At 49.5% G+C, this 282,191-nt stretch overlaps 9 protein-coding genes and 2 non-coding genes across 18 annotated transcripts in view; 6 read left to right on the forward strand and 5 right to left on the reverse strand.

Annotated features, from left to right (window-relative positions):
* Positions 1–4,795: 4,795 nt before the first annotated feature.
* TRNAK-CUU (transfer RNA lysine (anticodon CUU)) lies at positions 4,796–4,868 on the reverse strand. Its single transcript has one exon. It is a non-coding gene; the product is annotated as a tRNA-Lys (tRNA).
* A 6,744-nt stretch (positions 4,869–11,612) lies between these two features.
* ADAMTS7 (ADAM metallopeptidase with thrombospondin type 1 motif 7) lies at positions 11,613–45,179 on the forward strand. Its single transcript, XM_066355369.1, has 24 exons — positions 11,613–11,935; positions 18,689–19,044; positions 19,694–19,859; positions 20,817–21,019; positions 23,452–23,535; positions 23,785–23,909; positions 24,506–24,655; positions 26,176–26,319; positions 30,670–30,814; positions 31,813–31,905; positions 32,300–32,445; positions 33,593–33,762; positions 33,934–34,067; positions 34,934–35,054; positions 36,647–36,891; positions 37,144–37,285; positions 38,145–38,271; positions 38,607–38,820; positions 39,100–40,443; positions 41,205–41,357; positions 41,768–41,941; positions 42,031–42,177; positions 42,980–43,139; positions 44,869–45,179. The coding sequence occupies exons 1-24, from the start codon at positions 11,833–11,835 to the stop codon at positions 45,024–45,026; spliced, it is 5,004 nt and encodes a 1,667-aa protein (XP_066211466.1). The 5' UTR covers positions 11,613–11,832; the 3' UTR covers positions 45,027–45,179.
* An 8,911-nt stretch (positions 45,180–54,090) lies between these two features.
* Positions 54,091–130,792, reverse strand: TBC1D2B (TBC1 domain family member 2B). 2 transcript variants are annotated; one of them, XM_066354791.1, is made up of 14 exons: positions 130,386–130,792; positions 103,572–103,725; positions 91,095–91,260; positions 88,086–88,246; positions 76,380–76,612; positions 75,396–75,791; positions 74,781–74,891; positions 73,592–73,785; positions 70,227–70,721; positions 68,009–68,126; positions 63,126–63,311; positions 60,263–60,384; positions 57,006–57,166; positions 54,091–54,166 (listed from the first exon to the last, which is right to left on the reverse strand). In XM_066354791.1, exons 1-14 carry the CDS (start codon positions 130,713–130,715, stop codon positions 54,102–54,104), a joined length of 2,892 nt encoding a protein of 963 aa, XP_066210888.1. In that variant the 5' UTR covers positions 130,716–130,792; the 3' UTR covers positions 54,091–54,101. The 2 variants fall into 2 exon arrangements, with proteins under 2 accessions (XP_066210888.1, XP_066210887.1); XM_066354790.1 differs by having other exon boundaries at positions 54,091–57,166.
* Positions 130,793–137,000: 6,208 nt separating this feature from the next.
* SH2D7 (SH2 domain containing 7) lies at positions 137,001–144,078 on the forward strand. Its single transcript, XM_066355148.1, has 6 exons — positions 137,001–137,207; positions 138,755–138,844; positions 139,687–139,852; positions 140,161–140,373; positions 141,647–142,321; positions 143,940–144,078. The coding sequence occupies exons 1-6, from the start codon at positions 137,032–137,034 to the stop codon at positions 143,988–143,990; spliced, it is 1,371 nt and encodes a 456-aa protein (XP_066211245.1). The 5' UTR covers positions 137,001–137,031; the 3' UTR covers positions 143,991–144,078.
* Positions 142,785–159,564, reverse strand: CIB2 (calcium and integrin binding family member 2). Of its 4 annotated transcripts, XM_066355149.1 has the most exons (10): positions 159,492–159,564; positions 158,029–158,280; positions 156,431–156,577; positions 154,059–154,093; positions 151,882–151,993; positions 150,132–150,279; positions 147,623–147,818; positions 147,194–147,217; positions 144,678–144,722; positions 142,785–143,587 (listed from the first exon to the last, which is right to left on the reverse strand). In XM_066355149.1, the coding sequence occupies exons 2-8, from the start codon at positions 158,041–158,043 to the stop codon at positions 147,196–147,198; spliced, it is 675 nt and encodes a 224-aa protein (XP_066211246.1). In that variant the 5' UTR covers positions 158,044–158,280; positions 159,492–159,564; the 3' UTR covers positions 142,785–143,587; positions 144,678–144,722; positions 147,194–147,195. The 4 variants fall into 4 exon arrangements, with proteins under 4 accessions (XP_066211246.1, XP_066211248.1, XP_066211249.1 ...); XM_066355151.1 differs by lacking the exon at positions 144,678–144,722; XM_066355152.1 differs by lacking the exons at positions 142,785–143,587; positions 144,678–144,722; positions 156,431–156,577 and having other exon boundaries at positions 146,652–147,217.
* A 135-nt stretch (positions 159,565–159,699) lies between these two features.
* On the forward strand, positions 159,700–177,991 carry IDH3A (isocitrate dehydrogenase (NAD(+)) 3 catalytic subunit alpha). Its single transcript, XM_066354802.1, has 11 exons — positions 159,700–159,788; positions 161,640–161,702; positions 165,090–165,173; positions 167,859–167,973; positions 168,765–168,952; positions 169,433–169,566; positions 170,279–170,381; positions 170,481–170,545; positions 172,403–172,487; positions 172,913–173,065; positions 176,593–177,991. Exons 1-11 carry the CDS (start codon positions 159,762–159,764, stop codon positions 176,674–176,676), a joined length of 1,101 nt encoding a protein of 366 aa, XP_066210899.1. The 5' UTR covers positions 159,700–159,761; the 3' UTR covers positions 176,677–177,991.
* Positions 176,991–214,930, reverse strand: ACSBG1 (acyl-CoA synthetase bubblegum family member 1). Of its 3 annotated transcripts, none has more exons than XM_066354794.1 (16): positions 207,140–207,372; positions 206,174–206,342; positions 203,186–203,284; positions 202,168–202,268; positions 193,549–193,772; positions 193,048–193,136; positions 192,663–192,783; positions 187,748–187,828; positions 187,511–187,660; positions 187,018–187,194; positions 186,089–186,270; positions 184,598–184,828; positions 183,747–183,964; positions 181,651–181,790; positions 180,956–181,199; positions 176,991–178,874 (listed from the first exon to the last, which is right to left on the reverse strand). In XM_066354794.1, the coding sequence occupies exons 2-16, from the start codon at positions 206,221–206,223 to the stop codon at positions 178,789–178,791; spliced, it is 2,193 nt and encodes a 730-aa protein (XP_066210891.1). In that variant the 5' UTR covers positions 206,224–206,342; positions 207,140–207,372; the 3' UTR covers positions 176,991–178,788. The 3 variants fall into 3 exon arrangements, with proteins under 3 accessions (XP_066210891.1, XP_066210890.1, XP_066210892.1); XM_066354793.1 differs by lacking the exon at positions 207,140–207,372 and adding an exon at positions 206,908–207,026; XM_066354795.1 differs by lacking the exons at positions 203,186–203,284; positions 206,174–206,342; positions 207,140–207,372 and adding exons at positions 213,865–214,008; positions 214,813–214,930.
* Positions 194,134–194,242, forward strand: LOC136385097 (U6 spliceosomal RNA). Its single transcript, XR_010747710.1, has one exon. It is a non-coding gene; the product is annotated as a U6 spliceosomal RNA (small nuclear RNA).
* A 19,431-nt stretch (positions 214,931–234,361) lies between the features above and the next one.
* Positions 234,362–247,677, forward strand: DNAJA4 (DnaJ heat shock protein family (Hsp40) member A4). The gene is made up of 7 exons (XM_066354946.1): positions 234,362–234,630; positions 239,417–239,597; positions 241,674–241,778; positions 243,080–243,307; positions 243,441–243,671; positions 245,629–245,729; positions 245,825–247,677. Exons 1-7 carry the CDS (start codon positions 234,499–234,501, stop codon positions 246,038–246,040), a joined length of 1,194 nt encoding a protein of 397 aa, XP_066211043.1. The 5' UTR covers positions 234,362–234,498; the 3' UTR covers positions 246,041–247,677.
* Positions 247,678–249,252: 1,575 nt separating this feature from the next.
* On the reverse strand, positions 249,253–266,441 carry SKIC8 (SKI8 subunit of superkiller complex). Of its 2 annotated transcripts, none has more exons than XM_066354785.1 (11): positions 266,345–266,441; positions 263,994–264,044; positions 263,313–263,340; positions 261,478–261,583; positions 260,946–261,118; positions 257,322–257,470; positions 257,011–257,104; positions 256,124–256,217; positions 252,883–252,975; positions 252,324–252,402; positions 249,253–249,412 (listed from the first exon to the last, which is right to left on the reverse strand). In XM_066354785.1, exons 2-11 carry the CDS (start codon positions 264,003–264,005, stop codon positions 249,323–249,325), a joined length of 918 nt encoding a protein of 305 aa, XP_066210882.1. In that variant the 5' UTR covers positions 264,006–264,044; positions 266,345–266,441; the 3' UTR covers positions 249,253–249,322. The 2 variants fall into 2 exon arrangements, with proteins under 2 accessions (XP_066210882.1, XP_066210883.1); XM_066354786.1 differs by lacking the exon at positions 266,345–266,441 and adding an exon at positions 266,035–266,287.
* A 12,442-nt stretch (positions 266,442–278,883) lies between these two features.
* Positions 278,884–282,191, forward strand: part of CRABP1 (cellular retinoic acid binding protein 1) — a 7,063-nt gene continuing 3,755 nt past the window's right edge. The window contains exons 1-3 of the mRNA XM_066355116.1: positions 278,884–279,022; positions 279,505–279,683; positions 281,558–281,671. Coding sequence (XP_066211213.1) covers positions 278,953–279,022; positions 279,505–279,683; positions 281,558–281,671 — 363 coding nt within the window. The 5' untranslated portion in view covers positions 278,884–278,952. The remainder of the gene's footprint in view (positions 279,023–279,504; positions 279,684–281,557; positions 281,672–282,191) is intronic.

The following is a 282,191-nucleotide window of genomic DNA, read 5'->3' on the forward strand; positions in this document are numbered from 1 at the left end:
CATGTTAATTGTTGTATTCCCTACCCACCAATGTAAAAGAAGTATTTGTCTATTTATTTTTACTTTTTATCCAATCCCAGAGATTTACCCACTTTGCTTTCTCCTGCTTGCTTAATCTATCACCAATAGATTTCATATAGCCCCTTTTTGCCTCCTCCTTTTGTTTTTTCTTTTTTTTTTTTTTTTTTTTTTTTTACAGGGACAGAGAGAGAGTCAGAGAGAGGGATATAGGGACAGACAGACAGGAACAGAGAGAGATGAGAAGCATCAATCATCAGTTTTTCGTTGCGACACCTTAGTTGTTCATTGATTGCTTTCTCATATGTGCCTTGACCGTGGGCCTTCAGCAGACCGAGTAACCCCTTGCTTGAGCCAGCGACCTTGGGTCCAAGCTGGTGAGCCTTGCTCAAACCAGATGAGCCCGCGCTCAAGCTGGTGACCTCGGAGTCTCAAACCTGGGTCCTTCGCATCCCAGTCCAACGCTCTATCCACTGCGCCACCGCCTGGTCAGGCTGCCTCCTCCTTTTATTGTAATGTATAAAATAAGGTGCAGGCCTGACCTGTGGTGGCGCAGTGGATAAAGCGTCGACCTGGAAATGCTGAGGTCGCCGGTTCGAAACCCTGGGCTTGCCTGGTCAAGGCACATATGGGAGTTGATGCTTCCAGCTCCTCCCCCCTTCTCTCTCTCTCTCCTCTCTCTCTCTCCTCTCTAAAAATGAATATAAATAAATTTTAAAAAATTAAAAAAAATTAAAATAAGGTGCAGATCTGTCTCTGGTGGCGCAGTAGGAAAAAGCCTCGACCTGGAACACTGAGGTCACCGGTTCGAAACCTTGGGCTTGCCTGGTCAAGGCACATATGGGAGTTGATGCTTCCTGCTCCTCCCCCTTCTCTCTCTCTGTCTCTCTCTCTCACTCCTCTCTCTCTCTAAAAAAAAAAAAATCAATAAATAAAATAAGGTGCAAAACTGCCATTCTCTGGAGCATTTTCTCTATCTGTTGAGATTTTCCTTCCTGGCAATTGTCAGTTTGGCTCAAATAAACTCAAAAAATTATCTACAGGTTTGAATGTTTCTTTTTTTTTTTTTTTTTTTTTTTTTTCCTTCATTTTTCTCAAGCTGGAAACGGGGAGAGACAGTCAGACAGACTCCCGCATGCGCCCGACCGGGATCCACCCGGCACGCCCACCAGGGGCGACGCTCTGCCCATCCTGGGCGTCGCCATATTGCGACCAGAGCCACTCTAGCGCCTGAGGCAGAGGCCACAGAGCCATCCCCAGCGCCCGGGCCATCTTTGCTCCAATGGAGCCTTGGCTGCGGGAGGGGAAGAGAGAAACAGAGAGGAAAGCGCGGCGGAGGGGTGGAGAAGCAAATGGGCGCTTCTCCTGTGTGCCCTGGCCGGGAATCGAACCCGGGTCCTCCGCACGCTAGGCCAACGCTCTACCGCTGAGGTTTGAATGTTTCTTATGTTGACAAGTCCCAAAATACTTCCACAGACAGTCCCCAACATCCTCCAGGCCTTACACTTGTCTCCCTGTCTTTCCTAACCCCTCCTCTGACCTGCTATGCACACCACCACTTCCAGGCCCCCTCTCCATTTCTCCAAGTTGTCCTTCACTCTTCCTTTTAACACAAGCCTTCTATGAACACAGACACCACCAAGAACCTGCATTTCAGGTGTCTATACACCATCTTGTCTGTCCTAGTCTTCAGAAAAAGGGCAAAGACCTCTCTGAGACCCCACCCACTGCCAGTACACTTTTTTAAACTGTCTGAATGCAGAATACTTCAAAATAATTCAATAATCATTGAAATTTTTTTGGAAATATAAAAAAGTGAAAAATCCCTTACCTACCCATTTTCCAACATCAAAACATTGAAACAAACCATTGCTTTTCCTAAGGCTTTTGAAATGAAATGAAGATACCAATTATTTAATATAAGGTATAAAAACATTAAAATCAAAATCACCTCCCAGTAGAACATTGATTATATCAGTTTTCTGGGACTACTATAATAGAGTGCCACAAACTGGCTTACACAACAAATTTATTGTCTGAGGGCTGTAAGGAAGAATTTGTTCCATGCCTCTCCTCCAGCTTCTGGTAGTTTGCTGGAAATCTCTGACATTTCTTGGTTTATTAAAGCATCACCCAGATTTCTGCCTTCATCTTCACATGGCGTTCCCCTGTGCGTGTGTATGTTTGTCTCCAAATTCCTCCTTTTTATAAAGACACCAATTATACTGGATTAAGAGTCCATTCTGCTCTGGTTATCACCACGTCTTAACTAGTTACATCTATAACTTTATTTCCAAATAAGGACACATTCTGAGGCATCAGAGGTTAGGACTTCACATGAATTTTAGGGCGGCACAGTTCAACTCATAACACCAATCTTAGATTTGAAATGAATGTTTGATGTCTTCACTGACTTCTCATCAATTTAACTTTGTTTTTCTCTGCTGGGGTTTACCTTTTGGAAGTTTCTACTTCACCTCCCATCACCTTGAGATTAAGTACTCAGTGGTGGGATTCAAATAATTTAACAGCTGGGTCTCTGCCCTAATGACGGTTTTAAGTATAAAAAGGCGATATACTGAAAGGTAGCTTATTATTTCATGCATTTAATACTTAAATAAGAACAATAGAAGAGGTACACAAAACTACATTATAAGAAAGAGTTTTAAAATATTCATGAAAAGGCCTGACCTGTGGTGGCGCAGTGGATAAAGCATCAACCTGGAATGCTGAGGTTGCTGGTTAGAAACCCTGGACTTGCCTGGTCAAGGCAAATATGGAAGTTGATGCTTCCTGCTCCTCCCCCTTCTCTCTCTCTCTCTCTCCCCTAAAATGAATAAATAAAATCTTTAAAATAAATAAATAAAATAAAATATTCATGAAAAATATTAAATAATTCCTGGCAAAAAACAATAAAACTCATTTAACATATTCCCATATTGCTTCTTGATTGGCATCCTCACTTGCAATTTTTTTCACCTATGGACGGAATGAAGGTTACTAGAGGTGCTTAGAATATGCTGTTGTATAGGTGAATGTTAAAAAAGAGCAAAGAATGGCCTGACCTGTGGTGGCGCAGTGGATAAAGTGTCAACTTCAAATTCTGAGGTCACAGGTTTGAAACCCTGGGCTTCCCTGGTCAATGCACATATGGGAGTTGATGCTTCCTGCTCCTTCCCCCTTCTCTCTATCTCTGTCTCTCCTCTCTAAAAAAAAATGAATAAACTTAAAAAATAATTTAAAAAAAAAAGAGTAAGGAATGTAAATTTGTGACCTCCACATTGGGCAGCTGCCCAGGTGCCCACCTTAGAGAGAGCCCTGATGACAAGTGCCATTTTTTTTTTTTAGAGAGAGAGAGACAGAGAGAGAGAGAGAGAGAGAGAGAGAGAGAGAGGGAAGGGAGAGGAGCAGAAAACATTATTAAGCCTGAACTGGTTAAAAGGGGAAACCATGAAACTAGAGAGCAACTTCATTTTACAAATACACGGTTAAAGGTTCTTTGATGTAGAAAACTATGTGTTATGGAGTGGCTTATTGAAGGGCAGTGTAAAAACTGAAGGGCAGGGAGTAAGAAGACCTGAATATTTATGAAATTGTGAATTTCATAAATTTTGCTGAGGTGATCTCGGTCAAAACATTAGGAATGTGCATTTTTGAATTAGTGATTCAAACTGAAATTTTTCCTTCAGCCATTTTAGTCTTTTTTTAAAAACTTCCTTTTATTCATTTTAGAGAGTTAAGAGGAGTAGGAAGCATCAACTCCTATGCCAGGCAAACTCAGGGTTTTGAACCAGCAACCTCAGTGTTCTCAGGTCAACACTTTATCCACTGCGCCACCACAGGTCAGGCGAAACAACCGGTTTTTAACAACCAGCTCGCCGAACTCGAAAAAATTACGTAGGTATCGGTTCTGCTGAACCTGGGCGAACCAGCTGAATCCCACCACTGGAAGTACGCCTCTGTAATAAAAGCAGTATTTAGGGACCTTTATTTCTGATTCTGAAAATTTCCATGTGTTTCTTCCAAAGTCAGAAATTGTGTCCTGAATTGATGATATAACATATGGTAATTGTGGAGAATGTTTGAAAATTGCTGGTAATTATAGAAAATATATAAGACAAGAAAAGAACTCACAGCTGTTAACATAAAAGCAATGTTCTGCCCCAAGAAATTGAGTTATTTTAGGAGAATATAATTATTTGCTTTGGGAGGTGTTTTAAGACCAAAATCAGTTTGACCTGTGGTGGCACAGTGGATAAAGCATTGAGCTGCGAGCACACTGAGGTTTCTGGTTCAAAACCGTGGGCTTGCCTGGTCAAGGCACATATAGGAGTTGACGCTTCCTGCTCCTCTTAACTCTCTAAAATAAATAAAGGAAGTCTTTAAAAAAAGACTAAAATGGCTGAAGGAAAAATTTCAGTTTGAATCACTAATTCAAAAATGCACATTCCTAATATTTTCACCGAGATCACCTCAGCAAAATTTATGAAATTCACAATTTCATAAATATTCAGGTCTTCTTACTCCCTGACCTTTAGTTTTTACACTGCCCTTCAATAAGCCACTCCATAACAAATAGTTTTCTATCAAAGAACCTTTAACCGTGTATTTGTAAAATGAAGTTGCTCTCTAGTTTCATGGTTTCCCCTTTTAACCAGTTCAGGCTTAATAGTGTTTTGTGTTCTGAATTGTTTGAAAATAAGAAACTCCGGATAAAGTCTGAGATCGAACTGGGGAAGGGGAAAAAAAAAAAAAAAAAAAAAAAGAGTAAAAGAGCCGCCCAACGTGGGGCTCGAACCCACGACCCTGGGATTAAGAGTCCCATGCTCTACCGACTGAGCTAGCCGGGCAGTCGGAAGTTGCCCTTTTTTCTAGATCCCTTCAAAGTAAAGAGGTTGTGTCACTTTGCTCAGAGATTAACGTTTTATATTAAATTACATTTTACAGGGATAAACTTTCCCTCTACTCTCAAACGTATTTTATGTATGGTTAAGTGCGCACCAATTTACTGATTAGTAAAATCCACAACCGGCCCTCTAGCGGTCAGCGAGGGCGCGGTGGGTGCAGGTGGTCCCGGACTCCGGTTGAGACAGGACTCAAGCCGGTGGTTCCGGGTTGCCACAGATATCCCAGGCGGAGCATGCACCCGCTGCGGGGACCAAGGGTGTCCCCGACACAACGTGCAGAATACAGAAGTAGGAAAGTCCGCCGTCCTTCCAGAAAAGACCCGAATTCAGAGCATGCCTACAGAGCTGACCTCTCTGCCCCGTATGGCTTTGAGGTTCCTGGGGTTTTTCTAGGGCCCAACGGTGGTTCAACTTAGCCATGCCCTACTGTTCACACAACATAAAACGATTAAAAAGCTAAAGCAGACTCTGAAATTTTGCTATTGAAAATAGCAAACAGCGTTTGCCACACACAAAACTGAAAGGAAAGATGGTTATCCTACAGACTTAGCATCTCCGAGTGGGGGAGGGGCATTATTAAAAGACTATCTTCGCCGGACCTGTGGTGGCGCAGTGGATAGAGGGTCGACCTGGAAATGCTGAGATCGCCGGTTCGAGACCCTGGGCTTGCTTGGTCAAGGCACATATGGGAGTTGATGCTTCCAGCTCCTCCCCCCTTCTCTCTCTCTGTCTCTCCTCTCTCTCCTTCTCCCTCTCTCCTCTCTAAAAATGAATAAAAAATAAATAAATAAATAAATAAAAGACTATCTTCACTAAAACGAAAAATTAAATATTTATTTTGCTTTTCTAATAGGCACTTTAGTTCCCAATCACCAAGTAGTCCCAGTTGATGAGGAAGTGCTCTACTTTGTAGGGGAAAAAATGAAAACAAAAACGTGTAGAATTAGAAAAAGCCTAATTTACGATCAACTGGTTAAACCATTACATTAATAGTTGGTGAGGAACTGGATATTCACCAGGGTCAAACTAACACTAATAGGTTACTTCATCACTACAAGGCCTAGGTGGGAGCGACAATTTAAGTGTTTCTGGGGGGACTCAGCCGCCACTAACCTAATTGAAAAATTAACCTGAGTTTTGCTAGCGGTCTACTAATATTCAGCAAGATAGTGTGCCTTTAGTAACATTATATGAAGTACACAAGATCAATGGCAATTATTTATTCTAGCCAAAAAATGTTTCACAGGATACAGACAGGGATGAGGGTACATAACAGATAAATGACACCACGAGGAAGCAATAACACAAAACTAGAAGGTGAAAAATTTTGCAGGATGATTGGCCTGGTATTTTAAACAACTATTATCTTTTTAGAAATGACTTCTGTACCTGATGTATGATGGAGCAGTGGATAAAGTGTTAACCTGGAATGTTGAGGTTGCTGGTTCAAAACCCCAGGCTTACCTGGTCAAGGCATATATGAGAAGCAACTCCTAAGAGTTGATGCTTCCTACTCCTTTCTCCCTTCTCTCTCTTTCTCTGCCCTTTCTGTAAAAAATCAATAAATAAAGTAAAAAAAGCTTTTAAAAAATGACTTTTGTTAGATTAAAAGAGACAGCCAACCATAAGAATCAGATGGAATAGGTGATCCCAGATTGGATACTGTTCTGAGTAAACCAGTTATAAAAGACATTTTGGGGTCAACTGGGAAATTTGAATATATTTTGAATATTAGATGAGATGAAAATTTACCGTAATGAAAAAGTGGAGATGATTGAAAAGAACAGACTGGCCTGACCTGTGGTGGCACAGTAGATAAAAGCGACAACCCAGAATGCTAAGGTCTCCAGTTCGAAACTCTGGGCTTTCCTGGTTAAGGCTCATATGGGAGTTGGTGCCTCCTGCTCCCCCACTCTCTAAAATTAATAAATAAAATCTTTTTTTTTTTTTTTTGTATTTTTCCTAAGCTGGAAACTGGGAGAGACAGACAGACTCTGCATGCGCCCGACCGGGATCCACCCAGCACGCCCACCAGGGGGCGACGCTCTGCCCACCAGGGGGCGTCGCTCTGCCGTGACCAGAGCCACTCTAGCGCCTGGGGCAGAGGCCAAGGAGCCATCCCCAGCGCCCGGGCCATCCTTGCTCCAATGGAGCCTTGGCTGCAGGAGGGGAAGAGAGAGACAGAGAGGAAGGAGAGGGGGAGGGGTAGAGAAGCAGATGGGCGCTTCTCCTGTGTGCCCTGGCCGGCCGGGAATTGAACCTGGGACCCCTTGCATGCCAGACTGATGCTCTACCACTGAGCCAACCGGCCAGGGCCAATAAATAAAATCTTTTAAAAAGAGCAGACTAAAAAAAAAAAAAAAAAAAAAAAAAAAAAGGCAGACTCATCTGACCAGGCAGTGGCGCAGTGGATAGAGCATCAGACTGGGATGTAGAGGACCCAGGTTCGAGACCCGCAAGCTTGCCAGCTTGAGCACAGGCTCATCTGGTTTGAGCAAGGTTCACCAGCTTGAGCCTAAGGTCACTGGCTCGAGCAAGGGGTCACTCAGTCTGGTGTAGCCCTACCCCCTGGGTCAAGGCACATATGAGAAAGCAATCAATGAACAACTAAGGAACCGCAACAAACAATTGATGTTTCTCATCTCTCTCCCTTCCTGTCTGTCTGGTCCTATATGTCCCTCTCTCTGACTCTCCCCGTCTCTGCCATACACACAAAAAAGAGCAGACTGTAAATAAAAGTAATCTCTCACTTAGTAAAAAGAAGGCCATATATTAAGGTATTAATGTTTGATACTTGAGTGGTAAGAATTCTGTTTTTACTTTAAAAAATATTTGCTGTCTCACTATGTTCCCTCCTCTCACTTAAAAAATAAATAAATAAATTTGCTTGTCTTTATTTTCTAACTTTCTAAAACCCATGTGCATATACTTGCATAATCATTAAAAGGTTATATTTTTTATAAAATGAGAAAGAAAAAATAAAGTAAAACAAGAATCAGACTTTCAAATAGAACTATATACACTTACATATTACTTTACAATTAGGCCTACAGAAATAAGACAACGATAGGTCAGGAGGGAGACTCAAGGAAGGGAAGATGGGTTGAAGGGTGTGAAGAGGAGACTGCAGTCCCCTTTGTGTCACTAACCAGCTGTGTGTCCTGGGGCTAATCAATTCACCTTGTCCATTTGTGAAGGAAGATAATGATAACAGAGTCCTGGGAGAATTTACCAAGGTAATTAGAGAAAGCTCTCAGTTCCACCTGCTGTGGAACCTTGCCCCTTCCCCTTCTTCTTGTTGTTATTATTGAGAGGTCAAGCTGTCTGCTGTTTTGCTGAATACCCTCCCCATAGTGAATATATTGATACAAGGCAACAAACAAGAATGAACCAATGATGGCATAAATGTTTTTTCTATCTCTCTCCCTTCTTCTCTCTCTCTAAAAATCAATAAATAAAAACAAACAAGAAAACAAAAAACAATAAAAACCAGACAATTAGCAGCCCTCTCCTCCCAGGGTAACCACCAGACTCACTTCTAACAGCACAGATTTGTTTGGCCTTTTTGTATTGCGTATAAATGAAAACATACAGTATGTGCACGTTAGTGGTTGGCGGCATGTGTCTATGTGGGGTGGGAACTAGAGGGGCCACCTGTTTATAGAGGGGTACTGTCAGTATCTTTTTTTTTTTTTTTTTTTACAGAGACAGAGAGTCAGAGAGAGGGATACACAGGGACAGACAGACAGGAACGGAGAGATGAGAAGCATCAATCATTAGTTTTTCGTTGCGCATTGCAACACCTTAGTTGTTCATTGATTGCTTTCTCATATGTGCCTTGACCATGGGCCTTCAGCAGACTGAGTAACCCCTTGCTTGAGCCAGCGACCTTGGGTTCAAGCTGGTGGGTTTTTGCTCAAACCAGATGAGCCTGTGCTCAAGCTGGAGTATCTTTTATTATTATTATTATTATTATTATTATTATTATTATTGATTAGAGAGAGACACACACAGAGAGAGAAAAACATCAATCTATTCCTGTATGTGCCCTGACTGAGGATCGAACCCATAAACTTGGCATATTGGGATGATGCTCTAACCCAGTGGTTCTCAAACTTTTTGAAGTCAGGGTGCATTTAAAATCCTACAAATAATTGTAGGCACACTATCTACAAATTCCTGAGAAATATAATAAGTCAAATATTAAAGAAAAAAAAAGTCCAAGCATGCTTTTATGGTAAGTAAATAAAATAAATATGACAAAATTAAATTTATTCTGACACTAAAAAACATTTTTTTTTTTTTAAGAAATTTGATTTATTTTAGAGAGAGGAAGGGAGAGAGAAAGAGAGAGAAACATTGATTTGTTCCTGTATGTGCTCTGACCGGGGATCAAACCCTCAACCTTTGTGTGTCAGGATGATGCTCTAACCAACTGAGCTATCGGGCCAGGGCTAAAAAACATTTTTATGTTACATTTTTTGAGTTATGCTTTTTAGAATTTGCAAAAAAGGGGTTAAAAATAAAAAAAATGACAAAAAAGTTATTTATATATATATATATAGATACATTCTTAGTAAGATTTAGTAAATTCAGCAGGTCCCAGCACAAGTGTGTTAATTTTTTTTCATTCTTGTGTTTATGAGAAATATGAACCTGATGTGTCCAGCAATTTCTTCAATGTTTGGGCATATATTTGAAAGGCAAATTCTCATTTCCTCATCAATACATTGAAGAATTTCTCTCTTTTTACTCTTAATTGTGTTGAGTGCAGAAAACCCCCACCATATATATCATCTTAACTTTACACCAAACAAAGGATAGAAGAAACTTGCCTCCAGTCTATCCAGGGAACATGGGGGTAGTGTAAACAATCCAGCACCACAGCTTAACAGCCTTTTGCAATTTAATCAGGCAAGTGAGGTGGGGGGTTGGGCAGACTGTCAGCTTACAGCCAATTCCTCACACCTCTGTCCCCCAAATGTCTAAATTCCAAAAACCCTGTTGGTTTTTTGGTCCCCAACACACACATATTTCTCTGGAATACCATAGGGCGCACCTGGGAATCTTCTAGGGCGCACCAGTGTGCCCTGGCACACACTTTGAGAACCACTGCTCTAACCAATAAAGTTTATCTGGCCAGGACTGTCAGTGTTTTATATAGGTGGGAGACCAGATGTTTTCAGACTGAAGGTCAGGAGCCAGTGGAGACCAAGGAAAAAGGGGAACACCTAGAGCAGGGTCCTTGGAAAGGCAAGAAGGGGAGACAAAGAGCCCTGGTAGAAGCATTTGTTTCTGATTGCTGGAGGGTGGGTGACTACTCCATTATATTCAGAGGGAGGAGTAATCTGTGGCTTCCACTTACAGATACTGGGTGCAGGAGTAGTGGTGTGTGTGGCAGGATGTGGTGGCCTGAATTGTCCCCATCACTGGGCAGCAAGGCCAACTTAGGGGCCCAGAAGAAATGGAAGATGGCTGGTTAGGGTCCAGGGACAGAGTGGTAAATACAGCTAAGGAGGGAAGTAGATGAAGCCAGGAGGGGCCAGTAGGTGGGGAGAAGAGGAAGGTGACAAGGGATTGGAGGAAGAAAAATACATGGTGTGACTGTGAGGGTTTGGGGAGTGCAGGAAAGGTGGCAGGGTCTGGTCTGAGAGTGGGGCATCTGACTTTAGGATTTCAGAGGTGCGGGAGTTGTGTATGGAATAGCCTACGATGTGGCCCTGAAAGTCAGTGGCTGGGGTGGAGTGAAAGGCCACCATAAATGAAGACAAGAAACTGAATGGCCAGATGCTCCATGTATCCCCCAGGAGGGCAGAAGGGCTTGGGGTGAAGCTCTTGGAATGAGAGGAAGTGCATAAGAGATCCGACAATGAGGAAGACTGTGGGCTTCACTGTGTAGAAGCTACACAGAGGCTGGCCAAGGGTCAGGGTGGCTCAGCTGACCACAGTAGTCCTGGTCCTGAGGAATAAGAAGAGGAGGTCCTTCTGGTAAATCAGGAGATGGAAGGTGAGTGTTCCTTAGGGGCGCGGCGGCAGGGGTAGGAGGCAGAGGTAGGGCTGAAGCAGCAGCAGAACAAATGGCAGAAGGTTTTAGCAGAAGCTGACCTGGGATATGAGGCCGGGGTTGGCGGAACTCCAGACTCCCAAAGGGGCCCTGCTGAGAATCTGTGGGCACCGGCCTAGCTCCACGCAGACACTTGGAGATAAGGAATTGGGGGCTCCGCCTTGCGTGGGAAAAGGCTGCCCACTGCGAGAGGGCCAGGCCTCTCTCTGGAACTGGCCTTGGAGCCTCTGCTGCACCGCTGGGATACCCCGGAGCCCCAGGAGGCCTCCGCGGCCCATTCCTAGGAGGGGCAGGCCTGCTGGACCAGGGCGCACACCGAGGGGCGCTTCCACGAGTACAGCTTAGGGACAAGGCAGGAATTCCGGAAATTCCAGATTCTTTGAGGGGTCTCTGGGCGCCCAGGAGCGGAGAACCGGCTGAGCTCCACCACCAGAGGGCGCCCTCGGCCCAGCGGGCGTTCGGGTGTTAAGTCAGGGGTGCTGCGGGAACGCTGCCCCAGGAGCGGCGGCGAGGCCAGGGCGTGAGAGGCCGAAGAGGCCGGCGGGGAGGGACGCGGCGGCCGGGGCGGGGGCAGGAGACCGGGGCGGGGCGGGGGCCGGCGGCCGCGCCCGCTCCTCCTTCCCTCCCTTCCACCCACCTCCTTTCTTTCTTTCTTTCGCCCTTTCTCGCTCCCTAGTCTTTTCTTCGCCTCCGCGGCGTCCGGGGGGCGGGCCCTCCAGTCTTTGTTGCGCGCGGGCCGAGTCCGGCCGGACCCGCAGCTGCACGCGCGCGGCCGGGTATGTCCTGAGCTGGACCCAGGACCCGGCAGGAGCGAACGCGCGGACCAGCGCGTGGGTGGCCGGCATGCCCGACCCGGTCCCCCGCGATGCCCGCAGCCCCGCGCCGCTGCGCCCCCTCCTCCTGCTGCTGTGCGCGCTGGCGCCCGGCGCCCCCGGAACCGCACCAGGTGGGTGGCCGCCCCGATCCCCCGCCTCGGCTCGGCCCCTCTCTGCTCTGCAGACTCCGCTCCCGCCCCCGCTGCCCCCGGGTGTGAGGCATTGGGGTGGGGTCGAGGGCCCTCCAGACTCCCGACTCCGCTATCGGCCCTGCCTGTGCGGGAAGAAGTCCCTCTGCTCTTTGGGCTCCAGTGTCCCCACATCGGGCGCAGCAGTGTGCGTCCCTGTCCGGGTCTCTTGTCGGAGCTGGACAGAGCGCGGTCTACACGCGGAGTCGGTTTCTCACCATCCTCCGTGCGCTTATGTAGAAAGCGGAGTGCGAAGCACTGCGGTCCTCGCGGCCCCCCAAATGCCTCCCGCCTCTGAACTGCTCCCGGGCCCGGGTCCGGTCTCGCGCCGCCCTGCACTTCCTGCCTCCCCTTCCCCCGAGTGCGAAGGCGCCCGGCTGGCCTCCGATCAGCCTCTGGCCGCGGAGCTCCGAGCGCGTCCGAGCAGCCGGCCTGGGGATTTAGGAGCTGGGGGTGTAGGAGTACCCTGGTTCCGTGCTTGGAGAGCTCCTGATCTGATGGGCCCGGTGGGACAGTGCGGAGAGCTATGCGGGAGGCAGTCGGGGGAGTCTGTAGGGGAGGAGGGCCTGAGCTTTCGGGGCTTGGAGGACGATGAACTTCGGGCTGGAAAGGTGTGCAGGGGTGGGGGCTGGATTAGGCCTGCGTGCTGGGGTCAGGTAGACCTGCTCCCTAGTAGATTGTGGTTGGGGAGCTAGTGAGGGGAGTAGCTGATGAAAGCAGTGTTCCAGGGAGTTGCATGAGCAGCAGTGTGTCCAGATGTGGAGAAGAAACAAACACTTAATGGACATTTACTTTGTGCCAGTCGTCCTGGTTATTTCTCATCAGCTGGACAACAACCCTGCCAGGCAGGCAGTAGAAAGTCCTTTGCGTTGAGGGAATAGGTTCAGGAAGAGTGACCTGCTAGGTCACTCAGCTGCCCAAAGGTGGGTGAGGATGAACCAGGTGATACCAGTGCCCGTGCCAGAGCAGGGCAGTGGTTTCCCCAGGGGTCTGTCCCTGAGCCTGGACTTGGGTCCAAAAACCCTGGCAGCTGTGGGAAGAATGGGGGGGGGGGTGCCCATGTACGAGTGTGGCCATCCTTGTGCCCTCCGATTCACCCATTTGTCAAGTAGGGATTATGGCATCTACTGTACCTCATAGGGCTCTTGTGAGGATTGAGTGACATGGTGAATGACCATGTGGTGGCCATGATTTTTATTAATCTGCCAGGCAGACCCAGTATGATTAGGGAGTTTTGGTGTTTCCTGTCACGGGGAGCTGCCATTTGGGGGTGGAGGCAGGGGATGCACCCTCTCCTAGCTTATCCCCCCCCCCCACTCAGGGTGGAGTATCTGTATCTGGAATCCTCATAGATAATGCAGTGGGGTCCTCCTCATTCTGCTCACTCAGGGTTTCTGACCGAGGTCCTGAGCTCTCTGTCATTTTTTCTTTTCTTTTTTCTTTCTTTCTTTCTTTCTTTCTTTCTTTCTTTCTTTCTTTCTTTCTAATTTTTAGAAAGGTTTTATTTACTGATTTTAGAGAGAGCCTAGAAAGAGAGAAAGGTAGGGGAGGGATGGGGAAGGGCGGGAAGCATCAACTCATAGTAGTTGCTTCTCACATGCGCCTTGACCTGGCAAGCCTGGGCTTTTGAACTGGCAACCTCAGCGTTCCAGATCGACGCTTTATCCACTGCGCCCCCACAGGTCTGGCATATTTTAATATTTTATTTTTTTTCCATTGATTTGGGAAGTGGCAAAGGGAGAGAAAGAGAGAGAGAGAGAAGCCACCAACTCATTGTTCTAAGTAGTTGTTCCATTTTTAGTTGTGTACTCATGGATTGCTTCTGGTAAGTGCCCTGACCAGGGATTGAACCCGTGACCTAGGTGCTCTGGACAATGCTCTGTCATTTTCTTTGGCGTTGCCCTAGGAGACCTAGCCTGGGGGATCTGCCCACTGAATGATACTTTCTTTGGGACCAAAGAGCACATCTTGGGCTCACTTTTAGGAAAATGTAACAAATCAAAGGGCTTGGGGCTGCTGGGACTAGGGCCCAGCAATGTCCCCACCAAAATGCTGAATTGCACATGTGAGGCCCATGTGTGTTTTACACACACATTCACACACACACACACACACACACACATACTATGATTATTTTTTCTCTTTGGCAGGAGCTGCAGGTCATTTGAAGGGCTGGATTGTAATGCAGGTTCTTGATAGGGAGGTAAGGTTACACAGCATGTTGGCATTTCTCTGGTAGAAGCTCTACAGTGACAGTTCTGTAACCTAAGGGTGATATTCAAAGCATTTAACACCTGCCATTCAGAACAGACACAACCATGGGCCACTGGCAGTCTCACTGAATGGCCCCTGCTCTGGTGCCAAGTCAGCTCTGCTTGCCCCATACATGCACCATGTCCCATTCTAGACTACAACCTGCAATACCCCCTGCTGGCACTGGGAGGTGCTGGTTTCAGCCACCAGTGGGGCCCGTCCCTATCATAGGTGGCACTGAATGGTTTATTTATTTTTCTTTTTTTTAAAGATTTTATTTATTCATTTTAGAGAAAAGAGAGAGAGAGAAGGGGAGGAAGAAGCAGGAAACATCAACTCCCATATGTGCTTTGATCAGGCAATCCTAGGGTTTCGAACCAGAGACCTTAGTGTTCCAGGTCAATGCTTTATCCACTGCACCACCACAGGTCAGGCTGAATGGTTTACTTTTTAACTCATTCGACCCTCTTTTAAAAATATTTCAATGGCAAAACAATACAAGTTGATTATAAAAAAGTTAATGCAGCCTGACCAGGTGATGGCGCAGTGGATAGAGCGTCCCACTGGGATGCAGAACGACCCAGGTTTGAGACCCCGAGGTCGCCAGCTTGAGCGCGGGCTCATCTGGCTTGAGCAAAAAGCTCACCAGCTTGGACCCAAGGTCGCTGGCTCCAGCAAGGGGTTACTTGGTCTGCTGAAGGCCCGCGGTCAAGGCACATATGAGAAAGCAATCAATGAACAACTAAGAAGTCGCAACGCACAACGAAAAACTAATGATTGATGCTTCTCATCTCTCTCTCCGTTCCTGTCTGTCTGTCCCTGTCTATCTCTGCCTATGTAAAAAAAAAAAAGAAAAAGAAAAAAAGTTAATGCAGAACAAAACAAGAAAATAAAAATTGTTGCAATAAAAATGGTAACATTTTGTTAGTCATAAGTTTGTGGGGTTTTTTTAAACATTTCATTAAGCCATTAGGCAAAGAGATAAAACAGGGTTTTTAAGAAATAGCTAAGTTTACTGTAGAACTTCTCTTGCTAATTTTCAATTATACTTAGCTCACACTTGCTATGTGTCATCTACTGTTCTCAGTCCTTACATATTAACCCATTTAATTTTCACAACCTAAGGGAGTAGGTATGACTATCATATCCATTTTTTTCTTTTTTTTTTAATATATTTTTATTTATTTATTTATTTATATTCTCTTCTTTATTTTGAAATTAATTTCTGAAGTTGGAAACGGGGCCATATCCATTTTATAGATGGAGAAACTGAGGCTGTGAGTGGTGGGTGTTACAGCTGGCAGACTGGCTCTCCAATGTGATAATCCTAATGCTTATGACCTACAGCATACCTCTACTTGACCTCTGTCACATTTCTGAGCTCAAGAATTCACCTTGAATTTCTGTCTTGGAGTGTTGCCTCAAGGTATAGAGCAGGATTTCTCAACAGGAATGCATGTCCCCAGGTACATTTTATTAAGATCTGGGAGACTATTTCTCCTCAGTGGCTCAGATTCCCCATTGCATATGGACCTCCCTGTCCCACCCACACGCATCTGAGGACACTGCTGTTACGTGGAATGTGCCACATAGCTCCTGTTCCTCTAGTACATTCAGTGCTGCAGGCTTCAATGGCATCAGTGCCCCTGTTCTTCAGCTTGGCCTTAGCAGACGTAGCTGTGACTGTCCTCATCCTCCAGGCCACATGTTAATTTTTTTAATGTTTATTTTATTGATTTTAGAGAGAGATGAAGGAAGATAGATAGATAGAGACAAGAACATTGATCCATTCCTGTATGCGCCCTAACTGGGGATCAACTAACAACCTTTGTGCTTCGGGATGATGCATGCTCTAAGTCTAACCAACCGAGCTATCCAGCCAGGGCCAGGTCACACATTATTAAGCGGCTAAGTTGAGACTGAACTGGGTGTTCCTTTGTTCAAAGCCCACCTTTGACAATGCTTTATGACTCCACCATCTCTCATTTCACAGGTTTCCTGGGCCATGCTTACCTTCTTGTTATTTGTCCTCGTACTTCTAGTTTTATCTCCATCCTTGGGGGTCTATGACCAAGATGACTTCCTTATCTTCCCATTTAAACATGTAACTTTTGGCCTGACCTGTGGTGGCGCAGTGAATAAAGCGTCGACCTGGAAATGCTGAGGTCGCCGGTTCGAAACCCTGGGCTTGCCTGGTCAAGGCACATATGGGAGTTGATGCTTCCAGCTCCTCCCCCCTTCTCTTTCTCTGTCTCTCTCTCCTCTGTCTCTCTCCTCTCTAAAAATGAATAAATAAAATAAAAAAAAAATAAACATGTAACTTTCAGCCTGACCTGTGGTGGCACAGTGGGTTAAAGCGTTGACCTGGAACACTGAGGTTGCTGGTTCGAAACCCTGGGATTCCCCAGTCAAGGCATATATGGGAGTTGATGCTTCCTGCTCCTCCCCCTTTAAAAAACAAAACGTAACTTTCAGTGGTCGGCAAACTGTGGCTCATGAGCCACATGTGGCTCTTTGGTCCCTTGAATGTGGCTCTGCCACAAAATACCACGTGCGGGTGCTACCTGGATAAGGAATGTACCTACCTATATAGTTTAAGTTTTAAAAATTTGGCTCTCAAAAGAAATTTTAATCATTGTATTGTTGATATTTGGCTCTGTTGACTAATGAGTTTGCCTACCACTGCCTTATATCAAGAAACATCTCACATGTGCCTCCTTTGACAAAGCTTTTCTTTTTCTCTTTCTTCTTTTTCTTTTTTTTTTATGGTGAGAGGAGGGGAAATAGTGAGGCAGACTCCCACATGTGCCCCAACCAGGATCTACCCAGCAACCCTATCTGGGGCCAATGCTCAAATATCAAGCTATTTTTAGTGCCTGAGGCTGACAATCTCAGACCAACTGAGCTATCCTCAGCACCCAGGGCCACGTTTGAACCAATCAAGCCACTGGCTGAGGGAGGGGAAGAGGGAGAGAAGAGGGAGAAAAAAGGAGTAAGAAGCAGATGGTCACTTCTCATGTGTGACCTGACCAGGAATTGAACCTGGGAGTTTCATATACCAGGCCAGTGTTCTATCCACTGAGCCACTGGCAAGGGCTGACAAAGCTTTTCTTCAGCCCCATTCATCTGTGGGTGCCCACTCCTCTCACTTGTACCCTCTCAGCACTGTGCCAGGGTTGAAGACCATGAGAGCCTGGCATCCATTTCTCTATTTTGAGGGCCACAACGGTGTCCTATACACTTTCCTGGACTTTGGGAAACCTCATACTCCCTCACAACACCAAATGCCATGGACAAGGCAGGTAACTTAAATGAACAAAAACAAGGCTGGTGGGGAGGCTTTCCTTGAAACATGGGGCCTCTTTGCCTATCTCTTGTTTTCCCATTTTGTTAGAGATTTGGTTCTGTACGGAATGAAATACATGTGTGAGGCTAGAGGGCACCCTATATACATTTAGCTGTCGTGTTGGAATATAACAGGGACTGCGGGGAACACAAGCCCTCTTTATAGGGCTGCTTCTGACGAGTGGGAATTTAGGCCTGACATGAATAGATAACAATTTTCAAGGCAAACTGAAAATTGAGATTTTTTTTTTTGGTACAAGCTCATGTGATTTTTAAACATTGATGACTAATTATACTTTTCAATATTTGTATCAGCCAAAATAAATACCCCCTCAAAATAAGTCAATAAACTGACAAAAAACAAGTCTGCAGCCTGTGTTGTGGGGGTTGCAGTCCCAAATTCCCTTTTAGGATGTCAGAGCAAGAAGTCTCCTTAAATTACCCAGCCCAGTGGCTTCCAAATGCCAGGCCTTGAAATGGTTACATCGGAATCCCCTGAAGTTTTAGAGAAATATGGAAAATACCAATTCTGGGGCCCCAGAGCCCTGGACCTGTGGGATCAGCACTCTGGGCTAGTGCTGGGCACCTGCAGCCTCTCATGGTTCTCCAGGTGTTGCTGAAATTCAGCCAGATTAATTCCCAGTTCGGAATTTCCCAACTTCCCTGAGACTTGCTCAAAACACAGCTTCCTGGTCGGGTTTCCTGGAGATGCTGATTCAGTGCCTCTGGGACAGGGCATGGGAATTGGTTTCTACTGAATTCTTACCTGAGAAGTCTGGAAAACCCTTGCACAGTTGTTCTCCTAAAAACCAGAGATGGGGGAGATGTGCTCAGAGTCACACAGCAAGTCAGCCCAGCAGGCCCTGCCTCCTGCGTCCAGGAGCATGTTCTTGCAGTAATGTACCTGGGGGCCGCCCCGGGCCGTGGTGGGCAATGGGAGGATGTCCTCAGCAGGGGGTACCCCACTGGTGTGGCCAGGGCACTCGGCAGGAGGTAGACTGGACGCGAGTCAGGCTTCTGCAGAGCTAGTGGGGGCACAGTAGGGATGTGAATCCCCACACTTTGGTCCTGGGCGACCGCACCATTTTCTCCCAGCAGGACCAGCTGCCGAGGGCCAGGAGGTCCTGGACATTGTGCACCCTGTGCGCGTAGACGCGGGGGGCGTCTTCCTGTCCTACGAGCTGTGGCCCCGCGCGCTGCGCAAGCGGGCCTTGTCTGCGCACCGGGCCATACGCGCCTTCTACGAGCTGCAGTTCCGCGGGCGCGCTCTGCGCTTCCACCTGGCGGCCAACACTCACCTGCTGGCGCCGGGCTTCGTGAGCGAGACGCGGCGGCACGGCGGCCTGGGGCGCGCGCACATCCGTACGCGCGTGTCCGCCTGCCATCTGCTGGGCGAGGTGCAGGACCCCGAGCTGGAGGGTGGCATGGCGGCCATCAGCGCCTGCGACGGCCTGGTGAGTGCCCAGGCTCACCTCGGACTCCCCAAGTGGCTTTGGCCAGTTCACCCCTCCTCTCCCAGCCTCAGTAGCCATCCCTGTAAAATGGGAGAACTAAGGTCTCCTTGTTCATGAGGGTTGGGTTCCTAAACTTTAGTTTAAGCTAGAATCACCCACATGCCATGTTAAAACAGTGTCCGGATGGGGTCCCAAACTTGGAGATGCAGGTTCAGAGACCCATTTTGAGAACCACGGTGTGTGGTTTGTGCAGACTAGGTAGCTCAGAAAGCCACTGAGCCCTCTTCCTTTGAGGTGTGAGTTTTCATTTCCTGGCAGGCCCTGCCACCAGGGAACAGGATGCCCTGCAGGCTGTGAGTATCTCCAGAGAAGGCACAGAATGGCCTGAAGACTGGAGCCTGGGCTGCCCGTCAGCATAGCTGCAGGGACTACATGAAAGGCACTGTCTTGTTAGATTTGATGGGGTGGATGTGTGGCAGAGCTTCAGCCTCGAAGCCTTTGGCTGTGTGATGAAATGGCAGGAAAGGACATTCCAGGCAGAGGGCACAGCATGAACAAAGGCCCAGGGCATTTGGGGTCAGCAGGGTGGTGGGACAGGGAGAGGAGCAGCTGGGCCAGTGATCCCCTGTAACCTGGAGCTTCTCCCCAGAAAGGTGTGTTCCAGCTCTCTGACGAAGACTACTTCATTGAGCCCATGGAAGGTGTACCAGCCCGGCCCGGTCGGGCCCAGCCCCATGTGGTCTACAAGCGGCAAGCCCCCAAGATATGGGCAGAGCAGGACAAATCCAAGGCTCCAGGCACCTGTGGAGTGCAAGGTATGGTCCTCAGCCACCAGCTACAGGGCAGGAGGATGGGCATGGGGCAAGGAGGTTCTTTCTGGAAGCCTCCCTCACCATTCCCATGCTTAGCTTCCCTTGGACCAAAAGGATATGGACAGACCAACAGATACATCATAGCCTTGCCCTCCAAGTGTGCCCCAGCCTGAGGCCTCTTAGGCATGTCCCAGTTTATCCCCTGGATCAACTCCTCTCGCCACCACCTCGCTTGCCTCTCACCTCAGGGCTTGGTGTCTCTCTGCCCCCTCGCTACTCATGGCCTGCGGTACCTCCAGCTCTGCTAATCATTACTCTCCTGTCTCCAGACAAGGCTGGGCCATAAGCACCCCAGCAGGCAGCTAGCCCGGAGCCTCCCTTTTCTCCCCACTCAGGTCCCACCCCAGAATAACTGACCTCTGGTATTGGGGACCTAATGTGTCTGCCAGTGCAGGCGTGGAGCTGTCTGCCGATGGCTCCTGGGGCTTGAGGACCACTTGCTGGCACTCCAACCTCATAAGCTGCCACAGCTCAGGGATTCTGCTGGAACAAATAAATGCTTCTTGGCCTCAGTTTCCCCAGCTGCATAGTTGTGAATCCTCCCTGATCCTCAGCCTGGCGCAGAGCAGCAGGCCTCTGGAGGTCTGCATGTGCTGGGATGCACTAACCGCTTGTGGGGCAGCCACATGGGGCAACAGGGCCAGGTCCTCCCCTCACATGGGCACAGTGCTTTACTATGTCGTGCCCACCATTTTATTTGCCCCTGAGGTCATCCTTGAGGCTGATCTGAGTATTCTTACATGTAGCAGGTGATCCCCAGGGTCACATGGCACAGATCAGGGCAGAATACCATGGGAGTCCAGGCTTCTGGTCCCAGCGCTGTCCTTGAGAGTTTGCTAAGGAGAGGCCCTTGAGGCATGTACCCCTGGCACATCAGACAACTCACCCCACCCCGTCCAGGGCCCACAGCATCCGTGGAGCAGGAGTCCCGGCGGGAGCACTGGGAGCAGCGGCAGAGGCAGCAGCGGCGGCCGCGGCGTCTAAACCAGCGCTCAGTCAGTAAAGAGAAGTGGGTGGAGACCCTGGTGGTAGCTGATGCCAAAATGGTGGAATACCATGGACAGCCACATGTTGAGAGATATGTGCTGACCATCATGAACATGGTGAGGATGCAGGCAGTCGCGGTGGTGAGAGCTGTCAGGGGTGGCATTGGTGGGGTGCAAATGGTGGGCGTAGGGCAGAAAGCGTGGCAGGCTAGCCCCCAGGCCCAGGCCCCGGGCAGGAGAACAGTCTCCAGCTCTTCAGTACAAGAAGTCCCTGGGAGCCTGACCTGTGGTGGCGCAGTGAATAAAAAGGCGTCGACCTGGAAATGCTGAGGTCGCCGGTTCGAAACCCTGGGCTTGCCTGGTCAAGGCACATATGGGAGTTGATGCTTCCAGCTCCTCCTCCCTTCTCTCTCTCTGTCTCTCTCTCCCTCTCTCTCTCCTCTCTAAAAATGAATAAATAAAAAATAAAAAAAAAGAAGTCTGTGGGAGAGAACTGGGCATGGGTGGGGCTTTGGGGGCTGCTGTGAGGACTCCCCTGGGTGTCACCCAGCTCACTGGCTCAACTGGCATCTGGGGGGCAGCCTCTACCTGCTGCCAGGACCCAAGCTGGCTGTGTCACTTATCCAGTGGAAACACCCACACTGACCTTAGGCCATTAACATCCCCAGTTGAGTTTGTCAACCAGATGTGACTGTGCCTCCTGCCAGTGTCTCCCAACACCTGCTGTGCTCCCATACTTACAGGGAGGCAGTGGGGGTGTTACATACCAATGGAGGGTGCCCGACCCTACCGCAGGGTGTGGGGTGGGCCAGTTGTCAGGCCGATCCGAAAGGGCTTTTTGTCCTGCAGAGCCCTGTGTGGGGGCTGCTGCCTAGTTCACCTGTTTGTACTCTGGGAGACCTTTTCACATAACTTTCTTTAGGATATTTTTTTCTCATTTCCCACTGTTTCTTTAAAATGAGATCATGCAATACTTAGCAAGCATCAAAGATCTATTTCTTCATTCAACATATATTTCCTGAGTGCCCATCCAGGTGGCAGATTCCTGGGCTGTAAGATGGACCCCATACAGACATGGCCCCAGTCTCCATAAAGTTATGGTCTGATGAGGGACAGAGACCTTCATGAAACACTATCACCTTGACAAATGTGAAGGTGCAAGAGTCATGGTGCTTTGGGAGTGTTCAATAGAATAAGTCCCCTCCCCCCAGAAGACAGGATGGAGGGTTGAGAGCTGAGAAGGAGAGAGGAGTTGGGAAAGATGGGAGGGAAGGTGTTCCAGGCTGAGGGTATCTGCAAATGCCCTGTGGTAGGAAAAAAATCATGGGATTCTGAAAGAAAGCCAGAGTGGTTGGAGCCAGGGAGCAGCGACGGGGCACGGGGAAAGTAGAGGAGGCCAGAGAGGTGGGCAGGCCCGGGACTTTTGGCCTTACCTGTAGACAGTGGAGAGCTAGTATTGCCTGGAATAAAGATGCAGTATGCTTGGGTTTGCATTTCAACAACAGGCTGAGATGGTAGGCTGCAGGTCCCCACGGAGGACATGGGGACACTCACTAGGAGACCAAGAGTGGGACAGACCAGAGATGCTGGTGCCTTGGACTGGGCAGTAGTAGTAAAAATGGAGAGAGGAGACAGATGCAAACAAATTTAGAGGCAGACTTGGTTGGATATGGAAGAGGGAAGGTGGTCAGGGGCTCCAGGTTCCACTCTGTATGGTGGCGGTCAGAGGCCATTCTGTCATGGTCCTCACGGTCCCAACTTGGGTTCTGAAACTACCCTATTTCCCCATGTGTAAGATGCACCTTTATTCGAAAAATCTGGGGTCTAAAAACTGGGTGTGTCTTATACAGTGGTTGTAGATTGTTTTACTTGCATTTCCCACTTTTTCGCGCTTGTTTTTACGCTCATTGTTGAAGACAGTGACTCATCGTCAGACACAGATGAGGACAAGCTAATGGATGGGAGTGTTGACAGTGATGAGGAGTTGATGAATTTTATGATGAATAAAACTTGAGTTCAATAACTTTATGTAATACATTTTTTTTTCAAATTTCAGGCCCCAAAATTAAGGTGCATCTTATACATGGGAGTGTCTTATATGTGGGGAAATGTGGTAATTCATCCCCATTATTAGGGGCTTTTGTGCCCTCTTAATGGAGTGTGTTTGGTCCATTTCTATTTGAATACTGTTTTTCTTGAAGGAATTGCTAGAAGCCAACTCACTACTGGCTTGTCCCGTCATCTCTGCGCTCTGGAAACCTGACGCCTGTCCTCAGTTGTGGGCTGGCCTTTCTTGTTCTGAGGAAGATTTAAAAGAGCAGATGGCCTTCCCTGCCTGTTCCCTGCACCTTGTATACCTTCCATCTTTGGGGGTGGCCTCCTCTCCTGAGCTGAGCGGGGAGCCCCTCATGATGGTTGGGAAGGTGTGTGTGCAGCCCGCGTGCACCACGGAGCTCTCCTTCATATGAACATGGCTGCAGGTTGGTGGTGGGCGGTGTCTGCCCGTATCCTAGATACAGGGTGACAGCCTGACCCCCTTCCCCGAGCAGGTGGCTGGCCTTTTCCACGACCCCAGCATCGGGAACCCCATCCACATCACCATCGTGCGCCTGATCCTGCTGGAAGATGACCAGGTGAGAGGCCATGTGCCCACACTGTCTGTGTGTGGAAGGCAGAGGAGAGCCTTCGCGGTCCAGTCAGTGTCACCCGTCACTCCCAGTCTCTGCAGGCTGCCTCTCAGGCGTCCCCAGGAGATGCCTGCGGGAGGAAGGGCTGGTCAGGCTGGCTGCTGTCTTCCCGCTGCCCCCTCTGGATGTCTGTGTCTGAGCCCGAGCCTTTGGAGCTCAGTGGCAGGCACGAATGGCCATGCTCTCTGCCCGCAGGAGGACCTAAAAGTCACACACCATGCAGATAACACCCTGAAGAGCTTCTGCAGGTGGCAGAAAAGCATCAACATGAAGGGGGATGCCCACCCACTGCACCACGACACTGCCATCCTGCTCACCAGGTGCTGCCAGCTCGGGGAGCCGCCCTCAGGGAGCCCAGGCCTGCTCTTGGGAGCCTCCTTCTGCGGGGAGTTCATCAGCACTCGGGCAGATCTTTCTATTTGGAAATAATTGTGGATTCTCATGCAGTTGTCAGAAATAATGCAGAGAGACACTGTACCCTCGCCCAGTGCCGCAGGGTAACATCTCGCATCACTGTGATGTGAAACCCACCAGGAATGGGCACAGATCCACGCACAGGCCACACTCAGATTTCACCAGTGTTGCAGGCACTTGCATGTGTTTAGTTCTGTGCAGTTTTATCACATGCATTCAGCTGCCATTCTGTTCAGAGGCAGTGTTTTTGAATTCCACGTGGAGTTTTTTCTCTCTGCTGGGCTCTGGCAGATCTGTGCGGGGTCCACTCCCCAGGCCCAAATAGTGTCCGGTGAGGCCTGCATGAAGGAAGGCAGCTTTGGCCCAACAGCTGCTGTGTAGGCCCAACGTCTCAGAGCAAGAGGCGAGCATCCTCTTCACTCCCTCCCTGGGGTCCCGGGTCTCAGGTTGGCCTGGTACGGGGCCTGTCCAGCCTGAGGGCCACTTCTCTGTGCTTGTGCAGGAAGGACCTGTGTATAGCCATGAACTGGCCCTGCGAGACCCTGGGCCTGTCCCACGTGGCGGGCATGTGCCAGCCGCACCGCAGCTGCAGCATTAACGAGGACACAGGCCTGCCCCTGGCCTTCACGGTGGCTCACGAGCTCGGGCACAGGTACTTCACAGTCCCCACTGCCATTTCCCAACTTGGGGGGGGGGCACCAAGCAGCCAGGGCCATGGGCCTCAACATTCCAGGGAAGGGTGCCCTGGCCATACACTGTCCCTGCATGTCCCCATCCATAAGCAGGCTGTTACCCTAAACAGGCGAGGCCACTGGGCACCTCGGGCTGGCTGGCCCGCAGCCAGTTTTGTCTGACGTGAGGCTGGGAAGGGCCAGATGTCCCCAGAGGGCATTGGCTGTCCCTCCCCGTTCCCCTTAGGGCTTGCATTTTTTACTCCTGGTCCCCACCACACCCCTGTTCCTAACTGCTCTGTGGCCCTAGGCAAGTACCCTGCCCCCTCTGGGCCTCTGTGCGCTTCCTGTGGATTGAAGGGTTGGGTTCAGTGATGTCCAAGCCTCCTCCATCTGAGATGTCTGCATGTGGCCTGTGCCCTTAGTCCCCAGTGCTAAGCTGCTTACCTGTTGAATGTGGTAGCATTTTAGACTGTTCAGAGCCCATGGGGGAAGGCTTCTGGAGAGTTCTATTGGTTAGGGTGTTAGGGTCATTCTTCAGACACTCTGGGTTCCTTGGCTGATGGCTATATATGCAGGGCCTTAAAAAGATGCCTTTGGCCACAGAAAGAACACTTGACCTCAAATCTGCCATTTCCTGGCTGTGTTACCTCAGCTAGTGCCTTAGCCTCTCTGAGCTTCCCCAGGAGTAACAATGCTTCTGTGGGCAGTTCTGAGTACTGAATAATGCAGCATTTCTGAAAGTGCTCAGTATGGTGCCTGACACATAGTAGGTGCTCAGGGAATAGTTTTTCTCATGTCTTTCCCAAGAATGGTCTCTCGAGAATTTTTCTCTGATAACACAGCTGAGACTCCCTTAACTCGTGTGCACATTCTTGTGACAAGGACCTGGGGAGTGGGAGGAACTCTATCCGACTGTTCTTGGTGCCAGTAAGTTTGCAGGGGCCACAGTAGGTTGTCATCCATGCCACCTGACTTGCCACTGTTGGCCGGCCCAGGGGCAGGATCAGGGCTGCTCTGGGTACCTGGCACCCATTCAGGCTGGTGCAGCTGGAGGAGGCTCCTGTGGGATACTAGCCATCACACCCACCTTCTAGACCAGTGTTTTTCAACTGCCCATCCGTGGACCAGTCTGCCAGAAATTGCATGCCAGTCTATGCAATAGTTAATCACCCTGATGTTGTACAAAGATTCTAGACCCAATGATCTTAGTTGAATGTGCTAAGAGGTGATTTTATGCTCAGGGTGATTTCTGCCTTAGCAGTCCCCCAAATCATTCTCCTATTTTCACCAGTCTCCAAGTGTAAAAAGGTGAAAACCACTGTTCTAGAGTAAGAAGGCTGAGGCTCAGAGAGGGGAAGTGACTTTCCCAAGGCCACACAGATATATGGTGGCCCAGCCAGCCCTGAGGCCAGAATCAAGCACCTCGCAGGCCTCGGTGAGAAGGGGGTCGGTACCTCCCCCCAGCTCACCAGCCCCTGGGGCCTGTGCTCTCACACAGTTTTGGCATTCAGCATGACGGAAGCGGCAATGACTGTGAGCCCGTTGGGAAACGGCCTTTCATCATGTCTCCACAGCTCCTGTACGACGCCTCACCCCTCACCTGGTCCCGCTGTAGCCGCGAGTACATCACCAGGTTCCTTGAGTAAGCCTTTCCCCAGGGCCCAGCCTCTGACCCCGAGATGAGGGTCTGATTTGGAGATGAGTGGCACTGAGGCACCAGGCAGAGGGACGTGCGGGGGCAGAAGGGGCCCCAGTGTCCACCCATGGGAGCAGTATCTTCTCTCATCTTTTCCAAGTGAGAGGAGGAGAGATAGACAAACTCTCACATACATCCCGACTAGGATCCACCCAGCCACCTCCTCGAGGGCCGATGTTCTGTCCATCTTGGGCCATGCTCACAACAGAGCTATTTTTAGCACCTGAGGTGGAAGCTCCACAGAGCCATTCTCAGTGCCCGGGCCGATGTGCTTGAACCAGTTGAGCCATGGCTGTGGGAGGGGAAGAGAGAGATAAAGAAAGAGGAGGGGGAGGGGTCAGGAAGCAGATGGTTGCTTCTCCTGTGTGAGTGCCCTGACCAGGAATCAAACCTGGAACATCCACATGCTGAGGCAATGATCTACCACTGAGCCAACCAGCCAGGGCTTTTCTCATCTTTCTGAGGTTGTTACTTACACAGATTTTATTTTCTTCTTCAGCTCCCTGCAAAGTCTGTCTTTCCTTTGAGTTATTGTCTTACATGTTTCTCTGCTGTTTAAGGTTTCTTAAAATGGCTTGGCTGTATTTCCTGCACTGAAGGAGACGCCGGGGGGGAGGGGGGGTTTGACTGGGAGGTCTGTGGATCAATAGCACTTTTCTGAGTCACAGCTGAGGGACCAGGCAGGGCAGGATGTTTCTTTGGGGGAATCTTCAGATGTCGACACCAGGGGTCATTTTCCTGAGTGATTCAGTTCCCCAGAGAGAAGTTATCTAGTCTTTTTCTAGGAAGGTATAAATCTGGCGACAACACTCAGGCATCCAAATAGGGAAGGGGCTTGGCGGGTGTGTCAGCATCCTTGTGTAGACGATTGCTTGTCCCCTGTTCTCAGTAGTTCTCTCTGCCGTGGGTTTTCAACTGTGTTTGGCTTTCTTAGGCCAGATATCCTGGTTCACTATCTGCCAGGAGGGAAACAGCCATTACCTGGCCACACAGGGTTGGGGAGGGGTCTAGCGTCTGATGAAGTCTTCCAGACATCTCGGGGTTCCGCTTCTGGGTGGCTCCTCGCTGCAGGACGTGGCTCTCAGCTCTCACCGGACCTCCTCTTCTGCTGCCACTTGGCCATCGGCTTTCCACCTTCCAGAATTTTGCTGACATCTTTCATCTGCCATTGTTGCCTCTCCCTTTCACTTTCCTTTGCTCTGTGGATTTATGCCTTATTTATTTCTTCACTATCATTGTGGCAGGGTTCTGGAAGGTGGTGGAGATAAATCTCAATGTGCTACATTTTTCTAGACATCCACTCCCTGTGGGATTTGAGCAGGGACGTGACCACGTCCATGTTGGATATGAGGGCAAGAACCCTGCCCTCTGATAGCAAGGGGTGACTGGGGTGAGCATGGGATTGGAAACGGCAGAGACTTCAGTATGATGATTAAGAACCTGGATTCTGGCCCAGGATTCTACCCCTGTTGGCAGACAAGTTACATGTGCCCTTAAGCCTCAAAAATGGGATACTGAGGGACCTGGCTTTTGGGTTAATATCAGGAGTCAGTGAGCAAATGTGTGACGTGTAGCATAGTGCGGACCCACATTTTTAGCATTCAGTGTTTGGTCACTGTTATCACAGTTAAAGGCCACAGAAGATAAGGAACTGGAGCAGGGAATGGGCCTGGGCATGAAGAGCAGGATTGAAAAAACCCCAGGGGTGTGGCTCCTCCCCCAGATGGGGGCAGAGAACGAGCTGGAGAATCTGAACAGTAGTTGCTCCCACAACACCCCAGGGCTAGTTTCCAGCTGCTCCCACCCAGGGTGCCGCCCAGCACCCTCGTTCTTGGACAGACAGACAGACGAGTCTCTGTCTCCATTCAGTGGCAGGAATGCGTGAGGGACTTGGCTCCGGGCGTGGGCGAGGGTTGGGAGGGAAGAGTGACGGCCTGAGCCACCAGCCTTGGCTGAGGACGGAGGCACAGGCGGCCAGTGGAGAGGTGCTGAGGAGGGGGGACCCCACCTCTGCAAGGCCGGCCCACACCCGCCTCATCCTTCAGAGGGCCAGGCAGGCAGGCATCCCAGGGCCCAGGACAGGTTGAAGGAGAGGAATACTCAGACAGGGACCATGGGACCAGCATGTCCCTCAGCCACTGTGCCCTCCGTCTTTTTGCTGGGAGTGGGATGGGACACCGAACCCATCCCACCTGAACACGGTCGGGGACAGAATGAGCAAGACTCACTGAAGGTGCCGTGTATGGTCAGGCAGTGTTCCCTGGTCTTGGGGGCGGCTCAGAGACACTGGGACCACCTTTCTAGCCCCACTGGCCTCTCTTCAGTCTCTGCTAATAGATGGTTACCAGCCACACAGACCCAGGTGCAAGTGACCCCCACATGATCTCCAAGTCACACTCTTGTTAGGGCAACAACGTCAACATGCCCTGTGCTTGGGGAGCAGCACAAAGGACACAGATGAGGCACCTGCCTTCAGGCCCTCACCTTCTGGGGGAACAGACATGTGACAGTGACAGTCTGGGTGTTTAGTGCTGTGGTCCACTGCACTGTGGGCGTGTAGGAATCTGGAGAGCTGCACCAGCCCCTCCTGGAGACATTGTCTCTGAGGAGCCTCGAGGCCGCCCTCTAAAGACTCCTGGGGCATCCGGAGGAAGAGGGTGCTCGAGGCGGAGTGCATGACGTGGTCCAGGGCCGGGGGGGCGGGGGGCACTCACTCATGACCTCAAAGCCAGGGTTCCTGCAGGAGGGAAGCTGGCTCAAGGGTGTGTCCCGCCCTTCAGTGCGTGCCATGCCCCCTCCGATTGTCAACTCCATGATCAGGACCAGGGGTGGCAAAGGGAGGTCTCTCCTCAGGTAGTGGGCAGCTCTGTACCTTCCTCAAGGTGGGAGCGGGTCTTCTGACCAGAGCCAACCCTGTCTGCTTTGTCCCCCCTGTGGGACCACAGCCCCGCTATAATTAGAGCGAGGAGGGCCCGAGGGGAAGGGCTGACGGGGCTGGGGCTTCGGGTGTGTCGGAGGAACCTGGCGGGGAGCCGACCAGAGAGGAAGGAAGGCTGGCTGCCGGCCGCCTGTGTGACTCTTCCCAAGTAGATGCTGCTATTTATACCTCTGCAGCTCGAGGTCACACAGGCAGCCTCAGCCTCTTCTAGTTGAGGACACGAAGGCCCAGAGAGGGTGAAGGATGGCCCAAGGCCACACAGCACCCATAGCAGGTAGAGAGTAGAACTTGGGATTCTGACTCTCCAGTTAGCACCTGGGCCTGAATGTGGCCCTGATTCTCGTGGGGGATCCTATGAGGACCTCCTCAGGCCCTTCCCTCTCACGTTCATGTGGGACAGATCTGATAGGTTGTCATTGCTGTGGCTGCCCAGCAGCCAGTCAGACTGGGTCCCAGCCAGGAAACAAGGGCTACGTGTGGCCTGGGAGCTGCTGGTGTGGGGCTGAGCCACATCCCGCCCGAGTTGGAGGAGCCCCCAGGCCAGGCCAACCCACTGGCCCCTTAGCTGACATTCTGTCCCAGGGTGCAGGCCCAGGGAGCCCCCCAGAGCCCTTCTTTCTCCTCACCAGGCCTCAGTGCCATGGTTCTGAACTCATCATATTTAGGGTAAAATATTTGCAGCTAGGCTCCCGGTGGGGTGGGAGGAGCCCTGCTCTGGAGATAACCCAGGGGGTGGACACCCAGGGCACTAGCAGCCTGGGCCTGCCATCAGGTCCTGACCTCACTACCCTCCCATGTCAGCTACTGCCTCGGGCCCTGTATCAAGACAGGAAGGGCTGGCTACCCCCTGGCTCTCCTAGCCCTGGGTCCTGACACAGATGACTAGGTCTCAGCCTACAGCAGGGCCATCAGGTCCTCCTGTGGTATCTATCAGCTGTGATGTGACGCTGTCCAGATCCCTGTGTGACAGCCAGGCCCCGGACTGAAGGGTGGAGGCTGCAGGAACTCGGGGCAGGGCTACATGAGGGCTTAGTGGTGCAGAGGTATCTGGGGCAAGGGCCTTTGGGCTAGATCTTGAGGAGAGAATCTTCACGTCGTAGGGAAAGAACAGCTGTGCAGAGCCTGGCATTGGGATTTGGGCATGAGTTGTTTGGACAGGAGATGAGGCGGGTCAGGCCGGGAGGGCCCGTGTGCTGGGCTGGGGTCTCAGGATGGGCCAGGCTGAGCAAGGGGGCTGGAGAGTCCCTCCAAGTTCAGGCTTTTCCCCCTTGCAGCTCCCTGCCCTCCAGCCACCAAAGTGTCCAGGTTGGGTCTCTTAAACAGTCCCCTTGTCCCATCCTCCTATCCCATCTCTGCAGCCGAGGATGGGGCCTGTGCCTGGATGACCCCCCTTCCAAGGATGTCATCGACTTCCCCTCAGTGCCACCTGGTGTCCTCTATGACGTGAGCCACCAGTGCCGCCTCCAGTACGGGGCCAGCTCTGCCTTCTGCGAGGACATGGATGTGAGTGGGGGGTATGCGGGCAAGGGCAGGACTCACCAGCATGCAGACCCCCCTGGGCCTGGGCTGGGCCCACATGTGATACGCACTGGGAAAGGCCTCAGGTTGAGTGGCCATAGGCCCAGGGCTGAATTCTGGGTGGACTGTCACCAACTGTGGGACTGCGGGCAAGACTTCCCTCCCAGAGCTGATCCTAAGAAGTTAAACAAAATTGATGCTTCTGGGTCCCAGGGAAGGTTGCCTGAAGTGACAGCCACGGGCATGTTACACAGACCCCGTGGCTCCTGAGGTAGGCTGGAGACTATTGCTACCAGCAAAGACGAGCCTCAAGACACCCACAGTACCACATGGTCCAGAGAAGACAAAAGGGGCCCCTGAGCAACCCATCTGCTTAGCCCTACTGGGTGCCAGTCCCGTGGAAGGGCCCTGGAGACTTGGGGCAGCGAAGGGGCACTGGGAGGGAGTGAGAGTGTAGCCCAGGGGTCCCCAAACTGCGGCCCCCTGAGGCCATTTATCCGGCCCCCGCCGCACTTCCGGAAGGGGCACCTCTTTCATTGGTGGTCAGTGAGAGGAGCACCACTCCTGGAGTACTGTATGTGGCGGTGCCACAAAGCGTGGCATCACTCACGTACAGTACTACTTCCGGTGACGTGGGACGCACGCCTCACGGCTCTGGAAGCGCGTCATATCACTTGTTACACCTAGCACTGACAAATATGGAACCGGACATTGACCATCTAATTAGCCAAAAGCAGGCTTATAGTTCCCATTGAAATACTGGTCAGTTTGTTGATTTAAATTTACTTGTTCTTTATTTTAAATATTGTGTTTGTTCCCGTTTTGTTTTTTTTACTTTAAAATAAGATATGTGCACTGTGCATACGGATTTGTTCTTAGTTTTTTTTATAGTCCGGCCCTCCAACGGTCTGAGGGACAGTGAACTGGCCCCCTGTGTAAAAAGTTTGGGGACCCCTGGTGTAACCTATGCTCTCCTCCTGCAGAATGTCTGTCACACACTGTGGTGCTCCGTGGGGACCACCTGTCACTCCAAGCTGGATGCAGCCGTGGATGGTACCAGGTGTGGGGAGAGCAAGGTAGGGGTGCCCTGGCCCAGCTGTACAGGTGGGAGCGAGAGGCTAGACTTGCTGCTGTCTGTAAGGTCAGCCCTGGCCCACAGACTGGCACGTGCCCTTAGCAGACCCCTGCCCTCTGCAGCCCTAGTCCTCACCTGCAGAATGGAGGTGTAGGGGCTGGATTCAGTGACTCCCAGGTGTCTTCAGCTCTGAGTCAGCTCTTGGGCTCCATGTCATTCTCTACTCAGCAACCTTGTAGGGTCTGGGTCTCGGGCAACTGGAAGGGGACCTCCCTCCCCTACCCCTTTGATCCTTCCTGGATGTGCCTTCCAGGCCTTCCACCCGCCGGTTTCTCACCAGAGTGAGCATGACTGATAGGCTTGGGGTGGTTGTCCTACTTCCGTCTGCCTGGCAGTGGTGTCTGAATGGGGAGTGTGTTCCTGTGGGCTTCCAGCCCGAAGCAATAGACGGTGGCTGGTCCGGCTGGAGCTCCTGGTCCACCTGCTCGCGGAGCTGTGGCGTGGGTGTGCAGAGCGCTGAGCGGCAGTGCACACAGCCCATGTGAGTGTGGAGCCCGGCACCTGCGGTCCGTGGGGTCAAGGATTATGAGCAGAGCCAGCTGACTGAGGGAGCCTGGCTCTGTCCCAGCCTCCTGCTGTTGGGAGTGTCCCCATAGAGGCCAAGACAGGAGTGTTCAGCCACGTCGGGTCACTTGCAGGAGTGTTCCAGAGGCTGACAGAGTCACCGCTGATGACCCATTGCAGACAGAGGCCACACCACAAAGCAACAACTGCTGGAGGGAGGCAGGAGTGGATGGTGTCCAAGAGCTTAGCCCCTGGCCTTAGATGGATCAGGGTTCAAGTCTCCCCTCCAGTCCTGTGTGAGGGCCTGCTCACCCCTTCTCTGGGCTTCAGTTTCCAGAGAAGCTGTGTGATGGGGCCCCAGCAGTGCTGCTAGTGGAGCTGCAGTCAGGGGTGGATGCAGATGGTCCATGAAGCGCTCAGGAAACAGGAGCTGCTGGGTAGCATCAGAGTGGGTCTGAGATGAGACCGGGCACAACTGGGAGAAGTGGTCAGCAGGACCTGGGGCAAGTGACTTCCTCTCTCTGGGCCTCAGTTTCCCCATCTAAGAGTGATGTGCAGATTTTGTGACATGTGGAGGCCTCTGCACAAGGCTGCCCCAGAAGCATGGGGTTCAGAGCCAGCCCGATCTAGGGCCATGTGTGTGGCAAGGACTATGGCCTGTACCCCTGCCTTGTCCTGGCCCCCAGGCTGAACTGGGTTGGAGGAAGCTACCCTGGCCCAGGTGGAGGTGGGGTTCAGTGTGGGCCTTCCTCCTGACCTGTGTGGGTGGGTGTCTGCCCACACATAGGCTCATCAGGATGCGGATCCCTTTGGAGACTCAGAGTAGCCAGTGCTGGTCATCTCTGCAGCTTGTCCCAGCCTTTCAACAGCCCTCTGCAGAGGCAGCCCTAACCCCCTTTTATAGATGAGGAGGCTGGCTCAGAGAGGGCTGAAGACTTGCCCAGAGTCACACAGCAGATTGGGGGCAGAGCCCAGCTCCCTGCTGGCTCTGACCCTTAGATCCTTACAAACAGCCAGAGGGTGGGCGGCCACCGGGGCACTGTGAGCAGAGGGGTGGCAGGTGTTGGGGGTGCAGTTGGCACTCCCTGTGCATGTACTCAGCCCCACCCTGGCTCTGCCCACAGGCCCAAGTACAAGGGCAAATACTGTGTGGGCGAACGGAGGCGCTTGCGTCTCTGCAGCCTGCAGAAGTGCCCCGCGGGCCGCCCCTCCTTCCGCCACATCCAGTGCAGCCACTTTGATGCCATGCTCTACAAGGGCCAGCTGCACACGTGGGTGCCCGTGATCAATGACGGTGAGTCCTAAGTGTTTCCCAGGACGCAGTCCCAGGCTGCTCTGCACTGGCCACTGTGGCGCTCCTGCCTGGCTCTACCTCCATCCCTGCCCATTGTGGAGGTGGTCTCTCTGGTGGCCCCCGTGGCTCCTGCCCTGCTGTTCCTCATGGCTCCTGCCCTTGGGCCCACAGTGAACCCCTGCGAGCTGCACTGCCGGCCCTTGAATGAGTCCTTTGCCGAGAAGCTGCGGGACGCTGTGGTGGACGGCACACCCTGCTACCAGGGCCGGGTCAGTCGTGACCTCTGCATCAACGGCATCTGCAAGGTGTGCCCCACAAGAGGGTCTCCACCACCTGCCCCACCCATAGCAGCCTCCTCTGAGTCCCTTCCGGTCCCCTGGGCGCCCTCCCCAGGCTGCACCATTGGGATTCCCAGCCCTGCTGGTGGTCCCCCTTCACCTCTCAGCAAAGCCTCCCACGCCTCCTGGCCCCCTCACCATTGGGCCCCTCACCCCTGCTTCTGCCTTGGTGCTCAGCCTCCTCGTTCCCCGTGTCCCCCCTGGCTGCCCTCAGCTTCTCCTGCACATACCTTGCTGCGGTACAGTCCTGGCCAGGAAACCGGAGCCCGGGTCGTGGCTTGGCCTCCTTCTGGTTGGATGACCTCAGGCAATGGTTTCCTGTGCGATAGAAAGGAGACCGTATCCATGTCACCAGGTTCAATGAGGTCATTTAATGCGTCATTACTGGGACAGGCAGGACTCAGAGGCTGGCAAAGTGAGTGGCAGCATTTGCTGGCAATATTTAGTCTCATTTCCAGCAAGAACAGTGGCCGCACCTCCATGCCCGTGTCCCAGCCATTTTCTTTCTGCTGCCTCTGGGAGGTAAGCCACTGAGGCCGAGAGGCCTGGCCTCCGAGGTAGAAGCAGCAGCGAGTGCTAACCCCGGGACCTGTGACGCTGATTCCTGTCCACACTGGTCACCCATGGAGAGTCAGCTCCCTTGCCCACTGCCCTTCCTATAGAACCTCTCCCGTCTCTCGTCTCGTGCAACCTCATAACACGCCTTTATGGCACGGATTCATCTCCCTGCTGCACATCTGAGAAAACTGAGGCTCGGGGAGGCAGAGGGCTTTACCTGAGTTTACCTCCCAAGCACCACACCCAGCCCAGGGCCTCCCTTCTGTGTGCTGCAGAACGTGGGCTGCGATTTTGAGATCGACTCAGGTGCCATTGAGGACCGCTGCGGCGTGTGTCACGGCAACGGCTCCACCTGTCATACCGTGAGCAGGACCTTCCAGGAGGCTGAGGGCCTGGGTATGGGCAGGACCACTGGTGGGGGACCACTGCCTTTCCTTATCTCTACCCTTGCCTCCCACTGTCCCCACCCGGGGTGGAAACGGGAAGCAGGGAAGCCACTGTGCTTGATCCAGGATGCAAACAGGAGAAGGGACGCTTGACCCAGATACAGTGACCTGTCCTCACAGGGTGTCCTCCTGCCCAGGGGGCCCAGGCTGGGCCAGTCAGTCTCAGGGGAGCACTCAGCCCTTCAGAGGGTTGCTGTCTTGTTACGAAGCTTCATAGGATCCCCGGCTGCACCCCCTCACCTCACTCAGGCTGCGGGGTCCGAGCTGTAACCACTGGGCTGGGCCGGGGTGACTGATCTAAACAACTGTGTGGACTGGGCCTGGCCCTGCGACACCCTCCTCCCTCCATACGGGCTGCTTATCCTCTTACTTCATAGTGTCCATCACGTGCCTGGAATTGCTCTAAGCACTTTACGTGTGAAACAACCTTGTGACGTAAGTACTGCTGTCATCCCGTGTCGCGGATGGGGGAGCTGAGGCACAGAGTGGTAGAGCAACTTGCCCACGGGTTCTGCTGGGCTGTGCATCAGCTTCTCGGGGATGAAATCGAAGCTTCTTGGCCTAGCACTCGAGGCCCCAGGGCAGTCCTGCCTTCCCTACAGGCCCCAGATGGAGCAGGTGCCCTCTTGCCTCACCCATTGCATACGCTGTTTAAGTGCCAACTGTGTACCAAATGAAGGGACGTGGAAGTGAAGTACTCAGCGTCTGACAGGGTGACAGAATCTTTCAGTCTCACAGATGCAGAGGGAGGGAGGGCCAGAGGGCTGTGAGAGTATGGAGGAAGAAATCTCTGTCCTGGGGAGGTCAGGGAAGACTTCCTGGAGGAAGTGGCTGTTGAGTTGAACCATAAAAGGCTCAGACAGCAAAGGCATTAAACACGGAGGAAAGAGCTTGTGGCAAACAGCCTGGAGGCAAGAAGGCTCCCGTTCCATCTGGGGACTGCAGGGAAGGCAGAGCTGCTCCGGGCCTTGGTTCTCATCCCAGAGAAGCTGCCCAGCACAGTGGCTATAGCTCAGACCCCGTAGCCTGATGCACAGCCCAGCAGAACCCCAGGGCAAGTTGCTTTATCACTCTGTACCTTCCCCATATGTGATGTGGGATGACAGCGGTCCTTACACTACAAGGTTGTTATACATGTGAAGTGCTTAGTGCAATCCCAGACACGTGACGGACACTTTGAAGTGAGGGAACGAACAGCCCGTATGGAGGGAGCAGGGTGTCGCAGGGACAGGCCGTCCACATGGTTGTTTAGAATAGTGACACTGGCCCTGAGCGTAGGGCAGGGACTAGCCATATGACAAAGACCAGCTCAGGTCTCTGGGACAGGGTGATGGGACGTGGGTCACGGGGCAGGATCAGAGGACTCCTTTGGAGGTGTTGGTGACCTAGGACAGATGAAATTATCTGCTTCTGGGGAAGCTCAGAATCTTAAACTAACGGTGAAATCCTTGGCATTAGCTGGTGGGACCAGCGGGAAGAGAGGGGAGGGAGGGAGTGGGGACAGCTGACCTGCTTACCTCTCTGCACAACCCCGGCCACCAGGGTACGTGGATGTGGGGCTGATCCCGGCCGGCGCCCGTGATATCCACATCGAGGAGGTGGCCGAGGCCGCCAACTTCCTGGCCTTGCGGAGCGAGGACCCAGAGAAGTACTTCCTCAATGGCGACTGGACCATCCAGTGGAACGGGGACTACCAGGTGGCGGGCACCACCTTCACGTACGCACGCACGGGCAACTGGGAGAACCTCACGTCCCCCGGGCCCACCGACGAGCCTGTCTGGATCCAGGTGCCTGCCTCCCGGGGCCCAGGTTGGGGAGCAGAGGTGGAGTCTGAGCGACCCAGGCCCCATGGCAGGAAAAGGCCTGGGGCAGTCCCAGAGCCTGGCTTTGGCCTGGCCCTACAGCTGAGGCCTCCGCCTCAGTTTCCCCATTTCTAAAGCAGCCCTAGGTCACTGGGGTGGCAGGTGGGCTTCTTAAGGACGGTTATTCTGGGTGGGCGGAGAGGATGCCTCACGCTCACGGGCCCCGCCCGCTCCCAGCTGCTGTTCCAGGAGAGCAACCCCGGAGTGCGTTACGAGTACACCATCCACCGGGAGGCGGACACCAACAGCCTACCCTTGCCGCCTGAGTTCTCCTGGACGTACGGGTCCTGGACCAAGTGCACAGTCACCTGCGGCACAGGTGAAAAGGGGCCTCAGTCTCTGGGCAGGGACATCAGCTTTAGCTTACTGCTTACTGCTTATTTGTGGGGCCACTGGCCCTGGCCGGTTGGCTCAGTGGTAGAGCATCAGCCTGGCGTGCGGAAGTCCCGGGTTCGATTCCCGGCCAAGGCACACAGGAGAGGCACCCATCTGCTTCTCCACCCCTCCCCCTCTCTTTCCTCTCTGTCTCTCTCTCTTCCCCTCCCGCAGCCAAGGCTCCATTGGAGCAAAAGATGGCCCCGGCGCTGGGGATGGCTCTGTGGTCTCTGCCCCAGGTGCTAGAGTGGCTCTGGTCGCGACAGAGCGACGCCCCGGATGGGCAGAGCATCGCCCCCTGGTGGGCGTGCCGGGTGGATCCCGGTCGGGCGCATGCGGGAGTCTGTCTGACTGCCTCCCCGTTTCCAGCTTCAGAAAAATACAAAAAAAAAATAATTATTTGTAGGGCCACTGTGAGCCTAGAATTGAGCTTCTCTGAGCCTCAGTTTCCCCACCAGTAAAATGGGGCTACCAACAGCCCATCTCATAGGCCCCTTGGACTTGTGGAGCTCTGGCCATGTGCCAGGCACGGGCTGAGCCTACACACATGTGAACACGTGTTATCCTCACACCTGGGCTTCCAGGCAGCTTTTATTGCTACTCCCATTTACAGATGAAGACTGCAGTTCAGAGAGGCCATGAGCTGCCCAAAGCCTCCCAGCTAAAAAGTCCCAACCCACTCCACACTCCGCTCCTTCCAGTATGGGGGCAGTGGAGGCCCCCTGGGGGAGGGCTCTGAGCAGGGTGGGTGTGGCCATGTCTCTGGGTTCCACTGAACCTTGTGCCCCCCGCCCCCCCCCCAGGCATGCAGAGGCAGAGCGTGTACTGCCGAGAGCGGCAGGCTGGGCTCGTGGATGAGAGGCACTGTGACCCCGTGGACCGGCCTGATGACCGCCAGAGGAAGTGCAGCGAGGAGCCCTGTCCCCCCCGGTGAGCCCATCCTGGCCACTGTCCTCCCGGGCTCTGGCCCTCCAGGAGCAGGCCCCACATCAGAGAAGCAGAGGGAATAGGCTCTTGGCCTTGTTTCCCAAGGCTGAAGCCCGAGCCCTGGGCTGCCCCCATCTCAGCCTTGGAGATCTCTGGCCACTTGTGTTTGAGTCCCTGTGTGGGACTGGTCTTCCTGGGGTGAGGGTGGCAGGAGCAAAGAGACTGGGTTTTTGGGATGACCCAGACTTGGAGCACTGGGGACATGTCCCCTGGGTTTAGGCCTAATCCTGCCTGGACCTTGAGTGCCTGGAAGTCCAGCCAGCCACCTGTGCCCACAGGTGGTGGGAAGGTGAGTGGCAGCCATGCTCCAGATCCTGCAGGCCCGGGGGCCTCTCCCACCGGGCTGTGCTCTGTATCCGAAGTGTGGGGCTAGATGAGCAGAGCGCCCTGGAGCCACCTGCCTGCAGACACCTGCCCCGGCCCCCTGCCGAAACCCCTTGCAACCTCGATGTGCCCTGTCCAGCCACCTGGGGCGTGGGGAACTGGTCTCAGGTGAGCAACAGGATGATGGGGGCCTGCCCCCAGCTCCACTGTCAGTGCTGGGCTACAGGGAGGCAGATGTAGCCTTCGGGGAGCCCTGCCTGCCAGGCACCATGGTGGGAGGGAGGTGGGGTGTTTCAGGTCCAGCCCGTCCCCAAACTTTGGGGACTAGGATGCCCAGGCACACCATAGCCATAAACCCTGATGTCAAGCTAGGTGGAGCCACAGAAGGCTGGTGCGATGACATGAGCACAGCTTCTGGCCTGAGCCCCCGCCCTGCCTCCCCTGCAGTGCTCAGTGACTTGCGGGCCAGGCACTCAGCACCGACTTGTTCTCTGCACCAACGACACTGGTGTCCCCTGTGACGAGGCCGAGCGGCCACCAAGCAAGGTCGCCTGCTCTCTGCTGCCCTGCCCGCGGGCCCTGGACACCCTGGGCCCCGAAGGCTCTGGCAGTGGCTCCTTCAGCCAAGAGCTCTACAACGAGGTCGACTTCATCCCCCGCCACGTGGCCCCCCGCCCGTCCCCCCTGGAGCCGACCGGCGAGGGCAATGCCATCAAAGAGGAGGGCCCCCAGGTGGGCCCGCCTGGGCCTGTGTTCGTGGATGACTTCTACTACGACTACAACTTTATCAGATTCCACGAGAACCTGTCCTACGGGTCCTTTGAGGAGCTTGGACCAGACCCGGTGGGCACAGGGGACTGGACGCCTCCATCCCTGAGCCGTCCTGCTGAGCCCCCCACTGAAGCCCCCAAGCCTGCCACAGAGTCTCCTGGGGACGAGAAGGAAGGGGCACCGGGAGGTTGGTCCTCTGACCCTTGGCCCAACCAAGCTGGCCGCTTCCTGATCCCACCTTCGGAGCAGACCCCCTGGAACTCCTTGGTAAACTTCTTGACTGAGAAAGACACCCCCATTGGGGACACAGACCTTGGGCTCCCGAGCTTACCCTGGCCCCCTGCTTTAGTCGATGACATACCTGTTGCCCCTGGGAGTCAAGATGAGTTCCTGGTGGGGGAGCATGGTCCAAGCCAGCTGCCCGCTCCGTGGTGGGAGAGGACCAATGAGGTTTCCGAGGACGGTGACGACGACACCACCTTCGGTCACCCAGTGCCACACCTGCCCCAGAGTCCTACCTCACTCCCTCTGTCCTCCACCAGCATTGCCCACTCCTCTCCTAGCGCCAACATGGTGGAGCTGTGGACAGGCAGGCCCAGGGCATGGGGACCAGCTCTGGACGGGGGACTGGGGCCCACCACAGGGAGAGCTCCTCCCACAGCCTCTCTGTTGGAGGCCTCGAACAAGGACAGTTCCCCGGAGCCAGGGACATCCACCCCTCCAGCCCCAGGCTTGGCTCCGCTGGACCTGCAGACCCCAGCACTGCCAAGGGCCTTCCTTCTGACAGCCCCCACTTGGGTGACCACTCTGAGCCTGGGACCCTCGGGCCAGCCTGAGCCCCCCAATCCTGAGGTACCTCCACACTTGGTACTACTGTCCACACCAGCTGGGGACAGTCCAGCCAGCAACAGCAGAGCCCCTGAGGCCCAGACTCTGGACCCCAGCCTGGCCACGGAGGGGCCCCCCTTGGACCTGCCTCCGACCAGGAATGCCAGCTGGGAAGTGGGAAACTGGAGCAAGGCAAGTTCTGGGGTGGTCAGGACCTTGCTGCCTCTGTTTCTCTTCTGAGCAGTGGGGGTTAGGGGTAGGGGGCCCATTTCTCTATGTTTCTGGAGTCCCCAGAAGCACAGGAGCCACCAGGAAGGAAGGATGGGCACCAGTGAGGGGCAGCCAGGAGCATTCTTCTTACTCGGGCTTGAATGCCCCCAAGGACAGGGAGCTCACCCCAAATAGCTGTGTTGATGGGGCAGCCTCGTCCCATGGCCCCAGCCCCCTTGCTGCCTAGCAGGGCCCAGCTCACCTGGCTCCTCCAGGTGCGGCCTGGGCCCCTCCCCTGGCTCTCCCACCCCGGACTGCACCCTGCTCCGTCAGGGCCTGCAGGAGTCTGAGCAGCATGGAACCAGCTGCTTCCCCCCATCCCCGCCCCCAGGATCCCAGACTCACTTCAGGAGAAGTGAGCTTCTGTTCAGATCCTTAATGTTGGGGTAAGAGGGACAGACTGAGGCCCAGTGAGGAGCCCAGACTTCATTCCCAGGTGGTCCTGTCAGGATAGCTGGGTCCCCTCCTGTGTGTCCCCTGTGAGCAGAGACAGTGGTGCTGAGAGGATTTGACTTCTCATCCTCAGTGTCTCCTTGGGAGGTGGGTGGAGGAACCCATTTTGCAGATGAGTGGACCAAGGCCCTGGCTGCCCAGATGCCCTGCTCACCTTGACAAGTGGTTCTGGCTTTGGGGCTGAAGGGGTGGGATCTGCCCATGCTCATGGCCACTGACCGTGTCCTCAGTGCTCCACCACCTGTGGACTGGGCGCGGTCTGGAGGTCTGTGCGCTGCAGCTCCGGCCAGGATGATGACTGTGCCCTGGCTGGCCGGCCCCAGCCTGCCCGCCGCTGCCACCTGCGGCCATGCGCCACCTGGCATGCAGGCAACTGGAGTAAGGTGCGTGAGAACGGTGGAGAAGGCCCCGCCCACAGCGGGGGGTGTCTGAGCTGCAGGCCTTGAACTTCCTATTAATTCCTATACTCTGTCTTGTCTTTGCATCTTTGCTGGTGTGACCTGCCCCAGACCCATCTCCTGTTGGCTGCATCCTTTTCTCCGTACTTCCCACCCCCACCCACCTTGGGACCTCATTCTCACCCACTCCCTTCTCCCTCCGGCCCATCCTGCCCTGGGCCAGACAGCCTGTTGCCCGAGGTCATTCAGCTGCAGTCTCTCCCGGGAACTTGGAGTGTTGGGCTCTGGCTGGCAGGGAAGGCGGTTGTCCCATGCCTGCCCTGTGCCGCCCTCACTGGGTCACGCCAGTGCGTGCATGTGTGGTATGTCCATACACCTGTTCCTCGGCCCCCCAGTGCTCCCGCAGCTGTGGCGGAGGGTACTCCGTGCGGGACGTGCAGTGTGTGGACACCCGAAGCCTCCGTCCACTACGGCCCTTCCACTGCCAGCCTGGGCCTGCCCAGCCGCCCGCCCGCCAGCCCTGTGGGGCCCAGCCCTGCCTGAGCTGGTACACCTCTTCCTGGAGGGAGGTGAGACCTGGGGGGGGGGGTCTCGGGTGGGCGGGGGGCTTGGGCCTTGGCCCTGCCCTGACCCCCTTCCCTGCCCATCCTGCCTCCAGTGCTCTGAGGCCTGTGGCGGTGGGGAGCAGCAGCGTCTGGTGACCTGCCCAGAGCCCGGCCTGTGTGACGAGGCGCTGAGACCCAACGCCACGCGGCCCTGCAACACCCACCCCTGCACGCAGTGGGTGGTGGGGCCCTGGAACCAGGTGAGGGTGTTCCGTGCGCCGGACTCCCTGTGGCCACTGCAGATACAGTGGTGGCCAGACGAGGTCCTGCCACGCTGGGAGCCACAGCCTGTCAGGGAAAAGTGGACAGAAAAGTAGACACGGGCTGGGATGTGAGGGAAGGCCTCTGGGGGAGTTCGGGGTTGGGACCTGGAGGAGTCCGTGATGTGAAGGGGAGGAATGGGGGGGTTAGGGGAGGGTGGCAGACATCAATGCAAAGTCCTGGGCAGGAACGACGGACTTGGGGTGGTCAGGGAACCAGCTAAGGACAGAGTGGCCATCAGAGAGGGCACAAGAGGGGCCAGTGGGGCTTCGGGTGGGCAGGGCCTTCCAGCCAGGCCTTTTTGGAGCTCGGAGGTTCAGGACTCTTGGTCCTTGTCTCCCTGGCTGCTCAGTGGCTCTGGGCTCTGTCTCCTCATCTGTAAAAGGGGGTCGTGAGGATTACATGAAGCAACAGTGAGTCACTCAGCACGGGTCTTGTCACCAGGTTGGCACAGATTAAACGTGTTTTAGGGCTTTTAGAAAAACATCAGACCCCAAATGGGAAAAACAGAGCCTGACTCGGGATGGAGGCCTCCTCCCTCCCTGCTCACAGCGGCAGCTGGGCCTCCACCTCAGGCACTCAGGCTGGTCCCATCCCAAGCGAGGGGCTGCGGCTCCCCGTACCCTCTGGGTACAGCCTCCTAGGAGGCATGCAGGGTGGGGCTGGGTGCAAGGAGAGGCGGTCGGCTCCTGGGGGTGTCCGGCCCCCACCACGCTCACCCCTGCCCCCTCCTCCCTGCAGTGCTCGGCCCCGTGCGGGGGTGGCGTCCAGCGGCGTCTGGTCAGGTGTGTCAACACCCGGACGGGGCTGCCCGAGGAAGACAGCAACCAGTGTGGCCACGAGGCCCGGCCTGAGAGCTCCCAGCCCTGTGGCACCCACGACTGCGAGCCTGAGCCCCCACGTGAGTGTCCTCACCCCAGGGGGGGGTAACTGGGGGGTCCCAGTCCCTACAGCAGTCCTGAGCACAGTGTGGGGGGGCATGCGGAAGCTGGGGCTGTGCTGGGACTGGGCCAGAGGGGTTCAGCTGTTTCCAGCTTGGGAGGAACTGGGGCAGCAGCCTTGGCCCCCAAGTTGCTCTGTGACCTTAGGCAAACTCTTTCTCTCTCTGGGTCTCAGAGTGAGGCCAGAGATGTCCGTGAGACTGCAGACAGACCTGGATGGGCCCCTATTCCCAGCTCTGGCCAGAGGAGCAATGCCTCCCTCTCAAGGTCCTGCTTGCTCCCAGCTCTGGTGGTTTCTGCACCAGCTGGGTCCTCCTGGAGGAAGGGCCTGGGCCAGAGGTGGTTCTGGACACACACACACACACACACACACAGTCACTTCCTGCAGCTTAGATGCCAGCAGTGCTGAGCACAGGAAACTAGCCCTGGTGTCCACCTGGGTCCCCTCAAGCTGTGTGGCCTTGGGCTTCACTTCCCTCTCTGGCCTTCCCTTCCTCACCCATAAAGGGCAGACAGCTCCCATAAAGGGGGGTGCATCCATAAGCACCTGGGGTGACAGGCCCTGGAAGTGCTTGGAATATGGGTGTCTTTCCTCAGAGCCACTGTCACCCCCATCGTGATGTCAGGAAGCAGGTCTAGGGCTGCCTGTCAATTGAGAGAGCCCAGGGACACCCATGACTATAAGCTATTTGTCCCCGGCCCCTAGGACAGTCAGTGGCCCTCAGGGTCTTGGGATCTGTCCCAATCTGCCCTGTCTACCGGTGGCTGGCTCCTTGGCAGCCCTCATCCAGGCCCAGAGTGGCCCCTGCTGTGGCTAGCTGCCCATGCCCTGTATGGGGGATACCTTCCTGCCTGAAATCACAGCAGAAATGCCCCCCACCCTGCCCCTGCCCTCAGCATCCATCCAGCCGAACCCCAGTGCCTCTACACATGGCCCCGAGCTCGCTGCAGGGGCCACAGCACTTGCCCTCAGGGCACGGTTGGGCCGCTGCTCCTTGTGGACCCTCATGCTGGTCTCAGGGCCTCTGGGGAATTGGGCTCCAGGTGGTGAGGGTGGGAACTGAGGCCTTTGGGGCCGGAACTAAGGACAGGCCTGGCCCAGGAGGTTCTGGGTGGCTTTGGAGGGTGGTCACTTGGCCAAGCCATGAGCTGTCCCAACAGAAGAGATCAAGGCTGGAGCCACCCAGGGGGTAACTTGGACACTGAGACCCTGGAGTCCCCAGGATATTTTTGATAGTCCGTGGAGTTGTGTAGCAGGACATCTGGAAAGTCTGGAAATTCCAGGGTGTGAGGTCACCCTGGTGAGGCAGCTGATGGCACGGCCACATCTGTCTTCCTATGGAAGGGGGGCATTGACAAAGGGGGAACCACCCCCAGAGATTCAGAAGCTTGCGTGAGGTCATGCGAGAGGAATAGGACACATGTCTGCACGTGTGACTTGGAGCTGCTTCTAGAAACGCAGGTGGCAGAGCCTGCCCACCGCCTGCTGCCGGCACCCTCTGCGGGCCCCAGGGGGCGCCAGGCCCTGGGGGTGTTCACTGGAGCAAGCAGGGCGGGCGGCAGCTGAGGGCTGTCAGCGGCACTGGGGGCAAAGTCAGGGGGTTTTGCCAAAATAGCTTCCCAAAATAGTTCCAATGAGCTGGCATCGGCCCCAAACAAACCCACCCTCTCTCTGTTCCCCCACCCCAGGCTGTGAGCAGGACCGGCTGTCCTTTGGTTTCTGCGAGACCCTGCGCCTCCTTGGCCGCTGCCAGCTGCCCACCGTCCGCTCCCAGTGCTGCCGCACCTGCCCCCCATCCGGCCACATTGCCCCCTCCCGTGGCCACCAGCGAGCTAGCCGCCGCTGACCCCCGCCTTGGCCGGGTGAGCAGACAGACGAACCACTGATAGCCACACAGACCTCAGTGCCCATCACCCTTTGCGCCCTCATGGTGCTACCCCGGCCCCTGCCCACGGCAGACTGGGGAACTCCCTCAGAAAAGGTATTTTTTTATTCTAACAGTTTGTGTAACACATCATCATTATTATATAAACAAGCATCTATCTTGTCAAAGCACAGGCTGGCTTCCTCTTGGATGGAGGGGTGATTTCAGGTCTGGAACTGCCCCCACCCTTTGTCCTCTGCCTAAATAAAATGCCACCTTTTCCCGGCTCCGCTAGGAGGCCAGCAGGGGAGAGGAGCAGACAAACTGAGCACAGCTGACCCGTATGGGCAGGAGGCCAGCGAGGCCCGATGGAGGCTGTTTCCTGCAGGAGGCGTCTCCATGCTCCCTGCTCAGGCCCCCCAAACCCTCATGTCCCCTGCAAGGTCCTCAGACCCATGTTCCACAGGAATGGGGCCACCCTGACAACCAGCCAGGCCCATGTTGTCCCCACCGGGACTGCCGCCCGAGGTGATGGCTGGGTCTGTTAACTTTATACCCAGGGCATGTCCTCTTGCTCTCTGCTTCATCTGCACCACGGGGACAGACGGAGGCATCATCTGGGCTCTGTTAGCCCTGGGACAGTTGACCCCGGGGGTGGAGGGAGGAGCAGACTGGCCAGCTGCACCCTCTTGTCTATTTCCTTCATCTCCATGCTCAGGGAAGGGGCTGGGCTGGTCACTGGTCTCACTCAGGGTGTCTCCTTCATTGCCAACCCCTGGTGCGGGGTCCCCACTACACTGACCTGAGGTCCAGCCACCTGGCACCTTTCCCCACAGCCCTTTCTTGCAAAACCTAGTGTGTGTGCCACAGAACGAGAATGGTACACACACCAGGGAGCACATGGGCCTGGATGCTTAGAAGTGTCCCAGGCTCTGGTGGGGATGGTGGGCAGGGGGCAGCCCCTCCTGGGCCCAGCCCCTTTTCCAAGAGGTGGCCTGTGCAGACCACAGTCTCACCTTTGGTCAGGAGCCTTGGACTTGCCCCTTTTGTAACCTGCTCACAAGTCTTACTGGAAGATGTCCCTTCTCTTCTCCATGGGAGACACTGAGGGTTAGAGGGGTCTAGCTTGCCCCCACCGCCATGCATTCAGGGGACCCCACTAACCCTAGTCTGCGATGCAATATGAGTGCTGGTCCTGGAGCTGTGCATGTGGCGGCCTGGGGGCACTCGCCCTGGGCTCTGTGGCCACTCATGACTAGGTGTGTGCTGCAGACAAAGGGGACACTGAAAACCCCTCCTCGGTGATTGAGACCAGAGGCTGAAGCATCAACAGTGTCTGTCCCAGATCTGGCCCCTACGTGGAAGGGTGGAGGACTATGGCTGTCCCCAGTAGTCATGGGGTACAGCTGTGCCCAGGTGCTGTCCAATCACACATCACCCCATTTTAGACCAGAAGCCCAAGGCTCTGTGGGAGGCGACCGGCTGAGGCCACACAGGCCTCAAGCCCTATTTCCTTCTGAGCTCTGGGCCACCCCAGGCCAGGCAGGAAGATGACCCTGAGCAGGCCCCACAGTGGCTTGGACAGAGGGCAGTCTGTCCAAGGTCACTCAGGAAAGCAAGTTGATGGGAGCTTGCGTGAGTCCAAGAATCACCATACCATCGAGGGTGGAGGGGTTGAGAGGCTTGCTTCCTGTCTGTTTTTGCAGATGCCCGGCTGGCCCAAGGAGGCCCTAGGGACGTGCTTTGAGTAATGGCTTCCACGGCTGTCTGCTGTCCACGGCCCCTCATGAGAGACAGGGAGCAAGCCTCCACTTGGGGGCTCCCAACCCACAAACAAACCTAGGGGGGTGTCAGCCCCAGCTCTGCCACTGCCATTGTACTGGGTGATCTCAGGGACCCCCGGCCTCCCTGCATGCTATCCTGGGAGGAGATGGGTTCACCGGTCCCTGCCGGCTCGGACTGTCTGGGAATCCTCCCTGGGGGCCCTCCCCCACACCATGGAAGGACATTTGGCCTTAATCATTCCTGTGTGTTTTTCCAATGATGGGGTGTGGGGGATGGTGTCCCCAGTGGCAGCTGGGCCTGAGCTGTCATCCAGGCAGGAGGCAAACAGCCCATGACTCAAGCAGGGCATGTCACAGCTGGTGGGAGGAGGGGTGCCTACCACTCAAGGCTGGGGGTTGCTCCAGCTCCTGGCCCCCTGCTGCAGCCCAGGCCCGTGCATCTGGCATTCACTCAGTGGTCATGCCTGAGTCCTTGGCACCAGCAGCAGGACTGGCTCAGGACTGTCTGGAGGGGTCCAATGGATGCCTGAGCAAACCTGGTGACAACAGCCAGACCTTTCACTAGGGTGACAAGCGTTGAGGCAGTCTACGGAGAATGTCACACTAGCCCCAGGTCTGACTGATTTACAACAGACATGTTACAACCATGGAAACTTGTCCCTAACCACTGGCCAGCGGTTTAGGGAAACATGTAAAATGAGCCCCGAGGCTTGCTGGGGACTCCCAGCACTGACCAGACACAGCCGTCTCTGGGGGTCACAAGAAAAGCCAATTTCTCCAATAACAAGGGGGCTCCTTCAACACCTCCCCATTCTGCAGAGACCAAAGGCCCAGATACACATACAAAGCCCAGGAAGGCTGTGACAGAACAGAAATGTCCCCAGGACCTCCTCTGTCTCTGTCAGAAAATAAGCCACTTGCTCCTGCTTCTAGTCTGTGCTTGGGCTACTGGAATGTTAGGTGCACAAACAGAACACACACAGCTTCAGCGTTTCTTGCTTTTATATCTAAACCCTGCATCCTTAATGCCGAACTCCCACCCAGCGGATGCTCCTTCAAGGAAGTAAAAGGTCAGAAAGACACTTTAAATGCCGAGTTCCCAGTGTACCTTCTAGAACATGTGAGATGGGAGAAAAAGACAGGCCAGGGTGCGGCACCATCAGTGTGGGCTGATCGGGTTCTGCCTCTTGCTCTGCTCAGCTGACAGGGCTGGGGACAGCGACCAGGGCCACATGACCAGGGCCTCTTCTCCTTCAGCTGTCACAGGCTCTCTTCCCCATACATGAATCTTTGGTGTCCAGCCCCATCTTTGTACAGAATGTAAATTATATTCACATCTTCATTGATATCTTCAGTCGGTCGTTGCTGACAGAGGCACAACAGGAAGTCACACAGCTCTCTGCCTCAGCCTAGAAGGTCCTATCCAGAGATGAGAAAGTACCCTGATCCTGGCTGGTTTGCTCAGTGGATAGAGCATCAGTCAGCGTATGGACATCCCGGGTTAGATTCCTGGTCAGGGCGCACCAGAGAAACACCCATCGGCTTCTCTCTCCCTCCTTCTCTCCCTCTCTTCTCCCTTTTCCCTTCTCACAGCCAGTGGCTCGGTTGATTCGAGTATCAGCCCCAGACGGGGTTGCCAGGTGACTCTCAGTTGGGGCACATGCAGGAGTCTATCTCCTCTCCTCTCATGTAAAAAAAATTAAAAGAAGAAGAAGAAAGTGCCCTGTGCCTGCTAAGTTAGAAAACAATACTGGGCACATTAGAGGCTCCAGAAAATCCTGACTCAGAGACAGGTTGATCTTGTTTAATCCAGCATCCCCTGGACACATCTGACTCAGAATTCCCGCCATCCATTTTGTAGAACCAAACAGTGCGCTGCAGAATTTGTGTCCTTGAAGCATAACACACAGGCTCAGTCCAGAGGCGGGGCCAGGGCACTCGCAGTAGTAACCCCCCGAGGAGATCCTCTGTAGCCATCCTTGCATGATGATACACTCAGGAAATCCTGGTCCAGTGACCTTGACTTCCTGAAGCCAACTGCCGGGAAAGCTGCACCCCGAGCTCCTCTGAACTCGCTTGTTATTGAAGGACCTGGCAATGCAGCTGGCTCAGGGAAGACTGACTTCAGTTAGTTCTGTAAGTTCTGGCAGGTCTCAGGTGCAGACAACTGTCCCATTTGTTTCTGTCGTGCTACCTGCAATATCACTAGCACAGGGTGGCAGCATTTTTGCTTGCTTTAAAAAAGAATACCGGCCCTGGCCGGTTGGCTCAGCGGTAGAGCGTCGGCCTAGCGTGCGGAGGACCCGGGTTCGATTCCCGGCCAGGGCACACAGGAGAAGCGCCCATTTGCTTCTCCACCCCTCCGCCGCGCTTTCCTCTCTGTCTCTCTCTTCCCCTCCCGCAGCCAAGGCTCCATTGGAGCAAAGATGGCCCGGGCGCTGGGGATGGCTCCTCGGCCTCTGCCCCAGGCGCTAGAGTGGCTCTGGTCGCAATATGGCGACGCCCAGGATGGGCAGAGCATCGCCCCCTGGTGGGCAGAGCGCCGCCCCATGGTGGGCGTGCCGGGTGGATCCCGGTCAGGCGCATGCGGGAGTCTGTCTGACTGTCTCTCCCTGTTTCCAGCTTCAGAAAAATGAAAAAAAAAAAAAAAAAAAAAAAGAATACCTTGGCAGCTAAAGAACCAGTGGTCGACTTTAGTAGGAATCTTGATTGGTTTGTAGGAGTCTTTGAAAGTAGTCTGTTATTTTTTTGCCCTGCCTGGGTGGCTCAGTAGATAAAGCATTGTCCCAGCATGCCAAGGTCATGGGTTCAATCCTTGGTCAGGGCATGTAGGAGAAGCAATCAATGAATACACAACTAAGTGGAATGATCAATTGATGGCTCTCCCCCCATACACTCCCTTCCTCTCTTTCTCTCAGATCAAAGAAAAAAAAAATAAAAGTAGTCTGTTGCCTGACCAGGCACTGGCGCAGTGGATAGAGCGTTGGACTGGGACATGGAGGACCCAGGTTCAAAACCCTGAGGTTGCCGGCTTGAGTGCAGGCTCATCGGCTTGAGCACAGAGTTCCTTGCTTGAGCATGGGATCATAGACATGACCCCATGGTCACTAGCTTGAGCCCAAGGTCTCTGGCTTGAGCAAGGAGTCACTTACTCTGCTGTAGCCCCCCAGTCAAGGCACATATGAGAAAGCAATCAATGAACAAGCAACCAATGAACAAGCAACCAATGAACAACTAAGATGCCGCAATGAAGAACTGATACTTCTCATCTCCCTTCTCTCTGTCCCTCTCTCTGACTCTGTCTCTGTCAAAAAAAAAAAAAGTCTAGCCTGACCAGGCGGTGGTGCAGTGGATAGAGCGTCGGACTGGGATGCAGAGGACCCAGGTTCGAGACCCCGAGGTCGCCCACTTGAGCACGGGCTCATCTGGTTTGAGGAAAAGCTCACCAGCTTGAACCCAAGGTCGCTGGCTCCAGCAAGGGGCTACTCGGTCTGCTGAAGGCCCGCGGTCAAGGCACATATGAGAAAGCAATCAATGAACAACTAAGGTGTTGCAACGCGCAATTAAAAACTAATGATTGGCCTGACCTGTGGTGGCGCAGTGGATAAAGCGTTGACCTGGAAATGCTGAGGTTGCCGGTTCGAAACCCTGGGCTTGCCTGGTCAAGGCACATATGGGAGTTGATGCTTCCAGCTCCTCCCCCCTTCTCTCTCTCTGTCTCTCTTCTCTCTCTCTCTGTCTCTCCCTGTCCTCTTTAAGATGAATAAATAAATTAAAAAAAAATTTTTTTAAAAACCCAAAAAAACTAATGATTGATGCTTCTCATCTCTCTCCGTTCCTGTCTATCCCTCTCTCTGACTCACTCTCTGTCTCTGTAAAAAATAAATTAAAAAAAAAAAGTCTGTTATATTTTAGTGTGGCTCTGAAAAAATAGCCTACCTTATCCTGTTTTAAGCCTTTGTACTTGCCGTTTCCTCCCCGTGAACCCTTTTCTACGGCTGTTTCCTTATTACTGTATCTGAAATAGCTTAAATCAGAGGACCTGGCAATGCAACCAGCACAAGGAAGACTGACTTCAGTTAGTTCTGCAGGTCCTGGCACGTCTAGGAGGGAAGCAGGACAAAATTAACCGCTGATCTGAGAATACAGACACTGTCTTATTTGTCCCGTTCTCCTGACTACAGTATCACACAAGTCCACTCATCTACCTATTTTTTAATACTACCGATAGTGGGAAAAAGGACTGATGGGTTTCCAACTTTGCTAAGTGCCGGGATAGGTTTCCTAGAGTCTTAGGAGAGAAGTAGGTCATTTATGGGTGGGGGCTATCTCAAAAAATAAGTCTGGAAGGAGAACTACCCCCAATCTGAGATACAGTTCCTTTTGTTTTTGTTCTACCACCTGCAATACCACGCACGTCACAGGGTGACAGCATTTACTGGCTTTATTTAAAAATGCCGTTGGCGACGCAAAAAATCAAAAACAAAAACAAGTGGTCGAATGTGCTAGGAATCTTAATTGGTTTTCAGGAGTCTTCCAAAGTAGTCTTATTTTTTAGTGCCTCCTCCTCCTGCTCAGGGCCTTTGTACTTGCTGTACCCCGCCCCTCCCCTCCCTCTTCTACAACTCTTTCCTTAATTCTGGCTCTGGAATAGCTTAACATTGGAGGGCCTGGTGATGCAGCTGGCACAGGGCTTCAGTTAGTTCTGTAGGCTCTGGCATGTCTAGGAGGGAAGCAAGACACACCTAACCACTAATCTGAGACTATAAACAGCTGTCTTTGTCCGTCCTGCCAACTGCAATACCATTCATTTCCAAGAGGTGACACCACTTACCAGCTTTTAAATACTGTCGGTGGGAAAAAGGACAATATAGTTGTTGACTTTGTTATGGAGCCTTGATGGGTTTCCTCCTAGATTCCTATCTAGGAAAGTAATAGGTAATTTATGGGTGGGAGAATCTTGAAAAATAGCCCAGCAACATCTGCTCAGGTCCCTTGCACTTAGTATTGCCTCCCCCTTAATGCTCTTTATATGGTTGTTTCTTTAAGAGTGTCTCTGGAATGGCCCCTTTTTGGAGGACTTGGCAACACAGCTGGCTCAGGAAAGACTGACCTGTTACCTCTGCAGGTTCTGGCAGACACCTAGGCCCTAATCTGAGAATACAGACAGCTATCTTCTTTGTCCCTGTCCAGCCAACTGCAACACTATTCATGCCCACAGGGTGGCACCATTTACCTGCTTTAAAAAACTAGTCAGTGGGGGGGGGGGGGGGGAGGGAGGAATGGACAATTGCTAACTTTGCTAAGAGCCTTTATAGATTTCCAGGAGTCTAGGGTGGTAGTGGGTAATTTATCAGTTAAGGGGGAGGGGCTCTGGAAAAACACTCTACCTACTCCAGCTTAGGGTCTTTGCACTTGCTGTTTCTTCCCCACAATGCTCTTACATGGCTGTTTACTTCATAGTGACTGGAATAGCTTTCTCGTGAAGGACCTGTCAATGCACTTGGCTCGGGGGAGACTGGCTGCTATTCTTTCTGCAGTTCTGGGAAAGAAACAGATTCACTGACTCCTAGTCTGAGAATACCAAGACCTGATCTATTTGTCCCTGTTCTGCCATCTGTATCACTACTCCTGCCCAGGCTTGCTTCCTGTGTGTTTGCAGATGCCTGGATGGCCCACGGAGGCCCTGGGGATCTGCTCTGAGTACTGACTTCCATGGCTGTCCACTGTCCATGGCCCCTCATGACAGGCGGCAGGGCCTCTGCTTTGGGGCTCTCAACCCACAAACAAGCCTAGGGTAGTCTCAGCCCCAGCTCTGCCACTGCCGTGTGCTGGGTCATCTCAGGAACCACCGGCCGTTTTGCATCCTTTTCCAGGAGGGGATGGGCTCACTGCGTCCTTGCCTGTTCAGACTATCTGGGAATCCTCCCTGGAGGACCTCCCCTACACCATGGAAGGACATTTGCTCTTAACTTTGAGAGAGAGAGAGAGAAGGGGGGGGAGAGGGAAGCAATCCTTTATTGTTCCACTTAGTTGTGCATTCAGTGGTTGTTTCCCGCATGTGCTCTAACCTGGGATTGAACCCACAACCTTGGTGTTTCTGGACAATGCACTAACCGACTGAGCTAACTGGCCAGGGCCTGGACATTTGGTCTTAATCATTCTCATATTTTTTGTTTTATTTAAAAATTTTTTTTCTTATTTTTTTTAAGTGAGAAGAGGGAATATAGTGAGGCAGACTCCCACATGTGCCCCAACCGGGATCCACCCAACAACCCCCTTCTTGGGCTGATGCTCAAGTATTGAGCTATTTTTAGTGCCTGAAGCCAATGCGCTTTAATGGTGCTATCCTCAGTGCCCTGGACCATGCTCAAACCAATTGAGCCACTAGCTATGGGAGGGGAAGAAGGAGAGAAAGAGAAATGGAGGGGGGAAGCAGATGGTCATCCCTCCTGTGTGTGCTGATTGGGAATCAAACCCAGGACATCCATACACCAGGCTGATGCTCTATCCACTGAGCCACTGGCCAGGGCTGGGTGGGTGGGGGGTGATATCCAGAGTGGCACCTGGACCTGAGCCGTAATCCCAAGACTCAGGCAGCATGTCACAGCTGATGGGAGGAGGGGTGCCTACCACTCATGGCTGGGGGCTGCTTAATCTTCTGGCTCCTGGTTGAGGCCCAGGCCCCTGCAGAGTCCCCTGCCCATGGCTCCAGCCTTCATCTGCAGCTTTTAGGGCCGCCCAGGGCTGCCACTGCTGACAAAGGCATCCTGTCTTATCCACCCCAGAGAACTCAGGGGAGGGACCCAGAAATACCCACCTGGCATGTTAGAAAGGCCCTCATGGCCCTGCTCCCCTCCCCACCCTTGGGGCTGAGTCCCTTACAAGTGACCATAACTGTATTTCATGTCAGAATGTTATTCAGCTTGACCAGGCGGTGGCACAGTGGATAGAGTGTCAGACTGGGATGTGGAAGACCCAGGTTCGAGATCCCGAGGTCGCCAGCTTGAGCATGAGCTCATCTGGTTTGAGCAAAAAAAAAAAAAAGCTCACCAGCTTGAACCCAAGGTCGCTGGCTCAAGCAAGGGGTTACTCAGTCTGCTGAAGGCCCACAGTCAAGGCACATATGAGAAAGCAATCAATGAACAACTAAGGTGTCGCAATGAAAAACTGATGATTGATGCTTCTCATCTCTCTCCATTCTTGTCTGTCTGTCCCTATCTATCCCTCTCTCTAAACTCTGTCTCTGAAAAAAAAAAGAATGTTATACAAATTAGTTTATTTTACCTTTTAATGTGACAATTCCAAAGTTGAACTTGAAGATAAGTATGGGAGCTGCTGTGACATAAAAGGCAAGAGTCAGCTGGCAGTGCCTCTGAGTCCTCCAGCATCAGCACCCAGCCTCCCCCTGCAAGGATGCCCCCTGCAGGCCCAGCTGCCCACACACAAGGGGCAGGGAATTGTGCAATACAAACATTTTGTTTAATGAAATGGCTATTTGCCTAGAATACTTCTTATATCGATATAATGTAGTTGAAACCAGAATCGCCCCCATCAACCATAGTCTAGCCTGCTGTAGGACAATTGTCAGCATGGCTACAAGCAGCGCTGGACGCTACCTTGGGTGAGAAGGGGGCCGTGCGTAAGTGAAGGTCCATGATGGTTGAGGCTGGAGGTCAAAGGTGGCCCAGAGTGGAGAGCAACGCAGGAGGTTCAGGTTTGCATAAATACACACAAGGAAGTCGTGCACACAGAGGAACGTGTTATATAAAATAGATGAGGTCTTAAAAAACCTTGATAAAAAATAGGTTATAAAAATATAAACTGTAGTGAAATATATAAAAGTATTAACAGATGTTCAACCCCTAGAATACAGAAGCCCACAATGTAAAGCAGGCCTTCCCAACAGTGTGAGGCGGGCTCCCCGGCACGGCAGGTGCATCTGGGCAGGCCAGCCTGAGGCTGCCCAGCCTGGGTGTCGAACAAGTCTTTCCAAGTGGCACCAGAAGAAAGTGTTGGCTCAAAATAGTGGGACTGGACCCTACAGCTGTGGAGGAAGGATTCAGCCACTGGGTTCCCAGTCTGGAATCAGGCCAGCATGCCCACAGAGAAGACCTTCCAAGAAGCTCCGGCCCTTTTCTCCACCAGCTTTGTTCTCATGTCCACTGTCCGGCCTCTGAGGATGACACACCACTGTGCTTGGGGAAGGGCTGAAATATCGGCTCCAGCCACCTGCAGGCACGAGGCTCCATTCAGGTGCTTTTAAGATGTGCCTCTTCAGGGCAAAATGGACAAAACAAGCTTATTCCTAAAGGCGGTGTTTTCACCCCAGGACAGGTAGTTCCGGGAGAGAATGAATTTAGACGATGAAGTCAGTGACTGACCCAGGGAGCCCCCTCGTTCCCACTGCACCCCCAGGCCAACAGCACTGCGAGCGGGGGAGCCGGGCTCTCCAGCGGCCCCTGGTCCTGGGAGGAGGCAAGGGCTTCAGAGGGCAGCGAGGCTGCTATCCCAGCCTCCTCTCAGGACCTGACTTGCAAGGCGACTTCCTGGAGAAGCTGGGCCTCAAGCACCTGCTCCCAGAGACCAAAACAATGAAAAACACATTTCTGATACCTGAAAAGAGACAAAGGCTTTTGTCTAAATATAGAGACCAGTTCTCTTTACACAGTGGAAAATCTAATGAACCAGTTTAAGCCAAGACAGAGGCTGAGCTCAGTCTGGTAAACCACAATGGCTGCTGGGAGGCCGACTGTCACAGACAAAAACCATACTTATGAAAAAAGCACACCTTCAAATTACAGCCATTCAACTCTCAGTCTGAGTGTGTTTAGTGGATAGCGACTAACGTTACTTCTAGTTTCTTCTGGGTAGTGTGAAAAATTCCATTTAAAACAGCTTCTTTCCCATTTGAATAATGACGTGCCAGAAAGCATTCTCTCACATCTGCACAGCAGGGATGGTCCACAGAGGGATTAAGCAGAACCACCTTCCTTGTGCAAACCCTCATTCCCAGGCTTCAAAAAGGTGGCGCTTAGGGTCTCCAGAATTCCAGAACAGCCTGACACGCTGAAGGCTGTGCAACCCCACAGTGTGGCCCAGGACAGGATGGGGGCCTCTGGGCCGCAGTGGGGAGGGCACACCAAGGTTCTGGCCCCAAGCAAGAGCACGTCCCAGCGCCGGCACTGGTGGCCCCATCAGGCAGACCAGACGTGCTGACTGTTCCCAAGGAAGCTACAGTTTTTGGCTGCCCAGTGTTCACTCAGCAGGGGCACCCTTACCTTACAAAACCCCCAGAAGAGCTTCCTGCACCCCCTTGAGCAAGGCTGCCCAGGGATGGGCCTGTATTGCAAGACGATGAGCCCATTTCCCTGGAATCTCAGCCCACCTGTATGTGGAAAATGATCCTAAGTCATCGCTCAAATGAACAGCCAGCCTCCTGTAGGAACTCGTGGTGCTGCTCCGACCTGCCAGCAGGGGCCGGTGAGGAGTGAGTACGGTGCTTGCCCCCCCGCCCCAAGCAGCTCAGGAGCCACACTTGGAAGGTTGAAAGGGCACAAGTATTCCAGAAATAAGGCACCGCTAGCAGCATGAAGCCACCAGCAGGTTTGTGCAATTTCTAGGGGCTGTTCAGAACACAGGATGTGTTTGATTTTCTAAGGAAGCCACTTTTTCCACACTGACCTTATGCCTCTGAGGCAGCCACGCTGTGGCCTACGAGTCCGTGAGCATACGGGCGTTCTCCACAGTGTGACCATTCCCACTGTGTACAGGAGCTGCAACACCCGAGGCAACCTGCAGCCCACGGAGGCTTTCTAAGGGCACAGACCCCAACACAGCTGACCAGCGCTGTAAACAGGCCTGGAGAGCAGCTGACTGGAGGACCGGGCCATGCACCCATCAGCTGGAACGTGTGACGAGACACGTGGGACCAAATGCACGGTGGACAGATGGCTGTAAACAGATGAGACCCCGGCCGAGGGGAAATGAGAGACTGCAGTGTGGCTCTGGACAGCTGCCCAGCAGATTTCCAGAGACCAAGGCGTTACATTCTGGGTTTCAACAGAGCTGTCTTGCAGCTCACCCTCTGGCACACTTTGGTTGTGAAGGCAAGAAGAGCAGCATCCCAGGGCGGGGGCCACTCAGGTGTCCTCCTCCTCGTCACTGACCAGCTCGCCTTTGTCAGGACTGGTGTCCCGTTCACGCAGGAAGTCCTCTCGGATGGCCTCCAGCTCCGTCAGCTCCAGCCGCACCTTCTCCAAGTGGTAGGTGCGCCGGTTGCGGATCTGGCGCAGGGGGAATGGGTTCAGGTCCCCAAAGGAGATACCGATCAGCTTCCTGGTGGGACACAGGGCAGAGCGTCAGCAGGGCTCAGGGGATGCTCATACATGGAGACCTGGGGATGCAGGGAGTGGATCCAAACACCATAGGCCCTGACGTAGATGAGGCACCCAGAGGCCAGTCCTCCTTATGCAGCGGCTACAGGGGCAGCCCCTGAACAATGGCTGGATCAGACAGCTGCTTCTCCCCACACTCACGGTGTCACTCCCCTTTGTGGTCAATTCCTCATGTGTATGCTGAGGTAAAACGGGGGTGTGGGATCACCACACTTGCTACCCAAGGGCACTAGGACAGCACTGGCACTTGCTCAGTGGTAACACCTGAGTCCAGTCCTTGGAACCAGCAGCAGGACTGGCTCAGGACTGTCTGGAAGGGTCCAATGGGTGCCTGAGCAAACCCGGTGACAGCTGTCAGACCCTTCACCAGGGTGACAAGCATCAAGACAGTCTATGGAGAATGTGCACTTAATGGGTGTCACAGGTCAAGGCACCAATCTACAAGAGACATATTAAAACCATGGTAACCTGCCCCTAACCACTGGCCAGCGGTTTAGTGAAAACAGATATAAACAAGCCCCGAGGTCTGCTGGGAATTCCCAGCACTAACCAGACACGGAGTCTCTGGGGGCCACAACAGAAACCGGATCTTCCAACAGTAAGGGAGCTCCTTCGCCCTTCCCCCCATTCTGCAGAGATCAAAGGCCCCTGATACACATACAAGGCCCAAGAAAGGATGTGATAAAACAGAAAAGTCCCCAACACCTCCTAAGTCTCTGTTGAAAACAAGCCACTTACTCCTGCTTCCAGGGCAACTGGACAACAAGGACCTGGTTTGCCCAAGACACAGCAGGAAGTCACACACCTCTGCCTCTGCCTGGAGGGTCCAGTCCAAAGACGAGAAAGTGCCCTGGGTGCTAAGTTAGAAGGCTCCAGAAATCCTGATTCAGACACAAGTTGATTTGGTTTAACCCAGCATCCTCTGGACACTTCTGATGTAGAATTCCCACCATATGTGTTTTTTTTTTTTAATTTTTATTTTTTAATTTTTTCTTTCTTTTTTTTGTGTGTGTGTGTGGCAGAGACAGAGAGAGTCAGAGAGAGGGACAGATAGGGAAAGACAGACAGAAAGGGAGAGATGAGAAATATCAATTCTTCGTTGCTGCTCCTTAGTTGTTCACTGATTGCTTTCTCATATGTGCCTTGACCGGGGGGGCTACAGCAGACCGAGTGATCCCTTGCTCGAGCCAGCGACCTTGGGCTTAAGCTGGTGAGCCTTGTTCAAACCAGATATGCCAGTGCTCAAGCTGGCGACCTCCGGGTCTTGAACTTGGGTCCTCCACATCCCAGTCCAACGCTCTATACACTGCACCACCGCCTGGTCAGGCCCGCCATATGTTTTGTAGAACTAAAAACTGTGCGACAGAACCTGTCTTCTCCTGAAGTGAACTGGTAGAAAAGCCGCCGCACCCCGAGCTCCCCACAAGATGGTGCTGCGGGCACAGGTTTGCCGCCTGTGGTTTCCGCAGAGAGGCTGGCCAGCAGGTGGGTGGGTGGGCAGGCTCTGTCCTCATCCTCTGCCCTAGAGCAGTGGTCCCCAACCTTTTTTGGGCCACGGGCCGGTTTAATATCTTAAAATATTTTCATGGACCGGCCTTTAGGGTGGGACGGATAAATGTATCACGTGACTGAGACAAGTGTCAAGAGTGAGTCTTAGACGAATGTAACAGAGGGAATCTGGTCATTTTAAAAAAATAAAACATTGTTCAGACTTAAATATAAATAAAATGGAAATAACGTAAGTTATTTATTCTTTCTCTGCGGACCGGTACTAGTCCGCGGCCCGGGGGGTGGGGACCACTGCCCTAGAGTATCAGTGATCTGCACAAGGCTGTCTGGGCCAAGCAGGTGGGTCTTTGGAACCAAAATGCTGTCCACACCCATAAGCTGTTGCAGTGAAGTTCATCGAATGCCATCCTGTAATCCTGACACCATGTGAAACTAACAGTCTCGAGGTCCCCCCAGGACACAGAATCAACCTTTCACAGGCAAACATTTACCAGAATCAACCAGTGAATGCATATATATATAAGTGGAACAAGAAATCCATATTTATCCCCCCAACCCACACCTCTTCTAAAAACAAAAACAAAAATAAACACAAACACAAAACCTACTTCCCAAATAAGAGATGCTAAAATTGGTGGATGTTGACATGTCCTCAGTGGTTCAGAGAGAGATGTCGTTTTCAGCAGCAGGTCCACAGAACATAGCTAGGGAGCAGGGCCATCAGCTGCCAGGGCCAGAACAGCCACCAGCTGTGGTTCAGGGGACATACGAACAAAAGGGGGCCCACACAGGCAACAACTGTGTGGTGAGGGAGGGTAAAACAATTCCCGAACACTGACCTGCCCGGGCCAGAGCGCCAGGGGTCTTCCACTCTCTTTGATCTGCCCCTCCTTTCCCACGTCTGGGGCACCTCACTCCAGGCCACCACCTCTCACTGGGACCCCCTGGTCTCCCAGATCAGCCAGTCGCGCTCCAACCTGACAGGTCCCTCACCTGTCTACCCTGAAGTGACACAAACATTCTTAGGGAGAAGCACAAGGTCCCGGGCAGAGTCTACAAAGGCTGTAACAGCCCTGCACTGCTCTGGCCCAACCGTAATCCCTGACACACGGACTCCAGCCTGGCCAAACCGTGTCACAGTTCCCCACGCAGTTTCCACATCTGTGCGGGCTACTGAGCTGCCACTTTCCAGCCCAGGTCACTCTGTACATGCCTGGCCCTGGTCTGGCTTCCTCCATCACAGCACTGAGCACCCCCTGCTCCCACAAGTTCTGCAAGGACAAGGCTGTCATGTCACCCTTGATGCCAGGAAGAGGGTCTGTCCCATTGTCAACACTCAGTCAATGCCTTCTACACAAATCCACCTGTTGCTGGGACTTAAGGTTTGATGGATAGAGGATAAAACCATCTTTCCTCTGCCAACCTGGGGAGGACTGAGTCTGAGATGGCAAGGACAGGGCATTCTCAGGGGAGCAGAGGTCAGGGTCCCCACTGCCATGGACGTCTAGAAATTCTCCTAAGTACTCACCTAGCATCAAGAATTGTGCGAGTGAAGTATCGAAGATACTTGAATATGGACATTGAATCTTGCAGTTTCAGGATCTCCTCTTCCTTATATTTGAAAAGTGCCAGGGCAAAACGGAAGATGACCTGTGGAAAGGACAGGGGCTCTGTATGCCGAGATGCCTATCCGGGGTGGACAGGCATCCCAGGACCTGGGGCAGCCATGCAACTGAGGTATATCCCCAATGGTGGGGGCAGGGCCCTCTTTACAGAAAAATAGTCACTGATGGTTTGCAACAACTCTCCAGCCCAAACCAAATGTCCTTGGGGAGCAGAACCTTTGTGGAATCTTTCCATATTCAACTAACACTTATAGTTAAAAAGGTATAAAGAACTGGAAATCATTTTTAAATAAAATCAAAACCAGGGTTGATTCTGAAACTCTTAGAAAGCTCAACACCTCCATGCAGTTTTATTTCAACTAGTGAAACTAGGGTCTGACTTTTGAAAACAGTAAAAGAGAATGTGTGTGTGTGTGTATGTGTGTGTGTGTGTGTGTGTGTGTGTGTGTGTGTGAGAGAGAGAGAGAGAGAGAGAGAGAGAGAGAGAATCAGACAGAAGGACAGATAAGGACAGACAGACAGAAAGGGAGAGAGATGAGAAGCATCAATTTTTCACTGAGGCACCTTAGTTGTTCATTGATTGTCTTCTCATATGTGCCTTGACCGGGGGCTACAGCAGAACGAGTAACTCCTTGCTCGAGCCAGCGACCTTGGGTTCAAGCTGGTGAGCCTTGCTCAAAACAGATGAGCCTGCGCTCAAGCTGGCGGCCACGGGGTCTCGAACTTGGGTCCTCCACGTCCCAGTCCAATGCTCTTTCCACTGCGTTACTGCCTGGTCAGGCAGGATTGGAGTCTTAACTGCCCACACCCAATGCCTTGGCTGGCCTGTCCAACCTGCACTTCCGCTTATCTAGAAAGCAGTATTTGCAGCATTTAAATATGCTATCTTTCTGTTGACATTCCTAGCAATGGCCATAATCGCAAACACTGTAGAGATCCTGGTTGAGAATTCTTTTTCATGGTGACAGACTCAAGTCCTGTAGGATAGAGTGTCAGGAGGATACACACACCTTGCTGGTGGGACTACAAATCAGTAAGGCACTTTGAAGGGCAATTTGGCATTACCTATGAAAACTACAGACAGGTTTACCCTTGACCCAGTACTTCCACTTCCAGGACTAAGCCCACAGATGTGTGGAAAGACATCATAAAGGACAGTTACACATATTTCTAGGTCATCTGTACAAGGAAATATTGTGCAGAGTTAAAGAAAAAAAAAAAGAGCCTGATCTATATGGCCTGATATGGAACTATCTCCAAGATATATTAAGTTAAAAAAAACCCTATATTTTAAATATACATAAAATATCTTGAGAAGGATATGTAATAAATCAAGAAGAGAGACTAGAAGACTGGGGGTGGAGAGATCTCCTCCCTACCACATTCCTTTAGTTATAAGATCTCCTTTCTACTACAAACTATGAGTTATGACTTGAGTTCATCATTTACTAACTTAAAAACTGATTTTTAAAAACATACAATAGACTGGGCCCTAGCTAGGTGGCTCAGATAAAGTGTCATCCTGATACACCAAGGTTGTGGGTTCAATCCTGGGTCAGGACATGTACAAGAAACAACCAGTGAAGGCATAAATAAGTGAAACAACAAATCAATGTTTTTTTCCTCTTTATCTCTCTAAAACCAATTTTAAAAATTTATAAAAAGTTATGGCCCTGGCCAGTTGGCTCGGTGGTAGAGCATTGGCCCGGTATGTAGATGTCCTGGGTTCAATTTCTGTTCAGGGCACACAGGAGAAGCATCCATATGCTTCTCCACCCCTCCTCCCTCTCACTCCCCCCCCCCCCAATTCCTGCAGCCATGGCTCAATTGGAGCAAATTGGCCCTAGGCGCTGAGGATGGCTCCATGGCCTCCGCCTCAGGCGCTAAGAAGAACTCAGTTGCTGAGCAGCAAAGCAATGCCCCAGATGAGCAGAGCATTGCCCCCTAGTGGGCTTGTTGGGTGTATCCTGATCAGGGTGCATATGGGAGTCTGTCTCTGCCTCCCCTCCTCTCACTGAAAAAAAAAAAGTTATAGCCTGACTAGGCAGTGGCGCAGTGGATAAGAGCATCGGACTGGGACGTGGAGGACCCAGGTTCGAAACCCCAAGGTCATCAGCTTGAGCGTAGGCTCATCTGGTTTGAGCAAGGCTCACCAGCTTGAGCCCAAAGTCGCTGGCTTGAGCAAGGGGTCACTCAGTCTGCTGTAGCCCCCTGGTCAAGGCACATATGAGAAAGTAATAAAAAAACAACTAAGGTGCTGCAACAAAGAATTGATATTTCTCATCTCTCTCCCTTCCTGTCTGTCTGTCCCTATTTGTCCCTCTCTTTGTCTCTCTCTGTCTCTGTGACACACACACACACACACACACACACACACACAAAGGTTACAAAAAACACAACAGACTGGGTGGGGGGCTTGTGGCCATAAGGGTCTACAGTAGACCCCCTGAGTTTGCCCCTGATAATCTGCATACTTATCTCTTGGCCTCAACCTTCTCATTCACATAATGGAGACAACACCACTGTCAGTTTGACACGGTGAGTCTCAGCCTGAAAACCATCAGAGTCCCCATGTATAGGACAAGGGCGCTAAATGTTTCAGACAAACAAGCAAATGAATGCTATTTCCTGTGACCCCAGCCCCCCTCCACTGGCACACCGTGCTGAGAAGGCTCTGGCCCAGGGTGCCCCTCACATGTCCCAGGTGAGCCAGCCACTCTGCCACTACTGACGCTGCCCACACAGTCACTCAGAGAGCAGACCCACCTTTGGTCCCTCATACAGGAAAGAGTCCCATATTTTGAAGAGGATGTCACTGACAACACTGTCCACAAACACCACCAGAAACCAGTTGAACGTAATGAGGGTGTAGTCCACTTTGTACTGTTCAAAGTGGGTGTGTAGTCGCGGCAGCTTCTCATTCATGAGGTCTCTGAACACCCGCTGGTCCACCTACATAGAGAACAGAGGGCAGAGACATGGGTCCACCACAGCACTGAGCAGGCAATCTGAGGCCCAGGGCATGGACAATGGTCCAAGTGCACACTTGGACCGCCAGGGCTCGGCCCTGGGCGGATTGCAGGTGCCACTGAGTGCCTGTGGCCTGTCACCCTTTCCACAGGCCAAGGCAAGGGGGTGGGCAATGGCCTGAAGACCACTCCTGTACCCAATATGCCCTATGACAGCAGACGCTGCAGGAGCCAGCAGAACAGTCAGTCTTGCCAATCCCTGTGTGAGTACAGGGGATGCTGCTTCAAAGGACTGCAGACTAACTGCCAAAGAGCAAATGGGACATCACCATGTCCACCCAACAGGGCGGTAAAGGCAGCAAGGGCTCCAGAGTCAGGGTTTGAATCTCAGTCTTCCACTTACTAGCTATGTGGCCAGTCCCCCTGGAAGGCCGGCTAGTGATAGTGCTTTTTTTTTTTTCCCAGAGACAGAGAGAGTCAGAGAGAGGGATAGACAGACAGGAACGGAGAGATGAGAAGCATCAATCATTAGTTTTTCATTGCACGTTGCAACTTCTTAGTTGTTCATTGATTGCTTTCTCATATGTGCCTTGACCACGGGCCTTCAGCAGACCAAGTAACCCCTTGCTGGAGCCAGCGACCCTGGGTCCAAGCTGGTGAGCTTTTTGCTCAAGCCAGATGAGCCCGCGCTCAAGCTGGAGACCTCGGGGTCTCGAACCTGGGTCCTTCCACATCCCAGTCTGACGCTCTATCCACTGTGCCACCTCCTGGTCAGGCGATAGTGCCTCTTTTTAAAAAAATATTTCATTGATTGGTCCTGGCCAGTTGGCTCAGCGGTAGAGTGTTGGCCTGGCGTGCAGGAGTCCCAGGTTCGATTCCCGGCCAGGGCATACAGGAGAAGTGCCCATCTGCTTCTCCATCCCTCCTCCTCTCCTCCTCTCTGTCTCTCTCTTCCCCTCCCGCAGCCAAGGCTCCATTGGAGCAAAGTTGGCCTGGGCACTGAGGATGGCTCCATGGCCTCTGTCTCAGGCACTAGAATGGCTCCAATTGCAGCAGAGCAATGCCCCAGATGGGCAGAGCATTGGATCTTGGTCAGGTGCATATGGGAGTCTGTTTGAGTGACTCCCCACTTCTAACTTCGAAAAAAATAAAAAAATAAATTATTGATTGATTTTACAGAGGGAGGAGAGAGAGAGAGGGGGAGAAACAAGAAGCATCACCTCAAAGTTGTTTCACTTTCGTTGTTCATTGATTGCTTGTCGTTTGTGCCTTGACCAAGCAAGCCCAGGGTTTTGAACCAGTGACCTCAGTGTTCCAGGTAGATACTCTATCTACTGCGCCACCACAGGCCAGGCATAGTGATGGTGCCTCTTATCTGCTGGTGTTATTCTGTCCCTCGACATTCAAATAACAATGACATATCTGCACTGCTTCATGCCTGGCACTGGCCAGTACTGGTGATGACAGGTGATAGGGACCAGCAGCTGCCTTTAAGGGGATGTAAGCACCCAACCAGGCAATGGCGCAGTGGATAGAGTGTCAATCTGGGACGCTGAGGACTCAGGATCAAAACCCCGAGGTTGCCGGCTTGAGTGCGGGATCCTAGACGTGACCCAAAGTTGCTGGCTTGAAGCCCAAGGTCGCTGGTTTGAGCAAGGGGCCACTGGTTTGGCTGGAGACTGCCATTCAAGACACACATGAGAAAGCAATCAATGAACAACTAAAGTGCCACAACTATGAGTTGATGCTTCTCATCTCTCTCCCTTCTTGTCTGCCTGTCCCTCTCCTTCTCTCACTAAAAAAAAAAAAAAGAGGGGGGCTGTTATGTTAGGTTGGCAAGGTAGAAGGACAGTTGACCTCAGGACCAAGTGATGGCCACATGATTCATTCTGCCTGGAGGGTCAGGGCTAAGGACGCCTTACAGGAAGGGACTTACAAGCTGGCCTTGAAGTGGGAGAGGACACATGCACATGTCTCTCCTCCCAGCCAGGTGGCAGATGATGTGTCACTCATAAAGCTGCCTGGTGCTTGGCAGAGGGCTGGGTGCGTAAGAGCTGGCCAGGGACTGCTTGCTCAGGCCTCTGTTCATCCCCCTCCCAATCTGGGCTTAGGAGGATGTGGAATGACTCTATCATTCATCTCTGTGTCCTCAGCACCTAGCAAGGTCCCAGGCCACCATGTGCAGTCAACAGATAGAACAGATGGGAAATGTCTGAACTGCTGCAGCAGGGGGGCGTAATGTGCACTGGGTCCTGGCAGCAGGCATTTGACAGGGATTTGTAAGCACAGAAGGGGGGGGGGGGGGCAGAGCGCGCGCGCGCGCACACACACACACACACACACACACAAGGCTGCCCCCATTTAGGAGCAGTGTAGTGAAATATCCATCATAGGAGAATGGTCAAATACATAACAGGCACATGCTGAAGGAATATCATAGCCACTGACCAGGATGATTACAAAATATGTATGACACAGGAGAATGCTTGGGCTATAATGGAAACCAACCCAGGTTAAAAAAAAAAGAAAGAAAATGGGAAATACATCAAAATGCTAACTACTATTCTATAGCTGGTAGGGTAACAGGTGTTTCTCACTTTCTTAATATCTTTCTATCTTAAGAAACTTCTCTTTATTGAGACCTTTACTTTTATAGTCAAGAGAAGACATCTCCTTAGAGTTTACATGTGTATTTGTGAGACAATGTGATGCAGATTTTATCTTAAATATACCCTTAAAACAGGCCTTCCTCTGTTGCCTATAATAACAATTTAATAATAATTTTATTGAGTTCTGAGAATGTTCTCAGCATTAACTCTTTTTTGGGGGGGGGGGTATTTTTCCAAAGTTAGAAGCGGGGAGGCAGTCAGACAGACTGCCACATGTGCCAGACCAGGACCCACCCAGCATGCCCACTAGGGGGCGATACTCTGCCCATCTGGGGCATTGTTCCATTGCAGCCAGAGCCATTCTAGTGCCTGAGGCAGGGGCCATGGAGCCGTCCTCAGAACCCGGGCCAACTTTGCTCCAATTGAGCCTTGGCTGTGGGAGGGGAAGAGAGAGAGAGGAAGGACAGAGGGAAGGATGAAGAAGATGGGCGCTTCTCCTGTGTGCCTGACCAGGAATCGAACCTGGGACTTCCACACGCCGGGCTGACACTCTACTGCTGAGCCAATCAGCCAGGGCAGCATTAAACTCTTTTAATATATCATCAGAATTCAATCTCAAACACTCTTATGAAGGGAGTATGATGCTCATCTTACAGATGAGGAAACTGAGGCACAGGGACGGTAAGTGAGGTGGCCAACCTCTACAGCTCACAGGAGGGAGGGCCTAGCTGTGGTCAGCCATGGGACCCTCAGCCCAGCTCCTGACCAATGGCAAAGATGCAACTAGAAAGTGAAACTCAGAGGCCAATGCAGATATTTACAACAGGGGGTCTTTACCAGAGAGATGGCCATCCTGGTGACAACAGCTGAGAAGCCAAACAGCTGATGGGGAGGTGGCCACAAGGCAAAGACAGAAAGGACCCCAGGTTAGAGCACAAAGGTCTCCACTGGTGGGGGACCTGACACTTAGGAGACACAGCCACTGACAGGCAGTGCCCTGACGCAGAGGGTGAAGTGCTTTCAATACACTTCCCGCTCCCCTCACCCCCTAGCCAACTCAGGACATGGGAGGCAGCCTGTCAACTCAGCCCTTGGGACGCTGAGTGGAGTAGGGAGTATGAGGAGGGCATAAACTTGGGGACAGGACACAGCAGAGCAGAGACTAATGCAGAGCTGTGGTTGAGAGACAGACATGCTCTCAGGCAGGACATGACTGCGAGAGACGTGACAAGCACTGCCAGCAGGAAGCAGGGTCATGACGATGACACCCTCAACCACAGGGGCCGTCTCCAGCAAGACAGAATTCTGGGCTCCCCAGCCCATGTCATCATATCCTGTCCCCTGGCTCGCACCGCAGGTGTGGTGGACACGGACTGGCTGCTCGGATCTGCTGGGGAAGGTGACCAAGCTGATGGCTCAGCACTTCCCTCTGGGTCTATCACTGCATTCGCTCACAGCCACCCTGCCGGCAGCTCCCAACCCAGAGCGAGCACTGCAGCAGCAGGGACACAGCCCATCCCTGGAGATGCCTGCACTTTCAACAGGTGGCCTTGGCTGAGGACTCCTCGCCAGCCTGGCCAAAACTTTCTTAGAACTGCACAGTAGTCTGAGATCATTCCACCCACACTTCCTTCCTTCCCTGGGCCCTTCACAGGTGTTTCCCCCAGGAACCTACAGCACATCTACTCATGCCCTGGCCTCTGCCTCCTGGAGAAGCTGAGCAGGCACGGTCCCAAGGGCCCTGGACCATGGCTCAGCCTGCCAGGCATACGAGGCCCTGGGCCAAGAGTGCTGACCTGTCACCATGCAGAGCAGGTCTGCAGGGCTAGCTGGTCTAGTTCTCACTGGGATCTAACAACCTGCTGGGCCAGGCGCCAGAAAGCCCGGTCCATACCCACTTGCTCAGGACAGCGGCCCCGTCTCCAGCGTGGCCCTGCCTGTGCGCCTCACTCAGGGGTCGTCAGGGCTGAAGCCACGCAGAGGAAGCCTCCCCCACCAAGGTTCAGTTCAAGTCACTTCTCTGCTCTAATTCTACAAGTTGCTGACAGAAGCACAATATATTAAGAAATACCTGGGATCCTAAAAGAGTCTTTGTGTAATAGTCTCGAGGCATGAAGACTTCCACTATGGTAACCAGGCACCAGAAAGCGTCCTCTTGTTCAAGGTACAGGAGCGCCACTGCCGCCAACCTACAAGCAAGCAGGGAACAGGCTGAGTGCTGGCATGTGCCACTCTCTCTCACGGCGTGGCTGTCTAGTTCTCCAAAAAATGACAGTAAGTACATGTCAACAAGGAAGGCATTTCCTCAAGTTTGAGAAGCAATGCCACACTTCCTCCCCCTTAATTTGGTTTTTGTTTAAAGATGATGAAATTGTTTCCCAGTTGTCAACCAGCCTCATTTAAAAAAATTTTCATTATGAGATTTTTGCTAATGCAGCTAATTCTTTGAGTTTATTGTTCAAGAAGTTCCAACTGATCCTTTTATGCACAAAAAACCCAGAGCTGATGGAAGAGGCGAAGAACACATGATGGTTTGAAAAAACGTTCCCGATGCCATTCTGCTTAAAAGGGGGCTTCAGACCCGACCCTAAGGGTCAGCACGTGGGGTAGGGGACAGCCACACACATCAACTATTACAGATTCACGATGGGGACTTGGGTCTAGCCACTGACGCCATCACCACTCAAGAGTTTACTTATTTAGTCATCCGGTGTGGCTCTGAGCAAGCGGCACTCAGGGCACAGGACGAAAGAATACGGCAGCGGAAAGTGCCCGCTCCACGTCTGCAGTCCAGAACCTCTGCCTGTGACATGAGGCTTCAGTGTACCCCTCACGGGAAAGCCCCCGAAGCCACTTCTCAGAATCGGTTTTTGTTTTTTGTTTCCTTAAATGAAATTATAATGAATTCATCTAAAATTAAAAGGCTGAAGAAATAAAAGAACTGGGGTAGGTGGATGAAGGCATGAGTGGGAAGGAGCGGTGGTCAGGGGATTGGAGGTGTGGAGAGAAAGCTTCAATATTCCGAGACATCACGTGTGTAGAAGAACTGATTCTCTGACCCTCCCAGATAGCTGGGGTTACTGTATCCCCAAACAGGCATGCTCTGTCCTCACCGGGACCCCTTGCATTTCACAGGTTTCCAGCTTCCAGAAATGTTTAGACTGAATATATAAGGTGAGTTTAACAAAACAAGACGGCTTCACCAGGCAGTGTTCTATTACAGGCTTTTCCTCTAATGGGGACAGGATGTAGATAGGCAGCCCAGGTGCCTTTTCATGCAAAACACAGAGATGCCACCCTCTCCTCACCCCCACAGAGGCAATGACTTCCAGGAAACTACTTGCTTTCATGTCTTAACAAGTAACATTACAGTTACACCTTTCTTCCTGCAGCACGTTCATCTCAGATGCAAATAGGCAGCCCTTATCTGGAGGTCTAAAAGGCCTGTGAGCAGCCACAATGTCAGCTCATGCAGTTGACTTACAGGGGAATTCCCGAAGAACACACAGAATGTCTACATTCTTATTTCGTCCACATATAACCCGGGGCATCTACTTTTATGACACAGAGAGGACTCTAAATGGACAACTGTAATGACAGTGGTGAGAGAAACAGACAAGGAACAGAGCGGCACAAAAAGTGCCACAGCACTCATGGAGTCCAGTGACGGGGCCGTTGCCCGGGCAGCAAACCTCAGTACCTGCCGAGGTCTCATCCTGTCCCAGCTCAGCTCAGAGTCGCCTGCGTCAGTAAAAGAGGACAGACTTTCAGAGTCCTCTATGAAAACAAGGAGAGACTCGAGTCCAAACAAAAACAAGTTCAGGCTCTTCGAGGGCTAAGCTTCAACCAGCTGGAGGACTGTCTAGGCAACCTCTTGACTCACAAAGACCCCGGGTACACAGGAAGGCCACCGGGTTTCACGTCATGCATGAGAAACGAATGAAGTCACACTCTGATGAAAGCCCTAGTGTGATAAGAACCATGAGGAAAAGGAACCTAGTTGTCTCAGATCAATTGGACTTTGGCATTCTTTTTTTTTAAGTATATGTGCTACCAAAGCGAGCACTAGACTTTGGTGTTCTTAACATTCTCTGAAAACACGTTTGTTTCTCTTATTTTAGAATAGGGGAGATTGCGTAATTAAAACTGGCTTACTGTAGCTCCTTATTCCATTAATAAAATATTGGCTTTTCCTGGCTAAGCAGGAGGGGAGGCAGCTCTCCGGCAGTGCCTGGTGCCTACAGATGATCTTAGTGGCAAACAGGGGCATTCTGCGGGCAAGCACCCACCTGTTCAGGCCCTGGCAGTAGCCAATATCCGGGTTCCGCCAGGAGAAGGCCAGCAGCACGTTGCGTAACTTCTGAATGCCTTCCGACGTGGGGCAGGAGTAATGTTTGTTATTGGGCAGAGTCCGCAGCAGGTCTAGCTCGATCTGCTTGGAGGCTGGGTTTTGCTTCTCCAGCGCCTTCTGAAGTAGGGTTTGGAAGTACCCGGGCTTAGTGCTGTCCTTGAACTTCCTGGTGTGAAGGTCCACGCACCACTTCCACACCTTGGATCGGTGCTCATGGGGAATGCCCGCCCGGATCAGGTTCTTCAGTTCTGGGGAGCACATCATCTCCCGGTTCATCGTGCTCGCAAAATAGTTTTCCCACTTGACCCCAGTGGAAACCTCCTGGTTTTCTGTGAGGTAGAGAGTCTTCAGGTCCAATGCCCGGACTTTGGCCACCAATTTCTCTTCCTCGTCATCCTCTGGGACAGTCTTGAATCCATAAATATCATATTCACTGTGGAGAAAAACAACAGGGGAAACTGAACGATGTAAACTTGGCAAAAAGACCAAAAAGAGAACCTAGAAATTAGCTCTTATGTAATGGTCACTTTGATATGTAACCAGGCATTTCAACTCATGAGGAAATAAGCATCTCCATAAACAGGGTGAGGACAACTGATTATCTGTACAGGGGAAAAAATTAAGTTAGATCTCTTCTTGATACCATAGAAGAAAAAAATTAATTCTACATGGTTTAAAGCCCTAGATGTGAAAAGCACAGAGGATACAAAACCACAAAAACAAGGCTGACACATTTGGTGTGTGTGTGGGTGTTTATGTATCACACATGTATTTGCATAGCTTTTATGTTTGAAAAGTATCGTTTTAAAAGGTGAAAAGACAAAGGAGAAAAACTTTTTCTTTTTAAGTGAGAGACAGAGAGAGGGATAGACAGGGACAGATAGGAAGGGAAAGAGATGAGAAGCATCAATTTTTCATTGCAGCACCTTAGTTGTTCATTGATTGCTTCTCATATGTGCCTTGACTGGGGACTCCAGCAGAGCAAGTGACCCCTTGCTCAAGCCAGCAACCTTGGAGTCAAGCCAACGACCTTGGGCTTCAAGTCAGATCCTACACTCAAGCCAGCGACCCCACACTCAAGCTGGTGAGTCCATGCTCAAACCGGATAAGCCCACACTCCAGGCAGTGATCTCAGGGTTTCGAATCAGGGTCCTCTGAGTCCTAGGCTGATGCTCTATCCACTGCGCCACCACCTGGTCAGGTGAGAGAAAAACATTTATAAGCTATTAGTGGTGTAGGCTGTGGTCAATCACACTATGGGCTGCAGAGACATCCATGCCCTCATCTGTGGAACCTGTGAAAATGTGACATTATGTGGCAGATGGGATTAGTTACAGAACCTAAGATAAGGAGGTTATCCTGGGTTACCTGGTGGGCCAAGGCAATCACAGGAGCCCTAGGAAGTAGAAGAAAACAGAATTAGAGAGATGCAGCAATGGAAGAGGCAGCAGAGATGTGAGGAGAGGCACTGGCCATCTGTGTCTGGCCTTGAAGATGAAAGAAGGGGCCACAAGCCAAGGGACATGGGTGGCTGTAGGACCTGGGAACAGCCACAACTGACAGCCAGCAAGGGAATAGAGACCTGATCCCACAATTGCGAAGAATTATATTCTGCCAGATTGAATGACCAAGGACACAAACCATCCCCTAGAACCTTGAGAAGTAGTGCAGCCCTGCCGACACCTGTGAGACCCATGCTGACTGCTGACCTACTGAACTGTAAGATGACTCACATGGATGGTTTTAAGCCACTAAGTGTACAACAATCTGTTACCCAATACAAAAGCCCTTCACACACTGTGCTCATGTGGACACACTGCATCATGGTTTGTAATAAGGAAAACTGAATGATCCCACACGCCCACCCGAGGAAGGAGTACGGTCATGTGGTGTGCTCCCACAATGAAGGTATGTGAGCAGTAACAACACACACCTGACCCGTGGGTACCTGGACAATTTCAGAAAATACTGTTAAAAGAAGCCTCAAAAAGATAGGACTGTGGTGGGGTTAGTGTATTAAAACGTGTCATCAGTTGGAAATACATATTAAGTGTTTAAAGATGAAATTACACATCTAGCATTTGCTTAAAAATATTCCAGAAAAAAATCACTTTGTGTGAGGGGAGAGTGAGATGAACCAGGATTGGCAAACATAAACTGCTAAAGCTGGTCACACTTGCACATGGGTTTTTTTTGTAAGATTCTATATACTACTTCGTATGTTTACAATTTCCCATAATAGAAAGCTAAAATAAGTCAATATACAGTCATTGTTCTGTGTCTACATAACGTATGAAGACATACAGCACAGTCAGAGCCCAAACGCATGGGGAGGAAGACACAGCACCCCGAGAGCAGCTGGCTGGAACACCCACACCGGAGTCCACTAGGAACAGAGCAGGAGTATGTGGTGCAGGGTGGCCGCCAGGCTGGGGTCCTCCTGTCCTTGCCACTCTGGGGCTGTGTGACCCTGGGAAAGTTATGTCACCTCTCTAACCCCAACTTCTTCATCTGTAAATTAAGGATAAAACACCCTCACTGAGCAGTAAATACGAGCCTGTGTGTAAGATCCTCACACAGCTCCCGGCACTCAGTGAGAGCTTAACAATGGCGTTGCCCACATTCTGGCAGCACATGTTGAACCACAGTCTGAGTGGCTCAGGCAGTGCAGGCCAGGGCTGTCGGCACACAGAAGGCAAAGCCAAGCTGATGCCAGGCTCAGCCCAGGATCAAGGTGGGGCGGGAGAGGCAGCAACCTCCGTAAGTAGGGCCTTGGCATTGGGCTGCAGGGTCTGTCCCTGAACAGCAAGGGAGTGAAACAGAGGACTTGCACCTAGTAAACCTGCAATTTCTCCTCTCCAGCATTTCACGAATCTCATTTTTCAGAAATTCAAATATGAAGGTTCTTAATCCAAGATCCATCACAGGCTTACAGCCTGATTTTCTGAAAAATACACATAATATGTATATGTATCCAAGTGCATTTTGGGGGCAAGTGTGTCCATGGTTTGTATCAGACCCTCAGTGAGTTCTGAACCACCAGTCAGGTTGCACTGGAAACAGAACCAAGGCTACCGTTCACCCTGGCATGGAACGCAGGAGGAAAGTCCTGCAATAAAAAAATCCGGGCTGAGTCCTAGCTCTGTGACTTGGTTATTCTGGCAAGAGTAATGAGATTATCTGTTCTAATGACGACAGGACTTGTCATGAGCATCCGATGAGACAGTCATGTAAAGCTCTCTGTGAATCACTGCTGCTGTCACTCCCACTCCCACCACCACCACCAGTCACTGGTCCTGTTACCTGACAAGATGAGGTTTCACGAATGCCTGCTCTGGCTGCTCTGGGCCCTCAACCTGCAAAGCATCCTCCAGCAGCTGGGCTATGACATCCCGGGCTGGCCCCTGTTCTTCTGAGCAAACCGGTGTCTTCATTTCTTGGAGCAAGATCAGGTACTTACTTTCTATCTGGCAGAGCTTGGCTTCCAGGCTGGAATACTGCAAAGAAAGTAGTGGTTACCTCCATCCAGACAGAGATGCAGAAAAAATAAACCTTAGGTACCGTGGCTATCAATGAATGACAAGCCCAAAACTACTAGGAAAAGCCAGAGACACTAAATCCAAGGCAAGCGACTAATTTATGCCCTCACACCAGTCATTTAAAATGGCCTGCCAGGGGCTCCCCTTCCTTCGATGGTGTCTGGCACAGAAGAGGTGCTACTAATAAGACTTCTGGATGCCAACACAAGCATCAGTTCTGGACAGGGGTGAGGTGAGCTGCAGAAACCAGGCCACATGCCCATTAGGGAGGATGAGCTGAGTGCCACTTGGCACATGGGTCATGAGCAGCCTCCCCGTGCTCAACACCTTCTTAGGACAATGACTCAGGACTAGTTCTCAACTGCCACCTTATAAAGCAAATCAAATATACCCTTAGGAAGCATGCAGAATGAGGTGTGGGAAGCTGCTCTGAGGATCATTCTAGAGGCAGATCAGGTACACAGCAGTTGCTGACACACTGTCACTGAATTTCACTGGACTATAACTGCAGTGTTGGTGATGTCTTTAAACTTCGCAATGCCCTTTGCAGCCACAATCATGTCTGACCCTCACACCAGCCCTGTCAGGCTCACAGGGGAGGCACTGTCCTCACCACCCCCTTTTACAGAGAAAATACAGATTCACCTAGCCCAACAGCATTAGTCAAAAATTCAAATAACCTTAATTTGGGGGGCTCGGAATTGTATTTAATTTTTTTCTGTAAACTCCATTATATGTGTGAAAGGAAGCAACATCTCAGGACACTGTCTTCTGTCTTCATCCCAGACACATGAAACAGCAAACAGCATCAAACACTGCAAGTATTTTAAGTATATTTTGGTGTCAGTGACCAACATCCATCCCAGCATGCGCGCTGAATGGGTTTTCAAGCACGTCCATTTCAAAATGGCTTCCAAATTGCCAGGTAATGGAATACATCCACCCTGACCCACCTTGGCCATCAGATCCCTCTCTCTCCTTTCTGCATTTCTCCGCAGTGCTGAGAGTTCCAAAATTTCCTTATTTAGAAATTTATTTTGGGTTTTGTACCCCTGCAGATTATCCTGTTGAAAAAAAAAAAAATCCATCCATTCACTTTGGCTGTTAATATTTTGCTGCCTCACCAAACAGCCCTGCTAAGTTAGAGCAAGTTCTGAGGAACTGAAACTGATTATCAGGCACTTTCTGGTTAATATTTGGGGCAGCGCTTGGCAGGGCACGGCAAGCAGGAACTACTGTCTGATGAAAGAGATGGGGAAATGACTTTATTTAACGGTGGTGATACTCCTGAACTGAACACGGTGGGGCAAGACGCAGCCTCCACAGGTACGTGGAAAGGTGAAGCCTGAGGGTTGCATAAGCCACGTCTCAGCTGCCTGGAAGTAGGAGAGGAGAGAGAGCTGAAACTGCTGGGGCAATAGCAACATTGCCGGGCTGCCTTAGGAGACTAGGAATTATTTCGCTGTCGCTCAGAGGACAGTAGCCTTCGAGTGACATCAACGGACACAGACTGGTAAGGGGTTTGGGGATCTCTTGTCCCAGTAATCAGAGCCCACACTGGCTCTTACCTTCAGCCTGTCCAGCTCCAGCTGGTCCCTGCCGGCAGAGGCCGCTGTGGGGGAGCTGGGCGCCCAGGTGGGAGAGGCTGCGCTGCCCTCGCATTCGCTGAGCTGCCGCGACAGCTTGATGATGACCTCGTCCTTGGCCTGGATCGTCTCCATCAGCATCCCCAGCTGTTCGTTGAGCTCACCCACTTTGCTCTTCAGTGTTCTCACCTCCTGCTGAAGGCTCTCTTTCTCCAGGTTGAACCTCTCCAGCTGGCTAGCGAGGCCCAGAATCTGGTCATCCTTCTGGTGTAGAAGCTCCAGTGTGTCCTGAGGGACCCCGTCGCAGAGCCGGCTGCTCGTGAAGTACTTGTCATACTGAGATGACCGCACTGTCTGCTGCAGCAGCCGCACGAGCTCCTGGAGCCGGAGCGGGTGAAGGGCAGGGAGAGGAAAACAGGACCGGGTAAGTCTACACTGGAACTGGAGGGAATGCAGACACTTTGCTGGCAACATTTTAATACCAAACTTCCTCCTGAAGGATCTCAAAAATAAAGAGGAAAAAAAACCCCATAAAGACCATCCGTAGAGAACAATGGTCGGAAACAGGAAATAATGGGCACACATGCTGTAATTAGCAATGGTTCCGGGTAAATGCTCACCCGTATTAAAAACTGGCCTGCTAAGCAATTAAGGGCGGTTAGGTCTGATTAGCTCACAAGGAGAGTGTTGTTTAACAGGATGTGGAAAGTATTTTAACAACTACTCACTGACTCTAGGCTGAAGCTCAGACAGAGTTGATGCCAGAGCAGGAGGGAGTAAGGTGCACACAACACACTCCTCTGACCACTCGAAGGATCTGCACTCTCCTTGCAAATTCAAATACTTCTGAACAAATGAGCAGGCATGGTGGCAGTGCCTAACATAATGGCTATAGCAACATAAAACTTTTAGAGTCCCTGGCCTGCTGACGTGGAATGAGAGAGAATTGTGAAGAAGAAAAGGTACCTTCTGACTAGACAGGTCTTTCTGTAAACGTTCCAGCTCTTCCTGCTGGCTTTGGACCTGCAGCTGCATGTCAGAGGCGGGCTTGCTGGCGCCACCACTGCCTGATGTCCCCTCGGTTGCAGGATCACCGCTATTGTGACGACTTTTGTATGATCCAATCATGTCTTTCAAAGGGCGCTTTCCTTTGTAGGGAACGCGTCCAAAATCAAAGGGGAACCCTGAGCCAGTTACTCCTACAGAGAAACAAAACTTATTTTTCAAGAGCAGGCCAAATCTTACTTTTGGAAACTCCAATAAAATACATTAGGCTCTCACCTCTCACCTTCCAAGGAGTCTGCATTCATACCATAGAGATGCCTCTGCCCCTCGCATTCTTGAAAACAACCGTGCCTGAGTAAGATGTGCTCCCCCACCGGATGCTTCTGTACAAGACTCTACCACGTGACCACTTTAAAAGACTACACTGTCATCTGATTGCTCAATGTTTGCCTTAAGACAGATGAAAAAAAGGCACTAATGAGGAATTAATGACAAAACAGTACTATAGCTCTCCTAAGATTCTTTGGTAATGCTAAGTTTATTTTCCAAAATCTATTTTCAAAAGCTCAGTGATAAACCTCTATGTTCACATAACCATTTTCCCACTTCAGGTACTTTGAGGACCAAAGAGAACAGAGACCCAGGCCAGGGAAGGGCGTGGCTTCTCCAGTGCCCACAGCATCTTGAGAACATGGATGGTGTCCCTGCCCTAGGACACCCTGTGAGGACGGCCCCACCTGTGAAGTTGGATGGCAGGTTCCAAGGACAGGACTTAGACATACTAGGGACCCTTGGCTTCTATCTTTGCTAATTTGTCCTTAGTAAAAAACAAACAAAAGGTCCAAAATGTATATAAAAATTATAAACACATGTTTTAAAGCACAACTATATTCTGTTTCTTAAAAATTGATATTTAAGAATACTGAGGAATCCAAACAAATTTTTGTGTAGATGGATTCAAATATATATTTAAAATATTAGGGGAGACACACAGGAGTACATACTCTACAGATTCCATTTATATAGTATAAAGTTAGAAAATAGGCACAATGAACCTATGTTGTGTGAGAAGTTGAGGGCAGTGATCGGAAGGCCTGAGGGCAGGGCCAGCTCCTGGGAGCAGTATTGACCAATTTGAGTGTTAGCAACGTGAGTGTGGTCACTATGGGACGATCCAGTGAGTGATACAGTTCTGATTTGGAGTCTTTCCTGTATGTTATACTTCTATGAAAAAGTTTACTTAATAGGGGGAAGGGTAGCTCACCTCCTGTGAATGACATGGACAAGCTGGTGGGGTTATTCTGGAGTCATTAGAGGAAATACCCATGAATGAAGCAAAATCAAAGTCAGAAACACCTCTGTCCCTTTGTGTCTTCCATGTAGGCTCCCTCTCAAAGGGCCAGGGGCTCTGTAAAGAAGCTACTCTCGGCCCTGGCCAGTTAGCTCAGTTAGTTAAGAGCATCGTCCCAAAATGATAAGGTTGCGGGTTCAATCTCCAGAAGGGCACATACATGAAGCACGACTGAGTGGAACAACAAATGAATGCTTCCTTTTCCCCACTCTCTCTCTCCCTTCCTCTCTCTGTCTCTCTAAATATCAATCAATAAATAAAAAGAGTAAGCCCTGGCCAGATAACTCAGTTAGCTGGAGCATCGTCTTAGAGCACAGAGTTTGCTGATTCGATTCCCTGGCCAGGGTACATACAGGAACAGCTCGATGTTCCTGTCTTTCTCTCCCTGCCTCTCTCAAAACAAACAAACAAACAAACAAACAAAGCTACTCTCAAAACAAACAAACAAACAAACAAAACAAGCTACTCTTCTAGAAGCTGGGAAGTTCTCATCTCTCCATGTCACTAAGCCCTTTGAGACCCTTCCCAGATCTGCTCACATTCATCCCTTCCCATCTAATTCCCAAAGTCTCTACAGGAAGTCACATCCCTTCCTATCTATTTTTTTTGTGTGTGTGTGTGACAGAAGAGAGAGGGGCAGATAGGGACAGACGGACAGGAAGGGAAAGAGATGAGAAGCATCAACTCATAGTTGTGGCATCTTAGTTGTTCACTGATTGCTTTCTCATATGTGCCTTGACCGAGGGGCAACAGCAGAATGAGTGACCCCTTGCTCAAGCCATCAAACCAGATGAGCCCATGCTCAAGCTGGCAACCTTGGGGATTCTAACCTGGGTCCTCTGCATCCCAGACTGATGCTCTATCCACTGCGCCACCGCGTGGTCAGGCACATCCCTTCCCATCTAATTCCCAAAGTCTCTACAGATAAGTACACATCTCATCTTCAATAATACAAATGCCCCCTCCTCCAGAACACCGGCCCAGTCCACAGTGAGCCCTCTCCTGGGTGCTCCCCTTGCCTCTGCTGTGCACAGCTTGTCACATTGCACATGCAGGTTGGTTCCACACCTGATCCTGTGGGACAAAGGCAAGCTCACCTCAAAGCAAGTCATGGTGGTCCTTTCCAGGGACAGAGAAACATTTTCTCAGCTAATACTTGCTTTCCCAATAAACATTTCCTGAAATCCTGCCTCCTACTCCTACAAGTCAATGCTTGAATCAAGCATAAAGTAGAATTTCAAGTTTGTTATTTTAAATATAAAACATCAATATTCCCTTAATGGATGAATGGATGCAGCACCATGAATGATTGCTTAAAGCATCAGGCAAAAGGCAGCAGGAAATCCGTACCAATGGATCAGGCAGATACCCTAACCCTGATCAATGTTCGTTATTCCAGATGTGGTACAACAGGAAACACACAGCATCCCCTCGCAAAATGTAATATTCTTGCCACGATGAAAAGTCAGCCCTGAATCTGGGAAGGCCTCTGCTCTAGAGACCAGTATACACAAAACACAAAGACGCAAGAGCATATTAAGGGACCCCACATAAATACAATTAGCAAAATCCTTGGCATGAAAGCCCTGTTTCTTCAATAAGCACAGCAAGGCAACAAAAGGACAAACCACAGAAAGCTATTCAGACAGAAAGAGACCCAAGAAGACAGAGTTACTAAACACACACGCAGCCGTGGTTGGCTAACTTAGTTGGTTAGAGCATTGTCCCAGTACGCCAAGGTTGTGAATTTGATCCCTGGTCAGGGCACATACAAGAATTAACCAATGGGGCACCAGCAACCCCCATACCTGAACGCCCTAGGTAGCAGCAGCAGAGGGTATGGTGGGCCTGCAGACAGACCACACCTAGGGAACACAGAGGCCACACCCAGTGGACTCCAGTGGCCAAAATCTTCTTTGACATAGACAAAATGAGAAGGCAGAAAAATGCAACACAAATGTATCAAGAGAAATCCCCAGAAAAGGACCTGAATGAGTTGGATATAACCAAATTACCAGATGCAGAGTTTAAAATAATGAGTGTGGCCCTGGCTGGTTGGCTCAGTGGTAGAGCGTGTGGGAGTCCCGGGTTCGATTCCCGGCCAGGGCACACAGGAGAAGTGCCCATCTGCTCCTCCACCCCTCCTCCTCTCCTTCCTCTCTGTCTCTCTCTTCCCCTCCCGCAGCCAAGGCTCCATTGGAGCAAAGTTGGCCCGGGTGCTGAGGATGGCTCTGTGGCCTCTGCCTCAGGTGCTAGAATGGCTCTGGTTGCAACAGAGCGACACCCCAGATGGGCAGAGCATCGCCCCCTGGTGGGCATGCTGGGTGGATCCCGGTCGAGCGCATGTGGGAGTCTGTCTGACTGCCTTCCCCATTTCCAACTTCAGAAAAAATACAAAAACAACAAAAAAAAGGCCCTGGCCGGTTGGCTCAGCGGTAGAGTGTCGGCCTGGCGTGCGGGGGACCCGGGTTCGATTCCTGGCCAGGGCACATAGGAGAAGCGCCCATTTGCTTCTACACCCCCTCCCCCTCCTTCCTCTCTGTCTCTCTCTTCCCCTCCCGCAGCCAAGGCTCCATTGGAGCAGAGATGGCCTGGGCACTGGGGATGGCTCCTTGGCCTCTGCCCCAGGTGCTAGAGTGGCTCTGGTTGCGGCAGAGCGACACCCTGGAGGGGCAGAGCATCACTCCCTAGTGGGCAGAGCGTCGCCCCTAGTGGGCGTGCCGGGTGGATCCAGGTCGGGTGCATGCGGGAGTCTGTCTGACTGTCTCTCCCCATTTCCAGCTTCAGAAAAAAAAAATACAAAAAAAAATACAAAAAAACAACAACGATTGTTAGGATGCTCAAATATCTTAGAACAACAATAGATGGTCATTACGAACACCTAAATAAAGAGATAGCAAATATAAAAAAGGATATTGAAATAATAAAAAAGAATCAGTCAGAAATGACAAATACAATATCAGAAATAAAGAACATAAAGGAAGGAATTAAAAGCAGGATGGATGAAGCTGAGAATCAAATCAGCAAGTTAGAGGACAAGATAAACAAAGGCACGGAAACAGAGCAGAAAAAAGAAAAGAGACTCGAAAAGTCTAAGGAAACTCTAAGAGAGCTCTGTGACAACATGAAGAGAAATAATATCCGCATCATAGGGGTTCTTGAAGAAGAAGAGAAAGAACAAACATGTTCAAACATATCATAGCTAAAAACTTCCCTAAATTAAGCCAGGAAAACGTCTCACAAGTTCAAGAAGCACAGAGAACTCCATTAAAGAGAAACCCAAAGAAATCTACACCAAGACATATTATAAGTAAAATACCAAAGCTAAGAGATAAAGAGAAAATATTAAAAGCTGCTAGAGGCCCTGGCTGGTTGGCTCAGCGGTAGAGCGTCGGCCTAGCGTGCGGAGGACCCAGGTTCGATTCCCGGCCAGGGCACACAGGAGAAGCGCCCATTTGCTTCTCCACCCCTCCGCCGCGCTTTCCTCTCTGTCTCTCTCTTCTCCTCCCGCAGCCAAGGCTCCATTGGAGCAAAGATGGCCCGGGCACTGGGGATGGCTCTGTGGCCTCTGCCTCAGGCACTAGAGTGGCTCTGGTCGCAACATGGTGACGCCCAGGATGGGCAGAGCATCGCCCCCTGGTGGGCAGAGCGTCGCCCCATGGTGGGCGTGCCGGGTGGATCCCGGTCGGGCGCATGCGGGAGTCTGTCTGACTGTCTCTCCCTGTTTCCAGCTTCAGAAAAATGGGAAAAAAAAAAAAAAAAAGCTGCTAGAGAAAAAAAGGCTATCACCTACAAAGGAGCCCCCATAAGGATGACTTCTGACTTCTCAACAGAAACACTTGAGGCCAGAAGGGAATGGCAAGAAATATTCAAAGTAATGCAGAACAAGAGCCTACAACCAAGATTACTTTATCCAGCAAGGCTAGCATTTAAAATTGAAGGAGAAATAAAAAGCTTTCCAGACCAAAAAAAAAAAACTCAAGGAATTTACTACAACCAAACCAATGCTGCAAGAAATGCTAAGGGCCTGTTGTAAACAGATCAAAGAGGAAAAAGAATATAGCAAAAGAGGAATACAGTTTTAAAGAATAAAATGGCAATAAACAACTACATATCAATAATAACCTTAAATGTAAATAGATTAAATCAGGCATCCCCAAACTACAGCCTGCGGGCCACATGCAGCCCCCTCAGGCCATTTATCCGGCCACCTGCCGCACTTCCAGAAGGGCTACCTCTTTCATTGGTGGTCAGTGAGAGGAGCACTGTATGTGGCGGCCCTCCATCAGTCTGAGGAACAGTGAACTGGCCCCCTGTGTAAAAAGTTTGGGGACTCCTGGATTAAATAATACAATAAAAAAACATAGGGTAGCTGCGTGGATAAGAAAACAGGACCCATACGTATGCTGTCTACACTGTAAAACAAAAGATGCACATAGACTGAAGATAAAAGGATGGAAAAAATATTTCACGAAAATGGAAATGAAAAAAAAGCTGGGGTCTGACCTGTGGTGGCACAGTGGATAAAGTGTCGACCTGGAAACACTGAGGTCTCCAGTTTGAAACCCTGGGCTTGCCTGGTCAAGGCACATATGGGAGTTGATGCTTCCTGCTCCTCCTTTCTGTCTGTTTGTCTGTCTCTCTCTCTCTAAAATGAATAAATAAAAAAATAAAAAAAGCTGGGGTAGCAACACTTATATCAGACAAAATGGACTTTAAAACAAAAGCTATAGTAAGAGATAAAGAAGGTCATTACATAATGATAAAGGGAGCAATCCCACAGGAAGATATAACCATTATAAATATCTACACACCTAATACAGGAACACATACATATATAAAACAGACTTTGATGGATTTAAAGGGTGAGATCAACAGCAATACTATAATAGTAGGGGATTTCAATTCCCCACTAATGTCACTAGATAGATCCTCAAGAAAGAAAATTAACAAAGAAACAGCAGGCCCTGGCTGGTTGGCTCAGCAGTAGAGCGTCAGCCTGGCGTGCAGGAGTCCCGGGTTCGATTCCTGGCCAGGGCACAAAGGAGAAGCGCCATCTGCTTCTCCACCCCTCCCCCTCTCCTTCCTCTCTGTCTCTCTCTTCCCCTCCCGCAGTTAAGGCTCCATTGGAGCAAAGATGGCCCGGGCACTGAGGATGGCTCTGTGGCCTCTGCCTCAGGCACTAGAATGGCTCTGGATGCAACAGAGCAACGCCCCAGATGGGCAGAACATAGCCCCCTGGTGGACATGCCGGGTGGATCCCGGTTGGGTGCATGCGAAAGTCTGTCTGACTGCCTCCCTGTTTCCAGCTTTGGAAAAAATGAAAAAAAAAAGAACAAAGAAACAGCAGATTTAAAGGACACACTAGATCAACTCAATTTAATAGATATCTTCAGAACCTTTCACCCCAAAGCAGCAGAATATACATTCTTTTCAAATGCTTATGGTACATTCTCTAGGATACACCACATGTTAGGGCACAAAAGTGGTTTCAACAAATTTAAGAAGATTGAAATCATATCGAGCACTTTCTCTGATCACAATGGCATGAAACTAGAAATCAACCACAACAGAAAAACTGAAAAATACTCAAACATTTGGAAACTAAATAGCATGTTATTAAGTAACAAATGGGTTAACAATGAGATCAAAGAAAAAATTCAAAAATTTCTAGAAATAAACGATAATGAGCATACATCAACTCAAAATTTATGGGACACAGCAAAAGCAGTCCTGAGAGGGAAGTTCATAGCATTACAGGCATACCTTAAGAAGCTAGAAAAAGCTCAAATAAACAAACTGACCCTGCATCTAAAAGAACTAGTAAAAGAACAGCAAGTAAAGCCCAGAGGTAGTAGAAGGAAGGAGATAATAAAGTTCAGAGTGGAAATAAATGACATAGAGCCTAAAGAAACAAAACAGAGGATCAGGAGATGGTTCTTTGAAAAGATAAACAAGATTGATGAACCTTTACCCAGATTCACCAAGAAAAAAAGAGAGGACTCAAATAAAATTAGAAATGAGAGTGGAGAAATAACAACTGACACAACAGAAATACAAAATATTGTAAAAAAATACTATGAAGAACTGTATGCCAAAAAACTAGATAACCTAGATGAAATGGACAAATTCCTTGAAACATATAATCTTCCAAAAATTAATCTGGAAGAATCAGAAAACCTAAACAGACCGATTACAACAAATGACATTGAAACAGTTATCAAAAAACTCCCAAAAAAGAAAAGTCCTGGTCCTGATGGCTTCACAAGTGAATTCTACCAAATATTCAAAGAAGAACTAACTCCTTTCCTTCTCAAGCTATTTCAAAAAATTCAAGAGGAAGGAAGACTTCCAAGCTCCCTTTATGAGGCGAGCATAATTCTGATTCCAAAATTAGGCAAAGACAATACAAAGAAAGAAAATTATAGGCCAATATCCCTGATGAATTTAGATGCTAAAATCCTCAAAAAAATATTAGCAAACCGGATCCAGCAATATATGAAAAAAATCATACACCATGATCAAGTGGAATTTATTCTTGGGAGGCAAGGCTGGTACAATATTCGCAAATCAATCAATGTGATTCATCACATAAACAAAAGGAAGAAAAAACCACATGATAATATCAATAGATGCAGAAAAAGCATTTGATAAAATCCAGCACCCATTCATGATCAAAACTCTCAGCAAAGTGGGAATACAGGGAACATACCTCAACATGATAAAGGCCACCTATGACAAACCCACAGCCAACATCATACTCAATGGGCAAAAATGAAAAGCAATCCCCTTCAGATCAGGAACAAGGCAGGGGTGCCCCCTTTCACCACTCTTATTCAACATTGTTCTGGAAGTCCTAGCCACAGCAATCAGACAAGAAAAAGAAATAAAAGGCACCCAAATTGGAAAAGAAGAAGTAAAACTATCATTATTTGCAGATGATATGATATTGTATATAGAAAACCCTAAAGTCTCAGTCAAAAAACTACTGGACCTAATAAATGAATTCAGCAAGGTGGCAGGATATAAAATTAATACTTAGAAATCAGAGGCATTTTTATACACTAACAATGAACTGTCAAAAAGAGAAATTAAGGAAGCAACCCCCTTCACCATTGCAACCAAAAAAATAAAGTACCTAGGAATAAATTTAACCAGAGAGATTAAAGACTTGTACTCGGAAAATTATAAAACATTGATAAAAGAAATCAGGGAAGATACAAACAAGTGGAAGCATATATCGTGCTCATGGTTAGGAAGAATAAACATCATTAAAATGTCTATAATATCCAAAACAATTTATAAATTCAATGCAATACCAATTAAAATACCAATGATATACTTCAAAGATATAGAACACATATTCCAAAAATTTATATGGAACCAAAAGAGAACACGAATAGCCTCAGCAATCTTGAAAAGGAAGAATAAAGTGGGAGGTACCACACTTCCGGATATCAAGTTATACTACAGGGCCATTGTATTCAAAACAGCCTGGTATTGGCATAAGAACAGGCATATAGATCAATGGAACAGAACAGAGAACCCAGAAATAAACCCGCACCTTTATGGACAACTGATATTTGACAAAGGAGGTAAGAGCATATAATGGAGTAAAGACAGCCTCTTCAACAAATGGTGTTGGGAAAATTGGACAAGCTACCTGCAAAAAAATGAAACTAGACCACCAACTTACACCATTCACAAAAATAAACTCAAAATGAATTAAAGATTTAAATGGAAGCCATAAAACCATAAGCCTCTTAGAAGAAAACATAGGCAGTAAGCTTCTGACATCTCTCACAGCAATATATTTGCCGATTTATCTCCACGGGCAAGTGAAATAAAAGACAGGATAAACAAATGGGACTATATCACCTGACCAGGTGGTGGCGCAGTGGATAGAGCGTAGAACTGGGATGTGGAAGGACCCAGGTTTGAGACCCCGAGGTCACCGGCTTGAGCGTGGGCTCATCTAGCTTGAGCAAAAAGCTCACCAGCTTGGACCCAAGGTCGCTGGCTCCAGCAAGGGATTACTCGGTCTGCTGAAGGCCCGCGGTCAAGGTACATATGAGAAAGCAATCAATGAACAACTAAGAAGTTGCAACGTGCAACGAAAAACTAATGATTGATGCTTCTCATCTCTCTCTCCGTTCCTGTCTGTCTGTCCCTATCTATCTCTGCCTATGTTAAAAAAAAAAAAAAGGGACTATATCAAACTAAGAAGCTTTTGCACAGCTAAAGACAATAAGAACAGAATAAAAAGACAAACTACACAATTGGAGAACATATTTGACAATATGTCTGATAAGGGGTTAATAACTAAAATTTATAAAGAACTTGTAAAACTCAACACCAGGAAGATAATCCAATCAAAAATGGGCAAAAGAAATGAATAGACACTTCTCCAAAGAGGACATACAGATAGCCAATAGGCATATGAAAAAATGCTCAACATCACTAATCATTAGAGAAATGCAAACTAAAACTACAATGAGATATCACCTCACACCAGTCAGAATGGCGCTCGTCAACAAAATAACACAGAATAAGTGCTGGTAAGGATGTGGAGAAAAGGGAACCCTCCTCCACTGTTGGTAGCAATGCAGACTGGTGCAGCCACTGTGGAAAACAGTATGAAGATTCCTCAAAAAATTAAAAATCGAACTGCCTTTTGACCTAGCTATCCCACTTTTACGAATACATCCCAAGAACACCATAGCACTGTTTGAAAAGGAGAAATGCACCCCCATGTTTATGGCAGCATTGTTCACAATAGCGAAGATCTGGAAACAGCCCAAGTGTCCGTCAGTGGACGAGTGGATTAAAAAGCTTTGGTGCATATATACTATGGAATACTACTCAACAGTAAGAAATGATGACATTGGATCATTTACAACAACATGGATAGACCTTGATAACATTATACTGAGCGAAATAAGTAAATCAGAAAAAACTAAGAACTATATGATTCCATACATAGGTGGGACATAAAAATGAGACTCAGAGACATGGACAAGAGTGTAGTGGTTATGGGGGGAGGGGTTGGGGGAGGGAAGGGGCACGAAGAAAACCAGTTAGAAGGTGACAAAAGACAATTGGACTTTGGGTGATGGGAATGCAGCATAATCAAATGTCAAAATAACCTAGAGATGTTTTCTGTGAACATATGTACCCTGATTTATCAATGTCACCCCATTAAAATTAATAATAATAAAAAAAATAATCAACCAATGAATGCATAAATTAGTGGACCAACAAATTGATGTCCCTCTTTCTCCTTTCTTTTCTCTAAAATCAATCAATAAAAAAAAATTTAAACACATCTACAGGCCTGTGGGGCTCCTGATTTGAACAGACCGATGGAAGACAGATAGTTTTGGAGCAACTGGGGAATATTCAAGATTTACTGTAACTGTTTTTAGGTATAATAATGAAGCTGTGGTTATAATGTTTTTAAAGAGTCATTATCTCTTAGAGATACATACTCAAATATTTAAAGGCAATGGATTGATATCTAGAATTTACTTTACAATAATCCAGATGATGGTGTATGCAGAGAGAGAGAGAGAGAGAGGTAGGAGCTCAGAGGAAATAAGAGAGGCTACAAGTTCAAGATTGTGGAAAACAAATGATGGGCACTCCTGAATTCATGACACTATATAGTCTACTTTTGTATATGTGTCAAATCTCTATAAATGCCAAAGTGGTTTTTTTTTCCTTGATAGAGAGAAACAGGAAGGGAGAGAAAGATGAGAAGCTTCAATTCATAGTTGTATCACTTTAGTTGTTCACTGTTTCTCATACATGTCTTGACTGGGGGCTCAAGCTGAGCCAGTGACCTTGGGCTCAAGTCAGCGATGTTGAGCTTCAAGCCAGTGACCTTTGGGCTCAAGCCAGCAACCATGGGATCATGTTGATGATCCTGCACTCAAGCCAGTGACTCCACGCTCAAGCTGGATGAATGTGCACTCAAGCCGGTGACCTGTGGTTTCGAACCTGGGTCCTCAGCATCTCAGATCAACGTTCTATCCACTGTGCCACCACCAGTCAGATATGTTTTGTTTTTTTCAATCAACATTTTTGTAAAAAGCACCATGGATGTTCTAGCTCCTGAAAAAGTTTAAGAATCACAGGACTCGACAGCTATTCATTTCTTGTAACATCTAAAGTCTTTATGTTTTATCTCCCACAAAGAGAATGTAAACTCCCAATGGGCATTATGCTTCTGAAAATACCTGTTCCTGAAGGGTCGCCCACATCCCTGGTGCCTCATATAAGGCAAAAGGAAAGAATGACAGACAGCATGGCTATACCTTTGTTTCCTTCGGGTATCTGCTTCTTCCTCTCTTCCTGGGCTGTGGACTCCTCCAGGTCCTTAGGGCTCGGGTCTAGAAGCTCCCACTCTTCATTGGTGTAAAACACACTCTTCCGACTATCATGCCCTCTTCCAGGGCGGAAAGAAGACATTGAATTTCTATTGGGACAAATGAAATGTGTTATTTAAAAAAAATATTTTATAAAACAGGCCCTGGCTGGTTGGTTCTGTGGTAGTGCATCGGCCCGGCATGTGGATGTCTCGGGTTTGATTACTGGCCACGGCACACAGGAGAAGTGCCCATCTGCTTCTCCACCCTTCTCTCTCTCCTTTCTCTCTATCTCTCTCTTCACTCCCACAGCCAAGGCTCCACTGGAGCAAAGTTGGCACAGTTGGCTCTGTGGCCTGCACCTCAGGTGCTAGAATGGCTCTGGTTGCGATGGGGCAACGCCCCAGATGGGCAGAGCATCACCCCTTGGTGGGCATGCTGGCTGGATCCCAGTCAGGCGCATGTGGTAGTCTGTCTCTCTGCCTCTCTACTTCTCACTTCAGAAAAATTTTAAAAAAATAAAAAATTGGGCCATGGCCGGTTGGCTCAGCGGTAGAGCATTGGCCTGGCGTGCGGGGGACCCGGGTTCAATTCCCGGCCAGGGCACATAGGAGAAGCGCCCATTTGCTTCTCCACCCCCACCCCCTCCTTCCTCTCTGTCTCTTCCCCTCCTGCAGCCAAGGCTCCATTGGAGCAAAGATGGCCCGGGCGCTGGGGATGGCTCCTTGGCCTCTGCCCCAGGCACTAGAGTGGCTCTGGTGGCGGCAGAGTGACGCCCCAGAGGGGCAGAGCATCGACCCCTGGTGGGCAGAGCGTCGCCCCTGGTGGGCGTGCCGGGTGGATCCCGGTCGGGAGCATGAGGGAGTCTGTCTGACTGTCTCTCCCCGTTTCCAGCTTCAGAAAAGTACAAAAAAAAAAATAATTAAAAAAAATAAAAATAAATAAAAAATTGTAAAACAACATATAATTTCACATATCCAGGGTTGGATAAAATGATAATATCTAATAATATCCAATGCTGGTGAGGATGCTCATACCCTGCTAGTGAGAGCATAAACTGATACCGTTACCATGGAGACTAATCATCAGTCCACAGTTATGGCAAAGGTGTCCACCCTAAGACCAAGCATTTCCTAGACGAATCTCTCATATGCGCACAAGGAGCCACAAAAAAGAACATTCATTGCAGCACTATTCATGTTAGCAAAAAATGTAAACTTAGATATCCATCAACAGGAAAGCAGATAAACTGAAGCATACTCATAAAATCAAAGATTTTACATCATTTAAAATGAATGAATTCACTCAACAAATATTTATTGTGTGCCTACTATGTGGCAGGCGCTATTCTCAGTGTTTGGGATAAGCCAGTGAACAAGATAAAGATTCCTGTCCTGTGGAAAGTACTTTCTAGCTAAAGTTCCATGTATCACATAGATAGTTTTAACATACTGAATGAAAAAGTTTTTAAAGAATGATATATACAACAGGATAGTGTTTGAAATCTTTAAGACAATACTATTAATAGATATTTACAGATACAGACATATGTAGTAAAACTAGTTTAAAAATCCATACATAAATGATAATTGTCAAATGCAGATTCTGGTCACCTCTGTGAACGGCAAAAAAAGAACAGGAACACTGAGAAGAGAGAATCTGATCTGTACCTAATATTTTAATTTTTTTTTTCTTCATAGGGACAAAGAGAGTCAGAGAGAGGGACAGACAGGGACAGACAGACAGGAACAGAGAAAGATGAGAAGCATCAATCATCAGTTTTTTGTTGCGACACCTTAGTTGTTCATTGATTGCTTTCTCATATGTGCCTTGACCATGGGCCTTCAGCAGACCGAGTAACCCCTTGCTCGAGTCAATGACCTTGGGTCCAAGCTGGTGAACTTTTTGCTCAAACCAGATGAGCCCGCGCTCAAGCTGGCGAGCTTGGGGTCTCAAACCTGGGTCCTTCTGCATCCAGTCCAACGCTCTATCCACTGCGCCACCGCCTGGTCAGGCTATTTTTTTTTAATGCAGCAGAAATATGACAATATTATATACACTGGGCAGTGGTTGCCCAGATAATTCATCTACTATGCTCTATACTTGTCCATATGCTAAAAATATTTCATTAAAGCTTTTAAAAACTATGTTGAGATTTGTGCTTCCAGTGAAGACAGAATAAGAGGGATTGGATTTACAGGCCCCTGAAACAACTAAAACTGTAGCCTACAATGATTTTCAGATATTGGACACCAGGCCGCACAGGACTGTAACCTTGAGAGAGGGGACAAATGAGGAGAGCCCAGCTTACAGCTTGGGACAGTTTCCAGGCCATGGCCCAGGCGGGGGAATCCAAGTGCATTTAGAGGGCACAGTGCTGGAAGAGAGAGCTGAACAGCGAGTGATCTCAGGGGGCCCCGAAGTCCCCAGTGGGGGGACTGTGAGGCTTGTAGGAAATCTATCCCAGAATGGGGACAGAACCGCCTGAGAGGAGCAAAGAGAATAGTCTCTGAGGCTATACAGGGGTGGGAGTGTCCAGTCCACCAGCCAGGGCAGTAAAACAGCTACATCAAGGGCATCAGAGAGAATATTCAGACAAAGGTTACTAATATTATACCTAAAGGTTGCTCTCATCCCACCTAACAAAGCTTAAAGGGAACTTCAAAAGTATCAAACTATCTGAGTAATTCAACTATATTCCAAAATAAAGTTCAAGAATATTTATAGAATACAAAACAATCCAGCACCTGGAAAGGTGATAAGTCACAATATTGGTCATCCAATACAAAAATTACCAGGCATGCAAAGAAGTCTGAATATACTAATTATGAGGAGAAAAATCAGTAAATAGAAACAGACCCAGAAATGACGGAAGATAAAATTTATACATGAAATCATGACACATATTATTAGAAGTCACTTGTTCTCAGTGTCACGTGTGACCTTCCCAAGACTCACTTGAGCTCAGCGCCCCACTGCTTCAAAGAGAAATTGATGGAATTCGGCTGCCCTGGGGCTGGCTGACTAGCAGCCTGTTCTCCCACCAGTTCTCGAGGGGCAGCTTCCATAGCTAAGATATTTCTGGCTTTTTCTGCAGAATCATTTGGGTGTGGGTAAATGAAATCTGAAAGAAAGAGACAGACAGAGGTCAGTTACTCAAAGCTTCCACATGGATATCCTCCATGAAACACTGATTGATAAACTATATAAAAACCTGAACCATGTACATGTATCTATCGATGTTCTGCAATCATTTTGATCTAAAGCAGATCATCGTTTCTCTAGGGAAGGTTGTGATGTCCTTCAAACCACCAGGTGTTAACAGGCTCGGCCCAGGGAATGAGGAGGCTGGGCTCTCCTCTGCTGTCCTGTGGATCAGTAAACTTGACATTAGCTGTGACCAAGGCCCACTCACCTGTACTGATAAAGAACAACTTCCAAGACAAACTGTTAGGTACAAAAAGCAAAGTGCTGCCTGACAAGGCAGTGGCGTAATTAGTGTCAGACTCGTATGCAGAGGACCCAGGTTTGAAACCTGGAGGTTGCCAGCTTGAGCACGGGCTCATCCAGCTTGAGCGCTGGGTCACTGGTTGGAGCGTGGAATCAAAAACATGACCCCATGGTCATCTGGCTTGAGCCCAAAGGTTGCTGGCTTGAGCAAGGGGTCACTTGCTCAGCTATAGGCCCCCGGTTAAGGCATATTAGAAAGCAATCAATGAACAACTAAGGAGCTGCAACAAAGAACTGATGCTTCTCATCTCTCCCTCTCTGTCTGTCTGTCCCTATCTGTCCCTCTCTCTGTCTCTGTAACAACAACAACAAAAAGCAAAGCACTGATAAGATCATACTACACTCCCTCCTCTCTAAGAAAGTAGGGGGGAATACAAACAAATACATATTTGCTAATATATACAAATAGTAACACTATTTAATAAGTTTGCATGTTACAGAAGAGCAATACGCAGGCAAATGAGTTGATGTAAAAGAGTAAATTCAGCCTGACCAGGCGGTGGCACAGTGGATAAAGCGTCGGACTGGGATGCCAAGGACCCAGGTTCGAGACCCCGAGGTCACCTGGTTTGAGAAAAAGCTCACCAGCTTGGACCCAAGGTCGCTGGCTCGAGCAAGGGGTTACTCAGTCTACTGAAGGCCCGCGGTCAATGCACATATGAGAAAGCAGTCAATGAACAACTAAGGTGTTGCAATGCGCAACGAAAAACTAATGATTGATGCTTCTCATCTCTCTCCGTTCCTGTCTGTCTGTCCCTGTCTATCCCTCTCTCTAACTCTCCCTCTGTCTCTGTAAAAAAATTAAAAAATAAAATAAATAAATAAAAGAGTAAATTAAGCCCTGGCCAGTTGGCTCAGCAATACAGCGTCAGCCCAGAGTGTGGAAATCCCGAGTTTGATTCCCGGCCAGGGCACACAGGAGAAGCGCCCATCTGCATCTCCCCCCTTCCCCCTCTCCTTCCTCTCTGTCTCTCTCTTCCCCTCCCACAGCCAAGGCTCCATTGGAGCAAAGATGCACCAGGCTCTGAGGACAGCTCCATGGCCCACGGGCTCAATGGCCTCCACATCAGGCACTAGAATGGCTCTGGCCACAGCAGAGCAATGCCCCAGATGGGTAGAGCATCGCCCCCTGGTGGGCATGCCAGGTGGATCCTGGTCAGGTGCATGCGGGAGTCTGTCTTTCTGCCTCCCAGCCTCTCACTTGGAGGGGGGAGTAAATTCACAGGCAAATGTGTTGATGCTAAAGCATGTCAGATTCAAACTTTATACTATAACATTCTAAAATGTAAGCTTTTGCATTTTTTAAGGTTAAAATTATATAATACCCAAGATCTGCTTTAAAATAACAATATTTTGTTATTATTAATAAAAATAATATAAATACTTGCTTCAAATACCATGTCACTTTAAAAATCACAAAGTTAGGCCCTGGCCGGTTGGCTCAGCGGTAGAGCGTCGGCCTGGCGTGCGGGGGACCCGGGTTCGATTCTCGGTCAGGGCACATAAGGAGAAGCGCCCATCTGCTTCTCCACCCCCACCCCCCTCCTTCCTCTCTGTTTCTCTCTTCCCCTCCCGCAGCCAAGGCTCCATTGGAGCAAAGATGGCCCAGGCGCTGGGGATGGCTCCTTGGCCTCTGCCCCAGGCGCTAGAGTGGTTCTGGTCGCGGCAGAGCGACCCCCCGGAGGGGCAGAGCATCGCCCCCTGGTGGGCAGAGCATCGCCCCTGGTGGGCGTGCCGGGTGGATCCCGGTCGGGTGCATGCGGGAGTCTGTCTGACTGTCTCTCCCTGTTTCCAGCTTCAGAAAAATACAAAAAAAAAAAAAAAAAAAAAAAATCACAAAGTTAACTGAGCAGGGGTATCAATGAAACAAGGTGGGTTATGAAATAATAATTTTTGAAACTACCTAATAAATATGGGGGTAATACTGTTATTCTCTTTGCATATATTTAAAATTCCATAATAAAAATTTACTTTTTAAGTTTTGACAACAATGCATCCAACTACAAATACTTACTATTCTTCCAAATGATCTGATCTCTGAGAAGAGGCATGTTTGTAGCAGAATATAACATTGTTTCACAACAAAGATTGATCTACACTTCCTTCCAGTAAAGCATCTCTACAGAGGAATACCATCCATCACTCTTTTTGTGAAAACAGAATCAGAATGGAACTGCTGAGCCTGACCAGGTGGTGGCGGAGTGGATAGAGCATCGACCTGGGTTGCTGAGGACTCAGGTTTGAAACCTCAAGGTCTCTAGTTTGAGTGCGGGCTCATCCAAATTGAGCGCAGGGTCACCGGCTTGAGTGTGGGATCATAGGCATGACCCTATGGTCGCTGGTTTGACCAAGAGGTCACTTGCTCGGCTGGAGCTCCCCAGTCAAGGCACAAATGAGAAAGCATCAATGAACAACTAAAGTGCAGCAACTATGAGTCGATACTTCTCATCTCTCTCTCTTTCAGTATGCCTGTCCCTGCCTTTCTCTCTCCCTCTCTCTCTCATTAAAAAGAAAAAAAAGAAAGCCTGACCAGGCAGGTGGGGGTGCAGTGGATAGAGTGTTGGACTGGGACGCAGAGGACCCAGGCTAGAAACCCTGAGGTTGCCGGCTTGAGCGCAGGCTCATTTGGTTTGAGCACAGCTCACCAGCTTAAACTCAACTCAAGGTCACTGGCTTGAGCAAGGGGTCACTGGCTCTGCTATAGCCTGCCTGTCAAGGCACATATGAGAAAGGAATCAATGAACAACTAAGGTGCCACAAAGAAGAATTGATGCTTCTCATCTCTCTCCCTTCCTGACTGTCTGTCCCTCTCTCTCTCTATCCCTGTCACACACACACACACACAAAAAAGGAACTGCTGAACATTGATATCCAAGAAAAAAACGACTTTCTCACCAGACCAGATGTTGTGTAGGACAGGCGTCTGTGAAGGTAACCGAGCTCTGGTAGAGAAAGCAGAGCACAAGAAAACCGGGCTACAGGGGCCCCAGGAAATCGATGGTCCCAAAGATAACCCCTTACAATGGGCTCACACTCTGCAGCAAGTCACTCACCTGACCACAGTCAGTGTGGGAAGGAACACACTGGGAAAAGTGTCCTGGGTGAAGAAGTGACTGCTGTGTCTCTATCAGGGAAACCTGGCTCTGGCCAGGAGAGTCAACACTGGCTTAGAGTAGAGTTCTGAGTAGGAAAAGCAAGAAAGTGTTGAAGACAGAAGAACCGCAGACTGGGGAATGGAGTACAGGCCTGAGTCAGGAAGGCTAGAAGTTATAACCCACCATAGATTTCCACTAGGTACTAAGGGTACAACAGAGTGAGACACAGTTGTGGCGCCTAAAGTAAGCCACATCTAGGAGAGAGAGACACACAAAATAATAAAGTCAGATGGCATGCATCAAGTCCCTCGCATGCAGACCCCTCCTCTAAGCCACGGGGCTCCAGGAGGTGCCATAGAGATTGTTAAAGGGAGAGGCGGGAGAGATGCCACCCTCAGCGTCAACCACAGTGCTTCCTCTTTGGAGTTCCCCTTAAGATTTCATTTGGAAAAGAAGGTTCAATAAACAAACAAAAAACAAGTTCAAACACCGAATAGTCTCTTCTACCTGCTTCACTTGTCAGGACAAGAAAGCCCAGAGCCAGAGCATGAATGCAGTCACCTGCCCTGTGGTGGACCAACCGCAGCAGGTGCACGACCATACCTATTAGAGGTGGGCCCCCAGCCCTGGTGGGTCCCTGTGCCAGACAATGGGCAAGAAGGAGGCAGGAAGATAAAACTAATACCTGGCTTCTCCGGGCTTCCAGACTTCCCAGCTTCCCAAAGGCTGGTCTTTCGCAGACCCCTCATCCTCAGGGCAAAACATTACCATTCTAAGCCAAGACAGGAAATACTGTATTTCCTCATGTGTAAGACGCTCCCATGTATAAGACGCACCTTAATTTGGGGGCCCAAAATTTGAAAGAAAAAAAAAAGTATTACATAAAGTTATCGAACTCAAGTTTTATTCATCATAAAATTCATACAACTCATCACTGTCAAAACTCCCATCCATTAGCTTGTCCTCATCTGTGTCTGATGATGAATCAATATCTTCAATAATGAGTGCAAAAACAAGCGCAAAAAAGTGGGAAATGCAAGTAAAAAGATCTATAACCACTGCATAAGATGCACCCAGTTTTTAGACGCCAAATTTTTCGAAAAAGGGTGCGTCTTACACATGGGGGAATACAGTAAACACAAGGACCTGTACCAGCCCAGTCCAGCCTCTTCTTCCTGCGTGGGCTGACAGCAAAGTGAGGGTGGCCCCTCTGCAAGGTCTGCTCGTCAAATGCTCTGTGTGACAAAGGAAACCCCAGCCCTTGCAGCAACTCGCACCACACTGGAAATGCTTCCTGGGGAAGTCGGGGCCCAAGGGTGGCATGGAGAACAGGGACTAATTCTAAATGTAATTATTTGATGTGAAAAAAAAAGCTATTTCCAAGTTTTTGCTATCATTGCTATTTTTGTCTGGCTTTCAGTTTTTAGAAAACCATGTGACATGTACTTAAATAAAAGCAAAGCTGCTGGCTTCTCCTCAATACACGTCCTAACATTAGCATGCAGGGAACTGCCTCAGGACACAAACTGGGAACCAGCAGTATTCCCTGGACGTCTTTAAGAGGACAAACTGGATTCAAAGTGTGCTTTATCTTGCAGCTTCAGCAGGAGAGAAAGTCTGCTTGAGGGGTTTACTGTTAGACCTTCTCTATTCTCTTTAAACACTTGCAAATGCCTAAATGACAACTTGGAGTGAGCTTTGGGCTACAGTTTTTACATTTCCTAGGTTCTGATTCCAGCACAACCTCTTAATTCCAGTGTGGCCTAGACAGCCTCAGCTTTCTGGATCTGTAGAAGCCCTTCCCACAGGCTGTCACTCGAGCACAGGAGGAGGCCCGTGCTCACACTCAGGCTGCCTCAGTGGGTCTCCCTCCTCTCCTGCTACAGCCTGCTGCCTCTATGGGGCCAGACCCTCTGCCAGCTGGCTCTGCAGAGGGCAGAGCTGAGTGCTGTGGGAGAATGCCCACAAAGCCAAACCCAGGACACACTGTCATCCAAGAAAGGAGCAAAGAACACTGGGCAAGGCTGGTCCCATGTGTGTCAAAGATAGCAAAAAGGGCCTGGACATTACCACTGGAAGCTGCAGAACAGAATGGGGTTAATCTAAAAATGTACTCCTCCCCCCCCCTTTATCAAAGTGAGTTTAATCCAGACTGTGAAGAAATGGTCAATAGACATAGCTTCCAAGGGATGGCATAGTGTGAGCTAAGCACCAAATAGGGAATGGGGCAAGCCACCAGTTTCTGAGAGCTCTAGGTGGGCCAGTCCATGTGTCTCTTGATTACTTGTCTGTCCACTCTCCCACATCCCCCACCAAAGACACACATCCTGTGAGAATGGGACCTGGTGTGATTAGCCAACAGCTGCACAACTGACACCCAACACTAAGAGGAGGGACTCAATAAATACAGATAAAGGGCTCAATGAATAAATAGAAGATGGTAGGTAATCTGCTAACATGACATGGCAGGGCGGGCCTTCTCTGGGTTCAGGGAATGAGATAGGAGGCCCTGCAGTCTCTAATGGGCATAGGCTCATCATCCCTCTTGCCACCTGGTCTCTGAGAGATCCTCTAAGTCAGAGGTAGGGATGCACACCTGACTGAGTCCATGGCAACCTCTCTCCCCCTCCATGCCCCCCTGCTCTCCTGCAACATGGCTGTCTTCCCCGTTCCACAGCACCAATAACGCCTGCATTTGTTTACCTGCACCTGATCCCAGCAGAGCTAGGCTCAGCTCATCTCCACTGGCACCAAACCCCAGCCCCTTGTGCAGTCTCCTGTTGGATCTTCTCCAGGAGGCTGGACTCGAACCCTGACTGTAGAATTACAGAAGGAAGTTCAGAGAACATCTCATCCACAGATAGGAAAGCAGCATGCCCAAGGTCCCATAAGCTTTCTCCATTAGAGCAGGCTGCCTTGTGGACACAACTTACACTTTAGAACAGCACCTGGCATTGTGTCGTAGTAACAAACAGGATTACACAGAAACACGGTTTCTTTGATTTTTTTTTTTTTTTTTTGACAGAATCAGAAAGAGGAACAGCCAGGGACAGATAGGAAAGGAGAAAGATGAGAAGCATCAATTCTTTGTTGTAGCTCTTTGTTGCAGCTCCTTAGTTGTTCATTGATTGCTTTCTCACATTTGCCTTGATCAGGGCACTACAGCAAAGCGAGTGACTCCCTGCTCAAGACAGCAACCTCTGGGCTCAAGCCAGTGACCATGGGGTCATGTCTATGATCCCATGCTCAAGACAGCAACCCTGTGATCAAGCTGGTGAGCCCGTGCTCAAGTCGGACAAGCCTGCGCTCAAGCCGGTAACCTCGGGGTTTCGAACCTGGGTCCTCCTCATCCCAGTCCGATGCTCTATCCACTGCGCTACCGCCTGGTCAGACTTCTTTGATCACTTTATGAGATTGTGATATTAATGTTACATGGAATTCATGCAGCTTTGCCAGTGCTGGGTCTGCATTCCACCCAATAGTTTTCCACCTGTCAGTTCCAGCACCTGAGTGGAGGGCACACACATGCTGCAGGAACAAGTAGCCACTTCCCTTCCCTCCCCTCCCACATAAGCTGCTGGCACACAAGTCACACTGCCTGGTGTAGGGCTTCAGGGAGGAAATATGTTGTCAAGCCTTAACCGTCTTCACGATGCCATTGTTGGTAAGAAAAACCATCCATACTCAAACATGAGTGCTTTGGCACTCATGCCTCCTGAGACGGTGAGTGCCTCTGCCCTGTTGAACTCTCAAGAAGTTTTTGAAAAAAGTCTTATTAACCCTGGCTTGTTTGCTCATAAGTTTATGTGGGAAGTGAAGCAAACAGATGTGCTGGACACGCATCTTGTCATGAAGCTATTGCTACTTACAGAAGAGGGCTTCTTTGGGTTCTGGCTATCCCATTCCTAAGAGCTAGGAAGGTCTGGGGCCCTTAACTTTTTTTTTTTTTTTAACATCTTTTTTCCAGCCTCCATTCAGTAATAATTTTTTTAAACCAACTGTCTTCACTTAATATATTTGTTTACAGTATCAGAGTCTATTGTTCTTTCTTAGATATCAGCATTGTGCAGGACCCTTGATTTTATCTCTGCAACTTATTCCTTTGTATTGAAACCAGGTCTTTGTCTATTCAAACACAGAAGACGTGCAGAGTTGTGTCTGAGGCCTGCGCACCTTCAGAGGCCAGGCTGCATAAAGGAAGGCAGACAGAGCAGATGAACAAACGACAAAGTTATCCCACTTCCTAATACTTGATTTAATATAATGTTGCAAATTCAATCACACAGGTGGGAACAGACTCCTACTCCCTAGAAAACAACTGTGACAGTGCAAGCTGCCCAATAAGTACTCATTCCAGCTCTGCCTTCCCCACAGACCCTGGTTTTGATGGTGGCCACATGCTGAGCTACAACACTAGCCTTCCTAAACCCCCTTCCAGGTGCAGATGGCCATGTGACAGCTCTAGCTAATGAGGCATGATCAAGGGTTTCTGGGCAAGTTTTCTCCTTTTTAATATAGGTGCCACTTCTACAGGCAGCCTGCACTAGGAGAAAAGCTAATAACATTAGGGACAGAGGACAGAACAGGGGTCTCTCAACGGCATTGCCAGCCATGAACTACTTGTCATGAGACAAGTCCCTGTAAGTCCCTATTAGTCAGCTTTCCTGTTAACTGCAACTGAATACATCCTAATTCAAAATGGTAATACACATACATACATACATACATATACACATGAACTTAATGCAGTTTTCATAATACAACTATGGGGGTAGGAGGCAGACAAGGCCGTTGTTACTATTTCAAACCCAATGAGCCAACTCCTTCCCTCTCCCTGAAATCTAATTAATCCATCTCTGAATCCTCCAGTTCTCCCACCAAACATTCTCCCAGCTCTGCCCACTTCTTTCCATCTTCTCTGTGACGGCTCAGGTCAAGGCAGCTAGGGTTTCCAGCCTGGACACCACAACAGCCTTCTAATTGCCAAGGAAGCCGTTCTCTGTCATTCGGCATGGTTCCTCATCTCCAGTGAACAGCTGACCCAATCACTCGCCATGCCTTCCCCTGTCTCATAAAACTTTCCCGGTCTGGTCCCTGATCATCCATCCAGCCTTCCACTGGTCACTCCTGCCCACCCACTTCACTCTACCTCTAGCCAGGTGCCAGGTCTCCAGGGCCTCTAAGTCTTTCCTTCCCTGGTTCACAAGGCGGCTGCTAGTTGACCGCCAAGACTCAGGTCAGCTGTCTTCAAGCCCAGGAAATTCTCCGACACCCCAAGCAGAGAAAGGTTCCTGAATTCACCTCTGGTGCTGTGCTCATTAGACTATATTGTACATGGCCAAAGACAATATGCAAATAAATGGATGATGCTTTATTCCAATAAAACTTCATTTCCACAGGCCATAGTTTGTTTGCTATCTTGTACTAGAGAAAAAAATGACCTACTCAGAGTCTGACAAATAGTAAATATCAACCAAAAAACATATATATATATACATAACACACAGACACAAACAACTGTGTGGTGACACCAGAGGGAAGAAGGGTGGGGGTAGGTGGAGGTGGGCAAATGGGAAAAAATGAGGACAGAAGGAGACTTTGCCTGGGACGAGTGCACAATGCAGTGTAGAGAGGCCAATATGGCTTCAAATACAACATAAGGCACCATTGCATTTTATCTTTTAACCAATTTTTATCTCTGACGATTAAACAAAGGGGCTACAACCTTTCTCCTCCATTTCTTCCTTGAGACTTTCTGACTGCTGAATAATTATAGTCTCACAAATTGGCCAGTAGTCCAAAGTTTCATTATTTGTTCTTAGAAGCTACCTAAAAATGGGTGGAAGTTTAAAACTAGTTATTTCTACAGGTAAATCTTCAGACACTCCACTGCTCTTAGGATAGAGTCCAAACCCCAGACCCAGATGTCAAGGCTCTCTCAACTCCAGCCTGGGTGTGTGTCCAGGCTCGCCTCACGCCCTGCTTTCCTCCCAAGGCTCACCCTCTCATGGGAGACCCCTCCCTGTTTACCTGGCTAACTCTTCATCCTTCAGGTCTCAGCATAGCTACCACCTCCTCAGAGAGACCCTCGACTGCCCACAGCTGTATTCAACCACTCATGGCCCTCTGTATCCTGTACATCCCCTCACACTCATCTCACTTTTTCTTCACACCTACTCACTGGAAATTCCTTGAGGAGAGGAACTAAGCTGCTCACAGGCGCCTACTCTGCTGAATGGATGAGTAAATGTCAGTGGCACAAACTCCAAATTCCTACCCTGAGAGCCCCCAAACCAAGTGAACAGAACCAAATATGGGCTTCAGATGCCTTCTCTGGCTCCCAGGTCACAGTATTTTGGCTCAAAAGAAGGAAGGACGTGCCTGACCAGCGGTGGCACAACGGATAGAGTGTCAAGCCGGAATGCTGCGGTCTCTGGTCTGAAACCCCGAGATTGCTGGCTTAAGCGTGGGTTCACTTGAGCATGGACTCGTCAATATAAACCAGCGGTTCTCAACCTGTGGGTCGCAACCCCGGCGGGGGTCAAACGACCAAAACACAGGGGTCGCCTAAAGCCATCGGAAAATACATAATGTATTTGAGAACCGCTGATATAAACCTAAGGTTGCTGACTTGAGCCCAAGGTTTCTAGCTTGAGCAAGGGGTCACTGGCTCGACTTGAGCCTCTCAGTCAAGGCACGTATGAGAAGCAATCAACAAACAACTAAAATGAAGCAACTGCAAGTTGATGCTTTCCGCTCTCTCCCCCCCCCTTCCTGTCTCTGTTTCTCAAAAGCCAATTTTAAAAGTTCACTGAAAGAAGGAAGGCGTGCTACACAGACCACAGGGCCAGGTGTTACCTCTTTGCCTCTCCATTCCGGGTAACACCTCAGAGCCTCTGCTAGAGAAGCACTGGGACCTCAGAGCAAAGGAACTGAGCCAATCCAGCCCCTTTGTGCCCAAGGCAGTAGCTGCCATCGTGACTCCTGCTCGTTCCCCTACAGCAGGGGTCCCCAAACTTTTTACACAGGGGGCCAGTTCACTGTCCCTCAGACCGTTGGAGGGCCGGACTATAAAAAAAACTATGAACAAATCCCTATGCACACTGCACATATCTTATTTTAAAGTAAAAAAACAAAATGGGAACAAATACAATATTTAAAATCAAAAACAAGAAAATTTAAATCAACAAACTGACCAGTATTTCAATGGGAACTATGCTCCTCTCACTGACCACCAATGAAAGAAGTGCCCCTTCCGGAAGTGCAGCGGGGGGCCGGATAAATGGCCTCAGGGGGCTGCATGTGGCCCACGGGCCGTAGTTTGGGGACCCCTGCCCTATAGTTTCCACATGTTCCAAGTGGCTTCAGTTATTGAGCTTCTTTTAATCAAAAGCACTCTAACGGTGGCTTTAAGAAACAGTCAACAATGAGTAGACTTGTAAACCAAACACAGAGGCTTTAAACTTGAAAACAAGGCATCACCTCTGCTCTGGTGTCATCAGAGTTAAGACATCCAGGAAAACAACTTGAGAGTTCTCGCAGCACAACATATAAGTGGGTACGGAGCACATGCTATGATTCCCACTGACCTGCTGAGAAAGACTTGATTGGTAAAAACAAGGTTGGCAGGGAAATGGGGGTTAAAAGGAAAATAATAATTAAAAGTCTATGAAGCCTGACCTGTGGTGGCGCAGTGGATAAAGCATCGACCTGGAAATGCTGAGGTCCCCGGTTCAAAACCCTGGGCTTGCCTGGTCAAGGCACATATGGGAGTTGATGCTTCCAGCTCCTTCCCCCTTCTCTCTCTCTGTCTCTCTCCCTCTCTGTCTCTCTCTCTCCTCTCTAAAAATGAATAAATAAAATTAAAAAAAAAAAAAAAAAAGTCTATGAAGGTAGGCCCTGGCCGGTTGGCTCAGCGGTAGGGCGTCGGCCTGGCGTGCGGAGGACCCGGGTTCGATTCCCGGCCAGGGCACATAGGAGAAGCGCCCATTTGCTTCTCCACCCTCCCCCTTCCTCTCTGTCTCTCTCTTCCCCTCCCGCAGCCAAGGCTCCATTGGAGCAAAGATGGCCCGGGCGCTGGGGATGGCTCCTTGGCCTCTGCCCCAGGCGCTAGAGTGGCTCTGGTCGCGGCAGAGCGATGCCCTGGAGGGGCAGAGCATCGCCCTCTGGTGGGCAGAGCGTCGCCCCTGGTGGGTGTGCCAGGTGGATCCCGGTCGGGCGCATGTGGGAGTCTGTCTGACTGTCTCTCCCCGTTTCCAGCTTCAGAGAAAATACAAAAAAAAAAAAAAAAAAAAAGTCTATGAAGGCATTTGTTTCTAAAACAAGTCAGTTGCACATATGCCAAGGCCCTTATGCCATGAGTAGGGAAATGCCACAGATCCAGAAAGAAATGGAATTGGTGTTTGAGGTACAGTCTTCCTAAAAAACATCACCGGGTCACATGTGAGTTCTTGGAGAAAACCTTCCCAGTGTACACAGACATCTGTAAACTCTAGCAATTCTGCCCACCTGAGCATGAAGGTGTAAGTGTGGGTACTGTGCCTCCAGGTGGGAAGAAAGTAAGGCTGGCCCTGAAGGCACACAGGAGCTCCATCAGCACAACTACCTGCCTACCTCAGCTGTGTCATCTCAGCAGGGTGCTTGGCAATGGCCTTGCCTTACTGCTAAGGTCATTACTAGGCCTGAACACAATTCTGGACGTGGAAGCACTCAGTAAGCATGGAAAGCTGCCCGTTCACAAGGGATCTTCACTGTGATTTTCATTCTGAATCTCCCTGCTAAGCTAACTTACCATGTCAAATTGGCATGGGTCCCTTCATTTCTCACTCACCTGTGCTGTCTCTGGCGACGAGGCCCTTAGAAAAGTCCCCAGGGGTGGGGGAGGTCCTGCTGTCCCACTTTACCATGTCAAGACCATTGCAATATTCCCATCTCTTCTGCTGCAGCTCCTGTAACCAGTAAGTCATGAGTTGATGATTAGGAGCCTAAAAAGAGAGAGGGAACAAAGTGTTATGGCCACCAAGAAGATGAAAGGCTTAAAAAAACGATGTTCAAAAAAACAAACAAAAAAACGATGTTCTATGAGAACAGACAACTCACCACTGAAAGGAAAAGTTTAGAAGAACAGGTCAAAGAAATTTCCATTTCAAGACTAGCAGCTTTTGCTCACAAGTTGCTTAAGCAAATAGCAATTTTTTTTAGATTTTATTCATTTTTAGAGAGGAGAGAGAGAGAGAAATGGGGAGAGAGAGAGAGAGAGAGAGAGAGAGAAAGACAGAGAAAGAGAAGGGGGGAAGAACAGGAAGCATCAACTCCCATATGTGCCTTGACCAGGCAAGCTTGGGGTTTTGAACCAGCAACCTCAGCATTTCAGGAGGATGCCTTATCCACTGCGCCATCACAGGTCAGGCATAAATAGCAATTTTAACATAAAGAATTTACCCTAATATAAGAAACCTATTTAAGTTCTAAAATTACAGTATGATAAAATACAACATTTTCCTCAAAAAATTTAGGAAGGATTGATATTCCTGCTGCCCTTTCACCCTGAGTGCTCCAAGTTCTGTCTTAAGAAATCACAAAGGAGTGGATACCACCCTGGCCATATCAAATCAGTAATGATATTTAACCTCTGCCAGCACCTGGAAGAGTGAACAAAGGAAACTACAAATAAAACATTATCTGGAACATCCATTAAAATGGCTAATTTTTTTAAGTGAGAGGAGGGGAGAGAGACAGACAGACAGACTACGCATGCACCCCTCCAGGACCCACCCGCAAGCCCCCTAAAGACAATGCTCTGCCCATTGGGGCCATGCTCACAACTGAGCTATTTTTGCACCTGAGGCAGAGGCTTGAGGGAGTCATCCTCAGCACCTGGTCAACTTGCTCAAACCAATCAAGTCATGGCTGCAGGAAGGGAAGAGAGGGAGAAGGAGAGAGAGAAGGGTGGGGCAGAGAAGCAGATTGTCATTTCTCCTGTGTGCCCTGATTGGGAATCAAACCCAGGATATCCTCACGCTGGGCCGACGCTCTACCACACAGCCAACTAGCCAGGGCCAAAATTTTTAAAATTGACATCTTTAAATGAAAGGATATAGACAACTAGAAACCTCATTTATTGCTAGCAGAATATAGATGGCAGAATCTCTTTTGAAAACTGGCAGTTACTCATAAATATACAGTTCCCAAATGATCCAGCAACTCCACTCCTAGGCCTCAACCAAGGGGAATAAAACATATATTACGCCCTGGCCGGTTGGCTCAGCGGTAGAGCGTCGGCCTAGCGTGCGGAGGACCCGGGTTCGATTCCCGGCCAGGGCACACAGGAGAAGCGCCCATTTGCTTCTCCACCCCTCCGCCGCGCTTTCCTCTCTGTCTCTCTCTTCCCCTCCCGCAGCCAAGGCTCCATTGGAGCAAAGATGGCCCGGGCGCTGGGGATGGCTCTGTGGCCTCTGCCTCAGGCGCTAGAGTGGCTCTGGTCGCAACATGGCGATGCCCAGGATGGGCAGAGCATCGCCCCCTGGTGGGCAGAGCGTCGCCCCTGGTGGGCGTGCCGGGTGGATCCCGGTCGGGCGCATGCGGGAGTCTGTCTGACTGTCTCTCCCTGTTTCCAAGCTTCAGAAAAATGAAAAAAGAAAAAAAAACAAAACAAAAAAAAACATATATTACACAAAAACCTGCATGCAAGTGTTCAGAGGCTTTATGCCAAAAATTGAAAACAAGCCAAATGTTCGTCACTTGGTGAACAGATGAACTGTGGCTTACCTACAAAATGGAATACTATTTAGCAATAAAAGGAACCACTGATTCACCCAATACAGATAAATATTAAATGCATGTGTGAAAGCAGCCAGACCCAAAAAGCTTTATATTATATGGTCCATTAAATGTCACATAAAATGTATGTGAAATTTTGTTTTTATTTATCCATTTATGTTTGAATCTATTAGGATACCATTGGTTTGTAAAACCATACAAGTTTGAAATGTACAGCTCAATGGAACACCATCAGCACACCACACTGAGCATGCTCTGTCCCAGGCAAAATCTTTTCCCGTCCCCATTATTTCCACCTCCACCCACACTCACCCCTTCTTTCCCATGTATGTGACATTTTAAAATGCAAAATTATAAGCACAGAAAACAAATCAGTGGTTGCCAGGGCTTGGGATGAGAGGAGTGACTGATTGCAAAGAGACAGCACATGAGAATTTTGGGGTGATAGAGCTGTCTGTATCCCGACTGTGGTGGTGGACATGTGAGTCTTCTGTCAAACTCACAGAACTATATATGACTGAGTGAATTTCATTACATGTACATTAAAAAAAACTCAACCAAGATGAGGAGGGAAACCAGAAAATAAACTAGCTGTAAATAAACTAGAAGGCAGGTATAAACCCCATAAAGGAACCCCGAGAAGGATGCCAGGGCACAATTGTGGGAACCTCATCAACACTGGCGTCCAGGGCCAGTGAACAGACATCAGACACAGTGGTCCCAAGGTCAGAGGAAAACGTGGAAAACTGTTTTACAGGCCTGACAGTATACAGCTACTGTCCACAAACATGGGACAGCCTCCAGTGCTACAACCTTGGGTCTTTCTAGTGACACTTGCACGTGTAGTCCCAGGTAAGTAAAGCCATCCATGATAGGATCTCTGGGTATTTTACAGAAAGTTCACCCACCTATGAGCTAACTGATCATTTTATCCATCAATCAACCAACATTTACTATAACGCAGGGGTCGGGGACCTATGGCTTGTAAGCCAGATGTGGCTCTTTTGATGGCTGCATCTGGCTCGCAGACAAATCTTTAATAAAAAAATAATAACATTAAAAATATAAAACATTCTCATGTATTACAATCCATTCATTTCCTACCGCTCATGTTCAAGATTGCGGGTGGCTAGAGCCAATCACAGCTGTCCTCTGGGACAACACCCAATTTTTATTGGATAATGTGTAATGTACACGGGTTGTTGTGAGGTCAGGAAGTAAATTTCCCTCTTTTTAATCAAGTAGTCAGCTAGCTAATTGCAGAAACCCTTTTGACAAAGAAGATAGCTAAAAGAAAAAAAAGATGAGGAGTATCGTACTTTTCAGCAGGAATGGACAGAGGAATTCGCCTTTGTGGAGAGAGCAGGTTCTGCAGTGTCTAATATGCAATGATAAAAATTGCATCGATGAAACGGTGCACTTCGACACACGCCATACTACATTTGCATCGAAATATCCAGCAGGGGACAGCAGGAAGAAAGCATGTCAAGAGCTACTGTGCAGAGTGCAAGCTAGTCAGCAGCAACTCTGTGGTTGGACCCAACAAGGTGACTGGAATTCGGCTAGCTTTGCTGGTGCTTTAGTAACTGTGAGAAACAGAAAGCTATTCACAGATGGGGAGTATGCCAAAACATTCATGCTTGATGTTGCCAAAGAACTTTTTGATGACTTTTCAGATAAAGACAAGATAATCAAACAAATAAAAGACATGCCTCTGTCGGCAAGAACTGTTCACGGTCGTACCATCTTGATGGCAAATCAAACTGAGGCAACACAAGTGAAGGACATAAATGCAGCACCATTCTTTTTTCTCGCTTTGAATGAGTCAACAGACATAAGCCATTTATCCCAGTTCAGCATGATTGCAAGGTATGCTGTCGGTGATACACTACGTGAGGAAAGTCTTGCTGTTTTGCCTATGAAAGAGATAACAAGAGGGGAGGATTTATTCAAGTCTTTCACTGAGTTCGCTAAAGAAAAAAATCTACCGATGGATAAACTTATTTCGATGTGTACTGATGGTGCTCTGTGCATGGTGGGGAAAAACAGAGGATTCGTAGCGCTTCTTTGTGAACATGAAAAGAGACCCATCCTAAGTTTTCACTGCATCCTACATCAGGAGGCGCTTTGTGCACAGATGTGTGGCGAGCAGCTTGGTGAGGTAATGTCGCTGATCATTCAGGTGGTCAACTTTATTGTTGCCCGAACTTTAAATGATCGCCAGTTTAAAACACTGCTGGATGAAGTTGGGAATAATTACCCTGGTCTGTTTCTGCACAGCAATGTGCGTTGGTTGTCAAGAGGGAAGGTGCTCAGCCGTTTCGCGGCTTGTCTGAGCAAAATCCGGACTCTTCCTGAAACAAAAAATGTCGAGCATCCTGAGTTAGCTAACACTGAGTGGCTCCTGAAGTTCTACTATCTTGTGGACACGACTAAACATCAGAAGCAGCTCAATGTGAAAATGCAAGGCGTTGGAAATACAGTCTTAGCCTTTCAATAAGCAGTGTTTGCATTTGAAAACAAGCTGGAACTCTTCATCACCGACATGAAACAGGTCGTTTACTACACTTTGAAAAACTGGGAGAGTTTAAAGATGCATGCACAGCAAGTGACCCTGCTCAACATCTTGATCTCCAGCAGCTAGCGGGCTTCATATCTAATCTCCTGCAGTCATTCAAAGCACGCTTTGGAGAATTTCGTGAGCGCACTCGTCTTTTTAAGTTCGTCACCCATCCACACAAGCATGCAGTGAACAGCACCAACCTGAGTTATATCCCTGGTGTCTCTGTCAGAGATTTGGAGCTACAAGCTGCTGACCTGAAGGCCTCAGACATGTGGGTGAATAAGTTCAAATCACTGAATGAAAATTTGGAAAGATAAGAGCGTCGGCCTAGCGTGCGGAGGACCTGGGTTTGATTCCCGGCCAGGGCACACAGGAGAAGCGCCCATTTGCTTCTCCACCCCTCCGCCGCACTTTCCTCTCTGTCTCTCTCTTCCCCTCCCGCAGCCAAGGCTCCATTGGAGCAAAGATGGCCCGGGCGCTGGGGATGGCTCTGTGGCCTCTGCCCCAGGCGCTAGAGTGGCTCTGGTCGCAATATGGCGACGCCCAGGATGGGCAGAGCATCGCCCCCTGGTGGGCAGAGCGTTGCCCCATGGTGGGCGTGCCGGGTGGATCCCGGTCGGGCGCATGCGGGAGTCTGTCTGACTGTCTCTCCCCGTTTCCAGCTTCAGAAAAATGAAAAAAAAAAAAAAAAAAGAAAATTTGGAAAGACCTGCACAACAGCAGGCAGAGTTGGCAAGCAAACACAAGTGGGGAGAAATGAAAAAACTTCAACCCATGGACCAGCTGATTGTCAAAACTTGGAATGCGGCCCTGGCTGGTTGGCTCAGTGGTAGAGTGTCGGCCTGGCGTGCAGGAGTCCCGGGTTCGATTCCCAGCCAGGGCACACAGGAGAAGTGCCCATCTGCTTCTCCACCCCTCCCCCTCTCCTTCCTCTCTGTCTCTCTCTTCCCCTCCCGCAGCCAAGGCTCCATTGGAGCAAAGTTGGCCCAGGTGCTGAGGATGGCTCTGTAGCCTCTGCCTCAGGTGCTAGAATGGCTCTGGTTGCAACAGAGTGAAGCCCCAGATGGGCAGAGCATCGCCCCCTGGTGGGCATGCCAGGTGGATCCCAGTCAGGCGCATGAGGGAGTCTATCTGACTGCCTCCCCGTTTCCAACTTCAGAAAAATAAAAAAAACAAACAAACTTGGAATGCGCTTCCCATCACATACCACACACTGAGGCGTGTGAGTATTGCTGTATTGACAATGTTTGGCTCTACGTATGCATGTGAGCAGTCTTTCTCACATCTAAAGAACGTTAAGACCAACCTACGATCACATTTAACAGATGGAAGTCTCAACACCCACATGAAGCTTAACTTCACCATATATCAACCAGACTTCAAAGACATCAGCAATGCCCTGGCCAGTTAGCTCAGTGGTAGAGCATTGGCCTGGCATGCAGAGGTCCCGGGTTCGATTCCCGGCCAGGGCACACAGGGGAAGCACCCATCTGCTTCTCCACCCCTCCCCCTCTCCTTCCTCTCTGTCTCTCTCTTCCCCTCCCGCAGCCAAGGCTCCATTGGAGCAAAGATGGCCCGGGCACTGGGGATGGCCTTTTGGCCTCTGCCCCAGGCGCTAGAGTGGCTCTGGTCTCGACAGAGCGATGCTCCTGAGGGGCAGAGCATCGCCCCCTGGTGGGCAGAGCGTCGCCCCCTGGTGGGCGTGCCGGGTGGATCCCGGTCAGGCGCATACGGGAGTCTGTCTGACTGTCTCTTCCCGTTTTTAGCTTCAGAAAAATACAAAAAAAAAAGCCATCAGCAAAACCATGCAGCACCAGAAGTCGCATTAATGGTAAGAAGTACTTTATTCATCATTGGTTAGCAACAACATGACAACGTTATTAAAAAGAATTCAGAGACTTATTGTACTTTAACAGTGTTGGTCTTACATAAAATGCACACATTTACTTGTATTTAGTGTTAAACATATTGTATGGCTCTCACGGAATTACATTTTAAAATATGTGGCGTTCATAGCTCTCTCAGCTAAAAAGGTTCCCGACCCCTGCTATAACAGTTTGTCAGGAATAACAGATCCCTGGAATCAGGGGTTGGCCTCATGAGAAAAACAAACCAGTAGTTTTAAGAGTGTGTCAAGTGGCGTAAGAGGCCAGAGGGGCGAGATGGGCTGCTGTGACTGCAGAGTACTAAGCAAACATCTAAACAAGCAGAGGAGGTAGAGCAAGGCGATGGAGCTTGAAGCTCAGGAAACCTGCCCCCCTACAGATTCGAAAGGTCACAGTTTGGGCTTAATGTCAGACACACAGGAGGTTGTATCTGTTGAATAATTAAGAAATGAATGAAGCAACACAGGAGCTTGGTGTTAAAGGAGAAGCAGGCAGTAGCCAGAAGGACAAGGCAGAGAGAAGAGTGTGTGCAAAGACCCTGGGGCAGGGACAGCATGAGGGGAGAGCAGAGGGGTATGGAGAGAGGAGAGGCTGGGGCACCCAGGGACAGGCCCAAGAATTTCTAGTGGGGCAATGCCATGATTATACAATGTCACTGCAATTGAGAAGGTGGATAGAGGATTCATGTCTGGGAGATTAGCCTACCTGTGAGTCCCAAGGTGTGCAGGGCAGATGGCGGGGGGTGGCAGGTTAGAGTGGAGGGATGAAAGGAGGGAGGCTCAGCCTGGCTCTGGGCAGGGAAAAGAGAAGCCAGCACTCCCAGAGGAGGGAGCGGAAAGTGGCTGGGAGACACTACCACAGCCAACATCAGAGCCCAAAGCCCACCTCCGTCCCCTTTTCCATTCACAGGGTCCATATTGAGCCCCCAGTCTCCCACCCCCCAGCATGGAGAAATGTGTGTTTAGGAGGTATGTGTGTATGTGTGCACACGTGAGACCACCAGGGATTGTTCAGACACTCCCCTCGCCCCCCAGCCTGCATACTCTCCTCTATTTCTGTCTGTGCTCAGAAAACTGGCACACACAGTGTGAGATCCCTCACTAACCTCTCCAGCTGTCTCCTATAATTGCAGGCACCATGAAAAATCTGCTTTTTATAAGAAAACCTTCTCCCTTTACATCTCTGAATAATAAATCTAACTAGGAAACAATTAGTAACCTCTTAATCATCTCTTACTGAATTCCTGGGGCAAAAGACGTAGATCACATGCTTTCAGTGTCTGACATATTATTCATGTTACAGAACTCTCTCTGGTCAATAAGGCAGACAAAACACCTCGAGACAGTGATTAACGGGTTCCTTTAAAAAAAAAAAAAGCAAAACTAGAAACCACTGAAAACATCTGACTTCAATCCCCAGCAGCTCATGAAAGGCTGGTGCTGTGAGCACGTGGCCGGGGTGTGTGCTAGCAAGCATCAGGGAGGCAGGAAGGCCCTTCTCTGAGGAAACTGAAGTCCAAACACAGAAACACATACAGGTTATAGGACAGGGCAGGACCAAGAGCAACCAAGAACAAAATATGGCGGAATCTGCAGAAATCCAGAGTCTGTGAGTTTTCCATTTAGTATCTTTTATTTAAACAGAGACTGAGTCCTATCAGGTGTAGAACCAGAAACTAGTGTCTTCACAGTCCCAGTCTCCCTTTGACATGTAAAATTCATCTAGATTTAACCTGTCCAACAGCCAGCTGCATGTGGCTGGCTACTGAGCATGTGAGACACAGCTAGTACTATATGATGAAATGTTTTGGATACACTGGGTTAAACAATACATGTTTATTAAAACTAATTTCATGTGTTCAATGCAGCTTTTTGAAAACTTAAAAGTGTATATTATGGCTCACATTGTATTTGTATTGAAAAGTGCTGGTCTAGATTATAATGACAAATAAGTTCCACTTTGAGAGCCAAGGTTGGTGGGAATGGCCTGGGGGTTCAAACACAGGCCAAGAGCATGGGGTTCTTGGGGTGTGGGGCAGCCAACACTACTCCCTTCCACAGAACTTTATGACTCAAGACAACTTCCTTCTTCAACTAAGCACCTCCACATCTCCATCCACTCCATGCCAGTCATGTCCACAGATGCCAACTTTCTTTAAGGACCAAAAAGAATGAATCTGGCTGGACAGGGTCCCAGTTTTAGGACCTTTATTTGCTACCCTCTCTAAAAGTGGGGCAAGGAGGGCCATCGAATAATCTGGGAGTTTTCTGCACTGAGAAAGCACTGAAATTGTCACCCCACACCACATTCACCAAGCACCAGAGGGGTTAGAGGCAGGACTGGAGAGGACCAGTAATTGCCCTGCCCAACCCAGCCCAACCCTAAAGGATCATTTAAAATGCTTGAATCCCAAATTCTGGAGAGTCAGACAGACACTGCACTCCTGCTAGAAGGGCAGAGACAAGGCCAAGCTCCACAGCTCAGCAAAGTGAAAGCTGACGCCAGGCAAGCAGCTAGCAGGAGGCCTGGTGTCAGCAGTTCTGTCTGAAGGCTCCTGGGGCCAAATCCTGAGTCTCTCATAAGACTCGTGTCTCCACTCATACTCATCCTCCAAAGCCCAGGGCAAAAGCCATCTCCAGAGGAGGTTTCCCTGACCCAAGCCTGCAAGTTCTCTCCATACTCTGAACCGGGAGGTCATAGCACCATATAGCCCAGGGCAGCTTCCCATGGAGGTAGGGGCACTTCCTGTGTGTTCTTCACTAGTCTGCATTCCTTGAAGACAGAAGCCAGACCTGCTGGCCTCACTGTGGTCCAAGACACCTAGCACAGTACCTTGAATACAGTTAAGCACTCAGAGACTTGACTCATCCTCTCCTCATGTTCAGCTACTGATAATGCTTCAAGACAGCTAAAATCCCGGTTCAAACTGGCACCAACCCCCACATGATAGACCAAATGGAAAGTCACTTTGCCAGTCCCCCCTATACAGCTGCAAGAATGTACTGGGGGTGAGGGGACACAAGGACTGGGTGGGCACAGCCCTGATGTAACAGACATCTGCTGCTTTTAGGTGCCATCACATCAGGTGCCTGTTGAGAGAATGAAAATCAGGCCACCCTCATGCGGCCTGAGGTAGAATTTAGTCCCTGACATCTGGCTGAGAACCATGTGATGCCCCAGCTGCTCCCAAAAGCCAGAAGTCCTTTGTCTCCAATACCCAGAAGTCAACTCTTGGGAAGACAGGCCCCAACCACCTGACTCTTCTCTTGGACCCTTAGGGGCTGCCTTTCCTCCAAGCTCAGCTCTCTCTTTGGTGTTCAGAGAAGTCCCACAATAAAGTTATTTGATCACAAGTTCATTCATTTTGACACACATTTATTAAGGGCCCACTCAGCAGGCAATGCGTTACTGGGGGAGGGGGATTAGAGCATACACAGGAGCCAGACCTCACGCCCTAACTTCATCCTTGCTACACAACAATTAATCCAACCTCTCTTACTCCCTGGGTCCCTAGCCCTTTTGTTAAAGGTTACCTATCAAAACTTAACACCTTTTAGCCTGACCAGATGGTGGCACAGTAGATAGAGCATTGGCCTGGGATGCAAAATACCCAGGTTCAAAACCCTGAGGTCATGGGCTTGAGCGTGGTTCTCACCAGCTTGAGCGTGGGCTCACAGACTTGAGCATAGAATCATAGACATGACCCCATGGTCACTGGCTTGAGCAAGGGGTCACTGGCTTGGTTGTAGCCCCCCCGGTCAAGGCACATATGAGAAAGCCATCAATGTATAACTAAGGTGCTGCAATGAAGAATTAATGCTTCTCTGCCTGACCTGCGGTGGCACAGTAGGTAAAAGCGTTGACCTTGCCTGACCTGTGGTGGCGCAGTGGATAAAGCGTCGACCTGGAAATGCTGAGGTCGCCGATTCAAAACCCTGGGCTTGCCTGGTCAAGGCACATATGGGAGTTGATGCTTCCAGCTCCTCTCCCTCTCTCTCTGTTTCTCTCTCTCCCTCTCTCTCTCCTCTCTAAAAATGAATAAAAATAAATAAATAAATAAATAAAAGCGTTGACCTGGAACACTGAGGTCGTTGGTTCGAAACCCCAGGCTTCCCTGTTCAAGGCACATATGGGAGTTGATGCTTTCTGCTCCTCCCTCCCTTCTCTCTCTCTCTCTGTCTCCTCTCTCTAAAATGAATAAAATCTTTCCCTTCCTGTCTATCTTTCCCTGTCTGTCCTTCTCTCTAAAAAAAACCCCCAAACTTAGCATTTTTTAGCAGCTGTAACAATACTCATCTCCTTTAACCCACAACTCCATTCCTGGGAATCTCTCTAAAGTAATCCAAAAGAAGGAAAATGGAAAAACACCATGTACCTAAGAACATGTGTTCACTTACTTGGCAAATATTTATTAAAAGCCTAACTTAGGCCAACGTGGCAGTCAACACTAAGGACACAGAGCTGGGTGAGACCTGGTCAGTTCTTGCCTGAGACGATCCAAGTGAGCAAACAGTTTCCTTTTTGCCAGCAATAGACTGTTAGAAACATGTTCACAATCACAATCAAAATATGAACGCCTAAGCATACATTTAAGAAATCCTGCCTGACCAGGCGGTGGTGCAGTGGATACAGCGTCTGACTGGGATGCCGAGGACCCAGGTTCGAGACCCCGAGGTCGCCAGTTTGAGCGCAGGCTCATCTGGTTTGAGCAAAAGCTCACTAGCTTGGACCCAAGGTCGCTGGCTCCAGCAAGGGGTTATTTGGTCTGCTGAAGGCTCACGGTCAAGGCACATATGAGAAAGCAATCAATTAACAACTAAGGTGTCACAACAAAAAACTGATAATTGATGCTTCTCATCTCTCTGTTCCTGTCTGTCTGTCACTCTCCCTGACTCTCTCTGACTCTCTCTCTGTCTCTGTAAAAAAAAAAAAAAAAAAAAAAAAGAAATCCTCAGCCTGACCTGTGGTGGTGCAGTGGATAAATTGTTGACCTGGAAATGCTGAGGTTGCCAGTTCGAAACCCTGGGCTTGCCTGGTCAAGGCACATACAATAAGCAACTACTACAAGTTGAACTTCCTGCTCCATCACCCCCTCTAAAATCAATAAATTAAAAAATCTAAAAAAAAAAAAAAAAAGGAAATCCTAACACATTTAGACACTTATCAATATCCAGTCAAAATTCTAAAAGGAGTTCTTCAAAGAATGGTAAGGAGATTATGAAATTCATCTAAAGTTTAACCTTTGAGAATTCTGAAAAAATAAAGGTATAAGACTTTGCCCTGCATATTATAAAGAAACAATAATGAAACCAGCACTATTGTCAGAGAATCAAAACATAAGACTAAATACATAAAACAGTGATGTAGCATTTCAAATCAAATTGATGTGACAATTGCTAATTATTAAACAATGGCATTAGGAAAGTTGGCTAAAAATTTGGAAAGAAATGAATATATGTTGAATTATGACCTAGGCCATAATATAAAGGAAAATGAATTCAAATTTAATTCATGACAGTGTTGCAAGATAGTATGACCTATTTAATGGCTGAGGACTGTGGAGCCTAACTGTCTGGGTTCAAACTCCAGCTCTTCCCTTTGCTGGCTGTTAGGCAACGTGTCTGGGCCTCAGTCCTTGTTGTTAAAATGTGAATAATAACAAGAACCTACTGTTTCAAGACTAGATGACTTTTTTCACGTTAATCTCAAAACAGTGCCCAGTGCACCGCACACTGTTAGGCATCCACTATCCACGTGCTCACCATGGATGAGATCTCACAGGCATAGTGGAAATTCAAAGCTGGGCCTATGCTTCTTGCTATTAGGGCAAGAAGGAGAAGTGCATGCATGCCCAGGACAAAATCCATCTTCTCAGCATTTCAGCAGGAATCAGAAGTTCCTCTATGGTTTTTCTCAAATAGTGAAATCCCAATAACCCCAGCACAGACAAGTTCAACTGAAAATCCTGCAAGCGTGCTGGCTTCATGCACAAGGACAACTCCCACATCACAGGCTAGTCTTCTGCACACCAAAGGGGGTCACCACAGCATGACCCCCAGGCCGTAAAGTGTACAGTTCTGCTCTAAGGACATTATAACAGACTGCAGTGAGCCCAAATATGGAGAAGAAAGATCATATCCAGCATCAGAGAATCACCAGGTCTGAAGTCCAAAGAGTGCCCTTATCAGACTTTCCCATCATGCTCCCTGACATTCTCCTGTTCAGATACTCAGGTCTCTGTAACAGCATCCCAACTGGTGTTGCTGTCTTCAGTCTCCCCCCTCCAAACCCTATTCTTACACCTAACCATCAAGTGTTATGTGTCCCACACTTAGAACTCTCTGATGGCTTCCAGTGCCCCATGGGATTATTGCCTCTCCCCCACACAGCAGGCACCCAGAAGCCGGCTTCCATGACCCCTGCTCCTACTGCACTAACAACTCCTACCTGCAAACTCCTACTAGCTTCTCAAACTCATTCAGTTCATAGATCTCATCTACTAGGCCATCTGATGTCCCTTACAGAGCCACTCATTCACCCCTCCAAATACTACATGTGATGACACAGCAGCTCAGTCACCACTTAGGATGTGAAAGGATCAGGGCCTACCATGTTTACAAGCTGAAAGGCCGGTGGCCATGAAGAGCCACAGAAAGATGGAGACACAACTAGATGGGGGAAGTCTGACATCCTGTGGGAAGCAGTCCACCCACATACTGCTCAGAATGAAGGGATTTTTATTTCTTACATCTAAGAAAGGATATCTGGATTTCCGAGCTGTGTCTAAGACAATTCTTCCATAAGCAATAAAAAGCACAAGAATATTGGAGGCAACTTGATAATACAAAACGAAACTCAGTTAAAATAGATTATAGCCCTGGCCGGTTGGCTCAGTGGTAGAGCGTCGGCCTGGCGTGCAGAGGTCCCGGGTTCGATTCCCAGCCAGGGCACACAGGAGAAGCGCCCATCTGCTTCTCTACCCCTCCCCCTCTCCTTCCTCTCTGTCTCTCTCTTCCCCTCCCGCATCCGAGGCTCCATTGGAGCAAAGATGGCCCGGGTGCTGGGGATGGTTCCTTGGCCTCTGCCCCAGGTGCTAGAGTGGCTCTGGTCGCAACAGAGCGACGCCCCGGAGGGGCACAGCATCGCCCCCTGGTGGGCAGAGCGTTGCCCCTGGTGGATCCCAGTCGGGCGCATGCGGGAGTCTGTCTGACTGTCTCTCCCCGTTTCCAGCTTCAGAAAAATACAAAAAAAAAGAAAAAAGAAAAAAAAAAGATTATAATTCCAGGTTGATCTAGTTCCAAGTTTTCTTTTAAGTGTTTCAAAATCACGAGCCTAGAAACAACCGCAAGAGATCTGGCCTAGTACTAATGGAGAAAAATGTAATTTTTCCCTCAGAAGGTTTTGAAATCTTGTGTTTCAGCCCAGTGACTGACAATGAGAAGGGAAACGACACTGGATCATCAGGCTCCTCGGGGCTGATTGCAATTGCATGAACCCTCATCCTCCAGTGACCATGATAAATTCTCATTTTCTATCTTTTTAAAATGCCATCTTACCAGCTGCATACTCATTTATAATAATTATTAAAATAACTACATGGATTCTAATCTAAATCTCTTCAAAAGACTAAGCAAGAACCTAGACCCCACAATCATTTTCCATAACAACTTGAGTCGGAGGGGGTGGCCTTTCCCCAGGAAGATAACCCACTCCTCATCTGCTCTGGGAAGTGACAGTCTGAGCAGTTTTGCCACCTCTAATAGTCAGCATTCTCTTAAAAAGCAAACACGACCCTGGCTGGATTGCTCAGCGGATAGAGCATCAGCCCAGCATATGGACGTCCTGGGTTTGATCCCCAGTCAGGGCACACAGGAGAAGCGACCATCTGTTTCTCTTCCCCTCCGTTTCCCCCTTCTCTCCCTCTTCCCGTCCTGCAGCCAGTGGCTCAATTGGTTTGAGCTTGGCCCAGGTGCTGAGGATAGCTCGGCTGGTCCCAGCATCCAGCCTCAGGAGCTAAAAATAGCTCAGATGATTCAAGCATCAGCCCCAGATAGGGTTTGCCAGGTGGATCCTGGTCAGGAAGATGCAAGAGTCTGTCTCACTATCTCCTCTCCTGTCACTTAAAAAAACAACAACAAGCAAACACCTCAAGAGAAAAGCCATTTCTTGGACCCATCTTCAACTAAACTTTTTAGCTTTAACAATTTAATAGAGTTTAACAACTCAAGGTAACAGACTAGGAGAATAAAGCCTACAAATAGAACAGAGATAAGCCAAATTCTAGGAAAGGGGCAATAAGGAAACTGGGCTTGTGAGTGGCCAGGCCTCAGTGAAGCTACCCGGGTGACAGATCTCATCCAAACAAGGTCAAGGACCAGGCCACTCTCTGGGCCTGCTCTTCCTGTAGGAAACGTGGAAGCCTGTCCAAATGCTTTCTGTTTCAGAAAAAAAGGAGCACGTGGCCTCCAAGTGACCACAGACTACATTCCTATGGCTCCCTATCAGCTCTGCTCTTGCACAATAAGAGGGAGCCAGGGTTTATGAGCTCAGGAAAATAAAACTCCTGCAACCACAGCCAGCAGCTTCTTGGACCACCTCTGCCTGCAATGGTTTCCACACCCCACACAACACTGCACTGCTCTGGCTTGGAGTTTTTTTAACTTAAAAGTAGGGCACATGAATGACTGACTTAAAAAGTTTTAGGAACTAGGGTCTCGGAGGGAAAGATTCCTAGGCCCCACACAGCAGACATTTCGGGTGCAGGGGCCTCTGGTACCAGAAATCTGCCTGGCCCATTAGTGAATTACAGGAGTGTTTGGGAAGCATGCTGCTTCTAACAGTCTTTTAAGGTAGAGCTGGTGTCTCAAGACAGTGTCAGGTGGTTCTCCTATCCAGGGGTCGTCAAACAAATGCGCACGACTGGCCCACCATGAAAGCTGGAACGCCCACTACTGGGTCAAATAAACGCGCAATTGGCCCACCATGAAAGCTGGAACGCCCACTAGTGGGCGGTAGGGACCAGGTTGACCAGCACTGCAAAAGTGGGCGGTTTTTATAAAAAGTTTGACGACCCTTGTTCCCTTCTGTTATTCATCCCCCTCTGGGTGGTAGGTCAGGGGCTCTAAAGTCCTACCAGCTATTGGGTGGTGACAATCACTAAAACTCACTCTTTGAGAGAGACCAGTGCCCCTGAAAGCCCCTGGAGGGACCCGAGCATGTGGTGGTATACCAGTGACTAAGTGACTGCATGGGGGACAGAAACCTCAGGGTCATCGAGGAATTGTGGGGAGGGGTAACAGGCTGAAACCACTGTCCTGGAGCACAGAAACTTGGACTGCAAAGAACACGTGCAGATATAAACCACAGAGCACCACCTGAGGATAAGGGCTCAGCCTCCTGGTCTCCACCACACAGTCTAGTTCTCTCTAGACCTCTTTACTTCTGAACCAAAGAGAACTATCATTCACAATCTGGAGGACAGCAGTGCTTCTCAAAGGGATAGCGCCTGACTGGGCGGTGGCACACTGGATAGAGCGTCAGACTGGGATGCGGAAGACCCAGGTTCGAGACCCCGAGGTCGCCAGCTTGAGTGAGGGCTCATCTGGTTTGAGCTAAAGCTCACTAGCTTGAGCCCAGGGTCGCTGGCTCGAGCAAGGGGTTACTCGGTCTGAAGGCCCGCGGTCAAGGCACATATGAGAAGGCAATCAATGAACAATTAAAGTACTGCAATGCGCAACGAAAAACTAATGATTGATGCTTCTCATCTCTCCGTTCCTGCCTGTCTGTCCCTGCCTATCCCTCTCTCTGACTCTCTCTCTGTCTCTATAAAAAAAAAGGGGGGGGGGAGAGGCACAGAGGTCTACAGCAGAGGGGTTGGGATGATGGGTAGAAATGCAGATTCCTAAGGTCTACCCTAGCCTACCACCTGAATCAGGACCTCTGGGGGTGGAACCCTGCAATCTGCATTTTAGCAGGATCTCTTGAGGCTTCTTCCCCACATCAACTTTGAGAAGCACAATTCTGAAGGAGACACTGCCCTTTAATGAAAGAAATCTTATCAGCACATTGCTCTGGGATATTAGATGGGAGAGAGTCATGCAAACTGTAAGGCTTAAAACACTGGTTCACGGGGAGTGGAGGCAGATAGAAGAGGGTAAACGGAATAAATGGTGGTGGAAGGAGACTGTCTTGGGGAGGTGAACAGACAGTATAGAGATGATGTATTATAGATTTGTATACCTGAAACCTATATAATTTTATTAATCAATGTCACCCCAATAAATTCAATTAAATAAAAGAATAAAACACGGTGCACTTCTGAGACTAGAGGGCACAGCTCATAGAGCAACAAGAGAAAACACGCTCAGAGGCCATGCGAACACCTCCAGAGAGGGCTCTGGAGCAGGGACCATCAGGCCTCATCTCTGACACTAGCTTATTTTTAAGTTGACCCTCTGAAAATTTCTTACCTGTACTGTTCATTTCCAACCTTCAGGTCACTAAATGTCTTAATCTATGCCACCGCACAAAATCGGTCAGTGAACAATTTCAGTATCTGTATGCAACAACGAAAAACAGAATAAGCCTAGTTTCCCTACTAATGAATTAAGATGGAACTACAAAGCAAATATCAACAAACTGGTACACTTAAAATGGTAAAATAGCCTGACCAGGGGTGGCACAGTAGATGAAGCGTTGACCTGGAACGCTGAGGTCAGAGGTTCGAAACCCCGGGCTTGCCCAGTCAAGGCACATGTGAGAAGCAATTACAAGTCGATGCTTCCTGCTCCTCCCCCACCCCTGCCTTTCTCCCTCACTCCTCTCTCTAAAATCAATAAATAAAATCTTTTTAAAAAAAAAAAAGAAAGAAAAGATAAAATGGTAAAATATCGTTCATGAGTCTGGGAAAGGTTTTGGTGTCTGGCTGTGGGATTTGGTTTCCTCTCTGTGTCAGGTGCGGACAGGGAAGGTTGATTACCAAGGACCTCTTCAGTTCTGACTCAGGGTAATGGCCCTTAGAGCAAAAACAAAGAACTTATTCCAGCTCACAGAGTCACTTTAAGAGAATGTCCACAGCCCAGAACAGAGCCAGACACGCTCCCTGAGGCCACAGGCAATGCTTCACTCCAGCTACATGCCCTATGCTGGCAGGGCCTTGCTCAACAAATCTGTTAGGTGAATGGCTGGCCGGCTGGCTGTATTACATTTCTAAAGTCAGGCTACTCTCGGCAAGCTCAGCCTCCCCAGGACATCAGAGGGCTGGAAAGGGAAATGAAGACTGGGCTTGCCGCCAAGAAATGACATAATCCAAGACCAACATCTCTGATAACACTGGCCTGCCCACCTCACATCTAAGGCCAGGCCTGCCTCCCACATGCAGACAGGTTCTCACCTGAGGCAGAGTTCAGGGAAAGCCTGCTCCTTCTGGTAGGGCTGACCAAAGAAGAACCAAATCGTTGAGCAGCTACACAATTACACCAAAACCTGACCAACTCCCCAGCCCATCTTGTCCAGGGAGTGCTTCTCGACAATCAGTGCGTACATATCTCTCCAAGCCTGCAGTGCTCACAGAAATTATTACACAAAGCACAGATTTCTGGCTCTGGGCCATATCCGAATTAGGATTCTCCCTCTTCTTCATTTACTTTGGAAAAATGCCAGACCTCCCTCAGAATCGAAAAACTGGCAGACATTTGATATTTACTCCCAATGCTGAATACAAATATGGTTTCTGTCGAAGTTTTTATTCAAAGCACTTTCAATTCTTTTATTACATCAAGTGTTGACCTATTTTTAAAGTCTTAACTAGCTATCCTTTCTTAAATGAATGGAAAAATTTCCCTGCTGTATCCACAGAAAAAGCATAATGCTTACAATATGGCAGGTGCTCAAAATATTTGTTGAATGAATGCACACACACTGCAAATGTCCCTGTGACCATGTAACAAGAGCACAGCAAACACACACCCTACAAAAACACGAGGGCCTGAAGCATTCCTTTGGTGCATCTGACACGTGCCTGACACTCCTCTAAGAATGAGGAATGCAGTGGTGAACCCCAGTCAGATCTCTGTCCACAGAGAGCTAATGCTCTAGTAGGACTACAGCATCAGATGCTTGAATAACAGAACAGGACTAGACTCACTTCTGGGAGCAACCCTAGCCTGAATCTCTAGCTGATTCAGGGTTTCCAGTGCTGCTTGGTAAGCTACTGTTTATTGGTTGATCACGAAAGCTGCAGCCTCCCCAGAGATCATCTCAGCCTGGTGCCCCCAGAAAGCCTTGCAGGTACAAGTGCCCAGAGTGCTCCCGTCACTGAGTTCTCCAGGTAGACTATATACCGGATACTAGTTAGAAGCATCACTGCTGCCTAATTCACTATTTCCATATCATATTCATTCTGTGAAAGCAAACAAAATCTAGCTGAGGACTGGGCCTGATGGCATAGAGATAAACACTCACTCAATGCTATTGAGACCCTACTACATAAATCTCTAAGAGAACTGAAAATTCCTTATCAAAACTGTTTCCTGGAAGACAAGATGGCGCTGGAGTAGGCGGACGTACCAACATCCACCTCCCAGAACCAAAGTGGATTACAAACTAATTTTAAGAACTATCATCTGGAAAAACCAACTTTGGACTAAACTAAGAGGACTCTTCAACCAAGGAACACTTGAAGAAGCCACACCGAGACTGCTTAGTGTATCCCAAGGTTCTCTTTACCAAGCCACAGTGGCAGAGCTCCAGGGAAAAGCAACCTGGTCTCATCTCTCCAGGCAGAGGAGAACAGAAGCTCCATCTCCACACATGCTGCGGATGGCTTTTCCAGTCTACCTGAATCATTACCAGCTAGAAGCAGCAGTCATTGGGACTTGGACGTGAGCTGCAAAGTATAGAATTGTGACCATTCCAGTGCCATGCGGACTTTTCCTGGATGTGGACTTTTCCTGGACTCCTGCTCCTTGTGACAGCTCCTAACAGACTGAACTGGGGTTGGGTTGCATTTTTCAGGGATTTGGCATGGTGTTGGGGCCAACTTGGACTTGGTGAACATGTTAAGGATACTACTCTTTTATGGATCCTTGCTGTATTGGCCAAGAGTTTGCTTAAAGGCTTTAATCACTGTAAAAAAAAAATAGAAGACTAGATAAAGAATATGTGGCACATATACACCATGGTATACTATTCAGCCATAAGAAATGATGACATTGGATCACTTACAACAAAATGGTGGGATCTTGATAACATTATACTGAGTGAAATAAGTAAATCAGGAAAAAAACAAGAACTGCAGGATTCCATACATTGGTGGGACATAAAAACGAGACTAAGAGACATGGACAAGAGTGTGGTGGTTACGGGGGGCGGGGGGAGGGAAGGAGGAAGAGGGGGAGGGGGAGGGGGGCACAAAGAAAACTAGATAGAAGGTGACAGAGGACAATCTGACTTTGGATGATGGGTATGCAACAGAATTGAATGACACGATAACCTGGACATGTTTTCTTTGAATATATGTACCCTGATTTATTGATGTCACCCCATTAAAATAAAAATTTATTTATAAAAACAAAACAAAACTGTTTCCTGGTCCTGGCCGGTTGCTTAGTGGTAGAGCATCAGCCCAGCATGTGGATGTCCCAGGTTGGACTACCAGTTAGGGCACACAGGAGGAACAACCATCTGCTTCTCCACCCCTGCCCCCTCCTCTTTCTTTCTCTCTCTCTTTCACTCTCTTCCCTTTCAGCAGCCATGGCTTGTGTGTTGGCCCTGGGCACTGAGGATGGCTTCATGGATCCTCTGCCTCAGGTGCTAAAAATAGCTCGGTTGTGAGTATGGGGCAGAACATCAGCCCCAGACAGGGGTTGCTGGGTGGATTCCGGTCGGGGTTCATGTGGGAATCTGTCTCTATCTCCCTTCCTCTCACTTGGAAAAAAACCCCAAAAAACTCTTCCCTTCCCCAATACGGGAGTTATTTCTTCAATAACAAGGTTCTTCTCTTTGGGGAGAGGTACTATATATATTTTGTTCTGACCCGAAGGTTGTCACCCAGTGGCTCATGTGCAAAGGCACCTCATCAAGAACCGTTCACCCACAGAAGCCTCAAAAGGCCATGTCCAGCCCACTGTCTATTTTATATATCTACAAGCCAAGAATGGTTTCTACATTTTTAAATGTTTGGGAAAAAATAAAAAGAATAATATTTTGTGACATGTAAAACTTACATGAAATTTCAGAATCCATAAATAAAAACTATGGGAACACAGCTACACTTCTATGGTTGTTTATGTACAACAGTGTAGAGTAGTCAGAGATGGTATGGTTGTAAGACAGGGGTCCCCAAACTTTTTACACAGGGGGCCAGTTCACTGTCCCTCAGACCGTTGGAAGGCCAGACTATAAAAAAAACTTTGAACAAATCCCTATGCATACTGCACATATCTTATTTTAAAGTAAAAAAACAAAACGGGAACAAATACAATATTTAAAATAAAGAACAAGTAAATTTAAATCAACAAACTGACCAGTATTTCAATGGGAACTATGCTCCTATCGCTGACCACCAATGAAAGAGGTGACCCTTCTGGAAGTGCGGCGGGGCCAGATAAATGGCCTCAGGGGGCCACATGTGGCCCGCAGGCTGTAGTTTGGGGACCCCTGTTGTAAGACCTGAACTATTGACTGTGTAGCCCTTTACATAAAACATGTGGCCACCAATGTAAGTGTTCTCGGAGTCTAGACAGTGGGTATGAAATACAAGAGATGTAAAAATATAGGACCAATCATAATCTGGGGATTGAAAGGCAGCCACCTCCATGACATGAGGTGAGAACATCATCTAATATATTTGAGGATTCTGGCTGATTGCTTCTTTTTCTTCTTCTTCTTTTTCTTTTCTTTTTTATTTATTTAATTTATTTTTTTGAGAAAGAGACACAGGAACGTTGAGCTGCTCCTGTATGTGCCCTGACAAGAGAATCAAACCAGCAGCCTCCACACTCTGGGATGATGCTCCAACCAACTAAGCTATTCAGCCAGGGCTTCATTTTTTTGACTTATTGATTGATTTTTAGAGAGACAGAGAGAGGAAGGAAGAGAGAGGGGAGGGGGAAGGAAAGCATTCATTTGTTGTATCACGCAGTCATTTATTCACTTGTTGTTTCCCATGTGTGCCCTGATGAGGAATCAAACCCACAACCTTGTCAACTCAGGACAATGCTCTTAACTGATGGAACTAACTGGCCAGGGGCTGGCTGATTGCTTCTAAACGGTTGGAGCTCACACTAAAATCAATGCTTACTAGGCGACCAACTTCTGTTCATTCATTAAACAAACGCCTACCTGGGTGCCTACTTTGTGCCTGGCACTGTTCTCTGAGGTGAGGATACAAACAGCAGTCCTCAGGAGACAGGAAATGTGATGGAGACTACGCCACAGTAAGAATTGTGTGACAGGTAGTGAGAGATGGAAAGCCATTGTGATATCACCCACATGAGTCTGTACAGGCCTTTACAGAACTTACAAATCAGGAAGCCATGACAACTCAGGAAAGTCAAATATTTGTAAAAGACAATGTTTCCAGACCCCTGAGCAGATGTCCCAGGGTAGGATTAGCAGAACCTTTTAGCCAAGAAGGCTGGTCCACTACATCTATCTTGTACTGAACACACCATGATTACCCAGGCTAACAAATGTTTGTCATTAAGCTGAGAACAGTTTCAACACCAGAGAATGTGCATTTTCCTCAAAAAAGTGGGTTAAGAATAAGAACGCATGACTATTCAGTTACATATGACTTAGAAACCAACACACATGTTCACTGGAGCACTCAGTGCCTTCAAGAAAGGGAGTAAGACCCTGGCTGAGTAGCTCAGTTGGTTAGAACATCATCCTGATACACCAAGGTTGCGGGTTTGATCCCTGGTCAGGGCACATGCAAGAATCAACCAATGAATCCATGAATACATGGAACAACGAATTGATGTTTCTCACTCTCACTCTCTTTCAAATCAATAGATTAAAAGGGGGGGAGGGGCCTGGCCAGTTAGCTCAGTCAGTTAAGAGTGTTGTCCTGAAACACCAAGGTAGTGGGTTCAAGCCCCGGTCAAGGAACGTACAGGAAGCAACTAATGAATGCACAACTAAGTGGAACAACAAATGAATGCTTCTCTCTCTTTCTCTCTAAAATCAATCAATTAAAAAAAAAAAAGGGAAGCCCTGGCCAGATAACTCAGTTGGTTAGAGCACTTTCCCAAAGCACAGAGGTTGCAAGTTCAATCCCGGTGAGGGCACATACAAGAACAGAGCAATGTTCCTGTCTCTCTCTCTCTTCTTTCCTCTGTCACTAAAATCAATACAATTAAAATAAAAAGGAGGGGAGTAAGGTTACACAGGACTCATCTGCTGACTGTGTGATGATGCTTCTTGTTCCAGAGACTGCAGAGATCTGGCAGAGAAGAGTCATCAGAGCTCCACCCTCAGTCAATCACATGCTCTTCTTCCCTAAGTGCCAGTTACCCTACAACTGTCTCCCATGCCTCAGATCCCAGGAAAGCTCATTGAGAAAAAAGCCTCCAGCACCCCTAAATACCCCCCACAATGAAGCATCAGCCTCTGTCTAACCATTGTAGCAGTTCCCAAATGTCCAGTGATAAATCCTATACATCCCAATAAAGAGTTGCTTGGGCCTCTGGCCGGTTGGCTCAGTGGTAGAGCGTCGGCCTGGCGTGCGGAAGTCCCGGGTTCGATTCCCGGCCAGGGCACACAGGAGAAGCGCCCATCTGCTTCTCCACCCCTCCCCCTCTCCTTCCTCTCTGTCTCTCTCTTCCCATCCCGCAGCCAAGGCTCCATTGGAGCAAAGATGGCCTGGGTGCTGGGGATGGCTCTATGGCCTCTGCCTCAGGCGCTAGAATGACTCTGGTTGCAACAGAGCAACACCCCAGATGGGCAGAGCATCGCCCCCTGGTGGGCGTGCCGGGTGGATCCTGGTGGGGCGCATGCGGGAGTCTGACTGCCTCCCACTTTCCAGCTTCAGAAAAAAAAAAAAAAAGAAAAAAAAAAGAGTTGCTTGGTACCCTGATTTATTGATGTCACCCCATTTAAATAAAAATTTATTTATTAAAAAAAAAAAAAAAAGAGTTGCTTGGGCCTGACCAGTGGTGGCACAGTGAATAAGTGTTGACCTGGGATACTGAGGTCCCAGGTTCAAAACCCCAAGGTCACTGGCTTGAGTGCAGGTTTATCTAGCTTGAGTGCAGGGTCACCGGCTTGAACAAGGGATCATAGCTTGAACCCAAAGGTCGCTGCTTGAAGCCCAAGGTGGCTGGCTTGAACAAGAGCTCACTGGCTCAGCTGGAGCTCCCCTCCCCCTGGTCAAGACATGTATGAGAAGCAATCAATGAACAGCTAAAGTGATGCAACTACTAGCTGAGGCTTCACATCTCTCTCCCTTCCTATCTATTTGTCTGACTCTCTCTTGCTTAAAAAAAAAAGGTTGGTTGGTAAAACAACAGTCCTGGTGCTTTTTGCTGCATAAAAAGGACAGATCAAGTGCAGTAAAGGAAACCACTATACCTTATCTAATACAAAACCTTTGATTTCTAAAGTAAAAAAAAGCAGATGTGTCAGAACATATAATACAATTACATACTCTACATTTTGGACACTCATTGTTCCCAAAGTCTCTACTTTCAACGAAGGTCTGAGTCTGAACTCACAATTGCAGGCAAATCGTACCCCCTCTCTGGCCTCCAGTCCCTCATCTGTAAAATAAGGCACTGGACCAGGTTTCTGCATTTAGGAAGAGAGAAGCTTACCAAAATTCCAGTATCAGCTTACATTAAGACTCAAGCAGTAAAACATTTTGTAAAAGCCCAACAAAACCACAGCTTCTCCAAAGAAGGCAGAAAGACGCTTTAAAATGAGAAACATATGCTAATACAATGAGCAAATTGCTGATTTTTCTTTTCTTCTCTTTTTAACCATCTGTCAAAAGAAATGGTATCTGTAAAATTGCATATAACTAGCTAAAGTTTAAGCAGGGCTTATCTCCTCAGCCCACAGTGCTTCTCAGAAATCAGGGTCTCAGCTGTGGCTGAGAAACCCTAAAATGAAACATTAAAGCTTAACAGAATCAGCCCTTGGATCCAAAAGGTGAAAGGAAACATAAATTGCTAATTTCCACTTTTACCACCATAAAATTTTTCCTCTCACTGCTTAAAAGGAACCATGGTACACTAAAATCCATCTTTCCTAAAACACAGCCCTACTCTGAAACCCTACATCTGACGTTCCCTTCCTTTGGAGAGCCTTCCTGTGTTTCCATTTCCATTAGTTTTATAAAGAAGACCCTGGCTTTGGGCATTCTGTCTTATTCTGGGACTAATTCAACATTATATATCAAAATATTCCTGCATAGTCAGGAACCCATCTGGAAATCAGTTTCTTTTAAAAAATACTCTGAACATACAAAGATGAACAGAATAACAAAACAAATGCTGGCGTACCGACCACCCAGTCTTAGAAATAAAGACAATGGAAGCCCCTGGGCACCCATTCCCACCCACATTGCCCTCTCTTCCCAAGCAGCAACTGTCTTCCTGAATCCAGGGCCCAGTCTCCACTTCCCCCATGCAGTTCTCCCACTTCCCATATGGCATAGACAGTTTCACGATCTACTTAATCTTTTCAGAAATTGTGTTATTCTGCTTGCAGTCATTCTATAAATGTTTTTCTTGTCTATTTTATATATTTGAGTCACTTACATTGACACCTATAGTTTTCAGTCCTTTATAAGTTCACTGCTGCATAATGTTCCCTTATATGAATATAACACATATTTGGCCAAGACACTACAATCGTTTCCCATGGCTGCCACGGAGTGTCTACCCTGTGCCACCCATTTCCCATAATATTTTTCAGAATCCTCACAACCACCTAAAGAGAAAGGTAAGATTGTCACTACAGCAGAGGAAACAGACAAATTTGACCAACACATGTGAGAGGCAGACTCATGCTGCAGGTTCAAGTTCATTCAGCTCTAACGCCACACTCTTGACACCGGACCCATAGTCCCACATATGTAGACATCTCCACTATTCCAAAAATTTCTAAATGAAAAAACTGACAGAGGGCTCGCAAGCCATCTGAGCAGATCTGAAACAGGATGCTGTTTTCTTTATTAACAAACAATTCCACCAGAAACTGTTAAACAGAGATGGTCCACATGTAGTGAAGACAAGACTGTCTTTGGCAAAAGTTCCCATGTACTTACTGGGGTCATGCCTAAAGTTCATACAAATGCTTTCTAAATAAGCTAAAGTTAAACTGCAACCCTGCCTGGCTTCCGTTCGAGAAACAGGCTATCTGCACCCACTTAGAGACGGGATGGGGGAGAATATAAAAACACCTCAGGGAGCAGCTCCAGCAGCTGTGGCTCCTGGGTTTCTGGGAACAGTCCTGCGCTCACAAGGCCAAGGGAGCTAGGCACAGCCCACTAAGCACTGCACTTGGCCCACTTTCCAGAAAGCTGTCATACAGCCCAGCCCAGCCCTGCTGTTCTGGAGAAAGCCCAGCTTACAACATGGAAGAGAAGAGAGAAAGAGTGAGGGTGGAGGCATTCAGCAACCAGGCAGGCCACAGGGGCAGGAGCGGCCAGGGCCCAGACCCTGTGCTCAAAGCAGGAGGGTCCCTAGGAGATGATGGGACCCCCCAGGGCCAGGGAAGCTTCTGGCACCAGGACTACTGGTCTAGCCTATATTTCTGCACTCTATCTCCCACAGTGGTTCCTCCTCTAGAATTGGTAAGTCCTATGTGCAAGGCAGAGCTGGTAAAAGCAGCCCTGTCCCACTTTCCGGCCAAAATAAGTAGTAAGAAAACTGACTCTGCCACTTACTGGGTGGTGGGACCTCAGATGGGGAGTCCCTGTCCACTCTGTCTGTGGCACTGAATGCAGTAACACTGACCCAGCAGCTGCCCACGCTCCCGCGAAGCAGATTCCACTGCTGTCCCACCGTTCCACAGGAGACAGTTGAGGAAGAGAGGTGAAGTCAGCCAAGGTCAACAAGCTTACAGTGATGAGCGCCGGTGAGGGCTGCACAAGTCACCCCCACGGGGGAGGCAGCACAGAGAGGGGCCCAGGGAGTAAAGGGCACGAGAAAGGGACATGGGGACAGAGGCTGGGGAAGTAGGGAAAGGAAGGCACCCGTGGCCTCAATAAAAGGGGAATGGAAGGAGCCAGTCCAATGTGAAGACCTTCGCAAAGCTGGGAGTCGGCTACAGGGCGGGACGGGTTCTGGGAAGCGGGTTCTGGGCTGCGGACTGGGAAGTGGGTTCTAGGGTGCGGGCTGAGGGGCGGGCTGAAAAGCGGGTCCCAGGGTGCGGGCTGAGGGGCGGGACCTGAGGGGCGGGCTCCCACCTTGAGCACCGTGACGGCGCCCGCGCTGTGCACCTGGAAGTGCGCGGGCGGCTCGGCTCCTGGCTCGGCCGCCTCGTCGGGGCCCTGGTAGCTGAAGCAGGCGTCGGCGATGTCCAGGTGGCCGAGCGGCAGCGCGTCCTGCGGGCTCTTGAAGTAGTAAAGGTAGCAGCGGCGCGCGTCGAACACGAACCAGCGGCTGCGGTAGCCGCGCAGCGGGCCCTTGCCCGACAGCTTCTGCAGGTAGCCGCACAGCCGCGCCGGCTCCCGCCCCAGCCCAGCGCCCTCACCGCTGCTGCCGCCCTCGTCCGCGCGGGCCCCCGACCCCGGCATCGCCCGCCGCGCGCCCACTGTTGCCCGGCCCGGCACCCGCCCGCGCCGCCCGCGCGCACCGCCGCCGCCACACCCTCTCGGCCTCCCCGCCCTCGAACACAGGGCAGCCTGGGACTTGTAGTGCCACCTCCGTCACGCCCACGGCCTGCTCGCGCAAAGCCGCTTGGGACGTGTAGTCCACCCACGCCAACCCCCTAGGCCCTGCGGGCTAAGTCCCTGCGACCCCCGCAGTTCTGCAAGCGACTTGTGGGCGGACCACCCCTGTCCTCGCTGCCCTCTTGTGCTGCACTGCTGCACTTCTATCTAGGAGTGTGGGTACAGGGGAGTGCGTAGGGCTCGAAACCCACCGGGGTGTCCCCTCAACACTGTGGATACAAAACTGTATGTTTAAGTGTCTGTCCGCCAGATTCACCGACTCATATTGCACAAGTGAGAGTGTCCATTGCCCGGCGTTGAGTGGGTAGGTGCTCGGTAAATATTTGTAGAACGCATGAATGAAAGCCAGTGCACGTCCGGCCTCTCCAGACCTCAGTTCTGCATTGACTTCAACAAACATTTGCTGAGTGCCTTCTGTGTGCCAGGTGCAGGTGCAGACACTAGGGGACGCAGTCGTGTCCCTGCCCAAACGCTGACTGTATTCTAAGAAGGGATAGAATATACAGAAAAAACATACTGTGTTCCATAAATGCGTGATAATATTTGAATAAGAATTACCGCTTAAATAGCACTTAGTACTGTACTTAGTACTAACGCATGTGTACTTGCACAACACCAAGAGGCAATTAGGATGGTTTTACAATAAAGCAAGTAAGAGGATGGGGGACCTTGAGTGTGTCTGCCCACTGCTGGAGCCAAGTAGAGTGACCCAACCTTTTCAAGGCCCCATGAGGCCTCCAGGACCACCTCTAATGCCCTCTCAACTCTGACTTCTCCCAGGCCCCAATGCTACCAATTCTCTCTCTCAAGGCCACTCCACAACGCTGGTGATTTCATGAACTAACCCTGCATTGTTTCACCCCTCATTCCAGGGGCCATGAGCTGAAAGAGGGCTCCACACTTGATCTCATCTTCTTAGCATCCCCCCTCCATCATCAGTTTGGACAATTTTTATGGTTAATGTAAAATTCTAAAAAACACAATTTCAGTTCCCCCCATTTTCTAACCAGATTCACACACCCTCAAGGCCCTCCTACAAGGAGGGGACTGCCTCTGGTGGCTCTGAATTCCTTGGAACCATTCTTTTCCTTTTTTTTTTTTTTTTTTTTTTTTTTACAGAGACAAAGAGAGAGTCAGAGAGAGGGATAGGTAGGGACAGAAAGACAGGAACGGAGAGAGATGAGAAGCATCAATCATCAGTTTTTCATTGTGGCACCTTAGTTGTTCATTGACTGCTTTCTCATATGTGCCTTGACCTTGGGGCTACAGCAGACCGAGTAACCCCTTACTCGAGCCAGCAACCTTGGGTCCAATCTGGTGAGCTTTGCTCAAACCAGGTGAACCCGTGCTCAAGCTGGTGACCTCGGGGTCTCGAACCTCGGTCATCTGCATCCCAGTCCGAAGCTCTATCCACTGCGCCACCACCTGGTCAGGCCCTCCTTAAATAGCTCATTGACATTTTATAGTTCTCAAAGTCTCTTAGGTTAAATGTCAACCCTGCGGTCAAGGGGAGGCTTTACACAGACCACCTATGTCCGGCCTCTGTCCAATGTGGCCATGCTTGGTGCCAGAAGCCCTGCCCCTTTAAGCTTCTAGAAAACCCAGTGACCAGAAGGAAGTGGCCAACCCAGGGGGAAATGGCTGCCGTTGACTGAAAAGGGGAAATTTTGACCATGAACTTGCTTTCCATGCTTCCTGCCCTATTTGGGGGTGAGGGAGATGGACTGGGCTCTGGAGGCCAGGGGAGGGTTTCAAGGGAGGAGCTGTGTGGTCACCCAGCCTCCCTGTGCCTCAGTTTCCTCACCTATGGAATGGCATAAGAATAGCATTTACCTGCTAGAGCTGTTGTGAGGCTTAAACGAGATCATAAGTACAAAGTACTTGGCACAGTCCCTGATGTGCATTCAGTCCTCGATCTGGTAGCTAATTCATTCAACAAACAGCCCCAGCCCTGCTCTTTGTTTCTGCCTGCTGTTGGTGATGCTGAAACTCAGAAAAGGACTGGACCTGGCTCCCAATGCAAGAAGCTCTCAACCTAAGGCAGGCGGCCGAGTTTCAGAGAGAGGAGCCCCAGCAGGGGATCCTCTTGGCCTGGATGTATGGACCCAGCTTCCAGGAGGCCTCATTTCCCTACCAAATTGGCAGGCAAATCTGTACACCTTGTGGTTCTCTTTCTTAGAGGGTAAGCATCTGAGGTGCTGACCAAGCTCCCAGCCCCCGGGAGAGGGCCTGCTTGTCCCTGGGACTTGGAGGGCTGAAGGTCAGCAGGGCAGCTTCTCTGCACACTGTGGGGTTCTTGTGAGGTAAGACGATCTGACCTCCAGACCATTTTCAGATATGATGGAACTTTTATGAACGCTAAATGAAACTGATGCAGTATTACATTGTACAGATACTTACATATTTGTTCGTTTAGATTTCATGCTTTTCTAGCTTTAGATTTTGGAGCCAATACTAATATGGGTTTTTGTTTTTTTGGTTTGTTTTCAGGTCTCAAAATGTTTATAGGTCCTTGTCAAGTTCACAGTACCTGGCCATTGTCCTGTAAATAAAACAGAATAGGCTGTGTTTGGGGGGGAAGGTGGCTGCAAGGGGCATCTCTGGGTATTGCTCTCCCACCCCAGGAGCCACATTCTACAGATAACAGGACAAGCTCACTCAGTCACATTGAGGGGTCCGTAGAGTCCCAGTAGAATTGGTCACTCTCTGGACCCCTGCCCATGTTTTTCTTGCAAAATGACCAATCTTGAAACTATTATCCATTCTATCCATTCAATATTTACTGAGCATAAGTGAGTACAACCCCCTAAAGAAGGCTCTTTGGTATTTTCTATCAAAATTTCCAGTGCGAATACCCTCACCATGCAATCCCATTTCTGAAAATGTGTTCCATGGATGCACTTACTCTTATGCCTCCTGAGAGGGCAAGCCAGACTGAGCACTCTCAGGAGAGAGTAACTTTGGGATAACCCATTACCATCTATTCGTGCTGTAGGAGATGCATGACCTTGAGAGAGAACCTAGGACAAGGAAGTTTTGATGAAACAGACAGAGACAATATTCTAGGGACTTCCCAGCCCAATGATGACTTAGAGCTGGGCTGACGTTTATTGCATGTGCACAGTGACTCCCAGTTACTTTTTTTTTTTTTTGTATTTTTCTGAAATGAGAAGTGGGGAGGCAGAGACAGACTCCAGGATCCACTCAGCATGTCCACCAGGGGGCAATGCTCTGCCCAGCTGGGCCATTGCTCTGTTGCAACAGAGCCATTCTAGCGCCTGAGGCGGAGGCCATAGAGCCATCCTCAGCGCCTGGGCCAGCTTTGCTCCAATGGAGCCTTGGCTGTGGGAGGAAAAGAGAGAGATAGAGAGGTAGAGGGGAGAAGGGTGGAGAAGCAGATAGGTGCGTCTCCTGTGTGCCCTAGCTAGGAATTGAACCTGGGACTTCCACATGCCGGGCCGATGCTCTACCACTGAGCCAACTGGCCAGGGCCTCCAGTTACTATTTTGCATGGGATAGCTGTTCAAATCCCAGATGGTTCCTTTCTCTCCCCTCTGTTTTTACAAATGAAGAAACCGAGAGTGAGGGTAGTACCTTGCTACCCTCACAAAGCCAGCAAATGGAATTCTAAGCCCATTAATCAGACTCCAGAGCCTAAAACCACTTAACTCCTCAGGGCATCCAGGGTAGAGAAGAGCAGGTCTGCTCCAGCATCTGATGCCCCAGGGTGTGGCCCCCAGTAGGCAGCCACAAGTGATGAGCCGAACAGAAGAGCAGAGCACACTGTCAGAGTCAACCCACCCATCCTTCACAGAGCTCAAACGAAGGCCCAGACCTAGGCCTCGCCCAACACACCTGTATTCCTTTTGAGTGTAAATATAGCCCCTCCCCTTTATTTGCCTGATTTGGAATCTTCGCCTCTGTCCCAAGTTGTCCTGGACTCTGCCCCCTCTTGTACACAAAGCTTTTGTCTTCTTATGCAAATGCCCAGGTTCCACTCATAAAAATATCTGACCTAAAAGGGAGGTGGAAAAAGAACACTTCATGGAAAATGAGAGAAACACATTTCTTTGTATTTGAATACTTCCAGGACTTTATGTTGGCAGCAACCCGGCTCTGGGTCAGACCCCAGCTTCCTCAGCCTTTTTTCTGTGTTGCGAACCGCTTTGGTGTCTGGTAAAGCCATAAACTTTTTGAAAGTGTTTTTAAATGCACAAAATAAAATGCATAGAATCACTGGAAATAAACTGTATTGAAAGAGGGCTATCGCCTGACCTGTGGTAACGCAGTGGATAAAGTGTTGACCTGGACTGCTGAGGTCACCAGTTCAAATCCCCAAGCTTGCCTAGTCAAGGCACATACTAGAAGCAACTTATGTGCTGATGATTCCTGCTCCTCCCCCACCTTTCTTTCCCTCTCTCTCCCTCTCTCCTCTCACTAAAATCAATAAGTAAAATCTTAAAAAAAAAAAAAAAGAAAGAAAGCTATCAAAATATTTGTAGTGTATTAATACAATGTGCTTCTTTATTAGCATGTTAATAACAGGATCCAGCATTGGGTCTAATTACTATAGTTTTGAGGTGATGAACAAAAATGATGTCTCAAGATGTCTGCAACAGCTGTAATGTGACATGGAAATCCCTGTGATTTTTGTTGGTGACAAAGCCACGGGTGCTGTCAACACAAAGGTTTGTTCCCTGCACTGGTCATGGAAGGAAATGCTGATTTCAGTTAGAGGTTAGGGAAGATAAAGACATAAACTAGCCTGACCAGGTGGTGGCACAGTGGATAGAGCGTCAGACTGTGACGCAAAGACCCAGGTTTGAAACCCCCGAGCTTGCCAGCTTGAGTGGAGGCTCACCAACTTGAGCAAGGGGTCGCTGGTTTGAGTGTGGGATCATAAATGTGATGCCATGGTCACTGGCTTGAGCCCAAAGGTTGCTGGCTTGAGCCTAAGGTCTCTGGCTTGAGCCAGAGGTCACTCGCTCTGCTGTAGCCCCCCAGTCAAGGCACATATGAGAAAGCAATCACTGAACAACTAAGGAGCTGCAACAAAGAATTGATGCTTCTCATCTTTCTCCCTTCCTGTCTGTCTGTCCCTCTCTCTGACTCTCTCCCTGTCTCTGTCAAAAAAAAAATGATGCCTGACCTGTGGTGGTGCAGTGGATAAAGCGTCAACCTGGAAACGCTGAGGTTGCCGGTTCAAAACCCTGGGCTTGCCTGGTCAAGGCACATATGGGAGTTGATGCTTCCTGCTCCTCCCCCCTTCTCTCTCTCTCTCTCTCCTCTCTATAATGAATAAATAAAAATCTTAAAAAAAAAACAAGAAAAAATGACAAAAAAGTTGTCATTTGCTCAAGATCATGTAGCTAGTCAGCTGGAATTGGAACCAAGAAAATATGGATGTAGCATCCTCATTATTTTTTAACTGAACTATTTTGTTGAAGTAGAACATATACCTGGAAAGTGCATAAATTGTGAGTGCAGAGCTCCATGAATTTTCCCAATGTGAACATACTCATTTAACCCGCTGCTCAGACCAAGAAACAGATAATGACCAGCATCAAGCAACTGCTCACCCACTGTCCCCAGGTAACCACATCCTAACGTGTATCACCACTGATCAGTTTTGTCTATGCTTGAATTTATATAAATGTTCCCTCACTCTTAACCAACATGCTGTTACATCCTCATAATGACCTTAGAGTCTAGAAAATAAATCTTGAGTGGAATGGGGAATTAAATCAGCACAAAAACTTTACCGAAGTACAAGTGGCTTCCATGAAGGAACCATACATAGAATTTAAATTCACCACTTTGCTAACAGTGGCCATGCTGTGCACGTCAGTAAGGGCTGGTCTTGACCTGTGAGAAAGACTGGAGGCTGGGGGAAAGAGGTCAAGCCGCGTGGGGCTTATCTGCTGGGTGCAAGTCAGAGATCTCTTCCCATCCCTCTCTGGCTTGCAGAAGTGACCCTCCCCTCAGTGTCTACAGCCAGCCAAGGAGAGCCAGCCACCAGCCCAGAGGTGACAATAGAGCTCCTGTGTGCTGCTGGTGGTTTGAGGCGGGCATGGACTCAGGCAAATGAGCTGGAGCACACACAGATATAGAGGCCGGTGGGGTCTGGGCTCGCTCTGCTTTCACTTCAGAGCCTGTGAGAATGGAGAGCAGCCTGAGGCAGCTGAGCCCAGGCAGGGGGCCTGAGGGGGCCGGGGATGGCCATGCTATGGCTGAGCTGCAGGGCCTGGCCCTGAGGTGGTTCATGGAGACTCAGGCCCCCCTCATTCTGCAGAATGGAGTCCTGCCCCCCTGGTTTCACGGATTCATCACTCGCAAGTAAGGCTGCTCCTGTCCACTTGCTTGCCATGACCCATAGCCCTTTGGGGAGGAGAAGGTGGTATGGGGACTCTGGGATGAGACTGATTCCTGTCCTCCCCTGGGCTAGGCTGGTACCCCCGGAGGTGGTGGGCAGGGGAACAGACTGAGGAGTACCCAGTTCCCTAGGCACCAGTCCCACTCTGCATATAAGCGAGGACACAGAGGGGCGGCAGGAACAGGATGTGTTCAGACCAGATCTGAAGAACTTGATGAACCCCTTGGGGACTGTAACACTTATCATCCAGACTAAGCGCTCTTAATGATGAGGTAGAGCTGTTTTAAGAAGAGACTGTCCCAGGCAAACCTGGCTGTACAGTCACCCCAGAAATAAGGGCCAACATGGGGGTTTGGCATTCCAATTGGGCTAGATCTCCAACTTGTCCAAGCACTAGATGAGGGAATGACCAGTGCAGCCTGTCATGAGGACCTGTGTGGAGCCAGGTTCACGGGCACTGACTTCTGCAGTAGCATGGGGCCCTCTGCTCAGGAGGGCCTGTTCTTGGTTTCATGCTCTGCTGTCACTATCTTGAAGTTCTTGCTTTTGAGTAACGGCTTCCACATTTTTCACTTAGTACTGGGCCCTGAAAACTGTGTAGTTAGGCCCTGGCCGGTTGGCTCAGTGGTGGAACGTCGGCCTGGCGTGCGGAAGTCCTGGGTTCGATTCCCGGCCAGGGCACACAGGAGAAGCGCCCATCTGCTTCTCCATCCCTCCCCCTCTCCTTCCTCTCTGTCTCTCTATTCCCCTCCCGCAGCAGCCGGGGCTCCACTGGAGCAAAAGATGGCCGGGAGCTGGGGATGGCTCCTTGGCCTCTGCCCCAGGTGCTAGAGAGGCTCTGGTCGACAGAGCGACACCCCAGATGAGCAGAGCATCGCCCCCTGGTGGGCGTGCCGGGTGGATCCCGGTCGGGTGCATGCGGGAGTCTGACTGCCTCCCTGTTTCCAGCTTCAGAAAAATACAAAAAACAAACAAACAAAAAAAACAACCAAAAACAAACAACAACAAAAAAACTGTGTAGTTGGTTCTGCATAGTGAATATTTGGTGAGTCCGTAGCTGAGACACTATCTGGTCTTTGTGTTGTCAAACCAGAGGACAGCTGAAATTTTCCACCTTGCCTGCAAAATACCTGGCACAACTTAGAAATACCCATGGCCCTCTGGGGCTGAAGAGGACATGCTATTGTGACCAGGCTCTGGACATAACAGAAAGTCTTACTTGATGCACAGTGGCCCTAAGCAAGGACCCCACAAATCTAAAACTCTCCAGCTATATGGATTCATTCTTGCTGCAGAGACTGCAGTGAGGGGCCAACCCTGCTCAATGGGGCCCAGACGAACCACAGACCAGTAGAAGGTCTGAGCAGATCTCTATAGAGGTTTGGAGGCCTGTGCAGTGGCTCTGGCACACAAGGGCATGGCCAGCAGGGCCTCTCTGGCAGGTCTAAGTCAGGCTGCTCCTGCTACTCTCGGGGCACAGGCCCCAATTAATGGCATGTCCTCTGCCCAGGCAGGCGGAGCAGCTGCTCAGTGACAAAGCTCTTGGCTCCTTCCTCATCCGCCTCAGTGACCGAGCCACTGGCTACATCTTGTCCTACAGGTAAGAAACAGAGGCCTCGGTGGGGAACTTGCAGGTTCCGGCTCCCATAACTCAGCCTTGCAGATAAGCACAGAGGCCCACCTGCACACACCACATGGCTTTCTCTGGGCCCCAGCTCCCTCCCTCCCTCCCTCTCTCACTCTCAGTGCTCATCAGACATTTTCTGAGCAGCACTGGCCATATACCAGGATGAAGCCTCAGCTGGCAAAGGGGGTGAGTGGGGGGCAGGGGAGACCTCCTCCTGGTGGGAGGCTGGTGAAGGCTTCAGGGGTGAATTTCGAGCCCATGATAGAAGGATGAATAGCAAGTTGCTGGGTTTAGGAAGCATTTCCAGTAGAAGGAACTGGATGGGGGTGGGAGATCAAGGTGTGGGCGGAGCCACAGGTTGCTGGGTGATGCTGTGGAGGAGAGCAGGGTGGTGCGGCGTGGGCAGGAGCTGGGTCCCATCTTTGCAACAGGGCTGGGATTATGGCAGGCGGGTGAGGCTGCCGTGTGCAAGTGCAGGGTCGGTCCTCATCTTCATTTGAGACTTTGATATTTTGTTTGTCATAGATTTCTTTTGGTATTCATTTTGATTTTCTAAAATATTGGATTGTTATTATTGATTACTGAGTTTTGTGGTGTCCTTTAAATTTTGCACCAACCTAAGGGCATCCCTCACCCCACCCTTGTCCAGCCCGGCCTTCCCTGACCCCCCAGAGCAGGCTTGTACTTACTTCCAGGAACCTAGCTTCCAACCCTTCACAACCACCCACCCACCAAGAGTGGTTGTCAGATGTGAGTCCCCCTCTGCAGAGGGACACCCTGAGGCCCAGTGGTCAGCCCAGTCTGTTGTGTTGCAGGGGCAGTGACCGGTGTCGGCATTTTGTCATCACTCAGCTCCAAAATCGGCGCTACCTGGTCTCAGGGGACACCCACAGCCACGGCAGCCTGGCCGAGCTTGTGCACCATTACCAGGAGGTGCAGTTTGAGCCCTTCGGGGAGACTCTGGCTGCTGCCTGTCCTCGGGTAGGCACCTCTCTCCCCTGGGGTAAGGGTGGCAGGTGGGTTGCCCAGGCCTAGGGTGGCCACTATTCAGGGCCACCCTATTTACTGCCTATTTACACTATTCAGGGCTTTTCTTCCCTATTTACTGCCATGCAAGAGCACTCAGCATGGGGTTAAGGTCCCTACTTGAAAAGGAGAATGAGGCACTGTCTTCCCCAAGCTTAGGGACTGGTGGGCATGTTTCAGTCCTTCACCAGCAGTCGCTGGCAGGTAGCTGGAGGCTAGCCAGACGTGTGACCACCCTCCTACTGTGTCCCCACCGCCTGCAGCCAGAGGACAATGATATATACGATGCCGTCACCCTGGGCCTCCACCACATCAATCCAGGCCTGGGAGACCCACCTCCCACGGCATCCCCAACACGGGTCACAGACAAGGCCGGAAGCCCCCAGCCTCCTCCAAAGCCCCAGGTCTCCTTCCTCCACATGAAGAAAAGCCTGCATGTGAGTTCCTTGAACCTGTCTGTGGAGGAGAGCACGGAGGTGAGGAGGATTCTGGGCCATCAGGGTCAGGGCTGTCAGACCAGGGACATGTGTACCAAGCCCATAGGAAAGCCCTGAGAGGCCACACTGGCCAGTCCCTCAGGCTGTGTTGGGTGAAGCAGGCCCAGAGAGGTGCAGGCTCCAGCTTGGGAACACTGAAGGCCTTGCTTATATCATGGCCTGCCTCTGGCCAGCTGACTTTGGTCACACCTTGCCTTGGCCTTTCTAGCTGAGTGATTTTGGGCAAGCCCCATAATCTCTCTGAGCCTCAATTTACCATTCCTATGGCTCCTGTGAGGCTGGAATGAGAGGATGGATACCAAATGCCTGAAGTCCGTCTGTAAACTGTAGAGTGGGGTCCCTATGACTCAATACGCCATGCTCTTCCACAGCAGTTCATGGGAGGGGCTCAGAGATTTTTCTGAATATCAGATTACAGCATGCTGTGGGCTTCTCCTGAGTTTACAATACAGTCTGAGATCTTTCCCAGGGTCCACAAGAGCCTCACCAGGTGTCCTGATACCTCCACCTCGCTCACAGGCTCTGGAGCCTCTGTGAACACACCAACCTTGCTCCTATCTCAGGGCCTTTGCAGCGACTGTTCCCTCTGCCTATAAGTACTCTTCCCACCACACACCTGCATGACTCACACTCACAGCATCCCATTCTCTGCCTAACACGTCATCTCCTTGGAAAGTCACCTGAACTATAAAAACACGCCCCTTTCCTACTTGCGGCTCTCTCTCCCGTTACCCTACTTTGTTCCTCCTCATTACCAATCAGGACCTGACCGCACGTTGCCTAGTGATATGTTATTATAAGTATATTACATCAGCCTATTATAGTAGGTAATGGAGAGGTACATTGCTGTCTCTCAGGTTAGCGTGTACACACCCAATCACAGAACCTGGCACACTGCTGAATGAATACTCGAATGATTAACTTCTGGGACCATTCTGAAGGGGGAGGGAGTGGTGAGTGGGTAGGTTCAGGGGGCTTGGAGGGAGAAGGGGACCACTCTGAAGGCAAAGTGAGCTTGGGTGGGAGAACTGGTGACCCCAGACTTTGAATCTAGATATAAAGGCTGTCCTCAGAGTCCTGTATGGTTGCTGGCTGGGTCCTGAACACCTGTAACCAATATGTACATAAGTCATAACCAATATGTAAATAGGCCAAGATGGGAGTCTCAGCTTATCTGAGAGCCCTTCAGTTTACCTGATGAGCTTATAGCAATCGGTGACCTTTCTAAGGCCCTCTGTTCCTCTCTCCCCAGCCCCTCACCAGGGTGCCGCCCCTCCCAGAGAGGAGTGCCTCCCTTCTGGACCTAACTTTTGGAGGCCCCAAGGATATCTACACAGACCTGAAGAAGACGAAGCAGGCACAGCTAAGTCTGGACACAGAGGTGTCTGGTAAGCCTGGGCCAGTTCCAGCTGGTGGCCAGGCCAGCTCCCCGGGCAAGGAGACCCTGAGGAGACTCTCAGATGCAAACCAGAACAGGCCCGATGGCCCAGGGTCTGCCCTCTCTAGAGGGAGCCCAGACCAGGGCCCTACAGTGTCTCCCACTTCCTGGGGCCTCCTCCGCCCCCCCAGTTCTGAGGCTCTAGGGTCCTCAACTGCTGCCTGGAGCCAGGGGTCTCCAAAGCCTAACCACAGGGCCCAGCCCTGCTCCCAGGGCACCTCTGCAGACAACTATGCGCGCATCCAGACAACAGGCTTCCTGCAGGCCAACCATGTACCAGACCAACCCAGTACCTACGAGCAGATCCCAGCCTCCTGGGGTGGCCCAGCCAGACCTCTACTTACTGGGGCCGGTGTCACATATGCTAAGCTATCGGTGCCCACAGACTGTCGCTATGAGAGGATCTCAGGGGCCCCAGAACTACTGGAGCCTAGCAACACATACGAACAAATCCCAGCAGCCAAGAGCAAGGACACTGGACGGATAAAGGTGGGTTCCGTGGGGGGTGGAACAGCTGGTGGTAGGAGGGACCTGTGGTCCTCAGGCAGGGCAGGGCAGGTCACCACCCCCGCCCAAAGGTGCCCAGAACTTTCCAGCCCTAACATCTGCTTGGAGGTGGTGGAAGAGGGAGATATTAGATTTGGGTGTAAGATGGGGGCTTTCTAGCCCTTTTGAGGTCTTTCTCTGCAGGGAACCAGAGATCCCTGTCCCTCCCTCTTGTCCACTTTGGGGGTCTCAGAACCCCTGAGAGGTGGAGAAGGGGCTTCAGGTCTGACTTGTCATGGCTCAGACCTTCCCAGCCATATGGCTTTGGGTGAGGCAGTTTCCTCAAGCAACTAAAGGTGACCAGATTTAGCAAAATAATTACAGGACACTCAGTGTGAATTTCAGATAAACAAGGCTTTTTTTTTTTTTTTTTTTTTTTAGCATAAGTATGTTCCAAATACTGCAATTATTCATTACTTATCTGAAATTCAAATTTAACTGGGCATCCTATATTCTTATTCAGCAACCCTACCCAGGACCCGCATTCCCTCATCTAGGGAAGGGGCTGGTCCTCAGGCTGTGTCCAGAGGCAGCTGCTTAGAGCAGCAATTTTCAACTGGTGTGCTGCAAGAATTTTCAAAATATGCAATACCTGACTATTTAGTCAGGGGCACTGACCTCTTTTCCCTTAGATTGTCAAATAAAAACATGACAATAGTCAATACAATAACTGTCTGGTATGAATGAATTAAAATTATACTTATTTTTTGTCAGATTGGCAAAAAATATATCTTTTGGTGTGCTGTAGAATTTTAGTAATTGGTTTATATGTGCCACAAGCTGAAAACGGTTGAAAATCGCTGGGCTAGAGGATAGAGCTAGATATCATCATGTGCTCAGGACACAGCCCAGAGAGGGTCCTTGGTGAACAGAACTATTGTTCTGAGGGTTTCTGATAAGAAGGGGAAGCAGGGATCAGGAGGGCAGAGAGAGGTGGTCAGGGGTCCCCAGGGAGGCAGAGGGCCCCTTCTGAGCCCCCAGCCCTGGCAGCCTCCACCTATACTTGGAGCTGTTGAGCCAGGCGAGTCCACCTGCTGTGGTGCAGCCTCAGACCTCGGGCAAGCGCAGACATCCTCTCCTGGTCTGAACAGTGAAACCCTGCTCCCAGCTGAAAGGCCATTGCAGGACGCTCTGCCAGCTCCTCCCTCAGGCCAGGAGGCTCCGAGGTCTTGTCTCTCCTGGGCCCACAGATCCTGCCTGAGGACAGCCCTAAGAACCACAGAAGCCACATCCCATGACTGCTTTGCCTCTGGTCCAGGGTGGCACCATGTACAGCCCCACCCCATCCTACCTAGGACCCCAGTGAGTCCATTAGGGCACTCCAGCAAAGAAGGGAGGACCTGGCATTTTTCTCCACCCCTTTCCAGACTCTTTCCTCCCCTTAGCCTGAGCCAGAAGAGGGCAAACCCTTCACCCAAAACTGGAGGGCCGACATTGTCATTTCCACTGAGGGTGAAGGGCTTGTGGAGCCCGAGCCTTTATCAGGTCTTGGCTCCCAACCCCTAGGCAACGCTGAAGGGCGCTCTGAGCCCCAGCTCCAGCATCTTCTCCCTCTTTGCAGTCTGACAAGCTCCGGAGGCTCTTCTTTGTGGACAAGAAACCCAGACCCTGAAAGCCTGGCTTCTGGCAGTCCGCGCCACGGGTTTCCCAGTACCTGCGCCATGCCAGGGGTCACTGGAGGCCCTCAGCCCACCTGAAGGTGCCCTTTAGACCCACCCACCCGGCCTGCGATGGAGCCACGCTCAGAGACACAGCAGGAGAGGCCTTCCAGCTGCCTGCAGCTCCTGGCTACGTCCTGTTCCCCAGGGCCTCCACCCACCCAGAAAAGAAAATCAAGGTCTGAGAGGAGGGGACTCACACTCCCCCTATGAGAGCCTGACCCAGCCAGGTGGCCCTGCCCTTCCAGGAGCCTCAGGGCCTTGCCTATCACCAGCTTGGACACAGGACACTCACTCTCTCAGGATAGCTACCCCTCAGGTCAGGCTGCTCTGCCTGTAGCCCTTTCCTTCGTATCCTTTGTCCTATCCCACCTGTGTCCCTACATCCCCATGGGTGACGAGCAGCTTGCTGCTTCCCTCCCACTGCCGCAGGCATAGGAGGTGGAGACAGACTGACCATCCTGGACGGTCACCGCAGCCCCTCCCCACCAGTCCTGGGCGGAGCTGGCGTTCACCCAGACAAACTGGATTGATGAGACCTCTCCCCTTAGTGGCCTCTTGGCCATGCAGCTCCTCCCTCTGAGAAATGGATGAGTCCCCGCCTCCCAGAGGAGTTGTCAGGACTGAGTATGGCCACCAACCTGTGCGTGACACACAGTGAGCCCCATAAACGTTCACCGGAACTCCTGTTGTTATGAAGGAAAGGAATAGAATTCTAACCCAACGTCCGTCCTACGTGGGGGCACAGATGCGTCTTCCTCCCAAAGGCAGAAGCACTGAAATAAAAGTCAGTGCCTGAAGCGGGAAGGCCGTGCTTGGCCCAGAGGCGAAGTGCCAATGGTGGGCTCCAAGGATGAGGAGGAAAGGGACCGGGGAACACTTCCTGACATTGGCAGACAAAGACAGCACGGGGACAGAAAAGTGCTTTACTACCAGGAGTTCACAGATTTGTGGACAGCACACACCAGTGAGGGTTCCACATGGTTGGGAAGGCCGAACACAAGGACAGAGCCTTTGGGCCGGCCCACTGTTCACAGAACTTTCCATGGGGAAGGGTGGGGAGACGGGGACAGGCAGGGAGACTGAACAGACGGGGACAGGCGGGGAGACGGGACAGGCAGGGAGACTGAACAGACGGGGAGACTGAACAGACGGGGACAGGCGGGGAGACGGGGACAGGCAGGGAGACTGAACAGATGGGGACAGGCGGGGAGACGGGGACAGGCAGGGAGACTGAACAGACGGGGACAGGCGGGGAGACGGGACAGGCGGGGAGACTGAACAGACGGGGACAGGCGGGGAGACGGGACAGGCGGGGAGACGGGGACAGGCAGGGAGACTGAACAGATGGGGACAGGCAGGGAGACGGGGACAGGCGGGGAGACTGAACAGACGGAGACAGGTGGGGAGACGGGACAGGCGGGGAGACTGAACAGACGGGGACAGGCGGGGAGACGGGACAGGCGGGGACAGGCGGGGAGACGGGACAGGCGGGGAGACTGAACAGACGGGGACAGGCGGGGAGACGGGACAGGCGGGGAGACTGAACAGACGGGGACAGGCGGGGAGACTGAACAGACGGGGACAGGCGGGGAGACGGGACAGGCGGGGAGACGGGGACAGGCAGGGAGACTGAACAGATGGGGACAGGCAGGGAGACGGGGACAGGCGGGGAGACTGAACAGACGGAGACAGGTGGGGAGACGGGACAGGCGGGGACAGGCAGGGAGACTGAACAGATGGGGACAGGCAGGGAGACGGGGACAGGCGGGGAGACTGAACAGACGGAGACAGGTGGGGAGACGGGACAGGCGGGGAGACTGAACAGACGGGGACAGGCGGGGAGACTGAACAGACGGGGACAGGCGGGGAGACGGGGACAGGCAGGGAGACTGAACAGATGGGGACAGGCGGGGAGACGGGGACAGGCAGGGAGACTGAACAGACGGGGACAGGCGGGGAGACGGGACAGGCAGGGACAGGCAGGGAGACTGAACAGACGGAGACAGGCGGGGAGACGGGACAGGCGGGGAGACGGAACAGACGGGGACAGGCGGGGAGACGGGACAGGCGGGGAGACTGAACAGACGGAGACAGGTGGGGAGACTGAACAGACGGAGACAGGTGGGGAGACGGGACAGGCGGGGAGACTGAACAGACGGGGACAGGCGGGGAGACGGGACAGGCGGGGAGACTGAACAGACGGAGACAGGTGGGGAGACGGGACAGGCGGGGAGACTGAACAGACGGGGACAGGCGGGGAGACGGGACAGGCGGGGAGACTGAACAGATGGGGACAGGCGGGGAGACGGGACAGGCGGGGACAGGCAGGGAGACTGAACAGACGGGGACAGGCGGGGAGACTGAACAGACGGGGACAGGCGGGGAGACGGGACAGGCGGGGAGACTGAACAGACGGGGACAGGCGGGGAGTTGGGACAGGCGGGGAGACTGAACAGACGGGGACAGGCGGGGAGACTGAACAGACGGGGACAGGCGGGGAGACTGAACAGACGGGGACAGGCGGGGAGACGGGACAGGCGGGGAGACTGAACAGATGGGGACAGGCGGGGAGACTGAACAGACGGGGACAGGCGGGGAGACGGGACAGGCGGGGACAGGCAGGGAGACTGAACAGACGGAGACAGGCGGGGAGACGGGACAGGCGGGGAGACTGAACAGACGGGGACAGGCGGGGAGTTGGGACAGGCAGGGCAGGATACAGCCTGGCTGTGCAAATGGAGAAAGATTGCATAGCTTGTTAAAATCTCTTTTTTCCCCCACTTTGCCCTGGGTGACCAGGGTGTGTTTCCAGCACTGGGACAAGTCAGTACCCCCTGCCCCCCTGGGTGCTCTGCTTTCCCCTCCTGGGAGGGCATTTCTGAAGAGAGAACCGGGCCCAGGGGAGGCTGGGGGACAGAGGGAAGTCCTGGGGGAACTGTGGATCCCGGGACTGAACCACTGGGGGCCTAGGAAGGGCCCTGTTCCTCATGTCGCCCCTTCCCTGGTTAAGGATTTTTTGCTGAAAGGGCCAAGGAAATGTTCGTGAGTGTAAACCTTGGAGGCCACAACTCTTGTCCTGGGAGCTTGGAGGTCAAAATTGTGTAGACAGCAAAATGGACAATGGGCTTCAGGACCCCTGCAACCTCGGACATACCCTTAGATTCGGATGTGGAAGGTGCTGAAAAGAGAGAATGGGAAAGAGGGTGAGAGGCCGGGGCTGGAGGGGGAAGGGTAAGGGCTCCTCAGTGAGAAGCCGACCAGACCCCACCCAGCCCTGGAGAGTTCCTTATGGAGGGGGCAGAGTACACAGTTAATCAACGCTGAGGGAAGGACAGCTTGGAGAACTGGCCTTGCCCTGGGATCCACCCCCAACACACCAAAGGCCCCAGGTATTTATCCTTCATCTGAGAGCTGGCCCTGCAGGGGACTTCCTAGTCACTCTGAGGCAGCTGGGCTGGGACATAACCTCCTGCCTTCTGGCCACATGAGCCTACAAGACTGTTGTTATGAGCGTGACAGGGCCTTAGCACCCATGGGCCCCAGGCCAGCCCGCCCGCCCGCCCAAGCCAGCCCCGGGCGGCACCTGAGGAAGTCGGGGGCCTTGGCGATCATGTCCTCAAAGTCAGAGAAGCCCAGTTTGCCATCGCCATCCAGATCAGCCTCTTCGATGACCTTTTCGCACACGAGCACCACCTCGTCCTCCTCCAGCTCCGACTTGGTGAGCCGGGCCAGCGTCAGCTCCAGGTCCTCCTTGCAGATGAAGTTGTCGGTGTTGAAATCTGCCAGGGGGCGGGGGCACTCAGACCAGGCCTGGTCACACTGTGTACCGTACCTCCCTCAGCCTTTCCACATACACGTTTGAGGACATGGGGTTTTTGTCCCCAGGTGGGAAGTGCAGAGGGCTCGCCTACAAGGCGGCTCTGTGTACCACATGCAACACTCACAGCCCCATCGAAACCCACAATGACTGAGACACTTCAAACATCCACATCTGAGGCTTTCTGGGGACTTAGCTCCTCACTTCCCAGTGACACGGTAGTCCTTCTAAAGCTAAGGGACCCAGGCCTGGAGAGGCCAAGTGACTGAATCAAGCTCAGAGGGCTGCTTGGAGGATTCTGACCAGGCCTCTGTGACGCTGAGACCACATTTTCTTAACTGCACTCTGTTGCCTCTGTCCCCCAGACAGACTCACTGGTCAGGAGATACAGACGCCTCTTAAAGCGTGGCTGGCCTGTGTGCACCGGAGTCGGGGCGTGGCTTGAGTCTAGCTGGCCAAAGGCACTGTACTGCCCCAACGCACAGACATGTCACAGCGACCTGAATGCCCTCTGACCATTTTCCACCCAATAGCCAGATCTTCTCACAGGACCCTTCCGCTGCCTGGATGGCCCTCCCCATTTATCACTCCAGCAGACTCCTATTCATCCTTCAAGTTTTGGCTCAAACATCACCTCCTAGTGTGTGTGGGGGGGTGCTTCTCAGACATTAGGGCTAATGTCTAAGTGAGTGCCCTACCCCTCTGGTGACCCTGAGACTGGGCTCAATCCCTTCTCCATGTAGCTCCCCCCCCCCCACTAGCCAAACCCTGACATCGTGGTGGTGACAAAGGGCGTAACTGCTAATGTGAACATTGCACACTCTAAGTCTAACTCACTTAATTTGCAAAACAAATCTGTTCAGTAGATACAATGAGAATCCCGCTACACAGATGAAGAAATAGAGGCTTAGAAAGGACAAGTGACCTGCCTGAGGTCACATCCGTGGCCAGTGTTGGATCTGGGCCTGAGCTCCTGACAGGCGCCCACCCTGCCATCTCCGCACTGGCCTGTGACTGCCCGCGAGGCAGCATGAAGTGGTTCCGCACTGGCCTCCAAGGGGCGCCCAGTTTGTCGGGCGCGATGTGCTGGCTGACGGGCTGGCTGCCTTCCTGCAGGGCCGGCGAGATGGGGATGCCTGTGCCCGTTTTATATGAAGAGACTGAGGTCCCTGCTAGAGGTCAGACCCTATCTCCCCAGGTCCACCCCCCGCCAGGCCAGCGAGGGAGCCTGGGTCCTCCCATCACGTGTACCCTTCTCTGAAGACAACAGCCCTTCCCAGAAACAATGCCTGAGGTTCAGGACTAGAGGGGTGATGGGTGGAATTCAAAAAGCTTTTGAAGAACCAGTGACCATTGCTGATAGACAGTATAGGTTCCGTTCTGACGTGCAAACACAGAGGGTGCACAGAAGCATTCAGACCCAAGTCCTCTGAAATAAACAACCACATGTAAAAACCAACCCGAAGGGGCCCCGCTGCCTGGCTGGTGAAAGATGCTGGGGACAGGAGGTCTGTCCGCAGCTCTCTGACCCAGGACAGGTCTCAGCCCCTCTGTGGGCCTCGTTGTCCCTGTTAGAGGACCCTATGAGGACTGGACACCAGTCAGTGTGAGGTCTAAATAGTCTTTGTGGTGCCCAGCGCCCTCTGGTGGCTGATAGCACAGCGAACAGAGGGCCGGGATGATAGAAAAGGCAGCCTCGCCTCTGGCAGCCTGAGAACCTCTGGGACCCTTACCACCTGGCCAGAGCCTCCCCTCTAGCCCCAGCCTCATCTCACAGCTCAGGATGCCACAAGATGCTTCTAGAATACAGAGCTCCCATGCCCCATCTGAAACCATGTAGTGGCCTGGTGGTCTGGGCACTGGGTCCAAACCCTTCAGCTGGCTCCTCAAAGCCTGTCCTAGCAGCCTCTCCCGCCTTGTCCCACTTCCTTATCGAGCCCTGCACATTATGTCCTGGGTCCTCACAGGCTGTTCTCTCTGCCCGGTGTTTGCCACTTCTGTCCACAGTCTCCTCTTGTCCTCCCAGCCCCCACTGAAATGTCACTACATGTGAACTCTCCTCACCCACATAGGTGGGGTGGGTCCATCTGCTTTCAGAACCCTGTGATGTCTCTTGTGCACTGTCAACTCTGGACACCCTAATGGACAAGTACTTTTCTAAATGTTCGTGGTGTCCCCAGCGTCCCCCACGGCAGAAGCCAGCAGGATTTGGAGTGCCACCCCTCACAGCAACATGGACCCCTAGCATCGTGCCTATTCCCCAGGTCCCCATTACCGTAGATCTTGAAGGCATAGTTGGCCTTAAGGTCTCGGGGAGCCGACTCGCAGAGTGCAGAAAACATGTCCACAAAGTCATCGAAGGTGAGGTTCCCCTCGCCGTCCTGAGAAAAAGCCTCTACAATCCTTTCTTTGAAGGGATTCTCCTGGAGAGAGAACCACAGGCATCACCCAGGGGTGCGCTAACCGGGAGGATTCCAGGGCCAGACAGCGTACGGCCTATGCAACCCTGGACAAGTGACCTAATCCCCTTGGGCCTCAGTTTCCCCATCTATACAATATAAAATGGAAATAACTGCACCCACTTAACAGGGCTGTGAGACAACTAAATGAGTTACAGGAAGAAAGGTGTGCCAGGCTGGCCCCTGTAAGAGTTCACTGTTACGTCACGTCGCATTGCATCATTAAGACGAGCATGGAGACCTTAGCAGAGCCGAGGTGTGCAAGGTGTGCTCACTGGAGTATGACCTCTGGTGAGCCAGCAGCCAGTATCAGTCCCAGGGCCTGGAGGAGCACACAGAGGCAGCCTCCTGCCTTGATGTGTGAAAGGGGATGACGTCCCCAAGCACGGGCAGCCCTCAGCTCAGGCTGGGTCAGGTAAGCAGTGTCAGACAGAAGTGGGTCCCCAAAGGGCTAGATAACTGCACATGACAAGCAGTAAGAGTCGGAGAACCCGTCAGACCCCAGGTCAGCAATCACCCAGCTCCTAGAATTCTCCTTGAATTTGGTGGTCCAGAGGCCACCGATGCCACTGATTCCTTCCTCTGATCACAGATCACTCGGGGCCACCCGAGGCTCAGAGGCAACCATGTGGTTCTCGCCTGAGTGCCCTACCCCTCTGGTGACCCTGAGACTGGGCTCAATCCCTTCTCCAGGCCAGACTGAGTGATTGCCTAGGGTCAACACTGGCCTCTCTGTCCCTCAGAACTGAGGTTACAACTGGGATACAGGCCCCAAGGGGATATGATATAGTAACCCCAGAGTCACACATCTGAGGCCTAAAAGGGACTGTCTGCAAAGTCCCACAGTTCTCTCACTGGTGGAGAATACTTTACGTGTATTATGGGTAAGGAACGCATAAATGAAATCTTTATGTCTCCCATCCAAGTATTAACCAGGCCTGACTCTGCTTAGCTTCCGAGATCAGACGAGATCAGGCGCATTCAGGGTGGTATGGCCGTAGACATGAAATCTTTATGTCAAAAACAGATGGGATCTGAGGACAAGAGGCCATCAAACCCACATGGGCTGGAAGCTTGTTAGAAAAACAAACCTTGGGTCCCCCAGACCTTCCAAATCAAGTCAGCATTTTGACAAGATGATTCCTTGCAAGTAAAAGTCCAGAAATGAAGCCGTGGATGACCACGCTGTGAGAGAGGCCATAGCCAGACAGGGCAGGCAGAGAAAAATGACCTAAAAACGCAGACAGAAGGGCTACAAAGGAGAGTAGACTGGCCATTTAACAGAAGGGTAAGAGGGTGGGCACAGGCCAAGAGCCCTGCAGACTGTGGGCAGCATGAGTCACAGCAGCCTTCCTGAGCCCCCCACGCCGCTCATTTATTCATAGTGAAGTGAGGAAACTGAGGCACAGAGAGGTGCAGTGACCACTCAGGGCCACTCAGCTACGAAGGGTAGAGCCTCTGCTGTCCTGCCCCATCCAGAGGAGCAGGATCCCTGTCCCCCCAGTCCACCTGTGTGGCCTGCTCGATGCTTCTCCTGCCTTGCCAGAGCCGCGGCCTCTCACATACCCGGAGCTCCGGCATCTGGATGATGAGGTTCATGGGCACGTGGACGATGGGGCTCTTCCTGTAGTCCATGGGGACGATGTTGGGGGCCAGCTCGTAGAACCGCGCATGGAGCCTGTAAGGGAAGCAGAGGAAGCCCTGGAGGGTGGTTTAGCAATAAAACTCTAAAGCTGTCAAAGCCTACACCTTCTGATCCAGAAGTCTCTGTTAGAAATTTATGCCAAGTAGTAATCGCAGAGGTGTGGGCTGTGTGCCATGGTGTCACAAGGATAGTCACCACAGTGCTAATACAATGGTGGGACACTGAAAACCAAAATGTCCAACTAAATGAATTAAGGAGGTGGTGAGGTCATTTTTTTCTTATCTATTTTTACCATTTGCCTAAGGAAAAGCAATTTCACAGAAATTATAAAACAACATGATCCAAATTTTTGATAAATACACACTAAGGGAAAATAGTGGCTACATACCAAAAGGTTCAATATATCAAAAGATTAACAGTCGCTATTTAGGGGCGGGAGGGAGGATGAGAGGTCATTTTTGCCCTCTTTTGACTGGTTTATTATCTAATTTTTCTGTGGTCATGTATCACATGCAGAATAAAAAAAAATTAGGTGTAATTAAAATAAATAATACAGAAATTTTTAAAGATGGTAAAAAACAAGATAATAAAGTAACATATAGGCAAAGACTCCAGGCTGTTTGCTGGGCGGGCCTCTGTGTGTGGAGGGAACAAGGACTCGGACCACTTATTGTGGAGCACAGCCTAACTGGGGGTATGAGAGTTGGGGCACTGAGCTCTGACTTATAGGAACAAGGTGGCTGAGTGGGGGGCTGCTCACTTGGGGTCAGCATGAGGGTGGAAGGACTGTGCCCAAGGGAGCAACTGGATCCACCTGGGGGTGGGGGTGGGCCGAGGAGAGATACCCCTGATGGTTATCTGTGACTCTGACTCAGTATCACTGAACTGGGCCCCAGCCTGCAAAGAAGAACCTCCAGCTCACCTTTCCTCCTTGCCATCTGGTCCACGCTCAGGGTGCAGCTCACCTAGAAACCCATCTGGGTGGGGGCGGAGGGAGGTGGGGGTGGTAGCTCTGAGGCCCTTGGGAGCAGGTTCCTAGGTCTGGGGCCCATTAGTCAAGCCCCACACCCTGGGGTTCCCGACTCTCAGCAATGTTCTGAGGGTAGGATCACGATCCCCATTTTATAGAAGAACCTGAGGCTCAGTGAGGCTCAGATTTCACCCAACGCCGCAGAGCTTGAAGTGGAAGCAGAGCCTAGGTCTGCTGATGCCTAGGCCTGGGGACTTTGCCCCTCACCCTGCCTTCCAGAGTGGTGGAAGTGGGGTATCCCTGCCCACCAAAGGGACAGGGAGGAAGAACAGCCTGTGAAGAGAGGAAAGGCCAAGGGACACTGCCTGTCCGAGCAGAGTGATCTTCTTGGGAAGCTGTGACAACAGGCTCTTGCCCCAGCCTGCCCATCGACCTCTAGGGAAAGTGATCCTGAGCCCTTGTGCCTTTTAGTGCCACCTGATAGCCCAGGAAGGGGGCCAGGTTTCCTGGCGTTCTGTGCATCCTGCTCACTGTCTGGTCCTGGGCTCTGAGGCTGCCAACTCATTCATCTCTCCTGTCCTAGCCCCCCCCCCCAGCCCCCAAAGAATGGGACTGTCCAAGGAACAGGTGCCTAGTGGAAAGCTCAGGGCAGTGGGGGTATTGCAGGCCATGCCCTTGCCTTTTACACCTTCCAGGAGTCAGAGGTCATCAGGGCTGGAGCCAGAGGGCCCTTAGGGACCCTGGTCTGACCCACAGGGACTCCTAGTCTGACAGGATCCAAGATGCAGGAAATTAACAAAGGGCCAGGTCTTCAGCCTCTGGCTGTGTGACACTGGTCATACTTGGGATAAAATTGAATTTTCCCACTACAAGGTGACAGTTAGGATTAAATAAAAATGTGCCTGATACCACCCACTGCAGAGCCAGGTACAGATGCTCAAATCCTGGCAGAGGGATTTGGGTCCAAGACGGATGGGAGGCTCTTAGGTTCACACTGTAGCGTGCACTTGGCTCCTGACAGAGACGACATTCTTCTTCGGCTCAGCCAGTACAGCCAGCCCACGTGGGATCCCAGGCCCTGTTCCCACCCAGTTCCAGCTCTGAGGGGTAAACAGAAGCCACACTTACTTGAGGATATCATTCTTATTGAAGAACGTGCAGTCCTGTAGAGAAAACACACGCGGTCAGTGTGCAGTCCCAGCTCCTTTTTCCTCAGACCCGCACAGAGACATCCCTGGACAGTACTGGGGGCAGAACAGTCCTGACCACCCAGCCCACTGAGGATAGCAGTCTAGTGGGTCCAGAAACCTCATGAAGCTCTGAACTTGATCCAGGGGACTGAGTGCAGGTGCAAGGGCTGTGAGTGAGGGCATTTAGCGGCAGAGGTGGGTGCCACTGTTCTGAGGGGCCCGAGGGGTACCCTGTAGGATGGGAGGGGCAGTGGCTGGTAGATAGCTCAGGAGTGAGGACTGACAGGGCCACCACCACAGTGCAGCCCCTGAGAAGGGAGCCTGGTGGGGCTGTGCAGTGTGTGTCTACGTAGCTCAGAGACTGAGTTCCAGGCACACAGACCAGGGAAGATCAGCAGCTTCCTGGCAGCTGTAACCACAGGAATCAACAAGGTCATATTAGTAAGAAAGTGGAGAGGTCCAGGGTGGAGGAGGGATGGAGATGAGAAGAAGGTGGCAGGGAGGCACTGGCAGCATCCGGACAGGGGAAGGGCATCAGCCATTTTCAAAGCCATTCAGATGCTTGCTAGGTACAGGCCAAGCTGAGAACCACAGCACACTGTCCATGATTGTCAAGATCCTGGCCCGAGGGGGCTCTGAATCCCCAACGTTGTCTAATCCTTCTCACTAGCCTATGCGGGCAGGCATTGCCTCCCCAGTTATAGATGGGAAAACTGAGTTTCATAAACTGCAGCTCTTTCCATGGGAAAAGTTGTGTGACAATGGTTATGCTTACTGTGGCAGTTGAAAGAAAGAGAAAGGAGGGAGGGAAGGGGGACAAAGACAGAGGTGGAATGAGAAAATTAAGGGATTGTGCCATAAGGTATAGGTGGCTGGAGGGGGCAAACAAGAGGGGTGGGCAAGGAAGTAGCTAACCTTCAGTCCCCATGGGACTGAGGAGGTCTGGCCAGGGCCCTCGCTGTGGAGACGGAGGAGGGATGCCCAAGGGAGGCTGAGGTACAGGACCTGCTGCTGGACAGCAGAGTTAGAACAGCTGGAGGGGCAGCCTCGGGTCTGCGGATGGATTTGGAAGGCAGAGAAGTGGTCTGGGAAGAAAACTGAACCTTAAGATCACTGGTACCTGGGGATGGGGTGGGGGACATGAAGCTCTGTGGATCAGTTGGGAAGTGGGCAGCTATAACTTGGGGTCACCCTCTGGCTGGCCTGTGGCTAGCTGGAGAGTCAGAGGGAGGGAGATGGGAGGCTCTCGGGTTTCACAGTTCTCATTTCTCCCACCCCACTCGTGGGCAGCGTCCAGCCAGGCTCTGGCAACAGATTAGAACCCAACACAGAGACTTGCCTCAAGGGGTAACCCAATGCCAGGCTGGTCTGAATGGGAACCCAGGTCCCTGCCCCCCACAGGGCTACTCTTCACTCCTCAGCATGGCACCCACCTGCTCACCTGTGCCTACCTCTAAGCATTTATCCAGGCTGTGCCCTCCACCTGGACTGCCTCCTGCCAGCCCTGCTGGGCCTCCACCAGTGCTGCATTATTTCTGAACCTTCCAGCAAAGCAAAAGCCCCCTTCTCTGCTGGTCTCCCACTCCTACTAGCGCCCTCCCATGGTGCACACTTCCTCTCATGAGGCCGTGCTGGGGGTGAGGTCTATCTCTCCTGAGGACAAAGAGCATACACAGTCCGCCCCCTCCCCCCAACAAATAGTGAGTCTCAGATTCATGATTCAAACTCCTGAGTGGCTCCTCTGGGCAGGGTCCTGAATGGCTGGCTCCTCAGCCTTTGTTTAGCTGTCTGTAAAATGGGGCCAATAACCCACCAGACTGTGATCAAAGGAGCTAATGGTAACTGCAGGAAGTACAGTGCCTGGTACACAGCAGGCTCTGCATGAATGTAGGTCCTAGTTCCCTGTCAGGGCCTCATGCGGAGCTGGGAAGTCTCATTCATACTAGGGCTCCCAGGAGGACCTGGCAGAGTCTAACGGGTCTATTGGGAGCCTTAGGGGGTTCGGGGAAGTAACCATGTAAGGCTGGGACTTGAATGGCTTTCTTGCTCCATTATTTCCATGCTGGGCCAAAGGAAGAGACCCCAGGATAAACAAGACACCCCAACTTACAACAGCCTTTAGGGACTGATGTACCTGACTCCGAACCCAGACAAGACCCAGCTCGGCTCTGTTTTACAGAGGCTCGCTGTCTCAGTAAGGCTCTGAGGAGTCGCAGCCCTTCCAAGGTCACGCTTGGAGTGAAGGCAGAGGCCGGGTGTGACCCAGGCAATCGGCAGCGACGGGAAGACGAGGGGAGAGCGCAGGCTCACCTGGTAGTTGTCCAGCTGCTCATCAGTGAAGATGGTCTGCTTGTTCCCCATGGCGAGCGCGGCCACCCGGGCGCCGCCTCCCACCGCAGACGCCCAGCCACGCGCGCATCCCGCCGCGCAGTCCACTGGAGGGGCGTGGGACGGAGTCTAGAGGAGGGGCGTGGCCTGTTGTGGGCGGGGTCTAGGAGTAGGGCGTGGCCTGCAGCGGTCGCGGTGAGAGGGAGCCTGCCCCCTGCCGCAGAGCGCCTGGGCTTCGCCAGGGGGCGCGGGCCGCGGGAAGAGGGAACTGCCGGCCGGTTCCGCGCCCGCGATCGGGCCAGCCGGTGTGAGCAAGGCCAACCCTGGCGGTGAGGGTGCGGGCGCGTAGCTGGGGGGGATGGTGTAGACACATTCTAGGGGTGCAGAGTGACAAGTTGAGGGGCCTTGGCGACCCTGGCTATGGGGCAGGATAGCCCTGACCTGTGAGCTCGCACGTCCCCGGCCTTTCTCCAAGCCGGTCCCTCACGGAGTAGGAAGGGTCAGTCACTCTGGCTGACTATGAAGGCGCCACAAGGAACAGGCCAGGGCAGGGCATCTCAGGCCCCAGGGCCTCTTATGGAGGACAGGATTTGCTTGCCTCTCTTTGAATCCTTGGACACTGACGTGAGACTTGACACAATTTAAAGGTCTTACTGTGTCCAGAAACTGACTGTGACAAAGGCCTGGGCGTTTTCTGGGGCTTTTAATAAAATACCTTGGCCACCAAGTGCCTTTTAAGGGTCCAGCCCACACATGTGTTATTTCTAACTCCAGGACAGCCAATTCTATAGGCATTATCGCCATCTCGCAGATGAAGACAGAGCTAGATAATGCAGCAACTTGCCCAGGAGCCCAAAGCTGGAAAGTAGCAGAATGTGGTTGGATTCAAGCCACCTCCCTATCCTTTGTTTATATTGTATTGTACACGTGGGGTAGAGGCCTCAGTCTTGGGAAAGAAGTCTTTTTGGAGCAGAGACAGGCCTTTGTAAGACTCTCCCCATCTGCACTTCCTTCACCCATGTTAGAGTTGGAGAAATTGAAACCTCTCCAAACCACATAACCACTGTTACAAAAGTTCTCCTTCTCATCTTAGATTCCACATGCCCGTGAACAGGCTAGTATTGTGTTCAGATCCTGCTCTGGCACATTCTTTTATAATTGCTAATCTCTGTTCACTTGCATTCCAGCTTTCCAGGTAGAAAAGCCATAACTTATGCAGAATTTTCAGTTCTGAGAGTCTCTTCTCTTACAAGTGAAAAAAGCACTAACCTGGCTAGAAAATTCCTGTAACAAATCTTTTTTGATTGTTATTGCCAGTGCTGTTGAATTAATACAACGATGTGAGGAAAGTCAAGAGGTACAGTTCCCATGATACTTATGAAAAACCCTGGGCTCAGAGAGATAAAGTGACTTGCCTAGTGCCACCTAGCTAGGAAGTGGTAAAGCAAGGCTCAACCTCATTTTCTGATTTCAAATCACGTGCTCCTGAGGCTCCCAGATGTTGGGTGTGGTCCTTGAGGAAGGCAGTGTATGTATTTGCTTGCAGAGAGGGTGGACGGAGGGAAAGAAGTATTGATTACCTGCTCTGTGCTCATTTCCTGAATATTATTCCACAAACACCTCTTAAGTCTGTAGAGCTTGGTGTCATCATCCCATTTCACAGATGAAGAAATAGTCTCAGAGAAGGTGACTTGCCCAAGGTCACACAGCTAGTAATAGGTGGATTTAAACATGGGCCCTGTCTAGTGCAGGGGGACATGTAGTTACTGCTTCCATAGGCATTGAGAGTACAGCATAACACAGAACAAAAATCCAACTCTTGGAATTTACCCCTAGGGGAGAAAACAAACAGTAAATAAATACATAAGTGAAATATCCTTGGTATGTCATTGCGGTGAGATAAGTGGTATAAAAAATAAAGCAGCCCTGGCCGCATAGCTCAGTTTGTTAGAGCAGTGGTCCCCAACCCCTGGGCTGCAGACCGGTACCGGTCCGTGGGCCATTTGGTACCGGTCCGCAGAGAAAGAATAAATAACTTACATTATTTCTGTTTTATTTAAAGTCTGAACGATGTTTTATTTCTTAAAAATGACCAGATTCCCTCTGTTACATCCATCTAAGACTCACTCTTGATGCTTGTCTTGGTCACATGATACATTTATCTGTCCCACCCTAAAGGCCGGTCCATGAAAATATTTTCTGACATTAAACCGGTTCGTGGCCCAAAAAAGGTTGGGGACCACTGTGTTAGAGCATCATCCTGATACACCAAAGTTTGCAGGTTCGATCCCTGGTCAGGACACATATAAGAATCAACCAATGAATACATAAATGATTGGAACAAGTCAATGTTTCTTTCTCCCTTTCTCTCTCTCTAAAATCAATAAATAAAAAAAACTAAAAAAAAAAAATAAAGCAGAGAACGGGAATAGACAGTAGGGAGGAGGGGTTGCCATCTAAAATATAGTGGTCCGACCAAGCATGGGGTGGAGTGGAGAAAATATAGTGGTAATGAGCCTGACCAGGCGGTGGTGCGGTGGATAGAGCTTCGGACTATCCGAAGGAGGTCCCAGGGATGCGGAAGGACCCAGGTTCGAGACCCTGAGGTCTCCAGCTTCAGTGAGGGCTCATCTAGTTTGAGCAAAAAGCTCACCAGCTTGGACCCAAGGTTGCTGGCTCGAGCAAGGGGTTACTTGGTCTGCTGAAGGCCCACGGTCAAGGCACATATGAGAAAGCAAGTCGCAATGAAAAAAACTGATGATTGATGCTTCTCATCTCTCTCCGTTCCTGTCTATCTATCCCTCTCTCTCTCTCTGTGGGGAAAAAAAAAAAAAAAAAAAAAAAAAAAAAATATATATATATATATATATATATATATATATATATATATGGTGGTAATGAAACGCTATATTTACATTAGCCTTCAGGAAAATGAAAATCAAAACCACAATGAGATACCACCTCAACCACTCTAGGATGGCTATAATCAAAAAGGCAGATGGTAACAACTGACTAGCATCTAGGAGCAGCGCCACAATCCTACCTAAATGGTAAGTCAATGAGTGAAGGAAGAGAAGAAGCAGCCCGCTGGGAATTCCGAACAGCGCAGCTTCCGGGTCGTGGATGCGTACGTCACCGTGAGACGAGCCTGGCCATTGGCCAGTGGAGGCGGTGCATGTCCGGATCAGGCCGGAGTGGCGAGGAGAATCCCCAGGGCGGGCTCTGGGGCGGGGTTTCCAGTGGGCGTGCCTCGCAGTGGGGTTGCGCTACTGCGCACTGGAGCCGCTCTGTCGCCGCGGTGAGAGGAGACGCGATGGCAGGGCCCGCGTGGATGTCCAAGGTGAGCGCGGAGCGGGAGCGTGGATCTGGTCGATCTGAAGCGGAGGCGGCTCGGTGGCCCGCGTATAGCGCGTAGGAAGCCTGAGCCGGAAGCGCCACGCTGGGGGGGATTACGTCAAGGTCGAGGGAGGGGTGCGGACCTGCTCCCAGCGGTACCCCAGGCCAGAGCCCAGGCCCACGCCAAGCCGGACGGCCCGAGGCAAGGCCCCCTCTGCGCTGATGGCCGGACCTCCTCGTGTCTGCTCGGCAGGGCAGGGTCACCTCGCGGGCTGTGGGCACTGGGCAGGCGAGATTCCGTAGGGACCCCAGGCCGCTTCCTGCCAGTTCCCCTGTAGCTCTCCCCAATCTGCCCCTGAGGCTCTGTACCTCCGAAGGAGACGGGCACCCTACATCTTAGAATTGCCACCCGGACGCTCGTAGAGAAAACCAGAAGGGCCTCCACTTTTTTGTTGAGAATCTGCGTCTGGAGAGTTTCTGTGCTCCTGACAGCTTGGATGCCAGGGCTGGGCAGGGCTCAGACACTGCAGCTTCTTGGTTCCTGGGTGGCCCTCATCTGCGCCTGAAGAGGTCGTTCTCAAGGTCACGAAGGAAGTCGGTGTCACACCGCGACAGGAACCCAGGCGTCTGGTGTGTTCCCAGCTTAGTCCCACCACAGATTATAGGCACAGGAAAAAAACAGCCCTTCAGGTCTTCTGGTGGTCAAGAACAGTCCCCTAGAAATCTATGTAAAAAAAAAATTTTTTTTTCTGTAGAATTTGATACTCTTTCTCATTTGTTTGGAGTTTAAAGTGAGATCCACATGCAATGTTACTTGGTGAAAAAAGTTCTACACTGGAATATAGGTGTCTTAGGTGTAAATCCTGGTTTTGCTACTGATTGGCTGTGTGACCCTGAACAAATTACTTAACATCACTGAGCCTTAATATGTCCATCTGTAAAATATCTATACTTGCCTCACAGAGTTGTTTGAGGCTTAAATTAATGTGAAAACACCTTGTTCCTGTAGAAGGAACACATGCCTGAAACTTTCCTAGCTATCACAAACTTATTTTGCAATCATCAAACAAAACATAATTCTTGGACATCAATAATGGTTTTATTTAGTAACTGGGTTCTGCTTGTTACCTCTTTAGACCTGGATTTGTGTGTGATGGTAATTGTTATGTCATATTTGGTCCATAAGGTGAAGCAACTTCTGTGTCACTGTCTAAACAGAATTCAATCCCTTAGTCACTGAGATTACATTTAACACCTAATTCAACTGTGGTAGAAGCCTTCAGACAAGGAACCAAAGCAAAGGGACTAAAGCAGCACCATTGATAATGTGTTAGTCAATTTATTTTGTCTTTAGTGTGGTCTACAAGAAAAAAACCCAAAAAACATATTGAGAGCATATTGGGTTGTGGAATCAGAAGACAAGGTTCTCTGACATGGACTCCCCATGTAACCTTTGACAGTCATTTGTCCTCTGTGGGGACATTTATTCCCTTTTGGGATTGGAGCAGAAAGCGCCTCAAAGACGGATCATTTGAGGAAAATCCAATGTTTGAACTGAAAAAAATACAGTTTCATTCTGCCTTCAACATATTTTGACAGCTTATGTTGATAAAATTGACTTTATAGTATATAGTATTTAAGTTCTCAAAGCAAAAGGTAATCTGAATATTGAGGTTTTTGGATCTGAGGTAGATTGCCACATTGAGCTAATATATGAGAAAATACTCCTCAGAAGTTCCCAAATATCTCTGCAAACTTGCAGCATTAGCAACCATCAGAAATGGTTTTATCTCTGCCTCTTAATGCATGTGGTTTTAATTCTGTGCATGACATTTCTTTGTTGATATTAATATAGGTCTCTCGGCTACTGAGCGCATTCTACAACCCAAAACAGGTGACCAGAGGTTTTGCTGGTGGTGTGAGTATAATTACGTCTTTTTTTCCTTTTAGAAGTTTCTCAAGAAAGATGCTCTAACACATTATGTCGCCCTTTATCTCCATTTATTTAAAATGATTGGCTAACATTTATAAATCTATTAGATCACATTTAAAAGAATTATATTACACCTAGCTATGTAAGCCTGTCACATTAAGATCTGGAAGGAGCCTTGTTAAAAATAGAAATTTCCCTTGAGCCTGTTACTTTATTTCACAATCTCATTTTGCTAAGATAGTTTTTTTCAAAACTAATATAAGTTGAGAAAAAATTGTTGAGAAGCTTCAAACCTGCTTTGCATTTTTATTTTTTGAGCTTCTCTAAAAACAGTAGATTGGTCACCAAATAGGAATGCCTCAAAAATCTGTAAATCCTGTAGGCTTATGCTTTCCTTATGCAATCCTTATAGACTATCATGTTAGTGTATCATCTAGTTCTCATGAAATCTGCTGTTTTTAGAATTCCCAGCATTAGTTTGACCTGTGGTGGTACAGTGGATAAAGTGTTGACCTGGAATGCTGAGGTTGCCAGTTCAAAACCCCAGGCTTGCCTAGTCAAGGCACATATTGGAATTGGTGCTTCCTGCTCTTCCACCCTTCTCTTTCTCTTTCTCTTTCTCTTTCTCTCTCTCTCTCTCTCTTTCCCCTCTCTAAAATGAGTAAATTAAAAAAAATGTGTGTGTGTGTGTGTATGTGTGTGTGTGTGTGTGTTTTTAAAGAATTCCCAGCATTAGAGTTCTGTGCTTTAAAAGCTGATACCACATTTTTAAAGCATTCTAAGATTTTGGATCAGTGACTTCCTGTATGCTTTTATTTTAGCTTTCTTACAGAATCTGGTTTGGACTTCATAATTCCTATGCTCCCATGTCACATCTTATTCTATGAGGCATTTGCAAGACCCATAGTATATGTTTTTCCCCCACTTTCTGTACTGTGGAATAAAGGACGTATTTTTGGTGGCCTGATGACATTCATCACAATATGTTGGAAGAATAGGAAGAAGCCAGAGGTCCTGGGCTCTGCTCATGCAAAGATGCACAGTATGGCTGCATTTCAAGCTTAATGACAGTGAAGCAAGCATTTCAAATGCATTTCTGAAAGCTAATGAATGAGATGATCATTGCTCTCTGCTGTGACTTAATTTTCATACTATCCTTTTTTTTTTTTTTTTTGTATTTTTCTGTAGTTGGAAACGGGGAGGCAGTCAGACAGACTCCCGCATGCGCCTGACCAGGATCCACCCGGCATGCCCACCAGGGGGCAATGCTCTGCCCATCTGGGGCATTACTCTGTTGTAACCAGGGCCATTCTAGCTCCTGAGGCAGAGGCCATGGAGCCATCCTCAGTTTCCGGGCCAACTTTGCTCCAATGGAGCCTTGGCTGCAGGAAGGGAAGAGAGAGACAGAGAGGAAGGAGAGGGGGAGGGGTGGAGAAGCAGATGGGCGCTTCTCCTGTGTGCCCTGGCCGGGAATCGAACCCGGGACTCCTGCATGCCAGGCTGACGCTCTACCACTGAGCCAACCGGCCAGGGCCCATACTATCCTTTTTTTTTTAAGTATTAGCCTGGTTGTGGAGGGGAATATTTTTGAAAGAAATACGAAGAGAAACTAATTTTTTAGAAAATTTCTTTAGTTGTACAGAAAAATTTAATTAGTCCAGCTGCTCAGGGAACATCACTGGAAGGCAAAAGATCAGGGAAACTTGAATCAGTGATTTAAAAGAAAGTAGCACAGGCAGCTGGAACTAGAAAAGGCCGGGGACCTTGTCTGAGCCAAACCTACAGGTAGAGAAAGTCCCCAGATAATGATGAATACTTCCTAAGTGGAGAGAGGGTCTGAGTATTATCCTTTCTTTTTTTTTTTAAAGTGAAAAGAGGAGAGATAGTGAGACAGACTCCTGCATGCATCCAGACTGAGATCTATCCAGCAACCCCTGTCTGGGGCCAATGCTGGCATTAATTGAGCTATTTTTAGCACCTAAGGCTGACATTGGGACCAACCGAGCTACTCTCAGTGCCTGGGGCCCCTGCTTAGACCAGTCAAGCCACTGGCTGCAGGAGGGGAAGAGAGAGAGAAGGGGGGAGAGGGAGAGAGAGAAGCAAATGGTCGCTTCTCTTGTGTACTCTGACCGGGAATCGAACCTGAATGTCCATACGCTGGATGTTGGCTCTATCTGTTGAGCCAACTGTGAATATTATCTTAACCAATTTAAATCTTCTAATCATTTCTCTTTATATATTTTTATTTTTACGTTTGAAGTGCTGGCTTCATCTTGCTTGAAGCCTTTGAAATAAATTGTCACTCTAAGTATAACTGAGACTTTGCAAGTATAATCATATGAACTATTATTGGTTACAAGTAAACTTTGCTGAGTTTATTTCAATTACATTTGTCATTAAGGAGCCAGTTTTATAGAGGCACCGAAACAAATGAAGACCCTCTCTTAATGTGAAATGTCTTCTCTGACAAAACAGACTTCAGTGGTATTTTGGAGGTGTGTTGGAAAGTGTTTCATGAGACTGAACAGGTTGTGTGAGAAACTAAACTTTCCAGGACCCCAGTGGAGAGGAAAGCACTTGCCTTCAGGAGAAGCCCTTTCATTTTTAGTGAGAATATTATTGAATTGTTTTGTTCTCTTTACTTTAACAGACTTGAATTAATGGGTCCCTTTGGAGCTTGTCTGAAAAGAAATATCAATTAGGAAATCTACTTAGGAGTTTAATTTATTTTTGTTTTATCTAAAGTGTACTACTTGAATTTTTTCTACAACCTCTTAGCTCAGATAAAGAGTAGACTTGCGGAGTCTGAGCCTTGGCCGGTTGCTCAGTGGATAGAGCCTGGCATATGGAGCTCCCAGGTTTGATTCCCAGTCAGGGCACACAGGAGAAGTGACCATCTGCTTCTCGTTTCCTTCTTTTCCTTTCCCTCTCTCCCCTCCCCTCTCCCTCTTCTCCCTCAGCCAGTGGCTTGATTGGTTCAAGTGTGACCCTGGTGCTGAGGATAGCTCAGTTGGTCTGAGCATTAGCCTCGGGTGCTCATTGATTTGAGCATCGGTTGATTTGATCATAGGCGCTAGACGGGTTGTTGGGTAGATCCCAGTCGAGGCACATATAGGAGTCTGTCTCACTATCTCCCCTCCTCTCGCTTGGAAAAAAGAAAGAAAGAAAAATAAAAGAATTGTGGAGTCTCTTGAAACTTGCCTCTTTTGATGAGTCCTGGGGAGGGAGGTGTGTTTTTCTTTACAGTATTTGGGTCTTCTTGAGACACACCCCGCCAACACACATAAAATGGATTTTTTTGTCAATGATATTCTTTTTTAAACCTTCAAAAATCAATTCTTATTGTCTTCTTTGATGATTTCTTATATTCAGGTTCAGACAGTAACTTTAATTCCAGGAGATGGTATTGGCCCAGAAATTTCAGCTTCAGTTATGAAGATTTTTGATGCTGCCAAAGTAAGTGGACTTCAAAAATACCTTTAACAGTAATCTGTAGAAAACTTTTTTAGTCTCTGAACTCTTAGGATGAATTGTTTGCATTTGTATGAAGTAGATACACTCTGTCGTTAATCTTCACAATTTTAACTTAAACACTGGTGTCCACTGCTGTCACTCTTGGTGTTTTAAGCCACTGCAGTGGCATTGGTTCTGTGGAAAGCAGTCAAGGCAGTAGTACCGAGTTATTCGTGGATCTCTGAACCCTGCCTGGGCGTAAGGTCTTCCAGCCCTGCCAGGTCACCTGTCTACTGCCTTCAGCTTTTCTGCCCAAGAGAATATAACACTATATAGGAGATTCTGAAAGATTTAAAAGAATTTCTGCTGTGGTATTATCAAGTGTGAGGTATTATTATTCTAACAGCTTAGCCTTTAATACTGGTGGATATTTTAAAATCCTTTTGGGAATTTAGGAAACTTGGACTTTGACATGATGCTTTATTACTGCTATTTATAGCTGCTTGGTGATATAATGTATAAGATTAAATCAGTGGTTTTTATGATACCAACAACTGTAAGTCAAGAAATGTACTTTATTTAAACTATACATACATTGTTTTTCTTTCCTTTTTACCTTTTTTTTTTTAAATTCAGTAAGAGGAGGGGAGGCAGAGACTTCTGTATGTGCCCCAACTGGGATCTACCCGGCAAGCCCACTAGGGGGGCGATGCTCTGACCATCTGGGGCCTTGCTCCATTGCTCAGCAACTGAGTTCTTAGTGCTTGAGGCAGAGGCCATGAAGCCATCCTCAGCGCCCAGGGGCCAGCTTACTCCAATCGAGCCATGGCTGCAGGAGGGGGGGAGAGAGAGAGAGAGAAGCGAGATGGAGAGGGGTGGAGAAGCAGATGGTCACTTCTCTTGGGTGCCCTGACCAGGAATTGAACCCAGGACATCCACGCACCAGGCCCAACGCTCTACCACTGGGCCAACTGGTCAAGGCCTCTTTTTCACTTTTATCTATTGATTTTAGAGAGGAAGTGGGAGATAGAGAGAGAAAGACATCGATATCTTGTTCCACTTATTTATGCATTCATTGGTTGATTCTTGTATGTGCCCTGACTGGATATTGAACCCACAACCTTGATGTATTAATATGACACTCTAATTAACTGAGCTACCTGGCCAAGGCCTGTACATATTCTTTTTCTACATGAGCTTCTAATTAAAACTCCTGCAGAGGAAATGATGCTTGCACATTTCTAGGTGAACTGAAATATGATTGTTTCCTGAGTTGTAAGTTCCTTGTCAGTGAAGAGCATGTCTTACTCTGCTCTTACTCCTAGTATACACTCAGTGTGCTGGCTGTCAATCGTGGGTGTACACATTGAAGGATGTGGGTGGAAAGAAAGGATGATGTTGTGGTTTATGTCTTGAAACTGTTGCCTTCATAGGTTATGCAATATATCTTGCTTTTTAAAAAAAGCTTACTGAAAAATAATTCACAGTGAACAATTCACCCATTTAAATTGTACAGTTCACTGACCTGTGGTGGCACAGTGGATAAAGCGTCGACCTGGAAATGCTGAGGTCGTCGGTTCGAAACCCTGGGCTTGCCTGGTCAAGGCACATATGGGAGTTGATGCTTCCTGCTCCTCCCCCCTTCTCTCTGTGTCTCTCTCCTCTGTCCTCTCTCTCTCTCCTTTTTTTTTTTTTTTTGTATTTTTCTGAAGCTGGAAATGGGGAGAGACAGTCAGACAGACTCCCGCATGTGCCCGACCAGGATCCACCCGGCACGCCCACCAGGGGCGATGCTCTGCCCACCAGGGGGCGATGCTCTGCCCCTCCGGGGCGTCGCTCTGTTGCGACTAGAGCCACTCTAGCGCCTGGGGCAGGGGCCAAGGAGCCAGGGCCCGGGCCATCTCTGCTCCAATGGAGCCTTGGCTGCGGGAGGGGAAGAGAGAGGCAGAGAGGAAGGAGGGGGAGGGATGAAGCAAACGGGCGCTTCTCCTGTGTGCCCTGGCCGGGAATCGAACCCGGGACTTCTGCACGCCAAGCCGACGCTCTACCACTGAGCCAACCGGCCAGGGCCTCTCTCTCCTTTCTAAAATGAATAAATAAATTAAAAAAAATTTAAATTGTACAATTCAATGATTTTCAGTATATCCACAGAGTTGTGCAACCTTCACCATGATCTAACTTTAGAACATTTTCATCTCCCAAAAAGAAACCTCATATTCATTAGAAGTCATTTCCATTCCCTGTCTCTCACCCTATCCCTCCACAGATTTTGTCTCTGTATGTTTCATATGAATAGAATCTTATAATATATAGTCTTTTATGACTGGCTTATTTCACTTAGCATAGTGTTTTCCAGGTTCATCAATATATCAGTTCTATGTAACATTTTTGTGAACCATATTTCTCCATTCCTAATGATATTCCAATTATAGCCACATTAAAGAGTTGTGAATGACTGAAGTGGGCAGTTGGCAGCTAGGAGTATGACTGGACAGGGGTGATGTGGAGAGTCCCTCTGGACAAGGTAGAGAATGACATCTTTTCTTGCATGTCAGGAACTTTCTAGATCTTTATTGTGTGTGTTTTCACTAGTCGCATCCAACAGTGAAGAATTTGTTGATAATTGTGATGTGAATGTCACTCATGTTCAGTCTTTCCCCTTCATGTGCTCTATGTTGTGCCATCCAGGCCCCCATTCAGTGGGAGGAGAGGAATGTCACTGCCATTCAAGGACCAGGAGGAAAGTGGATGATCCCTCCAGAAGCCAAAGAGTCCATGGACAAAAACAAGATGGGTCTGAAAGGTAGCTGTGAAATGGACATGATGCTGATTTCTGTTATAGGCTGCTATATTTTTAGAAGTTTATTCATTTAAGCTAAATAAAGCTAGTTTCTAATGAAGCTACTTACCCATAGTAAGATGCTGTGTTTTCAAAACCCTAGTATGAGATAGGCTTTAAATCCAGACAGATCAAGTTTAAATCTCATCTCTGTTACTTACTGCCTGTGAGGTTTGCACAAATTTCTTATTTTTGGTTTTCAAAAAGAATTTTGGGTTGTTTTCATCCACTTTAAGTGACAGTTACAGAGTTGATACTTCATAGGGTGGTGGTGAGGATTAGACCGTGTCACTCTTGGTCCTCAGTCAGTGGGTGCTCAGTTAATGTTCCAGAAATCTTCCTTGAGGAGAGTTCCTTCCTTCATCTGAGTCTGAGGGGCAGGTAAAGTCAGAGGCAGAACACACGTGCAAGGCAGCCCAAGTGGGTCAGTGGGTCAGTGGGTGACAGTGGGAGTGGGTGCGAATGTTTGCCTGAGGCTGACCAGCCAGGGTGGACTTACCCACAAGAAAGAGAACATCTGACTTAAGAAACAGCACCTGTTTTTCCTTTGAAGTGACTTGCTCTTTTGTGAAAGTGTCCCTTGGTTCATAAAGCATGTATGTTAACATGTTGTACAGCCACTTGACATCCAAGGTAAAGGCCCTAAATACTTTGGTAAATTGAAACCAAAAAATTGGAATTTCAAGTAAACATTATGAACTTGTGTTTATAAAGAAGAGAAGATGCTTTTCTCATCTGGTTGTTCTCTATTACAGGCCCTTTAAAGACTCCAATAGCAGCTGGTCACCCATCCATGAATTTATTGCTGCGTAAGACTTTTGACCTTTATGCAAATGTCCGACCATGTGTCTCAATCGAAGGCTATAAAACCCCTTACAACGATGTAAACATTGTCACCATTCGCGAAAACACAGAAGGGGAGTACAGTGGAATTGAGCATGTGGTATGTTCATTTCAGAGACTTGTTATTCTTAGCTGGGTGGTTTCCCAAGTGCTTTGGCAGTTGTTCAGATTCCCAGTGAAAATATCTCCCGGAGCCAGTTCCCTTTGACCTCTGTGAGGTGTGGGCATTTGTCTTAGTCCTGGGTGTCTGGCCAACAGTCCTCACATAGAAGCCAGGGAATGGCATGGGCCTAGGAACGTGCCCTCTCTTTGAACTTTGAATCCTGACTTGGTGAGGATGTTCTTGGGCTGGAGACTATCTCTGCACCTCAGTTTTCCACTTCTGTGCACTGGGGCTTCTAGCACCTACCTCAGAGGACTGAGTCAACATTAACCCCCCTGGTGTAGCATATACATGATGCTAGCCATGGTTGCTGGCACTGTGTTAGCGTGCCACTAATGATACTATTGACACACAGCAGCTGTCTAGTGCCGAGATGTTGCCACACCCTTTCCAGCAACGCAGGGCTTTGTCTTTCAGATTGTGGACGGAGTTGTGCAGAGTATCAAGCTCATCACCGAGGAGGCAAGCAGGCGCATTGCAGAGTTCGCCTTTGAGTACGCCCGGAACAATCATCGGAGCAACGTCACTGCTGTGCACAAAGCCAACATCATGTGAGTCCCTGCGGGGCCAGCACCCTGTCTTGCTCTGTGGGGGGAGCAATGATGGGGCTTTCCATTCTTCTGTCCAGCTTGCTCACTGCTTCCTGATGTCTCTGAAAAATAACCTGTAACTGGTGAGAGGGTCACATGCTTCTCTTATGTCGTGATCTCCTATTTTGTGTGCCTCACTGGGTGAATGATTAGAGCAGATCTAGTGTCGGGGGGGCAGGAATTCAGGCTCTGGAAGTTTAAGGAGGGACTGAGACATATCAGAGAAGGAAGCTGTAGAGTCTGGAACCACGGCAGAAGCGGCATAGCAAGAGTGTTTCTGAGAATGCTACATGCTCGGGGGCTTAAAATAGCTCTCATAGTGCTAATACTGTTGGGTGTGTTATTCAGTCCCGGTCTATTAAAGGCCATCTGTGAATGTATAAAGAAACAGGTTTCCTCACCTGCTTTCCCCCAAGAAAAGTGTTGAGCATGTAAAATAGTAAAACCATTTAAATAGTTAACCTTTTAAAACAATTTTAGCATTTTCTTATTAATAGATCTTTCTTAATTCTTGCTGGATAACACTGATACCTAAAAAATAATTTTACTGTAATTGAAATTATACATATTGGCTTCTGGAACTTACTTTCTTGAATTTATTTTACTTTTGTGATTTGATGCTTTTCTTTCTACAAATTTTTGCTTTCAATGATTTCTATTTGATTAAATACAGGCGAATGTCAGATGGGCTTTTTCTGCAAAAATGCAGAGAAGTTGCAGAAAACTGTAAAGATATTAAATTTAATGAGATGTACCTTGATACAGTATGTTTGAATGTAAGTATCTTCATACTTATCTTCTCCTTTCTGTGGTGTGTTGTGTGTCCATGTGCTGTGCAGTTTTGATTGCTAAATGCACAAATGCGTTTCTTGTAGATGGTCCAAGATCCATCCCAATTTGATGTTCTTGTTATGCCAAATTTGTATGGAGACATTTTGAGGTAAGTCTGATTGCAGCCTTTTTGCCTATAGTTTATTTATAAATGCCAAAAAATAAATTGTGTCTGCTGAAAGATGTGAGTTCAGCTGTAACAATTTAGGTGGTGGTATCAGTGAATACATGTTAGAGGATTGTTCCTTCTTTTATGTGCCTTATCAGCTCTGGGCTCTTGCTCCTTGCTCATGAGTTCCTGCTTCACATTCTTCAGATGTTTTATTGGTTGGCTGGTTGATTGACTTCAATGTTTTCTGACTCTCTACGTAGGTGGGTGGTCATTTTTAGAGAATTTTATAACTTTTGACATAATTTCAGACTTAAAAAAGTTGTAAGAATGGTACACAGAATTCCTATGTACTCGGCATCCACATTTCCCAGATGTTAACATTTTACCAAATTTACTGTATTTCTTCCTCTCTGTACACACTCATACTTATGATGTTAGCCAAATGGTGATTTTCTGAGTCCATCATTCCTTCTTACAGAGGCAGATTTAACGAGGGTGCACACCCTGGGCCCCAACTTCTGAAGGGCCCCACAAAACCCCAACTTTACACTTTTTCCTTTTTTTTTTTTTTTTTCATTTTTCCGAAGCTGGAAACGGGGAGGCAGTCAGATAAGACTCCTGCATGCGCCCGACAGGGATCTACCCGGCATACCCACCAGGGGGCGATGTTCTGCCCCTCTGGGGCATCACTCTGTTGCATCCAGAGCCATTCTAGTGCCTGAGGCAGAGGCCAAGGAGCCATCCCCAGCGCCCGGGCCATCTTTGCTCCAATGGAGCCTTGGCTGCGGGAGGGGAAGAGAGAGACAGAGAGGAAGGAGAGGGGGAGGGGTGGAGAAGCAGATGGGCGCTTCTCCTGTGTGCCCTGGCCGGGAATCAAACCCGGGACTCCTGCACGCCAGGCCGACGCTCTACCGCTGAGCCAACCGGCCAGGGCCTACACTTTTTTCTAATGACAAGAGGCTCATTATTTTCTTCTACACCCAGGGCTTCAACTGACCTTAATCCACCTCTGCCTTCTTACAGTCATTAGTTGGTATTCTGTTGGGATAAGCTTTTCCTTGTCTCATATGTATCTAGATCAATCAGTTAGGACTCATTTCTTTTATTCAGTGGTTATATCCATCACCATCATTCATTTGATGCTTATGTTGTCCTGACTTGGCCCTTTGAGCTGTCATTTGCTTTCTGGCACAGTCACATGCTCCAGGCTCATCCTGAATCTTCTTAGCTGTAGTCCTGGAATCAGCCACTTCTCCATGGAGTCCTGGTTCCTTTCAGTGGAGGATGCTATTTAAAATTGAAGTTGCCCTGGCCAGGTAGCTCAGTTGGTTAGAATGTTGTCCTGATATGCCAAGGTTGTGGGTTCAATCCCTGGTCAGGGCACATAGCAAGAATCAATCAATGAATGCATAAATAACTGAAACAACAATAAAAATTAATATCTGGGTGCTTGGCAAGGTGTTTTGTTTTTCAAACCAATACCCCTGACATTCTTTTTTAAGTGAGAGGAGGGGAGTTAATGAGAAAGACTCCCACGTGTGCCCAGAGTGAGATCCACCCGCCAACCCTCTTCTGGGGCCCTGCTTTAATCAACCAAGCTATTTTTAGCAACTGAGGCTGACATGCTTGGACTATTTGAGCTAACCTCAGTGCCCACGGCTGACGCTTGAATTAATCAAGCCACTGACTGTGGGAGAAGAGGGACAGAAGGGGAAGAGGGCGAGGGAGAGAAGCAGGTGGCCTCTTCTCTGTGCCCTGACCAGGAATTGAACCTGGAACATCCATATGCCAGGCTGACACTAGCCACTGAGCAAACTGGCAAGCGCCTATCCCTGACATTCTTTTTGCCTCCAGTGACCTGTGTGCGGGACTGATTGGAGGTCTTGGTGTGACACCAAGTGGCAACATTGGCGCCAACGGAGTCGCAATCTTCGAATCGGTAAGAACCCTACTTATACCCAAAGCATAATTCAGGTCAGAATGGTGTGAGAAACCAGGATGTTTGAACTTTTGAGTTTTTCTAATTGTTGAAAGAAAATGTTTTGTTGAGGTTTTTTATATAAGCTTGGTTTATGTTCCTGTTGTTTGTTTTGTGTCCATATTTTTTCTTTCCTTAGTTAAAATATTTTATCAAAAGTTGAAAGGAAAAGATGGTTTGTCCGTCCTATTGCAATATAGAAAAAAAAATTACTTCCGCCCTTTATTTTTGTGCGGCTTTATTTCTAGACCTGTGTCTGATGAACTGGGCGCAGCCGCTGTTCAGTAACTGTCTCTACTGGTGAGAAAAGATGACTGAGGGCCCAGCTTCCTGGAGGAGGTATGCTAGCCTGAGTCCCCCTGACAGTGCCGCATTTCCCGAGGCAGGTTCACGGGACGGCCCCGGACATCGCTGGCATGGACATGGCCAACCCCACAGCCCTGCTGCTCAGCGCGGTGATGATGCTGCGCCACATGGGGCTGTTTGATCACGCTGCGCGGATCGAGGCTGCCTGCTTTGCTACGATTAAGGGTGGGAAGGTAATGTAATGCCATCATCCTTGTACCGTAAAATGCATGTCTTCCACGTGCTTTTTCTGGGAGGGAGCACATGGTGGTGCTCAACATCCCCGAAGGACTGATGCTGAACAGGCTTTCTCCTTGGGGGGGTGGGGGGCGAGTGAACTCAAGGTGTGTGCGCACACATGTGCATTTCCTGAAGGGGGGACGGTCTAGGTGTTTCACCAGAAAAGGGCTGAGAAGCACTGAGTGAGCTGTAGAAAAACAGAGCTTTAGGAGTCAGAGCCAGCTCAGACACAGGTGTTCATTGTTGGTGATGTGAGCTTGGCCAAAACCATTACTTTTTCTACGCAGTTTTATTCTCCCAGCAGAAACCTATTGTGTACATTTTTTTTTTTTTTCAGAGACAGAGAGAGAGAGAGTCAGAGAGAGGGATAGATAGGGACAAACAGGAACAGAGAGAGATGAGAAGCATCAATCATTAATTTTTTGTTGCGACACCTTGGTTGTTCATTGATTGCTTTCTTATATGTGCCTTGACCGTGGGGCTACAGCAGACCGAGTAACCCCTTGCTCGAGCCAGCGACCTTGGGTCCAAGCTGGTGAGCTTTGCTCAAACCAGATGAGCCTGCGCTCAAGCCGGCGACCTCGGGGTCTTGAACCTGGGTCCTCGGCATCCCAGTCCGATGCTCTATCCACTGCGCCACCGCCTGGTCAGACTATTGTGTACATTTTAAGGTGTGAAGAGTACAGCAAACTGAAGACTAAGAGGAGACCTTGGGGCCTCAAGGAGCTCTAGTTCTGGTGGTTGATGGAGACACAGGTGTGTCTGTGACACAGTGGTGTTATATATTGTGCCACGTGCATCAGAAACAGAGGTATTAATGATAGCCAATATATCAAATACTTACATTTTACGTTCTTTGTACATGTCATCTCAGCAGATCCTCTTTACTATTCTGTGAGGTAGATTCTATAATGAATTCCATTATACAGCTGAGGAAACTGAAGCACAGAGAGAGATGAAGTAATTTGTCTAAGGTCTCATAGCTCCAAATGCCAGGGCTGAGGTTTGCACCCAGTCTAGCTCTTGCCCAACCAGCTTCACTGTTTCCATAAGCACCTGTGGCCCAAGAAGGGGTGCGATGGATTACTCAGAAAGTGGGAAGAGAATGGAGGAGGTGATGGCTTCACGGGCTGGGCTTTAAAGGCTGATCCATAATCTGGGGTCTCTTTTTTCTTTAAATTGTGGTAAAGTACACATAATACAAATTTTACCATTTTGAAGTGTATACTTCAGTGCTATTACGTATTTCATATTGTGCAACCATCACCACCATCCATCTCCAGAACCTCCTTTTCTAAACTGGAACTCCTTCCCCACTGAACGCAGACTCCCCTTCCCCCAGCTGTTGGTACCCACACTCCTCCTTTCCGTCTCTAAGACTCTGACTTCTCATCTAAGTGGAATTGTATATTTGTCATTTTGTGTCTGGTTTATTTCACTTAGCACAATGTTTTCTTTTTTTAAGTTTTTTTTATTTATTTATTTATTTTAGAGGAAGGGAGAAAGAGAGAAACAGACAGAAATACCTATCTGTTTCTCTGTGTGCCCTCACTGGGGTTTGAACTGGCAACTTCTGTACATCAGGATGATGTTCTAACCAACCGAACTACCCAGCCAGGGCTAGCATAATGTTTTCAAGGTTTACTCCTTTTTAAAAAATTCTTTAATTTGAAATTACTTTCTTGCAGCTAAAATACAAGAAACCCAAGCTGTTTTTAACAGCCTGACAGTTCCATTGAAGGGCATGTGATTTCGATTGGTTTTTATTCTGATGTTATATTTGTGAATTTAACCTATAGAGCCCAGAAGAGAAGTGCCAAATTACACAGTAGGCCCTTTTAATTATGTAGGATGCAGAAGTACAAGAGAAATATGAGGTCTGTTTGGGATTAAAGATATGATTTCGGCCCTGGCCGGTTGGCTCAGTGGTAGAGCATCAGCCTGGCGTGCGGGAGTCCCGGGTTCAATTCCTGGCCAGGGCACACAGGAGAAGCGCCCATCTGCTTCTCCACCCCTCCCCCTCTCCTTCCTCTTTGTCTCTCTCTCTTCCTCTCCTACAGCTGAGGCTCCATTGGAGCAAAGATGGCCCGGGCGCTGAGGATGGCTCTGTGGCCTCTGCCTCAGGCGCTAGGATGGCTCTGGATGCAACAGAGCGACGCTCCAGAGGGGCAGAGCATCGCCCCCTGGTGGGCGTGCTGGGTGGATCCCAGTCGGGCACATGCGGGAGTCTGTCTGACTGACTCCCCGTTTCCAGCTTTGGAAAAGAAAAAAAAAAAAGAAATGTTTCCTGGTAGAAAACAGAGTGGCTGTATGGGAGAATTTCTTTTTTTTTTTTTTTTTTTTCTGTATTTTTCTGAAGCCAGAAACGGGGAGAGACAGACTCCTGCATGCGCCCGACCGGGATCCACCCGGCACGCCCACCAGGGGGCGACGCTCTGCCCACCAGGGGGCAATGCTCTGCCCCTCTGGGGCGTCGCTCTGTTGCGACCAGAGCCACTCTAGCGCCTGGGGCAGAGGCCAAGGAGCCATCCCCAGCACCTGGGCCATCTCTGCTCCAGTGGAGCCTCGGCTGCGGGAGGGGAAGAGAGAGACAGAGAGGAAGGAGAGGGGGAGGGGTGGAGAAGCAGATGGGCGCTTCTCCTGTGTGCCCTGGCCGGGAATTGAACCCAGGACTTCTGCACACCAGGCTGACGCTCTACCACTGAGCCAACCGGCCAGGGCCTGTATGGGAGAATTTCTTGTTTAAAAAAGGGAATTTGAGACTTAGTGATTTAAATATTACCTTAGTATTTGTTTCCCAGCATCCAAAAACAGATCAAAATATGTCTTAAGTTTTTTAAACTTTAGAAATTCCCCAAGGGGCCCTGGCCGGGTAATTCGGTTAGAACGTTGTCCCAGTATGCCAAGGCTGCAGGTTTAATCCCCATTCAGGGCACATAAGGGAGTCAACCAGTAATGTATAAATAAGTGGAACAACAAATCAATGTTTCTCTCTTTCTCTCTCTCCCTCTCTTTCCCTTCCTCTCTCTAAAATCAATAAATTAAAAAATAAAAAAGCCTGACCTGTGGTGGCGCAGTGGATAAAGTGTTGACCTGGGAACACTGAGGTTGCTGGTTCAAAACCCTGGGCTTGCCTGGCCAAGGCACATATAGGAGTTGATGCTTCCTGCTCCTCTTAACTCTCTAAAATGAATAAAAGGAAGTCATTAAAATAAATAAATAAATAAATAAATTCTCCAAGGGATATATGATTGCCTTGTTTAGATATTAAATGTCCATAATCAAACATCTTGGCATCTGCCATGGACAGCAAGACTCCCGCCCTCCTGGGTAGGTCGATGGGGTGAGGTGCAGTGAACTAAATGAAAGAGAGCAGACAGGTAACTTGCTCAGCTGGTTATCTCACCAGGTGCTTTAAACAAAAAAACCTTGCTTTGGTTTAATATGATACATTTTTACTTTTCCTTTTTCCTTTCCTCAGAACTTAACAAAAGATTTGGGAGGCAATTCAAAATGCTCAGACTTCACAGAAGAAATCTGTCATCGAGTGAAAGATTTAGATTAAGGTTTCTACAGATGGTATTCGCATCAGTCACTCCAAATGACACCATGTAAACTTGTATGAGAACACGTCCCATTCTGTGTGCACTTGGTTTCCATGTTTCCTGACAGAGTACATTTCTAGATCGTGCATATTAATAAAGTCGGTTCAAAGGATGCAGGTGATGTCCTTAAGTCTGCTTTCAAAGGACTTTTCCAAGTGCATGTTTTATTTATTAATGTCTGTTTGGTATACATTTTTTGTAAACTCTAAGTGGACCGTATCATTTGCCATGTTAACCATTTTACACGTTAGTTAAAACAGTTTTTCCTCAGCTGTAAATATGATACAGAATTAAGAGAAAACATCTAACTTTTTAAAGAGAAAGTTTTCCTTAGTTTATGAAAAATGTAATAGAATTAAAACAGAATACTGACATAATAGCACAAGATGACATTCTTATTAATAAATGGGTACAAGAGAAATTTCCTAAGTTCACATCAACAACAGTGACAATGATGTATTTCTGTATGATGTAGAAAACTAACACAGATTTGTCCTTTATATGAATTACTGAGTATGAATAAAGACTTCAGATCAAAGAAAATTAAGAGATGTAACTTTTGTTAATAAGATGTAGGTAATATATTGACTTCAAAGACACAAATGCATTTTGTTTATTTTGTTACCTTGAGATTTACAGTTCTTGAACTTTCCATGAAGTAAAGGGCCATACGTCCTCTTCACGATACATGTTAAGCATCATGGGTAACAGCCTTTGAGCCCCTGGACTGCCAAGTCAGACACGGCAGCTGACCACTGTCTGCGGCCACACTTCTGCAGCATGCATGTCAACTGCTAAAAGTGATCCTGCTAAAACGTCTGGCCACACTATGAATTTTGTTACAGTGACTGCCCCTCTCCCTTTCCTAGAGCACTATTAGTAAGAGACAGCAAGCTCAGCTGAGCTAGTTCACAGAGCTCTGCAGCATAGGGCTTGGGCTCACAGCCTTTGACCTTCAGGCACCCTGCCCTCCCCCAGCATGATTTTTCTTCATCTTCAGACTCCGAGTCACTATTTTCCTGAACAGTTACCCTTTGGCCCCAAACCAAAGGCAACTCAGGTTGTCCCTTGCCCTTCGTGTAATAAAGCAAACCTGTGGCTTTGCATAATGTATCCAGGTCACAGGGATTTCTTAACAGATGTCCGTGTCTGAGTGCTTTTTTAGGCTTGTAACCAGGCTTAACAATTTTACGTGTATTTCACTCTGTTTAAGCTGCTGCTGCTTCTGTTTTATTGGATTGTGCAAATTATTCTTAGGTTCACACTAATAAAGAATTCCCAAACCGACTAAAATGTGGGCTTTCTCTGCCTTTTCCCATTAGATGCCTTAGGTCACTGGCTCAGCTTATACTAGGAATGGCTGCTTTGCTTCAGGTGATCTGAGTGACGGCTGGTGCCTCTGCTTGTTCCAGGCGCTAGTGGTTAGTCATGCCTGTTGCACACGGTCCTGTGGGTTAATACCCACCGCTGTCTCGACTGGTCTCTTCTGCTCAGCTGACAGAAAAAAATTACGTACTTGTTGACAGTTCTGTTAAAAAGTTTAATGTCCAAATCACATTAAATACAAACAGGCAGCAGCAATTCTATGAAGCATCAAGTCAGTGGGCGAGTGCGGGGAGGAGAGCCTGGGAATGGAGTGACAGGTTGGCAGCGTCCAGCAGATTCCAGAGTAAGTGAGTGAGTTATAGCGTCCGCTTTCCCTGCAGCACACACGGTAACACAAACCGACTTCCCCGCCCTCCCCCACACAGCCTGCGGCTGGCGGGCCTGCTCAATGAGCCCATAAAATCTACCTGGAACTAAGACCAAAAAGTGTCAGCCCTTCAGTTCTGGAAGGAGAGCTGGTCTCCTGTTACCTGAACAAAAAGCAATACGTAGAATTACAACTATGACATGCGAAGCTTCTCGGAATTCTCCGCTATTGGCATGAGACCTGGCAAATGTTGATGCTGGTGCCATACCTGACGAGACCTAATAGACCTGCCAGAAGTCCCCATGCCCAAACTGAAGAGGACGTGGATCAGAACTCTCCAGGAGGCTTGTCGGCGTCAGGAGGAGGAAGGAAGCCCTGCTTACTTTTTTTTCTCTTGGTAAAAGGAATCGATGGTGTCTCTGTACTTCTCCAGGACGGTGAGCCGTCTCAGTTTCATTGTGGGACCTAAAAGAGAAATTGGAAAAAGTGAGTGTGAGGCTCTGAGAAATCTGAGGCAATACGTGGTCAAGATCCAGACTGAGTCCTGTAACTGGAATTAAGCCACCAGAGAAAACAGTAGCCAGACTCTGAGATGGCCCTAAGTGACCCTTGGTACCCATGTTGCACCAGCATTGGTTGAAAGGGCCAACAGAACACAGAAGTGATGGTCTGTCACTTGAGAGACCAGTTTCTTTCATGTACGTAGTAGTGTGAGCCATGTCCACCTTACCCTTGAGACTTGAACCTGTTTCTGACCTCGATGTATTTTCTATGCTGTCCCCTGAATGAATAAATTATTCAATCAACCAAAATGATAAGACTACAAGTTCTGCCCTGGGCTCTGAGGATCACTGTTTCTGGGGCAAGCCCACTGCTGTGTTGTGAGGCAGCCTGTGGAGAGGCCACTGCTCTGGCCAACAGCCACCGAGTGGTCCCCGCCAGCTCCAGATGGCTGCTGCCCAGCCAACACTTGCTGCAACCTCATGAGAGACCCCAAGTCAGAACCACTCAGCTAGGTACCTGGATTTATGACCTACAGAAAGTAAGGTAAGCTTTTACTGTTTTAAGCTGCTAGATTAGTAGGTAGTTTGTTACACAACAATAACTAATGTGCAAGTCGTCCACATTTTGGTGAAAGTTCAGACACTGTTGGACATTGTGTTTTGACTACCTGTGATGGAGGAGGGGGTGGCCTGGCTGACAGGCCTCTAAATCATTCATCTTGGACTTGGTTCTCCCTCAAAAGCAAGGGCAAAATGGCTCAGAGTCAAGGTCCTGGGCAGCTGAAAGTTCATTTTGTGCTAACTCATTCTTGGCTATGTAACTGGAGACTCCAAAATCAGAGTCATTTCTATAAACTGCTTGGAGAGGACATCTGTCTGGCTGACTGTGCACTCAATATCAGACCAGTCAGACATGCTCCAGGCCTGACTGCAGATTAACATTACTGTGGCAGTGTGTCTGAGTTCAACTTTGATGGGTCTGAGGGCACCCTACTGAAGAAGCCATTGCCAACTCCCCTGTGCCATGAAGACACCCCAAGATGCTTTAAGAATGACTTCATCCACTTTGCTGAGGCCACACCTTCCACAGAACTGGAAGGACCTAGCAGAGTCCTAGTTCTGTGGACCATAGTCCAGAAGGGCTTCACCACTGTACCTGCCATGTGAGCTGACTTGACAGATTATGATGGTCTCACCCTCTAGAGCAGGGGTCCCCAAACTTTTTACACAGGGCCAGTTCACTGTCCCTCAGACCATTGGAGGGGCTGCCACATACAGTGCTCCTCTCAATGGGCACCAATGAAAGAGGTGCCCCTTCCAGAAGTGTGGCAGGGGCCAGATAAATGGCCTCAGGAGGCCGCATGCGACCTGCGGGCCATAGTTTGGGGACGTCTGCTCTAGAGTTAGGTACTCCAGCCCAAACACTAACAGGGTCTTGGTGTCTGCCACATGGCCACATGGTGATCTGAGGGGACAGTGGCCTATAGTCAAAGCAAAGTCAAATATCTGTTTGGCCCTGGCCAGCTGGCTCAGTGAATAAAGCATCAGCCTAGCATGCGGACATCCTGGGGTCGATCCCCAGTCAGGGCACACATGACCATCTGCTTCTCTTCCCCTCCTCCCCTTTCTCTTACTCTCTTGCAGCCAGAGGCACAACTGGTTTGAGCATCAGCCCCAGGCACCAAGGATAGTTTGGTTGGTCCAAGCGCTGGCCTCAAGTGCTGAGGATAGTAGCTTGGTTAATTTGAGCATCAGCCCTAGATGGGGGTTCCTGGGTGGATCTTGGTCGGGGTGCATGCAGGAGTCTCTCTCCCTTCCTCTCACTTGAAAAAACAACAACAACAACAAAAACTGTTGTATGTTAAAATTAACATGTTCCAGCACATACCTTGTACATGCAACAGGCTCTCAACCACAGCTCATGCACTGAGCAGTGTCCTCTCACGTGAATAATGTCTGTCAGTAACCCAAAGTACCGTCAGGGACCTCTGCCCTCCCACATAGTGCCTGAAACAGTGGGAAATAGAATAAAAACAAACCTACCCAACTCTCCACCTGAAATGGAGAAGTCCCTCTCAAGAATAGCCCACTTCTGGATGTGGTAGGGTTGGGCGGCCGCCTTCCTGTTCACCCTCCGGATGCCCTCTTCAATGGCCTGGTACACGGCCTCATCCTTCCCCACGATCTCCGACACCGTGGTGGCTTTGCTGCCCACCTGCTGGCAGAACTCCACAGCTTGCTCGGTCAGATTATCAGTAGGGTCAGAGGTGTCCGGGTCCAGAACGCACTGCAAACCAGAGACGAATCAGCACCATGCCTCAGTCCACAGCCCGCAGCCCAGTCTCGGAGCAATGTTACTGCTGGTGTCCAGGAGGTGGATCCTGTGAGCTATGGTTCTAGGGTGCAGCTGCCCTGATTGTGGTGGGAGGAGGAGAGGTCTGAGACTTAGAGCTTAGAGACCTCAAGCAATAAAACCATATTGAGAGCAGGAAACATAAGCCCTGCCACGTCCAACATGTGGAGGCTAACGACCTGCTCAGTAGACTATGCTGGAAGACATGAAGGACAGTCACAGAAACATGTTGCTAATGGTACCTCCAGGGAAGCAGGAATTTCCCCATGGGATGGCTGCCCCTCAGTGCAGAACTAACTGCCTATTCCAGAATAAAGTCCTAATACCCACCTAGACATGTCCTTTCTAAACATGGTTTCAGCTTGGGCCTGACTCACAGACACACCTTCAGGGTGAGCAGCATGGACAGGAACTTCCTCTGGTCCCCGATCAGCATGGCACTGCTGATGATTGGCAGCTCTGTCTTCACAGCCTCCTCGATGGGCACTGGGGCCACATTCTCCCCACCGGCTGTGATGATCAGTTCTGGGGAGGCAAGGCCAGGCCTCGGCTGAACCATGACTCAAGCCTCAACCGAGGCCAGAGCAGCGAGCAGCACTGTTGGGCACGTGGGGAGACCAGAGGTGTCCCTCTTTAGCAGAGGAGAAGCAGCACTCCCTAGAATCCCCTCACACCTGCTGGGGGTGGTGGCAGTTTCTAGAGGACAAATGCTTACCCAGTGCTCCCACTCCACTCATCAACTAAAACTGCTTACTCAGACATTTACCAGACCCTCCTACCTCACCCTGAGTCCCCATGTCACCCCTCCCTGCCTTTGCTAAGTGATGACCACTCACCACTTACACAGTACTCACCACGTGCAGGCACTGTGCTAAGTGCTATAAGTAATTCATTTAACCCCTACCACGTGCCTATTAAAAAAAAGAAAGAATTCTTTCCATTTCACAGATGAGAAAACTGAGGCACAGACAGCTTAAGTTCGCTTGTCCAGGGCCACAGAGCAGAGCTGATTTAAGTACAGTGCTGTCCCAGAGCCTGTTTACTCCCCACCCTGTCATGGGGCCTCTCACCTTGCTTATACCTGTCCTCTGAGATGCCTTCTCTCCCCACCTGTCCAACAGGCTGCCTATTTTGCAAGGACCGGCTCAGCTGCCTCTTTCAAGAAGCCTTGTCTGACTTCTTGTCCTCGCTAACTCTGCCTACTCTGAGCTTTTCTTGATGTGAGTCTACTTATCCATGGTTCGTTTTTCCATTTGAATGTGCGCTGGGTGCCTCTGTGTGCAAAGCCAGGTGCTGGGCCTTCAAGGCACTGCTGTGTTCTGAGTGATGGCTTACTTCCAGGCTAGATGGTGATGCACAGGCATTTGATAAAACCACCTTGACTGATTTAGCTAAATTGTACTCCTGTACCCTGATTCTCTGTAATTCAACAAAGATGAGTTGGTCCCATTCTGTGTACAGGTGCTGTATTGACATCAGGCACAGAGCAGAAGGAGACACCTGGTTCAGGTGGATGTTACATCATGCAGGCAAAGTCAGCAAAGCCCCTTTTCCACAGAGGAGTCCCCAACTTATTCCCTGGGAGAGCCATGTTCTTTACGGAAAGTTTCTTTTTTTTTTTTTTACAGAGACAGAGAGAGAGTCAGAGAGAGGGATAGACAGGGACAGACAGACAGGAACAGAGAGAGATGAGAAGCATCAATCATTAGTTTTTCATTGTGACACCTTAGTTGTTCATTGATTGCTTTCTCGTATGTGCCTTGACCGTGGGGCTACAGCAGACTGAGTAACACCTTGCTCAAGTCAGTGACCTTGGGTTCAAACTGGTGAGCTTTACCCAAACCAGATGAGCCCACGCTCAAGCTGGCGACCCCGGGGTCTCGAACCTGGGTCCTCTGCATCCCAGTCTGATGCTCTTATCCACTGCGCCACTGCCTGGTCAGGCGGGAAGTTTCTTTGAAGTCTTATATTTTATATTACATTTTATATCCAATTTGTGTTCTATTCAACATCATATCCATATTTTCATATAAAATACAAAATATTTATTTCTTCAAGTTTTCTGGCAAGACTTGCCTTGTTTCTCTAGGGAGTTTGGATCCCAACCTCACCATTTACTAGCTCAGTGTCCTTGGACAAGTTATCATTAGTAAGTTAAGGTTTAATAGTATCTGCCCTACAGGAGACAAGAGTAAGTAAAATGGGCACTGGCCAGGTAGTTAAGTGAATAAAGCATCATCTAGGTGCACCAAGGTTGCAGGTTCAATCTCTGGTCAGGGCACATACAAGAAGCAATCAATAAGTATACAACTAAATCAAACAACTATGTGGAACAAACAAGTTGAAAAAAATTTTTTTTAAGTTAAGTAAAATGACATCCATCAAAGTGGTGACACTTTAGGACTCACTACCCATAGTAGCAGGTATAAATGATGGTGGCCGTGTAATTACCCTGACCCCTTACTCCCCGCATCCTCGTACCTTTGAGACGCCCTGTAATGTAGAGGAAGCCATCTGCGTCCAGGCGGCCGATGTCACCGGAGTGCAGCCAGCCGTCGGCATCGATGGCCTCCCGTGTCTTGTCCTCCATGTTCAGGTAGCCCATGAAGACATTGCGGCCCCACATGCAGATTTCTCCAGTGCCCTCTGCATCCTGGTTCACCAGCTTCGCCCGACAGCCAGGCACCACCTTGCCGGAGCTGGGGGTGGGGGGCGCAGAGGCCTGGTAAGAGGGAGCCAGTTCCTCTAAGCCTCAGATCAGCCCCAGAGAGCCCTGGGATTCTCCAACCTCTCAGTCTTCACCAATGGCCAGGTGTCCCCTCCCAGGCTTTTTGTATTTTAACAGGGGACCTAGAGCTGAGAAGTAGGGCCAATCAAATTATTTCAGGTGCATTAATAAATGAATGTCCCTCAATAAATAATTGAGGCTCTGGACAGGTGAGCAAAAACAGGAGGTATTTAAGCTCAACAAATGATCCTTTGACTCATTCCCCAGAAGTGACTGTCCTCTCTGCTCACCAGAGGGCTTGCCTCAACTCCTACCCCAAGTGGTACGTGGGTTATCAGCAATGCTGAGACAACTAACAAAGGTACAAAGGGGAATTCCTCTATCAGAACCCTGCTTAGGGGTCCGAGGCTGTTTGGCTTTCGGCAACAGACCTGTGTGGCACTGGCAGAGACCACCTCCATGGGACAGAGGCCTAGCCAGGGAACACGGCACTGGAGACCTACCCCATGGTCCAGGAGCTCAGGCTCTGGGACCCAGTCAGCAGGTAGGCACTGAGGGGTGTGAGCAAGGGTGTGTGGGCCAGCGGGCACTGCCCCAGGTGCACCTGTACAGCCGGTAGTTGCAGGGGCTGGACATGAAGTGGGGGCCCGAAGTCTCACTGAGGCCATAGCCCGAGTACAAACGGATGTTGAGGCCCAGGAAGAAGTGTTGTGCCTCTGCAGTCATGGGGGCTGCTCCATAGAAGCTCTTCTGACACTTGGCAAAGCCCAGTGCCTGGCGGATCTTGGCCAGCACTAGATAATCTGCCAGTCTGGTTGTGAAGGGCTTCAGGTCACTGTTGGGAGAGGAAGAATAGGTCACAGAGGAAAATACACACACATACACACATGTACTAGCATTAAAAGGGTGGGTATTTAGTGGGTACACAATGACCTGGCCAGTTTTCTGCTTTGACTGGTTAGCATTAATGCTGAATCCATTACTGAATATCTTAAATATTGGCCCTGCCTATGAACATACTGGCACACGTACGTATGTGTGCCTGTACTTGTGTGCAGATATATTATTTTTTCTTCTTTTCCAAGTGAGAGGAGGGAAGACAAAGACACAGACTCCTGCATGTACCCCAAATGGGATCTACCCAGTAACCTCTGTCTGGGGCTGATGCTCTGCCCATCTGGGGCCATGCTTGCAACCAAGCTATTTTTAGTGCCTGAGGGAGGCTCCACAGAGCCATCCTCAGCACCCATGGCCAATGCACTTGAACCAGTCAAGCCATGGCTGTGGGAGAAGAGAGAGAGTAACAGAGAGAGAAGGGGGAGGGGGAGGAGTGGAAAAGCAGATGGTCACTTCTCCTGTGTGCTCTGACTGGGAATCAAACCCAGGATATCCACATGCCGGGCCAATGCTCTACCACTGAGCCAACCAACCAGGGCTGCAAATATGTTTAAGCCAGGAAGTCAGACAAACATATTCAGCTGTCTACCAGCACACACACAACGTAGAGAGACTGGAAGCACTCATGTATGGACACGCCTGGATGGATGTGTGTGAGCCCATCTGAGGCCTATGATTGCGTCATCCTGCACATTTACTTCACATCTGTGCAAATGAAGCTCACGTGCAGACACATGCACACAAGCCTCATGAAACATGATACTGTTTCACAGACAGTAATCATGGAAAATATTTGTAAATTAGTGTAGGCCAGATTTATGACACTGACCCTCCCGCAGCACTGTGCAGGAATGTAAAAGGCAAACGAAAGGCCAGAGGAGAGATCCCAGTGGTCACTTAGGAGGCTGAAAAGGTTGGATAAGCGCCACCACTGTGGCCCCTTCTTTGGTCACTGCAGAGGTCAGAAATCACTCCCGGGAGGGGAATGCACCTGGAGGGAGCAAGTTAGTCCTCACAGTCAGAACCCAAGGACAAGATGACTCTGTGGGGCCTGGGAAGAGGATAGGGACTCAAGCCAGCCATTGTCAGGGCCTCTGCACAAGGGTCCAGACAGAGCCGACAGGCCGGTGGGTCTCAGATAGGTCTGCCCCGGCAGATCCTCAGTTGCATACTGGGGTTGTGACCCAGACTTCCATACCTGCCCGGGCAGGTGAGGTTCTGCTCCAACATCACTGACATGGCCCATAGTAGCATCTTGCGCCGGATGAAGCCAGACTGAGCTGCCACCTCCTGGATGCGCTCCATGATCTTCTCCCACACCCGAGGCACGCCCATGTGGGACGTGGGCTCCACTTCCCGCAGCGTGTTCACCAGGCTCCCCTGCTTGCCACCAGAGAGAGATAGGCCTGCTGGTTCAGGGCCAGTGGGGGCAGGAGGCCCTGTCACTAGGGTCAGTATGCACATACCACAGGCATCCTCCACAGGTATGCATACACCTGTGCATACGCCTCAGGGCACGTGCTGTCAGCCACAATTCAACAGCCATCTGCTCACTGCTCCTTTTTGCCAATAGAACCCTGATGTCGTTCAGATGTTTCTGAAGAACCTTGGTCCTGAGTCCTGGGTGGTGACTACTCCTTATTCTAACTCCAAGGTGATATCCTGTCCCCCTAAGCAGTGACTAGTGTAAGGGTGGACATGTGACCCTACTTGGGTCAATGAGATGCCAGGTGGAATGAAGTCAGTGAGGGGTGGGGGCTTCTGGGAAAGTCCTCATGGTTAAAAAAAAAGGACCCAAAGAACAGGTACAGTTGATGAGGCACAGGGTTGGGCGATGGCCATCTGTGACTATCTGCTACCTGTCTCTGAGGATGGCCTGTCCTTGATGGTGCTGCAGCCCCACAGAACTACTCTGACTCAACTTTCCTTTAGTTAATGCCATCAGTTTTCCTTCTTGTTCAGTCATTGAAGGTTGTACTGGTTGCAGCTGAAAGAATTGTGACTGATACATACATGGGGAGCCAGGGAGGTCCCGAATGCACAGCTAGGACCCTCAAGCAAACATGTGGGTGGCCCTGGCACATATACTCAGACATCCACGCTAGCCGGTGATCCACGCAAACTGACCTTTAGGGCATCAGGTTCGGCAAAGCAGACCTGAGCCCCCCACTGGATGCCCGTCCACAGGTCGTAGATCTGGGCAGCAATATGGCTCAGGGGCAAGTAGCTGACCACCACTTCCTGCTGGACCTCAGCTGGGTGGATGCTGCCTGCCTGGCTGCCGTACCGTGCTGTCCATGTGATCTGGAGGAGAGGTGGATGGGTCTGGCAGGGTCTACGTGCCAGCCCTGGAACTGCTCACATATGTGGGTACCTGGGGCTTGGGCTATTTCTTTGGGGGACCTCTGGGGTGTTTGCCTTCCTGGGCATCTCTGCAGGAAACCCCCAGGGACAGCCCCCCTCCCTTTGCTGGGTTCAGTCTGGACCACAGATTGAGGGGCTGCCCCACATTTCCCCACTCTCTGACTTGAGGGCCAGAGAAGCCTCTCCAGCGGCTGCTGGGGCAACTGCCCAGATCCATCTGCAGCCCACCCCACCCACAATGGGACACCAGTCCTACATTGTCCTGACTCAGCATCACACCCTTGGGGTTGCCTGTGGTGCCAGACGTGTAAACCAGGGCACAGCACTGGTTGGGCTGCTGGGTACTGATGATGGTATCCAAGTCATTCTCAGGCACCTGGTCCCCCAGCTCCATGACTTCCTCCATCTGTGGCCAGGAGGAGAGAGTGGGTTGTCCAGGTTAGCAGGCAGGCCCAGGGAGGTCCCACTGGGCACCCAGGCCCTCTGCCCATACCGTGTACACGCTGGCCATCTTCTCTACAGGAGGTTCTTGATATATTACTACTGCCTTCAGATGGGGCAGGTTTTTCCAGATCTGTGTTGACAGAAAAACTAAATGAAGTTTCATTAAAAAAAAAAAAAAAAGCTACCTCCTGAGAAGAGCCCCATCTTTAGGTGTCAGTCTGCCTGGTAGACACTTTGTGGAAAAGGTCACTGATTTCCCCAGCTCTGACCTTGACCCAGCAGGACACTGGCCTTTAGCCATACATTTCCCATCAAAACTTTAGTGAAGTGGGGTGGGTTGGGGTGGGGTGGGGAGGATTCTATTAGAGGACAACCAGCCTTGGGCCTGGTTCACAAACCGATCCAGCCCACAATGGAGAAGAGGAGAGAGAAGGAGAAGAAATCAGAACTCAGTTGTCTCACTGACTTGAAATGACGGAGATCCAAGTTCAGGAAAGCTGAAGTACACAAAAAATCAATAGGGAGTCCCTGGCTGGTTGGCTTAGTGGTAGAGCATTGGCCCTGGCATGTAGAAGTTCTGGGTTTGATTCCCAGTCAAGACACACAGGGGAAGCAACCATCTGCTTCTCCATCCTTCTCCCTCTCCCTTTTCTCTCTTTTCCTCCCACAGCCTTGGCTCAGTTGGAGCAAGTTGGCCCTGGGCACTGAGGATGGCTCCATGGCCTTGCCTCAGGCACTAAAGTAGCTCAGTGGCTGAGCAACAGCCTCAGGTTGGCAGAGCATCTCCCGGTAGAGAGTTTTCTGGTGGATCCTGGTCAGGATGCATGTAGGAGTCTGTCTCTCTGCCCCCCTGCTTCTCACTTAAGAAAAAAAAAAGTGCCTGACCGGGTGGTGGTGCAGTGGATAGAGCGTCGGACTGCGATGTGGAAGACCCAGGTTCAAGACCCCGAGGTCGCCAGCTTGAGCACGAGCTCATCTGGTTTGAGCAAAAGCTCACCAGCTTGAGCCCAAGGTCGCTGGCTCCAGCAAGGGGTTACTATGTCTGCTGAAGGCCCGCGGTCAAGGCACGTATGAGAAAGCAATCAATGAACAATTAAGGTGTTGCAATGCGCAACGAAAAACTAAAACTTGATGCTTCTCATCTCTCTGTTCCTGTCTGTCTGTCCCTGTCTATCTCTCTCTCTCTCTCTGAAAAAAAAAAGAAAAAAAAAGTTAAAAAATCAATAAAGAGGCCCTGGCCGGTTGGCTCAGCAGTAGAGCGTCGGCCTGGAGTGCGGGGGACCCGAGTTCGATTCCCGGCCAGGGCACATAGGAGAAGCGCCCATTTGCTTCTCCACCCCCCCCTTCCTCTCTGTCTCTCTCTTCCCCTCCCGCAGCCAAGGCTCCATTGGAGCAAAGATGGCCCGGGCGCTGGGGATGGCTCCTTGGCCTCTGCCCCAGGCGCTAGAGTGGCTCTGGTCACGGCAGAGCAACGCCCTGGAGGGGCAGAGCATTGCCCCCTGGTGGGAAGAGCATCGCCCCTGGTGGGCGTGCCAGGTGGATCCCGGTCGGGCGCATGCGGGAGTCTGTCTGTCTCTCCCCGTTTCCAGCTTCAAAAAAAAAAAAAAATCAATAAAGATATAGATTATTTAATATTATAAAGCTATCAACCTTCTTGACATTATTAACATTTATATAACATTCCAGCCCACAACAGCAGAATGCACATGCTTTCAAATATGCATGTAACATTCACCAAGATATAGGCACAACTCAGAGACATGTGGGTTTGGTTCTAGACCACAGCAACCAAGGGAGTCAATCTTTTTGCTGGTGGAGGGTCTTGTCTTCAATTTGTAAAAAACGCAACTTGGTGAGGCACAATAAAATGAGCTCTTCCTGTACACCATTATTCTGACTGCCACATCCACCTTCTCTGTACCAAGGGGTGCTTTAAATAGCAAAGAGCCCCAGGTGATGAGAGAAAGTTCTTCCTTCGAGAAGAATCCTAGCTGATGACTAGAAAACTAACATTTTGCTGTCACTCATGAAATAATTAATTCAGGCAAAAATATGAATGGAAGAAGGTTGATGGCGACATCACCTTTCTAGGATCATGTGGCCACTAAACCCATGGATAAATTTCAGCATCGCTACAGGTGGTCCCACCTGACATCAACCGCCTGGTGAGGTGGTGCATTATGAAGTCAACAGCGCCACCTACAGGGTGTTCTTGCTTCACAATGTTTACTCTGAAATGCATGAAACCAGGGTGATCTAACAGGAAGAGCAGAGTTTGGAGGAATAGGCTGGCAGACAAATCTAGGTGTGGGAGGCTGTTCAGGAAGGCTGACCCAGATTCTGGAGGCTCTCACACATGTGTCTGTGTCAGCATCATTGGGGGTATGTTAAACGTAGCATACGTGTGAGCCCACCCCTGAGTTTCTGAGGCAAGTGGGTCTGGTGTGGGGCCTGAGGATCTGTATTTCTAACCAGCTTCCTAGTGATATTGATGCTGCTGATTGGGACCACGTGGGTCTGTGGCTAGAATAGCAAAAGATAGGGCTTTGATGTGAAATCAGACACTTAAGAGACACTGCCACATACAGCATCTGTGGTAGGGTTTACGAACCGACTGTAAAAAGACATTATGGATATTAAATATGGAAGAACTGTTTACTGTGTTAGCTATGATAAAGTTACCATAATTATTTATGAAAGGTGTCCCTTTTATAAAGATGTATATTGAAATTTTCAGGGACAGAAATTACAATGTCAGAGATGTGCCTTAAAATATTTCAGCACAGCCTGACCAGGTGGTAGTGCAGTGGATAGAGTGTCAGACTGGGGCACAGAGGACCCAGGTTCGAGACCCTGAGGTTGCCGGCTTGAGCATGGGTTCATCTGGTTTGAGCAAGTCTCACCAGCTTGGACCCAAGGTCACTGGCTTGAGCAAGGGGTCACTCAGTCTGCTGTAGCCCCCCCATCAAGGCACATATGAGAAAGCAATCAATGAACAACTAAAGCACCGCTATGAGAATTTGACACTTCTCATCTTTCTCCCTTCCTGTCTGGCTGTCCCTGTCTGTCCCTCTCTCTGACTCTGTCCCTGTCACAAAAAAAAAAAAAAAAAAAGTCAGCACAAAAGGTGCAACAGTGAAATGAGTGTGATGAAATGTCACTGATGATTGTTAAATCTCAATGATTGACATATTGGGGTCCACTGTATGCTTCTCTCTGAGTTTTAGAAATTTTCATAACAAATTTAATTTGAGTAACTGTCCTAGAGTGGACATTTCCTAATTTTGGGCCTCAGTGTCTTCAGCTGCCAATGGGGCTGAGGAGAGGGCATGTGGATTAGATTTACATCTATGAGGAGGTGACCGTCTCGCTAAGGAACAGGACAAAACCTACTGGTGGCTCCTGAAGCTCTACAGTCTTCCCCACCTGGTACCTGATGAGAACACCATGTGAAAAATGGGTTAGCTCTTGGCTGGGGCCTTTGGGGCCTCTCAAGCCACCACTCCCGAGGAAATCAGAACCCTGCTGAGCTCTAGGGTGCCTGGCAGGCCAGTAACTTGCCACTATCCTTTGAATATTTGTCCCTTATCTGTTTGGTGAAGGACCTAATGCTTGGGGTGGAGAGAGTGAGACGGGGGCCTCCAGAGCAGTTCACTGTGGGCCGAATCATCCATTCCCATATGTCCTCTCCCAATCTCAAGCATTTATCCAAGTCAGACAGATGGAGATGCTCAGAATGGGAGATCCTGAAAACATAAGGCTAGGAAGGGGCAGAGATGGACCAGGACCCCCAAGCAGGAAGACAGTCCCCCTTACTGCTATAGTGAGCCCATCTGATAAGTCCTTAACAGTAAAGAAAAGCAGGTCCACAGTGCCTGTGGAAAGAGGATTTTCAGACTAACAGTAAAGTGACATAAAAGAAGGCACATGCACATGCGTCAGAGCCAACCTGAGGCTGTGTACCTGGGAGGAAGACTAATTGTGCTGCAGTGGACCTTGCAGAGGTATCCCCAGTACACCACACGCCAGCAGAGTGCATGTGGGGACAGAGCCAATCAGAAACGGGCCTTACATGAATGAGGAGGCATCAACCCTCCAGGAAGACACAGCTGGCTCAAGAGGCACTCTGAGTCTGACCAGGCAGTGACACAATGAATAGAGTTTTGACCTGGAATGCTGAGGACCCAAGTTCAGAACCCCGAGGTCTCAGGCTTAAGCACGGGCTTATCCAGCTTGAACGTGGGCTCACCAGCTTGAGTGCAGGGTCGCTGACTTGAGCGTGGGATCATAAACATGACTCTATGGTTTCTGGCTTGAGCCCAAAGGTCATTGGCTTGAAGCCCAAGGTCACTGGCTCAGCTAGTGCCACCCCCAATGCCCCACTGGTCCAAAGCATATAAGAGAAAGCAATCAATGAACAACTAAAGTGCAGCAACAAGTCGATGCTTCTCATCTTGTTCCCTTGCTATCTGTCCCTGTCCCTCTCTCTCTCCCTCTCTAAAAGAAAAATAGAGGCACTCTGAGCTCCTGCTGTGTCCTCAGTAGAAGTCCTAACACAGCCCAACCTGTGGCCCCTCATCCCGTCCTCCCATCCCATCCTGCTGAGAATCAGACTGGAGTGTTCAGGGTGTCAGGGTCCTGAGCCATCCACAGCGCACACGACCCTTCCCTTGTCATAGGACCCCAGCCTCACAGTGCGACCCTGACCTGAAAAAGTCATAGGAAGCAGCTGGCTTGCTGACAGTTCTAGCCCAGGCCCTGTCACCCACTTCTTGAGTGATGTGGGGCATGTCACTTGGACTTTCTGGGCCTCAGTGTTCTGAACTGGCGAATGAGTCTTAATGCATGGGCGTTGTTGAGGATGAAGGGGGCTCTGCAAGTGGGGTAGAAAGTCCTCTAACTGCTGGAAGTCCCCAAGGACACCCAGCTTTAACTCCCGAACTCCACAGCCCTTTCCCCCAAACCTTCAGGATCTTCTCTAGCTGCTTCTGTGTGTCGACCACGATAATGTTGGCACGGCAGTCACAGGCGATGTACTGGCAGGCCTCAGGGGAGCTGGTTGTGTAAATGCCAGTGACGATGCCTCTGTAGGGGACCAGATCCTTCATGTCAGGCAGGCACAGGCAGCCACCCCCTCTGCCCAGGCCCCTGCCCCAGAGAGCTCCCATGCCCAGACAGGCAGCAGGGCTCCCACAGCAGCTCAGCACAGCTGTCCCAGGCAGAGGGAAACCCAGAGAAGAGATGGGATATTGGGGAGGGGTGAGGGTCTCTAAAAAGAAATAATGACTGTCTCTCCTCTCCCTACCCACCTCTACCTCCAGGGACTCTGCCCCTACCCCAGCTACTCACCCTGCAAAAACTGTGCCCACTGCCGAGAAGAACCACTCTGGGGAGTTGAAGCCAAGGATGGCCACGCTGTGCGCCCGCTCCAGGCCAAGCTCCAGCCAGGACAGACAGACCAGGTCAGCAAACAGGGAAGGGAGCCTCCCATTCCCATCAGGCCACCCTTCCAGACCACAGAGCCCCCTCCCAGCATCCACCTAGCCCAAGAAGGCCCTGGGGGTCTGCCACCCAGCAGGCCTTGCTGCCCCTCCCAGGGCCTTCCCAGGAGATGGCCCCTCAGTCCAGCACCCGGCTTCCCAGCCCACCTTGATTTGAATAGGATCACAAATGCAAAGCTCCTATCAGGTGCTCGGCACCTGTTGAGGGCTCACTAAATGGGAAACCCTCAGTGAGGGCCCAGTGGTATTAGGTAAGTGTGGAGGAGGCCTGTGAGGGGCCAGTAATGGCAAGTAGGCCAGGGGACAGAAGGGCCTGGGGAGGGGAGGGCCGGCCTCAAGGGCCCCTCACCTTCAGAAAGCCCTTGGCGGCCTTGCGGGCCAGCAGATAGTACTGGGAGTAGGTGATGTGCTCCCACGAGCCCTGGCGCTTGAAACCCAGAGCATGGAGATTCCCATACTTGTCCAGGGCCTCACAGAACATCCGATGCACGGTGTAGGGGAGCTGCTGTGGGCAGCTGGAGTCTATGCGCAGGTGGACCCGCCCGTCGGCCCGAGTCGTCCACAGTGCCTCCTCTGCAGGGTGGGGAGACCACAGCTGGGGTCATGCTGGCCCAGGGCTGTCTCTAGCCACCCCTGGTCCTCCCCTGGGTGAAGCTGTCTGCCCTTTGGTCCCAACAATGCCTTGGGCACTGACCGTGAGGGCTGGCAGACAAGCTAGGGGCTGACATTGGTGGGAGGCTGCCTGGAGGAAGAAGTCTGACAGCCTTGAAGGATAGACAAGGAAGAGAGGGAACAGCTGAAGGGAGGTGAAACCTTTACCTGTTCACCAGCTGCCAAGATCAGAAGTAAGCTCTATAATCTGTTACTAAACCTTTTCTCAGCCAAAAGTTTTAAATTTTAATGGTGACTATCTTTTTTTTTAAATCACAAAACAGTACTTGCTTCGGTAGCACATATACTAAAAAATTGGAACGATACAGAGAAGATTAGCATGGCCCCTGCGCAAGGATGACACGCAAATTCGTGAAGTGTTCCATATTTTTAGGTACTAAACTCATGGACCTGGGTTTTAAAGAGCATTTTATGAATTCCAAAGGCAAGAGAAGTGAAGGCAAAAATTAATAAAAGGGACTACATCAGACTAAGAAGTTTTTGCTCAGCAAGAGAAACTGATAACAAAATAAACAGAAAGCCAACTAAATGGGAAATGATATTTTCAAACAACAGCTCAGATAAGGGCCTAATATCCAAAATATACAAAGAACTCACAAAACTCAACAACAAACAAACAAACAATCCAATAAAAAAATGGGAAGAGGACATGAACAGACACTTCTCCCAGGAAGAAATACAAATGGCCAACAGATACATGAAAAGATGCTCATCTTCTTTAGTTATTAGAGAAATGCAAACCAAAACTGCAATGAGAAAGCACCTCACACCTGTAAGATTAGCTATTATCAACAAGACGGGTAATAGCAAATGTTGGAGAGGCTGTGGAGAAAAAGGAACTCTCATACACTGTTGGTGGGAATGTAAAGTAGTACAACCATTATGGAAGAAAGTATGGTGGTTCCTCAAAAAACTGAAAATAGAATTACCTTATGACCCAGCAATCCCTCTACTGGGTATATACCCCAAAAACTCAGAAACATTGATACGTAAAGACACATGTAGCCCCGTGTTCATTGCAGCACTGTTCACAGTGGCCAGGACATGGAAACAACCAAAAAGCCCGTCAATAGATGACTGGATAAAGAAGATGTGGCACATATACACTATGGAATACTACTCACCCATAAGAAATGATGACATCGGATCATTTACAGCAAAATGGTGGGATCTTGATATTATACAAAGTGAAATAAGTAAATCAGAAAAAAACAGGAACTGCATTATTCCATACGTAGGTGGGACATAAAAGTGAAACTAAGAGACATTGATGAGTGTGGTGGTTACGGGGGGAGGGGGGAGAAGGAGAGGGAAAGGGGGAGGGGGAGGGGCACAAAGAAAACTAGATAGAAGGTGACAGAGGACAATCTGACTTTGGGTGATGGGTATGCAACATAAGTGAACGACAAGATAACCTGGACTTGTTATCTTTGAATATATGTATCCTGATTTATTGATGTCGCCCATTAAAAATAAAATTATTAAAAAAAAAAAAATAAAGTCATTATTTGAACTAAAAAAAAAAAAAATCACAAAACAGTACATACTTGTTATAAGAAACCCAAATCTATTTAGACGTATATAATATAAAAAGGGAGGCCCTGGCCAGTTGGTTCAGTGGTAGAGCGTCGGCCTGGCGTGTGGGAGTCCTGGGTTCGATTTCCAGCCAGGGCACACAGGAGAAGCGCCCATCTGCTTCTCCACCCCTCCCCCTCTCCTTCCTCTCTGTCTCTCTCTTCTCCTCCCGCAGCCAAGGCTCCATTGGAGCAAAGATGGCCCGGGCGCTGAGGATGACTCTGTGGCCTCTGCCTCAGGCGCTAGAATGGCTCTGATTGCGGCAGAGCAACGTCCCAGATGGGCAGAGCATTACCCCCTGGTGGGCATGCCGGGTGGACCCCGGTCGGGCGCATGCGGGAGTCTGTCTGACTGCCTCCCCATTTCCAACTTAAGCAAAATACAAAAATTAAAAAAAAAAAAGGGATAGGCCCTCCTGAATCACACCCCTTCAGGTCACCACATTGACAATGGAGTGTGTCAAGCTGATGAAATATATGTACAAGGAGTTAAGATTTATTCTGTTGCTCCTTCTTTTTTTTTTTATCCAACACGGGGAAAGAGGATCACGTTAGTACTATATAAATTGAGGGTAGCAAACCCAAAATGCCCTTAAGGGTCAGGTGGGTAATGTATCCGCATCCTAATAAATAATGTATAATAATCAATAATGCATGAGTGTAGTGTCCCAGGATGTGCATGTGAAGCAGCAGCATAAGCCTCAGGCTCACTCTCATGTTCCTGGATACACTCCTTTTGTTTCTTTGCTTCTGATAAAGACGCAAAATGGTGCAGGCTCTCACTAAGGAAAGCAACACACCTGCCGGTGGTAACTGCGCCACCCCCAGCCTGTGCCAGGGAGGCAGCAGGGCATGTTTAGCACTGGAGGCAGGCAGCACACGCCTTGTCAAAGGGGGCAGCCGCTGCACTAGGATCTGGTGCCCAGTCGGAAAGAAAACAAGAGTTACCTGCAATCTGGGGGTTTATGTGTAATCGCCTGATTTTTAAATGTTGGCTCATACCTTAAAAATATATGTGGAACAAATCAAACACATCCATGAGCTAAATCATCTACCTTTAATTTCTGTGACATGAATGTCTCTCTCACTCTCTGTGTGTGTGTGTGTGTGTGGGGGGGTGTCAATAACTCCGTTATTTGACCATATCACACTTTATTCAACCACTTCCCCAATGATACTCAGATGATTCCAGCTTTCAACCCATGTCCCAGGCCACCCAAAAAGATAGATTTCTACAAGTGGGTTTACTGAATCAGAAAAAAAAGAAAAACAGCCATTTATAATTTTGATGGACATTTTGGACAGAGTTCCTTCATCTAATTTCTTCTGTCCTATTAACTAACTCCTTCCAGATAGCAGGCCCTTGAAGGTAGGGCTGACAGTTCCCTGGGTCCTGAGTTCAGAGCCTAGCCTAGAGCAGAGGTCAGGGGGTTCTTTCGGGGAAATATTGGTTAGCCTCTGTTCCATCCCAAACCCAGGAGGAATGGACCAAATAACCCATGTGTCCAGCAACCCAGGCCTTCACCTCCCCACGTTGCTGCCCAAGTAAGCCAGGCCAGGCTGAACCCCCACCCTGCATGTCTGAGAGCCTGTGACAGGGCCTGGTGAGGCCCTGCCCTGATCAATGTCCTTCTGACCTGAGTCCACTACAGCTCAGTGCTCAGGGTCCTCAGCCTCTGGTGCCAGGGGCCGAGCCCACTCCCATACATGGGAGCTACAAGAAGGAAAGTAGGGTGGAGGGCTTTCCCAAGGCCCAGCGTGCACTTTCTGCCCCTCCCTCTCTCTTCCTTCTCTCTCATGTTGCCACCAGTCTTGGCCTGACCCTGGCCTGTGTCTTATCAATCACCCATTGTGCTGGAGTGCCCTGGCAGGCAGGCAGGCAGCTGTGTTCCCTGGGGCTCTGGAATAAAGGCGGCTAAGCAACAGAGGAAGTCACTCTCAATGACCTGGGAAGGAGCAGAGAGGAGCCCGGATGGTGCTATATCCTGTGGGAAAGGCCTTGGCCCGGCTTATTACGCAGAAGCAGAGGACACTGATCCTGGGCAAAGGTGGCTCTCAGACTTCGGACCAAAGAGTCTCTGAGAACGCTCCTTCAGGGCACTGAACCCTTGCTGCAAAGGCCAGTCTGGAACTAGTGCCAAGAGGGTCCCTATATGGAGAAGACCCCTGGAACCACCTCAGTCCCAGGCTAGGCTCTTCCGGGATGTGAAAGGAAGAGTCCATGGTGGCCTCAGCACAGAAAAGACAAGAACAAGGCTGGCCTGGGCCAGAATAGTTTGTCCAGACCTTGGCAAAGTGATACCAAGTACTCCAAGCTAATAGGCTACAATTCCAGCTCCTGTGCCCTGGCGCCTCCTGGCAGTCCAGGGGAGAGACTCCTCTAGCTGCTGGCCTTCCCCAGCCTTCTCATCCGAGGGTCAGAAAGCCTGAGTTCTGGCCACAAGACCCCTCCCCACCCCAGCCTGTTTCTCGTTTGAATTGAACTGGAATGGTCTCCATGAAGGCCATTCTTCTGGTTCTTTTGTCCTAACCCCCAGGACTACTCTTGTCCAGAACTGGACAACTGGGGTGGGGCAGCTGAGCTGGGCTTTTCCTGTTCCTGTGGAGCTCTGAGCTGGGGCTCTACCCCCTGGGGAGGACAGAGGTCTGGGAGAGGGAAGTGGGCATCCCAGCCAGGGGCCCAAGTGCAGGGGTGCCCCAGAACCACCACATACAGGCAGGGCACACCCTGGGAGGAAACAGCCAAGTAGGGACGGACACCCAAGCAGTGTCTGAAGAACATCGAGGCAGGGACTATGAGTGCCTTGGTCCCCATGACCCCTCCTGAGACCCAGCAACACCTGCAGTCATCACCGACTTTGATGGGGGTGCCCTTCCTCCAGTAAACCCAAGAACCTTGCTGAGCTCTGCCGCCTGTTGCCTGTACCACCTCAGGGGTCCTTGGGGCTGCACCCCAGCTGTTGGAGGCTATACCCATGTCATTTTGGGCACGAGACCAGCCTCCTGACTCCTCCCTTGTATACAGACCTGCTTAGCACCTTGAGGACAGCATGGCTAACTCTGGGCCTGGACAAAGCCCCTGATACCCATTTGTGACTTGACAAAACTGGACATTTTGATGAGGAAAAGTTTTGTACAGGATCCTAGAGGTCCTACTTTTTTTGGCTGGTGGGGCCAGAATGACCACTTGTTTCCATTTCTCAGAAGAGGAGACACCTACATAAATTTCCTCTGATGTCGGGGAAGCCTTTCCTACCTTCCTCCATCCTCACTCCTCCCACAGGCTGAAGTGACAGTGGGTCCTCTGCCTCCCACCATCCCCGAGGTCTTTCCCTGCTCCCCAGCCTCAGGACAAAAGATGTATCTGTTTCCTTCCAGCCCAACACAACCATGCCCTTGAAGAACTTGGGAGAGACGGAGGCTGGCCCAGTGCAGCCCTTATCCTCACTGGGCTGAGGACCAAGCTGGGCTGGACTCCCAGCCTCCTCCCTCCAGCTCAAAGCTCCCAGTGGGTGTAGGGGTTACCTAGAAAAGTGGGGGCAGGGAAAGGCCCTGCCAGTCCTCCACCACCCCATTCCCAGTAGCTGCTCCGCCTGGATCTCCTCCCTCCCCTGTTCCAGCTGGGGTTCATGCTCAGCCTGGAAAGGTCTAGAAAGAAATGTGCCTTCAGGGCCAGCACAAGGCTGCCTTTGTGTGGAAACCAGATTCCAGCAGCTCTGTGGCCTGACTCAGTGGGGCTGCCCCCTGGGAGTGTGGCCATCTTGGGGCCAGAGCTCATGGACCCTCAATATTCTTGGGAACTCAAGGAGACTGAGGGGAATTCAGCTCCTTAAGGCAAAGCTCCCAGGGCCCCCAGAGAGGCTGAGGGCAGCAGTGAGGAGACGGGGTCTGGAGGGGACCCCACTGTGCTCCATGCTATCTAGGGCCCAAAGACGCGTGCAGCCAGTTAAGAGATCCACCTCTTACTAGGTGTGTGCCTCAGAAAATCAATGAGCCTCTCGAAGCTTGGTTTCCCCAGTCAAATGTGAATGATTAAATGCCTACCCCACTGCTGCTATGAAGATAAAATGAAAGAACACAAGGCAGTTCTGGAGCCTGGCACATGGTATGTGTTCGTGTTATGAAGGCAGCAGCTATGAGGGGAAGGAGAACTTAACTCTTCTCCTAACCCCCAAGTCCCCCTCCCAATAGTCTCTGCTATGGATGCATAGTTGCCTTTTCTCACTCTTGGGGAAAGTGCTCTGTGAAGAGGCAGCCACAAGACGCCTCCCTCGCCCTGGCTGCTCCAGTCTCTGCCCCCACACAAAGTCTGGAGCCAGGCTCCTGAGGCCACTGGGAGTTGTGGAGATAAAGGATCTGAGCCCCAGCATCAAGCTGGCACACTCAGTATGGGTTGACTCCGAGTCTCACCTCAGCTGCACCAACAGCCTTCCCATCCACCCCCAGACACATAAGAGGCTCAATCCAAATGCCAGGCCTACGGGAGCCAATGAGGCTGCTTGGCATTGTCCTGGACAGTGCCTGGGATCCCTTGGGGCATCTGTCCTGGGTGTCCAGAATGGTGCCAAGAAGCCCCTCACCCCTCCCAGACTGTCCCTTCCTCCTTATCACCCGCCCTAGATACTGTGACTCCCAGGGGGCAGACGACTCAGCTCAGACCCAGCCCAGAAGAGGCTGAAGGGTCTGAGGCTAGCTGGGGATCCTGCTCTTCCAAAGAGCCCATCCCAGTTCCCAGGTAGCAGGCTTTCCTCCCCAGCCTGTGTGTGCCCTGCGCCCAGAGCCTGCCTGCGCTCAGACTGGGAGTTCGTGGAGGGCAGAAGAGAAGCTTGTCTACCTCCGTATCCCAGCAGCCTGGCTCCGCACACAGGATGGAGGGTCCAGGCGCACACCCAGGCGGGCTGTCCTGCCAGCTTCCCAAAGTCCTGATAAACCATCTGCCTTCTGCAGATGCCTCCCTGTTCCCCCCTCCATTAAGTCCAGTGCCCTGTTCCAGCCCTTCTGACGGGACCTACTGCGAGGCTGGTTCCCTATCTACATGTTTCAAGCACCCCACTGCTGCAGGGACTCCAGGTGACAGCATTCAGGTTGAGCTACCGAGGCCATAGGGCTGGGATAACTTGTTCCTCCCTGGGGTACTGCATGCTTTTCTGGGACTCCAGGAGACACCAAGCTTTCCACACATTGGCTCCTTCCCTGACACTTGAGGTGCCGCCACTACAGCCAGGACTCTGAGCACCAGGGCTTTGACGTGCACAAGGCCATGACGCTGACAGCTGCTCTGAGTGCTGCAGAGAAGGAACCTCCCAGCCTGAGCACGCTGACGGTGCCGCCAGAGGTGACCCAGCCTGTCAGGAGGAGCCCTGGCTCTGGGAGGAGGACGTGGGGCCCCTTTCCAACCCCTCCCCACAGAAACCAGTCAGTGCTCTCCTTGGCCCAGTCCTTCTGTATCTCTGGGGATGGGCACAACAGGCAGCACCTACTCCGCCCAGATCCCTGCCAAGACCTCCAGGGTGAGGAGATGGCATTTGGCCTCTAGGGAGCAGGTGGCCTGGTGTCACCCTCTTTTGCCTCTTCATGCCTAGGTTTCTCACTGACAATGGGAAGGGTGACCTGTGTCCTAGTGCCACCATCCAGCTCTGACCATGCTTGTGACAGAGGTCCTGACTCTGGCCTTGTCCTCACACCAGCCCTGTTCTCTGAGCTCTGAGAGAAGAGGTCTCAGAACAAGAACCCAGGCCAGTGCCCCTTCCTCCTGCCCTGGTTCTGGCCTCATCTCTGCCCCATTCAGAGACCCTTGGCATTGGCCTCCAAGCTAGTCCCATTTCAAATGCCACCACCCATGTCTCCCAAAACCCAAACCTCTAACAACAAGGGAGATGCCAGGTGTACCCAAACTGTAGAACATTCTACAAAATACATAACCAGTTTAAACACTGCCACTGATAGCTCCCATTCGCTGACCAGTTCCCACCAACACCCAAGGGAGTGAGGGCAGCTGCAGGTCACAGCCCGGCTGCCCTGAGGACCCTGAAGCTGGGAAAACTCACAGCCAGGCAAACCGGCACCTGGGGGAAGCTCTTCATCCCTGATGGGTGACACAGGCTGGTGACCGGACGGCAACAACATTCTGTCCCAAGGACAGTATGGCGAGTGGAGGCAGGGACCCTCTGTACTGGCACCGTTTTCATCTTTCTAAACTGTCGTTGCTACAATATTGTACAGTCGATAAGAATGAATAAGGTGCAATTATCTGATGGTAAAGGTCATGAAGAGAGCATGTGACTGTGCAAGCCTCCAAAGTAAACTCTGCCAGCCTCTGCTTGCCGGCCTGCCGCCCACCCCAGTGCTCCAGATGGCAGTGCCAAGGCAATGCTGATCTGCACCTCCTCCCTCCTCAGTCCTCAGCAGCCCCACCCCAGCTAAGATCCTGGCTCCTATGAGGCCTCAGCTGCCTCCTATCTCTGCCTCTCTCCTTCTTGAACTTCTAGAAGAAATCTTTCCCCACTACCTTCCGTCACACTGGGTGGGCCCTGATAGCAGTCCTGATGGAAGAAGTGTGGTGAGGATTCTACCTGCCCCATTTCCCAAGCTCTGTCCTGTGCCTCCCACTTGCTTCTGCCTGTACTCGAGGTGTGCCCTCAGTGTCCCCGCACACCCAGCACCACTCAGTTCTCCGCTGCAGCAGGCCCACCCTGCTCTGCCCAGGCTCCCCTCTGGCTCACCTGGAGAATTCAGCTGAGCATCCTTTGTCTTCTCTGGGGACGAGAAGTTGAGAGCATGGCTTAGGGACTCTTTGGAGAGTGTGTGCCCATCAGTCAGGGAGCTGGTGGAGGGGAAACACTTGTTAGAACAGGTGAACACGCATTTCAGCCTGGGGCCAGCCCTGGTCTGTGCCCCCAGCAGGAGTTAGGAGACCAGAACTCTGTAGTTGCAAGCCTGAACCCACCCCAACCAGCTTCTCCCTGCAGGTTCTAAGAGCTCAGCAGAAAGAGAAACCAAGCCTGGCTCAGCTCTGCTCTGCTTTGCTGTGACTCTGGGCAAGCGCCTGTTCCCTCTGGCCTCAGTGTCCCCATCTGGAAAGAAAACTAATGGTCTAGCATTGGAGGATTCTGGGCACCACCCCAGTGGAGTGCACATTTCCAGAGTTGAGAGGAATCCCCACCCCTCGCTCCCCAAAGTTATTGAGAACAGTCATGCTCAGAAAGTCAGAGTGAAGCAGGGATGTTCCTAGACTCTCACGGGTCCTGAGCAGGCCGAGGACCTCTCCTCCTTGGTAGTGCCTGTGGGTAGGCCCTATGCCTATTCACTCATGCAAAGAACAGCAGGGGACCCAGGAGGCCTGGGGCTCATGCCATGTGCCCTCATGCTTAGCCCTGACTCCCCTTGCCTCCCAGCCTTACTGACCCTGGACACTTCTTCTGGCCTATACAGCCCCGGTGGTTACTGGGCCTCCATTATCAACCCAGCCTCCCTGCTCCTTGGCACAACTGGGAAGACCCCAACCTCCTGGGTGGATGAGCAGATGGGAGTTCAGCACATACCTCAAGACTGAGCAGGCTGCAGCATCACACAATTTCAGGGACACTTTTCAGTCATCAGTTATGTAAATAGAGCCTGCTGGAGTTCTGCAGTGTGCAACCTGTGCACTAGTCATGGCAGCCCTGAGGGCAGGCCCTGGCTCCGGGAGACCTGTCTGTCTGCCAGGGTGGGACCCAATTCCCAGGCAGCTGGGCCAGTTACCTGATTCTCACATTCGGTTTTACTCCTTGCAGGAACCACACGTTCAAACTAAGTTTGCAAATGCATCTGGGCCCACCTGGTGGCAGTCTGCTTAAGAACCTGAGATAGGTTTAAAGCAAAAGACATCAGGAGGTTATGAAGGAAGAGGGGCAGAGAGAAGGGGGATGAGCTGGGGGTCAAGCTGTTCCTTCTTGGGAACTCTGTGAGCAAGGCCTGGCTGATGGGCTAGAGCTGCCCTTCTGTTGCTATGGTGACCAGCTGAGTGGATGCTGCCTGAAGGACTGGAAAGATGACAAAGTATGCTTCTGGGGTGAGGACTCCTGTATCACGCAGGAGAAACTGAAGGTTCTGAACACCGTGGCACTTGTCCTGCTGACTTCAGAACATTGATACCGCTGTTCCTCTCTTGAATTGTCAAGTAGAAGCTGTCTCCACTTTGGGACAAAGAAGACTGTGATCTTACCAAAAACTCCCAGAGAATGAGGGGACACATGCACAGCTGGCTGATGTGCCCACTGTGAACACTGGGTGTAATGTTCATGTCTGTCCTGACCCAGTGCTCAGGAGATGATGGTGGCCACAGGGCAACCCCAGGGCTTAAAGCTGACTGGCCTTTGAAATCAGCAGCTGAGCAGCCACCCCCAAATTAGCTGCGGTCATCCCTGGCTGTAATCACCTGTCTCCTTTCCTGCTTCCTCACAAACAAGTTTGTTCTTAAATCCTCATCATTAAAAGGGACAGGCAGCATTTTTTTCTACCCAGTAAAATCTGTGTAAACTGGTTCTAGTTTTAAAATTAACTAAACAAAGACTAAATGAAAAGATGGCCACCTAAGGACGCTGAGGCCAAGCGTCCTCATCATAATGAGCACCTTCTATTTATGGAGGGAGGGGCTGCTGGAAGCACCTTCTCCCTGTGGGGGCTTTTCCTGGGGCATCTGGCACCACTCTCCTGGGTTAGACACTGCTATTGTCCACTCCCCTGCTTGTCTTTCCCTCCCTCAATGACAGGATGAACCCTGGCCCCCTGCTTGTACTTAGTGCGACAGGAACATCTCACTTACCCTTGCAGACAGCCCATAAAGGGTCTTATCTATCCCTCTTTGCCCCGTGCCTGAAGAACACTGGCTGCCTGATTACGAGAAGGCCAAAACCTAATTTCTCAACTGAGTCCCTGTAAATGAGGTATCACCCTTGCTCATCATTTGAAACAGAATTCACCAAACCTCCCTGTGACATTTCCTTCTCACTCAGGGTCACAACCTATCACAGACCTTACTGTCCTGGCTTGTAACACGAGTGCCCCTTCCCAACGTGGCCACTGCCCCATGTGTTAGATCTGGTCATGCTGCTGCTGGTTTTCTAGTTTATAAATCCTCAACTGACTTTACTACTAGTGGTCATCTCTTCCCACTGTCAAGGGTGCTAGCCTCCAGCAACTCATCTGCCTCCTACTTTGCACATTCTGTTTGTAGTCAACCAGGAAATGAGATAACCAAGCTGGACAACCAAGCATGTTGGGTTAATACAGAGGACATAGCCTCCACAGTGGAATTTATAACGTTTTCCTCAAAGAGAAGCACCTGAGGCTGGGGGAGCAGTCCCTACTGTTTTGACTCCCCAAGAGAACTTGGGGGCTTTTTGAACCTTGCTGCTATCCTGGAAGGCATACATGGATAGTAAATCACCACAACAGGTGAGCTGTCACTACTGCCATAGTGATCACATAAGCCCGTCAGCAGTGATGAACACAGGATTACTGTCATTCTGGACAATTAGACTCCTCCCAGAGTGCAGGACCCTGGAGGCTGGCTGCAGCCCTGGGGCGGAAGTTCCCAATGTCACAGAATGACAGTAATGGAGAAACAGTCAGAGGATGCTGCCTTCTCTCTTTTCTGCTTTCCCATTCACAGGAAGAAAGTCCAAAGGGATCACCTTGCTGAGGACAGGCTCTGCACTCATCTCTACCTCACACACTCTCTAGAAGCACTTCATCTTATTCTCCATTCACACAAACAAATACTTCTTGATGCACCTGCCCAAGAGCACAAGGAGCAAGAAAACACTCAAAGGGCATATTTGAGCAAATATGCTGTGAGTGGTGTGGGAGGCAGAGGAGTCCGGAATAGCCTGTACTCTTTCTCTTTACCACCACTAGTCGATGGGCCTCTCTTTTCTGCAACTATCTTGTCAGAGGTGCTGATGGGAACCATTTAAACACAGAGCCTGCCAAACCTCCTTCAGGAAGCCCTCCTAGATTATCCCCAACACCCTCTCACCCTCGTGGCCTTGTACACTAAGGTCTGGTCTTTGAAGGCCACATGTGGTTTGGGCAGCTCCTTGAGAGCAGACTCATGCTTGATTCTACTGCCCTCTGGCCTGGAGTAGTTGCTGAGGTGCACCGTGGAACTCAGTCAACACTGGTTGGATCCAATTCTTCTCAGGTTCTCACTCTGTGTGTGACACGTCAGTGGAGGAGAGTCCTCTTTTTCCATGTGAACCCCTCACAGACGGGGATCTATCTCCTATTTATTTCTGTTGCCCTTTCTGCCCATTCAGCCCTCAGCAACCAAGCCACTGCTCTGTATGCAGTAGGTGATCAATAAATGCTTCCTTAAAACAACATAGCATTGAGGTTCACCAGTTGGCCTGCCTGGGTTCAACGGACTTTACTAGCTGTATGCCTGGGCAAGTCTCTATATCTCTATGGGCCTCAGTTTTCTGCCTAAATACTGTGGCCATTGTGAGGATAACATGATACATGAAAAATGCTTGGGAGATAGTCATCTCTCACCATTTTTACTGGTGGACTCTCATGGATCTTTTGGGGAATAAGTAGAAAAAAGTTCTTTGGTGGGATTAGGAGGGTGACTGAGTGGGCTGAAAAACCCCAAACCCAAGCCTGAAGGTTCAGGTGCCACACCAGGCCCAGGTACACTCCCTGAAAGGCAGTGAGTGGACCAGGAGACAGGAGACCCTAGTTCCTTACATGGTCCTCAGGATGGAGCTGGCAGACCTGAGCAGGAGCACCTCTGGCATGGTCCCCGAGGGGTGGCACACCCGTGAGCTCCCCCAGGACAAAGCTTCAGAGAACGTGTCCCAGTGTCCCCTGGGGGAGCTGCATCAGCCCCAGAGAGGCCCACTGCCACCAAACTGCCCTGCAACAGAGATACAGTGTGAGTCATGGCCTGGCTGGGTGAGGGGGCAGTTGCCCTCCTTCCTGGCCGTGACTCACTGGGCTGGGCACCTAACTATAATTTACTCCCTCTTGAGCCCACACAGCCTTGCAGAAGGTGGCTGCCTTTGGGTTCCCATCTCTCTGTTCCCCAGAGCCCATCACCCACAAGGACTCCTGACCACCACTGGCTGCCCTCCCTGCTATTGGTTCCAGGTCCTGTCTCTCTCTGTTTAGGAGGCAGAGGGAAACCTGTCTTCTAGAACAATGGAGAATGTTACCAGTTGAGGGTGTTGCCCAAACACTCCCCAAGTCCTGAGCAGAGAGAACACTCCCTACACACAGGCCACAGCTCTGAGCAGCAACCACCGAGTCTGCAAGCTGCTTCCACACTAGCATCTCCAGTCCTCTGCACATGACCCCACACCCCTCACCTCTCTTAGTCTGCATGCCTGTGTCACCTCAAAGATCTGCCCCACCAATCTGAAAACCCCACAAAGGACTCATGAGGGTGTGCCAGGAGGGTCTGGCTGCCCCCTGGTGCTCACCTTCCTCCTCCTTGTGGCCGGCAGGCTCGGGGCTCAGCCTCCCCTTCACTCGCTCAGCTAGGGCATTGAGTGTGGGAGCTGCACCGCCAGTGCTCAGGTTCCAGGTGATGAGACAGTGGGGCTGGGCATGAATGAGGACCCACCCCAGCCTGCCTGGGGCTGCCTGTGAGGTGTGGCCCCAGATACCTCTGACCCACCTGGCACAGCCCCACTGCCCACCTGTGGGACTTACCTAGGAGGGACCTGCCAGTGTGGGTGGGAGAGGCATGTTGTTGGCTGTCATCCTACTGCTGCCGCCACTGGGCCCTCCACCTGGAGCCACCTCTGGGCACCAGGAGCTGAACAGGAAGCTCATCTTTTTTTCACTTGTCCTTTCTCCATACACGTACTGTGCCAAGTGCTTCACCAGTGTTGGCTGCCCGTATCCTCTCAACAGCCCTTTAATGTGGTTTTAGTAATGATCCCATTTTCCAGATGAGGTGACAGAGGCCCAGAGAGCTTTAAACTTTTCAGTGTCACATGCCCAGACAGAGGCAGAATCTGGCATATGAGACCCAGGTCTCCAGGACTAGCTCTGAGATCAGGACTCTGCGTATACTAGATTTATCCATTAAATGCATCATAAAACTCAGCCAACTGTCTCATCCGTGCCCCTGGAGAGCCCTACTCCATGGTAACAAATGTTCCTGCGCCTTGCCCTTTGCCTCTTTAATGCCCCCTCCACTTCCTTCTTGATCATAGGTTTACCGCATCACGTCTGCATCTGGTGCGCTTTTCCTCTTGGGAGCAAGTCTGTGCCTTTCCCCCCTCTTCTCCCCCCCCAGGCGCGTTCTTTACCTTTTATTTTCTCTGAAGCTCCAAGCTTCAGAGACTTCTGTAACTTGTTTCTTAAGCCCAAGCAACCCAGAGCTGGCTTAGTTCTACTAGCTTTGTACCTTTTTAAATAAACTTTCTTTTAAATTTGAGTTCTTGTCTCTGACTTCTTTCCTTGCTGAACTATAAATAAATAAAACCCAGCATCTTCTAAAACCAGGGACCCTGCTTCTTTGGAAACACCCCTCTTAGCCACCAGAGATCACCACCTAGACCCCAAAATCCCCACTCCCTCTGGCGTGAGTGGAGTTGGATGAGGTGAAAAAGTGGAGGCAGCCCCATGGAGTCTCGGGGTGGGGGGAATAAGGCCTCATTTGAAGGCCAAGGCTCAGGATGCAGTGGTAGTGATGGGGATGGGGTTGTTCCAAGGTCCTCCACTCAGTCAGGTGGCAGATGACCCCCAGACTGCCACACTAAGGTCAATGCCAGTGCACCAACTTCCAGAAAATTCTGCTCTTTGCCAGATCCCAGTTCCTTAAAGGCTTCTTTTCCCAGCAATCCTTGCCCACAGCCACCTCAGGACACCCTGACAATTCGGGTTTGGGGTGCTGACCTGAGCCTCCCATGGGTTATGAGTCCCTTGGAGAACCTGCCAGGAGACCCTTCACCCCCAACAGTGTGCCCAGATGCTCTTGCTGTCGTGGGTTCCAGGGGTTTGGAAGCCCGAGCTGTATTAACACTCCCCTCCCAGCAAACCCCATAAAGCAATTGCCAATTGTCCTCTTTCTTAAAGAGGACATGATGGTTCCTGCCCTGGTGAGAGCTAAGCAGAGATGCTGACAGGAGTTGGCCCTGGGGAGATGTATTGAGGAGTGGCGGTAGAAATGTCCTCACCTGGGGGCTGGCAGGAACCCCCAGATCTCTCAGCCCCTCCTGGCAGTTTGATGACCTTGTTGGATGCAGAGTTGCCGGACTGATGAGGCCAGGCAAATGGGCTATTCTAGAATCAAGAGGGCTTGTGAGTTGTGTATTCTTCCCTTTCCCTTCCCTTGCAAAACCCACAAGCTCACCTGCCCTGGCAGAAGCTTCCTCCTGTTCTGCAGACCCCTCCTCCTCCAGGAAGCCCTCTGAGAGGGGCATCAGGACCTCATACTTCTTCCTAGAGTTGCCCTGGTGAAGGCCCTTTCAGAGTACTAAGTATTTTGAGGCAGGGTGCTGCCTTTTTAAACATACTTGTCTACCATACAATAAAAATCTTAAGCCAATATTTCTGACTGAAAAATTATTTCTCTCTGCTTCACAACTATTATCTTTGATTCAGCACATCCTCTATGCAGATATTTCAGGGGGCAGGGGACAGAGGTGAACAAAGGAACCCTGGTACCTGCCTTGAAGGCTCAGAAATGATGGGAATGATGGTCAATAAACAAAGATGTGTTCAAGGTCACTTGACCCAGACTGAGGCAGGGGGAAAAAATCAAATTGAAGGCAGAAAGTTGGCAAGGGGTGAAAGTGATTATTTCATGTGACACAGACGTTAAGTGTCCCACACAATAGGCAGTGAGAAAGACTGTGCAGAGGAGCATGGGTGACAGACCCAGGCCGTGAACCTCCCCCAGCCTTGGTTCCCAGCTCATAAGGAGGCTTGGCCACGGCAGAGATCATCTGGGAACCCATGGTCTCCTGGAAAGGGGCGTATCCTCCCAGATCCACCAGAAGGAGCATATTTGGAGCAGGCACCCAGGGCACTTAGCCTTTACTGAGCCCCAAGTCCAAGGCCCCAACAGGAATGGAGGCCTCAGCCCCAAAGGCTCCACCCTTGGCTCCTGCCACGGTGGGTGGGGACAGTGTAACCAGCCAGCTCACTTCTAAGCTAGTTGGCAGCACGCACAGTATCCAGCCCTATTAAGCCACACAGCCCAACTGTCAGTCATCAAGTTGTCCCGAAAGTCCGGAAGGAGTTGGCAGGCAATCTGGTTGTGCCCATGATAAAGTTCTCTGGGCACTGGGACACCTGGGTTCTAGCCCAGATGGGTGACCTTGGGCAAGTCCCTGGTCCCACCTGGAACACAGTTTCCTTAGCTATGTTACAGAGAGAGGGCTTTCTGATTTCTCTGTGACTGCGATGGGTGCTTGGGCTGGCAGTCCTTGTCCTGGGCAGGGACAAGGCTTCAACAGGAGTGTTACCGGGCTCTGAGGCCTGTGGGACAGGGAGAAACAATAACAAGGCAGGAACAAAAAACAGTAACAGCAAGTAACCCCGGCACTCACTGTGTGCCCGGCAATGTGTTGTACACCTGGCACGTTCATTCCTAACACCAGCCCAGTGACGTAGTTATTGCCACTACCCCACTTTAAAGTCGAGGAAACTGAGGTACAGAGAGATTATGTAACTCTCACAAGGTCTTCTGGTTAGCAGAGTCAACATACAAATTCAGGCAAATGGGTGCCAGTTTATGCTCTTAACCACTAGGCAGCACCCTATGGTCTCAGGGCTGTGGAGTGGTGGGGTGGGGGGCAAAAAGTGAGGAGGTACAAAAGGGGTCCCATGGTCCTCTGCACCCCTACTCTTTATCATTTGTCAGCAGACCCTCTTGGTACCCCCCTCTCCAACTCTGTTCTGAGAAATTTTGTGCATAAAAGGTACATGTAATAAGTCACCACGAAGCCACTTTCTCGCACAGTCAGGCACCATACAACGACGTTTTGGTGGACAGACCTCATATAAGATGGTGTTCCCACAGGGCTATGACGGAGCTGAAAAATTCCTGTCACCCAGTGGTGTTGCAGCCATCCTAACACATAGCACAAGGCATTGCTTACCTGTGCATGATGGTGCGGGTGCAAACAAACCTACTATGCTGCCAGATGCATAAAAGTATAGCAGATATAATTGTGTATAATACGGATACTTGATAATGATAATAAACAACTACATTATAGGTTTGTGTTTACTGTAGTATGGTTATTATTTTAGAGTGTATTCTTTCTAGTTATGAAAAAAAAAAGTCTGCTGTAAAACAGTAGCTATGTTATGCCAGCGGCAGCCTCATCCATCTCGTGTTTATTGTCTCTCGATCACATCATTTTCTCCTCTGCTTGATTTTATCTGGTGTTGTTTTGGACACTACAGGCTGGTAGCCCAGGAGCAGTAGGCTGTACCATACAGCCCAGGTGTGTGGGAGGCTACCTAGGTTAGAGCTACGTCAGCTCCAAGCTTCATGCTGCCCTCTCTGTGATGGCCCCAAACACCAGACAGCAGTTATTTGTGTGCGTCATCATTACAGTCATGCGTCACTTCATGAGACGGAGATACATTCTGAGAAATGCATCCTGGCCCTGAGGGGCTTCTCTCTGCACCCAGTCCTTGGTCAGGCAGTGCTAGGGGAGGTAGCTGGGAATCAGGAAGTGTGGTCAGTTCAGAGCTCACCGTCCTTCCCTGGGCCAGAATCGATCCTGCAGGCTCCCATCTCCTGGCCTCTTGCCTCTAGCACAGCTCCACTCCAAGACCACTGCCAGGTTCACCTCCCTAAAAGCAGGCTCTCCCCAGGCTTCTGCTGCCTCCACATGTCCCGGGTCCTCTCTGCTCTTCCTCTGGTCCTGGCTGTCCTCAAGCCTGGCTACCCGTCATCTGGCTACACGGGCCTATCCAGACATAGGAGTTAGCCTGGCCCTAAGCTGACCTGCCGTACGGGCACAAGTACTCCTCCATAACCACACCCTCAGTCCACATGGCGCCCCTGCCTGCCACCAAACCCAGGATGAGCTGCTCCCTTCTCTAGTTCCTTTGAAGCCCTTCCTCCAGCCTGGGTTTCTTCAGGCTCAGAGGGACAGATGTCTCTACTGGACACACTCCTGATAGATGGCACACTCTACAGCTGCAGCCTCAAAGGGCACAGACTGGTACTGGTTCTGGCCCAGCTGGTTCCACCTCTCCCGGCCTGGACCCTTCTCTCCAGACACTGCCCATACCCCCTGGTTCCAGCCTTGCACGGGTATGGCACGGAAGGTAATTCAGTGCGTCACTGTCCTCATTCTCAGTCTCTCCTCAACTTCATTCTCTCCTGAAACAGCGGGAAAGGGAGGGGAAAGATGAGGCCCCTCTCAGGCTCTTGGAGAAATGCAGGCCCACCCTGCTCAGCAGCACTACCACAGCCACGAGGCCAGAACAGATAGTCAGCCTGAGGCGGCACCCTGGATGCAAAGCGAGCCAGGAGGGGCAGAGCAGCAGATGGGGCCCTACAGCAGCTGCCAGTGTCTCTGACTTTAGAACAGAAACAAGGACTCTGAGTTCTTTCCTCACAGCTACCCTCCAAGGCTGGCAAAGCAGGCATTATCATGCCCTTGGACATATGGGGAAACTGAGGTTTGAGAGGGTGTCCTGCCCAGGCTCACAGTAGGTCCAGAGCAGAGCGTCCAGCCTACTGCTGAGAGAGTTCCTGGTGTAGCAGGCAGGGCATCCCTTGAGCTTTTGGAAGTATTTACTGCACACCAGCTGACAGTCTGTCCAACTTTCCTGCTAGTGCCAACAGGGGTCAGGCCTTTTGTCTTCATCTGCACAGAGGGTGACGCTGAGACTCAGAGAGTCACTGAGCTAGAAAGCAGAGGGCCGGCCCTCCAGCTCTGGGGGGTTTTCATCCTTCTCTTCCCCACAGGCCCTCATCTGCTTCCCCTTCCCTGTATGAGGCGGGGCTCTGCCTTTTGTGAGGTCTGCAAAGCAGGCCCAGGTCTCTGAGCCCAGGAGCCCAGCCTCCTCCAGGGTGGCCAGGCCCTCAGTCACACCTTGTCACCACGGGCCTGAGGCATGGACCTCAAAAACACTGTGCTCCCGACCCCACTTCCGCCCCTCCTTCATGGAGGGCAGGGAACCCTGAAAATCAGCAGACCTTGTTTATTGTCGAGGGCCGAACTTAGGAGGTGTGTCTATGAGCACCTTGTGGGGACAGGGGGCCTTGGTCCCCAGGGAGGAGGCGAGGTGGCAAGACAATTGATTCCCAGAGCAAATCCAGAGCCTACCCTTGGATGAGGGATACTGGCCAGCTTAACTCGAGGGGCCCACTCCAGGGGGGGGCTGGGCCTCATGCTCTTAAAGACCTTGCAGGTGAGTAGGTGAGGAGCCCCTGCTTCTGTAAGGAGAGGAATTCACTCTGGGTTCTCTGCCTGGCTATGGAAGGGGACATTCATGTGTGTGTGTGAGGCACATTCATACTAACTCCATTTTGTATGGAGAGATCCTTCCTTCTTCTAAATGCCACAACCCCCACCCCCAGGCCAGAACAACAACCATACATGCTGTAGCTCTCGCATTGGCAACTTCTCCACATCCCTGCAGAGGGTTCAGACCCTGCATCTATCCTGGTCCTTCCCCCATTCTGCATTTCACCACTCAGACCTCATCCATCCCTGAATTTTCTGTCTTCCTTTGTGTCCTCTCACCATTACAACACTGTTCCTTCTGCCCACAGACCCTTCCTCTCTCCCCTCTCCCACTGTTAGCTCCTGTGACCATCCAAGACCTGTGTCAAGTGCCCCTCCTGGGCTCTGGGATTCCAAGTGTCTGCCTTCTCCCTGCTCCTGGTTGTAGAGTTCTAGGGCTGGGGCTGGGTCCTAGCTTCTCAGGGTTCCCCATACCTTGGGCCAACAGGGCCTGGGCCCACTTCCTCTGGATCACAGGTTAACAGGATATATACAGCAGAAAGGTTGTGAGGAACCTTCAGCCACTACACTCAGGCAGACAGGGAGGCTAAAGCCCAGAGAGGGGCAGAGATCTGCCAAGGTCACACAGCAAACTGGAGCCATACCTTTGGCTCTCCCTGTCCTTGTCTGTCATTGACTGTACATGCCCAATGAGATGGGGCATTCTTAGTGGCTAGAAATTCTTCCTCTATCCAGCATAGTCCCTGACTCACACCCCTGCACGTTGTGAGTCATTGTTTGGCTGAATCCCCTCGGTCACACAGAGGAGTGGACCCTGAGTAGCAACTCCACACAACACACATCCCAGCCCCATACTAATTCCATCCAGATCCTTCCTTCATGCCCAGATGGAGAAATTGAGGCTCAGAGAACAAAGCAGCTTGCCAATTCACAGAGTCCAGACCCTGACCCCAGGCTCAGTGGACAGAGACCTGACTGCTGACTTACTTGGTCCCCAAGTGTTCTTGGGTGGTCCCCAAGCTCGTTTCCAGCTGGCTGTCCTGTGGGACCTCTCTGCTGTCCGGCATGATGGGGTCCTTGGGGGGGCAGCTGTGTCCAGCTCCAGAACCGCGTGGCATCTTCCTCGGGCATCTGCTGAAAAGAGCTCAGTCTTACACTGCATGAGGTTGCCTTGAGTGGGCAGTGGGGGAGGGCATGGGGCGGGGGAGGCGGCCCCTGGAGTGGCCCAAAGAGGCCATTTCCTCTCTATTTTTAGAAGCGTACAACGCTCCATAGTGGTGAACTTGCTCAGGATTAAAACTTTCCTTTTCTTGGTGGTTTTGTTCTAGTCAAGATGAGGAGAATTTCAATGAAGCCAGTGTTCTTTTTGATGCAAATCTGCTCTGTTCTCCCAGGAAGCCTGGCCAATGAGCTCAGGGCTTCTGGGCCCCCAGAAAACCTCCTCAGCACCAAGCTGCACCCCAGTCAAGGTGGCTGCTCCCCTAACTGCCCATACTCTGCAGCTTTGCCTCACTGTCACTGGATGAGGCCCCAGGAATGGATTTCATCCACTCCAACTAGAGGCTGGAAGCCCGAGGAAGACCACTGGGTACTGCCCTCTAAGGACTATTAGATAGGTGACAGAGCATGGCACCGAAGAAGACATGATACAGGGGACCTATAAAGGTGACTGTCTAGGGGCACCTAGATGTAAGCAAGGTCTGCCCTTCAGCTAAAGGAAAGAGCAGTGTTAATGGTGGGTGTGCTGGTATCCATACACTGATGAGGGGCAGGGAGAACAGATGGCTTCCTCTGAGCATCAGAAGTCTCCCCTCTAACACTAGGTGTCAGTCCCTGGGGCAGAGGGAAAAAAGTACTGCAGATTGGGGGGCTTAAAACTCAGAAACTTATTTTCTCATAGTGATGGAGACCAGAAGTCCAAAAGCAAGGTGTCACCAAAGGCTCCCTCCAAAGGCTCAATGAAGAATCTTTCTTTGCCTTCCCCAGCTTCTGGTGGTTGTAAGCAATCCCGATGTTCTTTGGCTTGCAAACATGTCACTCCAATCTCTGTTGCCATCTTCCCAAGGCTGTATTCCTTCTGTCACATGTGAACTAATGACATCTGTAAAGACCAAATTTCCAAAGAAGGTTACATTCCAAGGCTCTAGGTGGACATGAGTTTTTTGGAGGACACAATTCAACCCAGTACAACTGTATACAGGAGGCACTCTGGTGAAGAATCCTAGGTCTCCAAAAGGAATCAGTGAGTCCAGTGGGCTGCTTAGGGACAAGTGTTGCTGGCAGGAACCGGATGTGCTCTGGGAACCAGTATAGTGTACAAAGTGGGGCCTAGCCCATGGTACTCTCTCCAGAGACAGCCATGGATGGTACAGGAATTCTTACCAGGAGACCAAGTACCCATGAAGTCACAGGTAATCTGTGTGTGATATGTGTGCGTGTATGTGTGTGTGTTTATATGTGTCTCTGTGTGGGGTGTGCATGTATGTGCAGATCCATGTTGTGTTTCTATGTGTCTATGTATGTCTATGTGTGTGGCTCTGTGCATGCATGCCTATATGTGTGTGTAGTATCTACATGTATGTGTATGTATGTATGTATATGTGGTATCTGTACATGTATGTGTATATGTCTATACATGTCTGTATTTTCTAGGGGAGGGCTCCTAGCCCTTTGCAGATCCTGGTGGTCTGCATGTGACAGTGAAGAACGACAGGAGATGGAAACCCTGAAACTCTCGAGTTATACAGACCTGGTTCAATTCCTGCCTCTTCTGTTTTGCTGAGTGACCTTGGGCAAGGCACTCCACCATGGGTGCCTGAGCTTTGTCATGTGATGATGGGGTAGTGATCACTGCTTCTTGGAGGTGTAGGTGAACTAAGAAGACTGGGAGACACCCAGCACAGAGCCAGGCAGGCAAGGCTTCCTCAGGGCATTGCTATATGTTGAGGTAGTACCCTGGTTTTTGCATATTTGTCTGCCTCCTTCCCTTCACTGGGGCAGGGTTGTGGGGGGACGACCGTGTTCCCTCTGCTGGTCCACACAAGGCAGAAACAAAGATTCCCAGAAGGCCTGACTGTGGCAGTACAGAGGATAAGGCTGGGATGCTGAGGTCTACGGTTCAGGACCCCAGGCTTGTCTGGTCAAGGCACATACAAGAAGCAACTGCAAGTTGATCCTTCCTGCTCCTCCCTCCCTCTGCCTTTCTCTCTCTCTCTTTCTCAAACCAATAAATAAAATCTAGAAAAAACAAAAAGATTCCCAGAAGCCACTGACATGGGACAAGAAGATGTAGGGTACATAAAGAGACAGTTTTTCCTCTCCTAGAGATGACAGGGTGGCTTGGAAGGAGATCAAGGGTAGGTGAGAAGTGAAAGGGAGAATGAGGGCATGTGGGGTGGGGAAGGGTGAGGAGTCCTTGAAACGGGAGGGGAGGAAGCTGGAAGGGACTCAGAAAACAGCCTGTGCTGAGGGTGGATCCCTGCCTTCCATTAGCTGTGGACTCCAGGGACTGCCTTGAGCAGAGTGGGGTCTTGGACCCCTTGCATAGAAAAAAGGCCAAGAAGATCCCAGTAAAACTGAAGTCTGAGAGCATCTTGCTCCTTTGCCAAATCATCCAAAGGCATTTCTTCCCCTTACATGGAGACACAAGGCCTTCTAATCTGGCCGCACCATCTCTTGGACCTCATCTCCCATAACTCCTGCCCCTTCACCTAGCCACACCGGCCTGCCTCTGTTTTTCTGCCTTGAGCCTTTGTTTTGTTTTTATTTATTTTCTTCTTTTTCTAGTGTCCCCCCCGAATACATTCTCCCCTCTCCCGTGTTCCCCAATACATCCCCCTTGTGCCTCTCCCTATAACACCCTCCCCCCTTTCCTCGAGGATTTGCTTTTCTGCTCTCATCCCATCCTATCATCCTATCATCCCCTTTCCCTCTGTCCGCTTTCTTTCTGGATCCTTTGATCCCGCCTCTGACTCTATTCTGCTCCTCAGTTCATATTGTTCATCGGATTCCTCAGATGAGTGAGGTCATATGATATGTTTCTTTCTCTGCCTGGCTTATTTCACTTATCATAATAGTTTCCAGGTCCATAAATGTTGTCGCAAAAATAATATTTCCTTCTTTTTCATGGCCCCATAGTATTTCATTGTGTATATGTACCATAGCTTTTTAATCCAATCGTCCACTGACGGACACTTGGGCTGTTTCCAGATCTTGGCAATTGTAAACAATGCTGCCATAAACATGGGGGTGCATTTCTCCTTTTGACTCGTTGATGTAGTGTTCTTGGGATATATTCCTAAAAGTGGGATGGCTGGGTCAAAAGGAAGTTCGATTTTTAATTTTTAGAAGAATCTCCATATTGTTTTCCACAGTGGCTGGACCAGTCTGCATTCCCACCAACAGTGCAGGAGGGTTCCCTTTTCTCCACACTCTCTCCAGCACTTATTATGTGTTGTTTTGTTGATGATGAGCACCATTCTGACTGGTGTGAGGTGATATCTCATTGTGGTTTTAATTTGCATTTCTCTAATGATTAGTGATGTTGCGCATTTTTTCATATGCCTATTGGCCATCTGTATAAATCCTCTTTGGAGAAGTGTCTATTCATTTCTTTTGCCCATTTTTTGATTGGACTGTTTATCTTCCTGGTATTGAGTTTTACAGGTTCTTTATAAATTTTGGTTATTAATCCCTTATAAGACGTATTGTCGAATATGTTCTCCCATTGTGTGGTTTGCCTTTTTATTTTGTTCACATTGTCTTTAGCTGTGCAAAAGCTTTTTACCTTTTTTTTTTTTTTGGTACTTTTCTGAAGCTGGAAACGGGGAGGCAGTCAGACAGATTCCCGCAAGCGCCTGACCGGGATCCACCCGGCACGCCCACCAGGGGGCGATGCTCTGCCCATCTGGGGCGTCGCTCTGTCGCGACAAGAGCCACTCTAGCGCCTGGGGCAGAAGCCAAGGAGCCATCCCCAGCACCCGGGCCATCTTTTGCTCCAATGGAGCTTCGGCTGCAGGAGGGGAAGAGAGGGAGACAGAGAGGAAGGAGAGGGGGAGGGGTGAAGAAGCAAATGGGCGCCTCTCCTGTGTGCCCTGGCCGGGAATCGAACCCAGGACTCCTGCACGCCAGGCCGACACTCTACCACTGAGCCAACCGGCCAGGGCCAAAGCTTTTTAGTTTGATATAGTCCCATTTGTTTATCCTGTCCTTTATTTCCCTTGCGAGTGGAGATAAGTCAGCAAATATATTGCTGCGAGTGATGTCGGAGAGCTTATTGCCTATGTTTTCCTCTAGGATGCTTATGGTTTCATGACTTACATTTAAGTCTTTTATCCATTTTGAGTTTATTTTTGTGAATGGTGTAAGTTGGTGGTCTAGTTTCATTTTTTTGCAGGTAGCTGTTCAATGTTCCCAACACCATTTGTTAAAGAGACTGTCTTTACTCCATTGTATGCTTTTACCACCCTTGTCAAATATCAGTTGTTCATAAAGGTGCGGGTTTATTTCTGGGTTCTCTATTCTGTTCCATTGATCTATATGCCTGTTCCTATGCCAGTTACCAAGCTGTTTTGAGTACAATGGCTTTGTAGTATAACTTGATGTCCGGAAGTGTGATACCACCCACTTTATTCTTCCTTTTCAAGATTGCTGAGGCTATTCGTGTTCTTTTTTGGTTCCATATGAATTTTTGGAATATTTGTTCTATATCTTTGAAATATGCCCTTGGTATTTTAATAGGAATTGCATTAAATTTATAAATTTCTTTGGGTAATATGAACATTTTAATGATGTTTATTCTTCCTATCCATGAACACGGTATATGCTTCCACTTGTTTGTATCTTCCTTGGTTTCTTTTATCAATGTTTTATAATTTTCCGTGTACAAGTCTTTAACCTCCTTGGTTAAATTTACTCCTAGGTATTTTATTATTTTTTTTGTTGCAATAGTGAAGGGGATTGTTTCCTTAATTTCTCTTTCAAACATATCATTGTTGGTATATAAAAATGCCTCTGATTTCTGAGTATTAATTTTATATCCTGTCACCTTGCTGAATTCATTTATCAAGTCCAGTAGTTTTTTGACTGTGACTTTAGGGTTTTCTATGTACAGTATCATATCATCAGCAAATAATGATAGTTTTATTTCTTTTCCAATTTGGATACATTTTATTTCTTCTTCTTGTCTGATTGCTGTGGCTAGGACTTCCAGAACTATGTTGAAAAAGAGTGGTGAAAGGGGGCACCCCTGCCTTGTTCCTGATGTTAAGGGGATTGCTTTTAACTTTTGCCCATTGAGTATGATGTTGGCTGTGGGCCTATCATAGATGACCTTTATCATGTTGAGGTATGTTTCCTGTATTCACTTTGCTGAGCGCTTTGATCATAAATGGGTGCTGGATTTTACCGAATGCTTTTTCTACATCTATTGATATATCATGTGGTTTTTTACCTTCCTTTTGTTTTTGTGATGAATCACATTGATTGATTTGCAAATATTGTACCAGCCTTGCCCCCCCAGAATAAATCCCACTTGATCATAATGTATGATTTTTTTCATGTATTGCTGGATCTGGTTGGCTAATATTTTGTTGAGAATTTTAGCATCTAAATTCATCAGCGATATTGGCCTATAGTTTTCTTTCTTTGTGTTGTCTTTGCCTGGTTTTGGAATCAGAATTATGCTTGCCTCGTAAAAGGAGATTAGAAGTTTTCCCTCTTCTTGAATTTTTTGAAATAGCTTAAGAAGAATAGAAGTTAGTTCTTCTTTGAATGTTTGGTAGAATTCGCCTGTGAAGCCATCTGGCCCAGGGCTTTTGTTTGTTGGGAGTTTTTTGATAACTGTTTCGATCTCACTTGTTGTAATCAGTCTATTTAGGTTTTCTGATTCTTCCAGATTGATTTTTGAAAGATTATATGTTTCAAGGAATTTGTCCATTTCACCTAGGTTGTCTAATTTTTTGACATACAGTTCTTCATAGTATTTTATTACAATCCTTTGTATTTCTGCTGTTTCCATTGTTACTTCTCCACTCTCGTTTTTAATTTTATTTATTTGAGTCCTTTCTCTTTTTTTCTTGGTGAGTCTGGCTAAGGGTTCATCGATTTTGTTAACTTTTTCAAAGAACCAGCTCTTGGTTTCATCGATCCTCTGTATTGTTTTTTTTTAGTCTCTATGTCATTTATTTCCACTCTGATCTTTATTATTCCCTTCCTTTTACTTCCTCTAGGCTTTACTTGCCATTCTTTTTCTAGTTCTTTTAGTTGCAGGATTAAGTTGTTTATTTGAGCTTTTCCTAGCTTCTTAAGGTATGCCTGTAATGCTATAAACTTCCCTCTCAGGACTACTTTTGCTGTGTCCCACAGATTTTGAGTTGTTGTATGCTCATTTTCATTCATTTCAAGAAAATTTTTTTATTTCTTCCTTGATCTCATTGTTGACCCATTTGTTGTTTAATAACATGCTGTTTAGTTTCCAAGTGTTTAAATGTTTTTCAGTTTTCCTATTGTTTCTAGTTTCATGCCATTGTGGTCAGAGAAGATGCTTGATATGGTTTCAATCTTCTTAAATTTGTTGAGACATGTTTTATGTCCTAATATGTGGTCTATCCTAGAGAATGTACCATGCGCACTTGAAAAGAATGTATATTCTGCTGCTTTAGGGTGAAAGGTTCTGAAGATATCTATTAAATCCAGTTGATCTAGTGTGTCCCTTAATTCTGCTGTTCCTTTGTTAATTTTCTTTCTTGAGGATCTATCCATAGATGTTAGTGGGATATTGAAATCCCCTACTATTATAGTATTGCTGTTGATTTCTCCCTTTATGTCCATCAAAGTCTGCTTTATATATTTAGGTGCTCCTATATTAGGTGCATAGATATTTATAATGGTTATCTCTTCCTGTTGGATTGCTCCCTTTATCATTATGTAGTGACCTTCTTTATCCCTTACTATAGTCTTTGTTTTAAAGTCTATTTTGTCAGATGTAAGTATTGCTACCCCAACTTTTTTTTCATTTCCATTTGCATGAAATATTTTTTCCATCCTTTTACTTTCAGTCTATGTATATCTTTTGTTTTGAGGTGGGTCTCTTGTAAACAGCATATGATGTATAGGTCCTGTTTTCTTATCCATTCAGCTACCTTATGTCTTTTGATTGGAGCATTTAATCCATTTACATTTAAGATTATTATTGATTTGTAGTTGTTTATTTCAATTTTTTTCTTTAAATCTATATTCCTCTTTTAAGATATATATATATTTCTGCTTTGTTCTGTCTACAGCAGGCCCATCAACATTTCTTGCAGCATTGGTTTGGTTGTGATGAATTCCTTGAGTTTTTTTTGTCTGGAAAGTTTTTTATTTCTCCTTCAATTTTAAATGATAGTCTTGCTGGATAAAGAAGTCTTGGTTGTAGGTTCTTTTTTTTTTTTTTTTTTTTTTTTTTAATTTTTCTTTTCTGAAGCTGGAAACAGGGAGAGACAGTCAGACAGACTCCCGCATGCGCCCGACCGGGATCCACCCGGCACGCCCACCATGGGGCGATGCTCTTCCCACCAGGGGGCGATGCTCTGCCCATCCTGGGCGTCGCCATGTTGCGACCATCCTGGGCGTCGCCATATTGTGACCAGAGCCACTCTAGCGCCTGGGGCAGAGGCCACAGAGCCATCCCCAGCGCCTGGGCCATCTTTGCTCCAATGGAGCCTTGGCTGCAGGAGGGGAAGAGAGAGACAGAGAGGAAAGTGCGGCGGAGGGGTGGAGAAGCAAATGGGCGCTTCTCCTATGTGCCCTGGCCGGGAATCGAACCCGGGTCCTCTGCACGCTAGGCCGACGCTCAACCGCTGAGCCAACCGGCCAGGGCTGGTTGTAGGTTCTCGTTCTGCATTACTTTATTTCTTGCCAATCCCTTCTGGCCTCAAGTGTTTCTGTTGAGAAGTCAGATGTCATCTTTATGGGTGTTCCTTTGTAGGTGATTGACTATTTTTCTCTTACAACATTTTCTTTCTTTATCTCTTAGCTTTGGTATTTTGATTATGATATGTCTTGGTGTGGGTCTCTTTGGTTTCTTTTTTAATGGAGTTCTCTCTGCTTCCTGAACTTGTGTGACTCTTTCCTGCATCAATTTAGGGAATTTTTCAGCTATAATTTCTTCAAAGAGCTGCTCTCGTTCTTGTTCTTTCTCTTCTCCTTCAGGAACCCCTATGATGCAGATGTTATTTCTCTTCATGTTGTCACAGAGCTCTCTTAGAGTTTCCTCAGACTTTTTAATCCTCTTTTTCTTTTTGCTTTTCTGCTTCTGTGCTTTCGCTTATCTTGTCCTCTAAGTTACTGATTTGATCCTCTGCTTCATCCAGCCTGCTTTTAATTCTTTCTAGTGTAGTCTTCATTTCTGATATTGTGTTTGTCATTTCTGTCTGGTTCTTCTTTATTATTTCTGTGTCCTTTTTGATGCTTATAATTTCTTTATTGAGGTGTTCATTAAGTCCATCCATTGTAGCTTTGAGATCCTTAAACATCCTAACAATCATTATTTATACTCTGCATCTGGTAATTTGATTACTTCCCATTCATCCAAGACTTTTTCAGAGGATTTATCTTGTTGAAGCATATGACTTATGCTTCTCTGCCTTCCCATTATCTTCCAGTTGTCTGACTTGGGCCTTTGTATGGATTGCCCCTCAGCCTGGATCCCCATGTATTGGCTGCCTCTCCTTTACTTCCCTGTCTCCACCTGGATGTCACCGTATCAGTGAGGCCATCCCTGACCACCCATCTAAAACCATGCCCCACCCAGCACTCCCCCCTTTCTGTTTATTTTGTTCATGCCCTCACCCTCATCTAACTCTAGCGCACTGTGTGTTTTATCACCTGTCACTTAGAATGCAGGGTCCCAGAAGGCAGGGGTTTCTGTCTGTTTCTTTAGCTCCTTCTCTGATCACAGTGCCTGGTACAGAATAGATCCTTAATAAATATTTGTCAGAGGAATGACCTGTACCAAAAAGTGTTTAACTGTGCCTCAGCTGTGGACTCTGACCACAGAGACATAATAAACAGCTCTTTTTGGAAATGGTTCCTGGATGTCTCCAGGCAAAAAGTGGGCTCCATGTAACAGGTGGTATGACCCAGACAATTATTCAACCTGAAGATATGCTGGTTGGTTAATAATCAAAAAAGAGTGATTAGGAACACCAAGAGAAAAACTTGCAAAAATAAATCATGGCACAAGTAAGAATGTGGCATGATTGTCAACAATTAATTGGAAGAAAATACAGTCTCCCTGTCCTCAGTGCTAAGCATGTTGTCTCTGTGCCCTCAGCCCACAGGGAAGGAAAGCGCCACAGTCGCTTGGCTCAATCATCTCAACAAAGTCCTTGTTCACTCACTGGCTTTCAACTCTGACAATCTAGACCATTTTTGATCAATCTCTGACCCTCCTACATGACTTTCACCATATCTGCCTCTAGGACTGTACATCATTTAATCCTTTTCTTCACCTCAACTCACATTTAAAATTTAAAAACTGACTCTAGCTTCAACCTAAACAATAAGATTTGTGAAACCACCAATTGAAGGGCTCATGATATATATTATACATATATATATATGTAGGTTCTTCCCAATGCATATTAAAATTAATATGAAACTATTCTTTAAAACGCCCATGTATTACCTCTAATATATGTATGTATGTGGTCATAGGACACTTTCAGAATCTGCTATAGAAAAAGCTGAGAATGAAAAAAATTTTTTTATTTGATTTTAGTAAGAGAAGAGAAAAGGGGAAAGAAAGAGTGAGACAGAAACATCTATCTGTTCCTCTACGTGCCCTGATTGAGGATTGAACCAGCAACCCCCACGCTTCGGGCCAATGCTCTAATCGACTGAGCTATCTAGTCAGGCCAAAGCTGAGAACTTTATTTTTTTCTTTTTTTGTGTGAGAGACATAGAGAGACAGAGAAAGGGACAGATAAGGACAAGACAGGAAGGAAGAGAGATGAGAAGCATCAATTCTTCATTGCGGCACCTTAGTTGTTCATTGATTGCTTTCTCATATGTGCTTTGAGCGGGGGGGGGGGGGGGGGGGGGACTACCGCAGATCGAGTGACCCCTTGCTCAAGCCAGCGACCTTGGGCTCAAATTGGTGAGCCTTGCTCAAACCAGATGAGCCCGCACTCAAGATGGTGACATCGGGGTTTCAAATCGGGGTCCTCTGCATCCCAGTTCAACATCCTATCCACTGCACCACTGCTTGGTCAGGCAAAGCTGAGAACTTTTAATTTTGTTTTCATTAAAGAAGATAAATGTTATTAACATTAACAACGTGGAAGTTAAGAAATGGCTGACAGAAGACAGGAGGTAAATGGGTCCTCACATCCTCACCTTGCGCTGAGGGCTGTGAGATACTGTGAAAGTGGACGAGAGAGGAGAGCTATGTGATCATTCTGTTCAAATACAAGAGCAAATAACAGAACCAAGTTAGATTGGGGAGCGGAGCTAAGGGTGATGAGCTAAATCACTGTGCACTAGTATTGTTTATGGCTGATCAATCAAGATCTGGAGATAAGCTTATGTCTTTAAACTATGAAACCCTCTAAGAAAAGTATTCAGAACAGAAAGTTAAAAAAAGAAAATAGGTGCCTTGGGGATTTGGGTGGTGGAGTACTACAGTATATTTTCAACATAAGCACTTCTGGACTACTTTTTTGTAATCATGTGTGTATTACTAAGATATAATTTTCATTTATTTATTTTTTTAAAAATTTTGAAATGCTGCAGCCTGAGACTCTGGCTGAAGGCTTCATGGTGCAGGCCCAGAGCTAAGGAAGGAGAACTATGAACCTCTGCTGGCCCCTGGTGGCCAAGAACCTCCCACTTGTCCAAGTTCTCAAGGAAAATTCTCTTGCAGCCACCACTTTCCTCCATCCACCTTCCCCCAGGACATCTTCTGGCAACTCTTATTTGCCCCAGACATCTGGTCGCAAGGCCCAGCTGTGAGACTCCTGTGTACCTGATGGGTCCTGGGGCCTGGACTACCTCCCTGTCCTCTGGGGTCCCTTTCTGAACTGAACTGGTAAGGTTTGGAGTCCAGGATCAGAAAGAACTGTTTCCTCCAGCTCCACATAGAACCCAGGGATTTTTGAGATTCAAATCCTTCTCCCTGAGACTCAGATTCTCAGAGATTTAGGCCACCAGGACAGCTCTCCTGCAAGCAGGGGCAGAAGAAAGTGGGCACATAGAGGATTCTAACGAGTGGAGACAGAGTGGGAGTGGGTGATGTGCCAACCTAGGACCAGGCCCTTTGGGACAGAAAACTGGGCATAAGAGAAGGAAGGCAGTGCTCTCTGCAGAGGAGGCACCTTCTTCCCTCACATGGGGAGACCTGGATCGAGGACCACGTGACCTGTGTGGATCTGGATGGTACAGGACAGAGTTTGAGCACACTGGTTCTTGGATTAGCTATGTGATCAAGGTTAAGTCACCTTACTTCTCTGAGTCTGTTTCCTCATCTGTAAAATGAGGAGTCTTGGTTGCAAGGGGAAGCTTAACAAAATGGACAACAAAATAACTTGTCCAACCCAAGACAAGGTTAACAATTAAATATGGGAGGGTGAGTTGTACAGACTGGGACAGATCTGGGTCTGCCACCCAGAAAGGTTTACACCTCTCCACCTTCTTGTCCTCACTCTACACTGGCTCCCTTCTGTGGAGACACAGAGATGGGAAGGAGAAAGCAGTCAGTTCCCTCCCTATCACCCTCAAAAGAATGGTCCAGAGTGCAGAGCATCGGCCTATCTAGATGCCCTATGGTGACATAGCAAAGACCTATGTTTTCTTGTGAAAAAATGGGCAGCTCAGAAATGCTCTCATTACCTTGTATTTGCTTTCCTCCCTTTCCCCACTTCCTTTTCCCCCTCATTTCTTTTTCCTCCTTGCTTTTGTGCCCTGGGATCCATTCCCAACAAAGGGCATAAGCTTTGTTGTGGGTTCTTTTTTAGGGAAACCTGGGACAAGATAGCTGTTTAAAAGCTGTGTGACCTTGGCTACATTATTTAACCTCTCTGTGCTTCCACTGTCTCATCTGTAAAATGGAGTTATAATAACTCCTACCTCACAGGGTTGCAGTAAGTTAAAAACACAGAAAGAACAGTGTGGACACTTCTTATAAGAGCTAGTGTTTGGCCTGACCAGGCGGTGGCACAGTGGATAGAGCGTTAGACTGGGATGCGGAAGGACCCAGGTTTAAGACCCCGAGGTCGCCAGCTTGAGTGCAGGCTCATCTGGTGTGAGCAAACAGCTCCCTAGCTTGGACCCAAGGTCACTGACTCGAGCAAGGGGTTACTGGGTCTGCTGAAGGCCCGCGGTCAAGGCACATAATGAGAAAGCAATCAATGAACAACTAAGGTGTTGCAATGAAAAACTGATGATTGATGCTTCTCATCTCTTTCCGTTCCTGTCTGTCTGTCCCTATCTATCCCTCTCTCTGACTCTTGCTCTGTCTCTGAAATAAATTAAAAAAAAAAAGAGCTAATATTTGTTATTTTTATTACTGGAACCCTAGAAAGCTCTAAATTGGGACAGAGGCGAATCATCATGAAGAAAATGGAGATTTGATGACTCTCCAGGACTCTCCTGGGGGCTGAGGGTGCTGTTGCTGTCCCTGAAGCTGGGGAGTGGGCTGTGGCTGGGGACAGAGCACTGGACTGATAGCATGACCCTGGATGCAGGCTTCATGTGTCAAGAGCCTTGGTTTCCTCATCTGTGCAGTGACTACATTCACATGGACACCTATCTCTCAGGGGCATCACCTGGGCAGGGATCAAGGGAGCCCAAAGAGCCTGCCTGACTAGAAACCCAGGAAGCACTCACCCCAGGTAAGGTCTATGAACGTCAGATCTAAAGAACCTGGAGATCACTGCCTCCAGCCCTCTGCATCCAAAGCTTGTGGCACTGGACAGGAACGGAAGAGTGTCCTGGGGGAGGGGGTACACAAGTCCTCCTATCTGAGCCTAGGCTCTGGCCTGGGGATACCTTTGTCTGGTGAAGCCCAATACCAAGGAGCTCCAGGCAATAGGTCTACTCTGAGTCTGGGACCTCTCCAACTTCTGCCTGGGCAGGTTGCATCTGTGACCTCCCCCAGGGTCTGGCTGGGAATGGGGACCATGGACAACCAGCCAAGACCTCAGAGTCCTGGCAAGTGGCCCAAGGCAGAGGAGCCAGAGCTGAGGCAGGCTGGGGCAGGTCAGTTTAAACGTGGCAAATCCACTCTGCTCAAACCCCGTGTCCTACTTAATGACAAACCTGCAAAGCCAGGTAGCGGCGGAACGGGGGTGGTAAAGACGGAGCATCTTTAGCTGAGCCAGGCTGGGGCCTCTCGGGTTCCAGCTGAGCCTTTCCTCTCCCAGTCCCTGCTCCTTCATGTCAGAGGGCACTAGCTGGACAGAAACAGGTGCCTGGTAAGTTCACATTCAGGTGTGAGGGGATGCTTCCTGGCCTAATGGTGCTGGGAGCCTGACCTTTGAAACAAGGATGAGGAGGGAAGTTATCCTGGTGCCACCTGTGCCCAGAGCCATCCACATCCATGTGCCTCACCATTGTAGCCCTGTCATACATTGTGACAGGAGCTGAGGAGTCTGGGACATGCCCAGTTCCACAGATGGGACTAGCCCATACTGATGTGACAAGAGCCCAGGGCTACCAAGCTACAGGTGAGCACTCAGAGGTGGCCCCTGCAGCCATTGGAGGATGGGGGATAGTGGGGGTGAGGATGCTATGACCAGGAAATGGACTGTTTCCTGATTCTCAAGAACTCAGTGGAGCGCACAGTGCTGGGCAGTCACAGCTGAATGAATTGGCATCCCTTTCTCTAATGTTGTCTGTCCAACAGTCTAGAAAACCATTTCTTTCTTTCCCAAACAGGAATTTGATCACCTCCATAGACCATTCTTGGCTGGTGACTCATTCTTTACAGGGGTCTCCCTGAGGCACAACCCAGACAGACCATGACCTCCCTACCCCCCAAGAAGGCAGAGTGAGCCCCATAAGAAAGAGTTCCAACTGTGGCTGATTGGGAGCAGGTGGGTCAGCCTTGACCAGTCCTTTGTGAGGACCTGAGTCACCTGAGAACCTTCCTAGCATCTGCGACTGCTTCTCTTAGGGCTTTGCCGCAGTTTGTAGAGAACATTCACACTGTAGCCTGGGAGGTGATAAAAAGGGGCTGAAGGTTGAGGAGGGCCCAGGTAAAGAGGGTAATGAGGTTGGACATCCACTGCTTCCCCTCACTCCAGGTTTTCCTCACTCATCCCCTCTAGGAAGCCTTGCCAGATACCCCTACATTATCCATCTTTCTCTGGTACGTTCCAGGGAGACTTCCTCCTTACCACTGTCAACTAAACTGCCACTTCTGCTAGCCTGGTGCCACGGAAGCCTGCTTTTCCTGCGAGATCTGAGGGCTGATCAAACACTCAGGCAGATGAGGCAGAACGTGGCCACACATTCATCTCTGCATCCCTCCAATGCAGACCAATGAGCACCTGTGACTGTGCCAGGCGGACACTGGGGGAAAGAGGGAACTAACATGGGTATATTCTAAGGAGTTACAGCCCAGCTGGGAAGGGAGCCTCAGACATCATGACAGTGAAAACAGGACTATTTTGAAATCAAGCTTTTGCTGTATAAACAGGGTTTGTGCTAAGGTGTTTATGCACATTCTCTCATACAATCTTATGTAACCAACACTACGATTACTACTATTATCATCATTATTTCACAGATGAGGACACTAAGACACAAAAAGAGCAAATGACAGAGCCAGGCTTTAGGCCTGAGAAGTGCCACCTGTCAGAGCCATCATCATGTGTATGACTCAGGAGAGAAGGCCTCTCTCCTCGGGGGATCAGAGCCAGCTTTCTGGTGAGGGTGACTTTTCAGTGAAGGAGGGAGTGGATTGGACGCACTGAGTTTTGGGCGATAACACTTCCAGAAACAAAGATGTGGGAGATAGAGAAGTGCCAGGCATGGAGTGTGACTGAGGAGAGCACATGGGGCCAGAGGAGGAGGACTGATTGGAAGGAAATGCAAGCTCATAGGTTTGGGACCCTGACTGCCAGCTAAAGGTATGGGGCTTGTGATTGGTAGAATTATGGTCCCCAAAGATGTTCATGGCTTACTAGCACAAACCTTTAAATGTTAACTTACATGTCAAAGGGGACTCCGCAGGTGTGATTACACGTTAAGGGTTTTGAGATGTGAAAATTATCCTGGATCATCCGGTTGGGCCCAATGTAATCACAGGGATCATTATAACAGGGAGGCAGGAGGATCAGAATGAGTAAAAGAGAGGTTGACTATGAATGCAAAGTCCAAGTGGCAGTGACTTGAAGATGTTACTTTGCTGTCTTTGAAGATGGAGGAAGGGCCATGAGCTATGTAATGCTGGAAAAAAGCTAGAAATGGATTCTTCTCCTCCAGCCTCCAGGAGGTATGAAGCCCTGTTAACACCTTAATTTTACCCCATTGGAACCCATTTTGGAATTCTAACCTCCAGAACTGGAAAGGAATAAACATGTATTATTTTAGGCCACAAAGTTTGTGGCATTTTGTTATAACAGCCACAGGAAACGAATATAGGGCTCTGGGCGAGCACAGTGTGGGGCACTGGAGTTTTCAGCAGCCTCATCTCACTGACATTTTTTTTCCAAGTGAGAGGAGGACAGGTAGAGACACAGACTCCCACATGTACCCCAACCCTGATCTACTTGGAAATCCCTGTCTGGGGCAGATGCTCTGCCCATCTGAGGCCATGCTCGCAACTGAGCTATTTTTAGTGTCTGACGTGGAAGCTCCATGGAGCCATCCTCAGTGCCTAGGGCCAATGCCCTTGAACCAATCAAGCCATGACTGTGGGAGAGGGAGAGAGAGAGGGAGGGAGAGAAAAGCAGATGTGCCCTGACTGGAAATTGAACCCAGGGACTTCCACACGCCAGGCCGATGGTCTACTACTGAGCCAACTGGCCAGGGCCTCACTGACATTTTAGAAAGCTGGATTCAATCCCACACATATTTACAGAGTACTAAGCACTGAGCTGGGCCATGGAGAGAAAGTGGCAAAAGACAGATGTAGCTTCTGCCCTGGATAGAGCTACAGTGTCATTGGAGGTCACTCTACCCCACACTGGGCCAGAGGCTGGTGCAAGATGAGCTGATTATCTCTAACCAGCAGCCTGAACAGGGCCAGTTCCCAATTGGCAGTTGCAGGCCGTTTGCTTAACTGAAAAGGGAGTTATCTGAACAGCTCTGAGGATGGCGCTTCTCAGCAGATGTGCCAGAGCCAGTGGGCAGCCAATTGGTTGTAGGAGGTTTGTGCCCACTGCCCTTTCTCTGAAGTGCATCCTGAAGGTCTGATGGGCACAAGGGGGTTTTATAGGCTTCTCAAAGCACCAAGTAGGTGGAGAAAGCCTATAAAACCCCCTTGTGCCCCCTTCTATGGTGGAGAAAAGTGGGATAGGGGAAAGCAAGAGGACCAATTCACCCCCTGTGAACCCAGAAATTCCACTCCAGGAAGTATATCCAACAGAAGTATGAACATTCACGCACCAAGACACACTAGAATGCTCACAACAATCACCTCTAGAAACAACTCAAATACCCACCAACAGTAAAATGGAAGCTAAAACGTGTTACAGTCACACAACAGCACAAACCAACAATGACAATGAACTTATTAAAGCCAGCAACATTGATCATTCTTACCAACTTAACATTGAGCAAAATAAGCCAAACTCAGGGTAGCTGTCTATAGTCCGTCCTATGTGGTCATGTCTCTGCTGACGCCACAACCGCTACGGGGCCTAACTGGTCTGGCCCAAAAACTCCTGGTACCACATGCTCAGACCCATTCCAAGCCTCTACTAGAGCCACTCAGGACCATGGATATCGCCACTGGGTTCACCTCCTGTTTCTTGTGTATCCTCCTGCCTTCAGCTGGGTCTTACCTCACCTGGAGAGCTACAAGAAGCAGGAGTGAATGGGGCTGTCCTTTCCCTCACCCTTGACCTGACCATCCCCTGCCTGTCTGCTGCATTCCTGGCCAGCTTTCCCTGGATCATGTCCTTCAGTTACAGTAACCTCTTTGCAATCATAATCTCTAGATTCCTCCATTGTGACATTCTGTGACCACATATTTTGGTTTATTAGGCCCTACTCAGTAGGACTATCCATCACTTGTTACACTGAAGTCTAGTTAAATCTTCCTTCCAAAAAAAAAAAAGCCAAACACAGAAGAATACCTATCCTGACCAGGCGGTGGCGCAGTGGATAGAGCATCAGCCTGGGATGCTGAGGACCCAGGTTTGAAACCTGAGGTTGCCAACTTGAGCGTGGGATCAGGGACATGACCCCATGGTCACTGGCTTGAACCCAAAGGTCTCCCAAAGGTCTCTGGATTGAAGTCCAAGGTCGCTGGTTTAAGTCGCTGGCTTGAGTAAGGGATCACTGGCTTGGCTGTAGCCCTCCACCCCCCACCCCCCACTCCCCACCCCCCCAGGTCAAGGCACATACATATGAGAAAGCAATCAATGAACAACTAAGGAGCTGCAACGAAGAACTGATGCTTCTCATCTCTCTCTCTCCTTCTTTTTTTTTTTCCTTTCAGAGACAGAGAGTGAGATAGACAGGGACAGACAGACAGGAACGGAGAGAGACGTGAAGCACCAATCATCAGTCCTTCATTGCGCGCTGCAACACCCTAGTTTCCCATTGATTGCTCTCCCATATGCGCCCTGACCGTGGGCCTTCAGCAGACTGAGCAACCCCCTGCTGGAGCCAGCGACCCTGGGTTCAAGCTGGCGGGCCTTTCCTCAAACCAGACGAGCCCACGCTCAAGCCGGCGACCCCAGGGTCTTGAACCCGGGCCCTCTGCATCCCAGTCCCACGCTCCATCCACTGCGCCACCGCCTGGTCAGGCTCATCTCTCTCTCTCTTCTTGTCTTTCTGTCCCAGTCTGACCCTCTCTCTCAAAAAGAAAAAAAAAACCTATTACACGATTCCATTAATATAATGCTCACAAAAGGGCACAACAAACAAATCTGTTTTAGAAGTCAGAATAGGGGTTCCCTGGGGATGGTGCACAGTGGTTGGGAGTTGGCACAGGGGGCTTCTGGACTGCTAGTAATGTTCTAATCCTGGACAGGGGTAACAAGAATGTTCATCACTTTGTGACAGTTCACTGTGCTGTACACTTGTGATTTGTGTATTTTCTATGTATACATTATATTGCAATGAAAAGTTTATTTTAAAAGTATTAATGGGCATATTATACTGACTGGTATTTTGGTGGTGATGTGGAGTCAAAGCTGTAGCCTTAACATGCCTGAACTGAGATGCTGTGTGACTCGGGACAAGCTTGTAAGCCTTTCTGGGTGTCAGTTTCTTCATCCCCGAGTTGGGTTTATATGTTGCGGATTACATAATTTTTGCAGAAACTCTACAAAATGCTTGAAGTAACCTGACTCCTCATATATAAAAAAAAACCAAGACTTTATTGGAACTGGATGCTTCCTGGGCAAGGACGTGGCTCCATTGCCAGTGGCCCAGCTATCTGACCTTGGTGCAGAGGCAGGTGTGGTAGACTGGGAAGAACACGTGAGCTTTGGGAGCATTTAGTCCAGGTTATAGTTCTGGCAAGGTCCTCATCTTAGTAGCACGTGAACTTGGGCAAGCTACTTCACCTCTTTAAGCCTCAGTTTCCTCACTGGTAAAATGAGGATGACATGCTCACTCTGCTGGGCAGGTGTGAAGCCTATGTGAACGGTGCCCAGCCATTGTCAAGCACCGCTGCTTTTCCTATGCTCAGTGGGGTGCGTAAGTTAGGTAGGTCTCCTGTTGGGACCAGGCCAAAGAGGATGTCTGGTCATTAGAAAAATTTGGTGATCCAAACTAAACAAAGAGCAGAGCCCTCCATTATAGGTTGTGCTGAGACCACACAGAGGGACTCAGGCCTCACCTGAGACTCAGGTCTCAGCACAACCTCATTATAGGTTGTGCTGAGACCACACACAGGGTGAGGCCTCCCTTTACCAGAGGGACTCAGGCCTCACCCTGCCCAAGATGCTTGGGGCTTGGGGAGGGATCAGTGTCCTAGGGGGACCCTGTCTTCACTCAGTGTGACCCCCCCCTCAGTGCCTTGTGGACTTGTGAACAGGTGCCAGGAGGCCGAACATCTGTACTGAATCAGATCTGGGCCTCATTTTGGGAGGAGCTGTTGACAAACAGGACTCTGGGGAGGAGTCCTGGGAAATGAAGGAGGATCTTGACACCCAAGGGGACAGCTGGAGAAACTACTGAGGTGGGGCACGGTAGCTCCAAGAAGACAGGGCTTCGGGCCACCGTTTTTGCTAACAGATTCTGAATTTCTTGGCCTTCTCTGTGGAGACTAGTGTTTCTCCAACCCTGACCTTCTCAGAGAATCCAAACCTGCTTAAAGATTTGTTTCTCATATGCATATACACACAGACATATAGGCATATATGTTCTTGCAAACACACACCGAAATACATAGAAAAGCAAACTAAGAAAATAAACATGACCTATCATTTCATCAGGTGTGTCTCAAGGGTGGCAGTGCCTCTCCCCTGGAGAAAGGAGGCCGAACGAACCCTTTGAACCAGCACAGCTACGCCAGGATCCAGGTCCTGTGACGCTCAGGAGGTCAGGGTCTAGATGGACCCGGGTCTCATGAGCCTGGGGTCTCAGCGGGGCAGGATCCCGGGGGCTGGATCTCGGTGGGCTGAGGTCCCGGTGGGCCGGGGCCGGGTAAGCTGGGGTCTCGGTGGGTTGGAATCTCAGTGGGTGGGGCACTATGGGGCCGGGGTCTCGGTGGGCCGGTCCCGGAGCGCCCGGGAGTGGCCCCCGCCCCACGCTGGGCCCTGCTCCCGAGGTTTCCGATGCCCGGGGCCGGCCTAGGGTCGGCCGGGCGCTACTGCAGGGATGCTGCAGCTCGGTCTCCTGAGGAGGGGCCGCAAGGCGCGGGCCTCACGGGCAGAGGCGGATTAAGGTTGGTTGAGGCCCCGGGCGCAGAAGAAAATACTGGGCCCCTTACACTAGAAAAAAATGTCAAGTTGGGGGTTTGCGGGGCCCTTCAGAAGTCGGGGCGCAGGGGCGCGCGCGCGCGCGGTGCGCCCGCCGTTAAATCCGCCTCTGCTCACGGGCAGCCCGGCGCCCACGCCCGTGACCGCTCAGAGGTCCCGGGGCCAACCCCGCACGGCCCCCGCCAACCCCGCACGGCCCGCCCGCGCTCTTGCGGGAGGTCCGTGGAGACGGCCGCCGAGCCTCCAGAAGGTTCTGGGCGTTTCTGGCGTCCCCGTCCCCGCGGAAACTGCCGCCCGCGCCTAATAAAAGCCGTTGCGAAGGCGCGGGGGCCGAAGCGCAGGCGGGACCGCGACTGACGAGACTGGGGCTGTGACGGGATTGTGACGTGACGCGGCGCGCCGTGACGTGACCGTGACGCGCCCGGGCCAGAACTGACGGGACGGGGACGGAACGTGAGGTGACCGGGCCGGGCGGGCGGGCGGCGGGGCGCTGAGCGGGCTCCTGAGCGGCGTCGCCCGCCGGCGCCGCGGGGACAAGATGGTGAAGGAGACGGAGTACTACGACATCCTGGGGGTGAAGCCCAACGCGCAGCCCGAAGAGATTAAGAAGGCCTACCGAAAGCTGGCGCTCAAGTACCACCCGGACAAGAACCCAGACGAGGGCGAGAAGGTGCGGCCGCGGGCCCGGCCGGGCGGGCGGGCGGGGCGGGGGCGGGGGCGGGGGGCGCCGCGGACCGGGACGTGGGGGACGTCGGGGACGTCAGGGGGCCTGGGGGGCGGGCCGGGGGCGTGAGGGGCGTGAGGGGCGTGAAGCCCGCGGGCGGGAGGAGGGCACACGGGGGACCGTGGTCTTCAGAGGGTCCCAGGCGTTCCTGTGGGAAACTGAGGCACAGCGGCCACAAGTGCTTTGTGGACACGCCACATCCGTGTCCCTAGTGATGCCTGAGCCAGGACGAGGGTCCCTCATGAGAAGACTGACCGGATGTGGTTATGTGCTCATCTCGCGCTGGATAAACCTGGTCAGGCACCGAGCGATTACATTTTCTTTATTAAACAGGGACACGGAGATCTTTAACTTCGCCCATCATTTTATACGAATATAACAGGCTTTTTGTGACAAATGACCCACCGCTCATTCTAAGGACCAGTAATACTGGAAAAATGCTCTGTATAATTGAGACTTCTATTCACCATTTCACCCTGTTCACAACCTGCTTTTTATCCCCAAGGAGGGTCCTCACCCACATGAGTAACAAAATCAGGCACTGTCCCTGGTGAAGCTGGTTAGCTAGCCTTGCCACTCCTTTCACGTCTTGGCATTTTTTAAATAAAATTTGGATGTCCCAGATGGTTTGGGGGAGATGAGGCTTTTTTAGGAGCTGATACATGGCCACTTTTGAAGTCATAGATGATCCTCCATCAGTTAGACTGGTAGACCGACGCTAATATTAAAATACCTGTCTGCTTTAGCTATTCTAAGTTGAAAACAGCTGCTTAAGGAAGGTTGGCTGAGTGGCAACAGTGATAGAATATTTATATTTAGCCGCATGTACCGAATATGGTTGTGCCAAGTTAAAATGCTTTCTTGTAAGGCCATGCGTCTGTCACTTTCAGGCATTCTTTCTTATGTATATTTAGGTGGCTCACTGTAGCTTTTAAAGTCACTGGCTTTCTCTGTGGTGTCCGTGACTCAAAAATGTGCTCCCTACATTCATATGTAACCTGTTTCTGAGAATCTCCTTGGAGGAGAGCACAGCCGGGCTTCTAATTTCACGTTTCAGAAGGCTGGCTAAAGGCAGCATGTGGGACAGCAGCTTTTTAAAATTGGACTTGACCTGTACTACATTTCTGTAGGTATCACTGTGTACACACCAGTCTGACCAAGTTGTTTGATTTGTTAACCTAATATTTATTTATAGCCAGGCACTGAATTAGTGCCACATAAGTGAGGCTCTTGGTGGTGAAGTCTGGCAGGTCCCTCTCAGCTTGTGATGTCCCTACTGGCAGGAATACGTTCCCCTGCTCACCTCCCACAAAAGGGATAAAATCCTTTGATTTCCTTCTCAGCTACAACTTCTCCCAGGTGTCTGACTCTGACCCATAAACAGAACTACTGACTCAATCCTTATCCCACTTTAATTATGATTCCATGTTCAATACCTCCATTCCCCACTGCCAAGTAAGCAGAGCAAGGACTATGGTCCCCATGCTCACTTATGGGGCTTGTGTCTAGTTGTGCAATGTAGGTGCTAAAGTGTTTGTTGAGGCCTGACCTGTGGTGGCGCGGTGAATAGAGCGTCGACCTGGAAACACAGAGGTTGCTGGTTTTAATCCCTGGGCTTGCCTGGTCAAGGCACATGTGGGAGTTGATGCTTCCTGCTCCTCCCCCCTCCTCTCTCTCTCTCCTCTCTAAAATGAATAAATTAAAAAATATTAAAAATAAAGTGTTTGTTGACTGACTGAATGAATGGGTATGTCAGGAGAAGAAACACAATTTAAAGAATTCTGTGTAGGAAGAGGAAAGAGCCCTATAAAGACAGTTTGGAAGGCAAATTGTTGCATTGAAGGGGGAACTGGGAGATGAGTGGAAATTGGGTTGGAAATCAAAGGGGATGGTAGAAACGCTGCTGTGAAGTTCTCTGAAGAGAACTCATTCTTTCATTTACTCATTACCAGGTACCTCCTCTCTGGTACTGCTGTATGTAGGGCACACTGTGTAGAGTGTAGACCTTTTCTTTTTTGTGCAAGTCTGTGTAGTTCTTATCCACTTTATCTGTCATAGGTAGAACCTTCTTATTTTTTCCCTCCTAAGTCTGTAACTGTATTATTAATGTCTCTTCAAAAATAGATTAAGGCAGTCCTTTCTCTGCTTGCTCCAGGATAACTGAGACGGCTGTTGGTATGTTGGTCTTTGTTTTGTGCCGTTGTCCTGTGTTGCTAAGCACTGGGCAGCGTGTGTTTGCTGTCAGACACTCTGTATGGAGTCTGTACTTATCTCATCTGTGGCTGGTTTCTATGAGACACTTGGGCAGTGGGTCAGTAAGCTTGTCCTTTTCAGAAGCAATGATAGGGGTGTATTCTTGGCTATTACCCTCACTGGCTTTTGAGATGAGTTTGGTGTTTTGGCCAATTTCACCGTAACTTTTAGTTTGAATAGATTTTCGTGAAAGTTTAAAGATCATAATAGTGCGGAAAAATTTAAGAATGTAGAGGAAAAGCTGCCAACTACACGTCACCCTAACTGCGATCACTATGCTTCTTCCCAGGCTTTTTCCAGGATGATCATATGTGGTCATTGTGGAGCATACTTTTTTTTCTTGCCACTTAATATTTTGTCACAAACGTTTCCAAGTTGCTAAATAGTCTCTAAGCCATTTTTCCCCAGCAGCATAGTAATTTCAAATTGTCGCATTCTGAGAGGTGAACTGACCAGAGCACCGAACAGAGCACTGGAAGACGGGGTGCCAGCAGGAAGCTGAATTAGACTCCAGAGCCATTTTTCCCCAGTGCAAGATCCAATTCAGGATCACCTACTGCATTTAGTTTAACTTTCTCTTATTTTGCAGAATGTCCTTCAGTTTGGGTTTTCTGATTCTTTCTCTACAGTCAGATTCCAGTGAATTCCAGTGATAACATTTTTGGTGGGAATGCGACACATGGGATATTTTGTCTGTCTTAGGGTACTGGAGATACATATTTGAAGATAGCCCCAAAAGGATTTGAGCGATGAGATGGAAGAGAGAGAGTAAATGAGATTTTGGCCTTGCCAATAACTGAGATGTGGGACAAACAGTGGGAGGGGCAGGACCTTTAGGGGAAAGTATAGGTTTGCACACAGTGTCTGCAACCTGCAGTGGATAGGTGCTTACAAGATGTCTGTAGTTGAATTTCATGCTAGTAAACCTGTAAAGCAATCCTCATGAGCTGGGAAGCTAGCAGCAGCACCCAGGAGTCCTGGGCTTTCTTCAGTTATAGGTTAAGTTCTGGCCTGGGCTAACTACCTCCTAGTTCCATAAGACTTTTCCTGTCCCATACAGCCAGATAGGGAGAAACTTTCTTTTCTCACTGCTTTCGTTCTCTTATTCTCTGTAGTAGTCATGCCACTGATCCCTTAATAATGTTTTCTTAGTGTTTTCCACCTGATAAGGGGAGTAAATGGAAAAATCAGGTTCCAGATCACTGACAAACCAGCTAGTTTGGGGGTTGGGTGCAGAATTTCTCTGACATTGCATTTAATATTTAATAAATTTTTAGAGAGGGAGAGAAAGAACGGGGGGGGGGGGGGAGATTAGCTCATAGTAGTTGCTTCCCACATGTACCTTGACTGGATAAGTCTAGTTTTGAACTGGCGATCTCGGCATTCCATGTCAAAGCTTTATTCTCTGAGCCACCACCGGCCAGGCTGACATTTAATTTATATAGTAGATTTGCTTAATAACAAAACTCAGAATGTATCTCTTTTTAAATTTATTTATTGATTTTAAAGAGAGAGGAAGGGGGAGAAAAAGAGGGAGGAAGGGAGAGAGAAAGAAACATCAGTTTGTTGTTCCACTTATTTATGCATTCACTGGTTGATTCTTGTATGTGCCCTGACTGGGATCAAACCTACAACCTTGGTGTATCAGGATGGTGCTCTAACCAACTAAGCTATCTGGCCAGGGAAAACCTATCTCTCTCTTTTTTAAAAAAAATTATTTATTCATTTTACAGAACAGAGAGAGAGAAAGATAGAGAGAGAGAGAGTGAGAGAGAAGGCGGGGAGGAGCAGGAAGTATCAACTCCTGTATGTGCCTTGACTAAGCAAGACCAGGGTTTCGAACTGCTGACCTCAGCATTCCAGGTCAATACTTTATCCACTGTGCCATCACAGGTCAGGCTCTCTCTCTATTTTAAAGATTTTATTTATTGATTTGAGAGAGAGAGACAGGGGTGTGGTGGGGAGAAGCAGGAAGCATCAGTTCATAGTTGCTTCTTGTATGTGCTTTGACCAGAGCTGGTGACCTCAGCATTCCAGGATGATATCTTAACCACTGCGCCACCAGAGCTCAGGCAAACTGATCTCTTTTTTTTTTTAATTATTAACTTTTTGCATTTATTTATTTATTTATTTTACAGAGGCAGAGAGAGGGATAGATAGGGACAGACAGACAGGAACGGAGAGAGATGAGAAATCAATCATTAGTTTTTCGTTGCGACATCTTAGTTGTTCATTGACTGCTTTCTCATATGTGCCTTGACCAGGGGCTACAGCAGACCGAGTCACCCCTTGCTCAAGCCAGCAACCTTGGGTCCAAGCTGGTGAGCCTTCTGAAACCAGATGAGGCCGCGCTGAAGCTGGCGACCTCGGGGTCTCGAACCTGGGTCCTCCACATCCCAGTCCGACGCTCAATCCACTGCGCCACTGCCTGTTCAGGCGAACCCTATCTCTTTTTAATTGCTCTCTTTTTCTTCTAAAGTTTAAGCTCATATCCCAGGCATATGAAGTGCTTTCAGATCCAAAGAAAAGGGATATTTATGACCAGGGCGGCGAACAAGCAATCAAGGAGGGAGGCTTGGGCAGCCCCAGCTTCTCTTCCCCCATGGACATCTTCGACATGTTCTTCGGTGGCGGAGGGCGGATGGCTAGAGAGAGAAGAGGTAAATGATTTTAAAGACCTTATGCAAGTTTTATAGTTTCCAAATTGTTCGTTATTGGAATCAGGGTGGATTGTGCCTTAAAAGGGTAGAGATATCATGGTTTGGGACCATTAGCTTTAACTACTTCATCCCTGTCTAGTATCCAGGCTACTGGGAATCTCTTAGCACACTGAGCAATAACCTGCCATCCTCCAAGCACCATGTATAAAGGAACAGATGGAGTGATGAGTAGAAAGGAGGAAGATCAAATTCATCTTCTCCTTTTTCTCTGTTGTTGGGGTCAAGTTCCTGAGTGTCCAAAGAGACATAGTGGCACCTCCTCTGGTCATTAGTGATGCCTCTGCTAAAACTTTTTCTTTCTTCCCATATGCCCTCCTTCCCGCATGCCCTCCTTCCCATACCTCCTGACCTGCACCCAGGCTCTATCTGGCCAGTGCTCTGCTGTGTGCGGGTGGCCTCATTTTCTTAGCCTGCTCAGGAAATTTTCTAGGTAGCAAAATTTACCCCTTTATGTTTAACCATCTTTGTAAAAGAATTTACCCATCTCCCTCATCAGAATATTTTAATCCCCAGGAAGTGAATGAGGGATTTAGTCCTGAGCTGAATGGCTCTAGGCTGCTGTTCTTGAGTAATGGGGTTTGCTTTTCTACCTCCTAACTCCTGCCATTCTATGAGCTGTCACCTCTGACTGTGACTAGTAATCTCTAATAGCCCCCATTCTCCTGTTCAGTTTACTGTTGATAAACTGCTTTGGACCTTGAAACCAGATAGATAATCAATTTTACAATCCTGGATAAAAGCAGAAAAAGCTCTGCATTGGGGTTTATGAAGGGTGGTGTGGATCAACAAGAGGCCCCTAAATAAGACTGTACTTGGTCCCACATTATAATTGACTGTGAGCTTTAAAAAGCTTGACTCTCTATTCTGTGAACAGTATGCTGAAAATCACAGTTGCTTACTGGGGAAAATCCTTGTGCTGTTTTCTGGGTACATTGCCTGCTTGTATAATTGACAATGTGGATGTGATTAAAATCCTTTGAGTAGTACGAACATTCATGTATGTCCTTGTGCCTCCTGACCATCCAGAGTATGACCGTACATGTACGGCTTTAAACTTTGAGCTGGAGGTACGCAAGAATTGCATGAGATTAAAAAAATTTATTTAAAAAATATATAAGGCAACATTTAAAAAAGGCAAATATATGTTCTTTTTGTTTCCATAATTGGTTATCAAACAAACATGATTTTAAATTAATAAAACTGGAACTGGAACTAATTTTGTTTTTTTGAAAATAAAACTCACTTCCAGGGGTCAGCGAGCATGAAAAAGACTCACTATTCAAAGGGTTAAAGCCTTGGGTATCTCTTGCCCAGCCCTCTCACTCTCTTCAGGTGAATAACATCTTGCCCTTAATTAAGTCATCTCTCAAAACTGACAGCCAGTAAACAAGGACAGCTTGTCTCAGTGACTGCAAGTAACAGTGAGGGTCCTGATGCTCTGGGTCCTGCCAGGCTGGCATAGCGCCAGAGCAGACAGATCCACCCTGAAGACAAAAGGCCCACTGTCCTGAATGCACAGACAAGGTTTTGGCAGATGAAAGAGTTCCCACTTGGTCACAAATTACAGAAGGTCTCAAAGAGTAAAGTGCATTAGGCTCAAGGAACAGTTTCAATTGAAGGTCCAGAGAAGGGTTGTCATGCATTCATCTGTGAGGAAAGGGCTCCTTTCATGGAGAGAACCTAGTTAATCAATTTCATTGTAACATTGCTTTATGTTCTCTTGGTGATCTGTCTTCAGATTTATTTTGGAAGTAAAGATGGAAAGTCTTTATGTTGACATCTATAAATGATTAATTAGCTCATAGCTGGAAGGGGTATTAGTTCTCATCATTGGCAGAGAGCCAAAGGAATGAGTCAGGTATAATAGCAGCGTTGCTCCCTACAGGGAAGGGAACAGTGACACAGGCACAGCTTCGAGTCTCTGGAGGGACTTCATACGAGTGTCTCCTGGGTGGTATTTAATAGTGGTATATTTACTACAGTATTACTAATTGTTTTCTTTTTCCCCTTGGTAAGGCAAGAATGTTGTTCATCAGTTGTCTGTAACTCTTGAAGATTTATATAATGGAGTCACAAAGAAATTGGCACTCCAGAAAAATATAATTTGTGAGAAATGTGAAGGTAAAAAAATCAATTATTTATTTATTTATTTTTATTTCTCTGAACCTGGAAACGGGGAGAGACAGTCAGATAGACTTCCGCATGCGCCTGACCAGGATCCACCCGGCATGCCCACCGGGGCGACGCTCTGCCCACCAGGGGGCGATGCTCTGCCCCTCCCGGGCGTTGCTCTGCCGCGACCAGAGCCACTCTAGCGCCTGGGCAGAGGCCAAGGAGCCATCCCCAGTGCCCGGGCCATCTTTGCTCCAATGGAGCCTCAGCTGCAGGAGGGGAAGAGAGAGACAGAGAGGAAGGAGAGGGGGAGGGGTGGAGAAGCAGATGGGCGCTTCTCCTGTGTGCCCTGGCCAGGAATCGAACCTGGGACTTCTGCACACCAGGCCGACGCTCTACCACTGAGCCAACTGGCCAGGGCAAAAAATCAATTTTTGAATGACTTTTCAAAGTTCTGATCCTTTAGATCTAGAAAACAGGGGATCTGTATTATAAGTCATAGAGAAACAATATATCTTTTCAAATGTGAGGGCCAAACAGAGATTGCAAACAGGTAACCTGAGGAATAAATTTGTTTCATTTTGGCCTTGTAAATTTTTTATTTCAACCACACATTTATTTAGTATGTTGACAATTATTTTAAAAATTTTAAAATCAAAACAGTTCACCCAACTTAGGGGTTAGCAAACTTTTCCAATAATGGGACAGATAGTAAATATTTTAGTCTTTGTGGGTCATGTGGTTCCTATCATTAACTATTCAATTTTTAGGGCAAAAATAGCCATAGACAATATATGTATAAACGAACAAATGTGCTTGTGTTCTAATGAAGCTTTATTTACAAAACCAGGCATCTGGCCATAGTTTATTGACCCCTGACTTAAATGTAAATGTAATTAATGTAACTTTTTAAAATCTGATTTTTCAGGAATAGATCCACAGAGACTGGCTGAGCTGAGTAGCCACCTCTATGGACAGGACTGGGTCCTCTACTTCTCCATAGACCCCCTACTCGGTCACATGGAGACAGATGTATTTTTTCCGTTCTGAGGGGTGGAACACAGTTGATGGAACTTTAGTAATAAATTTGGCTTGGCACAGCCAAAAACACAAATTTTTTTGAGATCCCCTGTTAACATTTGGCTATTATCTGCTTGGCTGGAACTACCCATTACTTCCACATTGCTTGTCACATTGGTAGAGAATTCAAACCCCAGTGTCCAAGTAGTGGTTCGTTACTCTCCTGCTGTGGTGCAGTGCTTCTCAGGGAAGAGCACAGCTCTCATCTGTTCCCCCACCCCCACCCACAGGTGTTGGTGGGAAGAAGGGCTCTGTGGAGAAGTGCCCAGTGTGCAAGGGCCGCGGGATGCAGATCCACATCCAGCAGATTGGGCCGGGCATGGTGCAGCAGATCCAGACTGTGTGCATTGAGTGCAAGGGCCAGGGCGAGCGCATCAACCCCAAGGACCGCTGCGAAAACTGCAGTGGCGCCAAGGTGATCCGGGAGAAGAAGATTATCGAGGTGCACGTTGAAAAAGGTGAGACTGCATAGAAGTAGCACTCCGCGTGGGCTGGAAGTGCTCCCTGGTGCTCTGTACCTTTCTCTAAAGCTTTGTAGAAAGTATGGGTCCTAAGAGAAATGGCTAATCAGGAAGGGATGATGTTCCCTAGGTATGAAAGATGGGCAAAAGATACTATTTCACGGAGAAGGCGATCAGGAGCCTGAGCTGGAGCCTGGTGATGTCATAATTGTACTCGATCAGAAGGATCATAGTGTCTTTCAGAGACGAGGCCATGACTTGATCATGAAAATGAAAATTCAGCTTTCTGAAGCCCTCTGTGGCTTCAAGAAGACAATAAAAACACTGGATGATCGAATCCTTGTTATTACATCCAAATCAGGTAATGTTTCCAATGTGTTTTTGTTGTTGTTCTGTGTGTTTGGCTTAAAACTACTGGTTACTGCCTGACCAGGCAGTGGCGCAGTGGATAGAGCATCGGACTGGGACATAGAGGACCCAGTTTCGAAGCCCCGAGGTCACTGGCTTAAGTGTGGACTCATCTAGTCTGAACAAGGCTCACCAGCTTGAACCTAAGGTTACTGGCTTGAGCAAGAGGTCACTCTCTCTGCTGTAGCCCCGCGGTTAAGGCACATATGAGAGAGCAATCAATGAACAACTAAGGAACCATAATGAAGAATTGATGCTTATCTCTCTCCCTTCCTGTCTGTCCCTCTCTCTGTCTCTGTCACAAAAAACAAAACAAACAAAAAACACTACTGTTTACTTAGCCTGGTTTCACATTTAAGCCTGTCTTCTATTATTGTTAATGACTTGATTTTCTGTAAGTTTGAAGTCATCATTAATGACTAAAAAATTTATGTATTTTTAAGTCTTCTGCTAGAGCCCTGGCCGGTAGCTCTAGAGCATTATCCGATATGCCAAGGTAGCAGGCTTGATCCCTGGTCAGGGCATAAACTAGAACAATCAATGAATGCATAATTGAGTGGAATGACAAATAGATGTTTCTCTCTCTCTCCCTTTCTCTATCTCCAAAATCAATAAATAAATCTTAAAATAATCTCCTAGAAAAAAATTCAGAGTGCGGGTGTGGGGAAGAGCCCCAAACAGGAATCTTAGGGCCTAAAATTCTAACTAGAAACAGCCAATTTAACTTAAATTTTAAAGTTTTTTTTTTTCATTTTAGAGAGGAGAGGGAGAGAGGGAGAGAGAGAGAGAGAGAGAGAGAGAGAAGAGGAGAGACAGAGAGAGAGAAGGGGGGAGGAGCTGGAAGCATCAACTCCCATATGTGCCTTGACCAGGCAAGCCCAGGGTTTCAAACTGGTGACCTCAGCATTTCCAGGTCGACGCTTTATCCACTGCACCACCACAGGTCAGGCCAAGTGTTTTTTTTTTTATAATAAGAAAACACAGCCAATTATAGGAGCTTTGCTATCAAGAGATTATCTGTGCTGATTCATCTACGTTTCTCTAGCCTCTGTGATATCAAATACACATGAGAGACATTTTAAAATAGAATTTTCCTGATAAAAGACCTGTCAGCTTATCCTTGCAGGCATCCACAGAACTATGCACACACTCACAGAAGCTAGAGGGAACTCCTTGAACCAAAAGGGTTCTTAAGGGCCCGAGCGCTCAGCCTACCAGCTCGTATAGATACCAGGCTCCCCATTCCCAGGAGAGTGAGAATCCAGGTGGGCACCAGAGCACCTGCCTAGAAGGGGCTGAGAGGACAGCAGGCAAACTGAAGAAGGAAGAAAGGCCAGGCTAGGACCTTGACTTGAAGCTGCCTCAGAATAGCACTTAAGGTCATTGTCCATGTCAAAGAATGGAGAGGTGTGGTGGTGAAGCTACCCAGGCACCTTGACCTCTTAACTGGCTGTAAACAGTATTGCACTGGACCCTGACTGGCCACAGGTAAGACTAGATGGGCCAGCCTGACCGGACGGTGGTGCAGTGGATAGAGCATCGGACTGGGATATGCAGAGGACCCAGGTTCGAGACTCCGAGGTCTCCAGCTTGAGCACGGGCTCATCTGGTTTGAGCAAAGCTCACCAGCTTGGACATAAGGTTGCTGGCTTGAGCAAGGGGTCACTAGCTCTGCTGTAGCCCCACGGTCAAGGCACATATGAGAAAGCAATCAATGAACTAAGGTGTCGCAACGAAAAACTAATGATTGATGCTTCTCATCTCTCTCCATTCCTGTCTGTCCCTATCTATCCCTCTCTCTGACTCTCTGTCTCTGTAAAAAAAAAAAAAAAGAATAGATAGGCAGGAGACCGACCCCTTCAGGCCTCCCTCCCTCCACCTGTGTCCTAACTGAACCTTTTCTGAGGCAGGTGAGGTGATAAAGCACGGGGACCTGAAATGTGTGCACACTGAAGGGATGCCCATCTACAAAGCACCCCTGGACAAAGGCAATCTGATCATTCAGTTTCTAGTAAGTTCATGTGTTTTGTTCTCATGGGACATATTAAATGCTTAATTGGGAAGGGAGGAAACAGCTACCTCTCTTTCCCGCCTCACCCTTTACAGGTAATCTTTCCTGAACAACACTGGCTTCCTGAAGACAAGCTTCCTCAACTAGAAGCTTTACTCCCTCCTCGGCAGAAAGTGAGGATCACAGATGACATGGATCAAGTGGAGCTGAAAGAGTTCAACCCCAACGATCAGAACTGGCGCCAGCACAGGGAGGCCTACGAGGAGGATGATGATGGGCCCCGGGCCGGGGTGCAGTGCCAGACGGCATGACCTGGCCCCGCAGCGCCAACACACGATGAATGTCGAGTTGGCACAATGAAAATGGTATCGCTCTAATAGCCTGTTTGGGGTGTCCTGTGTATGTGTTCAGCATTCTCAATTGCTGAGTGTCTTTTTGGGTTTTCTTTTGGTTGTAACCCAAGTTAAACCTTAATTTATATTTAAATGTTTTAAGTGTAAATCACCTCTAGGCTGCACATGGAACCTATTTATTTACATGTTCAGGATCCATCATAGATGCCAGTGACCGCACTGACACGTTGTACTTGTAGTGGTTTTGCCATAATTCAGTCCCACCAATAAAGCACAACCCAGGTAGCAGCCCTCTGCCCCTAGCTGACCTCTAGACACCATGTGAGCACCTGGCCCATCTCTGGTCTGGGTTTCTCTCCTCTCCTTCCCATGGTAAAGGTCCTGAGGGCATGACCTCAGGGTTGCTAATGTGACAAATTTGAGTCTAGATTCTAGCTGATCCTCCTTGAGAATAAAAGCACATCTGTGGACTAGACTTGGTTGCAGCACCTGGTTCACACTGACTGGGCTGCAGGGCCAGTTGGTTCCTAGTGTTCTGTGAGTGAATGGAATGGAGTATGAGTATATCACCTCTCTTGGAAGCTTCTTGAACCTTCCAAGCCTCATGGTGAGGACAAACCTGTGCTTTAAATGAAACGCTAATCTGTTTGCCTGTGCCCCTGCACCTTGTTCTTTGTGGTTTTAATGATTTTTTGTTGACAACTTTTGCAATGCTCTCCCACCAAAGTGCTTACTTGTAAAGAAAATGAAATCTTGTGTCCCCAGCAGCCTCAGTACAGCCACAGATGCCATGGGAGAATGTGGTGGTTTGGCCCCATGGCACAGCCTGCTTCCTGGATGACTTGAGGGTCTGGAGAGGCATAGGACATTTCTGTTTCCACCTCATTCTCCCAGACTCAGCTCCCTTCCAAAGGATCGTACCTCTCACCGCACAGCCATAAATAAGGGCTTCCTGCTCATGATGATGTCTGTGAGACCTGTACTGACCGAGTTGCACTGACCGAGCTGCACTCTGGATGCCCACTGTGGATGACAGCTTGTTGGGATACCAGTTGTTATTTCACTCCTGACAAGTAGACCACAGTTTAAATTTAGGGTTACCTCAACCATTAGCTATTAATGCTCCTCTCCTTCCCAAAACAGTCATGAAAGAAAAACTATCTTCTAAGCTGCTGGGTTAAAGCAGAGGTCATTTGTCACAGCCACCCTCGCTTGGTTCTGTAGCACTTGCGAGTGTGACTCAGACCAGAGACCTCCCCTGGGAGGTTCATGTAAGTTGAGCATAATTTGCTCGAAATGGGTAGAGAAGAGCCCACCTGTGCCACTCTGATCACTGGTCAGGACAGAATAGAACCTATTCTTCCAACTAAGCCCATGCGAAAATCAATTTACAAATGGACCACGAATGCAGGGTGTCCTGTTTCTGTGCTGTGACTTCCTAATAAATTATTGCTAGAGAACTGTTTAGTTGATGATGGGGCAAAATTACATTCAGCTCCTTCCTTGTCATGTAAATAAAATCTAGAGGGTGTTGCTTAAAATTTATTCCCCCTGTACATTTGTCACTTTAAAAATAAATTTGAGCTGATATGAGACATATGGCTTTGGTTTTTTATTTTCTGGACCTCAAATGAACAGTGTTAAGTGCCAGCTTGCCTCACGCTGGTTGATGTGATGGAATGAAGTTCCTACTCATGGAGCCTCTATTTGGGGGATAAATGCAAACAGCAGCAGTGACAACTGCTAGGAAGAATAAGAGTAATGGGCTCTGGCCAGATAGCCCGGTTGGTTAGAGTGTCGTCCCAAAGCCTAGAGGTTGCTGGTTCAATCCCGTTAGAGCACATACAGGAACAGATTGATGTTCCTGTATTTCTCTCTCCCTTCCTTTCTCTCTAAAATCAATAAATATAAAAAAGATAAAAAGAACGGAGTAATGGCAAAACATGGCAGGGCACAGGGAAGCCTCTTCTCTGAGCAGCTCCCTGAAAGCAGTCTGAGGGAGGCACATTCTAGGCTGAGGAAATGGCAAGGCCTGTGTGCTCACAGGAAGGTGAGCAAGGCAAAGAGGCAGGAGAGGGAAGCAGGAGCACAGGACCTGGCTTACAAGCATATGATCAATAAGAACAAGCTCAGAGTATCAGCTGTTTACATTTCCCTGTTCACGTGCAGACCAGTCTCAGGTATAGGTATTTGGGGATATTGGGTGGGGCTACAGTCAGCAGCAGGTGTAGGCAAGAGCCTATAAACATTGGGGTTTATTTTATATTTTTCTGAGGTGAGAAACAGGGAGGCAGAGAGACTCCTGCATGTGCCTGACCGGGATCCACCGGGCAAGCCTACTAGGGGGCAATGCTCCGTTGCAACTGGAGCTATTCTAGAGCCTGAGGCAGAGGCCATGGAGCCATCTTCAGCGCCCTGGCCAACTTTGCTTCAATGGAGCCTTGGCTGTGGGAGTAGAAGAGAGAGATAGAAAGGAGAGGGGGGAGGGGTGGAGAAGCAGATGGGCCCTTCTGTGTGTCCTGGCTAGGAATCAAACCCGGGACTTCCACACGCCGGGCGGACACCCTACCACTAAGCCAACCACCCAGGATGCCTATAAACATTGTTAATAGAGCAAAGTCCACCAGTGAGAGAGACTTCTCTGAAATTACTAGGGTAAAACACAGAGTGTGGCACAGGCCATTATTAACCCTTTAAGTAGTACAAACGTTCCTGAACATCCTCACTCAAAGGGTTAACAAAAAACTCACTACTCAAAGGGTTAATACATTAAATGGATGCCTACATAGGACAGAATGCAGAGCATCCCCAGCCAGTCAAACACCTGTTTCCTTCAGGAACCTATTCTGGACTAGATTAGCTTTCTTATCACAGCTTCTGCATGACCCAAGACCCTGGGACCCCAGGGTGAGCCTATATTTCTAAGCTGGAAAGTTCAGTAGGTACCTGGATCTCCATCTCTGATGCTCACTTGCTTTCACTTAACGATGCCAACTCTTCTCACTGTGTAACAGTAACAGGGCACACAGAGAAGGAGCATGTTCAAAAGTTCAGGTGTTTGCATTAAGAACACTTTATGTTAAAGTATGAACAGCATTTCCAATAAAACATTGAAAGATATAGCGTTATCTACAAAATTTAAGTTTCTGCTGTATTTCTTTCAAACAAGCTAAAAAGATAAGGAATGTTTATTCAATCTGTACATTCTCTCAGCAGCATTAGCACGGAAGACTTTGATGTTTAAACTGGACAGTCATAGATGTGAATTTCTTGATCATCTCCGACAGACACAATTTTTGAGCCATTTCCGTTGTATTTTACTCCCCAGACCTGTAAATAAACAGGGGAAAAAAAGGTTGTGCTAATGCCTTTATTCTTCATGAATAGATATCCTTACCCTATTCTCATATTGAATCTCGAAAAACATTGAGATGAAGATGTTCTTGTGCTTTCTGAGCCAGTGACAATAAGACCTTTATTTTATATATTTATTTTTTTGTATTTTTCCAAAGTGAGAAGTGGGGGGGGGGGGGGTAGGCAGACTCCCGTGTGCGCCTGACCGGGATCCACCCAACAAGGCCACTAAGGGGTGATGCTCTGCCCATCTGGGGCATTGATCCCCTGCAGTTGGAGCCATTCTAGTGCCTGAGGCAGAGGCCATGGAGCCATCCTCAGTGCTGGGGCCAACTTTGCTCCAGTAGAGCCTTGGCTGCGGAAGGAGAAGAGAGATCAAGAGAAAGGAGAAGGGAAAGGGTGGAGAAGCAGATGGGCACGTCTCCTGTGTGCCCTGGCCAGGAATCGAACCCAGGACTTCTACACGTGGGGCCAACACTCTACTGCTGAGCCAACTGGCCAGAGCCAAGACCTTTTTTTTAACCAGGCATCTTTAATTATCACTCCCCTCACCTCCAAACTCCATAAAATGACTTTTCTAAACAGGAATTAAGGTATCTACAAATCTTTAAAAGATTCAGAATTCAGGGAGTGACCTAATGCCATGAAGATGGAGCCCACAAGGGTTCTCAGGTCTCCAAGAAGACAAAGGGCCCACTGTCACCCTGAGGCTACTGCCTACAGGGACAACTGCACACAGGGCTCCTCACCTTATTCCTGTGCCTCCCCCCTACAGTCAGTACTTCTCATTCTGTTATCAGAGGTCTATGGAGCCTGCCTGTCCCCAGTAGCCAGCTTGGTATCATGAATCATTGATTTTATTTGTAATGTGCTGAATTAACAGATTCACCCCTCCTTCCCATACAGAACTGATGTGGCTGGAGTTTCATCAGCTAAGTCATCCTAACCCTAAGCAGGGTGTTCTAGCCCTGACTTCACTGTTGTGATTGGGCTAGGACTAAGTGATGGCCTCACTTCCACTTCAAACATCTTCCTGAGACAGCACCACACTCTGACCCCCACATGCAAGACACAGCCATCCAGGACTTGTATCTGGGAGTAGAATGTCAAGATTATATCCCTTCAACTTCACTGGCAAGGGTTTAAAGTTAAATGTAAAAAATGCACAAATAACTTGGTTAACTGCTTCCCACAGAGGGATCTATGGGATCACCATAAAAACCTTTTAAGATGTATTAAAAACAACTTTACACTGCCAAGGGCACTTATTTTCTATACTGCCTAGTTCCCCAAGACCTTCACTACTTAAAAGTGGTTGGGAGCAGCACCAGTTGCTGCCCCAGAGCTGGTTAAAAATGCAGGCTCTGGCCCTGGCCAATTGACTCAGCAGTAGAACATTAGCCTGGCGTGGGAAAGTCCCAGGTTCGATTCCCGGCCATGGCACACAGAAGCACCCATCTGCTTCTCCACCCCCCCTCTCCTTCCTCTCTGTCTCTTCCTCTCCCACAGCCAAGGCTCAATTGGAGCAAAGTTGGCCTGGGCGCTGAGGATGGCTCCATGGCCCCTGCCTCAGGTGCTAGAATGGCTCTGGCTACAAAGGAGCAACATCCCAGATGGGCAGAGCATCACCCCCTGGTGGGCATGTCAGGTGGATCCAGTTCGGACGCATGCAGGAGTCTGTCTGACTGCCTCCCGGCTTCTAACTTCGGAAAATAAATAAATAAATAAATAAATAAAATTAAAACAAACGAAAAAGAAATGCAGGCTCTTAGGGCCCTCCCAGGCCTCCTGAATGACACTTGCATTTTTACCAGGTCCCTAGGGTGCTCCTATGCACACTGAAGGTTGAGAAGCTCTATGCAGAATACCTTTACCATATTACAGTTACGTAGGTAAAAATACAGTCCCCTGTGAGAACAGAGCCTCTTCCTAACTTAAATACTCAAACTAAAGTTATATCATGAAAGCCAAACATGTAAGAATTTCAAGTATATTAAAAAAAAAAAGGCCAGACCAGGTGGTGGCACAGTGGATAGAGTGTCAACCTGGGATGCTGAAGACCTAAGTTCAAAACCCTGAGGTTGCTGGCTTGAGTGCAGGCTCATCTGGCTTAAGTGTGGGTTCATCTGGCTTGAGCATAGGGTCGTTGGCTTGAGTGTGAAATCATAGACATGACCCCACGGTCACTGGCTTGATCTCAAAGGTCCCTGGCTTGAAGCCCAAGGTCCGTGGCTTGAGTCCAGGGTCGCTGACTTGAGCAAGGGGTCACTTGCACTACTGGAGCCTACCAGTCAAGGCACATATGGGAAAGCAATCAATGAACAACTAAGGTGCTGCAACAAAGAACTGATGTTTCTCATCTCTCTCACTTCCTATCTGTCCTTTTCTCTCCTTCTCTCTCTCTCATGCCCTTTGACAGCAGAAGCTTCTGGAAAGGAAGGTCCTTCCTAAGCCAGCCATGGCCAGGCTGCACCCTGACAAGGGCTCCAGGCACCAGCTGGAGTAGTTTCCAAAAAAGGCATTTAAAGGTTGTGCAACTGCCTGACCTGTGGTGGCGCAGTGGATGGAGCATCTGGGACGCTGAGGTCTCCATTTCAAAACCCTGGGCTTGCCCAGTCAAGGCACAGATGAGAAAAAACTACATGTTGATGCTTCTCACACCTCCCTCTGCCCTTCTCTCTCTCTATCCTCTCTTTGTTTTCTGGCCTACACTTGCCCAGCCTCTGTAGCCAGAACACAGGCTGGATGGACATCTTTGCAACAGCTGCAGAGTCAGGTCTACCAGTCCTGACAACTAAAGTAGCAAGTAAAGGAGAGACTTTAGCACAGTGGTCAGATAATGCGAGCAAGCCAGAGACAAAGAATTTCAATGCCACTGATACCATACCTGATCCTGGTGATCAAAGAAGGTGTGAACACAAGTCCTCGTTCCAACGTCCCAGACTTTTACACTTTTGTCAGATGAACTATTTAAAAAAGGGAATAGCAGTATCAGAAAACAGTTTTCAGACTGGTCTGAAATTGAAGGGAATATGACTAAAAATTCCCTCTTGCTCACCTACATTCTGCCTGTGTTCAGAGGCTCTCTCAGTGCCTGTGTTCACCCAGGCGGTGGTCAGAGTGCTGGCAATGCTGGATGGCTTTCTGTTTACAGAGCAGTCATCTCCCTAAACTGTGACCTGCCTGATGTTCACAGTAAGTGATCTCATGAGGAGCCTCACATCCCTTAACTAACTGTACGTAGAATCCTAAATGTATAAGAGAAAACTACAAGTTGATCTGTTCAAGAGAATCCATGTTTGTTCCAGCTAAGGGCAACTAACTTCACAACTTAAAAATAAAATACACTGCAAAGAACAGCAGCTACCTGAACATAAAAAGGGTTATACCATCTTCAAATTTTTAGGCAATCATACATTTTAGAAAATGCTAAGCATCCTAAGTACCTGGAAACAAAGTGAGTGTCATCGGGACAAAATGCCACATTCAGAACCCAGGACGCGTGGCCACTCAGCGTGCCAGCTAAGTTGGCGTGTTGTCTGAAATGAGAAAGTGCCAAACAAAAAGATGTTGTTAGCTTTGGAATAAGTTACTGAAAGTGCATTATTAAACCTGCCTGTTTAATTAGACCAAATTTGCTATCTTTGTAAGGACAGCATTAGGATATCAAAAACTCACTCCTTAGTGAGGAAGCAGCATCACATACTGCAGAAAGATTCACAGTGGCATTAACCCAAAATGTGTTAATGTCACCAAGAGCCAAGAATAAGATCTGTGACAAGCGGAGAGCTTAGAAGCTCAAAACAGAGCCACACTCTGCAGGCTCAGCACCCGGCTCTGAAAACAGCAGCAGGTTCCACACGGGCCAGTGCCTCCCTCCAGATGTCCTCTACAACTCATATGGCCTCGATAAACCATTTTTAAATTGAATTTAAAAAAATTTATTTACTAATTTTTAGAGAGAAGAAAGGAAGGGGCTAGCCTGACCAGGTGGTGGCGCAGTGGATAGAGTGTTGGACTGGGATGCGGAGGTTCGAGACCCCGAGGTCGCCAGCTTGAGCAAGGGCTCATCTGGTTTGCGCAAAAGCTCACCAGCTTGGACCTAAGGTCGCTAGCTCGAGCAAGGGGTTACACGGTATGCTGAAGGCCCATGGTCAAGGCACATATGAGAAAGCAATTAATGAACAACTAAGGTCTAGCAACGGAAAACTGATGATTGATGCTTCTCATCTCTCTCTGTCCCTATCTATCCTTCTCTCTGACTCTCTCTCTGTCCCTGTAAAAAAAAGAAAAGAAAGGAGGGGGCAGGAAGAGAGAGAGAAACATTAATTTGCTGTTCCACTTATTTGGTTGACTCTTATATGTGCCCTGTGGATTGAACCAGGAAACTTGGTGCACTGAGATAATGCTCTAACTGAGCTACTGGCCAGGGTATAGACCATTTTAAACGGGATCAAGAACAATGCAGGTTTAATCCCTACAGCCATTTTCACTTTTTAAAAAAGTGAAACTGGCCCTGGCCAGTTGGCTCAGTGGTAGAGCGTCGGCCTGGTGTGCAGGAGTCCCGGGTTCGATTCCTGGCCAGGGCACACAGGAGACGTGCCCATCTGATTCTCCACCCCTCCCCCTCTCCTTCCTCTCTCTCTCTCTCTCTTCCCCTCCCGCAGCCAAGGCTCCACTGGAGCAAAGTTGGCCCAGGCGCTGAGGATGGCTCTGTGGCCTCTGCCTCAGGCACTAGAATGGCTCTGGTTACAACAGAGCGACGCCCCAGATGGGCAGAGCATTGCCCCCTGGTGGGCATGCCGGGTGGATCCCGGTCGGGCGCATGCGGGAGTCTGTCTGACTGCCTCCCCGTTTCCAACTTCAGAAAAATATTAAAAAAAAAAAAAAAAAAGTAAAACTGGCCTGACCAGACAGTGGCACAGTAGATAGAGCGTTAGGCTGGGACGCGGAGGACCCAGGTTCAAAACCCCAAGGTCACCGGCTTGAGTGCGGGCTCACCAGCTTGAGTGAGGGGTCACTGGCTTGAGCAGGGGATCATAGACATGACCTCATGGTCACTGGCTTGAGCCCAAAGGTTGCTAGCTTGAAGCCCAAGGTCACTGGCCTGAGCCCAAGGTTGCTGGCTTGAGCAAGGGGTCACTTGCTCTGCTGTAGCCCCCTAGTCAAGGCACATATGAGAAACCAATCAATGAACAACTAAAGTACAGCAATGAAGAATTGATGCTTCTCATCTCTCTCCCTTCCTGTCTGTTTGTCCCTATCTGTCCCTCTCTCTGACTCTCTGTCAAAAAAAAAAAAAAAAATGAAACCAGCTTGACCAGGCAGTGGGGCAGTGGATAGGGCACTAGTCTGGGATGCTGAGGACCTAAGTTCGAAATCTCAAGGTTGCTGGCTTGAGCGCAGGCTCACCACCCTGAGCGCGGGATCGCTAGCTTGAGCAAGGGGTCACTGGTTTGGCTGGAGCCACCTGGTCAAGGCACATATGAGAAAACAAACAATGAATAATGTGCTACAACTATGAGTTGATGCTTCTCATCTCTCTCCCTTCCTGTCTGTCCCTGACTTCCTGTCTATCTGTTTTTCACTAAAAAAAAGTGAAATCAAGTCACATACAGCAGTTTCACCCCTGTGGACAGACCCAAGTGGGTACGAGGAGGCAGCCTCAGTGGAAAATCCTCAGCCTTCATTCAGTATCCCACCTCAGCCTGGGTCCCCCATCTGCAATGTGGGAATACTAATCTATGCCGCCAACTCATGGGCTGGAGGGAGCATGCATGAACTCAGCAATGAAATACTATATAAAGAGAGCCAGGCCCTTAGGGACTGCTGCTGTCACATGGGCTCTGCCCCCACGAGCAACACTGCCTGAGAGGCATCCACCCCACTGGGCCTGAATATCCTTGTTCAGCTCTCCAGAAGCTGCAGTTCTAATTCCAGGTCTACCAAAAATAGTGAGGCAGAGCAGTGTGCAGACGCCCAAGTTTAAACTCATGATAGGATGTGCACACTGATGGTCCTGACTGTGGTACATGCCCCTGGTGGATTAGACACCAGGTTCAAAGCCGTGAACCAGAGGCAAGCTGATTGCAGTCCTAAGTCAAAGCATCAGGACACACATCTAACACCTTAGAGCAAGACCTGGGGGGAAACGGGCACGGGACTGAGGATGACGGGAAAACACCAGGACGAGAGCCTGCACAGGCTTCAAAGGAGAGCTGCCGACTGAAGAGAAGGACTGACTCATGTCTACACCTGAGTCAAAATCCAAGAGCAAAAGGCTACCTCATCCTGACCTGCAGTGACTGGGACGGAGGAGTGCCAGCTGGAGCAGCCCACCCCTAGAAAACATTTGGCCCTCACTCCAGGCCAGCCACAGCCCTTGGCTCCATCTCCTCATCTCTATGCTACTTATTGACCCCAAAGAATTTGAAATCAGTGAGCTCACCAGAGACAGGACGATCCTTGCAAAAACAATAGCAAGGATCCGATCCCAGCAGGTAACCCATGCATGTCTTCCTCCAGGACACTCTACACTCAAAGATCGGGGGGGGGGGGGGGGGGAGAGGAATGACTGGGGAAAGAATGTCTTATATGACCTGACCATAAGTCTTTAATAATAACAATAAGAGACAAGACAGGCAGTATTGTTAAGCAAGAAGCCTCAAATCTCAACAGGCAACTTACACATCATAGATCTTGATGTAGCCATCATCTGAAGCAGTGACAAGGAGCTGAGAATCCGGGGAAAAGGTCAAGGAGCGAATGGGCATAGCATGGCCTGAAATTCACAAAGGCCCTTGTTAACCTGGTGATCACTGTTTTCCAACCCCTCATATGGGCTTCCAATGACTATGTCCCTTCTAACAACAATGAGCTGCTTTAGTCAGAGGGGAGTATACAGACTGGACCCTTCCTCCTCATGTTCTAGAAACATCCATATAACCCAGGCCCTCCTCGCAGAGCTATTTCTCCTCAGTTCCCTTCCCTGACCAGTTGGACCTCAGCACATATCACTTAATAAAAACTTCTCTGCCACAGACACGGCCAACATGGAAATATACGTTGCTTCTCAACCATAAGGTTGATCAAACAGAGTAATATTTTCCTACCAAATCCTTAAGGTACAGGATAAACTGAGGAGGCACTGTATTCACTTGGGAATATATATAAATATACAGCTGTCTCCCTCCACCTGACCAGTCCTCTCACCCAGAGGCCACCAGTGTGCAGGTGGGTACCACTTTCGCCTACCTTCCAATTATCAACAAGGAGTTGCTTTCTAATCCCAAAGTTCTTTAGAACCAAACATGATAGAAATGAGATACTTACATAGCTGAGACACTGTATCACACAAATAAATGAACAAGCATTTATCACAGGTATGAAAACTAATAAGTCTAGGTGATAGCTACAGTGACAAAACCAAAACCTGGAGGCAGGCACTCCAGATAGCTGAGATAGATATTTTGCAAATCTAATGCTCACTTGCCATTTAGTAGCATGTGAGTGAGAATATAATGCTTCCTCTGTGATCTGATAGCCCAGTTTGCACAAAATCAAATGAGCCATACCTTCCAGCGTATGCAGCAGTTTTCCAGTTGCAATATCAAAAATATTGATGATTCCATCTATGGCTCCACTGGCCAGATACTTCCCATCAGGACTCTGTGCACAGAAACGTGGAAAAGGTGTAAGATTCCATGTCAAGCTAGCCCCACCAAACCCAAGCAGATGTGCTGCAGGCTGCAGTCTCTATGGCTGGCTGGCAAACCCCACCAGAAGAACAGTAGCTCCCTGACAAGCCCCGTGGAACCTGCATCAATGATTATAACAGTGAATGGAGAGAATCGGACAGAGAGAAAAGAGATCAATGTTTCCTTACATATGCAATACTAAGAATGAATTTTCCTCTTGTGTCCAAAGAATATTCCTTTTTCCCACTTTCCACACCAAAAATGTTCACTTTGCCCACATGAGTTCCTGTGGCCAGATACTGGGAATCAGGAGAAAAGGCCAAAGTCCAGGCATCCACTGAAGAGAAAACAAGAAGGAAAAAAAATACAGTGAGAAAAGATATGACTTTAATTTTTTAAAACTTTTAGCTACTTAGAAAAACAGTTTGACATTTTCTTAAGTGAAAGCAAACACTTTCCATAATACCAGGCAATTCCACTCCTAGGTAGCCACCCAAGAGAAATGAAAACACAGGTCTGCGTAATGACTTTTACACGAATGTTCACAGCAGCTTTACTCATAAGAGTAAAAGACTGGAAGTATCTGATGCCCATCAACTGGTGAATTGATGAACAAAACGTGGTACATCCTCACAGGGGAATAGCACTAAGCAATAAAAAAGAACCATTGATCATGCATGCTACCACACAGAGGAACCTCATACACATCATGTTTAAGAAAGAATGAAGACATGTAAGACAATACAATTCCATTTATGTGAAATTTTTCAAGAAGGCAACACTATAGAGACAGAAAGCAGATCAGCAGCTGCCTGAGGCTGAGATCGATGGACTATAAATGGGCATAAGGGAACTAAAACTGAATGGGAGTGATGGTTGCACACAACCACAGAAATCTACTAAAACTCACTGAACTGCATACTTAATTTCATAGTGTAATCACGGAGGTAAAATTTTACCTCAATCAAATTGTAAATAAATGAAAATGTACCAGAAATACTCTTACATAAAACCACAATGGGACAAAGTATATTTCACACATTTACAGGAATAAAGACTGGGAAGAGACACTGTTAAAAAACAAATCAGGCCCTGGCCGGCTGGCTCAGTGGTAGAGTGTCAGCCTGGCATGCAGGAGTCCCGGGTTCGATTCCCGGCCAGGGCACACAGGAGAAGCGCCCATCTGCTTCTCCACCCCTCCCCCTCTCCTTCCTCTCTGTCTCTCTCTTCCCCTCCCGCAGCCGAGGCTCCATTGGAGCAAAGTTGGCCCGGGCGCTGAGGATGGCTCTGTGGCCTCTGCCTCAGGCACTAGAATGGCTCTGGTTGCAGCGGAGCAACACCCCAGATGGGCAGAGTATCGCCCCCTGGTGGGCATGCCGGGTGGATCTCAGTTGGGCACATGCAGGAGTCTGTCTGACTGCCTCCCTGTTTCCAACTTCAGAAAAATACAAAAAAAAAACAAAACCCAAAATACCCCCCAAAAAACCCCACAACAAATCAATTAGTTTTAAGTTACACAACCTAAAACGGGAAGCACCCTCAGTCTTGCCCCTCCTGCTCTTGCCCAGAAACAGTGCTGGTCAGGTCAGAGGGAAGGAAGAGAAAGGCTCCTTCCCAAATCCCTCTCCTCAGTCCTGGGGCTCTAAGATGCCATGCCCTTCTCAGCCCATCAGACACTGAAAGAGAGGCCTTGTCTCACGGTGGATGGGGGCTCCCAGCACAGATGAGTCAGCACCATATTCCATAGTGAGTTTTAAAATAACAACCCCTCCAAGGAACAATGAGAACTGAGGAACAGAATGGAGATAGAGGAGGGATCAAAGGGACTAGAGGAAAAGAGGACAGAGGGAAAGGGGATGACAGGATGGGATAAACCTGAAGGGAAGGGGGGAGGGTGCTGTAGGGAGGGGGGCAAGGGAGATGTTGAGGGGAATGGAGGGAGAGGGGATGCATTTGGGGTGACCCCAGAATCTATGTAAACACAATTTAATTAAAAAATAAAAAAATAAAGTAAAAATCCCTTGCAAATGTTAACACACATTTAAAATAGAAACTCATTTAGTGCTATCACATACCTTAGGAAATGCTTATTTTAAATAGCAAATTAACAAAAAATGCTCAATTAACAAAGAAGTGCTATTAATTAAGTAGTTTTAAATATCTACCTTCATTCCCACATGACAATAACATTTATTCTAACAGGACTATGTGTTTTTAGTCTTACTACAATTAGCTGTTTATGAGAATAATGGTTATTAGAAAGCCTGATTTTTATTCCTTGAAGTTTAGGACTTTTAGCACAAGTATCCTAATGCTCAGAATTGGAAGGAATTTTTATTCGATTAAACCTTGCACATAAGATTTTTTTAATATTTGCATAGTAAATATTTATTTTAATCCTTAAGTTCCACCTCGTGGTTTCAAAAGGAGCCTTTTTTTTTTTTTTTTTTTTTTTTTTTTTTTTGTATTTTTCTGAAGCTGGAAACGGGGAGAGACAGTCAGACAGACTCCCGCATGCGCCCGACTGGGATCAACCCGGCACGCCCACCTGGGGGCGATGCTCTGCCCACTAGGAGGCGATGCTCTGCCCCTCCGGGGCTTCGCTCTGCCGAGACCAGAGCCACTCTAGCGCCTGAGGCAGAGGCCAAGGAGCCACCCCCAGCGCCCAGGCCATCTTTGCTCCAATGGAGCCTCGGCTGCAGGAGGGGAAGAGAGAGACAGAGAGGAAGGAGAGGGGGAGGGGTGGAGAAGCAGATGGGCGCTTCTCCTGTGTGACCTGGCCGGGAATCGAACCCGGGACCTCCGCACGCCAGGCCGACGCTCTACCACTGAGCCAACCGGCCAGGGCCTTTTTTTTTTTTTTAACAGAGACAGAGAGAGAGTCAGAGAGAAGGGACAGACAGACAGACAGACAGGAACGAGGGAGATGAGAAGCATCAATCATCAGTTTTTCGTTGCGACACCTTAATTGTTCATTGATTACTTTCTCATATGTGCCTTGACCATGGGCCTTCAGCAGACCGAGCAACCCCTTGCTCGAGCCAGAGACCTTGGGTCCAAGCTGGTGAGTTTTGCTCAAACCAGGAGCCCACGCTCAAGCCGGCAACCTCGGGGTCTCGAACCTGGGTCCTCCGCATCCCAGTCCGACGCTCTATCCACTGCATCACTGCCCGGTCAGGCGGAGCCTTTCTTTACCCTCACACGCCACAAACCATGTGATGTTGAGGCTCTGTGCTCCCACCTTCCTTCTTTAACAAGAGTTTGCAGAAGAGCTCTGGCCTGGCTAAGCTCGTCCTCAGTGTTTTCTCCAGGATCTGGGATTTTCCTCATCTTTTGTACTAGAGTACAATGTCCATGGGTATTTCTAGGACAGGCATAAGTTAAGTGCCATTTCCCTACATTCATTAGACCTAGACTTATCCTGGGAGTCTTACCTTCAGGGGAATTCAGCTGCTCTTTACTTGTCAATAGCAATGCCTGCTTTTATTACTATAGAGCACAGTATTAACAGACTCTGTGGGATGGGATGGGGACCCAAGTTGTCTATGGAGCCATGTCAGCAGGGTAAAAACACATGCAAAGAGAATAACCCAGGAGTCAGAGAGTACATGCCTGGGTAGCTTCCTCCAAATACATCTACAGCCCACACACCCTGACAGCTGTGATTCAGTGAACTGAACAGGGACTGGGCATGTGTCTTCTCACAAAGCTCTAACAGTAACAATCATGGAGCACTGCCTCTGAGGGGATGCACTCAAGTTCTAGACAACCTGATTACAAACCTGTCATCTTCCCGAAAGTAAAACTCTTACCAGGTCCTGCATCTATAGACTTTATCTGTTTGCCATTTTCCAAGTCCCAGAGACGAATGTGAGCATCGAGAGAACTGGATGCAGCAATGGGCAGGGTGTGGCTGATGTCCACTGACACCACGCCCAGCTGATGTCCCTCCAGACTCCACTGCAGGTCCAGCCTGTCATCTCGCCTTCAGTGGGGGACAAAGAAATAGATCTCTTCACACACAACCTACTATACCTGGCACCTGATAATCTGAGTCTGTGACCATGCATTATCTGTGAAATGGAGAATCAGAGAGGCATGAGGAGTCAGAGAACACCAAAGGCAGGCAAGTGATAACCATGGGCATTTTTGTGAAAAACTATTGGGCCTTACCACTAAATACCAGGAAAACAAGGGAGAAATGAGCTGCCTTTTCACACCAGCACACTGCCATTGCTTTCTTGTCTAGAAAACGGCATTATCCTGACTGCAACTTGGGGAGCCCAGAAGCAAACCATCAAACCCCAATTTCCAAGGCTATATGTTAGGGGCAAGGGTGCTCACCATTTCCAGACTTTCACCAGGTCATCCAGGGACCCTGTGACCACCGTCTCAGAGTTTTCTTTCTTGTTTGTCCCCCAGGCCACTGACCAAATGGCATCATCATGGGCTAGAATGGAAAACATATTTAAAAAGGCTTCATGCAACTTCTAAATTGAATGTGTTAAATAAAATGAAACTAAATGCTGCTCCAAGAATCTGTAGGCAAATCCACCCCTATCTGCTTCTCTGTTTTGTAAAGTGCTTTCCCAGAAAGCTTTTTTTTTCTCTTACAACTGTGGAACTCTATATGAGAACTGGAGGTTCTGAAGAATCTACCTGCCCAAAGCATAGGCTTACCAGATGGGAAGGTGGTCCTGGAATAGTCCAATGTCCATTCCACCTGACATGTTGTCTAGTATGAACCCATCTGGAATGGCTACTACCATTTGACAGAAATGAGTGAAACCAGCAGGAAGCCCTCCCCCTACCACCCAAAAGAGACCTAAACTTGAGTAAGAGTTATCTCTTAGCGATCTCTGGAAACCAGTAGGCAGTTCACTGTAGGGAGCAGAGGTCTGAAACAAATACCTGATGCGGCCTCCACACAAGCTGCCTTTCACCACAAATGTGTGTTATGTTACACAGGCCAGTTATTACATTAATCCTTTTCTAAATATTACGTCAATTCATCACCACCACAACCCTATGCAGTAGGAATGGTTAGCATCACTCTTCTTTTACAGACAAGGAATCAGAGAATTAGAAAAGCCTAGTAGCTCACCTGAATTCAAAAGCTAAGATGTGGTAAAATTGGGATTCAAACCCACTCTCTCTATTAACTAAAGTCCACCCTAAACTCTGATTGTGCAGGTTGCCATTCTGGTGGGCCACACTGTTGGGTCTGCTAACCTGGCTCAGGTGTAGAAGTGTCACAAGTGTGCACAGAGGCTTTCTTCACACCTGGCTGCAATTCTCTAGGAACACCTTTCCAAGACATGAATATAAGGGCACTGAACTTAAACAACTGTGAATTACACACAGCATCATAACTTCAATTTCAATTGCCACCCGACCTGAGTCTGTTAACCTGCCACCTGGATGGCACTGGCTGCATACGAGGCAGTTGACTGGACACCTGGTTGGCTCCTAGTTGCCCATTCTAGCTAACATGGAAGAATGCTTTAGCTTGAACTTCAGACCATCTAAATGTTACCCGCTTGGAGTATTACAGTTTTTATTATCAGGCATTCCACATGTCCCCCTAAGTTTTTCCTAACTCGTCCAGGTTGTGGCAAAGAAATGAAATACATGTGGACAGTCCATGCACATGCTCCTTTTCAGGTATGAAGCCCGCTGCTACTGCTGCTCAGTCCCCAGAAGTCCCCACAGTCTGAGACCTTGACAGAAATTCACTTCACTGATACATCTTCCATTGTCATTAAGAGTCAAAGGTCCCCTGTGGGCATCCCTTAAGTGGAGGAGCCAAGTAAAGACCCCTGAAGCAAAAGTTCTGGGTTCAGGGCCAGGCTCAAGTTCATCGCCCTTGATGAGCTGACATTAACAGGATTCTGAGGCTCAAAGCATTTCCTTTTTTCACGGTTATGTCTTTCTCAGATGAGAAAGCTTTCCTCAGCCTCGAGTTCTCCGGCCTATTATTTGACTCCTTTGGTTTTCCTGTCATTGTTGGTTGGTTGTTTGTTTTTACATGTATTTGTCTTCAGCTGCCTCTGCCAATTTTTCTGCAAAATGAGCATACTTGGGAATTGCATGTCTGGTCGGCATAACAAAAATCTTAAAGAATCCAGAGACAATACTGTTTTCAAAGGCAAATTTGTTTGAATAGCCAAACTGCTTACCTTGCTCTTGTTTGAAGAGAATACTGTACTAAAAAAGAAAAGAAGCCACAGTAAACCAATGGTCAGATTTCAGATATATCATATCTCCTTCCTAAAACACCTGCTGGCATCCACCTCACCACCTCACCACCCAGCCCCAATAGACAGTCACCATAGTGTTAGCTACTTTCGCTATGTCGCCCTGATCTCCTACAAGCTCCTGGATTCCTATTCATGCAGGATTTGCAAAGTCATACTAGAAAAAACTAGTTTTAAAGAAACTAGTTTCTCCACCACCACTCCCCCCAAAAAAACTAATAAATGAGGTTTTTCCTGCTCTGGCCACCAGGAAGCTAAGAGTCTACTTTACAGGTTAATTTTTATAGTTGTATAAAACTGCACAGCCTACAGAATAACCTGCTAACTTTGTCCCTAATCTTATTACAAAGATATGTTTTCCTTTTCTGATCTTTGTTTCTTTTTTGTGTTTGTGTATAAATTCTTTTAAGCTTTCTCAAGTCCTCTATAAACTGGTGAAATTTTCAGACGACATAATCCTCCTCTTAGTGTTGTGTGTTTTATTGGTGAAACCTCACCCCATGCTTCAGGAGCAGAACCGGAACTGGATGCTAGTTTTCTGACCACACCCAGACAACCTGCCAAAGAGACCAACTAGGGTTCCTTGCCTCACCATGGCCTTACCTGGTTGGTCATTTCCTTAGCCAAGGATGAAGGGCTAAAGGCCAGACAACTCTGTGGAAACAACACCATGGTTTCAGTAAGGGGATGTCATCAGGACAGAGGGGGCTACAGGAGTTTCCCCTTGACCAAGAAAATAAGGCAACCCGTTGCCAGAGGTGCCCTGATACTTTTCTATGGGTCAGTCCCAGGAACTCCCTTCACAAGTCCCTTGGAGCCCAGAAACTCAACTAACACCTACCCCATCCAATGTTTTCTTCTCCCCAAGTCTGACTACAGAAAAGGGCCAGTCTCTGCCCCTTACTGCTCTTCAGAGAGATAAAACCACAGGCCCGTTTAATTTTCCATTGCTCCCAGAGGGAAATACTCGCTTAAGATTTGCAAGCTTCTAGTAACAACATTTTTGTCAACCAATCAATATATAATTTTATGTGATTCCATTTAAAGACATCTTCCTTACTATACATTGGTAATTCATTAATATCCAACTCCTGGCCAGCAGCACTCTATATGCCTAAATGAAGCTTACCTAACACATGTATGTTCTCTGTAGAGCACAGCACAGCCTTTCAGCTCTTAGGAACACTAAGACAGCACTTCAGCACTGTGCTTGGGGACTATTTTAAACAGTGAAACCATCAACAAAAAGCACAAATATACAAAAATCATGGCACTACATAGACCGAAAAAGGACACTTGTTTACAGTATGCGTTGACATCAGAAAGCAGAGTGTCTCCTTGTTCACCTCCATCATATGGGCATCAGATGACCTGAATTTCTCACCACCTCAAAGATGTCCTCAAAAGACCATAAAAGCACTATAAATACTGATTTGGGGCTAACAATAAATTTTAGCACATACGTGAGTTTGCAAATACAGAATCTGAAAATAATAAGGATCAACTATAATAAAATTTTATCAAAATACAAAAAGTAATCTTGTGACAATATAACGTGTTTTTTCTAAGTAATACATTATATAATAACATCTATTGGCAAGCCCAGTAACTATCATAATTTCAAAGTTGTGATACACTTACACAATATCCTAAGATATAAAAATACTTGTGATTTCTACTAGTGACAAAGTCGCACTGTGACATGTCACCTAAACTTATAATTGTAGAAAATACTAAATTTCAGCTAGAGGTCAGAGAACATAAGGATGCAATTTTTCTTCTCATCCATGTTCATGGCCCCCTCAATTCTGTTCATGAGCAAAAGGGACTCCAGAGTGAAGGCATCCAGATTTAGGTTACTTGCTTTAAATTTGCAAACACCAAGAGGCTACTGTGAAGGTTTTTCCAGGAATAACAAACAAATGAAGAAAACAACAACACTCCAAACAGTTTCTAAATAATCCTTGCCTGTGAAGACATCAATCAAGCTGGTAGTGCTCAATTCACCTGTGACACAGGACACAGTCCTGCTGAGGGTAGGAAGGAGAGGAAAGAGCTCAAGCCAGTTTTGCTTAAGCACCAGCCCTCTCCCTTCCCAATCCCCGACTCACATATAGCAAGAGAAAGAAACAAGGAAGAGTAGGAGGGCTTGCAGGAAAGCCAACGTCTATGAAGCCAGTCTCCTCAAGACAAAGGTGTGCTTCCATCAAAGAGGATGTACTGAGTTGGGCCCGGTTTTAAGTCCTACACACTTGTATTAGCTCACTGAACCCTAATACTCCCATTCAGTAGGTGTTCTTATCCCCTCTTCCTTCCTAAGTGAGGCTTAAGAGAGGTGAAGGAAGCTTCCCCCAAGTCAGTGTGACAGTAGGTGGATACAAGCTACGTACTGACTACCAAGCAACAGCACTTTCCGCACCAGTCTCTAAAAACAAGTAATTTCAGAGATAAGAGGACCCCAAGTCCTCTTTTGCCCTCTTCTCTATGTCGGGAATTTCCCCACAATTTCCCAGGCGGAATTCACTGCTCTCTCCTCTGCATCTCCAAAAGACACCACAAGTGCCTCTATCAGAGTGCTCAGGCAGGAATGACCCACGATACCACATGGTACTTGACGTCAAGAGAACCCAGGCTGTTCTTGTACCTGTCTGTTGATGGGTGGCCCTTCTCTGGAAAAGTTCGGTTAGGACGGCCCTGCCGTTTACGGGGACAGAGGCCACTCCCGTAGAAACACCAGCCCTCGTCTCGAGGCTGCACAGAATATTCTCAGGATGTACCCCAAGAGGCAGCAAGGTAAACGGAGTCGAGCCACCTCGGGCCCACGGCCTGGAGCAACCCTAGGCAGGCCTGCCTGGAGGCAGCCTCGGATCCACCCTGGCTCACCCGCTCCTCCCTCCCTGGCTATCAAAGACCCCGAAAACAGCCACCCCCACCGGCAATGAACACTGACTCACCGCCTCACAGCCCCGTTGCACAGCCTGGGCGCACCTCTGACGTAAGTGCTGCACGACTGCGACGCACGGCGATGAGCTCACGAAGGACCGAGGGCTCTCTCCCGGCAGGGCGCCGGCGCACGCTGAGCGCCCCCTACTGACGCCACGCTGCCGCGGAGGAGGGTGGGCGGGGACAGGCGGGGAGGCCACGCCAATCCCGCCTATTACCCCGAGGGGCGGGGTCGTGGGAAACCGGCTCCCGGAGGCGCAAGTTAAGGTTCCCGTCGACGTCGTTGTGGGCGCGATTCTCCGTTTCTGCTTTGTTTTTTGACTAAACCCGATTACTTCTCGGGTTCTGTGGCTTAAAATTTTTTCAGTGAAATTGAGGTTTGTTTTTAAAAAATCAAGTCACAACCTGTTAATGTGACAGATATTCAATGGTATATACCCCACCTCCAGATTATTCTAAAAGCACTCCAGTCACGTTTATGGCCTTTTAATTTTTCTTTTTTGCCTTTTAATTTTATTTGTTGTCAGAATACTGAAGCTTTCACCTTCTGTTCGCTTTCTTTCATACCTGCTGTTAATTTTCAATAGAAGCAAATAGTTTTGGATATTAAGTCAATTTTTTCCCTCATTGATTTTTGAGAGAGAAAGAGAGGCATTAACTCGCTGTTCCACTTAGTTGTGCATCCAGTGATTGCTTCTCATACGTGCCCTGATCAATGCTGGAACCCAAGACATCGGTGCCTAGCCAGCCACCTCTGTGCTCCGGGACCACATTGGATCCACTGCGCCACTCACTGGCCAGAGCTAAGTTTCTGTCAGCCAAAAATTCAACTAATCATCTCCCAAAAAAGAGACTAAAGCCTGACCTGTGGTGGTGCAGTAGATAAAGCGTCCGCCTAGAATGCCGAGAGAGTTGATGCTTCCCACTCAGCCCCCACCCCCATTTCTCTCTCTCTCTCTCTCTCCTTTCTCTAAAATAAAAAAAAAAAAATTTAAAAAAAAAATCTTTGTAAAGAAATAGCCTGACCAGGCAGTGGCGCAGTAGATAGAGCTTTGGACTGGGACGCAGAGGACCCAGGTTTGAAATCCCAAGGTTGCCGGCTTCAGCGCGGGATCCCTGGCTTGAGTGTGGGATCATAGACATGACCCCATGGTCGCTGGCTTGAGCCCAAATGTTGCTGATTTGAGCAAGGGGTCACTCGGTCTGCTGTAGCAGCACCCCCCCCCCCATCAAGGCACATATGAGAAAGCAATCAATGAACTAAGGTGCAGCAATGAAGAATTGATGCTTCTCATCTCTCTCCCTTCCTATCTGTCCCTCTCTCTGTCTTTCTCTCTACCTCTGTCACACACACACACACACACACACACACACACACACACACACACACACACAAGAGACTAGATTAAGAAAAGTATAGAAGATGTAAGAGTGCATCATGCATAGTAAAGGTATGTCATCTTTGATTTAAAAAACCTGTTTTGCCCTGGCCAGTGGATGAGATTTAAAAATGAATATAATCAGAGGGTCTAATATTGTCTTCCCATACTCCAGCGGATGGCCTTGCTCACCATCTGGGGTACATTTCCACTTTGGAAAACCTGGTATCTCACAAAGTTTTGTCTTGGTTTTAAACATTTGGAGAGCTACAACTGTGAACATATAGGCTGAGAACACAACTGCACAGAATACTCGTGATAACTATGCAGCATAGGGGTTAATCCTATTTTACACAGAGAAGGAAACTGACCCTAAGGGGGGAGGCCATGACTTCCCAGGGTAACTCAGCCAGCTAGTAGCAGAGTAAAAATGGGAACTCAGACCTCACTGGAGATAGCTATTTGTTTTCTCATTCCCAATTTCACAGTGTTAGGAGAGGGGACAGTGGGGAACAGATCACAAAAAGAAAACGGGTGGCTGAGACCGTCAGGACATCACTGTTACGGGGCCAGAGGCGGAAATCTGGATTCAAATCCGAACACTCAGGGTGCTGATGACTCCTTTTTCACCTGGTTTGGGGATTGGAGGCTGGCTGAGCCAGAGAAGCTCCTGGAACTGTTTTTCTACCCTGGATAGTCTGAGCAATAGAAACACCAGCCTGGGGCTTTACCATGCGTGGCCACAGGGTAGCAGTCTCTGCTTGCTCTTGGACACTTGGCAGGTACTTGCTGAAGGGGATCCCTCCTCAGCTTTTCCAGACCCATAGGCAGTGACTACCTGCTGCTGAATCATTATAGGGTCCCAAGAAAAGGACTCACAAGACCTCATCCAGAAAATGAAGGCCAAAACATCATGACGATAACTTCTAGGAAATAGGCAGGAACCACACTACACTGGGAGACTGAGTCACAAACTCAGGGCAGTCCAAGTGCAGTTGGAGGAAACAGGCCCTGTGCATAGGGAAAGGCAGGGGCTGGTCAAGCCCAGAGTGCATAGAAGTCTGCTGTAACTGGGCCCACCATGACTTTCCAGACCTCTTTGACGTTTACCTGGTGACTTAGGAAAAAGCAAAGTCAGGCAGGTATGCCAGGGAGTCCAGGATGGTGGGCCTGCTAGGAGACTGTGGCCCCTTGGATGGTGGAAGAATTTGGTGGGGAAGCTGTGAGCCAGCACCATAGTCTGCAGAGAATAAGACAGGAGAGGCTGGTGGGTGAGGGTGTGAGGAAGATGAAGAGGACCCACCTGGATGAGAGTCTCAAAGGAGCAGAGGATGGAAGAGCAGGGTTTCTAGGTATACTGGTAAACATTCAAAGCAGGCTTTTCAGGGAAAGAGCTAAATCTGGTTCACAGCACATGCCGATGGCTGTGGTATTCATATAGCTCCCATGGGTGATTTTAAGTTATTATGTGATGTAGCTGACCAGTACGTAGAATCTACCACAATAAAGGGGCACGTACCAGCTACAGATCCCCACCCCAGTGATTCTGACATATCAGTGGGGATGTCATGCTTGACCCCAGAGTGCATGAGGTATGCACACCTTATAAGTATGCACCCCACAGGGCACCAGAAGTGATGTCCTCCAGGACAGAGCCAATGTGAGTTGAGGCCCCCGATGCCCACTCCTTTCTGTGGCCCCCTGCTCCTTTAGTGCAGATCCTTAAGCATTTGGAAAGTGGCCACCCATGACTTCAGGGCTGCTGGCATTCCCTCTGCTCCTCCCATGTCCCATTTGCTCTGTACCTGCTTTCAGAAGGGCCTTGACTTCTGGGTCTTCACCAAGGGAGGGGCCAGGCCCCAGTTCCAAGGAAGGTTGGGCCTGTGCTGGCCCTGTGAGAGGACAGGCTGAAGGCCAGGCCCTGCCCTCCAGAGGCCCAGCTGCGCCTCAGAGCCCTACACAGTGTGCAGGCAAGTCCCACAGTGAGGTAAAGAGTGGGACAATGGTCAGGAGCCCTGGGTCCAGCCTCAGCTCCACACCGACCTGCTATCACTTGGAGCCCATCAAGCTGTCCCTGGGACCCAGTTTCCCTAAACACACACACACACACACACACAGGCCCTTGGCACTGGCCAAGGTCTCAATCAGCCCAGAAGGGCACTGAGCTCTGCCCTGGCAGGGTATAATTCTGTCCTCACAGAAGATGATGATTCCTTGGACCTCTGGAGACAGGGATCCTGTTCTGTAGTAGCTACCTCCACAGATCGCCTGTCAATTAATTTGCCAGCTCAATGTCCAGGGGCAAGTGGTGTTTGAAAGGCATAATGTATCCATGTCAGAAATGAGTGATGGGATTTGCCGTAGGGCTGTGGTCATGCCTCCCCGCTCCTCCCACCTCCCCCAAGAGGCTTGCTTTATCATTGGGTCCCTGTATTTGCATGCATCTTTGCTTGGCCACCCCTTGTCAGCAGGTGGCCACGGGGGACTCATTGGAGGCCCATTATCAATGCTGGTTGTGAGGGATAATGGAGGGCAGGCCCATCTGCACACACATTAGGCCCTTTGTCTCTGGGCCAGTGGGGAAGATGAATGAGGACTGTCGCTAGGCCCCTGCTGCCTGGGAGACATCCGGGCCCGGGACAGACCTGGGCTGGCTGTTGGGTGGAAACTGGACAAAACCAGATCAAATGGGCTTACCCAGAGAGAGCTGAACAAGGCAGAGGGAAAAGGAGCCCTGAGAAGCCATGCGAGTCAGGTGGGGACTCTGCTTGACCCATACCAGTGTTTGCCCCCCAAGAGCCGGTGACTGGTCTTATGGAGCTAGAGCTCCATCGGCATTGTGTTAAGTCCAGGCTAACAGAGTCCCCATGCCCGCTGGGGAAAGTGAGGCCTGAGAAAGCCATGGACTTGCCTAAGGCCCCTTCAGGAATCAGCAGCCGGGCCAGGAATAGAACTGACATGAGGAACTTCCACAGACACCCCCACCCCATTCAGCGTCGATCCAGCTGAACACTAATACCTGGAGTGGGCTTGCCCACCGGAGGGTCACTGGTGAGCAGTGCTAAAGGCTGCTGGGGACTGAGGAGAAGGAGGCCTAGGTCAGCTACATTGTAATAACAGCTTGAAACTCAAAGCCACATCTGCACAGGAGCAGACAGAACCCTGTCCTTGACCACAGACGACTGGACGAATCAAACAGCTCAATTATTATCTCTTCTGTTCCTTTCCAGAGCCTGGACTTTGTTTACAGATGGCCTTCCTAAATCACACGTAAGGACTTTGTGGTCTAGGATGTGAGCCTGTCATCGGGGTAGTCTGCCCCACTTTTCTTTTTTTTAATTTTTTTATAGAGACAGAGAGAGTCAGAGAGAGGGATAGATAGGGACAGACAGACAGGAACGGAGAGATGAGAAGCATCAATCATTAGTTTTTCATTGCGACACCTTAGTTGTTCATTGATTGCTTTCTCATATGTGCCTTGACCGTGGGGCTTCAGCAGACCGAGTAACCCCTTGCTCAAGCCAGCGACCTTGGGTCCAAGCTGGTGAGCTTTTTGCTCAAACCAGATGAGCCTGCGCTCAAGCTGACGACCTCAGGGTCTCGAACCTGGGTCCTCCACATCCCAGTCTGATGCTCTATCCACTGCGCCACCGCCTGTTCAGGCTCTGCCCCACTTTTCAAAGTGAGACCAGCATGTAGATAGCAGGATGGCGCCATTTTCAGGTTAACAATCCTGGAGCCTCTGAAGTGAACACTGTGGCAGTTCCCATCTCTTGTCTTGCCTAACCTCACACCTGATCGAGGGAGGGCCTGGTGTCCAAGTTGTGTAGAAGAGGATGCTGAGGATCCTTGAGACGGGACGTGGCTGGATAAAGCCACGTGGAGGACAGGGATCCAGCCCTGTCATACCAGGTCTGTACCATAGGCTCCACCACTGACCCCACAACATCCTGCAGTTTTGAAGTGGTTGGGACAATAACAGAATTTCCCAAGCAGACTTTTCCCTTTCCCACTTGACAATCCTGTCCCCCACCCCCACACAGAGGGTGATGCCCCCAGGACAGCTGTGTCAGCTGTCAGGCCAATGGATGTGTCAGGGCTGATCGAGGATGGATAGGTCATCGTTAATGAGTTAGTGAGTCCCATCCTCCCTCACGGGCTGGGGATGGATGGCTCTGATGACCGCTGGGCCTGGCCTCCCACTGCTATCCTTCATTTATGCCTCCCAAAATGACAGTGGCAGGGAACACCCCCTTCCCCCTGTAAGATCCAGTCTCCCCATCTCTGAGGCACCCATGTAAGGTAGGAACAGAGGCGTTAGAGCTTCATTAGGAACCAGCCAAGGGCAGAATCAGCAATAGTGGCATTTTAAAAACTGTGGGTGGGAGGCAGGTAAAAGCCTCCTCAGCCTAGGTGTGAGGTCACCTGGGGCTCAAAGGACCTCCAGTTGCCTGAAGGCAGGGCCTCCACCCTGAGTGCCTCCCTCACCTTGCAAAGTCAGGTGCTCCCCCGCAGAACCTTTCGGGATCCTGTTTTGGCTTCTCTACACCCTGGGGAGGGCCAAGTGGGGGCTGGGGAGGAGTCCTGCCTTCTCAAGGGAGATCCCCTGCTTCCCGGAACCACTGGCCTCAGTCAGGCCTTGGTCCTGGGGTCCGTCCTCAGAGGCTAATTAACTAACTGGGGTCCAAATTCCATGTAAAATGTGGCCTGATTTCCACCCTGGGTCTTGTGGACAGGAAGGGAAGCTGTGTCTAGGCCCAGGGTTCCCAGAATGGTGCCAAGCTCTGCAGGGGCACCAGGGTGCTGGCAGCTCCGGGGGGTACATGAAGGAGCTTTAGTGCCAGGAGCTGGCTGTGCTGATAGACGCTGGCAGGCAGGCAGAGGGGTCCCGGAGCGCTCAGCTGAGGTAACAATATGCCCATGAATCATATTTACAAACACTCTAGTGAGCAGGAGATGGATGTTAATTAAATACTCACATCCTGCAGGGCCTGCAGAGCAGTGAAGAGGGGGACATGATTGCAGTGCTGCAGGAATGTGGGCAGGTCTTATTAGAATGATTAATTTTCAAGTTACCAGCGCTGATGCAGTCACCACTAAGGGCCGGAAACCCTCTTCAGCACTCCCAGCCCAGGCGGGCAGCCCTGGGAAGGAGAGAGACACTGAGCTTACTGGTGGGGAGGAAGCCGACCAGTGCACCAGCCCTCACCTTCCAGGCCCATCAGGTGGGGCTCCCAGAGCTCACCCAGCTGCCTCACTGAGGGCAAGAAGGGAAAGGCTTGCCCTGGACATCTGGGAGGCAGAGCAGCTGTCCTGCCCCCAGCCCCCAGGAGAAGCCTGGGGGCTCCGATAGACCCCATGCCCCACATCCGTCAACCTCGATTAGAGAGGCCGCAGGGAGCCGGGGCTGCTGGGGATGAGGGAGAGGAGGTGGGCGTTGCTCTTGTCTAAAAGATCATTAATCCAGCAGTGGTGACTGAGCCCCGTGACCAGCGGCATTGTGCTGGCCCGCACGCACCACCACGCAAGGGACTGCGAGCAGTGATTGATCAGGCACCAATGGTGTCTCTTTCTTTATGGACTTTCAAAGGCACCATTTGGTATCATGAGCAGGCTATCGATGAGAGGCAGCTGAGCCCCCTGTGGCCACCTCCAGGCAGCAGGTGGATGGGCCCACGTGGGGGACGGTCGGAGAGCACGTCACATGCTTTGCGCTGGTAGCAGGATGGGCCTTCCCGGTGCAGAGCTGTTGGCCATCAATTTACCTTCCCCTTCTGCACTGAAGGGAAGCTGGAACAGTTGCTGTGTTTTCTGATAAATTATAGCCACCCGTTCCCCAGCCTTGCACCCAGAGGATCCCAGCACTTGTATAAATCAGACTAATGAAAGTTCAGGTTGTCATTTTCAAGAGCAGGCATTCATTCTGTAAACCTTCATGGAGTGTCCGCTAGGTGCCTGGGTTTGCGCTGAGTACTGGGGATGTGGACACAAACCAGAGGTGGCCCCAGCCTGAAAAAGGCCCATGGGCTTGTGGGGCAGGAAGCAGTGACCAGGCAGCCTGGTGGAAGGAACCCGCTCCATTTCCTCCCAACTGTGTGACCTTGGGCCAATGTCTCAGCCTTTCTGAGCTTTAGTGTCCTTTCACAGGATGGTTGTAAAAATTAAATGACAGTCTGCCCGGGCATCGCCCAATGTCTGGCACCAGGAGGCACCATAAATGGTGAGTGACCCCTCTTTCTCCTCTGCCCCCAATGCACCTGGGGCTGTGGAAGTGCTGAGGAGGAGGTGCTTGACTCCACCCCAGGAGACAGGGAGGATTCACAGAGCAGAGGATGTTGCAGTGACACTTCCAGGATAGGGGTTCATTATGGGAGGGCTGAGAAAGGACTCGTGCTGAGAGGGAAGAAGAGCTGGGAAGTAGGGAGGAGCCCCAGGTGCTGGCCAGCGGAGTGTGAGGCAGCATGCAGGGTCACAGTGGAGGCTGCACTGACAGCAGGGATAGTGGGTGGCGAGACAGTCTGCTGTAATGGTTCTGGGATGGGCCTGGCTCGAGAGTCCTGGGGCTGGCTGGACTGAGAAAGCACATCAGTGCATGGTGGGGTGAAGACAAGAACATGGCTGGGACCCAGGAGGGGCGCACATAACCAGACAGGGCCAACAGAAGGACACATGCTCACGGGCAGGGAGGGTCACAGACACACAAATGAGGACAACAAGACATAGAACATCCCTGAGCATGCAGAGGGATGAACACGAAGAGAGGGAGACATGCACAGACGGACACTTGTGCCCAGTCAGACACACAGACATGCAGCCACAGTTTGTAGATTCGTACAACAAAAGAGAGGGTATGAATGAATGCACAAAGCGCAATTATGGAAAACATGTCTCCAGATCATGACATGGAAATGGTGACCAACTCATTCCAGTTTGCCCAGGACATTCCCATTTCACCACTCAAAGTCCCACGTCCTAGAAACCCCTGGGTCCCAGGCAAAGCAGGATAGTTGGTGAGCCAGGACTAAGCCCGGGTCAACAGAGACATGGACCTGTCACAACCCTTTCACTGGTCCTGGTTTCAAGCAGAGTTGTCCTCATTAGCATTCAGGAGTCACACAGCCCCGAGGCTAGAGGGCAGGGAATGAGAGCTCCAGTTCACCCCACAATGTAGCCTGGGGACAGCACCCCTCCCCCACTTCTAGGTCCCTATCTGCACAATAAAGCAGCAGAGGGAGTGGTAAGAGCAAAGATCTAAAGGCAAGCCCACCTGGGTTCAACCCAGCTCTGTCTTAACCAGCTGAGTGAGCTGTGTCCCCATTTGTGATGAGTATCACTCCCAGAGGGCAGTGGATAAATAATGGATGGATAGATAAGTGAATGAATGAATGAATGTTTACGAAGCACCTACTACAGGGCCCGGCATAGTCAACGTTTAATGTCTGCTACTTGCATTTATTTTCCTGTGGGCTCCATGATCCCCAGATACCCCTGACTCTCCACTAGTATACCTTCTACTCCAGTGGTCCCCAACCTTTTTTGGGCCACGGACAGGTTTAATGTCAGAAAATATTTTCACGGACCGGCCTTTAGGGTGGGACGGATAAATGTATCACATGACCGAGACAAGAGTCAAGAGTGAGTCTTAGATGGATGTAACAGAGGGAAGCTGGTCATTTTTAAAAAATAAAGCATTGTTTAGACTTAAATATAAATAAAACGAAAATAATGTAAGTTATTCTTTCTCTGTGGACCGGTACCAAATGGCTCACGGACCAGTACCGGACCGCGGACTTGGGGTTGGGGACCACTGTTCTACTCCATTAATCTAGAAGACTTCCCCCCAACACCCAGCAGGGCATGTGCAGCCCCACCCCCAGACTTCCCCAGGAATCCAGCTCTTCTTTGTCCTGGTCTGCTCTCAGATTGTCCCAGCAAAGTGGCCCTAGCTCCCCTCCCCTCCACTGTGTCCTGAAGACCCCCACTGGGACCCTCCTCAGAGCCCCCAGCTTTCCGGACTGAACTCTGACCTCCATTCTTCCAGCCTGAATTTGGCCTGCCGGAGGGCATTGGGGCCAGGCCAGCAGGCCCTGGGAGGCTGGGGTCCTGGCATGCCTCCAGGCAGAAGAAGCAAACCTCAGCAGAAATGTCCCCAACAGGGACAACAGAGGCAGGTCAGTGGCCTGGGAGAAGCTGGCAACATGGAGTTTGCGAAGCTAAGGCAGGAGCTGCCGGAGGACCAGCAGAGAACAAACGGGTCTTGGAGAGAAGGCCCAAGCCCAGCTCCCACCTCTGAAATCCACATGGGGGGTGGGGGGGAGGTAACACCAGGAATTGGCTGCAACTGCAGCCAGCTGAGGACATCCACTTTGGCCTGGACTCTGGGATCCTCTGATCCTAAGGTGAGGCTACCTGATACCAAGGGGAGCCCATTTTCCAGGGCTCTCCTTGCAGATGTCCGCAGTGGAGCTGTCAGGGGCTCAGAGCTCCAGTCCTCTGATTCTGCAGTTTCCTGTTCAACAGGCTATTCCCTTTTCTCCGCCTGTTGAAATCCTAGTTATCTTTCCGAGCCCTGCTGGAGCTTAGTATTACCTTCTCTGGGAAGGTCAGAGACGCCCCAGAAGTTAGATGTCCCCCACCCCCATTCACAGCACTTACACATTGTCCCAAACCTGATCTTGGTGCAGCTATCCTCCCCCAGCCTGTGAGTCCCGCCATGTCCCAGCCACGTCCCTTCACCTCCGAGTCCCATGCCCAGCCCAGTGTATTTCTTCCAAAAACACTGAGTGAGTCAGTGAATTTACTCGTGGATCTGATGTTCCAAGTCTTTCTGCTCCACAGATTCAAAGGTCAGTGTTCCAACCGAAACCAGAAGGGGATCCTGACCACAAGCACATGTGTGTGATTGTGCAACACGCACACAGGGCACCCTTGGAATGTGCTAGAAACCACAGACGGAGGCTTGAGTGATAGTGGGCAGCTGCATTCAGCCAAGAAGCCACCTTTGCCTGCCCGCCAATGCAATCTCCTTGGACCAAGGAGTAAGGGGCTAGAGTTTGACTCCCATTCTTGGTCACCCAGTCAAGGCCCTGCCAACCTGCCAGACTATGTGTCACCAGAATTCTCTCTGAAACTCCAAGCCCTGTCACTAGGCCTCCTACTCCCCGACCAGCACTCCACTCTGAAGCCTGAGGTACCTCCCAAATTCTGCGCTGTATGTTACCCACACCTCCACCCCATACCAAGTTTTCTCTATCTTCCCCCAGGGCACCACACTAGTTCCAAACCAACTCTCCTCTTCCTAAAGGCCCTCGGGGACGCTCCCTCCTTTTTCACTAAATCTCACGCTCTGAACAGTTCCAGCTGTACGCCTCTATGAACCTCAAAGCTATGACATCCAAGGTGGACTCTGTGTCCTTCCTATGAAATTGACCAGCACACTTGGGTTGGTAGCCTTACTTTCCACGCCACCTCTCTGTCAGAAACCGAGCACATATACGCCCTTGTCCTTCACCTCCAACACTCAACCAGTCACCTGTCTCATTGATTTTACTGTCCAAACATTTCTCAGTCTGACCCTTCCTCCAGCTTGAGCCCTCTTTATTTTTTGCCTGGACAACTGCAGGACCCTTCATTGGTCTCCAGGCATCAGCTCTCCATGTCCCTCAATTCACCCTCCATACTGACCACCAGAGGGATCTGTTTAAAAGGCAATCTGACCAAATCACTGCTCCTAAAACTCTTCCTTGACTCTTGCTGCCTTCCTGTAGAACGGACCATGGTAAGTGCTGCAGGATACGCCACAGATATGAGATTCAGGGGTTCAGGAAACACTTCATACCTAATGCCTCTCTTTAGGATTCATAATACACATCAACTTTATCACTATCTTGAACGCCGTCCTGCCAGCCCCTGACATAACGCACCCTCAAGCCCCTTCATTTTCTTCCCACCTACTAAGACAGAAACCTGGAGTCAACCTGGCCTCTTGCTCCCACGTCCCCTTCCCCTGCAGGTACAGCGAGCGGGTCATGGAAGACTGCAGGGCCAGCTTGGCTGTACAAGAACCATCACCTGGAAAGCCTATGAGTCACAGCTTTCTGGGCCCTGCCCCTGACTTACTGAATCCACATCTCCAGGGCTGGAGCCTGGGAATCTGCATGTTGAGAGAGCTTGCCCAGGTAGCTGCAATGCCCAGCTCAAATCACAGACTGGCATAAGGGAAGCACCTTTTTTCTCTAACCTGTTGCCTCCCCGACTCCACTGCCAACAGCACACCATTCTTGCCTACACAGGGCAAGGGCCCTCTTCTTGTGTCCCTGGCGATGTCTGCCCCCTTCCATCTACTCTTCACACTGAAGCAATGGCAAATTTACAAAAATGCAATAGAACCAGGGCTCACCTCTACCCAAAGCCCTTCTAGGCGTCTTTGTGGCCCTAGGCGCTTAGTGAATGTCTTTTGCTCACCTCCTGCCTCACCCGCTTCACACCAGCCGCACTGAGGCACACGGTCCCTCAAACACACAGCTCTTCCTTGGCACAAGCTGTTCTTTCCCCTGCCCTGCCAATGTAAAGGACACACAATCTTGCAGGGTGCTGGGTTCCATGCAGCTGTGCACAAGAGGGTGCTAGGAGAGGGGTTCAGGCTTTCCCAATTTCTTGCTCTCATTGGTCTTGTTCAAGTGGTTGGTGAGTATGGGATGTGGAATGGAATCTACAGCTCAGAGCAGAAGGGACCAGCTGGGCACACCAGAAAAACGGCTGGGGGTGGGAGAGAGAGGCTCCCATCCACTGGTGGCCCCACTATTTTATATTATGGATATTTTCAAACACACACAAAAGTGGAGAGAAGGGTATAATGCTTCCCCAAGTCCCCACGGCCCAGCTTCCACAATTGTCCCCTCGTGGCTCATCTTGTTTCACCTAATCCTCTCCCAGCACCCACTTCAAAAAGATTGGCCTCAGGTGTGGCAGAAGAGTCCCCACGTCCAGTTAGAAGAGAGCGGGTGCCAGGCCTGCACCCTGGAGACCCAGTCGCCCAGGGCATACTGGGGGCTTAGGAGGTGGGGTCTGGGCTCCCGCCCTGCAGGGGCCGCGGGGGCGGGGCCAGGGGCGGGGCTGCAGCGGGCGGGTGGGGGGCGCTCTCCGTAGACTTGGCGCGCGCTGGGCGCAGAGCGCAGTCTCCGCGGTGCAGCTCCGAGTGCGCCCGCCGCCGCCGCCACAGCAGCTACCACCGCCACGCCATGCCTAACTTCGCCGGCACCTGGAAGATGCGCAGCAGCGAGAACTTCGACGAGCTGCTCAAGGCCCTGGGTAAGCTGGTGCGGATGCTCCCTGGAGGTGCCCCAGGCCCTCAGGGGGTGGGTTTTGGGGACTGACCCCCGGCAGAAGAAAGTACCCAGGGCGATAGATCCGAGGCGCATCCCACCAAGGAGCGGGAGTGGAGCCCGCAACCCCTGCGTACAGCGCACATTGGCTGGGTGCTGGGAGCCTTCCCCGACGGCTCCGCCTTTATCTCGTGCTCGATCATCGCGAGGAAAGATTGTGTCTGGAATCCAAGAAGGGTCAGGGACTTTAAATTTGGGAGACTAAGTTTGAAACCCGGCCCTGACGCGAATTCACTGTGCTTCCCAGGAAAAGCCGCTTACCCTCTCTGAGTTTCTCATCTGGAAAATCAGGGCGAGGGTAAGGGGAGGAGCAGCTCCGTTTTAAGGCTCCTACCTGCAGTTAGAGAGGGTGTGCGAGGTGCCCCCAGTCCTGGTACTGGAGCTCGCGGCACGCGTGTTTCCTGGCAGGTGTGAACGCCATGCTGCGGAAGGTGGCGGTGGCGGCTGCGTCCAAACCGCACGTGGAGATCCGCCAGGACGGGGACCAGTTCTACATAAAGACATCCACCACGGTGCGCACCACCGAGATCAACTTCAAAGTCGGAGAAGGCTTTGAGGAGGAGACCGTGGACGGACGCAAGTGCAGGGTAAGCCCAGAACAGGCATCGCCCGGTTCCTCGAGTCTCGCCCATAGACCACGCCAGCCAAGCGCACCCGTCCCCCACTTGCAGCCGGTGCCGAGCTTTACTGGCAGGGTGCGTGCACCAGCAGTTTGCAGAGATATATGTGCAGCCAGGTGCCCCGGGCTCGGTAGAAAGCTCTACCCCTTCCCTTCTAACCTCGTCCCTAAGCCTCCTCCCCAAGTGCTAATAGCCGCGCCGCGTTCCCGCCCGAGTTTCTGCAGCGCTTTGCAGTGACCCCAGGTGCGGGCAGCACGGGAGCAAGAGGTGAAAGGATCCATCTTTCTGTCGCAGGTGGATGGGCAGCTCTAGCGTCCCATCCCCACGTCCTGGGCCCCTTGGGACGCTCTGGGTCCAATTTCAGGAGGCTTGGGGGCCGTGGCACCTCTCCCGCTCATCCTTACTGGTTCCTTAAAGGAAAGGTGGAATCTGTCCAAAACCAGGGCAGATTCTGGCTGGGAATGGAATAAGTGCTATCAGTCCTCAAGGGCAAGAGTTTTGTATTTCTCTGTATATCAGCCCCGGATTTACACGGGGGTAAGGGAGAGCAAGGGGCTATACAATCCTTTTTTTAGATGATCAAGTTTGCATTTGGTTGATCTCAGAGGGGAAGGGAGGATTGGTTACTTGAGTATTTTGAGGACAGATGGAAAAACAATCACTACTGCTACCACTTACTTAAAAAGTGACAAAATGTCTTCCTTTCCCTGGTATTTAGAAAAAAGAAAAACTAATGACATTCCAGAGAGTGAGAAATTGCTTTTACCTTTCCTGAAGGGTGCCTGTCTAATGTACAGAGCGGGCCCTCTGGGCACTGGGCTTAGAACAAGGACACAGAGACACAGCCCCGGAAGCATGCTGACCCAAGTAACGATATTTGACCCCTAGAGTTGGAACAGCCTGAAAATGATGTCCAGGCTTGGAGCTGGGGGTATCCGAGCCCCTGTCACCACACTAATTGTAAAAACAGAGGAGCAGGATAGCGTCATTAGAGAGAAGAGCTGGCAACAGGCAAGGCTCAATTTGGGAACGTGGATGGTGGCTACTGCCAGAGACGCAATTCTGATAAAAATTCAAAGGCTCACAGGACAGCCTGAGTGGGGCTTTGTCCCCACCGTGCCTGATGAACTACCCCATGTGTGAGTTAGAAAACCAGTGTGCGCACATTCTGTCCTGGGTCCCCAGCCCTCTCTGCGGCTCTGCTTTATGCAGACACTGGGGAGATGGCAGGAAGTCCCTCCTTTTGCTTCCCACCCCACCCCCCAATAGCATAAGGACCCTTCAGACAGAGTGTTCTGTTTTCTTTAAAATTTTTTTCCTAGAAGGTGGCAGAGTTTTTATCCTCAAAGCCAGAGACACTGAGTTTTATCAGAGCCGGCCGATGCGGTCAAACAAACCGAAACGAAGGCGTTTTCCCCAAATCCCTGCAAGGAACAGAGCTCCTGATTGCCTGTGGGTGTGGTTACAACCATAGTGTCTTAGCTGTTGTAAAATTTTGTAGCTCTGATGTGAAGATTCTTGCTTTTAAAATCCAAAGTGCTTGAAGGTTTGTCCATAAACGAATCATTGCATGCTCTAAATTTTATTCCTGGAGCTGTAAAGCCTGCCTGAGCCTTGGCTGCTTCAGTGAGTGTGTGTGATACCAGGTATGCATATGCCCCATAAATCTGTGACTGGCGCTCTGATTCTGGACTCAGAGGTGTGGCAGAGAGGTTCTGAGCCCTGCCGACAGGGATCATGTGTTGCTTCTCTGCACGGCAGTTATTCTCTGGTGCTCATTGTTGTCTGTGCTCTCACTGCCACGATCGTAATTAATGTCACTAATGGTTTTCCGCCCGCAGAGTTTAGCCACTTGGGAGAATGAGAACAAGATCCACTGCACACAAACTCTCCTCGAGGGGGATGGCCCCAAAACCTACTGGACCCGCGAGCTGGCCAACGACGAGCTCATCCTGGTGAGGGCCTTTGACTCAGTCCCCCAGATGATGCCGTAGGAGTGTGGTCCTTCCTCGCCCATTCAGGGAGAAACGCTGTTTGCCCTGGGTTAAAATGCAAGTAGAAAGCCCGAGATGACAGATTAGGTCAAGGGACATCGTTGTTCAGATGGGGCTGAGTAGGGGCTAGAGGCAGGCTGCTGTCACCATCCAAATTTCTCCCTGCAGTGACTCAGGGACTGGCCCTGAGCCGGCCTCCCCTCCCCAGCTCCTGATGCTTGGGCTCTGTGAGGTCCCAGAGTTCACTCTTTTCCCTTCTCACTCCCCATTTTTCTGCCTGGGGAAGATTTCAGAAATTTCAGCATGCCAGGTTTGGGAGCCTTCAGAGAACATTTTTGTCCCCACCTTCCAAACTCCCTGTCCCCAGATTTACAAACTCCAATGGCCAGGCTAGTAGTGCTGACTTGGGAAGTGTCTGAGTGTAACACAATGTAGAGGCTGGGGCCTTAAAACTGGAGAGGGTGGGCTGTACCCTAAAAGT

This window comes from Saccopteryx leptura, chromosome 13, assembly GCF_036850995.1.
Source record: "Saccopteryx leptura isolate mSacLep1 chromosome 13, mSacLep1_pri_phased_curated, whole genome shotgun sequence".
NCBI classification, from domain to species: Eukaryota; Metazoa; Chordata; class Mammalia; order Chiroptera; family Emballonuridae; genus Saccopteryx; species Saccopteryx leptura.

Coding starts and splice junctions, on each gene's coding strand:
- CIB2 (XM_066355151.1), bottom strand. Junction 154,094..156,430: donor AGCAGCTGGACAACTACCAG/GTGAGCCTGCGC, acceptor TTTTCTCTACAG/GACTGCACGTTCTTCAATAA. Junction 147,819..150,131: donor CTATGCCTTCAAGATCTACG/GTAATGGGGACC, acceptor GCCCCCTGGCAG/ATTTCAACACCGACAACTTC.
- ACSBG1 (XM_066354794.1), bottom strand. CDS start 206,223: ATGCCAGAGGTGCTCCTGCTCAGGTCTGCCAGCTCCATCCTGAGGACC. Junction 187,661..187,747: donor AGATGGCCAGCGTGTACACG/GTATGGGCAGAG, acceptor TCCTGGCCACAG/ATGGAGGAAGTCATGGAGCT. Junction 184,829..186,088: donor AACCTCACCTGCCCGGGCAG/GTATGGAAGTCT, acceptor CTCTCCCAACAG/TGACCTGAAGCCCTTCACAA.
- SH2D7 (XM_066355148.1), top strand. CDS start 137,032: ATGGAGAGCAGCCTGAGGCAGCTGAGCCCAGGCAGGGGGCCTGAGGGG. Junction 138,845..139,686: donor GGCTACATCTTGTCCTACAG/GTAAGAAACAGA, acceptor GTTGTGTTGCAG/GGGCAGTGACCGGTGTCGGC. Junction 139,853..140,160: donor TGGCTGCTGCCTGTCCTCGG/GTAGGCACCTCT, acceptor CACCGCCTGCAG/CCAGAGGACAATGATATATA.
- SKIC8 (XM_066354785.1), bottom strand. Junction 257,105..257,321: donor TCATTCTTAGTATTGCATAT/GTAAGGAAACAT, acceptor TTCTGTGCACAG/AGTCCTGATGGGAAGTATCT. Junction 252,976..256,123: donor TACATCAAGATCTATGATGT/GTAAGTTGCCTG, acceptor TTCTCATTTCAG/ACAACACGCCAACTTAGCTG.
- TBC1D2B (XM_066354791.1), bottom strand. CDS start 130,715: ATGCCGGGGTCGGGGGCCCGCGCGGACGAGGGCGGCAGCAGCGGTGAG. Junction 88,247..91,094: donor CAGTGGGGCGCTGAGCTCAA/GTGAGTCTTGGG, acceptor TTGTCCCAATAG/AAATTCAATGTCTTCTTTCC. Junction 68,127..70,226: donor TACTGCCAGGGCCTGAACAG/GTGGGTGCTTGC, acceptor GCTTGCTTGTAG/GTTGGCGGCAGTGGCGCTCC.
- DNAJA4 (XM_066354946.1), top strand. CDS start 234,499: ATGGTGAAGGAGACGGAGTACTACGACATCCTGGGGGTGAAGCCCAAC. Junction 241,779..243,079: donor AATTTGTGAGAAATGTGAAG/GTAAAAAAATCA, acceptor CCCCACCCACAG/GTGTTGGTGGGAAGAAGGGC. Junction 243,672..245,628: donor TGTTATTACATCCAAATCAG/GTAATGTTTCCA, acceptor TTTCTGAGGCAG/GTGAGGTGATAAAGCACGGG.
- IDH3A (XM_066354802.1), top strand. CDS start 159,762: ATGGCAGGGCCCGCGTGGATGTCCAAG. Junction 165,174..167,858: donor AGATTTTTGATGCTGCCAAA/GTAAGTGGACTT, acceptor TGTGCCATCCAG/GCCCCCATTCAGTGGGAGGA. Junction 168,953..169,432: donor ACAGTGGAATTGAGCATGTG/GTATGTTCATTT, acceptor TTTGTCTTTCAG/ATTGTGGACGGAGTTGTGCA.
- ADAMTS7 (XM_066355369.1), top strand. CDS start 11,833: ATGCCCGACCCGGTCCCCCGCGATGCCCGCAGCCCCGCGCCGCTGCGC. Junction 11,936..18,688: donor CGCCCCCGGAACCGCACCAG/GTGGGTGGCCGC, acceptor TTCTCCCAGCAG/GACCAGCTGCCGAGGGCCAG. Junction 43,140..44,868: donor CTGCGAGCCTGAGCCCCCAC/GTGAGTGTCCTC, acceptor CCCCCACCCCAG/GCTGTGAGCAGGACCGGCTG.